The sequence below is a fragment of the Bos indicus genome, chromosome 27 (assembly GCF_029378745.1).
Source record: "Bos indicus isolate NIAB-ARS_2022 breed Sahiwal x Tharparkar chromosome 27, NIAB-ARS_B.indTharparkar_mat_pri_1.0, whole genome shotgun sequence".
Classification (NCBI taxonomy): domain Eukaryota; kingdom Metazoa; phylum Chordata; class Mammalia; order Artiodactyla; family Bovidae; genus Bos; species Bos indicus.
This window is the reverse complement of record NC_091786.1, coordinates 4,130,711-4,419,068: the sequence shown is the minus strand read 5'-3', so window position 1 is coordinate 4,419,068 and position 288,358 is coordinate 4,130,711. Positions and strand designations below refer to the sequence as shown.

The 288,358-nt window shown below is 39.2% G+C and overlaps 1 protein-coding gene and 2 long non-coding RNA genes across 3 annotated transcripts; 2 read left to right on the top strand and 1 right to left on the bottom strand.

The window, feature by feature from the left end:
- Positions 1–51,630: 51,630 nt before the first annotated feature.
- Positions 51,631–249,500, top strand: LOC139180156 (uncharacterized). Its single transcript, XR_011564467.1, has 3 exons — positions 51,631–54,442; positions 167,401–167,538; positions 246,008–249,500. It is a non-coding gene; the product is annotated as an uncharacterized lncRNA (long non-coding RNA).
- On the bottom strand, positions 237,029–240,084 carry LOC109553578 (histone H3-like centromeric protein A). Its single transcript, XM_019953631.2, has 3 exons — positions 239,822–240,084; positions 239,075–239,309; positions 237,029–238,251 (listed from the first exon to the last, which is right to left on the bottom strand). The coding sequence occupies exons 1-2, from the start codon at positions 240,023–240,025 to the stop codon at positions 239,100–239,102; spliced, it is 414 nt and encodes a 137-aa protein (XP_019809190.2). The 5' UTR covers positions 240,026–240,084; the 3' UTR covers positions 237,029–238,251; positions 239,075–239,099.
- Positions 249,501–249,511: 11 nt separating the features above from the next.
- Positions 249,512–256,912, top strand: LOC139180155 (uncharacterized). Its single transcript, XR_011564466.1, has 3 exons — positions 249,512–253,065; positions 253,954–254,109; positions 254,689–256,912. It is a non-coding gene; the product is annotated as an uncharacterized lncRNA (long non-coding RNA).
- Positions 256,913–288,358: the final 31,446 nt, after the last annotated feature.

Sequence of the window (288,358 nt, the reverse complement as noted above, 5' to 3'; positions counted from 1 at the left end):
GCTTCGCTTGTGGTTCAGCTTGTAAAGAATCTGCCTGCAGTGCAGGAAACCTGGGTTCGATCCCTGGGTTGGGAAGATCCCCTGGAGAAGGGAAAGGCTACCCACTCCAGTATTCTGGCCTGGAGAATTCCAAGAGGGTCACAAAGAGATGGACACGACTAAGTGACTTTCACTTCACTAAGTGTTACTATCTAAAATCTTAACTTCTGAATCTCTACTTTGGAATTATGTTGATAATACTAATCCAATCTGCCTCGTAGCCACAATTAATGTGATGTTATATTAAATGATAGTTTTCTGTGTGCTACTTCTGTGATTCAAAATAGGCTCTAATGTTCTCATCACATGAAAATAAGTGAATTAGAAAGAGCTCTTTATTAAAAAAGAAATAGGTTATGTAAGTGATGTATTTTCCTTTCCTTGACTGTTTGTGAGTAACACTGAAACACCCATCACTCAGCCCCTATCAGCAGACTGTGTGATCCTTGAGGCACAGGTCTTACAGCATCTGTCCTTCTGCCACTAGTGTGTAAGGGATTCAAGGATTTGCGGGCCAATCAGGGAAGACAGTGAGCCCACCAGGGGGCATTAGCACACGGGAGCTTTTTGGAATGCTGCTTTGGTTCACGGGAGAGGGGTATCCCTCACTGCATGAGACTGTCCAGAGGGCACTATCCAGAGGGGAGGGGGCTTGGGAACTCCTGGAGAAGAGGGGCTGAGCAGGGCCCTAGGTGCCCAGGTGATGTCACTCAGCATCATGGCAAACCCTCTCATCAGAGCTCTGAATGACAGCAGTGTTTTTCTTATCTATGTCTAGCAGATGCTGGCACAGTTTTTCAAAGTATGCAAAAAATTTAAGCTTGGTGCAAGCAGGTTTTTGAGCTAAGGTGTCTTATCCTGGTGTGAAGAAATATGTAACCTAGGGGCCAATACACAGATACCATCTCCATCTCATTTATTCAACATAGTGCCTGGCACAACACATGAAAAATGGAAGGACCAGATAGATATCTGATGAAAATATGCAGTCACATCCTTTTGTATAATTGTGTGAGCCTCTAATCACAATCCAGTTTTATTTAATTTATGGAAGATAAACTCTAAAATGTATAGCCTCTGTTCTCAATGAATTTATAGTCAAGTTAGAGGAAAATGGCAATATACTTGTACTTTATGTAAAGCGTGTGTGCATGCATGGTAAGTTACTTCAGTCATGTCGAACTCTTTGAGACCCTATGGACTGTAGCCCACCAGGCTCCTCTGTCTGTGGGGATTCTCCAGGCAAGAATACTGCAGTGGGTTGCCATGCCCCCCTCCAGGGGATCTTCCTGACCCAGGGATTGAACCTGTGTCTCTTGTGTCTCCTGGATTGGCAGGCGGGTTCTTTGCCCTAGTGCCTCCTGGGAAGCCTGCACTATCTTGGTACCATCTCTGAATATTGATTAGATTTTCCTCTTCCTATGTTGTTTACTTTTGTTTATGTTCTTCACATTGTGAATGATACAATAAGAGATTTTTGATGATGCCATGTGTTTCTTAAGAGTACTGGTATTTTATTTTCACGTTCAGTTAACTTGAATCTACAGCTGGGGTCACACAGAGTCGGACACGACTGGAGTGACTTAGCAGCAGAGCTACACAATTGTATTGCCAAGTATTGTTTCTTCTGAGCAAAGCAGGTTGCATTATTTCACCCAATTAAGAAGACTCTAGAAATTATTAGAGGAGCAAAATAATTCGCCTAAGTCACACACTTAGCACAAACAGAGTTGGGATATGAACCCAAATATAATCTTCAATTATTCTTTATAGCTGAGTCCCACAGGAAGGGGCAATTAATCACTGGGAACAAAAAAGTACAAAAGTCAGCTAATAAAAATGGAGCTATGCTCTGTGTAGAGTCTCCTCCTAATAATCGAAAATGATGGCTGTGTTTATTTATGTGCAATGTGTGCACCATTGTGTACTCTGTTAACCTGCGGGAGGATTTGAGGCCCATGTCTTTCATGGAAAATATTTTGGATGAATTTTGGTGTTGTGCTTGCCATGAATTTCCATTGTCACTGAGATTTATGTGATGATAAAAAGGAGGTAATTGGATGAGATAAGAACTTTTCCCAGACTCTTGGTTTCAAGACTCCAAGAAACCAAGCACAGCTTTGATAATTGAAAAAAGGAGCCTCCATAGAGTGGAGTACAGATCCTTTTGCATCATATCCACCACACACAAAAAAACTCTATTAACACATTCAATTCCCATTTACAGAGTTGGAGTGTTAAGAAGTCATGCCTCTTACTACACAGTTAAATTCAGACACCTATACACTAAGCTAAGGACAGAAGTGTTTGCCTGTTACATGGAAGGGGAAACGGGATGCAACATTTTTCAGTAGTTATTTTGTGTCAAGCACAGTGATAGGCAGTTCACATATTATGGTTTTATTTCATAATCTAAATCTGTTGCGGTGTCAATTAATGTTATTTTCACTTTGCAGATCAGAAACCTGAAAATCAGAAAACTGTCTAATATCAGACTGCTAGACATGAATATTATGACATTTCATAAACATTTCTGTGATAAATTGGTCATTATTTATGAAAACTAGGAAAATATTTTAGTCACATCTCTGAAATGTATAATTCTCAATGTTATATACCTGGGTGAGAAAACGATCTGTCTCAGACTTATGAACAGAGGAGTAGATCATCGAATCTGTATTTAAATTTGATTCAGATGGAAAACAGCCCGGAATATCTGTGCCTGTTCATCCTTTGGGTTCGGTTGAGTTCAGCAAACATATTGAGTACCTAGCATGTACAAATCATTCATTTGTTATTCTGTTAGCAAAACTGAGTGTGTGCCTACAGTATTCCATAGTGGAGATGTATTCATGAATAATACTTTTAATATCTAAAACTGACAAGTGACTAATATATGTAAAAAGTAATACACATTAAAATGATCTGCAAATGAGCATGAAGAAGAAAATAGCACAACAGGAAAAAAAAGGTGAGAAAAGGATGTCAACAAGTAATTTACCCAAATAGAGAAAAGCATAGTAATGAAACTCAAAATTATTTGTTATGAGTTAGAGCAAAATTCCCTGGTGGTTCAGACAGTAAAAGCATCTGCCTACCATGCGGGAGACCCGGGTTTTGATCCCTGGGTCAGGAAGATCTCCTGGAGAAGGAAATAGCAGCCCCCTCCAGTACTCTTGCCTGGAAAAATCCCATGGATCAAGGAGCCCAGTAGGCTACAATCCATGGGGTTGCAGAGTTGGACACGACTGAGTAACTTCACTTTCACTTTCTAGAGCAAAATTAAACACCAGAAATACTCTTGCTCTCTGTCCACTGACCTGGCAGAAACCACAAAGCTGGATCATGTCGAGTGTAGGAGAGGACTTGGTAATGCTGACCTGTCTGCCTGACTGCCACTGGATAGCTTCCCATCTGCACATAGACTATATCCAGATGTCCCAACTTCCAAACAATGGATGATGTACATAAAACACGTTCAGAAGAGTTGCTTTATAATTTATGTGCATCATCCTTTGATTGGAATTTGACGCATGTGGATGTAACTCTGTCCATGGAATTCTCCAGGCAAGAACACTGAAGTGGGTAGCCATTCCTTTCTTCAGGGGATCTTCCCAACCCAGGGATGAAACCTGGGTCTCTTGTATTGCAAGCAGATTCTTTACCATCTGAGGGCAGCCCAGGTAAGACTGACTCGATTTCTAATCCTGATAACTTGTTTGTGTGTGTGTGTATTTTCACTGGGAGGTGACCTTTGTAAGAACTTTATTTGTTGGCAGTTCTCTGAAGCAAGGACTGTAGGTGTATTCAACTGGAACTATTTACATTTAAAGTCATGACTGTGTTTACTTGTCTGTCTCTCCAATTTTGGGAGCAGTGCTTTGTCCTGTGCCTTCCTCCTTTTCGTAGATATAAGTAAAGCTGTCGATTTTTCAGTCTGTTCAGCTTTTTACTTATTAGGTTGGAATGGTGACTTCTAAGCTCCTTAAATGCAGAAGTGGAAACTCTGTCAATTCTTGTCTAGATTATGTTTTGTAATCCGTTAGTAGATTTTAAATTCTTGCTCAGTTTAATGTATTGTATTATAACTGTATCTGTGCTTTAAAAAATTACCCTGCTTATGTTGTATTATCCTTTTAAATTTATGTTTCCATCACTACTAAGATTTTCTCAGCACATTGTACTGCCACTCTAATAAATTGTATCTTAGATCCTTTTATTCTTTAATCCACCTCCTGCAATAACTTTATTTTTTTTTAATTTCATCTCTACTTTGTGTGCTGCATCCTGAATACATTCTTCAAAATTATCTTTGGTAAATTACGTTTTCTATTTACCATTTATCTAAACTTTTCTTCACACATTCCTTAGGTTTTTAATTTTAATGACTAAATGATAGATATGAAAAAATTTGAGAAATAATATTTGAGAAAGGAACAAGGTCCTTTCAAAACCTGACTAAAGATGTGTTGAGGACAGAGGCTCATTAGAACTTTTAGAATTAAGAAAACTGAGGCATCGTTCTCTTCTTAGATTCTGATTCCCCCTAATGCTAATATTTGGATTTTTATTAATATCTCATTTTACTTTTTTGTAAACAGTTTCTGTTAATTCTCACATATGGTAATTTGTTTCCTGTTGTGCTTTATCAGCTTTCATTGTTAACTAATATTTGGTATCATTTATCTGTGAAAATCCTGAGGAGTTTTTCCTATGGATGAAATTCCCTATGAAAAACTTCCAGGGGACTTCCCAAGTGGCACAGTGGTAAAGAATCTGCCTGCCAGTGCAGGAGATGCAGGAGACTTGAGTTAGATCCCAAGTCAGGAAGATCCCCTGGAGGAGGAAATGGCCACCCACTCCACTATTCTTTCCTGGGAAATCCCATGAACAGAGAAGCCTGGTGGGCTACAGTCCATGGGGTCACAAAGAGTGATTGAGTACACACGTATGGAAAGCTACCCAGCATGAGCAGTTATGTTCTGTGTTATTTTCTCAGAAAAAGATTTTTCCAGACCACATTCCAGTACACACTGGACCCAAAGACCCATGTGAGAGCAAGATTTTTTAAATATTTAAAAAATTTTTTTCTAATGTTTCTGGACCAAGATAACATATCTCTCATACCCTTTGGTTATTGGGTATCCTTCTCTGTCTTCCAAGTCTTCTCCTGGTGTAGAGTTCCTTCAGGTCCGAATTTCTGTGGAATTCAAGACCTGGAACATGGGTGGGCCCACGTCTTGCCCCTGATCCATTGCCTGAGCATTCTGTCCTGAGTCTTGGCCAGTAGCTTCAGCAAAGCCCTTCCTCATGGCCCTTCTAACAGCAGCTTGGTCCAGCACACTGATATGCCATCTCTGTTTTCATTTTTAGACCATAAGGGTTTTTTAAAATTTCTTTTGAGTTTAATTATTTATTTAAAAGCACTTTTGTTGACTTAACTCATGTTTCAAGAGTTAAACCTTTTGACCATTATATACTTTTATACTGCTAAAAACAGATGTCCCTATAATTTCTTTAAAGTAGAAAATTAATAGTGTTGGAAAATATTATGATTATAATTGGAAATATTATAACCACTTTCTAGTTATTGTGCTTTCTGACTTTGTTAGTTACATGTATATGGTAAATATCTGAATATATCACAAATATAGTAAGACCAGTCTTGCTTTCACCCTTAACTTTAAAGAATATAGTATGCTAAGTAGCTTCAGTCCTGTCTGACTCTTTGTGACCCCATGGACTGTAGCCCCCCAGGCTCCTCTGTCCATGGGATGCTCCTGGCAAGAATATTGGAGTGGGTTGCCATGCCCTCCTCCAGGGGATCTTCCCAACCCAGGGACTGAAACTGCATCTCTTACGTCTGCTGCATTGGCAGGCAGGTTCTTTACCACTAGTGCCAGCTGGGAAGCCCCCCAAAATGTAGTATGCACCCTACCATTTTCCCTGTCAGAATTGCCTTTTGAACTCTGGACTGTCTCCAGGAAAGGACAGGAAGGTTAGGCACAGAGTGCCTTTCTCTTGACTCCAATACCAGGAAGTTCTTCAGTTTGACCACAAACATGAGAAAAGTAGGATTTTTAAAAAAGTTAATTTCAAGACAATTTCAGAACTAACCTTGAATATCAGGAGATGGTGCCACAAGTCCAACATAGAACTTTTAGACATAAACACAGTTATTTTATTGTCTCTTTGTTTAAAAAATATGTTCACAGTCTGGTTTCATTAGTGTTTTTATTGTTTAATGGTAACCAGAAAATGTGAGGGCTTTTTTTTTTTTCCCTGATATTTTATTTTATATTGCACAACTTAGGATGACTTGATCAAATTCTAATTTTCAAAAGATCTGGTTATATAATAGAAACAGTGATGGGAAATTGTGCTAAAGAGGAAGCATTCTGTTTGCATTACTTAACTTGGTATAGATTCAGCAAGCACAGAGTTGTTTTTGAAGAAGAATCTACTCAAGAAATTGTAATTTTATTTTCATGAACAATTCAGCTAGATAAAAACTGACATTTTAAAATAAATAAGTTTATTACTATTTTTAGTGTTGGTGTAATTTTATGTTTTCTTTCTCTTGCCAGTCATGAGTCTCCATTTCTAAGTTTTTTTTTTTCCTCTATGACCATCTCTGCTTGATAAAAACTGACATCTCTGAAATGAGTCACAATATATTTGCTATATTTAGACTTTATATTTTCATTTCTAACAAGCCTGCCTGTATATAAATTCATTCATGTTATAGCATTTTCTAGAAGTGGAGAGTTCTTAAATTGTTTATTAGTTTAATAAATGCTAATTCAACTTGTTCTCCAAATTCTGAAATAGTTATGAAAAATAAATCTAAAATAATATGTAAGAAATCAACCCTGGTTGATACCAATCAATCTCTGGTAAGGTAATAGTTCTGATTAAATCCCATAGGATTATTTTAAAATATTTCAACATATAAATACACATGAAAAATGATTTAAAGGAAATTATGTAAGAGTTCAATTTATAGAAGTAAACACAATTTTCTCCAGTCTCCTTAAATTGTATATGTAAATATTGAAGTCTATAGTCATCATAGTTGGCATAGAGTCATTTTGTAAGCCTTTACATAAATATCATCCAGCTCTTTTCTATTTTTAATACACATTTTGCCTTTCTAAATCCCTTCCTTGTGTCTTGTTGGTATTGATTGAAAGAGGCATACTCACAGGTCTTTGTCCTTGACTTTCCCTCACCATTGCCCGTATTCTGTCACAGTGAAAGCCAAGAGGCAAAAATGAGTAAATTTGAAATTACTATGTTCATGTTTATAGATGTCAGATTGGATGACCCCGAAGGAAGCAGAAGTCAATGTGTGACAGTCAAGATAGAAAACATTTGCCCCAGTCTGCCTGTCTCCACATCAGAAGAGGGAGAAACACCACCCAAGAAACTTGTCAACAGTGATGGCTATCTCAGCTCTTAAGGATTTCTCAGGGCTGCCCGGGTCACAGCATCACTGCTTTCTTTGGAATTTAGATAGCTGTGATTTCTCTAAAACTCACCATAATGTCCTTTACTTTTTCATGTTGTATTTATTATTATTATTATCAATTTTTTTTATCTCTTGTCAAAAGTAAGTAGGTGGATTTTTAAAATTAATTAATTTATTTTAATTGGAGGCTAATTACTTTACAATATTCTAGTGGTTTAAGATGAGCTCATGTAGCCTTTATTTTGCTATGGAAAAAATAATAACCCCAAGGACTTCCCTGGTGGTCCAGTGGCTAATACTCTGCACTCCCAATGCAGGGGGTGCAAATTCCATCCCTGGTCAGGGAACTAGATCCCACATGCCACAACTACGATGGAAGATTCTGCTTGCCACAACTAAAGACCCAGGATGCTGCAACTAAGACCTAGTGCAATAAGATAAATAAACAAATAAATAAAAGAATAACCCTGAAATCTGAGGGGCTTAGAAAACAAAGGTTTATTTCTCACTTTTTCTTCCTTTCTAATTCATGTCAGAGGTGCACAAATTGAGATAAGATTTTCTTGTTGGATGTAGAATTTTAGGGTCTCTCCTGTTTCAAGACTAGGATGCAAGGTCTTTCACTCAAGGAGACAGGAGAGATTGTAGTACAAATGTATCAATTCTATCCCAAACCCATCATACAGACCTGGTCTCCTGGCACTGCTCATTTGGAACAAGAAGGGAGACTATCAACCCTCACGTGTGCTCAGCGGAGAAGAAAGTAAGACCTGGGCAAGCTTTAGAACATCTAATAAGTAGGAATGATTGACTATTTGCTTTGACTTGTGCTGTATTTTCTGTTGATGGGTGGGGCTGTGTTCCCTCCGTGTTGTTTGGCCTGAGGTTAAGCTGTTGACCCATGCCTCCACCTGAGACTCCTGGATACTCATAGTCAAGTTTGACCCAGTCTCTTGTGGGGACACTGCTCCTTTCTCATGACTCCTGGTATGTACAAGGTTTTGTTTGTGCCCTCCAAGAGTCTGTTTCCCTAGTCATGTGGAAGTTCTCTAACCAAGTCCCACTGGCCTCCAAAGTCAAATTCCCTAGGGGTTCTCGTCTGCTTGGCAGCTCTATGTTGGGGCTAATGGCGACCTCTTCCAAGAGGGCTTATGCCACACGTTGAGAAACTCAGGTATACTGCAGTCAGAGCCCCTGTCCCTGTGGAAGGCCACTGCTGACCCATTTCTCCACAGGAGACACTTAAACACTCAAGGCTAGTCTGGATCAGTCTCTGTGGGGCTTCTGGGTCCTGGTATATATGGGCAAAATAAAGGACAGAAATGATATGGACCTAAGACAAGCAGAAGATATTAAGAAAAAGTGGCAAAAATACACAGAAGAACTATACAAAAATGATCCTCATGACCCAGATAACCATAATGGGGTGAACACTCACCTAGGGCCAGATATCCTGGAGTCCAAAGTCAAGTGGGCCTTAGGAAGCATCACTACAAACAAAGCTAGTGAAGGTGATGGAATTACAGTTGAGCTATTTCAAATACTAAAAGATGATGCTGTGAAAGTGCTGCACTCAATATGCCAGCAAATTTGGAAAACTCATCAGTGGCCACAGGACTTGAAAAGGTCAGTTTTCATTCTAATCCCAAAGAAAGGCAATGCCAAAGAATCTCAAACTACCACACACTAGCACTCATCTCACACGCTTGCAAAGTCATGCTCAAAATTCTCCAAGCCAGGCTTTAACAGTATGTGAACCATGAACTTCCAGATGTCCAAGTTGGATTTAGAAAAGGCAGAGGAACCAGAAATCAAACTACCAACATCTTCTGGATCACTGAAAAAGCAAGAGAGTTCCAGAAAAACATCTACTTCTGCTTAGTTCACCATGCCAAAGCCTTTTACAGTGCAGATCGCAACAAACTGTGGAAAATTCTTCAAGAGACAGGAATACCAGACCACCTGACCTGTCTCCTGAGAAATCTGTATGCAGGTCAAGAAGCAACAGTTAGAAGTGGACATGAAACAACACAGGGTTTCCAAATTGGGAAAGGAGTATGTCAAGGCTGCATATTGTCACCCTGTTTATATAACTTACATTTAACTTATATACTTTGCAGAGTACATCATGTGAAATACCAGTCTGGATGAAGCATAAGCTGGAATCAAGATTGCTGGGAAAAGTATCAATAAATTCAGATATGCAGATGACACCACCCTTATGGCAGAAAGTGAAGAGAAACTGAGTAGCCTCTTGATGAAAGTGAAAGATGAGAGTGAAAAGGCTGGCTTAAAGCTCAACATTCAGAGAACTAAGATCATGCATCTGGTCCCATCAGTTAGTGGCAAATAAATGGGGAAACATTGGAAACAGTGGCAGACTTTATTTTCTTGGGCTCCAAAATCACCACAGATGGAGAATGAGGCCATGAAATTAAAAGACACTTGTTCCTTGGAAGAAAGTCTATGACCTAGACAGCATATTAAAAAGCAGAGACATTACTTTGGTGACAAAGATCCATCTAGTCAAAGCTATGGTTTTTCTAGTAGTCATGGATGTGAATGGCCATAAAGAAAGCTGAGCACTGAAGAATTGATGCTTTTGAACTGTGGTGTTGGAGAAGACTCTTGAGAGTCCCTTGGGCTGCAAGGAGATCTAACCAGTCCATCCTAAAGGAGATCAGTCCTGGGTGTTCATTGAAAGGACTGATGCTGAAGCTGAAACTCCAGTCCTTTGGCCACCTGATATGAAGAGGCAAAGGGGATGACATAGGGTGAGGAGGCAAAGGGGATGACATAGGATGAGATGGCTGGATGGTGTCACTGACTCGATGGACATGAGTTTGAGCAGGCTTCATGAGTTGGTGATGGACAGGGAAGCCTGGTGTACTGCAGTCCATGATGTCACAAACATTTGGACATGACTGAGCTACTGAACTGAACTCAACTCTGCTACATTTGGACTAACAGGACTACAATGACTTCCTTATCTCCATCTGTTCCATTTACCTTGCTTTCTTTTGTTATTTGAAGATGGCCCAAACTATGTTATTGTTGTTCAGTTGCTCAGTTATGTGTGACACTTTGCAACCCCATGGACTACAGCATGCGAGGCTTGCCCTGTCCTTCACCATCTCCTGGACTCTGCTCAAACTCATGTCCATTTACTTGGTGATGCCATCCAACCATCTCATTCTCTGTCATCCCCTTCTCCTCCTGCCTCCAATCTTTCTCAGCTTAAAGGTCTTAATGAGTCAGCTCTTTGCATCAGGTGGCCAAAGTTTTGGAGCTTCAGCTCAAGCATCAGTCTTTACAATGAACATTCAGGATTAATTTCCTTTAGGATGGACTAGTTTTATCTTCTTGCAGTCCAAGGGACTCTAAAGCATCTTCTCCAACACCACAGTTCAAAGATCCAAAGTATACTAACCAGAAAACTAAGCAAACACCACTCTCACTGCATGAAAAATGACCAGAACATCTTCCTACTATGAGGACTCTCTTCCTCTCTTGAGAGGATGTGACTTTGGACAACAGGGTGGACCTCGTAGAATATGTCCCAGGGTGTAAGTCCAGATGCAGAGTTTGAGATATTGATATGGACTTTTGAAAAGCTTTACACTGGATACTTATGGAGGATGTGACTTTCCTACGTATCATATCTCTTGATACAAAAATTGCAGAGATTTCTGGATTGGAATAATATTCCATAGGTTCTACTAAATATCATAATGAAAATTATTTTTGAGGGAGAAAGAGTTGTGATTTCCACAGTAGTAGAAAATGAACATAATGTTGTGATTCTTTCTATCCATCCATCTATCTGTCAGTCTATCTATCCACCTAATTTATCTATCTATCCATCCACCCATCTATCCATCTGTCCATCCATCTGCCTGTCTGTCCATCTATCCAACTGCTTTATCGATTTAAAATACCCAAGTTTGATAAGCACTAATTCTCTTATGTTGCCATTCTTATGTTTTGAATACCTTCTGTATACCAAGCTAGTGTTGGGTGCTGAGGATAAGAAAAGAAAGAGAGTGAAGTGGCTCAGTCTTGTCTGACTCTTTGCAACCCTATGGACTATAGCCTACCAGTCTTCTCCATCTGTGGGATTTTTCCAGGCAAGAATACTGGAGTGGGTCGACATTTCCTTCTCCAGGGGATCTTCCCCACCCAGGGATCGAACCTGGGTCTCCCGCACTGCAGGCAGACTCTTTACTGCTTGAGTCACCAGGGAAACCCCCTGGTTAGCACCTGCTGTATTGTATTGAGCACCTACTGTATACCAAGCTAGTGTTGGGTGCTTAGGATAAAGGGGTATTTAAAAGAGATGGCCTCAAAGATTTTACAATGACTGCTTCATGCAAGAAAAATAAATGTCAGCAGATGAACATCATCACTACAACTTTTAACTTTACAGATACAGAACTTTTCCATTAAGGCAGGAATAGATACCGCTGATCTATTGGAAAAGCTGGTCTGGAAAAAGTGGTATTCTCCACATCATATTTTGGGAACATAAAAATACTAATAGTAATAGTAAAGTCAACAAACCATTGTTGTTAAGAATATTTAGTTTTCTTGTTTAAAGTGAAATCTCTATGTGCTGCTGATAAGACTAAAGAGATATCATTTTCATACAAGAAATTGAAAGACAGCAGTACAGGTGACATAATGTTAACAAGGTAACAACAAAGACATCAACTTATTGTTGTTCCAGAGGCAGACTCATTTTTCTGTATGTGATTTATTAAGATTTCCCTGGAAATCCCAGTGAAGAAAATACATAATAAAGAAAAGGGAAGGAGACAAAGATGAAAATTAACAGTACTTAAAATTTCTATGTTTATGCTGACATTGCCACTTCAAGTGTTTTCTTTCATCTACTATGAGAGCATATTTGTTGAACTGTTTCATTTTTAGACCACAGTTGACCCTTGAGCAACATGGGGGTTAGGGAGGCTGACCCTCTGTGCAGTTGAAACTCCCTATATAATTTTACTTGGCTCTTCCTACCCATGGTTCCTTAGTATTTACAATTCTTCTGCATCAGTGAATTCAACCAAGTATGGATTGTATAGCATTGTTGTATTTGCTACTGAAAAAATTGTGTGTAAGTGAACCAGCCTGCTCAAGCCTGTGTTATTCAAGGGTGAAATGTATTTTAAGGCACTATTTTCTGTAGTGTCCTTTGATACTGTTCAGTTACTCTGTTGTTTAAATTTTGTCATCTATTTCCTCCCCCCATCCCCAATCCTGCTTTTTTCTTCTCTTTTTAACCCTTGACATCCTGGGTTTACCTTCAAGCATGTACTTCCAGGTGGTTTATCTCTTTTTTTATCACCACCCAACACCAGCTGCAAGTACGGGAAAAAAAGAAAAAGCCAGTTTTCTTCCTAGGAACTATACAGGACCATAATACCTCTAATATTTCACTGAAGTTGCATATAATTATGAGAGACTTGCAAAGAAAATAAAGTCATTGAATAAATACAACACTGTGAGGTTTCTGTCTAAATTTTCTCATTAGCTTCTCATTTTCACATGCACCGTAATTCTCATCATTTTTATTTTTAAAATTTCTGGTCTTGATGGTAGTAGTTTTGCCTTTAACACATTTCTTTAATACTGGAAAGTGTTACTAAAGATTTTAATTTTTAGGTCATTTCTTTTTTAATATATGAATACACTAAGCCAGGCAACCCAAGAAATAGAATAGTAAATTGTAGTTAGCATTTAAAAATACGGAATATATTTTAAGGCCTTGGGTATTCTAAATTAAATCAGTAGCAGCCAATTTGGAAAAAAAAAATATAGCAAAACTCCAAATCTGCAGTATGCAAGAATCTGCAACACAAAACAAACTAAAGAGCTAATAGATTCTGCCAAGTTTCAGGGTACAGCAATGTGCAGTACTCAGTTGTGTTTCTGAACCCCACCAATGAGCAATCCAAAGAAGAAATAAAGAAAGCAATTCTATTTAAAAAATATAATCATTAGAATGAGAAGTTTGAGGCCAGATTACTTACGTTCAAGACCCAAGGCCACTACCCATTGGGGATTGGTCTTTAACTTTCACAAGAGGCAGCTTCACTGCTATAGTTTAGTGTGTGGGTGTGTACGTATCTCTGTGTTTAAAAGGATAAATAAGGATGTTAATCATCATGTTCTACTTCAGATTTTCAGAAGACAATTCTCTGTCAGTAAGAAGGATCCAAAAACTTTGCAACTTTTCTCAAAAGTTTTAAGTGAAAAAATTCTATAGTTTTATATATATAAAAATCAGAAGCATTTTTTCATTTAAAACGTTACACTTGCTGTTCTTTATCCTTATTTCCTTTACATATTCTTTACCAAATCTGCAAGTAAATTCCAGGTGTGGTTAGCTCAACCTGCACAAGATATTTATTCCCATTGCAACTCTGTGGACTGTAGCATGACAGGCTCCTTTGTACATGGGAATGCTCCAAGCAAGAATTCTAGACTGGGTTGCCATGCTGTCCTCCAGGGGATTTTCCCACCCAGGAATTGAACCCAGGTCTCCCACATTTCATGCAGATTCTTCTCCAGCTGAGCCACTGGGGAAGCCCAAGAATACTGGATTGGGTAGCCTATCCCTTTTCCAGGGGATTTTTCCTGACCCAGGAATCGAACCGGGGTCTCCTGCATTGCAGGTGGATTCTTTCCCAGCTGAGCTACCAGGGAAGCCCCAAAATAAGAAGGAGAAATCACCAAGGTTTAGCCATAAAAATTTCACTGCAACGATACATAATATTATGGATCAAAACATGCTACTTGTGTCTTCACGTCAGTATTTAGTGGTAATGACACAGTCACCACAGAGAGATTAAGCAAAGTCACATTGAAGTCTGATAAATAAGACCCAATATGGTCTTTTATGTGTGATATGGTTTTGCCATAATCCAAATTTGCCAAAAGGTATTGTCTTTGTGCTTGACTTCGGGGGCTATACCCAAGTCATGCATGATTTCTGAGAATCTCTTCTCTTTGTGTCTGATGGATTTATCTTTTTACTTTAAGAAAACCAAAATTACCATCTTATCTTCAGTACCTACCATGTCACTTCTTGAGATACATACTTCCCAATATTTTTCAAGAAATCCACAGAATCTTTTAATTTTCTTGTAGAAACAAATTTGTTTATCAGGTGAGAAATCATTTGGCATAATTTTTTAAAATCATCATTTGTGTTAATCTCAGATAATTTATGTCCATTTATTAGCAAGGTTCCCCTTATGGAAATTAGTTCACAGTAACCACTACTGGATTTTATTTTCATCTAGGTTGAGGATTCCTAACATAAAACATTATGTTGGAAATATTAATCTGTTAATCCCTTCAAAATAGAGTTGACAAAAACAGTCAAAAATCTTGGGCTAGTCTTAAGTATTTAGTGATGATCTACAAATAGATAAAATAATGATTTTCTTCTCATTTACTTTAATCTTAAAAACAGCTTGGATTACCAGATTTATTATTTAATAGTGACACTAATTGAGGGTAAAATAATGAAATTCTCAGTCTCATTAATAACTGTCTGTTGAATTTCTTTTTTAATTTTAGTAAACATGTTGAAGAGTTTCACAAAGAATTAGGGACCCAATTTGTTATATATATATATATATATATATATATATATATATATATAATATATCTTATTTCAAAATCCCTTGAGGACTGATTAATTAATTAGGAAAATCAGATCTAGAGATCAAAACAACTCATACATCTCCTGGGAGTTTAAGTAGTTTACTCTTCTAGAAGTAGCAAATTATTCTTCATACGAGAGCACTGCTCTGTGTGTGTGGATGTTAAGTCACTTCAGTTATGTCCAATTCTTTGTGACCCTATGGACCATAGTCCTCCAGGCTCCTCTGTCCATGGGATTCTCTGGGCAAGAACTGGAATGAGTTGCCATGCCCACCTCCAGGGGATCTTCCCAACCCAGGGAGGGAACCCATGTCTCATGTCTTCTGCATTGCTGGGCGAATTCCAGTGCCACCTGGGAAGCTAACTTTATCTGCCTTTATTCTGTTGAGGAGACTTATTTCTTCTGATTTTAAGGCTTTCAGGTTATGTGCATACAGTTTCATAGCTATTAATAGATAATTTATTTGCAAATAAGGAGATCAATTTTAATTCCTGTAATCAGTATGAGGAAGTTGACCTTTGATTACTTTACAGTGGCTTGTTCTCAAAACAAGGTGATACCACGTTTCAGATGGCTGATGGCTTGTGTTCCCCAAAGTATATTTGGGGAAACACAAATTTTCACACTTTTGATGAGTTCTCAGTCTCTCCCTTTTCAGCTCTTTCTACTGATTTTTTTTCATTAAAATTATTTTACAAGACGGAAGTAAAGCTATAGGATCTGATATTAAATGGCAGTGTTTCTGATATCTCATAGTTTCTCCAATTTCTAACACAGTGAAATTTTCTAGTGATCCTGAGAATGAAGGGCTCTGGGCGCAGTACTTTGGAGAGTTTCTCTCCCTTAAAATGCAGCTGACATGCTTTTTGTATTATTTTCTATTGTCTCGAAACTAGTCATTTTTCCATCTCAACTATTTGTCAATGGGGAGACTTTGATTTTCCAATTTGGAGAAATTTTGAAACATTTTAGAGAGAATTGTGAAAGGTTTCACACATCAAAATAGTAAAAGCAAATGCTTGGGAGGATTAAGTGTGACCCCCTCCCCCGCACCCCAGGAAGGTCAGAAATAACACTGGAGAGAGTAAGATTAAAAAAGAAACATGTGAAGTTAGTCTAACATCATGTTAAATATTGAGCTTTCTTGAATTCATGGAGAGAGTTAATTACTATTACGCATACTGAACTCTAATTTCATTCTTCTAGTATTTTGACTGAAATTTTGAATAATGTTGGAGGGTCATGTGAGTCCTCTTTCAGCTGTCTCTTGATGGTTGCTATGGTATCAGAAGTTCACGAAACAAAAACTGTAATTGTTAGTGTTAAAAGCACTTGGAGTCCTTTTTTAATTTTTTTTAACCTGGACTAAATATTCGGTTCTAGAATATCCTTTTAGAAAGATGGCAACAATAACCCTGTGTACGAGACAGCAAAAGAGACACTGATGTATAGATCAATCTTATGGACTCTGTGGGAGAGGGAGAGGGTGGGGAGATTTGGGAGAATGGCATTGAAACATGTATAATATCATGTATGAAACGAGTCACCAGTCCAGGTTAGATGCACGATACTGGATGCTTGGGGCTGGTGCACTGGGATGACCCAGAGGGAGGGTATGGGGAGGGAGGAGGGAGGAGGGTTCAGGATGGAGAACACAGGTATACCTGTGGTGGATTCATTTCGATATTTGGCAAAACTAATACAACATTTTAAAGTTTAAAAATAAAATAAAATTTAAAAAAATATCGAAGCCTTCTGGTGAAGTTTTCTAATCTTTTCACCTATTTACTGAATGGATTAATCCCATTTATTTTAGTTATTTGTCTATTATTTCCAACACCTGGATAGTACGTGTGTCTGTTTCCACCGTCTGTTCATGGTTTTTCAGGTATGGTGTCCTTTATCTTTTCATATCCAGTAATTTTTAATTGAATATTGGATACTGCATATGAAAAAATTAGATATTTGGATACTGGTTATCTTTCTCCAGAGAATACTGTTTTAGAAAAGCAGTTGGTGTACATGTTAGGTTCCTTGATCCAGGTGAGTCTTACGCATCTCCAGTATGACCAAGTCCCTTGATATAGCCCTGTCAAACTGACATTTTAGAATATTTACTAGATCCACACTTTCTTTCCCCAGTCCACGAAGGTTGATAAAACTTGCTTTTGGTGTGTGAGCCTTAACCTATTTCTTGGTTATTCATAGACTGTCCTCCTCTTCTGTAAATCATGAGTTGGCAAGTGATGGGAGGGAAAATTGAACACAGAATATAGGAGTTTATCTTTTTTCCCCCCAGAGTATTTGTTCTCCAGGCCTTGTGTTGGTATCCATGAAATCCAGTGCATTTTCTCTTCAGCCCAGTGAGGCTGCCACAAGCAAGTTCTAGGCCTCCCTCTCTTTCCTTCCTGTGTCCATGTCCCAAGAAAATCAGCACATTTCTGAGGGGAGCAACAGCTTCAAAACTGAAGAATACATTTAGCTATATGTTTCTTTTCTTTGGGAACTTGGCTCCTCAAGTCTTGAGTCCTGATATTGTTAAACTGTTGTTATTGCAAAGTATTCAGTATACTTGAAAATTGTTATCTTTGGTAGCACTATTATAATACCAGTTATGATTTCTAATATTCTATATTATTTTTAGTACAACTTGGGAAAATTCTCTTCTACTAGTTCTAGAATAATAGTATTAATAATTGAAATTATTCTTTCCATTCTTTTTCTTTCCAGAACTCATATTCTTATACATTAGCCTTCTTAACCTACTATGCTAATCTCTTCTGTTTTGCGTGTTATTTTTATTCACCTGCTCAGTTCTGAGTCTTTAATTTACACTGCTCTCATAGAGAGTGTGGAGAAGGAAATGGCAACCCACTCCAGTATTCTTGCCTGGGAAATCCCAGGGACAGAGGAGCCTGGTGGGCTACAGTCCATGGGGTCTCAAAAGAGTCGGACATGACTTAGCAACTAAACAACAACACAGAGTGTGGGAACAATAGTTTTCACAATCATCTCTGTGCTCTGCACTTTGGAGATCTAACAGCCAGAAATTTTGTAAATTTTTCAAGGTACTTGAGAGGAAGATGAACTTTATGTATAAGAAAAATTTTGAGAGTGGGTATATGGGTATGTACTGTATACTTTAGCAATTATATTATTCAAAACCTCTATATTTTTGGCTTGTCATATTCATGCATGAGCATAAGCTGAAGTGTCCCAGTAATCATATCTATCAACAAAAATGTATCATTCATTTCTTATCATGAACAATTTCTGTTTTAGTACTCTTTTGTTGTTTAGTCACTAAGTTGTGTCGAATTCTTTTGCAACTCCATGGACTGTAGTCCACCAGACTCCTTTATCCATAGAATTCTCCAGGCAAGAATACTGGAGTGGGTTGCCATTTGCTTCTCCGGGGAATCTTCCTGACCCAAGGTTCGGATCCATACCTCCCACACTGGAAGGTGGATTCTTTATGACAGAGCCACCAACGAAGCCCATTATTCTATTTGGCATATATTAAATCATGACATCTTTTCATTTGTTGAAGAGTGAATGTGTTTAATCACTCTTTAAAATGTGACCTTTTTGCACAAATACTTTTTAAATTCAAGTCTGTTTTTCTCATGTTAATATTGCAGTGCTTGCTTCAGTTTTGTTAGTATTTGGTTGGCAATTCTTTGTCTAATTATTTTCTTTCAGAATTTTCAAGTGAGAAGTAAATGCTTTCTCCCTGTGATCAGGGACACGTGAGGATTTGAGTAGTGGTTCAATCCTCCTTCCCTAACTTAAAAGAAAAAAAAAATTCCATTCAGGTTTTAAAATATGAGAATCCAATGAAACTTCCATTGTGCAGAATCAAATACCTGTAGCTCATTGTCAGGATTGATTATTGAGTAATAACCAATTGCAATTGATGAATCAATAATATTGGTGACACACATCTGAACTGAGAGCCGGACACTCTTTGTTTAGGGGACTGCTCTGTGGCTAGAAAATGTGCAACCTGAGGGATCCCAGGTTCATTAAATAACAGTGGTCTACATCTCCTAGTCATGGCTGTGATGGGCAACTCACCCCACCCTGTGGCTGGACTGGGGGTCACAGAGACCTCCCAGGGGGCTGTGGAGTGTCTGCTGTGCTACTGATGCTCCTGCTGGGTCACTTGATCTAAATCCTTTCTTACAAACAAAACCCAGTAAGCTTGCTAATTTTTAAAGCTCATTTGGTGTTGAGTGTGATTAGTGAAATTAGAGCAAAGGCTTTCCTGGTGGTGAGTAGAGTGAGAGTGGGTTTTCTTTTCCCTTTATAGATAAATTGTTTCTTTCTCTTGCTTGTTCAAATAAAATGTTTATTTTCATCCAAATTAATTGATGTTTCCTATTGCTGGGATTCATGGGGTTGCAAAGAGTCGGACACGACTGAGCAACTGAACTGAACTGAACTGAACTGAATTGCATTATTGTATGGGACCTGAACCAAAGCAAGTATAAGAGATTCTTCAGATTTAGGTCTTGTTTATAGTTTCAAAAAATTTACTTTTTTCATATATTTTACCATTAAAAAATTGAGTTCTCTAATTTACTATAAGAAAAAAATTATATACATTCTCTAGTGTCTTTCTACTACATTGATGGTCTCATAATTTTCACTTTTTTGTCCTCTTTCTCTGAATTCTGAGCAATTTTAAGCATTTCTCACTTAAGAGGCAGTATCCTTGTTTGGCTTTCTTGGTATCCTTGTTTGGTTTTCTTTCTTATCCCAGTTTCCTGTGTGTGTTGGCCCTCCTCCCTAAAGCTTTATAAACTTATAAAATTTATAAGTGAGGATGGAAGTCTCATTCCCTATAGGGGGAGGATCCTCTGACTGTAAAATCTTCTCCCATTTCAGAGTGCATCAGATAAGAATAATTTCCTCAGCAGGGTTGACTTCACTGATCTTACTCTGAGGAGCTAAAAGTTGACTTACATAATGTGGTTTGAGTTTTAATCATTATCTCCCCTCCCACAAATGTCTGTTATCCAGATAAGAAGGTCCCTGCCATGTTATAGTAGATCTAATCATGAAAAACATGTAGGGTCAGGGTAAATAGATGAGAGTGGTTCTATGAACTTTTTCTTCCAGTCCCACCATTAAATTCTCAGATGTAGACAGATTTCAAATGCAGTGACTACCATTTTTCTCAGTGTCTACACTTGCTTTTGGGATTCCCAGGTTGCTCAGTTGCAATGCAGGAGATGAAGGAGACACGTTTCTTTCAGGACAAATATAGCAACTCTCTTTGGTTTTGTTTGTTTGACAGTCTGTTTCTCCTTCACTTTTGAAGGTGATTTCTTGGACATAGAATGCATTCTTTCTTCCCTACCTTCCAGCACCTAGAGTCTTTCACTTCACTGAATTTGTGATGCACGGGTTCTGATGACAAGGATACTTATATTTTATCCTTGTCCCTCTATTGGTAATTTGTCTCTTTGCTACATTGGCTTCTTTCAGGACTTTTCTCTTGATCTTTGGTTTTCTACACTTTGAACATAACATGTCTAAATGTTGATATTTTTATTAATATATGTATACTTTTGATAATACCTGTGCTTCCTTTGCCAGGTATTTGACATTAATATAGTGGTTTGACTAGATATACTCATCAAACTATATCAGTGTATTGGTTGTATCTGACATTAATTTAGGAAGATTCTTAGCCATTATTACCTAGAATGTCTCTTCTCCATATTGTCTTTCCTCTGCCTCTGTTATTCCAATTCTGTGTATACAAATCTTTTTGGAATTGTCTCAGACTTCTCAGAAGTTCTGCTCTGTTATTTTTTATCCATTTTTTTCTGTTTCGGTCTGTAAATTTTCTATTGACCAGTCATCAAGCTTGTTCTTCCTTGTCCATGTGCAGTCTGCAGTTGACCCCAGTGGAGGCACCATTCGTCTCTGTTGTAGTGCTTTTCATTTCTAGCATTTTATTTTGATCCTTTCTTAGAGTATCCATCTCTTAGTTTGCATTGTCTCTTTGTTCTAGCATGCTCTCGACTTTCCATGAAAGCCCTTAACACATTCATCATACTTATTTTAATTTCCCCTTCTGATCATTGTTACATCTCTGTTATGTCTGAATCTGGTTCTGACATCCGCCTTTCCTCTTCAGACGTGCTTTCTCACCTTTTGTTAGGCCTCGTAATTTTCTGTCGAAAGCTGAACAAGGTGTATTACATGACAGAAGTTGAATCGGCTTCTGTGTGAGGTTTATGTTAATCTCCTTATGAGTTGGGCTGTGTGTACTGTTTGCTGGAGTTCTCGGTGCCAGATTTCAGATCTTCTTGTGTCTGATTTCTGTTCTTCTGCTTGACTTTGGATTTCCTAAATTCACCTTCTTAGAGTCTGTGCCTCATGGTCCTCTTGGCTGCAACCCATGGGAGCCCTGTGGATACGACCATAGCTGTGAGGGAAGGAAAGAGTTCTGCAATCCTGTAATTAAATTTCGGTATGTTACTGTGCCTCTGTTCTTGGGCCATGACCTTCACAAACGTTCCTTACCTTCCCTCTTCCTTCAGGTCATTCAGGAAAGTAGAGAGGTCTGGAGTGGGAGAAATACTGCTCTCCAGGTGGGGGAGGTGTGTGTGAAATCCTTTCTACTTGCAGGGGGAGGGTGGGTGTAGGATTTGTCATGGAAGTGCTCTGAGTGTATTTGAAAGTGGTTGATTTTCTTGGGATCCCTGCCAAGGCCAGCAGGGATCATTCTAGGCTGGGATTCCTGGTGGGGAACCTGGTGGGGTTCCTGCAGTTAAAAGCCATGAAGGGAAAAGTGAAAGTGAAGTTGTTCAGTCCTGTCCAACTCTGTGACCCCACGGATTGGAGCCTACCAGGCTCCTCTGTCCATGATATCTTCCAGGCAAGAGTACTGGAGTGGGTTGCCATTTACTTCTCCAAGGGATCTTCCTGACCCAGGGATTGAACCCAGGTCTCCCGCATTGCAGGCACTTTACATCTGAGCCATCTGGGAAGCCCAAAGTGAATGTGAAAGTCGCTCAGTTGTGTCTGACTCTTTTGCAACCCCAGGGACTATACAGTCCATGGAATTCTCCAGGCCAGAATACCGGAGTGGGTAGCCTTTCCCTTCTCCAGGGGATCTTCCCAACCTAGGGATCAAACCCAGGCCTCCCGCATTGCAGATGGATTCTTTACCAGCTGAGCTGCCAGGGAAGCCCAAGAATACTGGAGAGGGTAGCCTATCCCTACTCCAGGGTATCTTCCCAACCCAGGAATTGAACCGGGGTCTCCTTCATTGCAGACAAATTCTTCACCCAGTGTGAGGTCACCCTAAAACTAAGCACCGCCCCCCCGAATAAGTCTTCACCATAGAGTCCAGATAAATGACCAGCAGTTCATCAAATGACCCCTTCAGGGTCCCCGGCCCCCACAAGGGTCTAGGAGCTTCTGTTCTAGGAAAGCAGATCCTAACTGTGACTCTGGATTTATCTGTCTCTAGTGGTGACGAACCCGTGGCAATGCAGGAGATTCAGGAGACGCTGGTTCCATCCCTTGGTCGAGAAGGTCCCCTGAAGGAGAGCATGGCAACCCACTCCAGTATTCTTGTCCATTCTCCAATTCCATGGACAGAGGAACCTGGAGGGCTACAGTCCATAGGATCACACAGAGTCGGACACAACTGAAGTGACTTAGCACACACACACGTAGATATTGATAGATTTTGGTGAATATTTTCACTGTGACCTCACTTCACTGATGGATCCAAGGAATGGTATTGTTTTTTTAAGTCCCTCTCCTTTTTTTTTTTCTTTTTTTGAGGAACAGAGATAGGAGGATGTTGTCCAAGCTTGTTATGTGTTGGAGCTGATAGCAGAGGTGTGGGAAGGAGAAGCAGTCCTCTGTCCATCTGGACATGATACCAGGTCCTGCCTGAGGAGTATTGCTCCTGCTCTGGAGTCTTGCACATGTTTCCTGCGTGTTTCCCCATTCTGTGTGCTTCAGGAGCCCCATCTTACCCTTTATGTGTAAGAGTGAGTGAATCCCTGGGTCTCCTTATAGGTTTCACCACTTCTGTCTTCCCTCTGATGAGCATAAATTCAGTTCAGTTCAGTTGTTCACTCATGTCCAAATCTTTTCAGCCCCATGGACTGCAGCACACCAGGCTTCCCTGTCCATCGCCAACACCTATAACTTGCTCAAACTCACGTCCATCAAGTCGATGATGCCATCCAACCATCTCAAACTCTGTTGTCCCCTTCTCCTATTGCCTTCAATCTTTCCCACAATTGGGGTCGTTTGCAATGAGTCACTTCTCATCAGGTGGCCAAAGTACTGGAGTTTCAGCTTTAGCATCAGTCCTTCCAATGAATATTCAGGATTAATTTCCTTTAGGATGGACTGATTTGATCTCCTTGCAGTCCAAGAGTATTCTCAAGAGTATTCTCCAACACTACAGTTCGAAAGCATGAATTCTTTGGCACTCAGCTTTCTTTATAGTCCAACTCTCACATCCATATATGACTACTGGAAAAAAACATAGCTTTGACCACATGGACTTTTGTCAGCAAAGTAATGTCTCTGCTTTTAATATACTGTCTAGGTTGGTCATAGCTTTTTTCCAAGAAATAAGTGTCTTTTAATTTCATGGCTGCAGTCACCATCTGCAGTGATTTTGGAGCCCAAGAAAATAAAATCTGTTTATTTTTATCAAGTCACTGTTTCCACTGTTTTGCCATCTATTTGCCATGAAGTGATGGGACTTGATGCCATGATCTTAGCCATTTGAATGTTGAGTTTTAAGTCAGCTTTTTCCCCTCTCCTATTTCACTTGCACCAAGAGGCTCTTTAGTTCCTCTTCACTTTCTGCCATAAGGGTGGTGTCATCTGCATATCTGAGGTTATTGATATTTGTGGGGAGCGAACTCCGCCCCTGGCAAAGGTCATGAGGAAGGAGGCTTGGCAGACGCAAAGGCGGAATCAAGCCTCAGGAGTCTCCCTGGAAATTCTCGAGCAATCTACCCCCAAAACCAGAGTCTGCCTACTTTCTGCTTTGTGTTTTCACCTACACCTTTGACTTTACGGGGGGCTGTCCCCCACTACCTCTCTGAAAAAAGAGTTAGCTTACAGCTCCAGTTAATAATTCCTGGGTGTGACAGTGTTTCAACCTACAAACTCCTTTGGAAATCCTCTAGCCTGCCTGAATAGGTTTTTCCGGCCACATGTGATTGTTCAGAGCCTCCCAACTGTGAGAGGCAGGAGATGTTCTAAACTGTCTAAACACAGATTCTTTTGAGTAGTTAAAAGATTGATTAGAAATTGTATTGGTGAAGGGATTTTCACTTGTTGGGCCAATGTTTGCTGCTAAGTCTCCATATCCCTTACCTGCTGTGTCCCTGGCAGTGTATTGATTAATATAATTGGTGTAAATAGTAGCTTTAATGTTTGTAACCTGGGACTCTTGAGTTAATTCTTTTTCTTGTTATAGCCCACCACACCTTTGCTCTGTAGGAATGCAACTTTATCTAATGCTTTTGGAGGGTGGCTCCTGACCAATCACCTTTAGAGAAAAATAAGTTTTCTGAAGAAAAGGTCTTAAAATGTTAACAGGTCTCTGGGCCAGAAGATGATGCAAATCACCTAAGCTTTTGCATATGATAAGTTTGCAGGAAGAAAGCCTGGCTTGCTGCAAGACTCTACCCCTTCCCCCATTATCCTCTATGCATAACTTAAGGTATAAAAACTACTTTGGAAAATAAAGTGCGGGCCTTGTTCACCAAAACTTGGTCTCACCATGTCGTTCTTTCTCTTACCTTCTGGCTGAATTATTCAGCCTCTTTTCTCCACTGAATTTCTTCACTGAGCTATCCTCATTCTATTACTCTTTATATCCTTAATTAACATTTAATTAAGCAATTGTTTCCTGATCTTCGCCTATGCCGTCTCTCCTTCGAATACCCTGGATCAGCCGGGGCTGGTCCCCGGCAGATATTGATATTGATATTTCTTCTGGCAATCCTGATTCCAGCTTGTGCTTCATCCAGCCTGGCATTTTGCTTGATGTACTGTGCATAGAAGTTAAATAAGCTGGGTGACAATATACAGCCTTTCCCAATTTGGAACGGGTATGTCGGTCCATGTTGGTTCTAACTGTTGCTTCTTGACCTGCATATGAGTTTCTCAGGAGGCAGGTCAGGTGGTATGGAATTTTCATCTCTTGAAGAAATTTCCACAATTTGTTGTGATCTATACAGTCAAAGGCTTTGGTATAATCAATAAAGCAGAAGTAGATGTTTTTCTGGAATTCTATTGCTTTTTCTATGATCCAACACATAAATTAGGTACATAATAGAATTCTTTGAAGCATCACTTCACATTTAGAAATATGGATACTTTTAAAAAGTTTATTTCTCCTCCTTCATATAGTTCTCAGTGATCATTTTACTCTTGCTTTGTCTTGTTTAGCTTAATCGGAGCTTACTGAAGTAAATCAGGAAAGTCTCTTCCAGAATATATGATTTATGTTCAAGTCCAAATATACTATAGACTATGTAATATCCTTTGGAACTTAGTTCAGTTCACTTCAGTCTCTCAGTCATGTCCGACTCTTTGCGACCCCATAAATCACAGCGCACCAGGCCTCCCTGTCCATCACCATCTCCTGGAGTTCACTCAAACTCACATCCTTTGAGTTGGTGATGCCATCCAGCCATCTCATCCTCTGTCGTCCCCTTCTCCTCCTGCCCCTAATCCCTCCCAGCATCAGAGTCTTTTCCAATGAGTCAACTTTTTGCATGAGGTGGCCAAAGTACCGGAGTTTCAGCTTTAGCATCATTCCTTCCAAAGAAATCCCAGGGCTGATCTCCTTCAGAATGGACTGGCTGGACCTCCTTGCAGTCCAAGGGACTCTCAAGAGTCTTCTCCAACACCACAGATCAAAAGCATCAATTCTTTGGTGCTCAGCTTTCTTCACAGTCCAACTCTCACATTCATACATGACCACTGGAAAAACCATAGCCTTGACTAGATTGACCTTTGTTGGCAAAGTAATGTCTCTGCTTTTGAATGCTATCTAGGTTGGTCATAACTTTTCTTCCAAGGAGTAAGCGTCTTTTAATTTCATGGCTGCAGCCAGCATCTGCAGTGATTTTGGAGCCCAAAAAAATAAAGTCTGGCACTGTTTCCATTGTTTCCCCATCTATTTCCCATGAAGTGATGGGACAAGATGCCATGATCTTCGTTTTCTGAATGTTGAGCTTTAAGCCAACTTTTTCACTCTCCTCTTTCACTTTCATCAAGAGGCTTTTTAGTTCCTCTTCACTTTCTGCCATAAGGGTGGTGTCATCTGCATATCTGAGGTTATTGATATTTCTCCCAGCAATCTTGATACCAGCTTGTGCTTCTTCCAGCCCAGCGTTTTTCATGATGTACTCTGCATATAAGTTAAATAAGCAGGGTGACAATATACAGCCTTGACGTACTCCTTTTCCTATTTGAAACTTAATGCACACATAATAATTCATTGTGTTAGAAATGATACATAGCACCTGTAAGAAAGATCCTTTTTTCCCCTAATTATTACTTTCAGCATTGTGCAGAATTTTTTTAAGGTAAATATTATAAAAATAATATCAAATGCACACTGAATATGGAAATATAACATTCCAATTCACCAATATTAAAAATCTATATATATGTATTTTATGACAAGTCTGTATCCTCATAAAAAATTTTAAAAACATGTATTAGTTACCAATGAATTTATGTTTCTAATTTCAGCTGAAACGTTATATTTCAGAAACATTTTTCATAAATGTTAGATCTTAATAGCAGTCAAATTATATTTAAATAATATCCGTTGCCTATTTAGATGAAGCATTTTAAAATTATGATGTGCTTATATTTGCCTTTAAATATTTCTTTTTTTTTTTTGAAAAACACGTTTTATTAAGCAGTTTTACACAATCAGCTGTTCACAGTCTGCAGTTGAAACACATATATATTCACTGCTATTAAATCTTCAGGCAGCAGTGAAAAACATACTCAAATAAGAAAAAAAAAGTACCGTGGCTCCTTGAAGAACAAAATGTTAGGTGATGTCACTTGAGACAGGAAATGAGGGTTTACCGTACTTTATTTAGGTAGGTCCCCCCTCTTGTTTGCTTATAGCACTATACAAGTTTAAGTGCCCAGAAACCAAAGTAATGATGGACTGTGAACCATTTCAACTTAAAGTGTTTTGCATTTATCATTTGACACGTGCTATTTAAACATTTTAATACAGGAAACACTTGAAGCAGAATACTTCCCAATCAGTACCAATGACTTTCATTAGATAACCCTAAATATCAACCTTTTCCTGTTAACTTTGAAACCAATTTACTGCTTTTTTCTTTCTTTCAGTTGTATCATACTTCTGGGGAGGGAGGTGGGTCTAAGCTCTTGCTAAAGTTCACCATATAATCTTTGCATAAAATACAATTTCTACTTACAACCTGACTTTAAATTTTAAAAATACCTAATATTTTGAAAAGTGGTTTCAAAGTCATTTTGAGTCCTTTTTTAAGCTGACCAACATACTGAAAGAATTCTTCAAAGACTTTTTAAAACAAAAGCACTTAAGTTACCCATATTTCTAACCTGTAAACTGAAGTTTCTTGGCAAGATGGGCATCCTGAAGACCCTGAAATCAGTGTGTATTTATTTGTCATGAGTGAAAGAAGGAAAAAGTAAATATTTACTATGTTCTCAGGCTTTTAAGATATGGCTTATAAAATGTGTAATATTTATCCCAGGATATTTCACATTTTTCTGCAGTTTTCCAGTGGACCTGCCTATGGAATACTGCAAACATAATTCTATAAAAAATATTCCTAGAGACTTAATCAGTTATTTTAAAAAGAGGCAGTAGGGAGTAAATATTTCTTAATTCACACTTCGGATGTCATCAAACCAAACATTACTTTAGCAGCAGCAGCAGCAGCAGTATATATGTGTTGCAATAGAAATAAATATTTTATTAATATAAAACACATCATCTTATATCTCAAAATAAAATCATGATTTTCTTCTTTAGTTTCAGGGAGCGAAATTCTTAGCTAAAATTTTATATAATGCTTACTCTTAAGTATAAAGTAACAAGAAGTATTTAAAGACAAATACTGTGGAATGTGTTCAAGTTAACAAAGCTACTTAGATATTGAGCAATTAAAAGCAAGCAAGCAATTGAACCAAAAAAAAAAAAAAAAAAAAAACCAACCCACTTTTAATGTATACTTTGTAGTTCAGCTGGTAAAGAATCCACCTGCAATGCAGGAGACTCCGGTTCAATTCCTAGGTAAGGAAGATCCCCTGGAGAAGGGAATGACTACCCACTCCAGTATTCTGGCCTGGAGAATTCCATGGACCATACAGTCTATGGGGTTGCAGAGAGTCAGACATGACTCTTTCACTTTCACTTTTCTAAGGGACACAGTTGCAAAATAACCAAAGCAAGACTAATGGAGATAATTAGATAAATGTTATTTTAAGAATAGTTTCAGATGCAATTTGTATTTATGATGGAATTTTTGAAAGAATAGATCAATAAACATGCATTTTTCAGCAATGAAGCCACTCTAAAACTATTAAAATATGCAAGAAAAAGAAAATGCTTTCCAATTAAATTGTGCAAAAGATATTAAGAAAGTTCTTTTGTTCCAGTGTTAAATTCTTTAGAAGTTATTGATTCAATACAATTTTGTAAAGTTTAAAAATAAAATTGTAGTTGGAAAAAAAAATAAACAAAATAAACCTCTCAGCAGTTAAAATATTTTAAATAGACTAAGTAGGAAATATCTATATAGTCACATCCTTTCTGATTGCTTGTATTTTTTATGCAATAATATTCCAATGTAGTCATCATGTTTCAATTCGATACTAATATTATCCCATCTTATCATGTGTTAATACACCTTTTCTCTTTATTAATATACACAAGTTTTAACACCTGAAAACTTCAGAATTTCCTATTTGAATTCAAACACTTGTTTTACTTTACAAAAGGAGAAGTATTTTCATAATTTTATAACTTTTAGACTCACTTGCAAAAGTTATTATTTTTATTCGTGTGATTGAAATACAATAATGAATATGAGGTTTTAGTCTGTTTTTCTCATGGAGCTTTGGTCTAACAGGGAGGGAAAATGGTAAAAAAGTGTGATGTGTGCTATAACAGGGAAAAATACAGAGTATCATCAAAGCCTGAATGAAAGGGATTCATAAAGTCTGAAGTGTCAACAAAGGCATTCAAAAGGACAAGCTGCTGCTGCTACTGCTGCTAAGTTGCTTGAGTTGTGTCCGACTCTGTGCAATCCCATAGACTGCAGCCCACCAGGCTCCCCCATCCCTGGGATTCTCCAGGCAAGAATATTGGAGTGGGTTGCCATTTCCTTCTCCAGTGCATGAAAGTGAAAAGTGAAAGTGAAGTCGCTCACTCGTGCCCGACTCTTAGTGACCCCATGGACTGCAGCCCACCAGGCTCCTCCATCCATGGGATTTTCCAGACAAGAGTACTGGAGTGGGTTGTCATGCTATTACACTTCAAAGTCAAAGAATCAGTTAGGCTTTCTATCTATCCAGGGGTTTTGGTAAAGAATAGCCTACAGAAAGGGAACATCAAGTTTTCAGCTCCAGAGATGATGGGACCTCTCAGACTTGAAAGAAGACTATTTATATCCATGAACAAAGAGAGCAGGTTCACAAGCGGCCAGAAATGAGGCTGGAGAAGTAACTAGGGGGTGTGGAATACAGGTATTTGTAAGCTATGCTGATGTTTGTAGTAGTATGACATAATGATATGACAGTTGATGTTAGTTGCAGTATGACATAATGAGATCTGCACACATAAAATCAAAAATAATCACTTTGTTGAAATGAAAATGAATCTGTGAAATACCTATGTGGAGATGCTTTACCTAACAGAAACAAAGAATTTTTGTGAATTCAGGTGCATGAAAGATGGTCATTATTTTCCCAATGATCCTTATAATTCTGAAATCTACATTTTAAATTTAAATTTAATTCTTGTCTTTAGATACCTCTCACATAATGCAAAACCTTAGGATGCTTTAACATACACCATCATTTTCTTGACATAGATGCAATGTTAATCTTGTGTTTTAACTATATTTCAGTATTTAAAATATTGTTATTAAAATATAATATACATCAAAAGGTATGCATAGTGCAAATCAATGCCCATAATGGATTTTCATTAATTGTAAGCTTATCCTTGTAATTAAGAATTAGATCTAATGCATAGATTTACCAGAATCCACAAAAACCCTTTCTTCTTCCTCATTCCAGATCCAGAGAGTAGCCCTTCAAAGATTGTTGCTTTTTGAATTCTGTCTGCACGAGGTAATTTTATGTATAGATCACTATGAAAATATACCAAAATTTATCCAGACCTCTGGTAATGGACATTGGTTGTTAATTTGGATCTATTCAAATAGTGTTGCCAAGAACGTGCTGGTACATGTCTTTGGTACACATCTGTACTCATGATTGTTAGACACATATCTGGTTGTTTACAATAAGTTATGAAAAGGCAGAATGACTCAAAAAGCAAAGCTGAGACCCCAGAGATCAAGAGATCAGAGCCAAGGAGGAGTATTTCCAGGTCTTGAAATCTAAAGGAGTTCACTCAACTGGATTTCAAAACTGCTTTGGACCAGAAACTATTTTGTACCTTCAATTCCCATGCCTTGGGAGCCACATTTTCTATAATTATAACTCCATGCCTGTCTCATCATTGTATGTTAGGAGTATTAGAGGGAAATACCTTATTGCTTAGTACTAAAGGTTCACAGATGGAAGAGGATTAGATCTCAGGAAATTTAATACCCAAAAGTTTCATTTACGCTTGATATTAGTGGTGGGATTTTGGGCATAGAACTGATGCTATGATTAGCTGAAATTTTTAGAACCTTGAAAGGAGCCAGATGTACTTTTTACTTAAGATTGAAATGACTCTTTGGGGGTATAGAATATACTGTGGCAGGCAGGTTTCTGAAATACGCCCCCTCCAATATTCTTGTCTTTAAGCTATCCAATAAAATTTTAATATAGGTACAGCTGTAAAGGAAAATTTTCAGAAGTAATTATAGTCTGAAGTCTGTTGACAGTAAGATATGGAAATTATTGGCATGTCTAGATTTAGTAGCTACCCGATCCTCTAAAGAGATAATTTTCTCCAGCTGGTGTCAGAAGAACTCAGAGAGATGGGATCTCGCTGGCCTTGGGGAAGGAAGTAAACAGCTATGTTCTGAAGTGTTGATGGAGAAAGGGGAAAGTGCATCATGTATAACAACCAGAAAAAAAAAAACAAAAAACAGCACAGACATCAGGGCTCCAATCACAAGGAAGCAAACTTGACCATCAATGTGTTTTAGAAAGACCTTGAGCCTTAAATGAACATTGTAACACTAGGTAATGCTTTGATTTCAGCCTGTGAGACCTGAGCAGAGCATCTTGCTGACCTGCAACTGGACTCATGACCTGTCAATACTGATATAATAATGAGTGTTATTTTAAGCTTCTAAGTTTGCCATACTAGTTACAGTAGCTGGAAACCAAAACACCAGGATAGTATAGGATAAGAAAATAACAGATCAATGTCTGTCATGAAGCCATCTTTAGAAAACTTAAAAAAAAAAAGGCAAATTGAATATAATAATACAATACAATAATAACTTCCGCTTGTGATGCAGATTCGTTAACAAAATACTAGGGATAGAAAAGAATATGCTTATTTGTTAAAGGACCCCATAAAATACAAAAAATGAACAAGAAAAATAAAAATATAAAGAAAAATATTGTATTAGTGGGGAATTAGCATAAATTTATCCCTAGTAATAATATATGAGGCAAGGATTCCTAATGTTCAATCAGAAGTATTATTTAATAATGCCCATTAGACTCATCAGTTTTGCTTTTGTTTTAATTTGAATCCTTAGGTTTTTTTCTACATATGCATGTAAGATCATATTATATACAAAAAGAGATAATGTTACTTCTTCCTTTCCAGTTTGGATTTCTTTTATTTTTCTTGCCTCATTGCTTGGGTTAGGACTTCAAGTATGTTGAATAGAAGTGGAAAGAGTGACACATTCTTACCTTATTCCTGATCCTATATGAAAAATTTCCACTTTTCACTACTGAGTATTCTGGTACCTGTGGGCTTTTCTATGTGACCTTTAGTATGTTGAGATAATGTCTATCTTTTCCTAGTTTGTGGAGTGGTTTTACTATGAAAAGATGTTGGATTTTGTCTGTTGTCTCTTCTGTATCAATTGATATGATCATGTGAGTTTTGTCCTTCATTCTGTTACTGTGGTATTTACATGGACTTATTTGCATACATTTAAGCAGCTGTGCCTTTAGGAGCTTCCCCAGTTGCTCAGTGGTAAAGAATCTACCTGTAATACAAGAGATGCAGAAGACACAGGTTCAATCTCAGGGTCAGGAAGATCCCCTGGAGGAGAAAATCACAACCCACTCCAGTATTCTTGTTAGCACAGTCCCATGGACAGAGGAGCCTGGCAGGCTAAAATCCCTGGGTCTCAAAGAATCGGACACTTCTGAGCGAATGAGCATAACTTTATGCATAAATCTCACTTGGCCATGGTGAAAAGTCCTGTATTATGCTGTAGAATTCAGATATCTAGTATTTTGTTGAGTTTTATATCAGAATTCATCAGCAATAGTGCTCTGTAATGGTTTTGTTGTTTTGTTTAATTTTGTTTCGTATTAGTATCTTTGGCTTTGGTATCAGGATAATGCTAGCATCATAAAACAAATTTGAAAGTGTTTTTCCACTTTATTTTTTGGGGCAGAATTGAAAAAGAATTAGTGTTAATTATTATTTGAATATTTCATAGATTTCTCTAGAGAAGTCATCAAGTCTTGGGCCTTTGTTTGATGGGAGGATTTTGATTACTGATTCGATGTCTTTACTAGTTAAGCCTGAGAAAATTGAAATTTATCTCATTTTTATAGATAAGAATACTTCTTATATTTAAAATATATATACTACTTAAATCCATTTACAAATTCAAGTTAATCCTTATCAAAATCTCAATGGTATTTTTTGAGAAATTGAAAAAGTTTTTAAAATTCATATGCCCCTAGGGGCATCACATTGTCACAACAATCTGGAAAAAAGAACAAAATTGAAGGTCTCACAGTTCTTATTTCAAGACATACTGCACAGCTGCAGTAATTAAAACACTGCGATGTGAGTAGCATAATGACAGATTCATAGACCAGTGGAACAGAATAGACAGCCCAGAAATAAGCCCATGTATACATATGGTCAAATGATTTTTGACAGGGTTGCTAGGATCACAAGGAGACTGATTCTCTAGATAAACAGGTTGCCATTAATTTATGTCTGTGTCCAAATCCATGTCTAAATCTACATCAGTAACTATGCTTCTGTCTTTATCTATCTACCTGTCTATTTTTTCTACCTGACCATTAGTTTATATTAGATATTTTAAAGACCTTGAGATTACATGAATACCATAAACGACATTGATGCTTCTCATCTTCTAAGATTTGTCTTTGCCATTCAATCAATCGTGTTAAATTGAGAAAGCCTTTTCTTTTCTCTCAGTCTTCATCTGTTGTCTCATCAATAATACTGGGATAACAATCTCCCGTGCCCAAATCACAGGACTTTATTGAACTTTCAAAGCACTTTCATGGATGTTTCAGATGAGATAACATATTTGAGTGAGCTTTAAAAGTCTGATATGCAAAGGTAGCATTATTATTGATTTAGAAGAAATAAATGAATATCTTATAACCTCTAATGTTACTTTTTAATCCATGAGCTATTTTGCTTCAGTCATTTTTAACTTTCTGTAATAGATATGCATTTGCCAAGGAGTAAGAGTTTGAAACTAAGAATTGACAATTATTATTTGATGAAATCTAAATTAAATGCATGTGTGAGGACATTAGGTTAATGCACTGTCAAGTGGTAGATACACATATTTTCATCCTTTAATCATCTTTTCTTCATGAATTAACTAGAGAATCATCATGCTGTACACAATTTACATGTTAATATCAAATAAAGACCTATGATTTTATTAAAAATTCCCCTGCACATGCCATTGGCCCTAATTTTCATCCTCAGTACATCATATTTCACTCAATCATACCCAAATTATTGTGGAGGCTGCAGTTCCCTCTCACTACCATTTAGAGTGATTTAAATTTTAAAGAGGATTTTAAATACATGCAATAAAGGATATTTTATAAAAGTGTCAAAATATGCATATAAAATCTTGAAAGATGCAACTCATAATATTTCTCTCTGTTCCATATATAATCCTAATTAAATTGCCTTTTCTGGTCATACTTGTGAACTGTGCAGAGCAGGAAACTTTCATTCATAAAATGGTAACTTCTGGTATATTTTCATAAAAATGTAGAGAGTTACACAGCACAATCTTTAGATCTGGAAATACCTTTGTATACCTATAAGCAAATTTCTTCTGTATTATATGTGGTGATAGTGTTTTTTGTTAAATGCTTTCAGATGCAAGGGTTTATGTTGTTCAGTCACTAAGTCATATCCAACTCCCTGTGAGCCCATGGACTGCAGCATATTAGGATTTCCCTGTCCTTCACCATATCCTGGAGTTTGTTCAAACTCATATGCATTGAGTCGGTGATGCCATCCAACCATCTCATTCTCTGTCATCCCTTTATCCTCCTGCCTTCCAACTTTCCCACCTGGACAGCATATTAAAGGGTTCATGACAACCAGATAAATCTCTTTAAATTCTTAAAGAAATGAGAATATCAGAGTACCTTGCCTGCTTCTGAGAAACCAGTATGCAGGTCAAGAAGCAACAGTTAGAACCGACCATGGAAGGGACTGGTTCCAAATTGGGAAAGGAGTCCATCAAGGCTGTATATTGTCACCCTGCTTACTTAACTTATATGCAGAGAACATCGTGCGAAATGCCAAACTGGATGAAACACAAGCTGGAATCAGGATTGTCGGGAGAAGTATCAGTAACCTCAGATATACATATGACACCACCCTAATGGCAGAAAGTGAACAAAAACTAAATAGCCTCTTGATGAAGGTGAAAAACGAGAGTGAAAAACCTGGCTTAAAACTCAACATTAAAAAACTAAGATCATGGCATCTGGCCTCACCACTTCATGGTGAATAGATGGGGAAAAAGTGGAAACGCTGATGGGCTTTATTTTCATAGGCTCCAAAATCACTGCAGGTGGTGACTGCAGCCGTGAAATTGTGACGCTTGCTCCTTGGAAGAAAAACTAGGACAGACATAGGTAGCTGTATTAAAAAGTAGAGACATCGTTTTGCTGACAAAGTTCCATGTAATCAAAGCTATGGTTTTCCATTAGTCACGTATGAATGTGAGAGTTGGACCATAAAGAAGGCTGAGTGCCAAAGACTTGACGCTTTTGAACTGTGGTGGTGGACTCTTGAGAGTCCCTTGGACTGCAAGGAGATCAAACCAGTTAATCCTAAAGGAAATCAGTTCTGAATATTCATTAGAAGGACTGGTGCTGAAATTCTAATATTTTGGCCACCTAATGGGAAGAACTGACACATTTGAAAAGACTCTGATGCTGGGAAAGATTGAAGGAGGGAGGAGAAGGGGATGACAGAGGACGAGATGGTTGGATGGCATCACTGATTCAATGGACTGAGTTTGAGCAAACTCCAGGAGATTGTGAAGGACAGGGAAGCCTGGCATGCTGCAGTCCTTAGGGTCGCAAAGAGTCAGACACAACTGAGTGACTGAACAACAACAGGTAAGTCCAAAAATGTCATGAAATCAACCAGTTGTCAGATGCTTTGACTGCTTTTTCATTTGCTTATTTTTTTTTTAAATTTTGAAATAGATTCAATTACTGAAAACATTGTAAAAATAGTACAAACATTTTTGTATGACCTCAAACACCAGATTCTCCCAATATTAGCATGTTCTTTACATATATTGACTGAAGACTGTTCAGGGGCTCCTAGTGTTTTAGAATCATGTTGTGTGCTGGTTTCACAGCCATGTTCAGATTGTAAAATATATCAAGTTTTTCATTTATGATAGTTACACTTTCCTTTTCTCTATCACTTTCTCTAGATGTATGTATACAAGCATGTGTAATATTTTGATTAAAATTATGTTAATATAATGTGCATTTAAAAACAAAAGTGTGTAATCTGATTACTTACAAGTACAACCTTCTAGTTTATAGTGCAGACATACCTTACCTCTTTGTTGTAAAATAATTTTCGTTTGAATGAATAATTTAAATAATAAAATGAATTAATGTATTTATATTACTTATGTTAGCTTGTGTATTTCAGGAGTTCCTCTGGTGATAGTAATTGTTGGCTCTAATTGAATGTGGATTTTATTCTTTTTAACTTAATTTAATATTTTTGGCCATGAAGTGTGTATAATTTTAGTTCCCTGACCAGGGATTGCTCCCTCTGCATTGGGAGCATCTGGTCTTAACCACTGGACCATCAGGGAAGTCCTTGAGTTTTGATTTTAGTATTTGACCATCCAGAATTCTGCCACAATGTGTATCTAGCTCATGTCTACAAACACACCCACACTCCTTATTACTTCAACTTCACAAACCTCATAATAAGGTTGTCTACACACTTTCCAGGGCTTCCCTGGTGGCTGAGTGGTAAAGAATATGCCTGCCAATGCAGGAGATGCAGATTCAATCCCTAGGTCAGGACGATCCCCTGGTGAAGGAAATGGCAACCCACCCCAGTACTATTGCCTGGAAAATCCCAAGGATAGAGGAGCCTGGTGGGCTACAGTCCATGGGATTGCAAAGAGTCAGACACAACTTAGTGACTAACAAGTAACAACAACACTTCCCATCTGCTTCTTCTACCCATTCGAATTGTGGATCCTGTCTGTGCTATTTCAACCAAACACCCTTGGCTAAGGTCATTTGCAGCTGTCACTCTGCAAAATATAATGGATGTATGAACATTACTGCTGTACTTGAACTCTTCCCACATTTTTCAACATTGCTATTATTTTTTTTCTTGGTTTCTATCATATAACATGGCCCTTGTCTTCTTTCCATTTTGGGATTATTCCTTCATTACAGTGTGAGCTTTTGAATACTGTGTTTTATCAGAGGTTGACCTAAGGTCTTTTCTGTTCTCATGCTGTACACTCATGCTAGAAAACACCAGCCAGATCCTTTGCTTCATGGTATAAATGACCCCAGAATGTATATTCAAGCCCTCAATTTTTCTCAGTGCTCTACAGTATTATATCCAACTGCTCAATTGATGTCTTCTCTTTGGTACATCTAGGGTTCAACAAAATACAAATGAACTCACCTTCCTCCTTGGCCTCTTCATCTTTTGTTGATGTCATTGAAAGACAGCATGATAATGTTATTCTTATCATCTTCTTTCCCTTCACCTAGAACAGCCCCTTGCCCTGCGCCTCACTCACTGTGAAGTCCAGTGACCTGGCCCTCCCGCCCCCAGCAGCTCCCCCAAGCTACATTTCCTTGCATTCCCTCTGCCCCTGAGCTCTGAGACAGTAGCATCTCTGGGGTGATCCCCAGAAATACTCTCCAAGCAGGCTTCCAGCCTCTGCCGTCCTTTCTGCCAAGTCATCCCCACAATGTGGCTCAGGTTATATTCTTAAAACACAAGCTGAAGTATTTTAACCCCTATTTAAAATGTGTGGGCATCTTCAGAGCACTCCTGCAATGAATCAGACTCTATAACGCGACCCATAACGTCCTACACACCATGGACCCATCCATCACTCAGGCCTTCTCACCTACCTCACAGCCCTGCTCAAGCCCCCAACACATGAGCTTATTTCTGTGGAAAGTCTCTGATTGGTGCCCTGTTCTGCTACAGGCATGTGTGCACTGCAGTCCTCTTCTGGAGCAACATTTCCTTCTGTGTACTTAGACACGAGTCTAAGTGCAGTTAGTCTAAATTCAGTCCACCAACAAGTCTACGTTTAGCCATCTGCAGTTCTCAGTTGATTTTTCATCATAACTTAAAAGGAGTCTTCCCAGGTGGCACAGTGGTAAAGAATCTGCCTGCCAATGCAGGAGATGCAAGAGATGCAGGTTCGACCCCTGGGTCAGGAAGATCCCCTGGAGAAGGAAATAGCAACCCACTCTAATATTCTTGCCTGGGAATTCCTATGGACAGAGGAGCCTTTGGGGCTACAGTCCATGAGGTCGCAAAGAGTTGAACATGACTGAACACACACACACACACACAGAACTTAAAAGGAACATTAATAACCTGCCTGTTTGGGTCAGACCCCTTCCTCACACACTACACAGCACTGAACTTCCTCCCTCCCAGCACTCGGCATAGTTGCAAATTAACACACCTGGTTTACGTGGGGAAAAACAAACGTGTCCAGTGCTGCTTCTGCTCATGGTTTCCATCCCCGCCAGCAGCTCCAGAGTGAGCATACAGTGAGTGCTCAGTGAGTGTCTATTTACCGGATGGGCCACCAGGTGGCAGTATAAAGAAGACACTCGGGGGATCTGAGTATGGTAAATCCCTGGGTGAGCATTTGTCTTTCTCTGCTTTTTTAAATTTATCTTTATTTTTGTTCCCTGTACTCTTATTTCCTGTTTTTCAGTAGTCTAACTGAAGTGGGGTATGTCCTCAATCTTTGGTCTTTGTCCCAAAGTTGATGCCCACTGAATCTAGTAGAATTCAGATAACTTTGGAACTTGGATTCTTTTCCAATTGGATGTACACATAGCCTGAGAGAGACTCACTTAAGAAGGTTTGGGGTCTCTAGTGGCAAATGTATTTCAAGAATAAATGATTTCCTTCTACTGTAGTTGATTAGTCTTCCTACAAAGTAGGGAATGCTAGTAAGAATCTGCCAGTAAACACACTATTGGTTTGTCATTGCCTGGGATGAGTTCTTAGAAAGAAAACATTTAGTATGGTATAGGTTAGGTATATGTATTTATTCAAAGTGATCAATTTGCATTATATTTAAAAGATTTTTTTCCCCAATTTGAGACATATATTGAACATTTTGAAGTTTGGAAGTGGGTACACTTTATTGTCTATTTTCTTGTTGCATCTTTTGTTTTGCTTTGGAATTAAAGTTCCCTGGTGGCTCAGATGGTAAAGAATATGCTTTCAGATTTGATCCATGAGTTGGGAAGATCTCCTGGAGAAGAGAATGGCAACCAACTCCAGTATTCTTTCCTGAAGAATCCCATAGACAGAGGAGCCTAGCAGGCTACAGTCCATGAGTTGGCAAAGAGTCAGATGTGACTGAGAAACTAACACTTTCACTTTAAAGTTGAGAAGTTATCATCTCAAGTCATTATTTTGGAATCAAATGATAAATTGTTTACTCACTGAAATACCTGAGAGGTTTGTATGAATTTAAGTAGCTTGACTATTAAGAGGTGAAGACATGTCCATTAATCTAAGAATGTGATTTTTATGTCAAGGTTTATATCTCACTTGTCTTACGGATCTGTAGACAAACAGTACCAATGAGCAAGAGAAAGATACTAATTTCAAGAAAGTGGCTCTTGTTGTTGTGGGGACTGGCAAGTCTGAAATCTGTGTGGTGGGCTGGCAAGCTGGGAATTCCAGCAAGAGTTGATGTTTTAGTCTTGAGACCAAAGGCAGACCAAAGACAGAATCCCTTCTTCCTTTGGAGGAGTTTAGTCTTTTCTCTTAAGGCCACCAACTGATTCGACAAGACCCATCCACACTATGAAGGGTTATTTGCCTTACTCAAAGTCTACTGATTTAAATGTTAATCATATTTTAAAAACATCTAGAGCAACATCTCAAGTAGTGTTTGAGCCCAAAACAGCCAATAGCTAAGTTGACATAAAAGTAACTGTCAACACCAAATTATGGAACAATCTCATAAATATTTACATTTTTGTCTGTAAATTAAAAAAAAAATTTTTTTTATATTCCTGAGGTGTTCTGTACTTTTCCAGATTTAGATATTCTCTGATACTTACCAACCTTGATAGCATATTAAAAAGCAGAGACATTACTTTGCCAACAAAATTCCGTCTAGTCAAGGCTATGGTTTTTCCAGTGGTCATGTATGGATGTGAGAGCTGGACTGTGAAGAAAGCTGAGTGCCAGAGAATTGATGCTTTTGAACTGTTGTGTTGGAGAAGACTCTTGAGAGTCCCTTGGACTGCAAGGAGATACAACCAGTCCATTCTAAAGGAGATCAGTCCTGGGTGTTCTTTGGAAGGAATGATGCTAAAGCTGAAACTCCAGTACTTTGGTCACCACATGCATAGAGTTGACTCATTGGAAAAGACTTTGATGCTGGGAGGGTTTGGGAGCAGGAGGAAGAGGGGACGACAGAGGATGAGATGGCTGAATGGCATCACTGACTTGATGGACTTGAGTTTGAGTGAACTCTGGGAGTTGGTGATGGACAGGGAGGCCTGATGTGCTGCGATTCATGGGGTTGCAAAGAGTCGGACACGGCTGAGCAACTGAACTGAACTGATACTTTTAAAAAGTATTTTACTTGTTCAACTGCTAGTTGAAATAAGAATAGTGAGGAACACACCTGTGTTTATAGGTAGAGTAGAAATAGTTTTTGTTTCAAACTGTTTGCCCTAAGTGTTGCCCAGAGAAAACTCATGAAAGAATGAGACATTAAAAACAAAACAAAACAAAAAAACTCAAATGGCTCTAAATAAAATTTTGAAAATGAATAAAAGCTTCTTAGGAATCTCTAGTCTTCGGGAATGAAAAAAGTCTAGAAAATTTCCTGTAAAATTACACAAGGTTGAAATTATTACACTCAGAACTAAATGTCGGTCATACCTATGAAGCTGCGCTCCTTTGAATGATTTTTATTTTTCCAATGATAGTTTTTCTAAGTTCAAACTATTCAACTTCAAAGGAGAAAGTTTAATAAAGTGCTCCATCCATGTAAGTGCGCCATCCATGTAAGTGCGCAAGTCATCAGAGTCCCTGCCCCCAGCCCCAGTGCTCATTCTGTATCTCGTTAGGTGTACCGAAAGAAAACAGAATCCACTGAATCACAGATTGGCGTCTGGGCCTCAGAGAGGGTGCACATGTCCCACAGGGGTGGATGGATGGGTAGATAGTCTACTGTCAAGGGAGCCTTTGGATCAGCTGTATGCTGCTGAGAGGGTTAATTTTTCATTTCAGTAAACACTGTCTAACAGCATTCTATTTTATGGGCAGAGGCATTAATGGATTAAAAACACAAGTTCTCCAGACCACTATTTCTTAATATGCTTTGGCCCAATATGATATAAATAATAAAGTGATCAAGAAGGATTTTGAAAGTGCAAAGTGCTAAAAGGGATAAAGTGCTTTTACAATTAGTGTTTGGTGCTCGTCAGGACTGTATGTATATATATGCTTACATCTACTTACGGTGAATCCTGAGTTCTAAAAAGATGGTGATATGTTGCATATGTTACAGGATCCATTAGCACTTTTCCAGTGTTAAAAGCTCCAGCTCTATAATTCATCCACCTCTTTCTTTAAAATTATAGTTTTGCAGTCATTTCAATCAACAATATCTTTATCTCTGAGAAGCTATGCAGTGAGACTGGTGGTTTCTATGTGGATATATGTACTCATGGTGTGCCTGTGTGCTCATATGTGCAAATCTAGTCCAAAAGTAAGGGTTGAGTATATACGTACCATGAGCTGGGTGCTGCTGTAGGTCCAGATATGATCCATGTGTATATATAAGAAAGACTGAGAAAGAATACAAAGAGGAAATGTTGTGTCATATATAGTTTCTGAGAAGATATTAAAAATAGGGCAGTGTGATTGGTCCTAGAGATGTAAGGTAAAGTAAGGGCCATGATTTCCAGCTCTGAGAACTTGGGTGAGGATCAGTCTTCTCAAATTTGGGAGATAATGTCTTCCTCATAAGGGTATTGGGAACATTAATCACAGCAAAGTTTTCCAAATTGGTGACATGTTATAAATCCTTAATAAATATTACCCTCCTCCTCCTTTAACATTAAGCAGTGATCCCAGATTCTCAACAACCACTTAAGAAATTGAAGGTATCTGACACACAATCCAGAAAAATACACAACGTGTAACTTCAGATGTCTAAAATCCAAGATGTTGCTTTACAATATCTGTCTCGATGTTCTCTATGTCTTGTTGTGGATGAGATTAGAAAATAGTCCCTAATAAGATAAGCAAAATATTGTTGCTTTTTTGAGTTCTTTTCAATTCTTATATACGTTTTTGTGATTCATTTGATTTTTGCTATTTTCAAGAAATAGAATACTGGATACCTCTCCACTAAATCCTACACTCTCAATAGTTTTGGGTTCTTATTTAAGCTCCTATGAAGCAACTGAGGTCTGGTGAAATTCAGTGGTAGTAGTTATGACTGCAGGGCATAGAAATTGATTTTTCTCATCTTTCATCTTGTCGTCTAAAGATCATTAGAATGCCCTTTGGACCACAACCTGAGGCCATGCCATAATATTGGCAGAAATAGAATAAAAATGTAGGTTCTATGCCAAGAATCATGTGAAAAAAGAGCCAGTGCTCTTTGGGATTTTATAAGTGGTGGGCTTAAATGTCCCACATGCTATAGACAACCATGTAGCATTGGTTTTGCAAGTCAAATTTTCTCCTATAATCTGTGTTTATGTAGTGTGTCAATCTCCTAACCCTCTATTGTAATGTGTTTATTTTTCTAAAAATAGCAGTACATTTAGTAAGGAATCAAAGGATTCCTTCCCTGTCACTGTCGTTAGCTGGACTGTCATCTGGTAAACAGCACGTGGTGTTCACGCTGTAGATACACTGATGTCAGATGATGGTTGTGTGTGTTACCTGACTCTAAACGTGTTTCCATTAACTCACAGGTTAGCAGAGCTTCCTGTGGGTCACATTTTTGTCTAATCAAATTCAGGCTGAATTACCTCCCCGAAGGAAAGAGAGTAATAGGAAAATCTGATTTAAGAGACACACAGTGATTTTGTTAAATGAATAATGAACATAGCACTGTGCTCCTGTGCAGGACTTCCTCTCGAATTGCAAACAGCACAGTGGGGAGTCCTCAGCCCCAGTGCTTAATAAGGAAAAGCCTGAACCCTTACATTTTCAAGACCAAATTTGCACACTTCCACTGTGTGTTTATAAAAATCTTTAGCCCCAGGACACTTTGTCTTCCATAAATATGATTTCTGGAGTCGGAATACTCAATAAATCCTCTCTCTCAGTCATCTCCAAGCAGATGAAATAAATTTTGCTTCAGACTTTCTCATATCCCAGCTCATACAATGGAAAGGCCTCCAAATTTCTTTTTTAAAGGTCTGGAACTTTATTATTATTATTTTTTTTAAGTATAGTTGATTTACAATGCTGTGTTAATTACTGCTGTACAGCAAAGTGATTCAGTTATATATATATATATATGCACACACTCTGCATTCTATATGTTAAAGCTTTCATCTGCTAATCCCAAACTCCCAATTCATCCATCCCCTAATCCCCTTCCCATAGGGAACCACCAGTCTGTTCTCTATGTTTATAATTCTGGTTCTGTCTCATAGATAGGTTCATGTCTACCATATTTGAGATTTCACATATGAGTGATATCATGTAGTACTTGGTTTTCTCTTTTAGACTTATTTCACTTAGTATGATAATCACTAGTTGCATCAGATTTCTTTAATTCATTCAACTATTCCTAAAATTAGCTATATTTATTGAGTAGCTAAAATGAGACCAAATCACTAATGATTGTAAACTTCAAAAACGCAGAGTTTAGGCTTTATTGCTTTGATTGAATATTCATTTACTTTCATTCCATGTTATAAAATAATCTCATCTATATGTATAAATTTGTAAAATACCTGATGTTTTAAAATATTCCATCTGAGTTTTATGAAATCAAAGAGAAGAATTTCATGCTCTTACAAATATATGCAGGATTTTCATACATAAAATGATAAAATCTTCTGAAGATTAAGCACATTTTCTAATCAAGAAATTTTGAAATGCTGATTTTTGAAAGGCAATGCAATTCAAGCAAGGATTATTCAATTTTTGCTTGTTTGTTTCAAAAAATAATCAGCAAATATTTTTCTATACATCAGTAGTCTCTTATTCACCTACTTGAAGGATATGAAATTACGGTCCAACAGATTTTATCTGCCTAAAAATATAAGCATTTAGTAAAGCAAACAGAAATGATTGAGTTAGATGTTGATTTGTGGTGTAGTCCCTAAAGCCCAGTCCCCTTTCCATTGGCAGCCCCTAGTCTGTTCTCTGTGTTCATAATTCTGTTTCATAGATGGGTTCTTATGTCCGACTAAGTGTCTGACTCTTGCGACCCTATGGACCGTAGCCTGCCAGGCTCCTCTATCCGTGAAATTCTCCAGGCAAGAATACTGGAGTGGGTTGCCATTTCCTTCTCCAAGGGATCTTACCGGCTCAGGAATGGAACCCAGGTCTCTTGCCTTTCAGGCAGATTCTTGACCCACCAGGAGGGAAGCTAGGAGGGAAGATCCCTACCCATGCTAATTTAAATGAGTTTAAAGGGACCTCTCATTAACAATCAGGATATTCTGTTATAATATTGCCCTTTAATGACACAAGAAGAACTGAAATATCCCTGGAAAGCATATATTTTTTGGCTCATTTATTGTGGAAAAAAATAAAAGCAACTATATGAAATCCAACGTCCTTGGTACATTATTTTACAAAACTTCATTCCTAAATTCTTGGGTTCTTAGGATAGCTAAAACAACATGACTCTCTAAAAAAGTCTCTATCTATTGAAGAAACTGGTCCGTCTGAATCACATTCTCGTACTTAATATATCAATATCCTAACACTGACAGACATCTATTTTGTAAATAGGGACCTCATTTTATAAAGGCAAGTAATAGTTTAGACAACAGTGAATGTGTAAGAGATTGAAAACACGTTGCAAAGCTAATTATTTCCAGGTGAAAGAATAATCTACTCCATACTGATGTAATTCACTTGAGGAAATCCAGTATAATGTCTGGAATATAATAAGTACTTGAAAAAATCATATATCTTTAAAATAACAATTTTATTTTAGTTCCAAGGGAGGGAAAGAACATTCTTTGTCTTATACTTCTATTTCCAGCTGTAAACAACAAGAAAACCTTCATGCATAGTATTTGTATAAGTATTGAAAAATAGCATTTTAAAAATTCAAACTAATGATGATAATTATCTAATTTAATTAATAAAAAATAGCAAACAAAAATAGAAAGCAAGGATTTTTTTTCCTACTCCCTTATGTATGAACAAACAAGGAAGTCAAATTTCTCTTCTGAAATCATAGTTCAATCAGTTTGTTGAATCCCAGACTCCACCTCTGGTGTTAGAATCCGTTCCTCCTCAGTGACCTGCTACTTACCCTTGGCGACAACACGCACAGACCTAGAGGGTGTTACACTAAGTGGAAGGTCAGCCATATATTGTATGACTTCACTTATATGTGGAATCAAAACACAAATGAACAAACAACAAAACAGAAACAGAGTTATAATTTCAGAGAACAATAGAAGGTTGCCAGAAGGGAGGGGGGTGATGGGAAGGAAGAAGTAGGTGAGGGAGAGAAAGAGGTACAAACTTTCAGCTGCAGAGTAAATGAGTCTTGAGTGTGATATATACAGTGTGGGAAACACAGTCAATGGCCATGCAATATCTCTGTAGGCTGTAATATTGAAACTAGATATTTTGTTCTAGTATAGAAAAATCTAGTATAGTATGTAATATAGTGTAAAATGGGTAGGCATATGGAATCACTGTAGATTCAGTTCAGTAAAAGGAACTAACATAGTGTTGTTGGTCAACTATATTAAAAAGAAAAGAAACAAGCTCATAGAAAAAGAAATTAGATTTTCCATCTGTCAGAGACAGCAGGGAGAGGGAAGAGGTACAAAGTCCAGTAATAAATAAGTTCTAGAGATGTAATTTATAACATGAAAGATATAATTAATGCTGACATGTGTAGAGTCTTCTTTTGATTTGTTGGAAGAAGGTGTTTGCTATGACCAGTGCATTCTCTTGGCAAAACTCTATTAACTTTTGCCATGATTCATTCTGTACTCCAAGGCCAAATTTACCTTTTATTCCAGCTGTTTCTTGACTTCCTACTTTTGCATTCCAGTCCCCTATAATGAAAAGGACATCTTTTTTGGGTGTTAACTCTAGAAGATCTTGTAGGTCTTCATAGAACCGTTCAACTTCAGCTTCTTAAGCATTACTGCTTAAGGTATAGACTTGGATTACTGTGATATTGAATGAAGACTCTATACATGGACATCAACAGATGGTCAATACCAAAATCAGAATGATTATATTCTTTGCAGCCAAAGATGGAGAAACTCTATACAGTCAGCAAAAACAAGACTGGAAGCTGACTGTGGCTCACATCATGAGCTCCTTATTGCCAAATTCAGACATAAATTGAACAAAGTCGGGAAAACCACTAGACCATTCAGGTATGACCTAAATCAAATCCCTAACAATAATACAATGGAAATGACAAATAGATTCAAGGGATTAGATCTGGTAGACAGAGTACCTTAAGAACTATGGACAGAGGTTCATGACATTGTACAGGAAGCAGGGATAAAGAATATCCCTAAGAAAAAGAAATGCAAAAAGGCAAAATGTTGTCTGAAGAGACCTTACAAATAGCTGGAAAAGAAGAGAAGTGAAAGGCAAAGGAGAAAAGAAAAGATATACCCATTTGAATGCAGGTTACAAAGAATAGCAAGGAGAGATAAGAAAGCCTTCCTTAGTGATCAATGCAAAGAAACAGATGAAAACAATAGAATGGGAAACACTAGAGACCACTTCAAGAAAATTAGAGATACCAAGGGAACATTTCATGCAAAGATGGGCACAATAAAGGACAGAAATGGTACAGACTTAACAGAAGCAGAAGATATTAAGAAGAGGTGGCAAGAATACACAGAAGAACTGTACAAAAAAGAGCTTCATGACCCAGATAACCACGATGGTGTGATCGCTCACCTAGAGCCAGACATCCTGGAGTGCAAAATCAAGTAGGCCTTAGGAAGCATCACTAAGGATAAAGCTAGTGGAGGTGATAGAATTCCAGTTGAGCTATTTAAAATCCTAAAAGATGATGCTGTGAAAGTGCTCCACTCAATATGCCAGCAAATTTGGAAAACTCAGCAGTGGCCACAGGACTGGAAAAAGTCAGTTTTAATTCCAATCCCAAGGAAAGGCAATGCCAAAGAATGTTCAAACTACTGCACAATTGCACTCATCTCACACGCTAGCAAAGTGATGCTCAAAATTCTCCAAGCTAGGCTTCAACAGTACATGAACCTTGAACTTCCAGATGTTCAAGCTGGATTTAGAAAAGTCAGAAGAACCAGAGATCCATTTTCCAACATCCATTGGATCATCGATAAAACAAGAGAGTTCCAGAAAAAACATCTATTTCTGCTTTATTGAGTATGCCAAAGCCTTTGACTGTGTGGATCACAACAAATTGTGGAAAATTCTTAAAGAGATGGGAATACCAGAGCACCTAACCTGCCTCTTGAGAAATCTGTATGCAGGTCAAGAAGCAACAGTTAGAAATGGACATGGAACAACAGAATTGTTCCCAATTGGGAAAGGAGTATGTCAAGGCTGTATATTGTCACACTGTTTATTTAAGCTTCTATACAGAGTACATCATGAGAAATGCTGGATTGGATGAAGCACAACCTGAAATCAAGATTGCCGGGAGAAATATCAATAACCTCAGATATGCAGATGACACCACCCTTATGGCAGAAAGCAAAGAAGACCTAAAAGGCCTCTTGATGAAAGTGAAAGAGGAAAATGAAAAAGTTGGCTTAAAACTCAACATTCAGAAAACTAATATCATGGCATCTGGTCCCATCACTTCATGTTGAATAGATGGGGAAACAGTGGAAACTGTGGCTGACTTTATTTTTCTGGGCTCCAAAATCACTGCAGATGGTGACTGCACCCATGAAATTAAAAGATGCTTGCTCCTTGGAAGGAAAGTTATGACCAACCTAGACAGCATATTGAAAAGCAGAGACATTAGTTTGTCAACAAAGTTCCATCTGGTCAAGGCTATGGTTTTTCCAGTAGTCATGTATGGATGTGAGAGTTGGACTATAAAGAAAGCTGAGTGTCAAAGAATTGATGGTTTTGAACTGTGGTGTTGGAGAAGACTCTTGAGAGTCCCTTGGACTGCAAGGAGATCCAACCAGTCCATCCTAAAGGAGATCAGTCCTGAATATTCATTGGAAGGACAGAAGTTTAAGCTGAAACTCCAACACTTTGGCCACCTGATGCAAAGAGCTGACTCATTTGAAAAGACCCTGATGCTGGGAAAGATTGAGGGTAGGAGGAGAAGGGGATGACAGAGGATGAGATGGCTGGATGGCATCACTGGTTCAATGGACATGAGTTTGTGTATACTCTGGGAGTTGATGATAGACAGGGAGGCCTGGTGTGCTGTGGTTTATGGGATCGCAGAGTCAGACATGACTGAGCAAATGAACTGAATTGAACTGAACAGGTAACATAATATAAGTAGTAAATAGACAGGAACAGCGAGCACAAATGGCAAAGATTCCTAAATCATCTCAAGGTCCAAGTAAACAATTGCTTCTAAACATTTAAAATAGAGCCTGATGAGTGAAAAAATAAAAGCATCAACAGATAATGACAGTGGAACCATAACGAGCAATATCAGCCCCATCCCCAACCCTAAAAACTTCATCTCTTCCCTTGTATATTAAAAACACAGTCATCTATCTGCAAAAAAGAATTCTGAATGGGTGCTTCAATACTTAATATTAATCTATTGACATTTAAGGAGAGAATTAGTGGAAGAACCCTTTCATGGGCTCTCTTGTCTGCAAGGTAATTATGATTCTGAAATATTGATAAGTGCTCCTTCCAAGAGTAGCTATTTGGCCCTTGAAAGGCTGCATTACAACTTGTGATAAATTATCAAAATAAAGGAATAGAGCCTGGTAAGACGAAACAACATTGCTGAGGAGATCAATACAAAACCACTTGGCCTGTACCACCTTGTACTGAAAAATTTATAAATGCAAAGGCAAGACTTGGCAAAGATAGAGTAAAAGTAGACTAGCTGGTCATTCTTCATGTGTTTAGGGAAGCCCACTCATGGAGTCAGCAGGGTTACAGTATGGTTTTGTTCTGACCACATGATCATGAGTTTATTTTGCTCAGGCAAAAGCATGATTCATAAAATCTCACCCCATCCATCTCAGAGGTTTTTGAGAACATAGTGAGAAAGCCTGGTGAAAACACATTGAAAAAAATTTTTATTTTTTTTAAATTTTATTTTATATTTTTATTTTTTTTTTTAGTTTTTCTTTTTTTAATTTAATTTTATTTTTAAACTTTACATAATTGTATTAGTTTTGCCAAATATCAAAATGAATCCGCCACAGGTATACATGTGTTCCCCATCCTGAACCCTCCTCCCTCCTCCCTCCCCATACCATCCCTCTGGGTCGTCCCAGTGCACTAGCCCCAAGCATCCAGTATTGTGCATCGAACTTGGACTGGCAACTCGTTTCTCACCTGATATTTACATGTTTCAATGTCATTCTCCCAAATCTTCCCACCCTCTCCCTCTCCCACAGAGTCCGTAAGACTGTTCTATACATCAGTGTCTCTTTTGCTGTCTCATACACAGGGTTATTGTTACCATCTTTCTAAATTCCATATATATGCGTTAGTATACTGTATTTATGTTTTTCCTTCTGGCTTACTTCACTCTGTATAATAGGCTCCAGTTTCATCCACCTCATTAGAACTGATTCAAATGAATTCTTTTTAATGGCTGAGTAATACTCCATTGTGTATATGTACCACTGCTTTCTTATCCATTCATCTGCTGATGGACATCTAGGTTGCTTCCATGTCCTGGCTATTACAAACAGTGCTGCGATGAACATTGGGGTACACGTGTCTCTTTCCCTTCTGGTTTCCTCAGTGTGTATGCCCAGCAGTGGGATTGCTGGATCATAAGGCAGTTCTATTTCCAGTTTTTTAAGGAATCTCCACACTGTTCTCCATAGTGGCTGTACTAGTTTGCATTCCCACCAACAGTGTAAAAGGGTTCCCTTTTCTCCACACCCTCTCCAGCATTTATTATTTGTAGACTTTTGGATCACAGCCATTCTGACTGGTGTGAAATGGTACCTCATAGTGGTCTTGATTTGCATTTCTCTGATAATGAGTGATGTTGAGCATCTTTTCATGTGTTTGTTAGCCATCTGTATGTCTTCTTTGGAGAAATGTCTATTTAGTTCTTTGGCCCATTTTTTGATTGGGTCGTTTATTTTTCTGGAGTTGAGCTGTAGGAGTTGCTTGTATATTTTTGAGATTAGTTGTTTGTCAGTTGCTTCATTTGCTATTATTTTCTCCCATTCTGAAGGCTGTCTTTTCACCTTGCTAATAGTTTCCTTTGATGTGCAGAAGCTTTTAAGGTTAATTAGGTCCCATTTGTTTATTTTTGATTTTATTTCCAATATTCTGGGAGGTGGGTCATAGAGGATCCTGCTGTGATGTATGTCAGAGAGTGTTTTGCCTATGTTCTCCTCTAGGAGTTTTATAGTTTCTGGTCTTATGTTTAGATCTTTAATCCATTTTGAGTTTATTTTTGTGTATGGTGTTAGAAAGTGTTCTAGTTTCATTCTTTTACAAGTGGTTGACCAGATTTCCCAGCACCACTTGTTAAAGAGATTGTCTTTAATCCATTGTATATTCTTGCCTCCTTTGTCAAAGATAAGGTGTCCATATGTGCGTGGATTTATCTCTGGGCTTTCTATTTTATTCCATTGATCTATATTTCTGTCTTTGTGCCAGTACCATACTGTCTTGATAACTGTGGCTTTGTAGTAGAGCCTGAAGTCAGGTAGGTTGATTCCTCCAGTTCCATTCTTCTTTCTCAAGATCGCTTTGGCTATTCAAGGTTTTTTGTATTTCCATACAAATTGTGATAAATTTTATTTTATTTTTAAACTTAACAATATTGTATTAGTTTTGCCAAATATCAAAATGAATCCGCCACAGGTATACATGTGTTCCCCATCCTGAACCCTCCTCCCTCCTCCCTCCCCATACCATCCCTCTGGGTCGTCCCAGTGCACCAGCCCCAAGCATCCAGCATCGTGCATCGAACCTGGACTGGCGACTCGTTTCATACACGATGTTATACAGGTTTCAATGCCATTCTCCCAAATCTTCCCACCCTCTCCCTCTCCCACAGAGTCCATAAGACTGATCTATACATCAGCGTCTCTTTTGCTGTCTCGTACACAGGGTTATTGTTACCATCTTTATAAATTCCATATATATGCGTTAGTATACTGTATTGGTGTTTTTCTTTCTGGCTTACTTCACTCTGTATAATAGGCTCCAGTTTCATCCACCTCATTAGAACTGATTCAAATGAATTCTTTTTAATGGCTGAGTAATACTCCATTGTGTATATGTACCACTGCTTTCTTATCCATTCATCTGCTGATGGCCATCTAGGTTGCTTCCATGTCCTGGCTATTATAAACAGTGCTGTGATGAACATTGGGGTACACATGTCTCTTTCCCTTCTGGTTTCCTCAGTGTGTATGCCCAGCAGTGGGATAGAGAAGAGCTAACACGTATCCTACTCAAACTCTTCCAGAAAATTGCAGAGGAAGGTAAACTTCCAAACTCATTCTATGAGGCCATCTCACCCTAATACCAAAACTGACAAAGATCCCATAAAAAAAGAAAACTACAGGCCAATATCACTGATGAACATAGATGCAAAAATCCTTAACAAAATTTTAGCAATCAGAATCCAGCAACACATTAAAAAGATCATACACCATGACCAAGTGGGCTTTATCCCAGGGATGCAAGGATTCTTCAATATCTGCAAATCAATCAATGTAATACACCACATTAACAAATTGAAAAATAAAAACCATATGATTATCTCAATAGATGCAGAGAAAGCCTTTGACAAAATTCAACATCCATTTATGAAAAATTTTTAAATTACTATTATAAACAGACTTCCTAATTGTATGTTTTTTCTTATGACTCTGAGCAAGTTTATGTGTTTATATGTGGACACTTTTTAAATGATTTAAATAATCACATGTCATTTGGATACAGGAAAAAGGAGAAGAGAAAAAATCTTTTTTAAAAGTGTTATATTGGTTTTCATGAGTTTGACATATTCCTTAGGTGTTGGTGGTATGATCATAATGTTTATGATTATGATTAAGCCAAAAATGGCTATTTTGCTTGTCCATGTCTTCATACATAGTTGAAGTGGACCCTAAGTATAAGAGGCTAGGTTTTTCCTGTGGTCATGTATGGATGTGAAAGTTGGACAGTGAAGAAAGCTGAGCACCGAAGAATTGATGCTTTTGAACTGCAGTGTTGGAGAAGACTCTTGAGAGTCCCTTGGACTGCAAGGAGATCCAACCAGTCCATCCTAAAGGAGATCAACCCTGGGTGTTCTTTGGAAGGACTGATGCTAAAGCTGAAACTCCAATACTTTGGCCACCTCATGTGAAGAGTTGACTCATTGGAAAAGACTCTGATGCTGGGAGGGATTGGGACAGGAGGAGAAGGGGATGAGAGAGGATGAGATAGCTGGATGGCATCACTGACTCAATGGACGTGAGTCTGAGTGAACTCTGGGAGTTGGTGATGGACAGGGAGGCCTGACGTGCTGCAATTCATGGGGTCGCAAAGAGTCGGACACAACTGAGTGACTGAACTGAACTGAACTAATGAATGAAATAATGTAACTAATGGGTCCTCAAAGATACTGAGAATCCTTATTGAATGGTTTCTGGCCCATCTCTAATTTCTGATCTTGCAAGTTGCTACCTAGACAGTGGACTTCCCAGGTAGTTACAGGCAGTAAAGAATCTACCTGCAATGCAGGAGACCCAGGTTCAACTCCTCGGTCAGAAAGATCCCCTGGTGGAGGAAATGGCAACTCAGTCCAGTATTCTTGCCTGGGATATCCCATGGACAGAGGAGACAGTTGGGATACAGTCCATGGGGTCTCAAGAGTCAACCACGACTAAATGTACACAATCTAGACAGTATGGAATCTTACACAGAGTGGCTTAATAATGGTGATACACTGGAGGCCTCCATTATGACTGTATTTGGGTGAAATATTACCTCTTGATATTATCGTAAATTGTTTATGGATGAAGCTTTTGATCTTTCTGACATTACTGTAATATTACTCATGGCTGGTTCTTCCACATAAGTCAGCTAATTTAATTTTAAGATAATAAAAAGCCCTTTATTTAAAGATGAAGAAACTGTGATTTTATAAGGTTAATTGAATAACAGAAAACTCAAATAAATGATTTTTTAAAGGCTGAAACTTTTGAAATTTGGCATTTAAATTAGTGTTTTTCTTCCTTTCTTTTACATCCTTGACATCTTTAAATGAACTTTGAGTCATTTTGCCTTACTCTACCATTGAAAATTAATCAGGAGCAGAATTTGCCTTGAAAGAATTCCAAATTTGGTAGGCATATTAACCTACCAATCACGGTATGTGACAAAGTCATAATGATTGAGGATCATTTTTCAGATTACGACCACAGAGCCTCTTCTAAGTGCAACCACAGGCATTTTTGAAGGAGGCAGATGACTGTTAATAGATTGTTTCTGTTCTATGATATAAAAATGAGCATTCACTTATTCTTTTAGTAATGGACACATAACTTTAGGCAATAAATATTTCTCACAATGTTTTCTATTCTGAACCAAGTTGAATTCTGATGTACTTGTCATCTAATTTTTGTTGACTTTGTATTTATCAATGGAAAGATCCATTTCTCTCAATTAAAAAAAATCAGGATATTAAAAAGATATAAGATGTGAACTATTTTAAAATTTTAAGATGGAATAATAGTAGAAACACTTTTGAAGATAAATCCTACTTGCTCCTTGAGATGAAGCATATAGATTAGACATGATCCCTCTAATTTACACTAAACAGACATTTTCTGTGCTTGACAGCTACACATCCTCATCAGGATAAATCCTTATCCCTGTGAACTCTATCTTCTCAGTAAGCTGGGAGGTATTGGAAAGCAGAGAAAGTCATGTACAGATGCAAGTGGTGGTGAGTAAACAAAGCAATAAGCAGCTATTTCCTAGGTATCTCATTAAAAACAGGTTGTCTAAGGGAAATAAGGAGGTATGTCTCCCAGTAGCTGTGTTTAGCATGTTTAATATGCAAACATATGAAGCAAGGTTTTGTGAATAAATTATCAGCTTACTATCAGTCACATTCTGCTTGCTTAAAATGTTTTCTTCTTTCCATTTGCTTAATTTTTCCCCATTATATTGTTCATTTAAATTTGAAATCTGTCATTTGCTGTGGTCAAAATGAGTGGATGCAAACTTGCAGTTTCATAGATGCCTTTGGTGAGCAGTCAGAGCCACTTAGACTAAACAGAACAGTGTAGCTCCTGTCCCAAGAGGAAAATCATTGCCATTTATTTCAACCTTTTAGACTCAAGGTGAATGTTTACATATTCCAAGAATATAATGGAATGGACTCTATTGGAATGCATATTTTAACAGTCTTCTTTTAAATTGTATTGATGCAAGCTTAAATAATTTCTGAATGTAGGCAGAACAGTAATCTCAAATTATTAAAAGCAACTATATATATATTTATTACATATATACACACATGAACACATATATCTTTGCTATGAGATAGTTTTGTTGTTTAGGAGTATCATTTAAAAATTGCAAAATATTTAATGTCTGGTAATTTAAAAGGACAAGGGAGATTATATCTTATCGCCTCATCTTTTTGTAGGTTAAGATTCTCAGGTTAAATGAATTGTCCAAGTTTTACCATCTTTAACAGATGCCTAATTTCACTGCCTAAATTCCAATGTTACAAATGCTTTATTTCCTGGTGAAAAATCTAATGATATTCCAGGGCTTATTTCAAAGCTGCTGCTGCTGCTGCTGCTAAGTCGCTTCAGTCGTGTCCGACTCTGTGTGACCCCACAGACGGCAGCCCACCAGGCTCCTCTGTCCATGGGATTCTCCAGGCAAGAACACTGGAGTGGGTTGCCATTTCCCCCTCCAGTGCATGAAAGTGAAAAGTCAAAGTGAAGTCGCTCAGTCATGTCCAACTCTTAGTGGTCCCATGTGCTACAGCCTACCAGGCTCCTCCATCCATGGGATTTTCCAGGCAAGAGTACTGGAGTGGGGTGCCATATTTCAAAGCTACGACAGTCCTAAAACTAAAATTTTACTAAATTACCTTTTTTTTCATTGATTTATTTTAATTGGAAGCTAATTAATTTACAATATTGTGGTGGTTTTTGCCATACATTGACATGAATCAGCCATGGGTGTACATGTATCCCCCTGTCCTGAGACCCCTCCCACTTTCTTCCCCATCCTATCCCTCTGGGTTGTCCCAGTGCATTGGCTTTGAGTGCCCTTTTTCATGCATCAAGCTTGGACTGGTCATCTGTTTCACGTGTGGTAATATACATGTTTCAGTGCTATTCTCTCACATCATCCCACCCTCGCCTTCTCTGACAGAGTCCAAAAGTCTGTTCTTTACATGTGTCTTTTTTGCTGTCTTGCACATACGGTTGTCATTACCATCTTTTTAAATTCCATATATATGCATTAATATGCTGTATTGGTGTTTTTCTTTCTGACTTGCTTCATTGTGTATAATAGGCTCCAGTTTCACCCACCTCATTAAAACTGACTCAAATGTGTTCTTTTTATAACTGAGTAATATTCCATTGTGTATATGTACCACAGCTTTCTTATCCATTCGTTTGCTGATGGACATCTAGGTTGCTTCCATGTCCTAGCTATTGTTAACAGTTCTGCAATGAACATTGGGATACATGTGTCTCTTCCAATTTTGGTTTCTTCAGTGTTTATGCCCAGCAGTGGGATTGCTGGGCCATATGGCAGTTCTATTTCCAGTATTTTAAGGAATCTCCACACTGTTCTCCATAGTGGCTGACTAGTTTGCATTCCCACCAACAGTGTAAGAGGGTTCCCTTTTCTGCACACCCTCTCCAGCATTTATTGTTTGTAGATTTTTTGATGGCAGCCATTCTGACTGGCATGAAATGGTACCTCATTGTGGTTTGATTTGCATTTATCTGATAATAAGTGATGTTGAGCATCTTTCCATGTGTTTGTAAGCCATCTGTATGTCTTCTTTGGAGAAATGTCTGTTTAGTTCTTTGGCCCATTTTTTGATTGGGTCATTTATTTTTCTGGTATTGAACTGCAAGAGCTGCTTGTATATTTTGGAGATTAAGTCTTTGTCAGTTTTCCATTTGCTATTATTTTCTCCCATCCTGAAGGCTGTCTTTTTACTTTGCTTATAGTTTCCTTCATTGTGCAAAAGCTTTTAAGTTTAATTAGGTCCCATTTGTTTATTTTTGCTTTTATTTCCATTACTTTGAGAGGTGGTTCATAGAGGATCTTGCTGTAATTTATGTCAGAGAAAGTTCTGCCTATGTTTTCCTCTAGGAGTTTTATAGTTTCCAGTCTTACATTTAGATCTTTAATCCATTTTTACTTTATTTTTGTGTACGGTGTTAGAAAGTGTTCTAGTTTCATTCTTTCACAGGAGGTTGACCAGTTTTCCCAGCACCACGTTTTAAAGATGTTTTCTTTTCTCCATTGTATATTCTTGCCTCATTTGTCAAAAGATGAGGTGTTCACAGGTGCGTGGATTCATCTCTGGGCTTACTATTTTGTTCCATTGATAAATATTTCTGTTTTTGTGCCAGTATCATACTGTCTTGACTGTAGCTTTGTAGTATAGTCTGAAATCAGGCAGGTTGATTCCTCCAGTTCCCTTCTTCTTTCTCAAGATTGCTTTGGCTACTTGAGGTTTTTTTTGTGTGTTTCTACACAAATTGTGAAATTATTTGTTCTAGTTCTGTGAAAAAAATAACCATTGGTAGCTTGATAGGGATTACATTGAATTTATAGATTGCTTTGGGTAGTATACTCATTTTCACTGTATTGATTCTTCTGATCCATGAACATGGTATATTTCTCCATCTATTTGTGTCATCTTTGGTTTCTTTCATCAGTGTTTTATAGTTTTATATATATAGGTCTTTTGTTTCTTTAGGTAAGTTTATTCCTAAATATTTTATTCTTTTGTTGCAGTGGGATTGTTTTCTTAATTTCTCTTTCTGTTTTCTCATTGTTAATGTATAGAATTCAAGGGATTTCTGTGTATTAACTTTATATCCTGCAACTTTACTATATTCATTGATTAGCTCTCTAGTAATTTTCTGGTGGTGTCTTTAGAGTTTTCTATGTAGAGGATCATGTCGTCTGCAAACAGTGAGAGTTTTACTTCTTTCCAATATGGATTCCTTTTATTTCTTTTTATTCTATGATTGCTGTGGCTAAGACTTCCAAAACTATGTTGAATAGTAGTGGTGAGAGTGGGAACCCTTGTTTCTGACTTTAGAGAAAATGCTTTCAATTTTTTGCCATTCAGGATAATGTTTGTTGTGGATTTATCATAGATGACTTTTATTATGCTGAGGTATGTTCCTTCTGTGCCTGCTTTCTGAAGACTTTTTATTATAAATGGGTGTTAAATTTTGTCAAAGGTTTCTTCTGCATCTATTGAGATAATCATATAGTCTTCATTTTTGAATTTGTTAATATTATGTATCACATTGACTGATTTGTTAATGTTGAAGAATCCTTGCATCCCTGAGATAAATCCCACTTGGTCATGATGTATCATCCTTTTAATAACATATTAAAATGTTGTTGGATTCTGTTTGCTAGAATATCACTGAGGAGTTTTGCATCTATGTTCATCAGTGATATTGGCCTGTAGTTTTCTTTTTTTGTGGCGTCTTTGGTTTTGGTATTAGTGTGATGGTGGCCTCATAGAATGAGTTTGGGAATTTACCTTCCTCTGCAATTTTCTGGAAGAGTTTGAGAAGGATAGCTGTTAGCTCTTCTGTAAATTTTTAGTAGAATTCAACTGTGAATCCATCTTGTCCTGGGATTTTGTTTGTTGGAAGGTTTTTTTTATTACAGTTTCAATTTCTGTGCTTGTGATGGGTCTGTTAAGAGTTTCTATTTCTTCCTGGTTCAGTTTTGGAAGTTTATACTTTTCTTAAAATTCGTCCATTTCTTCCAAGTTGTACATTTTATTGGCATATAATTGCTGATAGTAGTCTCTTATGATCCTTTGTATTTCTGTGTTGTCTGTTGAGATTTCTCCATTTCATTTCTAATTTTACTGATTTGATTCTTCTCCCTTTTTTCTTGATGAGATGGGCTAATGGTTTGTCTATTTCATTTATCTTCTCAAAGAACCAGCTTTTAGTTTTGCTGATTTTCACTATTATCTCCTTTGTTTCTTTTTCATTTATTTCTGCTTTTATTTTTATGATTTATTTCCTTCTACTGACTTCTTTTTCTAGTTGCTTTAGGTATAAGGTAGGTTATTTATTTTATGTTTCTCTTGTTTCCTGAGGTAAGCTTGTATTGCTATGAACCTTCCTCTTATTAAATAAAAAGTTATTTTTGAAGATTTTGGTTTATAAAGTCAGAGGTTGATACGGTTAGTTTTGTAGTGTGTAATATTGTATTTCATTAATTTTACCTTCACTTTTTACATGATGAGATTTTTTTATTAAGGAAATCTTTATCAATTAGCAAGATTTAGATGTTTTGATTTCACTCACTAACAGAACAAATGAAAGAGGAAAAAACAAAAGGAAACAAAAAAAGGAACTGGCAAAATGTCAAAAGAGGAGGGAAGAGAAAGATCTTCAGGAGAATGGATGCATACCTCTGGAAGGCAGTGGCGCACTGAGCAGGACTGATGGAGTTGTGGGGTCTGTAAGAAGCAGTGCTTCTCTGAACGAAAGTAGGTGGGGAGGAGCAAATGAGGGTGCCCCCATCAATCAGATCTCATCCCAAGACAATTTGGATGCTGTGAGGAATGAGGGTGATGAATCACAGCCTAAGACACTCTGGGAGGCTGTGTCCTGGTTGCCATTTAACATGTATAAAATATTAACACATTTGTACTTGGCATGAAGTGAGACCTTGCAAGGGTTTTCCTAGTAAATATTGCTGAACAGAGCTAACATCCATTTTTTTTAAGTAGGGAGGAAATGGAAAATAGAGCCACTAGTTCAATGATGCTCTAGAGAGGAAAGACTGTAATTTTGCCTTTGTCAATTTAAAGGAGTTTTGGCTCACAAAAATGTTATTAAAAGGTTATGCATGGAGATGGTGACCCTGTTTAGCACTTCTGAATTCTTCTAGGAAAGTGTTAAATACGTGTAAGATGGAACCGTAATGAGGATCACTGATCACAAGTGAGAGTACATTATGTTTCTCAGTCAAATCAGACTATTTCAGAATACATTGAAGAAAGGTAACACTTAAATAATTTTAACTGCAGATGGATATTAAAGGGTGTTTTGTGATTTTCCTACTTTGGATGCCCATCCTGTAAATGCATATCCCCTATTGTAAGCAAATTGAAATTAAACATTAATTAGCTTAGAAGTTTGATTATTTATACATATGCTGCATGATTTCAAAAACACCGATCAATGAGAGAAAGAGAGATACCATTTCTCTTAAGAGGACACATTGTTAGGCTGACTGTTTTTTTTTTTTTTTTTGCATTAAACAAAATGCAGTAGTATTATATTTTGTGTTACATGTAGCCTGAAGAATTCCAGTCTAATGGCTTCTTTTTTATATTGCAGAGAATTGTGGCCCAAGGAAGTGAGGTCACAAAGCAGCCCTGCTGGTTTAGCTGGTTTTCTGATGACACATTTTTTTAGACAGTGGAGATGTTCATTCTTCTTTACTCTGGTTCTCTCTCTCTCTGATATGAGAGGATCCAAATATCTGCTCATTTCCTCATGGGTCTGTGAATGAGGCACAGTCTTTATGAGATGGATGCAAATGTCTGACACAGTCCTGAATGGGATAATGGCAGGAAGGAGCAGCTCTGGGCCTCTCTAGAGTTCTCGATCATGGTTTTTTTTTTTTTTATTTTTTTTATTTTTAAACTTTACAATATTGTATTGGTTTTGCCAAATATCGAAATGAATCCACCACAGGTATACGTGTGCTCCCCATCCCGAACCCCCCTCCATCCTCCCTCCCCATACCATCCCTCCGGGTCATCCCAGTGCACCAGCCCCAAGCATCCTGTATCCTGCATCGAACCTGGACTGGTGACTCGTTTCATACATGATATTCTACATGTTTCAATGCCATTCTCCCAAATCTTCCCACCCTCTCCCTCTCCCCCAGAGTCCATAAGACTGTTCTATACCTCAGCATCTCTTTTGCTGTCTTGTATACAGGGTTATTGTTACCATCTTTCTAAATTCCATATATATGCGTTAGTATACTGTATTGGTGTTTTTCTTTCTGGCTTACTTCACTCTGTATAATAGGCTCCAGTTTCATCCACCTCATTAGAACCAATTCAAATGTATTCTTTTTAATGGCTGAGTAATACTCCATTGTGTATATGTACCACTGCTTTCTTATCCATTCATCTGCTGATGGACATCTAGGTTGCTTCCATGTCCTGGCTATTATAAACAGTGCTGCGATGAACATTGGGGTACACGTGTCTCTTTCCCTTCTGGTTTCCTCAGTGTGTATGCCCAGCAGTGGGATTGCTGGATCATAAGGCAGTTCTATTTCCAATTTTTTAAGAAATCTCCACACTGATCTCCATAGTGACTGTACTAGTTTGCATTACCACCAACAGTGTAATAGGGTTCCCTTTTCTCCACACCCTCTCCAGAATTTATTGCTTGTAGACTTTTGGATTGCAGCCATTCTGACTGGCGTGAAATGGTACCTCATATGGTTTTGATTTGCATTTCTCTGATAATGAGTGATGTTGAGCATCTTTTCATGTGTTTGTTAGCCATCTGTATGTCTTCTTTGGAGAAATATCTATTTAGTTATTTGGCCCATTTTTTGATTGGGTCATTTTAAAATGAAAATCAGTTGACTGACTATATCATCCAAATTTGAAACTAAAAACCATACAGTTTATTAAGAGAACAGTTGGGATAGAAGATAAAATTGGACTGAGGTTGCAAACATTCTAAAAATAAAGTCTTCTTTATCTCTAGAAAAAAATTCACCCAATAATACTCTTCAAATTACCCTTGCACTTATTAACTATATGGACTAGGGAGAAAAAAAAAGTAAGGAACATTTTGAATTGACTGGAAAGCATGATAAAATTACTTTAGAATAAATAAGATATGATTGTGATGATGGTAAATGAAATAGTAAACAGGAGGACAGAGTGTAATCAAACAAAAACAAATGTTCTATATTCATTCTGTCCTTTGATTTTCATCCAAATCCATGCCTGACTTTTACTCTACTTTCACTTATTCATTACTTATATCAAGATTTCCTATACTGCAGGTGCTGTGCTGGGCTCTGGAGGCATAATGATGGTCTAGACTAAAAATGCCTTTGAAAACCCATATATCTGTGTTCAGCAAAGACTTCTCCATTACTGTGTCTTTATCCTTGGAGAAGTTATTGAACTTCATCCAGCCTCAGTTATAAAAATGAAAATAGTAATTCATACCTCTTAAGACTAAGTAAAATAATATATTTAATCTTTTAGGTTTAACATTATCTGGCTTATAATCATTCCATAAATGATAGAAATTTATTGTTCAGATACTTGTTATAAATTTATTCAAAAACCACATGTCAAGTATTTAATATAAATCATGAAGAAAGTTGGTTGTACAAGATAAATTACTAAGTAAAATAAAGGTCACATCATTAGGACTGTGACTGACTCTTCCCTGGCTTTCCAAAAGCCATTCTTAAACCTGTCTCCTTTGTCACCTCCCACAATAAGGCTAGGAAAAAAAAAAAACTTGTTTGACAACCTCCCTGGAAGCTAGAAGAATTATTCGTCAATACCTGATGAAAGGCTGTTTTAGAAAACAAATTTCCCCCCTGATAAAACAGAATTCCTTTTTTCCTGACCATTCCTTTCTATAAGTTTGAAATGATAATCTACAGATATAAAAACCACAACTACCGCATCCTTTTTGTAGCTAGGGCAACAGCCAAGATCATTGCCAAAATGCTGACCAGGAACTCTGGCATAACTGAGATGTGCATCAACACTGAATCTGCTAAACTCTGTATATTTATTCATGAGAAAAAGGTCATTATTACTTCAGGAAATGTCAGTCAGATATTCTAGGTTTTATGACTTCAATCATTCTAATTGATGAAAGAGTTATGTTATTGAATGGTCAGGGTTAGAAGGCAGCCTACAGGAACCATGTCTAATATTTTAGTCTCTATGGGAACAGTGCCTTGGGGTTATTCCTAGAGAAGATGACATGAAAATTATAATTTTAAAAGTAAATAACAGGCTGGATAGCCTGGGAGTTTGGGATTGACATGTATACACTGCTATATTTAAAATAGATAACTAATAAGCAAATGAATTACTTTTGAAAAAAAAAAGTAAATAGCAGTTCTCTTTGGTTTCTAAAAGCTTGTCCATGGTTTGTTCTAATGTGGATGTCTTTGGGCTCATCTTGCTTAGAGTTTGCTCAGCTTCTTTAATCTGTAGGTTTCTGTCATTTTCCAAATTTGTAAGTGGTCTGCTGCTACTGCTGCTGCTGCTGCTAAGTTGCTTCAGTTGTGTCCGACTCTGTGCGACCCCATAGATGGTAGCCCACCAGGCTCTCTTGTCCCTGGGATTCTCCAGGCAAGAACACTGGAGTGGGTTGCCGTTTCCTTCTCCAATGCATGAAAGTGAAAAGTGAGAGTGAAGTCGCTCAGTCTTGTCTGACTCTTAGCGACCCCATGGACTAAATACGTCAATTAAAAGATAAAGATGGTAATGTGGATCAAAAATCATGACCACATTATCCAGAAGAAACTCACTTGCCATGCTGGCAGTTTGAAAGTAAAAAAGATATGCTGTAAAAATATTAATGAAAAGAAAGCAAAATGGCTATATTAAGACCAAATAAAGCTGACATCAGAGCAAAGAAAATTACCAAATACACAAAGAAACATTATATAATGATGAAAGAGTAAGTCCACCAAGAAGACATGGCAATCCTAAATGAGCATTCATTAAACAATAAAGCTTCAAAATATGTAAAGGAAAAATTGATGAAAATGAAAGGATAAATACATAAATTTACTATTGATGATAATTAAACATTCTCTATAAACCGTGGATGAAACTAGACAGAAAATCAGCAAGGATGTAAAAGAATCCAACATCATCGAACAAAGGATTGAATGCACATTAATAGAATATGGCACGTCTGCATGAATAGCATGTTCCTTTAAAATTCCCATTGAATAAATACCGATATATAATATTGATTGATATAAATCAGTTTAGTTGCTCAGTCATGTCTGACACTGTGACACCATGGACTACAGCAATCCAGGATTCCCTGTCCATCACCAACTCCTGGAGCTTGCTCAAACTCATGTCCATCGATTGGTGATACTGTCCAACCATCTCATCCTCTGTTGTCCCCTTATCCTCCTGCCTTCAGTCTTTCCCAGGATCAGGGTCTTTAACAATGAATTGGTTCTTCCCATCAGGTGACCAAAGTATTGGAGTTTCAGCTTCAGCATTAGTCTTTCCAACGAATATTCAGGACTCATTTCCTTTAGGATTGACTGGTTTGATCTCCTTGCAGTCCAAGAGAATCTCAAGAGTCTTCTCCAACACCACAGTTCAAAAGCATCAATTCTTCTGCTCTCAGCTTTCTTTACAGTCCAACTCTCACATCCATACATGACTACTGGAAAAACCATAGCTTTGACTAGACTGGCCTTTGTTGGAAAAATAATGTCTCTGCTTTTTAATATGCTTTCTAGGTTGATCATAGCTTTTCTTTCAAGAAGCAAGCATCTTCTAATTTCATGGCTGTAGTCATCATCTGCAGTGATTTTGGAGCCCTCAGAAATAAAGTCTCTCACTGTTTCCCCATCTATTTGCCATGAAGTGATGGGACTGGATGCCATGATCTTTGTTTTTTGAGTGTTGAGTTTTAAGCCAATTTTTTCACTCTCCTTTTCACTTTCATCAAGAGGCTATTTCTTTTCTTTTTTTTCCTTTTGCTTTCTGCCATAAGGGTGGTGTCATCTGTATATCTGAGACTATTGATATTTCTCCTGGCAATCTTGATTTCAGCTTGTGCTTCAGCCAGCCTGGCATTTCCCATGATGTACTCTGCATATAAGTTAAATAAACAGAGTGACGATATGCAGCCTTGACATACTCCTTTCCCAAATTGTAACCAGTCTGTTGTTCCATTTCGGTTCTAACTGTTGTTTCTTGGCCAACATACAGATTTCTCAGGAGGCAAGTAAGGTGGTTTGGTGACATTATAGGAATCAGTGAACTAAAATGGACTGGAATGGGCAAATTTAACTCAGACGGCCATTATATCTACTCCTGTAGGCAAGAATCCCTTAGAAGAAATGGAGTAGCCCTCCTAGTCAACAAAAGACTCTGAATGCAGTACTTGGGTGCAGTCTCAAAAAGGACAGAATGATCTCTGTTCATTTCCAAGGCAAACCATTCAGTATCACAGTAATCCAAGTCTATGTCCCAACCAGTAATGTTGAACAAGCAGAATTTGAATGGTTCTGTGAAGACCTACAAGACCTTCTAGAACTAACACCAAAAAAAGATGTCTTCATCATAGGAGACAGGAATGCAAAAGTAGGAAGTCAAGAGAACCTGGAGTAACAGGCAAGTTTGACCTCGGAGTACAGAATGAATCAGAAAAAAAGGCTAACAGAGTTTTGCCAAGAGAATGCACTGGTCATAGCAAACACCCTCTTCCAACAACACAAGAGATGACTCTACACATAGACATCACCAGATGGTCAACACTGAAATCAGATTGATTATATTCTTTGCAGCCAAAGATGGAGAAGGTCTATACAGTCAGCAAAAAAAAAAAAGACTGGAAGATGACTGTGGCTCAGATCCTGAACTCCATATTGCAAAATTCAGACTTAAATTGAAGAAAGTAGGGAAACCACTAGGCCATTCAGGTATGACCTAAGTCAAATCTCTTATGATTATACAGTGAGTGTTACAAATAGATTCAAGGAATTAGACCTGTTAGACAGAGTACCTGAAGAATTATGAACAGAGAAGAACTATGTACATGACATTGTACAGGAAGCATTGATCAAGTACATCCCCCAAAAGAAATTTAAAAAGACAAAATGGTTGTCTGAGGAGGCCTTACAAATAGCTGAGGAAAAAAGAGAAGCTAAAGGCAAAGGAGAAAAGGAAAGATATCCATTTGAATGCAGAGTTCCAAAGAATAGCAAGGAGAGTTAAGAAAGCCTTCATTAGAGATCAATGCAAAAAATAGATGAAAACAATAGAATGGGTAAGACTAAAGATTGCTTCAAGAAAATTAGAGATACCAAGGGAACATTTCATGCAAAGATGGGCACAATAATGGGCAGAAATGGTACATGCCTCACAGAAGCAGAAGATATTAAGAAGAGGTGGCAAGAATACACAGAAGAACTGTACAAAAAAGATCTTCATGACCCAGATAATCACGATGGTGTGATCACTCACCTAGTGCCTGACGTCTTGGAATGTGAAGTCAAGTGGGCCTTAGGAAGCACCACTACGAACAAAGCTAGTGGAGGTGATGGAACTCCAGTTGAGCTTTTTCAAATCCTAAAAGATGATGCTGTGAAAGTGCTGCACTCAACATTCCAGCAAATTTGGAAAACTCAGCAGTGGCCACAGGACTGGAAAAGCTCAGTTTTCATTCCAATCCCCAAAAAAGGCAATGCCAAAGAATGCTCGAACTACCGCACAATACCTCTCATCTCACACAAGAGTAAAGCAGTGCTCAAAATTCTGCAAGCCAGGCTTTAACAGTACGTGAACCATGAGCTTCCAGATGTTCATGCTGGATTTAGAAAAGGCAGAGGAACCAGAGATCAAATTGCCAACATCCATTGCATCATAGAAAAAGAAGAGATTTCCAGAAAAAAACATCTCCTTCTGCTTTATTGACTACACCAAAGCCTTTAACTGTGTGAATCACAACAAACTGGAAAATTCTTGAACAGATGAGAGTACCAGACCCCCTTACTTGCCTTCTGAGAAATCCTAGGCTGTATAACATGGCTAAATGAATTTTAAAGAGTTAAAATTTTATAGCATATGTTCTCTGACCACAATGAAATAAAACTAGGAATCAATAACAGAGAGATGACAGAAAATTTTCCAAGCACTTATAAACAGTCTGCTTCAAAATAATCCAAGGATGGAAAAATTGCAGGAAAATAGAATAGGTAGATATAAATGAAACTAAAATGTATCAAAAAATCATCATGCTAAGGCAGTATAAAGGGAAATTTTATAGCACTAAATGTATACATTAGAAAAAAAAGAGCAAGTTTCAAATCAGTAATCTAAGCTCTCACTGCATTTCCATAAATAAGAACAAAAGAAAACAAACAGTGGACTTTCCTGGTGGCTCATTGGTAAAGAATCTGCCTGCCAATGCAAGAGACCTGGATTCAGTCCCTGGTCCTGCAAGATCCCACCTGTGTCAGAGTAACTAATGTCCGTGTGCCACAACTACTGGGCCCGTCCTCCACAACAAGAGAAGCCACGGAGTGAGAACCACTTGCATATGAGCAGAGAGTGGCCATTACTTGCCCCAACCAGAGAGAGCCTGCACACAGCACTGAAGACCCAGCACGGACAAAAATAAATAAATAAAGTTATATTAACAAAAGAAACATGAGGGAAGGAAAAAAATAAAGACAATCAGAAATGAAGGAAAAAAATAAAGACAATCAGAAATGAATGAAATTAAAAATAAAACCTTTAGAAAAAGAATGAACGAAGAAATGTTTTTCTGGAAAAAATCAATAAAATTAGCAAACATTTAGCAAACTGTTTAGCAAAAATGTTTTAACAGAAAAATAGAAGATTGCCAGTATCAGGAGTGAAAGAAACTTGTATACACTAGTAGGAAAGTGAAAGATACTACAGTTCTGAACATACAGATCTGAAAACATGGGTAAATTGAGCCAATTCCTAAAAGAACAACAACAACAAAAAAAACACAAACAAACACAGATGACCACAACCTACTCAACATAAAGTAAATCATTTGAATGATCCTTTCTGGGCTTCAAAATCACTGCAGATGGTGACTGCAGCCATGAAATTAAAAGACTCTTACTCCTTGGAAGGAAAGTTATGACCAACCTAGATAGCATATTCAAAAGCAGAGACATTACTTTGCCAACAAAGTAATAGTCTAGTCAAGGCTATGGTTTTTCCTGTGGTCATGTATGGATGTGAGAGTTGGACTGTGAAGAAGGCTGAGTGCCGAAGAATTGATGCTTTTGAACTGTGGTGTTGGAGAAGACTCTTGAGAGTCCCTTGGACTGCAAGGAGATCCAACCAGTCCATTCTGAAGGAGATCAGCCCTGGGATTTCTTTGGAAGGCATGAGGCTAAAGCTGAAACTCCAGTACTTTGGCCACCTCATGGGAAGAGTTAACTCATTGGAAAAGACTCTGATGCTGGGAGGGGTTGGGGACAAGAGGAGAAGGGGACAACAGAGGATGAGATGGCTGGATGGCATCACTGACTCGATGGACGTGAGTCTGAGTGAACTCCGGGAGTTGGTGATGGACAGGGAGGTCTGGCATGCTGCAATTCATGGAGTCACAAAGAGTTGGACACGACTGAGCGACTGATCTGATCTAATCTGATAACATCTATTAAGGAATTTGAATTCCAAACTTAAAACCAAACAACAAACAAATAAAAACCTCAAGAAAAAAATACTTCATTGAGATTGTTTTCACTAGAGACTTCTACCAGAACTTTAAAGAGTAATTGAGTCCAATTCAGTATAATCTCTTCCAGAAATTAGACGAGTGAATCATTCACAGCTTGTTTTATGAAGCTAATTTCATTCAAATACTCAAACCAGACAAAAAGTACAAAGGCAAACATACACAGAAACAACTGTAGACCAAAACCTATATGAATGTATTTGTACAAATCATTAACATAATATTACCAATTAGAAATCACCATTACGTAAAATGATTTATGCACCATGATAAAGGAGCCTTCATTTTAGGGATTCAAGACTGGTTCAGTATTCAGAAATCAATACATATAATAAACTCTATTTATAGACTTAGGAAGAAAAAAATTCAAACTTTTATATATTCAGTGTGAAAATTGTATTTAATAAAATTCAACATTCATTCACGATAAAAATTCTAAGAAAAGTGGGACTAGAAGGGAACTTTCTCAACTTGATAAGGAACAACAACAGAAAATACAAGCATTATATTTCATTTTGAATTTAAATAAGTAAAACAAGTTTTGAAAAACTGAATCTCTTCCCGCTCTGATGGAATAAGGCAAGGGTGCCTGCTCTCACCACTCTTTTGGATTTGTGTTGGAAGTTTTAGCCAGTGCAATAAGGCAAGAAAGGGAAATTAAAGACATACAGATTGGAAAGGAAGACAAAAAAATAACTACTTATTTTGCTTATTTGCATATGGCATGTTTGTGTATTATTTTAATTTATGTTGCTGTCACAAAAATGCCAGAGAATGGGTGACTCACACAGGAAACACTTATTTCCTCATGGTTCCCAGACCCCTTTGCAGACAGCATATATTACTTGGGCTCTGAATTCAGAGCTGGATTATGCAATGGATGAATTGGAAAGGCAATAGTGTGTTCCGGGGCTGGATGCTGCAGGTGGCTTCCTAGTGGAGATGGGTGGCCCTGGACTGTTGAAGAGCAGATTCTCACGTAGTTGTTCCTGGAAACTCAGCCCAGTATTCACCCCTTGAGCATTTCCAGGACTTCTGGATGCCATTGAATATTTTGTAATGAATCTCTTTCTGTTTAAACCTGAAGTGTGATCTGCTCTCTGCTGCTGAATTCTGACCAATACAAGGCAGATGGACTCTGTTCATGAGAAAATGTCACATGTTATTTCCTTTTAGCATAGAGCCAACTTGAAATAGGTGACAACTAGCCTGCATTTTTTCTCATGGGAAAATTTCTTATTGCCTGTGTAAGTGTAGGATTTGGTTATCGAGATACCTGTATATCATTTTCTAAATTTTAAGTCTTCCTGGAGACTTGGAAATGTCTAGTAAATATTATAATAAATGTCATTTTAGGAGACTTGTAGATCTAAATGTGATGGAGTTGATTAAATAAGTAGCATTATCGTTGATGTTTTATATCAAAGAATTTATCATATAGTAGAATTAAGCCTATAATCACTTAATTATTTCCTGTATACTTTGATGAGTGGGACTTCAAAGACATGGTAGAATCAAGACAGAACATATTCTCACTTTAAACCGTATTCCAAAGTCTTAATGATGATGTTGAATTTCAGGAACCAGATCTTATGTCTGGGCCAATAGCCAGTAATGGGTACATTAAGACAATGGAGAACATTCTCTGTGCATTTGAGAAGAATGTGTGTTTTGCTATGGTTGGGTGGGAAATAAAGCAGGGATAAAGTACAGGGTTTAGTTGAGAAGGAAGAACAGAACAGCCTAATTTGAATGACCATTTTCAGTGCTGGCATTGGAGAGACGACACAGCCTCCCTCACATACCCTGCCATAAGATTGTGAATTGGTATCACATTTTAGTAAAATGGGGTAACATGCAGAAAATCTTAGTGAAATACTTTACAGAAATCTGGCTTCTGTCATAAAAAAGAATTTTATTGAGGTATAGTTGGTTTACAATGTTGTGTTAATTTCTGCTGTATAGAAAAGTGATTCAGTTATACATATACAGACATTCTTTTTTAATATTCTCTTCTATTATAGTTTATCACAGAATACTAATTATAGTTCTCTGTGCTATACAGTAAGACCTTGCTGTTTTAAACTCACTTCTAAGTATTGATTTTCAGGAAATAATGTAAGACGAAGAGAAATCTAAAATATAGCATATGTAATCCATAAGTGATCAATCTGGATTTGTGAATGTGTATGTGCATGTATGTGTGTGTTACAAGTTGTAAACCACTTAATGGACATGTGCACAAAGCTATATTTAAAATGGATAACCATCAAGGACCTTACTATATAGCACAGTATCTCTGCTCAATATCACGTGGCAGCCTGGTTGGGAGGGGAGTTTTGGGGAGAATGGATACATGTGTCTATATGCTTGAATCCCTTTGCAACAGTGAAACTATCACATCATTGTTAATTGGCTGTACCTCAATACAAAATAAAAATTTGAAAGGATAGATGATTATTAAATAAACTGTAGTTCACTTAACAACCAAATACCATTCCACAATTAATGATATGGTTTTATATTTCACATAAAAAGATACTGATATCAAATTAAGTGAAAAAAGCAGCCTTGACAGAAACAAATCATATGATGACTTGTTTATAAATATGATACATAGCAGTCATGCTGAGGCACTAGATTAAAAGCAAACAGTGGTTCTCACTAAGAAGATTTTTCTTCCTTTCTGCTCTTACATTTTGCCTACAGTTTATTTGTTTTTTTTAATCATAATGAGTTTGATATTGAAAAATATTCTTTGACAAATACAAAGTTTGGATTTTTAGAGTTGGTACTATAGAGATGAAAAAAGCTTAAATTTGGAGATGGAGGGCTGAGAAGAGAATAAAATGAAACCTACTTCCAAGAATTAACTAAGAAAACCACAATATAAAGTTGATAACAGAAGACAATGAAGAGTCAATTCAGTGTTCAAAAGAGCACAAGTATAGATTGAAATGAGACTGGTCTTCTTGAATTTAAGAATTCTAAAGTCCTATCTGAGAAATAGAGGGTATAATGCTTGGCCAGTTTAGCGCTGAGCCATGGTGGAATTCAGATAAAAGTGAAGTGGCTGTGAACGTAAGCTCAAAATAACTGCTAACACTTATGTGATGCTTGTAATGTGTTAGTTGGGTGCTGTCCCGAATACTTTACAGGTCTCACCAATACTCATTTATCTTTCACAATCACCCAAAAGAGTTTCCGTTACTTTTATGCATGAAGTGCAGAGATTTGTAGGTGTCAGAACTGGGCTTCTAATTCAAGCATCTGTCCACAGTATCCTGTGCTCTTGACAGTGAGGCCATAGAGCTGATGTAACTTTAGTCTGAACCATCTTCAGCACTGAAGTCGGAAGAATGATGGCAGGGCAACTTGTAAAGGGGGGGAAAAAAGCTGAGAGCCAAATGCTGAAGGTGAGACCATCCCTTGAGGTTAGTAAAATATAATAATGATGGAGAATCATCATATAAACTCTTAATGTATGCATACTCTTGCAAGAAAAAGAAATCAAAATCATTTATGGACTTTATAACCCTGAGGATTAATATCTTTCATGTTGGCAAATGGGCTTACACAGAAACCTTGAAACAGCCGCTCCCCTTTTTGTTCTCTCTGATTTCAAATAAAAACGCAGCCTAGTTTGCCTCAAGGTCATTGGTCTCTAATTTAGAAAGCAATACATCCAAGCCTGCTGACAAAGCCTATTGTTAGACTCTAAATAAAAACAACAACCAAAGCATGGAAGAAGTAGAATATTTAATTATGTTTTACTTGTAAAATTATAAAGTGAAGAAAATTTGGTGATGTAACATTCAAGGTTGTGACCTTCAGTGGGGAACAGCTCTAAAAGATAGAATTTGAACTTCTGGAATTGCACAATTCTAGAACAGTTCTCTGATGGCCACCATGATTCCTGATCCAGAGCATGTGAGCCTTTTCATTCCCTCTTCTTGAGGGTGGACATAACCTCTGAATATGCACTATCTGGAAGCTAGGTCCCTTGACTCAGTTACTTCTTACCATGAATGGTGGTAGATGGTCACTCTCATGATTAAGTTATGTTGCATAGAGAGCCTACTGGAAGGGAAATGGAAGGTCACCTTGATGGACACACACCTGCCTGGGATAAGGAACTCCTCGTGCAATGGGGGTAGGGGTCCCAGCAAGGATCTTTGTGTGGCCTAGAAGAGCTGAGAGAGACCTCCAGCTAGTGAGTAGACAGGGACCTCTATCCCCCTACCTCAGCGGATTTCACTGTTCCACCATCTTATTAATAAATGAACTTGGAGGAGCTCCTGACCTCCAGATTAAATGCACAGCCTGGCAACTTGACTTCTACCTCTGAGACCAGGTCATACCCAAATCCCCATTCCCAGGAAACTCTGACATCATAAAGCTGTGCTGTTTTAAGCTGATAAATTTGTGTTAATTTGTTATGGAACAGCAATAAACCAACATATAACACTGAGAAAATGGACCATGTCAGAAAGTGAAATGAAATAACACAACTGATTTTATTTTTGTAAATACCATGACACATTCTGACAGATAATTAAAGTTACCTAGGTGGAAGTTGGCCAGAGCTGTAGTTAACATTTCAAAACTTTCAGCAATTACTCATTTTAGCTCCTGTCCAGTACACTAAATTATCCTCAGCAAATCATTAAATACTCATTAAGCGCCCATATGCACCTGCTGCTTCACAGGGCACAGGTACTGAAAGTCAACACAAAACTAGATAATAGCAAACGGTGAAAAAGGAAACACTTAGTTCTGATATGAGCAGGTCTGGCTTTCCCTGACCCTTGCTTTCAGGGTTAAAGCAAACACAGGGATAGAGAAAGTAACTGAGACCAATGGAGGGAGTTCAGGCAGTCAAAGAACCTGATTTCACACTGAGGTTTTTTTAATTGCATATTTCAGGGCCCAACCCATGTGATCAGAATGCCCATAAATGGGGTCTGAGAATTTGTGTTTTACAAATTTCTCTAGATATTTCTAAAGCATGGCTACCAGCTGAGAAGATAAATGAGACCAAGAGTGAGAACTAAAGTTTCATTTTCAAGCAATTTAATGACTAAGTAACTTAAAATTTCCAATTATTTCAGCAATTATTTATTCTCTGGTGACTCAGAGAAGAAAAGCATTGCCCCAGTCCTCAAGAGTCTCACAGCCTAGGACAGAGACTGTCAGGGCGTGTGCTAGGTGCCGTACCATCCTGTAAACAAGGTCGGAAGTGCAGTTAGGATCCGCTGGGGGAAAAATGCTGGTGGAAAGGAGACTTGATGGAGGAAAGGGTATTGGAGTGGGACCTCAACATTTGAGCCAGACGTCAGTGTAACAAGTTCTTTCTGTTGGCATATATTTGATACATATTCTAAAAAACTGTGAAACAAAACGGCGCTATGATTGAGAGTTTGAGCTCAGGCAGGTGGGATTGATTCCCAGCTCTAATGTTTGGCTTTCTCCTTTTTGCACTGGGGTGACCTCACAGAGGATTGTATTTCTGAGAATTATATGTGGGTATACTCTTAGCATACTCTCTGCCACATGTTATTATTTTTCTTTCTGCTGTGCCCTGTACAACCATAGCTACTGGGATGTTCAGTAAGATCATATTTGAAGAAAGCTAGAAGCAGGTCTTACTCCTCAAAGATTCTCATCTGGTCTAAGAAGAAGATTGAGACACACGAGCAGATAGTTTCAGCTCTTCCCCGTGACTGCCCCAGAGGCATAGCAGTGGCTGCGAAGAGAAGAGTGGGTTTAATTTTGCCTGGAGGAGTGAAGCAGAGAGGTGAAACTTTTCAAGGAGTTATTTTCAGTAAGCTTTAAGGATCTCTTGGGAGTTTATCAGACACAGAAGGAAAGGTATGGAAACAGGTTTTTCAGGTGACGGTAAGGGGAAGCTGAGAATATTTGTGCCAGAAAAAGCTTTCATTTCTCATGATCTGCTCATCAGATGTTTTTATGGCGTTGTTTTAGCCAAGTCCAAGATGTCATTTCCATAAAGAATTTTTAGACATGTGAATGGACATGTATATACCATTTCTTTGTTATTTATACAAGCTATATTCCTTGGATGGAACACGCCAATATTTTTTACTGTGAGCAGTACTTGAAAACATGTGACACCTTTGAGTGCTGATCATGTATTATAGTAGAAGCTTAGTCACTAAAGTGTCCGACTCTTGCAACCCCAAGGATTGTAGCCTGCCAGGCTCCTCTGTCCATGGAACTCTCCAGGCAAGCATACTGGAGTGGGTTGCCATTTCCTTCTCCAGGGGATCTTCCCAACCCAGGAATCAAACCCAGGTCTCCTGCATTGCAGGCAGATCATGTGTTAGAGTAGGCAGATTATTAAGCAAAGGATGTATTATCACACACACAAAAAAGAATAAAGTCTTGAGTCCTTCTAGAAACATCTAAGAAACCTTGTGTATTGTGAAAAGTATACATTGGTTATTTGAAAAGGAATGCTTTGTCCTCTGTAGAACTAGTTCTCAAATTCAAAGGTTTGATTTTTATTCATTGTACTGTGAAATCAAGGTGCTATGGAAACTACTTGCGGTAATGAATGAGTTTTGCTGTTTTACTCCATGGGCTAGCAGGGTTCTTTGTGTTGTCTCTTTCTGTGATATCTGGATCCAATAACAATTATGTAAAGAAATGTTTTACTTTCTTAGAATTGTATTATAGAAGCACTGGCGAACTCTGGATCATATATCATAATATTTTCTCTTTAAGGATATTGTGGATCAGAAAGAGGGAAGGGGAACTAGACGGGAATGATTTTTCCTGAGCTTGTGAAGCCAGTAGGAGAAAAGTAAAGCCAGTGAAGTATTCTGCTATCTAGAGAAAGACTTTTAAATAAACCACCTTCTTTGTTGTTGTTTTTGTTCAATCACTAAGTTGTGTCTGACTTTTTGTGACCCCATGAACAGCAGCACGCCAGGCTTCCCAGTCCTTCACTATCTCCCAGAGTTTGCTCAAGCTCATCTCCATTGAGTCAGTGATGCCATCCAACCATCTCATCCTCTGTCATCCCCTTCTTCTCCTGTTTTCAATCTTTCCCAGTCTCAGGGTCTTTTCCAATGAATCGGCTCTTCTCTGTTTGTTTATATGATGAAGATCAGGGGTTTGTACTAATAGAAATGACAGGCTTTTTTAGCAGTTACTACATACAGATTAAACAAATCAAAGAGTCCAAGAAACCCAACCATGCCCACTCACCTAGCCTCTCCATGTGTTTGGCAGCTCTGGACATTTTGTGGGAGCAGGGACTTGGTTGAACTATTTCAAGAATCAGGAAAAGAGGGGAAAATACATAAACTGTAGAACCCCTCCCCCAAAAACTGTCATCTTGGACTAGTTGGTATTTCTTGATTGAACTGGAGACCTCAAATTGCAGTAAGATAGTGCACTGAAAATGAATTATTTGCATGTGTTCTTACACTCAGTGAATGGCTCAGAGAACAGCACTGTGTTTTGAACAGCACATCCTTTCTCACAGACCTGATTTTCCTGGTGTTCAAGTTATTCCTGACTAGTTCACAAACTAGATCATTCAGGGCAATCCACTGAGACTATACTCTGTTGTTACCAGAGCTTCTCATGAAATGGTGATAAAATATCCACATTTTTTATACTCTTCCTCTAAAATTACTTCTAGACCAAGCCTAGACTCCTTCCAGTAGTACACAATATGGCAGGCTACAGATTTTATGTGAGAGTGGTGTTTCCATCAGTTAAACAAACTTCTTTCTTTCTTCTGGATCTTTTGAGGACTTCATTTTCTAGGACTGTTGAGGAATCTTTTAGGACCCCTTTGAGAAAAATGTGTGGAACATAAAGTTTTAGTATGCCTCTCCCTAACCAAAACATGAGTGCATTTAAGTAAACTTAGAAGGCTAGCACTACCTTTAAAATAAATTTAAAAAATGTTAGCTATAATGCTGTACAGTTCAGATTTTTCATACTTACAGAATTATATTTTTGCTGTTGTCATATTAGAATAATTCTGAATATCATTTAAAATAGAATCATGTAATACAAAGTGCAGATACAAAAAGGAAGTTCACTTTTTAAATGTGTGCAGTATGTTTATTTCCTCTGAAAGATTTACAAATGCTAAACTAAACCCATTCCTCCCTCTTAGCAGTGACTGATGATTTATGAGTAAGTTGGCTTGATGAGACATTTGACATAGACTTGATCTCACTTGTGAAAATCTGTCAAAAACAAACTTTATTCTATGGTGATGACATGGTAGATATATTGTTATTAAGGTATGTGAATGCATTTAAAAATAGTTACATTATTTTGATGGGCTGCAAATCATGTTTGATTAATCCTTGAGATAAAACTAATTATGGACTCAATATATATTAGTTTATATTAGTTCAGTTCAGTCACTCATTTGTGTCCGACTCTTTGGAACACCATGGACTGCAGCACGCCAGGCCTCCCTGTCCATCACCAACTCCCGAAGCTTTCTCAAACTCATGTCCATTGAGTCCGTGATGCCATCCAACCATCTTCATCCTCTGTCATCCCCTTCTCCTCCCGCCTTCAATCTTTCTCAGCATCAAGGTCTTCTCCAACAAACCAGTTCTTCACATAAGGTGGCCAAAGTATTGGAGTTTCAGCTTTAGCATCAGTTCTTCCAATGAATATTCAGGACTGATTTCCTTTAATGGACTGGTTTGACCTCCTTGAAGTCCAAGGGACTCTCAAGAGTCTTCTCCAATGCCACAGTTCAAAAGCATCAATTTTTTGGTGCTTGCTTTCTTTATAGTCCAACTCACATCCATACATGACTACTGGAAAAACGATACATTTGATGAGACGGACTTTTGTTGGCAAAGTAATGTCTCTGCTTTTTAATATGCTGTCTGGGTTGGTCATAGCTTTTCTTCCAAGGAGCAAGTGCCTTTTAATTTCATGGCTGCAGTCATCATCTGCAGTGATTTTAGAGCCCAAGAAAATAAAATCTCTCACTGTTTCCCCATCTATTTGCCATGAAGTGATGGGACCAGATGCCATGATCTTAGTTTTCTTAATGTTGAGTTTTAAGCCAACTTTTTCATTCTCCTCTTTCACTTTAATCAAGGAGCTGTTTAGTTCTTCACTTTCTGCCATAAGGGTAGTGTCATCTGAGTATCTGAGATTATTGTTATTTCTCCTGGCAATCTTGATTCTAGCCTGTGTTTCATCCAACCCAGCATTTCACATTATATACTCTGCATAGAAGCTAAATAAGCAGGGTGACAATATACAGCCTTGGCGTACCCCTTTCCCTATTTGGAATCACTGTGTTGTTCCATGTCTGTTTCTAACTGTTGCTTCTTGACCTGCATACACATTTCTCAGGAGGAAGGTCAGGTGGTCTGGTATTCCTACCTCTTTCAGAATTTTCCAGTTTGTTGTGATCCACACAGTCAAAGGCTTTGTCGTAGTCAGTAAAGCAGGAGTAGATGTCCTTCTGGAACTCTCTTGCTTTTTCGATGATCCAACAGATGTTGGCAATTTAATCTCTGGTTGCTCTGCCTTTTGTAAGGGCATCTTGAACATCTTCAAGTTCATAGTTCACGTACTGTTGAAGCCTGGCTTGGAGAATTTTGAGCACTACTTTACTAGTGTGTGAGATGAGTGCTATTGTGCGGTAGTTTGAGCATTCATTGATATTGCCCTTCTTTGGGATTGGAATGAAAACTGACCCTTTCCAGTCCTGTGGCCAATGCTGAGTTTTCCAAATTTGCTGGCATATTGAGTGCAGCACTTTCACAGCATCATCTTTTCAGATTTGAAATAGCTCAACTGAATTTCCATCACCTCCACTAGCTTTGTTTGTAGTGATGCTTCCTAAGGCCCACTTGACTTCACATTCCAGGATGTCTGGCTCTAGGTGACTGATCACATTGTGGTTATCTGGGTCATGAACATCTTTTTTTGTGTAGTTCTTCTATGTATTCTTGATTTATACACCTCTTCTAAATGTCTTCTGCCTCTGTTAGGTTCATACTATTCCTGTCCTTTATTGTGCCTATCTTTGTATGAAATATCTCCTTGGTATCTCTAATTTTTTTGAAGAGATCTCTAGTCTTTCCCATTCTATTGTTTTACCCTATTTCTTTGCATTGATCACTGAGAAAGGCATTCTTATCTCTTCTTAGTATTCTTTGGAACTCTGCATTCAAATGGGTATATCTTTCCTTTTGTCCTTTGCTTTTAGCTTCCCTATATATATTTAACTATGAATTTTTTAGAGCTAAATTTTTAATTTTAGCTAAGAAAATTCTCAATATTCAAAGGCCTGAATTAGCTATTTCAGAGTGACTGCTATTCCCCTTTCCTGGTTTATGAATGAACTCCATTTAGCATTTCTCATTAGAAAAGTGGATGTTTGAAATCACCATAAGGAAAATTCCTCACTTTTTTCTTTTTACTTTTAGTGTGTTGTGCCATTAGGTCTGGGGTACACATTTCTGATCCAGAGCCTTTGTAATTCAATACTACAATTGTTATTTCAGGCAATTATGTCATTGAAATCAGAAAGGAATTTTGAGTGATAAAATACAGAATGTACTTTTATTTTCCCTTATGGCAGAAAGTGAACAGGAAATAAAGAGCCTCTTGATGAAAGTGAAAGAGGAGAGTGAAAAAACTACTTAAAACTCAACATTCAAAAAACAAAGATCATGGCATCTGGTCCCATCACTTCATGGCAAATAGATGGGGAAACAATGGAAACAATGAGAGACTTTATTTTCTTGGGCTTTAAAATTACTATGGATGGTGACTGCACCCATGAAATTCAAATACACTTGCTCCTTTGAAGAAAAGCTATGACAAACATAGATTGCATATTAAAAAGCAGAGACATTACTTTGCCAACAAAAGTCCATCTAGTCAAGGCTATGTTTTTTCCAGTAGTCATGTATGGATGTGAGAGTTGGACTATAAAGAGAGTGCCAAAAAATTGATGCTCTTGAACTGTATTGTTGGAGAAGACTTTCGAGAGTCCCCTGGACTGCAAGGAGATCAAACCATTCAATCCTAAAGGAAATCAATCCTGAGTATTCATTGGAAGGACTGATGCTGAAGCTGAAACTCCAATATTTTGCCACCTCATGTGAAGAACTGACTCACTGGAGAAGACCCTGATGCTGGGAAACATTAAAGACAGGATGAGGAGGGGATGACAGAGGATGAGATGGTAGGATGGCATCACCGACTTGACAGACATGAGTTTGAGTAAACTCTGGTAGATGGTGAAGGACTAGGAAGCCTTGCATGCTGCAATCTATGGGGTTGCAAAGAGTTGGACATGACTGAGTAACTGAACAACAACAGCAAATGCTTTTCTATTGAGGTAGAGGTGGAGGCAGAGATGGGAAGATGATTATCTGCTCATCGGGGCAATGTGATAGAAATATTTGTCCATACAGTAGAGTAGGAAGCTTTTAGGTTTCTGCTCAACTAATCCCTCTTCTCTGAGAACTGGAATTGCAACTTCAAGGTCTTGCACAGCACCCATGTCTCTGTTACATGACACTCACCACACAGATGACTTCATCCTCAGGTTTTCCTGGCAGCCAACAGGCAACGGGAAAGTGTAAGATGAGAAAACACAGCAGTGTTTCAAATCAATATTATTTCTTAGCATCTCCAAGGATCACATCATCTTATGTTACACTTTTCAAAATTGTAGCAATATGATTATGTTTATTAATAATAGACACCAAGTAGTGGTTTTAAAAAGCTACAAGCAATTTTAGAGCAAAATTACAAATTTCTTATTGCCAATTTCTCATCATGATTTTTAACTACTTCTTTGAAATGGATGAAACCAGTCAAATAAACAACCAGGATTTCATACATGTAATATTTCTAGACTACATTTTGCAATAAAGTTTTTTTTTTGCTATTAATTTTGCACGGTTAAAATTGAAACTGTGTGTTTGAAAAATGGCTGCCTACAGCCATATCATTATCGTATTTTAGTGCCTTCTTGTTTCTTACACTTTTTTGCATTCTCTCATTCTCTCTTTTGTATTTATTTTTCTCTGACATTTTCTATTAGACTTACTCTTTTTTTTACAGGCCTGAGGGATTTGTTTATCCTAGCATGATCAATGTACTTATACATATATATAAGTATATATAGATAATTGTGAAAGTATATATATATAATTGTATATATATTATATAAGTATACTTATATATAGGTATATATATATAATTGTTACAATGTCAATTCAGAATGGTTCTAGATTAGAAAAACAAAATTATATTACCTTTTAAAGTTATATAAGAAAAAGTTAGTCTATAAATGCTATATTATCTTTCTCATTTTTTTCTCAAAGGTATGTTTATAATTTTTATTAATGCAGAGCAGTATTGTTCTTTTTCATTTGTTTTTTTTTTTTGAAAGATAGAGTAACACATTTAATTCATTTTGTGACATTTTTTCATTATTAATGAATCTGTTTTCTCAGTTTCTTCATCATAGCATAAGACTTGCCAAAGATAAAGACAGATTTAATTACATCTTTTTGTGACCCCTTGTGGACATGTATGCACATACAGGATAGGTTATCGTTTACATGCTCATTCAGTCATCATTCAAAAAAGAAAACCTGTTTTAATGTTACATCTCTAAAATGTTACAACTAATTTTTCCAAGAAAAATATAGTCTAAACTTCTGTGATTTTAAGATTAAGGATTCTTGCTTCTAGAATAGCCTAAACTTTGATAAGTAAAAAGATGCATAAACAAAGAAGAAGATAATAGAATGTCTGTGTGCACATTTGTGTGTTTTTGAGTTTGAAAAGATTGAAAGATTGTAGAAAACAATGTCTAAAGTATTATTTTAATAAAAGAATAATCATTGCCTTCTAAATTTAGTGTAAAAATTTCAAAGTAGTGACATAGTAATGGAGAAAGCAATAGTCTTGGGGTTATGCTCCATTTCAGAGAATTGCTAGCCGGGAGTCTAGCAATGCACTCAGTGTATCTGAGGCTTTACGTCTCCGCTGAAAATAAGAGAAACGGACAAGATATTTACTTCTCTTTGCGTTTCTTCTAGTATCTGGCATAAAATTAATAAAGAAGACTCTGGACAAAACAAAAGGGCATAAAAATGAACAGCAGCAAAAGTATTTAGTTAAGTATCAGTCAGCTGTCATGAACTGTGGAAACACTGTTATTATTGATTGGAATTCAAAAGTACACCTAAAATATTTGTGCAGTCACTGGATATGGTGGGAAAAGCACTTCTTGACTATATTGTTTCAGTAAGCAAATGTCTTTATTTAACCAAATATTTATATTTTCTTAATATCCACCCTTTCTACATTGAGGCCATAATTATAGACAGAGCCTGATAGGAATGAAACTCTGAAAATTTTAAGAATGAGACTGGAATTCAAAGACTTATAAATGCTAACTCCTGCCTCCAGTGAGAAAACAGCCCAAACTTGGGGCCCAAGGAAACATTGTTAACCCTGGATTATTTATTTGTAATAGAATTATTTTTGTTGTTTAGTTGCTCAGTTGTGTCTGATTCTTTGCAATCCCATGGACTGTAGCCTGCCAGGCTCCTTGTCTGTGGGATTCTCCAGGCAAGAGTATTGGAGTGGGTTGTCGTTTCCTCCTCCACAGTATCTTCCAGACCCGGGGATTGAACCCGCTTCTCCTGAATTGACAAGAGAATTCTCTACACTTAACTACCTGGGAATCCCTTGTAATAGCATAGTCATTTTAAAATCTCTGTTTAGAGTGCATAATGTGATGATTTCATGTACAGACACATTCTGAAATGAAGTATATTAACATACCCATCACCTCACATTGATTGTAAACCTTTTATTTGTGGTGAGAGTATTTAATATCATGTCGCATATTATATACTTGAAATAACAAGTTTCCAGTATATAATACAGTATGATTAACTGTAGTCACCATGCCTTACAGCTTATTCATATTACAACTGAAAGCTTGTACCTTTTGACCAGTATCTCCATATTCCCTGCTCCCACCATTCTGCTTTCTGTTCTATGAGTTTGATTTTTTAAATTCCACTTATAAATGCAATCATGTAGTGCTTGTCTTTCTGTGTCTGACTTATTTCACTTAGCACAATGTCCTCCAGGCTCATCTATGCTGTTGTAAATGAAAGGATTTCTTTCTTTTTTATGACTGAATAATTGTATGTACCTAGAACATTTTAAAAATATATTCATCTGTTATCAGATACTGTGTTGTTTCCATGTCTCAGCTACTATAAGTAATGCTTCCAAGTGAACTTGGAAGTGCAGATATCTTTTCAAGATCGTGATTTTGTTTCCTTTGGATATATAATCAGAAGTGAGATTGCTGGATCATGTGGTAGTTCTGTTTTTAAGAAATCTCATTACTGTTTCCATAGTGGCTGTACACCAGCAGTGTGCAAGGGTTCCCTTTGCTCCATATCCTCACCAGCATGTGTTCTTTCTTTTTTTTTTTTGTATATAATCCTGTGTTATTTCTTGAGAGGAGAGTTTGAATGGCAAGAGACGACTCTAAACATAATGGAGAAATTAATTGCTTTGTGTGTGGGAAAATAAGCAAGCCTATACTATATGTTAAATCCCAGAAAAGATGAGTACAAGGTCATCGATAGCTTCCCTGAGGCACAGCAGATCCTATTATACACTGAATTATTTAGCTTTTTTTAATTTTTTTGATGTTTGGCAAAACTAATACAATTATGTAAAGTTTAAAAATAAAGTAAAATTAAAAAAAAAAGAAAAATTAAAAATTTATTCTACCTTTAAGGAGCAAGTGTCTGCCTCTTCTAAGAGAAATTTGGACTTTAAGGCACATGGCAGATACTTCTTGTGGGATGAAGGGTGAAATGTTGCCATCTGCATGCAAGGATGGCAGCATCATGGGTATAAACAAAAGGACAGTCATTAAACAGCTTGAGAAAAACTAGTACCCTACAAGGTACAAGAGAATGATGTGTTTTTATATTTAATCATTTTTTAAGGATTAGGATAACTATGTAAGAGGGAAATAATGAAGCCCCAGTCTACAGGAAATGTTCACTTTTAAAACTGGTTTAAAGCATTAGAATGAGTCGGTGAATAGAAATGTATTGATTGATTCACTCATAATTAAACAGTCTGTAAAGCAGATTGTAATTGCCACGATGCTCTTGAGCATGTTTATGTTCTGTGGGTAACTAAAAAAAGAGACATAAACATGGTAATTAAAGGGTTATTTTTTTGTCCTTCATATTCAAGGATGTTATTACTCCAAGATCAACCTGATTTGTATGTGATCTCAGTAAACTATTGAAATTTTGATTTTCTATTGCAATAACAGGGATCGTCGGTGTGGGTAATTGACCATTGCATGTAATTAACACAATAGGGGCTGGTATTCAGCACAGCCAGTGGCTCAGCCATGCTCGCATTCACCTTCCATTCTCTTAGGTTTTCTCTCTGAAGCTTTAAACCTATTCAAAGTCACACACTGAGAGTTCTGTGTCACAAAGTATGTTCAGAATAAAAGTGTATAGTTGGATGCTGGGCTTCCATGGTGGTTCAGACAGTAAAGAATATGCCTGCCAATGTGGGAAACCCAGATTAGATCCCTGGGTTGGGAAGAGCCCCTGGAGAAGGTAATGTCTATCCACTCCAGCATTATTTTGCCTGGAGAATTCCATGGACAGAGGAGCCTGGCAGGCCACAGTCCATGGAGTAGCGAAGAGTTGAGCACAACTGAGCAACTAACACTTTCACTTTTTCACCTGGATGCTAGACTAGTAGCTACAAGAGTAGTTGTATGTACTAAGATCAATTTATCTCTTTAGTAATATTTTTTGGTAGATCTTTATTGTTAGACTTTAGGAGAGCAGCAAATACCTACTTTCTAAGGTTCAAGAGAATGGAAAGGTTCCGAAAGCATTCAACTTAGTGTTTAAACTATATTATGCACCTGACGTGCCTCTTGAGAAACCTATATGCAGGTCAGGAAGCAACAGTTAGAACTGGACATGGAACAACAGACTGGTTCCAAATAGGAAAAGGAGTACGTCAAGGCTGTATATTGTCACCCTGCTTATTTAACTTATATGCAGAGTACATCATGAGAAACGGTGGGCTGGAGGAAGCACAAGCTGGAATCAAGATTGCCGGGAGAAATATCAATAACCTCAGATATGCAGATGACACCACCCTTATAGCAGAAAGTGAAGAAGAACTAAAGAGTCTCTTGATGAAAGTGAAAGAGGAGAGTGAATAAGTTGGCTTAAAGTTCAACATTCAAAAAACTAAGATCATGGCATCTGGTCCCATCACTTCATGGGAAATAGATGGGGAAGCAGTGGAAACAGTGGCTAACTTTATTTTCTGGGCTCCAAAATCACTGCAGATGATGACTACAGCCATGAAATTAAAAGATACTTACTCCTAGGAAGGAAAGTTATGACCAACCTAGATAGCATATTCAAAAGCAGAGACATCCCTTTGCCAACAAACGTCCGTCTAGTTAAGGCTATGGTTTTTCCAGTGGTCATGTATGGATGGGAGAGTTGGACTGTGAAGAAAGCTGAGCACCAAAGAATTGATGCTTTTGAACTGTGGTGTTGGAGAAGACTCTTGAGAGTCCCTTGGACTGCAAGGAGATCCAACCAGTCCATCCTAAAGGAGATCAGTCCTGGGTGTACACTGGAAGCACTGATGTTGAAGCTGAAACTCCAGTACTTTGGCCATGTGATGCAAAGAGCTGACTCATTGGAAAAGACCCTGATGCTGGGAAAGATTGAGGGCAGGAGGAGAAGGGGACGACAGAGGATGAGATGGTTGGATGGCATCATTGACTCGATAGATATGGGTTTGGGTGGACTCCGGGAGTTGGTGATGGACAGGGCGGTCTCGTGTGCTGCAGTTCATGGGGTTGCAAAGAGCCAGACATGACTGAGCAACTGAACTGAACTGATGCACTCAACAAATATGTTATAGGTATATAGTCCAAGGAGTTGAATAGTTTGAGTTGAGTTAAATATTTGCAAGATTTCCAAACACATTTTAGTAAATTACGTTCCAAAACTCAGTGCAAGAGAGCTTTTACCAAAACTATCATTAAAAATGTGCTGTTTTTAAGGTCACATTTCCTTTCCTTTTCTTTGGTCACTAATGAGGTTGAATGTATTTTCTTAGCATACTTTTCCAGTGGCACAAAGATCTTCCTCTTCTGTGATATGCCTCCCTGTGCTTTCCCTTCCTTACCTGTGGTCCTATGTCACTAATTTTGGTTTTAAATTTGAAACTACCTCTGATGACTCTCCTATCTTCCTTGCACTCTCTTAAATGCCTGATTTTGATCTTTCCTGCTCATGATCTCTGTTGAGTCCTTTAAACTTCCATTTCCCTCTTCATCCTCATGTGACTGAGTAAAAACCATCCAAGCAAGTTCGTGTAGAGCCCTTTTTATTAACAGCACTAAGAATCCTGCCCCCTTCCACATTGTCTGCCTATACCACCTCCTGTTCTGTGGATGCCCTTGTATTACTGCTACTGCTGCTAAGTCGCTTCAGTCATGTCTGACTCTGTGTGACCCCATAGACGGCAGCCCACCAGCTCCCCCGTCCCTGCGATTCTCCAGGCAAGAACACTGGAGTGGGTTGCCATTTCCTTCTCCAATGCATGAAAGTGAAAAGTGAAAGTGAAGTCGCTCGGTCGTGTCCAACTCTTCACTACCCGTGGACTGAAGCCCACCAGGCTCCTCGCCCATAGGATTCTCCAGGAAAGAGTACTGGAGTGAGCCATTGCCTTCTCTGCTTGTGTTACTAGGACTGGTCAAAGTAAACAGAACCTCTGCAGAAGACAAATGAATAAGCCAGTGAACCTTCTGAAAACTATATCAGAAACATATCTAGAATCTTATTTATTTGAAAATTCCAGGGCTGAGCCTAAAATGAGTGAAAACGTGTTGGGCTTTGAAGGGACATATTCTTCTCACTGGCACTAATCCTTGCCTGGTAATCTGTCTTCATTTTAAATTACTTCATTTGCTTGAATTTTGACTTGATGTTCTTAACACCCTGCTTACAAGGACCTCTGACATGTAGGTTCTGTCATGGGACCACCAGTCCATTCAGTCTGAATTGTTAGACTCTTGGGGCAAAATCCCCCAAGTGATGTTTACACAGCAAACCCTGCCATCAGATTCACTTGCCATTCCTCATGTTCATTTTCCCCATTGTAGTTATTTTTACTCTTGGTTTCAGCTAGATGACCATTTCTTTCTGGCTTAACTGCCTCTCTACACACCTCAGCGTTTTCTTGCATTCAACTTAATGTCTACCTCTTTCATGACCCACGTCTCTTTGTCCAATATCTCTGCAAAGTATAACCCCAACTGTGTGCGTTTTCACCTTCCGTGCTGTAACTCTGATGGTGTGTAACCTCAGGGAAGCCAGAGTGAGGGAAGGGAACAGTGAGACTGAGAACAGCAGGGGTCAGAATGCAGGCTCCTTTCTCTGATGTCGACCGCCTGTTAGCTCTCAAGGGACGCCATTGTTCAACCTGATGGAGCCGTTCTCCAGCGTGGCATAGAGTGTCTCAGGATGTTCCATGGGTTGGGTTGGGTTGGGTTGATGAGAAAGGGAAACAAACATACCTTTGCTTCCTGGTTCTGCCTGTCAGAGCTTTGCCCCACCCAGCGCATGATCTCATCTATACCCCTAGTTGTCCATGCGTGACTCTCAGGTGCCTTCCAGGGTCTTGTGTGCCCCTGTGTCGAGTGGAAGGCTCCAAGGCAGGGGGTGAGAGGCATGTGGAAGGTGCTGTCATATTTCATTTGAGTAAAAGCAGGTGGGTGTCCTACAGAGTAGTGGCTGGAATAAAACAGAGGCAACCGAGGCCAATAGGACCTAAAGTGGGCTTATGAGACAGTTGGTATCTCCTCAGCCTCAAACCTCTTGGCTGCCCAACCAGGCAGAAGTAAGCCCTCTTCTGTCTATTATAAACATGAAAAGCACTGCATGTTTATTTTTTCTCAATTTAGCTCTGATGTAATGACGTAAGTGATAATAACAGTGCGTGTCTAAGTCCATTGGGATCTGTTATATGCATTCCTATAACTTTTAGAGCCTTGTTGACTACAGTATTTGTTTAATAAATAGATTCATAAATGTTCATAAAATCTAGTTAGCTAATAAATAGAATTTTTAAAAATAATATATATCTCTCTGCAAGCCCCAGTGCATTACTCTTTTATGCTAATTGAGCTAATACATACAAATTATAGAAATGAGTTGATAGAAAAAAAAATCCCAGGAAACAAATTAAACATAAGAATTGTGAATTGTTAAGAATTGTGAAGGGTCTGCTAATTTACCCTACCTGCAATTAAAATTCTGGGTGCCTAGTTTCATGAATCCTTGCTGGGACATGAGATTCCTGAGTCAGAAACAGAGGAAAGTTACTCCCCAAAGTAGTAATGTCAGAATATCTGCATTTTCTTACAACTGCTTCCACCAGTCTTAATTCCCTCAGAGAACAGGACTTGCCTGGTGACACCGGCACGTGCCATGGGCTGTGTTACCGGAAGGAGTCTGAGCTTTGGGAATAGAGCTCTTCTATGATGGCTAGTAAATAAACTCGCCCTTTGCTCTCAACAGAGATGCTATCTCTGTCTTCCAAGACTGATCACTCTGAAGACACCCTTGACATTTTGGAACAAAGATGTTGTGGGATAAAGCCAGTTGACACCTCTGCTTTATTGCAAGATAAGCAGAAATGTGAGAAGCCCATAAGGGATTGTTGTCTTCTGATAATAAACATCCCTCATTTCTATGCTGTCTCGATTTTTGGCAAAATTTCCTAAGAGTAAGGCACTTTGTTCTCCTCCCTGATTCATATGACCTAGAGGCTGGGTTGAAATCCATTCAGTTGGTCTGGCACAGCATCTCATTAGGGCTACTACCATCATTGCAGGAAAGGAAGCCTGAGATTTGGGAATCCAGAGCAACTTGATGTTTGCATTTCAGAGAGATGTTTTTAGGTCCTTGAGAAGACAGCTGTGGGTCTCAGATTTATACCCCAAAGGGTTAGAGAAAGGATTTCTTATTGCAAGTTTTCTAAAGTAACTGCTCCAAGAGGAGTTAAGGTGTCTATCTGCCTATCATTGAGTTTTGGCTGAAATAGTCAGTTCTCCTGGTAGCTCTGAGTTTTGCAGGCATGCATTTCAAGGGAGTTTCAGCTTCAGCAATACTTTGGCCACCTGATGCGAAGAACTCACTCATTTCAAAAGACCCTGATGCTGGGAAAGATTGAAGGCAGGAGGAGGAGAGGACAGACGATGAGATGGTTGTATGGTATCACAGACTCAATGGATATGAGTTTGAACAAGCTCCAGGAGTTGGTGATGGACAAGGAAGACCGGTGTGCTTCAGTCCATGGGGTTGCAAAGAATTGGACACAACTGAGTGACTGAACTGAACTCCAAGGGAGGGGGGTCATTCTAGAATGAGACCTTGAGCTGTTAGAAACTACACTAAGCCTTTGCTATGGGTTGAATGTTTGTCCTTCTAAAATTCTCACATTGAAACCCTAATCCCCAGTGTGCTGATAGTAGGAGCTGGGGCCTTACAGCAGCAATCAGGTTCAGATGGGGTTAAAAGTGTGGAGCCCTGTATTGGTGTTTTTCTTTCTGGCTTACTTCACTCTGTATAATAGGTTCCAGTTTTATCCATCTCATTAGAACTGATTCAAATGTATTCTTTTTAATGGCTGAGTAATACTCCATTGTGTATATGTACCACAGCTTTCTTATCCATTCATCTGCTGATGGGCATCTAGGTTGCTTCCATGTCCTGGCTATTATAAACAGTGCTTCAATGAACATTATATATGGAATTTAGAAAGATGGTAACAATAACCCTGTGTACGAGACAGCAAAAGAGACACTGATGTATAGATCAGTCTTATGGACTCTGTGGGAGAGGGAGAGGGTGGGGAGATTTGGGAGAATGGCATTGAAACATGTATAATATCATGTATGAAACGCATCACCAGTCCAGGTTCAATGCACGATACTGGATGCTTGGGGCTGGTGCACTGGGACGACCCAGAGGGAGGGTATGGGGAGGGAGGAGGGAGGAGGGTTCAGGATGGGGAACACAGGTATACCTGTGGCAGATTCATTTTTATATTTGGCAAAACTAATACAATATTGTAAAGTTTAAAAATAAAATAAAATGTAAAAAAATAAAATAAAATAAAAATGGTAAAAAAAAAAAAAAGTGTGGAGCCCTTCTTATAACCACCCTGTTGGTGTGGTTATAAGAAGAAGAAGAGACCCATTGTCTCTGAGCCAAGAAGAAAGCTTTCATCAGGAGCCCAACTAGCTGGCACCTTGGTCTTGAACTTCCAGCCTCCAGAGCTGAGAGAAATAACTGTGGTTCAAACCACCCAATCTGAGGTGTTTTGTTATAGGAGCTTGAATTGACTAAGACATGTTTGTGAAAATCTCTTAGTGTGGAGGGAAGACAAAGAAATCTGTGATGTGATACTGGTTCTTGGAGGTCAAGCCTAAGGCCAGGTCAAGGAGAGGGCTCAGAGGTATTTGTTAGCCTTGTAATTTCTTGACTATACCATTTTCATCTAAAGAGTGATTGCCCTGGGATCTTCTTCACATTGTGAGTCCTGGAGCCTGAGTTGACACACCCATCATGAGCTCTTCAGTCACATGGGCCCTGGGTCAGGTGTTTGGTTTGAACAAGCACCCATTACCCTATTAGGAGGCTACTGGTTGTTCTTGAAGCAGGGTATGTCCTGTAGCTGTGCCAAAGGGGCGATGAGTCTGAAACCCTGGAGTGCTGTGTGTGTACAAGAGTGCCCCCTGCCCTGTGCCAGAGGCTCCATTTGGCAGCAGCGTCAGGCAGAGAAACTTACAACTCAAAGTGCTCATCAGGGTTCCAGGGTCCCAAGGGTACTAACACTCCTCTTCATGAAGAACCCCCAATTGAAAGAATCCTTCTAGAGTTTATGTGACAGAGATTTACAGATTCACAGCACCTCAATGCCTCCTATATACACTACAGTATTCTTGCCTAGAGAATCCCATGAATGGAGGAGTCTGGCAGACTACAGTCCATGGGGTTGCAAAGAGTCAGACAAGACCGAGTGACTTCACTTACTTAGAAACAACAAAAGCACACTGATTTTGTCCATCTCGCCTACCCCCAAGGGAAAGGTCAATTTCATGTCCTGTCCCCATGGGAACACCACTAAAACCCATTTATGGGAGTGGAGATGCCCCTTTCCCCACAGTATCAGGCAGGTTGTTCACACAGTGACTGACCTAAAAAAATCAGAAGGGTTGGAGCTCTTCCTGTCCCAGAAGTTTGAGATCCTGACCTCACCCCTAATCATCCTTCCTTTCACCATCTGAGGTGTGAGCACTTGGAAGGGAGGCATTGCGGTCAGGAATGGAGAGGTTGACTGAACACCACTACACAAGGCATGCTGACTTTTGTCTCAGATTGGCATGGCTCATGCTTGCAACTCAGTTCAGTTCAGTTCATATCTGCCACTCTGGGGTATCTGACTCTTTGAAACCCCATAAGCTGCAGCCTTACAGGCTTCCCTGTCCATCACCAACACCCAGAGCTTGCTCAAACTCATGTCCATTGAGATGTTGATGCCATCCAACCATCTCGTTCTCTGTCTTCCCCTTCTCCTCCTGCCTTCAATCTTTCCCAGCATCAGGGTCTTTTCTAATAAGTCAAGTGTTCATATCAGGTGGCCAAAGTATTGGAGTTTCAGCTTCAGTATCAGTACTTCCAATGAATATTCAGGACTGATTTACTTTAGGATTGACTGGTTTGACCTCCTTGCAGTTCAAGGGACTCTCAAGAGTCTTCTCCAACACCACAGTTTAAAAGCATCAATTCTATGGCGCTCAGCTTTATAGTCCAGCTCTCACATCCATACATGACTACTGGAAAAAACATAGCTTTGACTAGATGGACCTTTGTCAGCAAAGTTATTTCTCTGATTTTTAATATACTGTCTAGGTTGGTCATAGTTTTTCTTCCAAAGAGCATGTGTCTTTTAATTTCATGGCTGCAGTCAACATCTGCAGTGATTTTGGAGCCCAAGAAAATAAAGTCTCTCACTGTTTTCATTGTTTCCCCATCTATTTGCTATGATGTGATGGGACAGGATGCCATGATCTTAGTTTTCTGAATGCCGAGTTTTAAGCCAACTTTTTCATTCTCCTCTTTCACTTTAATCAAGAGGCTCTTTAGTTCTTCACTTTCTGCCATAAGGATGGTGTCATCTGGGTATCTGAGATTATTGTTATTTCTCCTGGCAATCTTGATTCTAGCCTGTGCTTCATCCAGCCCAGCATTTTACATGATGTACTCTGCATAAAAGTTAAATTAGCAGGATGACAATATACAGCCTTGACATACTCCTTTCCCAATTTGGAATCAGTGTGTTGTTCCATGTCTGCTTCTAACTGTTGCTTCTTGACCTGCATACAGATTTCTCAGGAGGCAGGTAAGGTGCTCTGGTATTCCTGTCTCTTGAAGAATTTTCCACAGTTTGTTGTGATCCACACAGTCAAAGGCTTTGGCGTAGTCAATAAAGCACAAGTAGGTGTTTTTCTAGAACTTCCTTGATTTTTCAATGATGCAATGGATGTTAGCAATTTGATTTCTGGTTCCTCTGCCTTTTCTAAATCCAGCATGAACATCTGGAAGTTCACGGTTCACATACTGTTGAAGCCTGGCTTGGAGAGTATTGAGCATTAATTTGCTAGTGTGTGAGATGATTGCAATTATGCAGTAGTTTGAGCATTCTTTGGCATTGCCTTTCTTTGATACTGGAATGAAAAATGACCTTTTACAGTCCTATGGTCACTGCTAACTTTTCCAAATTTGCTGGCATATTGAGTGAAGCATTTTAACAGCATCATCTTCTAGAATTTGAAATAGCTCAACTGGAATTCCATCACCTCCACTAGCTTTGTTTGTAGTGATGCTTTCTAATGCCCACTTGACTTCATATTCCAGGATGTCTGGCTCTATGTGAGTGATCATACCACTGTGGTTATCTCAGTCATAAAGACCTTTTCTGTATAGTTCTTCTGTGTATTCCTGCCACCTCTTTTTGATATCTTCTGCTTCTGTTAGGTCCATACAATTTCTCTCCTTTATTTTGTCCATCTTTGCATGAAATGTTCCCTTGGTAACTCTAATTTTCTTGAAGAGTTCTCTAGTCTTTCCCATTCTGTTGTTTTCTTCTTTCTTTTCACTAATGGCTGACGAAGGCTTTCTTATCTCTCCTTGCTATTCTTTGGAACTCTGCATTCCAGTGGGTATATCTTTCCTTTTCTCCTTTGCCTTTAGCTTCTCTTCTTTTCCAGCTATTTGTAAGGCCTACTCAGACAACAATTTTGCCTTTTTGAATTTCTTTTTCTTGTGAATGGTCTTGATCACTGCCTCCTATACAATGTCATGAACCTCTGTCCATAGTTCTTCCGGCACTCTGTCTATAAGATCTAATTCCTTGAATCTATTTGTCACTTCCACTGTCTAATCATAAGCGATTTGATTTAGGTCATACCTGAATATTCTAGTGGTTTTCCCTACTTCCTTCAATTTAAATCTGTATTTGATGATATGGAGTTCATGATCTGTGCCATAGTCAGCTCCCAGTCTTGTTTTTGCTGACTCTATAGAGCCACTCCATATTAGGCTGCAAAGAATATAATCAATCCAATTTTGGTGTCGACCATCTGTGATGTCCATATGTAGAGTCTTCTCTTGTGTTGTTGGAAGTGGGTGTTTGCTATGACCAGTGCATTCTCTTTGCAAAACTCTATTAGCTTTTTCCTGCCTCATTTTGTACTCCAATGCCAAACTTGCCTGTTACTCCAGTTTCTCTTGACTTCCTACTTTTGCCTTCCAGTCCCCTATGATGAAAAGGACATCTTTTTGGGTGTTAGTTCTAGAAGGTCTTATAAGTCTTCACAGAACTGTTCAACATCAGCTTCTTCAGCATTACTGGTCAGGGCATAGACTTAGATTATTGTGATATTGAATGGTTTGCCTTGGAAATGAACAGAGGTCATTCTGTCATTTTTGAGATTGCATCCAAGTACTGAATTTCAGTGTCTTTTGTTGACTATAAGGGTTACTTCATTTCTTCTAAGGGATTCTTGCCTACAGTAGTAGACACAATGGTCATCTGAATTAAATTCACCCATTCCAGTCCATTTTAGTTAACTGATTCCTAAAATGTTAACATTCACTCTTGCTATCTCCTGTTTGACCACTTCTAATTTGCCTTGATTCATGGACCTAACATTCCAAATTCCTATGCAGTATTGTTCTTACAGCATCAGACTTTACTTCTGTCACCAGTCACATCCACAACTGGACGTTGTTTTCACTTTGACTCTGTCTCTTCATTCTTTCTGGAGCTATTTCTCCAGTCTTTTCCAGTAGCATATTGGGCACCTACCAACCTGGGGAGTTCATCTTTCAGTGTCATATCTTTTTGCTTTTTCATAGTGTTCATGCAGTTCTCAAGGCAAGAATACTGAAGTGGTTCACCATTCCCTTCTCCAGTGGACCACATTTTGTCAGAACTCTCCACCATGACCCCTTCCATCTTGAGTGACCCTACATCACATGGGTCATAGTTTCATTGAGTTAGACAAGGCTATGGTCCATGTGATCAGTTTGATTAGTTTTCTGTGACTGTGGTTTTCATTCTGTCTGTCCTCTGATGGATAAGTATAAGAGCCTTATGGAAGCTTCCTGATGGGAGGGACTGACTGTGGCATAAATTGGATCTTGTTCTGATGGGTGGGGCCATGCTCAGTAAATCTTTAACCCAGTTTTCTCTCATGGGCAGGGCTGTGTTTCCTCCCTGTGGTTTGACCTGAGACCAAATTATGGTGGAAGTAAGGAAGATAATGATAACCTCCTTCAAAAGGTTCCATGCATGCACCACTACACTCAGTGCCCCTGACCCTGTGGACTCAGCGGTGGCGAGTAGTTGGTTGTTGTTAGTCGGTGTCAGTTGCTTGGTGCTGGTGCTGGTGTTGATGGTTGCAGGGAAGGGTATGGGACAGTCAGTGAAGGTGGTCACCGCGGTGGCATGTGAGCCCCTCAGGTGTCTGCCTAAGGTGGAACTTATGCTATAGATATTTTTCTGTGGATTTTTCTGAAAACCCAAGGTGTTTCCTATTTTGTACACTGATGCAGGAAAGAGCCACAATGGCGGAGTAGAAGGACGTGCACTCATCTTCTCCTGTGAGAACTCCAAAATTACAACTCACTGCTGAAAAACCATCAACAAGAGAATGCTGAATCCCACCAAAAAAAGATACCCCATATCCAAGGGCAAAGGAAAAGCCCCCATAAAGATGGTGCCCCTGCTGCTGCTAAGTCACTTCAGTCATGTCCAACTCTGTGCAACCCCATAGACGGCAGCCCACCAGGCTCCCCTGTCCCTGGGATTCTCCAGGCAAGGACACTGGAGTGGGTTGCCATTTCCTTCTCCAATGCATGAAAGTGAAAAGTGAAAAAGAAGTCACTCAGTCGTGTCTGACTCTTCGCAATCCCATAGACTGCAGCCTCCCAGGCTCCTCTATTTATGGGATCAAGATGGTAGGAGGGGTGAAATCACATTTAGAATCAAACCCCATACTCACCAGTGATGCTTGGATGGCATAAACAAAATCTTGTGCTCACAAGGATCCAGAAAGGAGAAGTGACTCCACAGGAAACTGACCCAAACTTGCCTGTGAGTGTCCAGGAGTCTCTAGCAGAGACATGGGTTGGTGGTGGCCTGCTGCAGGGTCGGGGGCACTGAATGCTTGCAACTCAACCAAACAAATTGATGGTTTTGCTCTTCCACTTCCCAGGTGGTAAAGAATCCACCTGCCAATACAGGAGACACAAGAGAAGCAAGTTTGATCCCTGGGTTGGGAAGATCCCCTGGAGGAGGAAATGGAAACCCATTCTGGTATTCTTGCTTGGAAAATTCCATGGGCAAGGGAGCCTGGCAACAGTCCATGCGATCACAAAAGAATCAGACACAACTGATCATGCACACTCACACAAAGGCACACATACATACACGGTCATCATTACTGACATCGTCTCTTGACTCAGCAGTTCTCCCTGTATTGCTGCCCTGTTGTGGCGTTTGCACCGTTTGGCTGACCTGGGAGGGATTCACACAGCAGCATCTTTTTAAAGGAGTCCACCAACTCAGTGTTCCATTATCATGACATCTCTTTAATGTCTTTCCCATTGTCAACAAATGGCTAGGAAGGTCTTCCAGGGCTGCATACATGACTAAGATAATTTATCTTTAATAAAATTCCTCTGTTCAGTCAAACCATCTACTGGATCATGTTCTGCACTGTAAACCCAGCCCAAGACAGTGAAACCCACATACAAGTGTCAGTCTCTTCTGTGGGTTCTCTTAGGAGTTTGTTTCAGGGAAATCTTCCCTAGAAAGTTAAACCTCCCTGGTGGCCTAGAGGACCCATTGCAGAAGTCTCTAGCAACTTTTACTCTTGCTTGTGAATGATCTAAGGTTGGCAGCAGAGAGTTCAGAAGGGGTTGAGGCATAAGGGATGGTTGCTGTCGTTCTTCTTTGACAAAGTGTCCTTCACCCCCAGGCTCTCCTCTCCCAAACTTTTCCTTGCACTACACCTGGCACCTGTCCACAGTGGTTGCTATGTCTCTCCTCTCATGTTCAGTATGAGTATGCATCTCTGCAACTCTTGTCTGAAAAGGTGTGGAAAATTCTACACTCTAGGAGGAATCTTAGTACTAACTTTTATAATGGGGCAAACCTAAGGCTGGCATCAGACAGGCCAGGAAGTGCCCTTCCTTAGGAGGCACAACCATGACTACAGCACTGTGCAGACACAAGTCCTTGAACTTACCTGATGATACTCAGGCTGCAACCATCTCCCCAGTTCCTACTAATCAATAGCCATGGCATAAAGAACCATTTATTACCCAGTTGACTGTGTATTTTGATCAATATGGTTGCTATTGATGATTGTGGACTTCCCTCAAATCCTGTTAATCTTCTTGCCTCAGTGAAACCTGGCTTCTGTTCACTGATGCTGAATAGAAATTGTGGAGAAAGTTTTGGGTGAAGTAGAAAAGAATGGCTTTGCCAGGAAACAGGGTCACAAGAGGCTCATGCCCTCAAGACCTTGTATCCCCTCTGCAGGGGGTAGTGAGGAGTTTTGTAGGAACAGGGTGTGGTCAGCTAGTGGACATTCTTGTGATTGGTTGGTGCTGAGGTGATCAGGAGTTGGTATCATCGACCTTCTGGTTTCGATTGGGGTCTCCATGCTTGTTTCATTATCTGCAAAACAGTTCAAATGACATGGCTCAGAATCTTACATATAGTCCTTGAAGAAGAACAAAAGGTCCTTGACTCTGTTTAATGGCTAAAGTATTATTATTTTGTCTTGCTTGACTGTTTTGCTTTCTTTCTGTATTTTCTCACTTCTCTGATTATTCTTTGACTAAAATTTTAAAGACAAAAGGCGGGCAGAGGACATGGGTAGGGGTCCATTCTAGGAAGGCTTTGTAGGTTCTCGATCAGTTACAAACTGTCCAAGAGGGCTTTCATTTCTTTCTCTTCCAGAAAGGCATGTCTTTGTCAACATGTCCATGCATATGGCCAAAACTGTGAATGTATGATATTGTATGGTTAGCCTGTGGTCAGTTCATGATGCTGGCTGGGCTGAAGACATCATATTTCCTGAGTCAAGACAAAGGATTTGATTGCAGAAAGCAACACAGAAGACAGAGGGTCAGCATTTCCTTGTCCTGGTTCTCTGTGTTCTAATCCCCACAGGATGACAGAGATTCAATGACACTTGCAATATGCCATGACCTCCATTACAAGAAAGGGGCCCTAAGGTTAGGGAGCCCAAGGCATTACTGTAGGCATAACTGCAGCAGGCAGACTGGCTCGAGAGAGAGACACTCCACTCTATATCCTCTAAGTCTATATGCAAACCTTCCCTGTGTGCCAGAGGGAGAGCTTTTTCTTCTGAGAGGATTTGCTGTAGGATCATCCTTGTAAAGATAGTCCAGAACAAACAGTCGGCACCTCTGCTTATACTACCATGCGTAAAACAGACAGCTAGCAGGAAGCTGCTGCCTAGCACAGGGATCGCAGTTCTGTCTCCATGATGACCTTGAGGGGTGGGATGTTAGGGGGGTGGGAGAGAAGGGGTATATTTACTTATTGTTGATTTGCTTCACTGTACAGCAGAAACTAACATAAACATTGCACACGTCAATTAAAAAAAATAATATAAAAACACAAGATCTATGGGAGATTGTCTTTCCAAAACATAATCACTCTCCCCAAAGTAACTTTCTTTGAATCTGGTTTCTACAGCAGGACTTCTTAAATTTTGTTTTATGACCCATGTAAAAAATCATCTGTGATCCCATGAATACCCTTTCCAGAAACAAATTGCAGATGTCAATACACACAAAATAAAAATAAAAATAAACAACAGCGTTCAAAGGCAGATCTGGGACTCCTTAGTTAATAATCTTGATTGTTAAGGACTTTCTTGCCTTTAATAAAAATTATGTAACTGTGTGATACTGTAAGATTGTAGAGTGAAGGGTTTTGGTATTGGAAAGAAAGAATCATAAAAACAGGCAGTAGAAATCAGTACTAGAAAGAGCCATTCATAACATCGTCTCTCCCCTGTCCCCTTTCTCCATGCCACAGCTGCAGTCCTGTGTGCCGTGGTCAAGTCCTTCCTGTAAATTAAGTAGTAGAGTAGATGCCCCTGCCCCAGACATATTGATGCATTTAGCTCTGAAGGAAAAGAAAAGTAATGCATTGCTCTAAGGTTCATAGAGCTAGACTCTGCTGCTGACTCAGATTTCTATTTTTAAATTGCTCTTTATTTTTTTTCTTGTTTTTGCTATCTGACTATACCTGTTGCTAAAGGAGTCTGGACTCACAGAGTACCTCATGCTTGCATGTTTCCAAGAGGTTTCTTTGGAGCTTTGCTTTACCAGTAATTATTATTCCTGAAAACTCCTGCCTTAAAGTTTATGTAGACACCAAGATATTTTTGCCCAATGAAAAATGTATATCTTGCTGTCAATACATTAGCTCTATCACTGTGAATATCATCATGGCTTTTATATCAATCTGTTTCAGTAAGACTTGACAGATATCAAGGAGGCCTATTCTGTGACATCAATATTTAACATTCATCAGATGCACTTAAGAGTTTATACTGTTAGCATTCATGCATAATTCACCACTGTTTTTTTTTTAATGATGAAAAGATAATTTGGGGATTGCTAGTTTTCTTCAGTATTAAGTTTTTATAAATGATTGATTATAATAGATTCTATGCCTTAAATTACAGTATGGAACATTGGAGCACTGGTCCATTTTTAGAAGATTATAACAACCCTAAAAGGTCACAGCAACTTACATGCAACATTCGTAGAAATATATAGAAGGATAAATGAAAATAAATGAGATTTGAATCAAAGTTAAGTTGTATGTAATAGGTAATCACCATGAATGGACTCATTCAAATATAAAAAATAAAATGGAGCCATTCAGTTCAAAGTGAATAAGATATAACAACAGCAAAACTTTCCTCACATCAATAATTTAATTTAATATTCTATTGAAGATCGATTGAATTAGTTTGAAAAGCTTCAAATTAATATAATTATATAGAACTCCAAAAAATTGGTGGATAATATCATGACTGCAGGCAATATAGCAGACTGTGTTGCTTTAATCACATTATTCAATCAATCAAGAGAAGAGGAAAATGAATTAGGAAGAGCTGAATAGTATTTTCTCAGCTGAAAATTCTACAATAGCTATGAGCTTAATGATATATGAGAGAAAATCAGAAAGAAAATTGTTTCTGGAAACCAGAAGTGTCAGTGTTCCTCTCAAAAACACTGAGATTCTCAAGTCTTGCCTAATTTTGCCAGTCTCTGATGTTTTCTGCAGCACATAACAGGAGAAACCTTTCCCCCATTGTCTTGAACTATTTCAAATTAGGAAGGGGAATTTAACCAAGTCCATGAGGTTGCTAAGAGTCAGACATGACTGAGCAACTTCACTTTCACTTCTCATTTTCATGCATTGGAGAAGGAAATGGCAACCCACTCCAGTTTTCTTGCCTGGAGAATCCCAGGGACAGAGGAGCCTGGTAGGAGGTCATCTATGGGGTCTCACAGAGTCAGACATGACTGAAGCTAAGTTAGCAGCAGCAGCAGCAGTATAAAAGTATAAAACTCATCTTTTCTGCTAAAGACCTTAGTCTGATCATTGGTCTCTATTGTGTGTCTGAGACCAGATGCCCAGTCTCTAGCTGTACTTAAGTTATTCCTGACCTTATTTGCATATATTTCTGCAAACTGGATCATATCTATTGTCTAAAGCCATATATATCCATTCTCTTATCTTTGCACTTTCAGTAAGGAATTTACTTCCTAATGGGTAATCTTTCTGAATTGCCTTGTCCCATTTAATGAGCTCATGGCTAGCCACATGCTGATAAATGCAGAGAACATGATGAAAATAATATTGTACCAACTGCAATGGACACCTCTCTTGATTCTAGTTTGTGTATATGTTTGCTTACCCATCTCATACATGAGGTGTCCCCCTTCTCTGTCATGGTAAGCACATAACCCAAACTAGGCAGAGGGCTGCCATCCACTTGAACCCAGTGATTTGTCCTGGGATGCTCATATGATCAAGGGTCAGGACCGTCCCTGGGAATGCTAGGGGGCTGCAGCCTCTGCTCCTGAGGTCTTACGCTATAAGACCAAGCAAACATAAAGATGGAGGCCATTCTTCCCAAAACACAGGAAGCCCTGCTGTAACACCTAGGTGGCACAGAGCAGGGAGAGCTCGAAACTGAGAGAGAGGCTGCAAGACAGCTCCCAGCATTCCTGACTCCCAACGCAATTCAGTTAAGATAGCCAAAACATGGTAATTTTTTCTAAAATGAATTTGAATCTACACACCTCCACCCCCTTACTCTGTGTCTCCCTCTGTCCCCCTCTCTGTCTCTCTCTGTCATACTATCTCTGGAGGTGACGATTCTCCTCACTGGTTTCTTTTCCCGTCAGACAGCTCCTCATTCCGGAATCCTAGCTCCCTCCTGGCAGTCTCTTCATCTAAACTGCAATGCTGGCCCGGCCACTCAGTTCCGGAACTTCTCTCTGAGACCTTGTATCCCCAGGGTGTGTGTGTGTGTCTGTGCGCTAAGTAGCTTCACTCATGTCGGACTCTTCGGGACACTATGGGCTGTGGTCCACCAGGCTCCTCTGTCCATGGGATTCTCCAGGCAAGAATACTGGAGTGGGGTGCCATGCCCTCCTCCAGGGGATCTTCCCAACCCAGGGATCGAACGCGTGTCTCTCACATGTCCTGAATTGGCAAGCAGGTTCTTTACCACTAGTGCCATCTGAGAAGCCTTCATACCCTGGGCACCCCTTCCACTTTAAGTTTCTGCTTTGCTTCACTTTTCCCTATTTTTAACTCTTTTACTAAATATACCAGCTGTATTGATTTTTCTCCTAGGAATCAGCTGCTCTGGGTTCCATTGTTCCATATGAAGCCTAGCTATTGAAAGGGCAAGCCATCTAATCCAAAGGTGTTTCCTAGAAAGTAGTGAAGTAGGTGAAAGAGGAGAGTGAAAAAGCTGGTGTGAGACTCAACATTAAAAAAAGAACAAAGGTCTTGACATCTGGTCCCATCACTTCATGGTAAATAGAAGGGGGGAAAGTGGAAGCAGTGACAAACTTTATTTTCTTGGGCTCCAAAATTACTGCAGACAGTGACTACAGATATGAAGTTAAAAGATGATTGCTCCTTGGAAGGAAAGCTGTGACAAACTTGGACAGCATATTAAAAAGCAGAGACATTACTTTGCCAAAAAAGGTCCATCTAGTCAAAGCTATGGTTTTTCCAATAGTCCTGTATGGATATGAGAGTTGGACCATAAAGAAGACTGAGTGCCACAAAATTGATGCTTTTGAATCATGAATTTTTGAATTATGCTGGAGTAGACTTTTGAGAGTCACTTGGATGGCAAGGAGATCAAACCTATCAATCCTAAAGGAAATCAACCTTGAATATTCATTGAAAAGACTGATGCTGAAGGTGAAGCTCCAATAGTTTGGCCACCTGATGCAAAGTCAACTTACTGGAAATGCCCTGATGCTGGGGAGGATTGAGGGCAAAAGGAAAAAGAGGGGGCACAGAGGATGAGATGGTTAGTACTAACGCAGTGGATGTGAATCTGAGTAAACTCTGGAAGATAGTGGAGGACAGAGGAGCCTGGCATGCTGCAGTCCACAGGGTCACAAAGAGTTGGACACAATTTAGTGACTTAACCACAAGAACAACAACAGGGAAAGTAGATTTATGGACTTTTTTGCATCAGATATATAAGTCTCCTACATTATCTTCAGGGTCATTTAATACCAAATCTATTGGCCACCTCATGTGAAGAGTTGACTCATTGGAAAAGACTCTGATGCTGGGAGGGATTGGGGGCAGGAGGAGAAGGGGACGATAGGGGATGAGATGGCTGGATGGCATCACTGACTCAATGGACGTGAGTCTGAGTGAACTCCAGGAGTTGGTGATGGACAGGGAGGCCTGGCGTGCTGCGATTCATGGGGTTGCAAAGAATCGGACACGACTGAGCGACTGAACTGAACTAACTGAACTTGCATCAGATGTACAAGTCTCCTACATTATCTTCAGGGTCATTTAATACCAAATCTAATACCTAAAGAAGGACCACTTTTAAAAGTTGACAGTGTAGGTGTGGGTTACATTCTTGATGTTTGGGCAAAGTCTTAGATTCATATACTGTCTTTAGTAAGAACAAACCAAAAACCTCATGCTAAGATTTACTGTCTTATGCAGTAAAAATGTAGGAAATTTGATTCACTCATGAGCATGCACTAGAGAAGAAATGAAAGAAGGATATTGTAAACAAATCAATGCCTTTGACAAGAGAGATGCTGCAAGATTATAATTTGCTGTGTAGAAAATATTTCTTTCTTTTATTCAAGTTAGATCTCACCCCGTTATTTTCCATGGCATGTGTTAGAAAAAAACAAACACACAAACTGTAATTCAGGGAAGTTGGTAGTTGACATTCTAACATTGTCACCTACTCCTTGTGCAATGCATATAAACGAGAATTAATACATTGAATCTAACATTTTCTTACATTACAGGGCCTTGTATGTGCTTTGTTCCTCTTTTAAATGCTATTTCTAGCATATAAATTCATGTGCACTTTAATAAGCCTAACTGCATTCTCACTTTTAATTCTTTATTTTTGTCTTTCATTTTAACATGTACTCTCACTTAGGAAATAAAATAAAAAAACTAGAGAATCTGAACCATTATGCCTAAATACTGAAGTGCCTAAAACTTAGCTCATATTTCTAAGTATTCCTTAATTTTTTTGACTCTTCTGTATCTCTCTCAGGTCTTGGCATTAGTTCTTTCCCCACAGCAATCACTCAGAGGGTATGCCTTTGGTCTCCCCCTACATTAATGCTACCTGAAAACCTCAGTGGCTAATTGAATAGAAATCTCATAATAATATTTATCTCAAAGATAAATTTATAGTCTCATTCTGAGATAGAAAAATGACCCTTAAGAAGGCAAAGTGACTTACTAATTCATGCAGAAAATTAAGAGGAGAACAGATATTAGAATTCTACTGTTCTGTATCTTTCTACCATTCAGAAAAAAGAAAAAAAAAAACTTGAAATCCTGACATACTCCTCTCTGCTCACCTACCAGTGCCAACTTTAAGATATATCTAAATTTGAGTACTTATAACTAATGTTTAGTTTAGAAGGCATTTGAATAGATTTTGTCTTTGGAATAAAGAGCAAATATTGGTTGAGCCTTCCCGTAGTTAAAAGGCTATATGTATACCTATGGCTTGGAGAAGGAAATGGCAACCCACTCCCGTGTTCTTGCCTGGAGAATCCCAGGGATGGGGGAGCCTGGTTGGCTGCCGTCAATGGGGTCGCACAGAGTCGGACACGACTGAAGTGACTTAGCAGCATACCTATGGCTGATTCATGTTGAGGTTTGACAGAAAATAGAAAAATTCTATAAATCAATTATCCTTCAATAAAAACATAAATTAAAAAAAATGTTAAAATGCTAAATTTGAAAAATAAAGTGTAGTTGGGCTACTCCAAAAAAAAAAAAAAAGTAGAAACCATTAACATACTTTCCTCACATGGAAAATTGTTTAGTATCTTTTGCCATTATATTTCCAGGATCTGACACACTGCATTGTGCAGTAGATACTTATTAAATATTTGTTGAATAAATTAAATAATTATTTATACCAGCTTGAGTTCCCTGGAAATAGACTCTGAGTTAGAAGGACTGATGCTGAAGCTCCAATACTTTGGACATCTGATGTGAAGAGCTGACTCACTGGAAAAGACCCTGATGCTGGGAAAGACTGAAGGCAAAAGGAGAAGGAGGTGATAGAGGATGAGATGATTAGATAGCACCTTTGACTTAGTGGACATGAGTGAGTAAACTCCGGGAGATAGTGAAGGGCAGGGGAGTCTGGCGTGCCGCAGTCCATGGGGTCACAAAGAGTCAGACATGACTTAGCAACTGAACAACAGCAACAAACTGTGAATGAAAGGTCTGTTGGGGAATATTCCTTGAGGAAACATCTAGAAGGTTGAGAGGAAGGCAGGAGTGTGGGGAGAGCACTGGTTGGCCATGGGGGAAGTTACTGAAGGCAGTTTCTGTGGAGAGGGAGTTGTGAGCCATCAGCAACTGGTGCTCTCAGTGTCTGTGAGTGTGAGTCAGCCAGCCCTGGACAGAGAATCTGGGAGCAGTACCACAGCACGAGTTCTTTCTTGTTATCACTAAACTCTACTTTTTAATTGAATTACAGTTAATTTGCAACATTGTATGAGCTTCAGGTATACAGCAAAGTGATTCAATTATGCATAAACATATATATATATTCCTTTTCAGATTCCTTTCCATTAAAAGTTATTACAAGATATTGAATAGAGCTCCCTGTACTATGCAATGTACTATTCAATGGTTTATCTATTTTATATATAGTGTGTGTATCTGTTAATCCCAAACTCCTAATTTACCTCCCTGCTCAAGACCCACTATCCACTTTGGTAACCATAAGTTTATTTTATATTTCTGTGAATTTATTTTGCACAGTATGCACTCTTATTTAACTTTGTTTCTTCCGTACTTGGGAGCTTTTTACTAGAGTGAACACAAAACAAACTGCACCCATGATATCTGTTCTCCTGTTGTTGTTCAGTCACTCAGGCGTGTCCAAGTATTTTCCATCCCATGGACTGCAGGATGCCAGGCTTCACTGTTCTTCACCACTCACAGAATCGGCTCAGACTCATGTCCATTGAGTCAATGATGCCATCCAACCATCTCATCCTCTGTCGTCCCCTTCTCCTCCTGCCCTCAACCTTTCCCAGCATCAGGGTCTTTTCCCATGAGTTGGCTCTTCAAATCAGGTGACCAAAGTATTGGAGCTGCAGCTTCAGCATCAGTCCTCTCAATGAATATTCAGGGTTGATTTCCTTTAGGATTGATTCCTTTCATCTCCATGCCATCCAAGCAACTCTCAAGAGTCTTCTCCAACACCACAATTAGAAAGCATCAGTTCTTCAGCACTCAGCCTTCTTTACGGTTGAACTCTCACATCCATACATGACTACTGGAAAAACCATAGCTTTGACTATATGGACCTTTGTCTGCAAAGTCTCTGCTTTTTAATATGCTGTCTAGGCTGGTCATAGCTTTCTTTGCAAGGGGCAAGCATCTTTTAATTTAATGGCTGTAGTCACAATCTGCAGTGATTTTGGAGAACAAGAAAATAAAGTCTGTCACTGTTTCCACTGTTGCCCCATCTATTTGGCATGAAGTGATGGGACCAGTGATGGAATTCCAGTTGACGTATTTCAAATCCTAAAGGATGATGCTTGGAAAGTGCTGCACTCAATATGCCAGCAAATTTGGAAAACTCAGCAGTGGCCACAGGACTGGAAAAGGTCAGTTTTCATTCCAATCCCAAAGAAAGGCAATGCCAAAGAATGCTCAAACTACCACACAATTGCACTCATCTCACATGCTAGCAAAGTAATGCTCAAAATTCTCCAAGCCAGGCTTCAACAATACACGAAACGTGAACTTCCAGATGTTCAAGGTGGTTTTAGATAAGACAGAAGAACCAGAGATCAAATTTCCAACATATGCTGGATCATCGAAAAAGAAAGAGAGTTCCAGAAAAACATCTATTTCTGCTTTATTGACTATGCCAAAGTCTTTGACTGTGTGGATCACAATAAACTGTGGAAAATTCTGAAAGAGATGGGAATACCTGACCACTTGACCTGCCTCTTGAGAAATCTGTATGCAGGTCAGGAAGCAACATTTACAACTGGTCAGGGAACAACCGACTGGTTCCAAATAAGAAAAGAAGTACGTCAAGGCTGTATATTGTCACCCTGCTTATTTAACTTATATGCAGAGTACATCATGAGAAATGCTGAGTTGGAGGAAGCACAAGCTGGAATCAGGATTGCCAGGAGAAATATCAATAAATATCAATATCAGATATGCAGATGACACTACCCTTATGGCAGAAAGTGAAGAAGAACTAAAGAGCCTCTTGATGAAAGTGAAAGAGGAGAGTGAAAAAGTTGGCTTAAAGCTCAACATTCAGAAAACCAAGATCATGGCATCCAGTTCCATCACTTTATGGCAGGTAGATGGGAAAACAGTGGAAACAGTGGCTGACTTTATTTTGGGGGGCTCCAAAATCACTGCAGATGGTGACTGCAGCCATGAAATTAAAAGACGCTTACTCCTTGGAAGGAAAGTTATGATCAACCTAGACAGCATATTAAAAAGCAGAGATTACTTTGCCAACAACGGTTCGTCTAGTCAAGGCTATGTTTTTTCCATTGGTCATGTATGGATATGAGAGTTGGACTATAAAGAACACTGAATGCTGCACAACTGATGCTTTTGAACTGTGATGTTGGAGAAGACTCTTGAGAGTCCCTTGGACTGCAAGGAGATCCAACCAGTCCATCATAAAGGAGATCAGTCCTGGGTGTTCATTTGAAGGACTGATGTTGAAGCTGAAACTCCAATATGTTGGCCACCTGACATGAAGAGCTGACTCATTACAAAAGACCCCGATGCTGGGAAAGATTGAGGGCAGGAGGAGAAGGGGACGACAGAGGATGAGATGGTTGGATGACATCACCAACTCAATAGACATGAGTTTGAGTAAACTTCAGGAGTTGGTGATGGACAGGGAAGCCTTTCATGATGAAGTTTATGCATTTACAAGGAGTCAGACATGACTGAGTGAATGAACTGAACTGAACTGGTAGGACCAGATAATATGATTTTTAATATTGAATTTTAAGCCACCCTTTTCACTCCTTTTTCATCTTCAAGAGGTTATTTAGTTCTTCACTATCTGTCATTAGGGTGGTATCATCTGCATGTCTGAGTTTGTTGATATTTGTCCCAGAAATCTTGATTCCAGCTTGTGATTCACCCAGCCTGGCATTTCATGTGATGAATTCTAAATAGAATTTAAGTAAGCAGGGTGACAATAAACATCCTTGATTGGTTTGATCTCCTGCAGTCCAAGGGATTCTCAAGAGTCTTCTCCAACACCACAGTTCAAAAGCATCAATTCTTGGGCACTCAGCCTTATTCATGGTCTAATCGCATATCCATACATGACTACTGGAAAAACCATACCTTTGACTATACTGTTCTTTTAATCCTAAATAACCATCCTTATTCACTTAAGAGTGCTAATGTTTCTTTCTTTTTTTTTTTTTAACAGCTAGAGTGTAATTAATCATAGGTTTTATTTTTTTTTAATTTTTTTTTTAAACTTTACATAATTTTATTAGTTTTGCCAAATATCAAAATGAATCCGCAGAAATGATTCTTCATTGCTAGAACACATGGGGATTGGAGCAAAGGAGTACAGAATAGTGAGGTATTCCAGACATATCTTCTAGAATGCACAGCTACAAGGGTGAGAGTACAGGATTCTTATCCAGGCTGACTCACTGACTTGTCAACAACTTTATTTGCAGTGCCCCATTTATTTATATGTGAAGATATGTATTAGTTGCTACACAAAAGCATTGACGGTGATCAGTGTTGGGTACAGTGTGTACTGTGGACATACTGCACGCATTATTGCCTCATGCACAGTCAGCTTCTGTTGTTTAAAGGCACCTCTGCAGATCCTGGCTTCAGATTTGAGCTTCTGCTGCTATTCCTTTAGCAGATGACTTTGACCTTTTAGTGTTAGTTGCTCAGTTGTGTTCAACTCCTTAAGACCCCATGGATCCTTTACTGGACTGTCGCCTGGCAGGCGACAAGGATCCGACAAGAAAGGATCCGCCAGCAATGCAGGAGACCTGGGTTCAATCCCTGGGTCAGGAAGATCCCCTGGAGAATGGAATGGCAACCCACTACAATATTCTTGCTTGGAGAATTCCATAGACAGAGGAGCCTGGCAGGCTATGCTCCATGGGGTCACAAAGAGTCAGACATGACTGAGCAACTAACACTTTCAGTGTATACATCATATAAAACTCTAATAACTCCCCCAAAATGTCTGGATGACTCAGAGGTAAAAACCTGGGCAGGAGACACAGGTTCACTCCCTGAGTCAAGAATATCCTCCTGGAGAAGGTAATGGCAGCTCACTCAAGTATTCTTGTTTGGGAAATCTCATGGACAGAGGAGCCTGGTTGGCCTCAGTCCATGGGGTTGCAAAGGTCAGACTTGACTGAGCATGCTCAAACACTCAATGTCTGAGGCAGTACTCTTGTATCATATGTATTGTTATTTCCAGAATGAAATGCAACCATGCTCACATCACACTGGATAAACAAAAGCAATTAATATCCTCAGAGTAAGCCAGGCCCAGTCAGTTGATAATGAAATGATTTCTGTTTTCAGAATGTTTTGGATTTTATAATTTTTGAACAGGAAATTTTGGCTGAACTTATGTAGATTTTCACTCTCTGGGAGAAAGATGACTTTTACTTCTACCAGACCATTGTCCTAAGCCAAGGTTCAGTATGTTCTCAACCTAGGAACTGTGGACCTTTAGGCCTGAAGTGCCTTTGTTGTTGGGGTCTTTCCTTTGCATCATGAGATACTGAGCAACATCTCTTGTCTCCACCCACTAGCTGTCAGTTGCAAACCTGCCTTGTGACTAGTGAGGATACTTCCAGACACTGTCAGTCTCCCTGCAGCAGAAGGGGAGGAAAAACTGCCCCTGGTGGCAAACAAGACCATGTTTAATTTTAAAATTCCGGCTGTTCCTTTTTTTGAAAATGATTTTCTATTACTTGGAATTTTTGTGTTCCTTTTCTGATATGAAAGCAGTCATACCCTCAAATTGAAATGTTTCATTTTATTTTATTTTTGAATGAAGAAATACATGCTCTGTGTTACATATGATGTTTTGAAATTTGTGTTCCATGAGCATTTCAATAGAGTTAAAATGTCAGTGTGACAGACAACAAATGAATTAAATGGAGTGGAAAAAACTTGAAGGCTAGCTTCCTGTGGGAATGCAAACTATGTTCCCTATATACTGGATTGCGTATTATTATTATTATTATGCATTAACTCATTTAATCCTGAATATGTGTGATAACCTCGTATTTTAGTTGCTATTACTTATCTCACTTTGCACATGGAGTCATGTCTGAGGAAATTTAAACACGTTTTTCAGTGTTATGCACAGAGTTTTTTTTTTTATTTCTATGTTTTAAATCAGAGTATCATTGATGGCAAATGCCCTTATATTAACTAATTAAGTGTACAGCTTATTTTTACACACAGGTATAGACTTTTATGGACTTCTCTGGTGACTCAGACAGTAAAGAATCAGCGTGCAATGCAGGAGATCTGGGTTTGATCCGTGGGTCAGGAAGATACCCTGGAGAAGGATATGGCAACCCACTCCAGTATTCATGGACCCACTCTTGTCCGTGGAGAATCCCCATGGATAGAGGAGACTGTGGGCTACAGTCCATGGGGTTGCAAAGAGTTGGACACGACTGAGCGACTAAGCACAGAACACAGACTTTCCTAGGGCTTCCTAGGCGGTGCGTGTGTGTTAAGTTGCTTCAGTCCTGTCTGACTATTTGCAGCCCTATAGACTGCAGCCCCCTCCCAGGCTCCTCTGTCCATGCGGTGCTAGTGTAAAGAACCCACCTGCCAGTGCAGACATGGGTGCAGTCCCTGGGTTCGGAAGATCTCTTGGAGGAGGGCATGGCAACCTACTTGCTGGAGAATTGCATGGAGAGAGGAGCCTGGTGGACTACAGTCCATGGGGTAGTGAAGAGTCAGACATGACTGAAGCTGCTTAGCAGGCAAGTATGCATAGACTTTTATCACCACCAGTCAGGTCGCATATGGGGCAATTCCATCCCCAGGAAAGCTCCTTCATATATCCATCTTCTCCGTAAAAACTCCCTGTGGGTGCTGTGGGGCATCACACTTACTTCTCTTACCATTTGTCAGTTCTTCCTGTTCTTGGGCTATATATAAATAAAAACACGTGGTATCCCCTCTACATCTTACTTATTTACCTCATTAGTACACCTACCTGGTATATCCATGTTGTTCTGTGCTTTAGTATTATATATTACTCTGCTACCATTGTATCATATCTCTTTTTTTTTTTTTCGTTTTCTTTTTTTTTAATTTTATTTTATTTTTAAACTTTACATAATTGTATTAGTTTTGCCAAATATCAAAATGAATCCATCACAGGTATACATGTGCTCCCCATCCTGAACCCTCCTCCCTCCTCCCTCCCCATACCCTCCCTCTGGGTCATCCCAGTGCACTAGCCCCAAGCATCCAGTATCGTGCATTGAACCTGGACTGGCATCTCATTTCATACATGATATTTTACATGTTTCAATGCCATTCTCCCAAATCTTCCCACCCTCTCCCTCTCCCACAGAGTCCATAAGACTGTTCCATACATCAGTGTCTCTTTTGCTGTCTCGTACACAGGGTTATTTGTTATCATCTTTCTAAATTCCATATATATGCATTAGTATACTGTATTGGTGTTTTTCCTTCTGGCTTACTTCACTCTGTATAATAGGCTCCAGTTTCATCCACCTCATTAGAACTGATTCAAATGTATTCTTTTTAATGGCTGAGTAATACTCCATTGTGTATATGTACCACCGCTTTCTTATCCATTCATCTGCTGATGGACATCTAGGTTGCTTCCATGTCCTGGCTATTATAAACAGTGCTGCGATGAACATTGGGGTACACGTGTCTCTTTTCCTTCTGGTTTCCTCAGTGTGTATGCCCAGCAGTGGGATTGCTGGATCATAAGGCAGTTCTATTTCCAGGTTTTAAGGAATCTCCACACTGTTCTCCATAGTGGCTGTACTAGTTTGCATTCCCACCAACAGTGTAAGAGGGTTCCCTTTCCTCCACACCCTCTCCAACATTTATTATTTGTAGACTTTTGGATCGCAGACATTCTGACTGGTGTGAAATGGTACCTCATAGTGGTTTTGATTTGCATTTCTCTGATAATGAGTGATGTTGAGCATCTTTTCATGTGTTTGTTGGCCATCTGTATGTCTTCTTTGGAGAAATGTCTATTTAGTTCTTTGGCCCATTTTTTGATTGGGTCATTTATTTTTCTGGAGTTGAGCTGGAGGAGTTGCTTGTATATTTTTGAGATTAGTTGTTTGTCAGTTGCTTCATTTGCTATTATTTTCTCCCATTCTGAAGGCTGTCTTTTCACCTTGCTGATAGTTTCCTTTGATGTGCAGAAGCTTTTAAGGTTAATTAGGTCCCATTTGTTTATTTTTGCTTTTATTTCAGATATTCTGGGAGGTGGGTCATAGAGGATCCTGCTGTGATGTATGTCACAGAGTGTTTTGCCTATGTTCTCCTCTAGGAGTTTTATAGTTTCTGGTCTTATGTTTAGATCTTTAATCCATTTTGAGTTTATTTTTGTGTGTGGTGTTAGAAAGTGTTCTAGTTTCATTCTTTTACAAGTGGTTGACCAGTTTTCCCAGCACCACTTGTTAAAGAGATTGTCTTTAATCCATTGTATATTCTTGCCTCCTTTGTCAAAGATAAGGTGTCCATATGTATGTGGATTTATCTCTGGGCTTTCTATTTTGTTCCATTGATCTATATTTCTGTCTTTGTGTATCATATCTCTTGATTTGCCATTCTACCACTGATGGTTGTTTGGGTTATTTCCAGTTTAGGGCTATTACAAACAAAGTTAATTAAGCATTCTTACACTTTGCTCTTCTTGTATTTTCATGGATGTAATCATTTTGCTGTGTATCACATACCCAGGAGTGAAACGGCTAGTCTGTAGGTTATGCTAAGGTTTAGGTTTTTTTAGTAGCCATTACCCACATTTTCCCAAGTGCTTCTAACTGCTCATCTCACATCAGAAATGTCTGAGAGTTACCATTGCTCTGCATTCTTGATTCTTCCAGTCTTATAAACTTCAGTGCTTATGGTAGGATTCACAGGTATCTCACTGTTATTTTTAATTTCCATTTGCCTGATGAATAATGATGTTTAACAGTGAATGGATATTTTGATATTGTCCTTTGTAAAGCATTTTGTCCAATTTTAATTAGTTTCTCTTTTTATAATCGATTTGAAATCGTTCTGTATTTTGATAGATGTGAATCTATTAAATAAATATATTACAGATAAATTATCCCATCTGAGGTCTGACTTTTCCTTACTATATGACATTTTTATGAGTGAAAGTTTTTATTGTTAAAGTCAAATTACCCAATTTTTATTTTATGCAAAGTGCTTTCTGAATTCCATTTAATAAATCTATCTTAATCATAAAGTGATTCTCTTAGGTTTTCTTCTATAAGCTTTAAAACTCTAGCTCTCACTTTTACATACATGATTCCATTTCAAGGTAAATTTTGTTAATTTGCTAAATGATTATGCAAGTGATTCAACGCCATTAATTGAGAAGACTGTGCTTTCTTAACTAAAGTGAGGTTACACCTTTTTGAAATCATGTTAACTTACATGAGTGAATCTCTTTCCAGACTCTCTTCTTTTCCCTGGTCTATTTGTCAATAGCAAATGCTCTCTCACTCTGGGTCTTTACAGAAAGCCTCACTATCTTATCATATTTGGCAGTATGTTTGGTAGAGTAAGACCTCTAGCTTTCAACTTAAGGATGTCCATGGCTACCCTATATGAAGTTTACAATAAGAAAGTTAATTTACTCAAACACTTGTGATTTGAGTGACATTGCACTGAGTCTGTCGGAGTGTTTGGAAGAATTGATGTATATCAGGTCTTCTGATCTATAAAGAATACATGACTCTATCCACTGGTTTAGGTGTTCCTTAGTCTCTCTCAAGTACACTTTGCAAATTATAGAGTAGGAGTTTTACACATGCTGATTTATTTCTACATGTTTGATTTTTTCTCTTCCAGTTTTCTTAAGGCACCATTGGATATACAGCACTGCATACATTTAAGGTGTACAACATACAGTAACATACCTATACTCTTTTCTGATTACTTATGCTAGTGGTTTATTAAATTCATTAATATTTTCATTTAGAAGAATAAGCTTCTATCTGTATTGAGTTTTGCTTCTATTCTATGTTTGTTTTCTATTTTCTTTTTTCTTCCATTATTTGAATTATTTTTATCTATCTAGTTTCTGTGTATTCAATTTGCTGTTATTTTTCTCGCTCCTTAGCTAGAAGACAAGATTCCATATTTTAAGCATTTACAAGTTTTCTTTACTAGCACATGCATTTTAAGCTATGCATTTTCTTCTAAGCTACTGCTTGGCTCTGTGTCATCTACTCATTATCATATGGTTGAATCATAATCAACTCTGATTTTCTACTTAACTTCTTATTCTTGATTTGAATTCTATGGAGTTTCAAAAAACTATTGATCAATTTAAATCATTTAAATATATGGTCCTTAATTCTGTTGTCAGATACCTACTCTGGTACATATTTTACTTAAAATATTAAAAGAATTTGTATGCTGCAGTTGTTGGCTATGGACTTTCATACATGACAATTCAAGTTAGTTAAAATCAAGTTAGTTTAAATCTTCTGTATTATAAATGATTTTTTTTTGTCTACTCATCTATCAGTGACTGAAAAATATATGTTAAAAATTCCAAATATGATCCTGGGATTGTATATTTCCTCTTTTTTTTTTAAATTTTTTAAAATTAATTTTATTTTATTTTTAAACTTTACATAATTGCATTAGTTTTGCCAAATATCAAAATGAATCCACCACAGGTATACATGTGTTCCCCATCCTGAACCCTCCTCCCTCCTCCCTCCCCATAGCATCCCTCTGGGTCGTCCCAGTGCACCAGCCCCAAGCATCCAGTATCGTGCATTGAACCTGGACTGGCATCTCGTTTCATACATGATATTTCATCGCAGCACTGTTTATAATAGCCAGGACATGGAAGCAACCTAGATGTCCATCAGCAGATGAATGGATAAGAAAGCTATGGTACATATACACAATGGAGTATTACTCAGCCATTAAAAAGAATACATTTGAATCAGTTCTAATGAGGTGGATGAAACTGGAGCCTGTTATACAGAGTGAAGTAAGCCAGAAGGAAAAACACCAATACAGTATACTAACGCATATATATGGAATTTAGAAAGATGGTAATGATAACCCTGTATACGAGACAGCAAAAGAGACACTGATGTATAGAACAGTCTTATGTATATTTCCTCTTTAATTTCTTCCAGTTTTCTATATATTGAAGTTATGTTATCAAGAGTTTATATTTATAATTGAGATATATACATACATATATATGTGTGTATATATATGTATATATATACATGTATATGTTTATTTGAGCCATTTATCATTATAAAAAGTTTTTATTGTCTATGTTAATGCTTTTTGCATTATATATTTTTTCTTTCTGATACTAGTGGGACTGGGCTTCTCTGGTAGCTCAGCTGCTAAAGAATCCACCTGCAACACAGGAGACCCTGGTTCAATTCCTGGATTGGGAAGATCCCCTGGAGAAGGGGTAAACTACTCACTCCAGTATTCTTGGACTTTCCCAGTGGCTCAGATGGTTAAGAATCCACCTGCAATGCAGGAGACCTGGGTCTTATCCCTGGGTAGGGAAGATTCCCTGGAGGAAGGCATGGCAACCCAGTCCAGTATTCTTTCCTGGAGGATCCCCCTGGACAGAGGAGCCTGGCGGGCTATGGGGTCACAAGAAGTCAGACATGACTAACAGACTAAGCCCAACACAGCACTAATAGGTCCACACCACGTATCTTGGTCTGGTTAGACATCACAAGAACACACTCTTTCCTATTTAAAATTTTTTTATCTTTATATTTAAATTATACCTAATAAATATTATACAATTGGATTTTGTTGATTATATAGTCTGATAATCTTTTTAATAGTTTTGCTGATGTATAATACACATATATTAAACTATATAAACTATATTAAGCTATGCAGTTGATAAATTTTACCATCATTTATAGTAGTGGATATGCAGATATACCACCTCAGATATGCAGATGGCACCACTCGTATGGCAGAAAGTGAAGAGAAACTCAAGAACCTCTTGATGAAGGTGAAAGAGGAGAGTGAAAAGCCTGGCTTAAAATTCAACATTCAAAAAACTAAGATCATAGCATCTGGTCCCATCACTTCATGGCAAATAGATGGGGAATAAATGGAAACAATGACAGACTTTATTTTCTTGGGGTCCAAATTACTGCAGATGGTGACTGCAGCCATGAAATTAAAAGATGCTTGCTCTTTGGAAATAAAGCTATGACAAACCTAGACAGTGTACTAAAAAGCAGAGACATTACTTGACCAACAAGGTCTGTCTAGTGAAAGCTATGATTTTTCCAGTAGTCATGTAAGGACGTGAGAGTTGGACCATAAAGAAGGCTGAGTGCGAAAAATTGATGATTTTGAACTGTGGTGATGGGGAACACTCTTGAGAGTCCCTTGGACTGCAAGAAGGTGAAACGAGTCAATCCTAAAGGAAGTCAGTCCTGGATATTCATTGGAAGGACTGATGTTGAAGCTGAAACTCCAATACTTTGGTCACCTGATGTGAAGACTTGACTTATTAAAAAAGACCCTGATGCTGGGAAAGACTGAAGGCAGGAGGAGACGGGGATGACAGAGGATGAGATGGTTAGACAGCATCACTGTCTCAGTGGACATGAGTTTGAACAAGCTCCGGGGGATGGTGAAGGACAAGGAAGCCTGGCGTGCTGCAGTCCACAGGGTCTCAAAGAGTCAGACACGATTGAGCGACTGAACAAAATAGCAGTGGAAAACAGATTAATAACAATCTTTATTGGCTTATTTCTCCTTTCATCTCCTTATTTTTGATTAGTGAAATTGATTATTATTACTAATATTATTATTATAGAATCCTTTTTTCCAGTTGTGGTTGCTCCACTTAACTGAATAAACCCCACTCCCCAGATTTGACTTGGATATCAGGACCAATAATATCACTTGTATGCCAAGATATTTATTATTTGCACATTAAAGCTTTTCTCATTAGAACACAGTGAGCTCCTAACCTGGTCTGAAATGGCTTGAGAAAGCAGGAGCAAGGGACTGGCTGGGGCTTTGATGGTGGTCAGAAGGTGGGGCTGTGATGGGGGTTTCCATGTGGGGCCTGCGGCTTGCATCACTGAGTGTCCTGCCAGTCAGGGTTTTCCTATTAGCTCTCTGAGATCTGGGCTGGTGGCAAGAAGCAGAAATGTGAGTGGTGACACTTGAAAGTTATCATCAAACAGTAAAAACAGAGTTATACACTTTATTACACTAGTGTTATCTTTTCAGTCAAACATATGGTCACAACATTAGAATGTTTTTTTGATGTGCTGCACTGTCATCTAACTTTTCTCTTTTCTGTGATAACACAAGAATCTCTCAAAAATGATTCTGATGTTCAGAGCAAGACACTTATGCCCAAGATAGGATCTTTCTGGGGTCTTAAGTGAAAACCTGTGGTCTCCACAATGGGAATCCATTCTGCTCACAACTGAACGTCAGCATCTCCCATTCACTGTGCAGCTGCTGAAGTCTCTACTCAACTGTCTGTTCGTGTCTAGTTTAAGGGTCAGCCAGAAACCTGAGCACACTTTTCACCTATTTTAGGGGCTCCTTCTTTGAGACTCTCTTCCTTCCCTTGGGAATCACCCTAATGTGAACTGCAATGGATATGATACTCATTTTTGTGCCCAGGGATGTATCCTGTCCAGTTGGTTTTCTAAAGCCAGCTGTTTTATATAAGTTGTCGAGGTTTTGTAGTTGTTTACTGTTAGAAGTTAGCTGTGGCTAGATTATGAAGTCAGGATTTTAAATTAAAATGTGGCTGAGTCCTGATCCAATATGACACCACAAAAAAATTCAAAGTTAATTGTCCACATTGGATACAATACATCCGAAGTCTAACTCACTTTCTAAAACTGAGGAGAGTGAAATGGTGCAAGTAAATCAAATGCCTCTTTTTTCTCGTGAAAAGCTACAGAAGGGGTGGTTTTTTTAGTGAAGCCCCATTTCATACCTCTCTGAGGATACTCCTGGATTTCTCTTGACAAGCATTTCCTCTGCATCTTTTGCTGGTCAGATGTAGTCACTGACTCAAATGGACTAAATCCTGACAAAGACTACATCCTTACAAGGACTGTGAGAAGAATACACTTTTAGTATTTCCATTTGGCAGATGAAGAATCTAAGCCTCAGTTTATCTAAGGTCTCAAATAAGCAGTAAATAGAGCTAAATGTGCGATCAGGGTGTCTGGTTCTAAAACTCTTACCTTCCTCCTGAATAAGTACCATTTTAAGATTCTTATATTGTTGACCAAAAAAAAAAAAAAAATCCTTGAAAATTTAGGGGCATATTCCAAATCCGCTGATATTTTAAAGATAGTCTGTAAGTAAATGAAGTAAATGAGGGTGCTGTTTTAATGTCAGGATCCCTGTTTTCATGACTTACGAACAGTTAAGTTTTTAGTCATTATCACTGTGTTGTTCAAGTTTGAATTAGTTTTTAAATTCAGGCTGTATAGTTTTCCAAAAAAAAAAAAAACATCATTTGTTTAAATCAAGATAATTTTAACACTTGATTTGAACCAGATCTAGTCCACAGTTCTCCCTAATGTTTCCTTTCTTTTTTAATCTTTTCTAGTTAAAGTAGATAATACTATAATGAAAATTATTTTGAGGAAGAAATAGAGGATTAGGTTAGAGTGGATATAATTTTTTATTTTTTAACATGATAGATTACTGTCAAGACGCTTCAATAAGACTAAATACATATCATAACTCTGTCTTTCTCATTTTTCGTTGCTCTATTTTAAGAGTTGAAGTCAATGAGAAGAATAGGATGACTGAGAGCTAAAGAAATTCATACCCTAGAAATCCAGTAAGGTCTTCCTTCCACAGGCTTCTCAGGGTGAATTTTAATGAATTTTTTGTCACTAACATAAGGAGAATGGTAGTATCACTGAGACACACATTTCTCAAAGATATTTTATGTTGCATTTGTCCGTGAATTAAAACCAGCATTCGATTAATTTATCAGCCCTTGATTAGACACCTGGAGAATGAATCTTTGGTTCTCTAAAAGATAACTGAAACATGCGTAAAGTTAGAGAGTTTTTTATTCATTTAACTGTGGTACAGCACCGTGTTGAATAGAATATAAATAAATAGGAAGTTCTGGGCTCATTTCCAACTGAATCTTTGGCAACAGTGGCCGGTCACCATGAGCACCCATCTCCTCTGTTCCCAGGAAACCTACTTCCACCAAAGGCTGATACATCTATATTGCTATTTTTGAAATTGTAGTTCCTCACAAATTTCCAAAGAGGAGGGGAGATTAGACCAACACACACTGACAGACACAATCATGGTATTGTGGTTGTGGATGTGATATATCTGGGGTTATTTTTCCCACAGTTTCACATGGGCAGTGATACCGACATACCGTGCACGCTCTATTGAACCCACTTTTGAATCATACTGCATGGAATCAAGGGGTAAATGAGCCTTGGCTGTGGCAGGAAGTAGTAAATAATCCAGTCCCTCAAATGTTTCACAAGGAGCTACACTGGGATTTGCCTTACAAATCAGTGCATGAGCAAGTCATGTCAGAAGCCCAGACAGACGTGAGTGACAGAGAAAACCCTTGCTTGGGAATGCCTTTCAGAAACTCTCACACTGGCCTTCTACAGAGCTGTATATATCAGTCCGCAGGGGAGAGAATTTACATGGGAAGCGAGACAGATGACAGTGGCCAGAACAATGGCCAGCCGTTGTGCAGTCTAGTCTTCAGGCAGGCTTTCTAAATCTTGGCTGTGGACATAGTTGGCAACAAGTGCTACTCGGTCTGCTGTTACCAGAGTCTGATACTCCTAAGCTAATGGCTGTTTCTTCAAATCGTGGGTAAATTAATGCTAATCAGGCACTGAAATTTGGCTGAAATTATTCTTCTAATCCAGTATCGGAAGCCACTGCTAGATTGAAATGCTCGCTTTCTGTGTATCTTTTTAAGGTATGTGCCACCCACAGGATTTCTTTATTCATCTGGTTTCAGCTCCACATGTAAAAAGCTTGGACACTGTCAGTCACGTCCTTAGAACAGGAATACCAAGCAAACTGAAAGTAGATGACCTTCCTGAACATATCAGAGAACCGTAGGTGCAGGTAAACTGCCATTCTGGAGCCAAAGGGGAAATCCACAGAGTTAGAGCTGACATCTGCTCACCTGGAGCAAGAGTTTTGGGATCCCAGAACTGTGTGAACACAGAAAGAGGCTGAGTGTGGGAGAAATTCCTGGGGCCATGTTCTCAGGAGGTTGTTCATACTGTTCGAGATTTTACCTTTGGGTACTATACTGGGTTTACAGGACTAATAGCCATGAGAAATCTCCAACTGGCTCTGGAAGGAGGAGAGAAAAGGTTATAATTGTGAAATACACCAAATGTGTTCTCCATAAAAGACTCTGTCTCTAAGGAAAGAGACTTAACGGAGCATTATCCCAGCTGGAGGGAGGGCATTGATTCAGATCCACTCACCTCAGGCTTTCTTCATTCTCTGTAGAAAGCTGAGGGAAAAGGTAGGACACTTGTGAAGTGGAGAAACACTCAGAAAGTCCACAGCTCACAGGCACCTACCCATTAAAAGACTTAAGTTTAATCCTAGGATTATAGAACCCTTCTCCTCCACCCATTTCACCAACCTCCAATAGAGACCCAGTCTAAGATGGTGGGTTAGAGATGAAAGAGATGTAAAACAGAGATGCTCTAAGAAAGAGGAGACCCCAAGGTCAACAGTGTGGATGAAAGGAAGTTGGAGGAAGTTGGTTGATGTCTCTGGTATCCACAGCCATAGCAAATGTTGAACAAATAGCATAAAGGCATAAAACCACATGCTGTAGGCCTGTTCACTTTAGTTCCTATCACCTGATACATCATGTCCAGGTTTCCATAGTGAATCACGAGGCATAATAAAGTAACAGAAAAAACAAACAAACAAACAAAGAGGCAAAGCATCATCAGAAGCAGACTCACCTACACACATGTTGGGACCATAAGACCAGATATTTCAATCATTGTGATTCATATGTTATGGGATTTAATAGGGAAACAGGTAGACTACATGAAAGAACAGATGCATTTAAGTAAGTGGAGAAATGAACACTTTATGAAAGAATCACTACTAATGCCAAAGAAGCTGAAATTGAATGGTTCTATGATGACATTACAAGACATTCTAAGTGAAGGTGAAGTCGTTCAGTCGTGTCCAACTCTTTGCAACTCCGTGGACTGTAGCCTACCAGGCTTCTCCGTTCATGGGATTCTCCAGGTAAGAGTACTGGAGTGGGTTACCATTTCCTTCTCCAGGAGATCTTCCCGACCCAGGGATCAAACTCAGGTCTCCTGCATTAGAGGCAGATGCTTTAACCTCTAAGCCACCACTAATGCAAAAAAAAAAAAAAAAAAAAAGTCCTTTTCATCATAGAAGATTGTAATGCAAAAGTAGGAAGTCGAGAGATAGCGGAAGTAACAGGCAAGTTTAGCCTTGCAGTACAGAATGAAACAGAGCAAAAGTTGACAGAGTTTTGCTAAGAGTCACACTGGTCATAGCAAACATCCTCTTCCAACAACACATGAAATGACTTTACACATGGACATCACCAGATGGTCAATACCAAAATCAGATTGATTATATGATTTGAAGGTGAAGATGGATAAGCTGAATACGGTTAACAAAAACAAGACCTGTAAGCTGACTCTGGCTCAGATCATGAACTCCTTATTGCAACATTCAAGTTTAAATTGAAGAAAGTAGTGAGAACCACAAACCATTCAGGTATGACCTAAAACAAATCCCTTATGATTATATAGTGGAGGCAACAAATAGACTCAAGGGATTAGATCTGACAAAGTGCCTGAAGAACTATGAATGAAGGTTCATAACATTGTACAGGAGGTGGTGACCAAAATCATCTGAAGGAAAAATAAATGCAAGAAAGCAAATTGTTGTCTAAGGAGGCCTTCCAAATAGCTGAGAAAAGAAGAAAAGTGAAAGGCAAAGGAGACAGGGAAAGATACACCCAACTAAATACAGAGTTCCAGAGAATACCTAGGAGAGATAAGAAAGGCTTCCTAAGCGAACAAAAGGCAAAGGAATAGAGGAAAACAAGAGAATGGGAAAGACTAGAGATCTCTTCAAGAAAATCTCTCTTTGATATCCAGAAGGACACTTGGAGATACCAAGAGAACATTTCATACAAAGATGGGTACAATAAAGGATAGAAACAGTATGGACCTAACAGAAGCAGAAGAGATTAAGAACAGGTGACAAGAATACAGAGAGGAACTATACAAAAAGGTCTTAATGACCTGGATAACCACGATGGTGTGGTCACTCACCTAGAGCCAGACATCCTGGAGTGTATAGTCAAGTGGGCCTTAGGAAGCATTACTACAAACAAAGCTAGTGCAGGTGATGGAATTCCAGTTGAGTTATTTAAAATCCTCAAATATGATGCTGTGAAAGTGTTGCAGTCAATCTGCCAGCAAATTTGGAAAACTCAGCAGTGGCCACAGGACTGGAAATAGTCAGTTTTCATTCCAAAGCAAAAGAAGGGAAATTTCAAAGAATGTTCAAACTACAGTTGAGTACAGTTGTGCTCATCTCAGGTGCTAGCAAGATAATGGTCAAAATCCTTCAAACTGGGCTTCAACAGTATGTGAGCCAAGAAGCTCCAGGTATACAAGCTGGATTTAGCAAAGGCAGAGGAATTGCCGATATCCACAGGATCATAGAAAAAGCAATGGCATTCCAGAGAAACATCTACTTCTGCTTCATGGACTACGCTAAAGCCTTTGACTGTGTGGATCACAATAATCTGTTGAAAATTCCTTAAGAAATGGGAATACCAGACCACCTTTCCTGTCTCCTGAGAAACTTGTATGCAGGTCAAGAAGCAACAGAACAGGACGTGGAAAAACAGACTGGTTCAAAATTGGGGAAGGAGTGTTCTTGCCTGGGAAATCCCATGGACAGAGGAGCCTGGTGGGCTACAGTCTGTGAGGCCACAAAGAGTTAGACACAACTGGGCATGCACACACAGCTTTAAGAATGGAATTTAAATCCAAGTGACAGAATTTTAAACTAAGCTCTCCATTTGCCTAATTAACTCTGTGAATTTGGACAAGCAACTTAAATTCTTTCTGTCTTGGTTTCTTAATCTACAAAATAGAGATAATAACAACTTAATAACAATTATTAAGTTGTCTTAATGATTACATAAGTCAACATATATGATGCTCAGGACCATACTTTACACACACTCAAGGATTAATTTTCATTATTAATGCTTTAATAGATTTTAGGGACACAGCTGTATATTTCAGAAAATGTTCCCCCAGAAGTAATTGTGGGATATCAAACTAATTCACATATTTTTTAAACTACCAAAATAGTATGGCTATCTTGGTTCAATCCTTCACTTTGAAATTCTGTATTATAATCAGAAAAACTTAATTTGGTACAGCAAGTACCAAAGATGTTGCATTTGAAGACTGTGTGAAATAGTGGATGTGAGTTCTAGTGAATTCAGAACAGATTCAGGACTTTTTAGAGTTAAAGGAAACTTTAAAATGGATAGACTGGCTGGGTTTTTTTTTCCCCCTTTCTCATTAAATGTTGAAAAGTTGACCTCAGGCTATTGGAAGGATATTCTTTGCTGACCTGGAACTCTCCTGGCAGCCAAGAATAAAAGAACATTTGCCTTCTCCTCTAATCTCTATATTATGATACTTTAAAATCATGTGGAGTGCTTCAGAATTCCAAAATGGGTCTAAAATTGAATTTTGTCCATTTACATAAGCTTTTATTTAGAGAATGTAATTTTTCACACAATCAAACCAAATTAATTATTTTCTTTGTGACATAGCAATTTTTACGGGAGAAAATCATGAGCTTGCATGAGTTAGTAGGTTTTGCCATAGTCGTAAAGAAAGAGATTACTTATTCAAATATGAGTAATTTGTAAGTAGGCAGGATATCACCACCTTGGCTAAGGTCTAACCATGCAGTTTCATAACAACACATCAGTCTATAACTACTGGAGGAAAGAGATGACGTTTGTATCTCTCACATTACCTAGCAGTGTCCTTTAAGTAGGTGGGAAATAAATTCTTATTTGGTGAATGAATCGGTGCCTAATCAAACAGTAGTTTTTGATGAAACTGTGGTGTTTTCTTTCAGTAACCTTGGAGAAACTTTTCTAAATTAACTTCTGCCCTTCACCCTTAGACACCAGCCCCGGGGACTCAACTGTATTTTCCATCAGTATTTTCCTTCTATTTAAATTTTATTTACCATATTAATTTAAAATTAATTATAATATTAACTTTAAAATATTTAGGTCAAATTTAGAAAACATTCATTTCATCAATGTAGTGATTATTTTTGCCCCCAAATTCTGGTAATGTACTGCATTTGGGGGTTTTAGCCTTATATTCACTAAATAGATTAAAAACATTTTTACAAAAACTGTTTATTGAAACGCTGCTTTCTCTGGAGAATACGGAATTCTTTTCTGAAGGCAGGTGATACAACACAGTTTGTTGTGAACTTTAGGGATTTAGGGCTGTTAAAAGAGTTCAAATGAATTAACTTTATTCAAGTATGTTTTGAGTTACCATTAAATAAGACAATGTAGTTTGAAATGTATAGTTCAGAAGATAATTCATTTAACTTAATTTTTCATGATTCAATAAAAGTATTTGTTTGTTCTGTGGTGACCTAAATGGGAAGGAAATCCGAAAAAGAGGGGATATAAGTAGACATTTACAAAGATTCACTTTGCTGTACAGCAGAAGCTAATACAACATTATAAAGTGATTATACTCCAATAAACTTAATAAAATAAATAAATAAATGCATTCTTCTGAAAACTCAGTCCCCAACCTGCTCCCAACTTAGGGCAGGATTTTGGGTTTCTCATTTTTGCAACATGTAAACAACATATGATTTTGTTTAATTCACTTTATAATTGTAATATAAGCTATATACTCCGTATAGACTTTGCAATATTTTCATTCAACATTCTGTATCTGATATTAAGTATTTCTCAGGCAATAATACCATTCATTTGTGAATGATGCAATTTATTTTTTCAATTTTTATTTTATACTTGAGTATAGTCCAGTACTCTTGCCTGGAAAATCCTATGGACGGAGGAGCCTGGTAGGTTGCAGTCCGTGGGGTCGCTAAGAGTCAGACATGACTGAGTGACTTCACTTTCACTTTTCACTTTCATGCATTGGAGAAGGAAATGGCAACCCACTCCAGTGTTCTTGCCCACAGAATCCCAGGGACGGGGGAGCCTGGTGGGCTGCCGTCTATGGGGTCGCACAGACTTGGACACGACTGAAGTGACTTAGCAGCAGCAGCAGCAGCATAGTTGATTAACAATAGTATGTTATTTTCAGGCATACAGCAAAGTGATTGAGTTATACATGTACATGCATCTATTCTTTTTCAAATTCTTTTCCCATTTATGTTATGATATAATATTTGGTAGAGTTCCCTGTGCTATACAGTAGGTCCTTGTTGGTTACCCATTTTAAATATAGTAGTATGTATACTCTTCTGTTGAACATGGACTAATATAATTGTGGCACATTTACAAGTGAATAGGATATTTTAGTAAAATTTTTTTGCAAGCATCTACTTAGAGAATTGGCTGTTCATTACCTAATGGTGCCTTTTGAAGAGCAGAGGTTTTCATTGTAATGTAATTGAATTTTGTTTAAGATGGGGTGATTCGAAATTTTTCACTTCCCTAAGTTCAGGGAAAAAAAAATCCTGTATTTTCTTTAAAAACCTTTACATTTTTGCTTTTTATATTTAAGTCTTTAATATAGTAAGTCAATATTAAGCCATGGCCTAATGTAAAAATCTAGTTTAATTTGTTTTCCAAGATATTGTTATTCCAAAACCAGTTATTCCAGGATCATTGTTAAGTAGTCAGTTGATTTGCCCCTGATCCATTATGCTGTGACTTTTATTTTTTTCGTATATCTGTGGATCTGCTTCCACAGTGCCTCCTCTCTTCCATCTTCTTTGTTGTTTTACAAATTCATTTAATTATGCCTATAGGTGAATTTGCTTTTGTTTTTCCTGATATATTCATTACCATTCCTGTATCTTTGGATTCATGCCTCAAGTTGTAAACATTGTTCTGTAACATCTTAAATATTCTTCCTTCATTTACTCAGCTCTCTATGGACCTTAATCAGCCATTCAGTAATCCTAATTTTGTCACACATGTTTCTCAGATTTCATGTTTCTCTCTTCATTTTTCTTTATGTCAATTTCTGGGTAATTTTTTCCAGATACACCTTTGAGTTTGCTATTTCCATTCAGCTGTGTCTAATTTATTTAATTCATCCATTGAGTTTTAAATTAAAAATAGTACACTATTACCATATAAATATGTGTTTCTTTTCATATTTTATGGTCACTTGAGAAACCCCTGTTGCTTGCTCATTATTTTTAGTTCTTTTTTAATTTCTTTAAGCATTGTCTTCATTTTTATTTTATTACTGTAACTAGTATACTTTAGATAATATCTTTGGAGTTTGTTGTCTCTGACTCTCATTCATGCAGACTTTTTCACTGTGTGTTAGTAATTTTGGACTGTGAAATCCTAATTGCTTAATTTTTATCTGCAGGAATCCCAGTGACCTAGTTCCTTTCAAAAGTCAGATTGTAACTCAGTAATTTCAAGTCCAGTTCTGCAGACCTGTGATGGGCTCTGAATACCATCTCTGGTGAGTCAAACCACTGGATTTGGTCCTCACCCTCAGACATCCGCCAGTTTGCTCCTGGCTCCCCACTCTTTTTACTGAGCGCTATTGGGGAAGGGAATGGCAGTCCACTCTAGTATTCTTGCCTGGAGCATCCCATGGGTGGAGGAGCCTGGCGCTAGTCCATGGGGTCACAAAGAGTCGGACACAACTGAGCAACTCACGCACACACACATACATTGGCTCTCTAATTCTTTACTTCATGATTATAGCTTCCTATTATTTTCAGTTGTGTTGGGTTTTCAGTCTTGGAGGTTGTGTTAGTTTCCTGTGGCTGCCATGATAAGTTACCATAAACAGCTGTGGACAACAGGCACATATTCTTTACAAAAGTCCACAATCATAGAGTCAGCAGGACTGCACCTCTCAGAAGACTATTGGGGGAAATTCTTCCGTGCCTCTTCCACATTCTGCGGCTTTCTTTCTTCTCTGTGACGGCATCTACCCAAACGTCCTTCTGTCTCTACATGGCCTTCTCTTCTGTCTCTTATGAGGACACTTATCATTGGACTTCAGGCCCACCTGGGTGATCCAGAATGATCTCAAGATCCCTAACTCAATCACATCTGCAAAGGACTTTCTACTAAGGTCACGTTCACCATTTTCAAAATGTACATATCTTTTGCAAGGGATACCATTCAACCTGTTATGGAAATTTCCCTTGTTTTCTGTGAAATATATTCTCTTCTGGATATGATTTTGTAGGTTTAAGATTTTCCTTCAGAGTAGATTGATCACATAGATCCCCTCTCCTGAATTACTTTCAAGAATATAGATTTTAAAGTCTACATCATTTCATATTTCTAACTTTATGATTTTTGGATAAGACTAGAAAATAGATATAGACATATATAGATATGTATGCTTATATATGGCACCTTATTCAGTCAGCAACATTTACCATTTATTGAATGCTTATCCTGAAGATACTATGGTACCAAACTGAGGATGTGATAGTGAATATTGTATATATAAAAATCTTATTGCCCAGTCATGTCTGACTCTGCAATCCCATGGACTGCAACATGCAGTCCTTTCCTGTCCTTCACTGTCTCCTGGAGCTTGCTCAAACTCATGTCCATTGGGTTGGTGATGCCCTCTGGCCCTCTCATCCTATGTCACCCATTTCTCCTCCTGCCTTTAATCTTTCCAAGCATCAGAGTCTTTTTCCAATGAATTGACCCTTTTCATTAGGTGGCCAGAGTATTGAAGCTTCAGCTTTAGCATCAGTCCTTCCAGTGCGTATTCAGAGTTGTTCCTTTAGGATTGACTGGTTTGAGCTTGATGTCCAAAGGACTCTCAAGTGTGCCTTAAATGCTATTATTGTTATTTCTATCACCATCATCATTATCATTACATTGAGTACTGAGATAATACTGAGTACTGAGCTCAACAGAACTTAGTCCTCTCAGCAAGCATGTCAGATTGATATTGCTGATATAACTGTTATTGAGCAATATAAAATAGTTATTTAAGACTCTTAAACATAATACTTCATAATGGCTTTGTTTTTTAACATCTTTAGATTGATGGCCAAGAGATTTAAATTCTGATCTTGACTCTGTCATAAGCAATCCTAGGTCGTTTTAAGCACTTCAACTTTACTCAGCCTAACATTTTACTTGCATAAAGTGGGAGATACCCGCTCGGCGATGAAGCAGGGCCTTTCCAGGTTTGAAATTTCAGTACAGTTTACAAAGCAAACACTCAAGAGGATATGACATTTGCCGATTAGATTAAATCCAGATAGTATATAGTATGGAAATCATGCTCTCTGTTCCACTTGGGTGCATATGTGTGTTTATATTTAAACCTCTCAGTTATCTAATCTGTTTATTCTTAGTTCATAGCTGCTGAATGCTAAAATTTCAAGCCTGAGAAAAGAATGGCTCAAATATCACAGAGCGTACAGATTACACGGATAGGATTTTATTACAATAAACTTATCGGGACCCCAGAATATCTTCAGTGATCTTTAATGAAGTTTAAAGAGATCCACTTTCCAATGAACTTCAGGTTTACTCCATTCAGGAAACAAACAAACAAACGGAAGGACAGTAGGCAGAAGACAAGGTTGTGCAGTGGTACTTGTCACCCATGCGCCTTCAGAGACCTCAGCTGCCCTGCCAGGCGTGTGCCATCCAGGAGTGTGATCTCCCCATACTGGGGACTCCTAATCTAATTAATTAAATTTAATTTAGCGATGGACAGGGAGGCCTGGCGTGCTGTGATTCATGGGGTCGCAAAGAGTTGGACACGACTGAGCGACTGATCTGATCTGATCTGAATGCTCTTCCATTCCTTAGAATATTTTATAAATATGCCACAGGGCTGTCATCTTGACATCACAAGGTGACAACTTACTGGCAGTTCTTGCACTGCCCAATACTTGACAAGTTGAACCTTCTCTAAGTAATCTTTCGTCCCATAAAACCATCACATGTGAGCAAACCTGGGGCAGAAGTCACGTGACAGGGCTTAGTTACACTGTAATTGTCTTTGTCAGCTTGGGCTGCCAGAGCAAATGCCACAGACTGCAGGGCTTAAACAAGAAACATTTATGTTTCACAGTTCTGAAGTCTGGAAGTCAGAGATCAGGGTACTAGCGTGGTCAGGTTCTGGTAAGAGCTCTATTCCTGGTTTCTTTGAATGGAAGAGAAAGAGAGAGAAAAACAAGTTCTCTCCTGTCTCTCATTATAAGGGCACTAATCCCCCTTTGTGGGGCTTCTCAGGTGGCTCAGTAGTAAAGAACCTGCCTGCCAATGCAGGAGACCTGGGTTCAATCCTGGGATGGGAGGATCCCCTGGAGAGGGAAATGGCAACCCACTCTAGTACTCTTGCCTGGGAAATTGCATGGACAGAGGAGCCTGGGTGAACTACACACCCCTGGGGTGGCCAAGAGTCAGACATGACTGAGTGACTGATCAAGCATATCCTGTTATGAGGCTCCACCCTTCTGACCTAAGACCTCTCAAAAGCCCTGTCTCCACACATCCTCACACTGGGGATTAGGGATTTGATATAGGAATTTGCCAAGGGGATACAACATTCACTCCATAAGGATAATCCTCTGGGTAAACTGTAACTATGGTTGAAGGGTTTTATTTTTTTAAAAATACAAATATTCAAATTATTATATAGGACCCTAGTTTGGCAAACACTGTCTGATACAAAGACATGTAAATATAATTCCTACCTTAGGTCACCAAGTGTAATTAGCTCACATAAAAAGTTTAATAAAAGTTTACCTTGTTTTACCAGAGAATATTATTTTTCTTTTTATTGAAGTATAGTTGGTTTACAAAGTTGTGTTAATTTCTCCTCTACAGCAAAGTGATTCAGTTACACACACACACACGCATGCACATTTCCACACATTATATTTTATATATTCTTTTCCATTATGGTTTATCACAGGTTATTGAATATAGCTCTGTGGTATAGAGTAGGACCCTGTTATTTATCCATCCTATATACAATAGCTTGCATTTGCTAACCCCAAACTCCCACTTCATTCAACCCCCAAGCTCCCCTCCCTGGCAAGCACCAGTCTGTTCCTCTAGAGCAACTTCTCACATATAATAATATGAAGGCTCTTTTAATGTGCTTGTGTTTTAGCATCACTCATGTTTAGAGTCAATATTTGATTAAGATTAATTGCCAACCATTTAGATTTTTCCACTGTGTTTTTTTTAATTTAAATTTTATTTTATTTTTAAACTTTACAATATTGTATTAGTTTTGCCAAATATAAAAATGAATCCGCCACAGGTATACCTGTGTTCCCCATCCTGAACCCTCCTCCCTCCTCCCTCCCCATATCCTCCCTCTGGGTCATCCCAGTGCACTAGCCCCAAGCATCCAGTATCATGCATCGAACCTGGACTGGCGATTCGTCTCATACATGATATTATACATGTTTCAATGCTATTCTCCCAAATCTCCCCACCCTCTCCCTCTCCCACAGAGTCCATAAGACTGATCTATACATCAGTGTCTCTTTTGCTGTCTCGTACACAGGGTTATTGTTACCATCTTTCTAAATTCCATATATATGCGTTAGTATACTGTATTGGTGTTTTTCTTTCTTTTTAGCTTTGAATTAGACAGGGGCTAGGTTTCCATCTTTAAAATTATGTTTCTGAAACACTGCCGTATGTGCTTTTCACCTGATGGCTATAAACAATTTTAAATTTGTACTAAAATTTCATGTTTCTTAAATAAAGTTTAATAAATGTCTTTAATTTCACACTTAATAGTTGAATAATACTGAAAAGAAATGGACAAATATGTATTTATTATTTAAATTTCAATGGAAAATGTATTTTTGAAATGTATTCAAAAATAATAAAAATGGGGGGCAATTATGCCACATTGGCCTCCCTTTTCCAAGAAAGTAACTTCTTTACTAATAGAAAAACATTGGTGTGAAAAATATTAGTTTCTCATTCTCCTAATATTATAATGTAATATTTGCTTCATTAATTATATAATTTCAGAAAATAGAACTCTGAAAGCTCAGCCCTATTGAAGTGATGTTGCATAATCTATATTCACAGGGCAACAAATTTATAATTTTATACCCATTTTCACACAAAAGTGTTATATTCCCTCCTGAGCAGCTCTGCAAATAAACACATTTTTGTCACTTCAATATGGCCACATTTGTTTGTCATCGGTTAAAATTCAAATAATGTGAGAGGAAATTACTTTTCAAATCATAAAAGTTTATGTCCTTGAACATTTTTAGCTGTACTTTCTCTGAAATCAGCTACTTTTGAATCTTGTGATTGAAGTTGGGTTATTTGGTTTTATTGTTCAAGGAGTTAATTGGCCTGCATTTAGCTTCTTTATTTTCTTTTACTAAAATTGCTTCTGGTTTATCTCTGTTATTTATATCAGTTTTTCTCTGAAACAGAGTCAGGGAAATAAATTTCTGCCCATTTAAGGGTAGCTGCCCATATACAATGGTATTTACATCCTGAGGCATCTCCATGAACAGACAAACACAATGGAAGCAGAGAGTCTTCAGTTTAAGAAGAAAGAAAAAAATCTTTAGTAAAGACTGATGGTCATCAAATAAGACAACTTAAGAGAGTTTTCTTATTAAAGAAACCAAAATGTTAGTCTTCAGACATGTTTGTGACTCTTCAGTGTATAAATTAAAGCTGAGATTTGCCCTCTTCCATTGGCAAGAGGCAGCCTGGATCACCTGCTCAGAGCCGAGGACAGCATTTTATCTTCATCTTCTGCAGGTGTGGCCAAGAAGGAAGCTGGAAGAGTGAGGACTCTCCCAGGGGTAGAGCCTGAGCCCCTGAAAGTAAGCACCTGGGGTAACTGGGGACCATTCCCCACCTATGTGATATCTCCTCCATGGTGTTTAGAACTGCCCTGGACTCTTAGTAATTGTGTGCCTCACAGCTCTCCTCTTTCTGAAAGCAAACATTTATTGGGGTGACCATGTTATTTTCTGTTACTGTGGCTTGTGTGAGTGCGTGGGAGGTATCTTTTCATTTTGACTTGGTGTCTCTCTACCCGTGGAATATCATATGAGAACAGAGCATGTGGTTCAGGTCCCAGACGATGACCTTGACGCGCCAGCCTGAAGGGAGTGATGATGGCCCTTGGGACAAGGATGAGGGTGTCTTACGTAAAGAAAGTGTTCTGAACTATCGTTGGGTTCAGAAGCCACACACTGCTTCTTATTACTATTGCTCACACAAAGCCCATCTCTCTTTCCTCTGAGTAGATGATAGAATTGTACCTCTCAAACTTTTGTGAAATTAAGCAAGGTAATATCATATGTCTGCCAATGAAATATGAACAAAAGTAACTGGGTCTTTTCTGGGCAGAAACTTTAATAGGCAGTGCACAATTCACCTTAATAAGTGAATGCATTGAATGAGATGGATCCCCTGTCAACATGAGCCCTGAGAACCGGGAGGAAGACAATTTGCCATCACCCTACATTAACTGTGCAGATTGAGTGAAGGTCAGCAAGACCTCGCCTGTCATGATCAGTAAACTCGGGTTACATATAAATCACATGCAAAGAAGACCTAATGCAATCATGATGATCATAGATGGAAACACAGTTACAGCAAATGCTTAAGACAGAGATTTTTATTTTAATTAATTGTTTCCTGTGGTTGCTGTGGGGGTCGGGTTCACATCCAAATTCTGCAGGGCAGGCCAGCAGGCTAGAGACAGAGAGAGGGGTGGATGTTGAACCCGAGTCTGGAGGCAGAATTTCCTTTTCCTCTGGAGGAGTTCAGTCTTTTGCTCTTAAGGCTCATCCACATTTTAAAGGATGATGTGTATTCTCAGTGTGTCTGGACTAAAATGTTAATCACATCTAACGAAATGCCTTCACCACAACATCTTGACTGGCGTCTGACCAAATCCCTGGACATTCTAGTCTACCTAAGTTGACACATGCATGAATCATCACTCGCTATTTTCTTCCCTTTCCTGTGTTTTAACAAATACGTAACGTGGAGCAGTGGTCAGCTCTGGGAGGTAAAAGTTTCTAGGTAGAGGCAGAACCTTTTACAGATGTAATTTCTAGCAGCCACAATGTGGGCGGTCACAGGAGAGAAGTCAGTAGGCTTCCTTCTCTGTCTGCAGGTGCAGACCCTGCCCAGGGTGAGCGTGACTTCGTATCTAGTGTCACAGTACACTTTCACGTCCCCCTGTGTTAACACTGAATGCCACAAGTCTGACCACCCACCCGTCTTCTCATGAGTGTGGGTCTTTTAGAAGATAGTGTGACTTCACGGCTCTTATTAGTTAGGCTAAAGAACTTCCCAAGTAGCTCTTCCTGAGGTCCAAATGGTAATCCTGAGGGAAGAAATACAAACAAACAAACAAAAAAACAAAAAGAGGAAAAAAACAAGCACCCTGTAGTATGTAATTGTATTTTCTCTTCTGGTCTAAAAAGATGCAAAGATGTGATTTTTTCCATGCTGTCCATTTTGTTTAGTGAAGGCTCATTTTCACTGGAATCTACTGTAAGTGTTAGATTGACTTTCTATATTATTCTGTGAAATATGCCTTTGGTTTATAATTTTCTTAGTTTGAATTCAGGAAGGATTTGCGTTATCATTTTCCTAGTTCAAAATCCTGAATTTTTTTTATATTAAAAATAATTTCCAGGAAAGCTCATCCTATTGGTGAAAATAAATGAATATGCTTATAGCTATAATCAGGTTGATTATCACTAAATGGATATAACATTTTAAATCCAAGTGACAAATGCATGTAACAATGTGTATACGCACACATATAGAATTCTACTCTGGTTATGGCTATTTCTTAGCCTGGTATCAATTTTGAGATAGTGACTCAAGCTGTACACTTGTAATTTTTATTCTGTACCTCAGCACTAAAAAATCTAATCCATAGGACTGATTATCATGATAACAAGAGTCTCTATACCACTTTTCACTCAATTCCATCTTTATTTATTCAGTCACATTTCCTGTTTCTATGTGGACAATACCATCTTGAATGTTTGTGAGCGTCTTTGCTCAGTGTCTTTTCTCTTGTCTCCTTAGCTCTCTCAGTCTGGAAGGGTTGGGTCCTTCCACTCTGCTCGTCCATGTTGGCCTGTGTTCTGTGCAACATTGCATTCTCTCATGTGACTGCATATGTCTGGTCGTTCTGCTGAACATCACTGAGACATAGGCTCATGTCATCTCTGTGGTTCCTGCACTCATGCATGTAACTGAAATATTGATGTTGGGATGTCTGCTCCAAGAATACAGTTCTGAGCGATAGGCTTCAGCAAGAGTGAAGATGGAGTAAGAGAGTAACAGAGTGAGTGTCCTTCTCACAGTGTTGGGGTGATGGAGCCAGATTTGAATTTACTTGGGCTGGACTGAGGGCTGGGCTGTTCTGAGCTCTCATCACCTCTAACAGAGGCTAAGATAACACAGGCCAGCTCTGTCAGTCCACCTGGGCTGCTGTCACTGAGTTCCAGAGACTTTCTGGCTTATAAACACCAGAGATCACTGCTTACAGCTCTGGGGACTGAGGTGTCCAGGATCCATGTGCCATCACTTCTGTGTCTCATGAGAACCCGCTTCCCCTTCATGAACATCATCTACTCACTCTCTCTGCAGATGGCAGAATGGACACTGAAGTTCTCTGGGATCCCTTTAATCAGGGCAATAGCCCCATTCACAGTTTTCCTGCCCTAAAGCCCCATTCACCTCTCAAAGGCCTTGCCTCCTCAGAACATCACATTAAGGATTAAATTTCAAGGTATAAATTTAGGGAGGACACAGATATTCAGTCTTTGGCACTAACATTTTTGTCCTTGAATTTTTCATTATTCCTTATGTATTTATTGTTGTAAGCATATTTGTTGTTGTTGTTGTTCAGTCACTAAGTCATGTTCCAACTCTTTGAGACCCCATGAACAGCAGCACGCCAGCCTTGCCTGTCCTTCACTATCTCCCGGAGTTTGCTAAAATGCATGTCCACTGAGTCAGTGATCCATCCAACCATCTCATCTTCTGTTACCCTCTTTTCCTCTTGTCCTCAATCTTTCCTAGCATCAGAGTCTTTTCCAATGACTCAGCTCTTTACATCAGGTGGCCAAAGTATTGGAGTTTCAGCTTCAGCATCAATCCTTCCAATGAATATTCAGGCTTGATTTCCTTTTGGACTAACCGTTTTTTCCTTCTTGCTGTCCTAGATATTCTCAAGGGTCTTTTCGAGCATAATCATTAAAATGTATCAGTTCTTCACTGCTCAGTCTTCTTTATGGTCCAATTTTCACATCCATAAGCATATTCAGTTTCAGTTCAGTTGCTCAGTCATGCACGACTTTTTGTGACCCCATGGACTGCAGAACGCCGGGCCTCCCTGTCCATCACCAACTCCTGGAGTTACTCAAACTCATGTCCATTGAATTGGTGATGCCATCCAAACATCTCATCCTCTGTCATCCCCTTCTCCTCCTGCCTTCAATCTTTCCGAGCATCAGGGTCTTTGCAAATGAGTCAATTCTTCGTAGCAGGTGGCCAGTTCAGTTTAGTTCAGTTGCTCAGTCGTGTCCGACTCTTTGTGACCCCATGAACCACAGCACGCCAGGCCTCCCTGTCCATCACCAACTCCTGGAGTCCACCCAAACCCATGTCCATTGAGTCAGTGATGCCATCCAACCATCTTATCCTCTGCTGTCCCCTTCTCCTCCTGCCCTCAATCTTTCCCAACATCAGGGTCTTTTCAAATTAGTCAGTTCTTCACATCAGGTGGCCAAACTATTGGAGCTTTAGCTTCAGCATCAGTCCTAGCAATGAACACCCAGGAATGATCTCCTTTAGGAGGGACTGGTTGGATCTCCTTGTTGTCCAATGGACTCTCAAGAGTCTTATCCAACACCACAGTTCAAAGGCATCAATTCTTCAGCACTCAGCTTTCTTTATAGTCCAACTCTAAATCCATACATGACCACTGGAAAAACCATAGCCTTGACCAGACAAACCTTTGTTGACCAAGTAATGTCTCTGCTTTTTAATATGCTATCTAGGTTGGTCATAACCTTCCTTCCAAGGAGTAAGCATCTTTTAATTTCATGGCTGCAGTACCATCCACAGTGATTTTGGGGCCCAGAAAAATAAAGTCAGCCACTGTTTCCACTGTTTCCCTATCTATTTGCCATGAAGTGATGGAACTGGATGCCATGATCTTAGTTTTCTGAATGTTGAGCTTTGAGCCAAATTTTTTCCCTCTCCTCTTTCACTTTCATCAAGAGGCTCTTTAGTTCTTCTTCACTTTTTGCCATAAGGGTGGTGTCCTCTGCATATCTGAGGTTATTGATATTTCTCCTGGCAATCTTGATTCCAGCTTGTGCTTCATCCAGCCCAGTGTTTCTCATGATGTACTCTGCATGTAAGTTAAATAAGCAGAGTGACAATAAACAGCCTTGATGTACTCCTTTTCCTATTTGGAACGAGTCTGTTGTTCCATGTCCAGTTCTAACTGTTACTTCCTGACCTGCATACAGGTTTCTCAAGAGGCAGGTCAGGTGGTCTGGTATTCTGAACTCTTTCAGAATTTTCCACAGTTTATTGTAATCCACACAGTCAAAGGCTTTGGCATAGTCAATAAAGCAGAATAGATGTTTTTTTGGAACTCTTTTGCTTTTTCAATGATCCAGCATATGTTGGCAATTTGATCTCTGGTTCCTCTGCCTTTTCTAAAACCAGCTTGATCATCTGGAATTTCACGGTTCATGTATTGCTGAAGCCTGGCTTGGAGAATTTTAAGCATCACTTTACTGGTGTGTGAGATGAGTGCAACTGTGTGGTAGTTTGAGCATTCTTTGGTATTGCCTTTCTTTGGGATTAGAATGAAAACTGACCTTTTCCAGTCCTGTGGCCACTGCTGAGTTTTCCAAATTAGCTGGCATATTGAGTGCAGCACTTTCACAGAATCATCTTTCAGGATTTGAGATACCTCAACTGAAATTCCATCACCTCCACTAGCTTTGTTCATACTGATGCTGTCTGGCTCTAGGTGAGTCATCACACCATCATGATTATCTGGGTCATGAAGGTCTTTTTTGTACAGTTGTTCTGTGTATTCTTGCCACCTCTTCTTAATATCTTCTACTTCTGTTAGGTCCCTACCATTTCTGTCCTTTATTGAGCCCATCTTTGCATGAAATGTTCCTTTGGTATCTCCTTTTCTTGAAGAGATCTCTAGTCTTTCCCATTCTATTGTTTTCCTGTATTTCTTTGCATTGATCACTGACGAAGGCTTTCTTATCTCTCCTTGCTATTCTTTGGAACTCTGTGTTCAAATGGGTATATCTTTCCTTTTCTCCTTTGCTTTTCACTTCCCTTGTTTTCACAGCTATTTGTAAGGCCTCCTCAGACAGCGATTTTGCTTTTTTGCATTTCTTTTTCTTGGAGATGGCCTTGATTCCTGTCTCCTGTACAATTCCATGAACCTCCATCCATAGTTCATCAGGTACTCTAACAGGTCTAGTCCCTTAAATCTATTTTTCACTTCCACTGTATAGTCATAAGGGATTTGATTTAGGTCATACCTGAATGATCTAGTGGTTTTCTCTACTTTCTTCAATTTTAGTATGAATTTGGCGATAAGAAGTTCATGATCTGAGCCACAGTCAGCTCCCGGTCCTGTTTTTGCTGACTGTATAGAGCTTCTCCATCTTTGGCTGCAAAGAATACAATCAAACTGATTTCAGTGTTGACCATCTGGTGATGTCCACGTGTAGAGCCTTCTCTTGTGTTGTTGGAAGACGGTGTTTGTTATGACCAGTGCTTTCTCTTGGCAGAACTCTATTAGCCTCTGCCCTGCTTCATTCTGTACTCCAAGGCCAAGTTTGCCTGTTACTCCAGGTGTTTCTTGACTTCCTACTTTTTCATTCCAGTCCCCTATGACGAAAAGGACATGTTTTTTGGGTGTTAGTTCTAGAAGGACTTGTAGGTCTTCATAGAACTGTTCAACTTCAGCTTCTTCAGCATTAGGGTCAGGGCATAGACTTGGATTACCGTGATATTGAATGGTTTGCATTAGAAATGAACAGAGATCATTCTGTCGTTTTTGAGATTGCATCCAAGTACTGCATTTCAGACCGTTTTGTTGACCATGATGGCTACTCCATTTCTTCTAAGGGATTCCTTCCCACAGTAGTAGATATAATGGTCATTTGAGTTAAATTCACCCATTCCAGTCCATCTTAATTCGCTGATTCCTAGAATGTTGATGTTCACCCTTGCCATCTCCTGTTGGACCACTTCCAATTTGCCTTGATTCATGGTCCTAACATTCCAGGTTCCTATGCAATATTGCTCTTTACAGCATCGGACCTTGCTTCTCTCATGAGTCACATTCACAGCTTGGTATTGTTTTTGCCTTGGCTCCATCCCTTCATTCTTTTTGGAGTTATTACCCCACTGATCTCCAGTAGCATATTGGGGACCCACCGACCTGGGGAGTTCATCTTTTCATACTGTTCATAAGGTTCTCAAGGCAAGTGGTTTGCCGTTCCCTTCTCCAGTAGACCACATTCTGTCAGACCTCTCCACCATGACCCGTCTATCTTGGGGGGCCCCACATGGCGTGGCTTAGTTTCATTGAGGTAGACAAGGCTGTAGTCAGTGTGATCAGATTGGCATGTTGTCTGTGATTGTGGTTTTGGTCTGTCTGATCTCTGATGCCTTCTTGCAGCACCTACCGTCTTCCTTGGCTTTCTCTTAGCTTGGACATGGAGTATGTCTTCATGGCTGCTTCAGCAAAGCCCAGCTGCTGCTCCTTACCTCACATGTGACCAAAGTATTGGAGTTTCAGCTTCAGCATCAGTCCTTCCAGTGAATATTCAGGAGTCATTTGCTTCAGGATTGACTGGTTGGATTGCCTTGCATTCCAGGAACTCTTAAGAGTCTTCTCCAACACTACAGTTCAAAAGCATCAATTCTTCAGTGCTCAGTTTTCTTTATATTCCAACTCTAACATCCATACATGACCAATGGAAAAACCATACCTTTGACTATATGGACCTTTTTTGGCAAAGTAATGTCTCTGGTTTTTAATATGCTGTCTAGGTTGATCATAACTTTTCTTCCAAGGAGCAAGTTTCTTTTAATTCATGGCTGCAATCACCATCTACAGTGATTTGGAGCCCACAAAAATAAAGTCTCTAGCTGTTTCCATTGTTTCACCATCTATTTGCCATGAAGTGATGGGACGAGATGCCATGATCTTAGTTTTCCGAATGTTTGGTTTTAAGCCCACTTTTTCACTCTCCTCTTTTACTTTCATCCAGAGGCTCTTTAGGTTTTCTTTGCTTTCTGCCATAATGGTGGTGTCATCTGCATATCTTAGATTATTGATATTTCTCCTGGCAATCTTCATTGCAGTTTTTGCCTTATCCAGTCCAGCCTTTCTCATGATTTAATAAGCATATTAGGTAAGTTCTATTATTATGTAGATTGAGGGACTTTTATTTAGAGAGATTAAAAAATTTCTCCCAAGGACATGGAGAAAAGTAGTCAGCATTTTGGTTTGGATCTGTTTGGTACAAGAATCTTCAGTTGACCACCGAGCTACACTGCATATGCCCCTGAGGTTCTGTTATGATGGCATTCGTTCTTACATCTCCAGTACTCAGTAATCCATTTCTGCTGAGGAACTAAAGCTTGCTCTGAACTCAGTCCTTGAGCCTTTCTCCCAAACTTTCTCATTACGCACCCCTATGCTCATAAAGTGACAGACTTTATTTTCTTGGGCTCCAAAATCATTGAAGCTGGTGACTGTAGCCATGAAATTAAATGACACTTGCTCCTTGGAAGAAAAGCTATGACAAACCTAGACGGCCTATTAAAAAGCAGAGACATTACTTTATCAGCAAAGGTCCGTCTAGTCAAAGCTATGGTTTTTCCAGTAGTCATGTATGGACGTGAGAGTTGGACCATAAAGAAAGCTAAGTGCTGAAGAATTGATTCTTTTGAACTGTGGTGTTGGAGAATAACCTTGAAAATCCACTGGACTGCAAGGAGATCCAACCAGTCCATCCTAAAGGAAATCAGTCCTGAATATTCACTGGAAGGACTGATGCTGAAGCTGAAACTCCAATACTTTGGCCACCTGATGAGAAGAACTGACTCATTTGAAAAGTCCCTGATGCTGGGAAAGATTGAAGGCAGGAGGAGAAGGGGATGACAGAGGATGGCATAACCGACTCAATGGACATGAGTTTGGGTAAGCTCCGGGAGTCAGTGATGGTCAGGCAGGCCTGGCATGCTTCAGTCCATGAGGTCACAAAAACTTGAACACAACTAAGCAACTGATCTGAATGCTCATTCATAATTTTGGTATTTTTATATTAAACACAAGGTTCTACTTTTTCCTGCCTTTTTATCTTCCCTTTCCTCCTGGCTATGCTGTCATTTTATTTTCCTTGATATTATGAACACATGCCATTTGGGAGCTGGCCCCATCCTCAATATATTGATTCCTTAATTTATTCTATGAAAATTCCTCACCTGATCTGTTAGGGTCTCCTTGGTGTGATGTGGATATAAGGAATTTTGTAGGACGCTGAAATTGGTGTGACATATTGAATCCTGTACCTTTCATAGTCATCAGTTTTTGGACAAGTACAATAAAACTTGACACATACAAAATTTGAAAAGGAATGTTATAGATAACACATTTTATTAATGTCTCTGAAAATTTTGCAATGAAAAAATTCTGGAAGACTGTTTGGTATTAATTTCTATAGACAGAGCATCTTTTGAATATGGAGTAATAAATGGTAATGTACCAAATTTGCCTAGATGACATGCATGGTTAAATGTTTAATTGGGTGAAAATGTGCCCAAAATGCATTTGGGGTTGTATTAAATAGTTATGGACAATTTTGAATGATCTTTCAATGAGAATCAGTGATGAAAGTGATCCCCTCTGTAGTGTATGGGTGAGCAGGTAGAAAGATTTTTCAAACAGCATGGCATGGATAGATAATCCATGGAGTTGGGAAAACACTACAGTTCCTTTTAAATAAAAGTAATAATGTTCAGAAATATAGTTTGAAAGAAATAGAAAGGGGCCAAAGCTCAAATATGCTTCCCTGGTGGCTCAGATGGCAAAGAATCCACCTGCAATGTGGGAGACCAGGGTTAGATCCTTGGGTTGGGAAGATCCCCTGGAGGAGAGTACGGCAACTCACTCCAGGCAAGTATTCTTGATCGAAGAATTCCTGTGGACAGATGAGGCTGGTGAGCTATAGTCCACGGGATGGCAAAGAGTCGGACTTGACTGAGTGACTAAGCACAAAAGCTCAAATATTTGCACAGCAGAAAATCAGGAGGAAAGACCTATGAGTTTCACTGGGTGATCACTGGTTCTTTACATTTTATTTATTACATTTTCATGATATTTGTTTTATTCTAACTTGTTGTAAAAAGTATCAGGGACAGGTAGACAGTAGCTGGTCAGCCGAGAGGCTCTACCTTTTTTATTATTCTCCTAGAACTTGGATCTAGCCAGGGTATATTTGGTCATAGCAATTGCAGAAAAAAGGCAGGCCAGCAGAACTATGTCTGGTCCATGAAGGCCCAGGATTGGCACATTGCTATTTCTACCTCATTTCTTTGGCCCTAGTGAGTTGCATTGGAGAAGGCAATGGCAACCCACTCCAGTACTCTTGCCTGGCAAATCCCATGGACGGAGGAGCCTGGTAGGCTGCAGTCCATGGGGTCACTAGGAGTCAGACAGGACTGAGCGACTTCACTTTCACTTTTCACTTTCATGCATTCGGAAAGGAAATGGCAACCAACTCCAGTGTTCTTGCCTGGGGAATCCCAGGGACGGGGGAGCCTGGTGGGCTGCCATCTCTGGGGTCGCACAGAGTCGGACACAACTGAAGCAATTTAGCAGCAGCAGCAGCAGCAGCAGTGAGTTACATGGGAGAGCAAGGAGTTGATAATCAAGCAAGGGTGATTTTCCCTTAAAGAAAACTTAGCAAAATGCAGTTGGATAGAGACATGAAGAAATAGGGCTAGTGGTTCAACCCACCATCTGTGTTAATAATTTATATTTTGTTGTCATTCAGTTGCTCAGTCGTGACCCCATGGACTGCTGCACTCCAGGCTTCCCTGTCCTTCACTCACTGTCTCCCAGAGTTTGCTCAAACTCATGTCCATCTAGTTGGTGATACCATCTCATTCTCTGTCACCGCCTTCTCCTCCTGCCCTCAATCTTTCCCATGATCAGGGTCTTTTCCAGTGAGTTAGCTCTTTGCACAGGTGGCCGAAGTATTGGAGCTTCAGCTTTAACATCAGTCCTTCCAATGAGTATTCAGGGTTGATTTCCTTTAGGATGGGCTGGTTGGATCTCCTTGCAGTCCAAGGGACCTTCAAGAATCTTCCACAGCACCGAAGTTTGAAAGCATCTATTCTTCAGCACTCAGCCTTCTTTATGGTGCAACACTCACATCTGTACAAGACTATGGGAGAAACTATGTACTGGATTACTAAGTGTACTCCTTCTAGGAGGCATCTTCTCTTTTGACTAGAACTGAATCTTCTGTGTCTTTTACACATCTGATGATGTGCAAGTCTAACTGTTGGAAGCATGTGTTCAAACTTCTTTTTTTTTTTTTTTTCTCTACTACTCGCATATTTACAGTGCCAGGTTAAGAACATACTGTGACTCAGCTCCTGGTCCTGAAAATTTGTCAGAATTCTGCACAGGTTGTCACCATGGGCTAAAGTAGTGTTACTGAAGACCATTTATGTATGTACTGAAATAGTTGTTCATGGAAGTGGCTGCAAACCACATAATTGGGTTAAATGTGATCATGGGTCAATTTCCCTTTTACTGGGTATTGAAAGTATCTGTAGCCACTGCAGTGCCATCCAATACAAGGCCAAATTGGAGAGGACGTAGATCGTCTTTTTCATCAACTGTGATTTTGCAGATTTTAGAAAAATGTATACTTGTGTGAGAAATGTAATGCATTCATCCCAGGTCTTTAGAAATGGCTGAGCAAGCCAGGGCCTCTTAAACTCATGTCTGGTTAGATTAGCAACAGATCAGTCTTTTTGTTAATTCCTATCTTGCCTGTTTAAGCTACATGTGTGTTGAGCTCATTCAGCAGTTCAGAAAAGTCTATGTAAACTATTCCACAATCGTTAGAAACTTTACAACAATAAGAGTCAGTTACAAGTAGAAAGGTATCAGTTACACGATCCCTTATTGAACGAAATGTCAGGTATTCCTTGTCATTAGTCTGAGGGTGGGTTTTGTCAACCATGTGATAATCTGCTCTAGAGATGGTTTGGTGTGACCCCTGGGCTCAGAGAAAAACAGAAGAGGTCACTTCCTACTCACTTCATTTTTCTGTTTCAAGGTTGCAATCCTGTTTTAACTTAGTACACTGGAAGACATACTTTTATGTAATTTTTACAAAATAATAAAGCAAAAGTTACAGCTGAAAAAATTGAGTGGAAGATTTGGAAATGTTGCCTGTCTTTCTTCCTTATCATGGCTGTAACAAGGGAGACAGGGCACAGGGTTCTCAGTGTGAGTCACTTAGAGACACTGCAGAGTCATAATACATTGGCCTCACCTGCTCACAGTGAAAAGCAAGTCATAGCAAGATGAGGCCAGAGGTCTTCAGGTGTCTTGTCCAAGCGACTCCCTGATTTTTACCTAAAGACTCAAGTATTCTGGAGACCAGGTCAACTGGCCCAGGCCAAACTATCCCAAACCATTAAACAAAATAAAATGCTTCTACCTGGGAAATTTGGGAGGTGATTTTGAGAAGATGCCTTTAAGTGGAACCTTAAAGAATAAAAAGATGATTTTAAGAGGGAAAGGTGAAAAGAGAGAATTCTTTATGAACAGAGGTAGGGAATCATAGAATCTCTTTCCAGAAAGAAAAGGAGTCCAGGCTTCAAGAACCAGACAGTTTTGGAAGGGTGAGATTATGGAGTAGAATAAGTAACATTGATTCAAGGCATGACTATAGGGGGTCTCATGAACCAGCATAACAGTATGGATTTGATACTCTGCACTGAGAAGACAGTGCAGAATTTTGCCAGGATTTCAACTTGAATTTACCTGGTAGAAGTGAGACTTCTGACAAGATATGACAAGATAACCTCCAGATTCTAAAATGTCAGAGATACAACAGTTAGCCAACCTTCACAAAAATTAAGCAAGAAGCAGGGAATTAGGACAAACTGATACAGCTGAGACAGATATGAAGGGTTTAAAAAAAAAAAAAAAAAGTCATAACAGAGAAGAAAATTACAAACTGATCTCACCAGAGACAGAAAATGAGTGTGGGGTAAGCCACTCCTGGAAACTGAAAGGGCAGAGAGTGTAGATATGAAAAACGCAGTCATCGGAACTTCCCTGGCCATTTAGTGGTTAGGACTCTGTGCTTTCACTGCCGAGGACCCAGGTTCGATCCCTGGTCAGGGAACTAAGATCCCACATGCCACACAAATGAATCGTGTTCTTCTGCCCTGTAGCTTGGGAATCTGATATATTTTCCACTTCGCCTCTATGCCATTTTTCCTGTGAAAGGGCACAATAAATGTTGTATACCTCGTGGGGTTGTTATAACAATTCAAGTAAAATATTTAACATTCTGAGGACAGTACCTGGCTCAAAGGATTTTTAAAGGTTTGTTGGAAAAAGCAGCCTGCTCCTAGTATGTACTCAAAAGTTTTTTGAAAGAATGAACCCCCGTGCTGTCCTTCAGCCTAAACCATTTACTTTCCAGAATGTATTGGTCCAGTGACCCTAATATTTTGTGCAGCATCAGCTGGAATCTTGTGTGAGAGCTGATATCCAAGCAGTCCCAGTTCCCTTCGCTTTCCATCCAAGTTATCACAGTATTTTTACATAATATGGAAATGATAAGGGCTTAGTGACAGGATAGAAGTTATTTATTGAGCATTTACATCCAGAAAATTTGAATATTCATCTAATTTTCACATTGGAGTATAATGAGAGAACAGAGGTGTGGAAACGTTCAGTTACATATCTATAGTCATCTATTTAGTAAATGTTGGAATTTTGGAAGGAGTTTGAACCCAGATCTGTCCGACTGTAATGCCCCTGTTCCTTTCGGCTGATCCATACTGCCCGCAGGGCCAGCTGGGCCTGGGGCTAGCATTCACGGTTTTTCAGTAGCCATTCAGTTTGTTTTCCATTAAGCTGCTTACCCTAGAAGGAACTTACCATGTTGATTTTCTTATATTTTTATATCCATGGAGGGTTGTTTGCCAAATTAAGCAGTCTGATTTGATAGTGGAAGCAGGAACAGGCTGTTCAAACTTGGAAAAAAAGGCAAAAAAACTTAAAAAAAAAATCTCTTCATAGAAAGACATATAGTTTGAAGATAAACAAATGATGGATAACCTTTGTAGAATGTAACAACGCATTATGTTCAACCATACTTTGTAAATTAATGGACAAGCACTGTCCTCATTCTCCTAGTTTAACCACTGAAGGGTTTGGCTTGCGGATCTGTCACACGGAAAGAGAAGTATTCACCAACTCTTTGGTGAAAGTATTGGTCAAAGTATTCACCAACACAACAGCCTCGAGGAACTCAGGAATTTTGTCAAAGGGCAGAGTTGCCTCTGAGCCCATTTCAGAGACAAAAGAGAAAGCTGGCCTGAGTCCTCCGTGTCAGCACACAAGCTGGCTCGCCCCCTGCCTGCCCTGGAATCCAAACTTTACAGCCTGAAACTTCATGGAATTTTGTCTAAAATGAGATGAATAGGGCTTCCTAGACAGTCCGATCTTCACCTTGGCATTTTAGCTGGATGTTAGGCGCTGCTCTTGTACAAACTGAAAAGTCCTATCAGTCACTCCTGGAAAAAAAACGTTCCTGAGAGTAATTAAGTTTATGAGCAGAAACCGTGAATGGAGAACTAAATCGTACTTTCTGAACCGTGAACTTCAAACACTGGCATGACGTCTCACCATTTACAGAAACCGTGGGAAAATATTTACAGACCTGAAGGTTAGTCTGCTTCTAAGTTGACACTAATTATAGGAGATGCTTCCCTCGATAAGCCATGAAAGTGAGGAAGAAGAGGAAAATGCAAACACCGCCACTCGCTGAGTGAACAACCTGCGTTCCTTTAAGCACAAGAGCTGTTTTGAAACTTAAGGGCTTGCCTTTACATTTTCCCAGTGTGTCTTCATTTTTAAATAAACATTTTCAGTCAATTGTAAGGATACTTTATTGGTCTTAATTCAGAGCTCTTTTTCAAATGCCCGTGTTTGCCCTTAGTACTAGGACACTGACAAAAAGTGGTAAATACTTGCAGTTTTCCTGGAGATAAGTAGGTGTAACACCTAAGTGTGAATTCCTTTAGTTCTCCTACTGATGTTCCTGGGATTCTGTTAAATGTCTTAGGACGTGGATAAAAGGCAGATGAGCCTCGGAGAGAAGATGGAACACGTCTTGTTGTTTAGTTGCTCAGTCGTGTCCAACTCTTTGCCACCCCATATACTGTGGCCACCAGGCTCCTCTGTCCATGGGATTTCCCAAGCTAGAATACTAGAGTGAGTTGCCATTTCCTCCTCCAGGGGATCTTCCTGACTTAGGGATCGAACCTCATCTCCTGCACTGCAGGCAGTTTCTTTACCACAGCCACCAGGAAGGCCCACCTGGTTGTCTAGTGACCAGTAAAGGCTACAAGAACTGGTGGGCTGGGGGAAGGAGTCCCTGTTCAGGGGGGTGCCTCCCAGGGAGGGTGGACACACAGCGGGCCAGCTGCTGATTCCAGCAGTGGGCCACCTTTGGCTTCACCATGGAGACACACATATTGCAAAGTCATTTCCAGAAGAAGCCTTGTAAGTTCTTTCCCAGGAATGCCTGCCAAGGGAAAGACTCGCACTGGTCTCCTTTCCCAGAGTCTGTGATTAGGCTTTAGGCCAAGTGTGACAAGTGTGTGAAACTCTCAAAGTGCCATGGCCCTTCACTCCCCTAGCAGACCTGCACACAAGAAAGGTGTGAAAACTGCTCCAACTGCCATCATTCTGAAAATTGAGACCACGGATAATTTGATTTACTCTCCCCCTTTTAGACTTCTAGACTCTTTTTAAAACTGCAGATGGCTACTGCAAGGCAAAGTGGTGTCACCTGAAATGCTGGGGCCATTGTCTGCACTCCACTGTTCTTGCGCCTAAAGACAGGCCAGCAGGGTTTTGTTGAGGCTGACACAGTGACCCAGACTCAGAGCTCTGGTTTCCTCACCTGCCCTCCTCCAAACTGCAAGGAGACACATTTGCCTCCCATTCTGCAGGAGCAAAATTAAAGCTATGGTAGGCTCCCCTTAAAAAATAAAATAAAATCCTGAAATCTGGGGCTGCGGGGAAATGAAATTTGCATTTACTCATGGGTCATGATCAAATAAAAATGTTATTTCACAAAGCACGCATTTGAAATCCACATATGAAATATTTAAAAGATAATTTTTCAGACTTTATGATTGAACATTCTGCACTGTCTTGAGGCTGTGGCTATCATATCCAAGCTTCCTTTGTAATCATGACTGAGAGCTCTTTACTTGGTGTTTCATCAGTTAAGGTTTCCTTTTGCTTGTGCTAATTTGTTACTGTTTTTTACACTATTCCTATGAATGATATCTTCTTTTCAGTTTCTTTTTAAATTATTCTTTGGGATCATCTAGTACGAATTTGCCTGAATCTACCTTGTTTTTCCTGTTAATCTGATGCTTCTATTGTGTTTTCTTTAACAATGAGCATATCGTGCACACATAATGCCAGTTGTTGACTGCTGTGCTGGCCTGGGATCCCCTGAAAGCAGCAGCCATGCAGCGGCTTAGGTGCTAATCACATGTTAGGGCAATTCCAGGAGCAGCAGGGAGAGAGGGAAGCCGAGAACAGTCAAGTAGCTGCTTCCCAAGTGCACCCAGGTCTGGCCTTCATCTCGTCTACCCAGAAGGCATTTGATTGCACTTTAGGGCAATGCATCCAAAGGAAGAAGGGGGAAGCTGAGTCCATTGGCCCGCAACGTTGCATGGCCAAAGATTTACTACAGTGTACTTTAACTCCCTTGGACTTATAAATTTCACCTGCTTGGGCACCAACCCAGCCTCATGCACCATCATAACCTGTAAAGGGAGGGAGAGGACTGCAGGGGCATTCAGGAGGGCCCGCCCCAGTTTGTTTGAGTGGAAATCGGTTAGATCACAGGCAAGTCTGTCTCTGGCAGTGGCCGGAGCATAAGGAAGGCCAAGAACATTCCATGTGGCTCATGGGATGTGCATGAGAGAGCCCCGCCAGGGCTCCGCTCAGATCCACATGCTCTCCGTCAGAGCTGGCCTCATGTTCCAGCATGGAATCTCCACAGGGGTGAGAACGGGTGCTGTCCCATGTTCTCTGAGAAGACAGTGAGAAGTCCAGCGTGTCATGGAGTCTCCTCTACGATGGCAGTTGGACATGGACTCTCCAGATATTTCAGGCCAAGTGCAGAGAGGAACAAGCTACAGGTTGTGCCTGATGTTCGCTCTCTCTAACTCTTCCACAATCATTTCAGCTTTCTCTCACCACTGGCCAGTACTTTGGCAGATCTGAGTTACTTAAACAATGGAGTAGTTCAGCCTTCACCCCCAAGAAAATTGGGTCTTTGTTTTCTGTTTTGTTTTTTTTTTTTGGCAAGGTGATAGTTGTGCACATATATCCCATGGCCAGAGGAGCCTGCTACTGCTGCTAAGTCACTTCAGTCGTGTCCGACTCTGTGCAACCCCATAGACGGCAGCCCACCAAGCTCCCCCGTCCCTGGGATTCTCCAGGCAAGAACACTGGAGTGGGTTGCCATTTCCTTCTCCAATGCATGAAAGTGAAAAGTGAAAGGGAAGTCGCTTAGTCGTATCCCACTCTTAGCGACCCCATGGACTGCAGCCTACCAGGCTCCTCCATCCATGGGATTTTCCAGGCAAGAGTACTGGAATGGGGTGCCATTGTCTTCTCCAAGAGGAGCCTGGCAGGCTTTAATCCATAGGGTGCCAAAGAGTTGGCCATAAGTGAAGCAACTTAGCACACATTCCTATTATACACTGGAAAAAAAAGCACAAGAATAACCTCATGGTAGGTCTTCAGATCCCTTAGTCCTACTATGAGACAGCCCTTAGCTAAAACTCCATTTATCACATAACCTCCCGATGCCCCCACTCTATCCAGAGGATGATGATGGTTGCTCATTTCCTGGTTCCAGTGGCAGCTCAGATTGCATTCTGTTAATCCTGAGATTATCTGTGGACCTTCATCTCTATCTCCAGAACACAATTACCATGGAAAATAGTCATAGATCTCTTTGAGAAAAGCTAAAGAAGTATATGAGCATACACTCGTGACATTACAGAGAGGGTTTAATCTGTGGACTGATTTTGATCTGAAACTTGGTGAAAAATTATGAATTTCTACTTGTTACCTGATAATAGCCTTCATTCCACCAGCCTGTGTAGGACATATCAGCGTAGAAAAGTTGTAGATCTATTGATCTATTTCATCTCTCTCTCTCTTTCTGTCTCCCTACCTATCTATGTATTTTCTATCTTACCCTGACTGGTTATCCATCTCTTTTAACCATGTAAACACTAGGATCAAATATCAATTGCCGCCCCCTCTAGCCTCACTCTCTATTACAGTGACTACATCCACCTTGTCTCAGAGTCTGTTGTACACTGCCATGCCGTTCTGGAATCCTGACTCCTTCGTTGCTATTAGGGAACTTGGTCTATGGCAGCACATCTTAAGATAGTCACCTTGGCCTCCAGAAAATAGCCTCCATTTCCTCAAATATTTTATTACTTCTCTCAAAAGTATTTTCCCTATTTCCTTAGTAAAGGGAATGTCCTTGGATCATCTCAAGAAATGTGGTTGGTTGTAGTTTCTCAGTTCCTACATAGTTAGAACTGGTTTAACATTCTCACCTGTCTGAGATAGCTGACAGTTCCATCAAAATGCCAAGAAGTTCCCTGCATCTTCACCTTACTGACTGGTCAAGTCTTTGAATCAGGAGGTGGTTCAAGGAGCCAGCTCAATAAACTATTGGGATCACATTTTGGTGTATTTGCCAGAATGCCAGACTCTTGAACATGTGTCCCGTATCTAGAAATGCCCTCATTTATATGCCCCTTACCTTTTGTTCAATACCTATGACACCTGGCCTTAGGATCCATATGCATTCTTCTGTTGTCACTGGTATCAGTTAGCCAGTTGCTTCCATTTCTTTGACCGTGTACCTGTTTCCTCCCCGAGCAGAAACTATAATTCCTGCCTCTCTCTCTCTGCTGTGTGTCCTGCCCCACAGGTTCCTGTTGATGCCAAAGCTTGGACGTGATGAGACCCTACTTGGCACCATGGTTGTAAAACTCAGAACTGTGGGTTATTTCATGTCCCATGGGCTAACCCTTGACTAATGAGTTGTAGGAGCCGGAAGATAAATTCTCCCCTTTTCTCCTCCAGACAGTCTCTCCAGAGATGCAGTTTATTCCACTTCTTGGAGAATGTTGCACTAAATCAAGCAAACAGTTGCAATTAGCATGAGCTAATTCATTGCTTCTCTGTATTTTTCCTCGACATTATCCTTGTCGATTACTCCTTCTCCTTGAGATTATATTCCCTAGTGAAGGACCAGTATGGAAACCTTTCCTGAGAGTCTTTCTGAGAAACTAAAGCTAAGACAGGAGTTAATGTCTGATCCTAGAACACAGTCTATCACATCACGGTTTTGTAACTGTGTTGTGTAGTAGTCTCAGTGTTACACACAAACCAAACCTTGTTGCAAATGTGGCAGTGATGACTACTGGATGCAGTGGTGTTGCAATTACGAAGGCTTTTATCTGTGGTTAGCATGATGAGAAACATTAGTGTATGATCGTAGCCATGGCATCTACACAACATGGAGAGAGGTTAAGAGTGGGCTTGTAGAGCAAGTTGGTTTATTTATATTAACTCCATTTGGAATCTTAGACAAAAGAAAATCCTAAGTTTAGGGCAGTCAACTTCTAACTGAAGGTACACCTTGAAATCCACCCAAGGAACTTTACATAACTGATTCAAAGAGACATTGATCTCACTAGAGCAGAGCAGGCCATGCTGAGCTTCATGCCCAGAATGTCACTGCAAACATGATGCTAAGGCTTCACGGGGGACTCAGGCATCATGCCCACACTCCCCAAATGAGAAATGGAGCCCTGAGTTGTGCCCCAAAGATGCAGCCTTTCCTCAGGACTTGCTCCCTGACTTCTCACTGCGTCCTGGCCTCTGTGCCCAGAGGCAGGTCACAACTCGTTCAGAGAATGGACTTGTATTTTCTGATTTGGGAGGAAATGGCTCCACAGCCAAAGAAATTGAGGAAACTGGCTGCTGCTGCTAATGCTGCTAAGTCGCTTCAGTTGTGTCCGACTCTGTGTGACACCAGAGATGGCAGCCCACCAGGTTCCCCCGTCCCTGAGATTCTCCAGGCAAGAACACTGGAGTAGGTTGCCATTTCCTTCTCCAATGCATGAAAGTGAAAAGTGAAAGTGAAGTCGCTCACTCGTGTCCAACTCTTAGCGACCCCATGGACTGCAGCCCAGCAGGCTCCTCCGCCCATGGGATTTTCCAGGCAAGAGTACTGGAGTGGGGTGCCATTGCCTTCTCCAGGAAACTGGCTAATGGACACCAGTGGGCTAGGGTGAGGTTGCCTCCGAGAGAAATGGGTTGGAGTTCACACAAAATTGGTCACTGACAGTAGTGAAACTTGACGCAGAAGAGGCTGGGGAGATATGAAGAGTGTGTACTGGTGTTGGCTGCATCTACCTGTTTTATACTCATTTGTTTTCTTGCACTGCTTTTCTAGTCTAGCCTTTAGTGTTCTGTTGGATGGTCATAGTAAGAGTATGTGCTTTGTTCTGAGTATTAAAGGAAGTGAAACCAAATTGTTTCTATTATATGTGAGGTTTTCTGTAAGATTTCATTTCTATGATTTTTTAATTGAAGTATACTTGAATTACAGTATTGTGTTAATTTCACATGTAGAGAAAAGTGATTCTATCATGCATGCATATATATATATAGCTGTTTTTTTTCAGATTCTTTTCCGTTATACAACATACTGAGTACAGTTCCCTGTGCTCCACAATAGGACCTTCTTGTTTATTTCAGTGTGTATCTGTAATCTCATACTCCTAGTTTATCTCTCCCCCCACCCCTAAGTATAAGGTTATTTTCTCTGTCTGTGAGTCTGCTTCTGTTTTCTCCTTCTTTTTTTGTATCATTCTTTTCAGTTTAGTTCAGTTGCTCAGTCACGTCTGACTCTTTGTCACCCCGTGGACTGCAGCATGCCAGGCTTCCCTGTCCATCACCAACTCCTGGAGCTTGCTCAAACTCATGTCCATTGAGTCAGTGCTGCCATCCAACCATCTCATCCTCTGTCGTCCCCTTCTCCTGCTCTCTTCAATCTTTCACAGCATCAGGGTCTTTTCCAATGAATCAGCACTTTGCATCAGGTGGCCAAAGTATTGGAGTTTCAGCTTCAATATTAGTCCTTCTAGTGGATATTCAGGACTGACTGGTTGAATCTCCTTGCAGTCCACGAGACTCTCAAGAGTCTTCTCCAACACCACAGCTCAAAAGCATCAATTCTTTGGTGCTCAGCCTTCTTTATAGTCCAACTCTCACATCCATACATGACCAATGGAAAAACCATAGTCTTGACTAGACGGATCTTTGTTGGCAAAGGAATGTCTCTGCTTTTCAATATGCTATCTAGGTTGGTCATAACTTTTCTTCCAAAGAGTAAGCATCTTTTAATTTCATGGCTGCAGTCACCATCTGCAGTGATTTTGTAGCCCCCCAAAATGAAGTCTGTCACTTTTTCCATTGTTTCCCCATCTATTTGCCGTAAAGTGATGGAACCAGATGCCATGATCTTAGTTCTTTGAATGTTGAGTTTTAAGCCAACTTTTTCACTCTCCTCTTTCACTTTAATCAAGAGGCTTTTAAGGCCCTCTTCACTTTCTACCATAAAGGTGATGTCATCTGCATATCTGGGGTTATTGATATTTCTCCCTGCAATCTTGATTCTAGCTTTGTTTTTTGTGATACAGTCAAAAGCTTTGGCACAGCCAATAAGACAGAAGTAGATTTTTTCTGGAACTCTCTTGCTTTTTCTATGATCCAACAAATATTGGCAACTTTTTAAAATTATTTTTATTGATAGATAATTGCTTTACAGAATCTTGCTGTTTTCTGACCTCAACATGAATCAGCCATAAGTATACATATATCCTCTTGAACTTCCCTCCTATCTCCCTCCCCATCCCACCCATCTAGGCTGATACAGCACCCTGTTTGAGTTTCCTGAGCCATACAGGGAACATTCTTGTGCTGTTGGTGGGAATGTAGATTGATACAGCCACTGTGGAAGACGTTATGGAGATTCCTTAAAAAACTAGGAATAAAACCACCATATGACCCAGCAATCCCACTCCTAGGCATATACCCTGAGGAAACCAAAATTGAAAGGGACACATGTATCCCAGTGTTCATTGCAGCACTATTTACAATAGCTAGAACATGGAAGCAACCTAGATGTCCATCGACAGATGAATGGATAAAGAAGTTGTGATATATATCTATACACACACACACACACACATATATGTGTATATATATATATATATATATATATATATATGTAATGGAATATTACTTGGCCATAAAAAGGAACACCTTTGAGTCAGTTCTAATGAGGTGGATGAACCTAGAACCTATTACACAGAGTGAAGTGAGTCAGAAGGAGATAAATACTGTATTCTAACACATATATATTGCAATCTAGAAAAATGCTACAGAAGAATTTCTTTATATTCTTGCAACAATGGAGAAACAGACATAGAGAATAGACCTATGGACATGGGGAGAGGGGAGGAGAGGGTGAGACGTATGGAAAGAGTAACATGAAAACTTACATTACCATATACAGAATGTTGACAATTTGATCTCTGTTTCCCCTGCCTTTTCTAAATCCAGCTTGAACATCTGGAAGTTCACAGTTTGCATACTGTTGAAGCCTGGAGTGGAGAATTTTGAGCATGGCTTTGCTAGTGTGTGAGATGAGTGCAGTTGTGCAGTAGTTTGAGCATTCTTTGGCATTGCCTTATTTTGGGATTGGAATGAAAACTGACCTTTTCTAACCATTCTTTTAGATTCCACATATAAATAGTATCACATGGTATTTATCTCTCTCTCTCTGAGTTACTTCACTTAGTATGATGATCTCTGGGTCCACCCATGTGCTGCAAATGGCATTATTTTATTATTTTTATGACTGAGTAGTATTTCATTTTATATATATTGCATCTTTACCTGTTCCTCTGTCGATGGATATTTAGGGTGCTTCCAAGTTGTGGCTATTGTTAATAGTGCTACAGTGAATATTGGGGTGCATGGGTCTTCTTAAATTATTATTGTCTCTGGATATATGCCAAGGAGTGGGAGCGCAGTCAGATTTTTGTACATGCTTTTTTTCCCCCAAGGAAGGCAGTTCCTGTTGTTTTTTTTTTCTCCAGTTTGCATATATTTTGTATATTAATTTCAATTTTAAAATTTACCAACAATTGTATGCATCTATTCAGATAATTATGTGATTTTATATAGCTGATTGAAGTGATGAATTCAATTGTTGGATTTTTTTCAGAAGTTATAAAAGTCTTGCATTTCTGGAACAGATTCATTCTGATTGTGATGGTTTATTACTTTTTAATGCACTGCTGGATGTGGTTAGATAATATTATGCTTTTAATTTTTAGAACTATGCTCTGAATTTTCATTCTTTATCTGGATTTATAATCAAGGTTGTATAAAATCTAGAAACTCAGTTGGGTGAATGATTTCATTTATGAGGAAGTGAACCTTTTACAATCAAAAGGTTCTGCCTGCCTGAGGTGTTTTTTGAGCACTCTCATGGAAAGCCTTGCAGGAGTGGGACTTCTGGTGGAATGGGGCTGTGCTTCAATTCTGGTTTAACATTTTCATCTGCAACTGATCCTTTGAAGGTTTTTACTTTCATTCACTAATTTTTAACATTTTTTTTTCCTTTTTTCAGAACCTATTTGACTTAGTTGGGACTGCCTGGCCCTTATCATGTCTGGGGGTGCTCAGCAGACATCCTCACCTGTTACCACATACTCACCACCCATTCTGCAATGACCCTTTGAGCTTTATGGGCTGCCTCTCTTTCCAGTGAACCCTTTTTTAAAAAATATATAAATCTATTTATTTTAATTGGAGATTAATTACTTTACAATATTGTATTGGTTTTGCCCTATATCAACATGAATCCGCCACAGGTATACACGTGTTCCCCATCCTGAATCCCTCTCCCTCCTCCCTCCCCGTACCATCTCTCTGGGTCATCTCAGTGCACCAGCCCCAGGCATCCAGTATCGTGCATCGAACCTGGACTGGAGACTCGTTTCATATATGATACTATACATGTTTCAATGCCATTCTCCCAAATCACCCCACCCTCATCCTCTCCCACAGAGTCCAAAAGACTGTTCTATACATCTGTGTCTCTTTTGCTGTGAACACTTTTAGCATCGATAAGAAAATAGCAAACTGAGCGAGGGTTAAACTGAAAAAATAAGGTAATGATTTTGTTATTGAAGAAGATTCCTGACAAGCATGAAGCTTGCAGAAAAGATTGGTTGACACTTATCGTGTGCTGTGGGGCTTCTGATGCTGGGAAAGATTGAAGGCGGAAGGAGAAGGGGCTGACAGAGGATGAGATGGTTGAATGGCATCACCGATTCAATGGACTTGAGTCTGAGTAAACTCCGCGATTTGGCGATGGACAGGGAGGCCTGGCGTGCTGCAGTCCATAGGGTCCCAAAGAGTCAGACACGACTGAGTGACTGAACTGAGCTGAGCTGTGGGGCTTCTGATTGCTACTGATGGTTCACCTAAAATCCAGAAGACACAAGTCAGAAGCCACAGGATGTCCTTCAAAAGTGTGTGGTTAACAGTTGTGCCCAAAGTGATGGTTTATCCTGTTGAACAGAAGAGATGGGAAAGGACCTCTCTGTGCATCATCAGTTTTCATTTAGATCAAATTACTCTTCTTGTCAATTGATCCATCTCATTTCCAATTTAAAGTGTTTGGGGCAGTGCATACATGAAAGGTCAAGAAATAGATGTTAATGTATTTGCTTCATTAGCAGAACTTCACAGATGTTTAAAATGGTGGCACTTTAACAGCAGTGTTCATCAAATAAAAAACTCAGGCTAATTCAAATAGTTTATTTTTTAATACAAATTTATGGAAGTGAAGCAAAGCTTTTGAAAATTCATTTGGTTAAAAGTGAAAGAGCAAAGATTGTTGTGAAGGCTACCATGAATTCTGCAGTTTCACCTTGAAAAAGAACATTGGTTGATTTTGAATCACACCAAATGTACAAAGGCTTTCTTAGGAGGTAGACATCACAGTAAAACAGTTGTCTTATTAAATTAGGAAAGTTATGTGCCCTGAATATCTTTGAGATAAATCATGGTTAAAATAGTTCATAATGTCATCTAAAAAGCATCTAGAAGCGACTAAAGGAAACCATAGTTTTCAAACATCATAAATAGGGCTTATATATTTTTTCTGAGTAGCTAAAGAAAAAATATATGCTTGATTCTGTTTTGGATACAAAATCAGCTTATTTATGTGTATTTTCTTCTTTGCGATTCATGATCAACTATATTTTAGAAATAATTGAGCTTTTAAAACATATCTTATAAATCAAGTCTGTATTTAGAAAAATATTAAACATTTCTATAATAAGTTCTTCTGAATTTTGGTTGCAGTTCATTAAAAATAAGTTGAAAGTATATAAACAAGGGAAGCATTCAAACTTCAGCTTTATACTTTCAAAAAATTGCATGTATTCAAAACAAAGCTAGCAAACAGCATGAAGGCCCAAACTACCTCGAATATTTGATTTTCAGGTCCTATAATTACTCTATGGGATATCTTGATTTGTTGAAAATGATTCTAATTTTAGTTGTATACATTTATATCCTGTACTGCAATAGAATGAAGATGCAGAAGTCTATGATGATGAAGTATCTAAATTTGGTCCAACATTTGAAAGAATTATAAACAGAGAAAACCTATCAAACATGTTTTATCTCATAAAAAATTATCTGTCAGTGGGAGGTGTCATGAATACATGTAAAAGAGGAAACACTGGTAAACTAATTGTTTCTTAAATATTTACAAATTTCTCTATTTACCACAGTAGAGCTAGAATACTCCATTTAGAATAATTTGCTTAAGCTGAATGTGTACCTACCACATTATAAAGACAGTATTTTCTCATTTAAAATACAAAAAGATCAATTGAAGATGTCAAAAGTTTCAAATTTGTTAACCATAAAATACAACTTTAAAGAAGAGTGAAGACAATTTTATTTAAGAAAAACACATATTTTAAAAAATCCTCAGAAAAATTCCAGTGTCAGATAGCACGGAGGAACTAATGGAATACTTAAACAGGTATCACAATAAATTATTAGAATCAAAGGATATGTGCACACATATATGTACACACATATCCTCCAGATCATATAAAATGCTGAGAGTAGAATGGTCACGCTTCCTGTTACTAATTAATACTATCTTTATTTTACTAAGGAATTTTCTTTTCTTCATTATTTTATTTCTAGTGCTCTTCACTCCTTCTAGAAGATTCCACTTGCCATCCGTTTTCATTTCTTTTGGCTTAAAGACTTCTTTTACATTCAAAAATGCAGTGGAGTGGCCAACACTATCGCAATGGATTCTGTCTGTCTTCCATTGCTTGGCAATGTATTCATTCTTTAAGATGTTTTTGCTGCATAAATAAATCTGAGTTGACATTCTCTTTCTTTGAACAGTTTAAATAGGCTGTCTCCATTGTTTTCGATGGGAGTCAGCAACCATTCATACAGTATTTTCCTATATGAGTTTAATCAGTTTTGTTCTGGGAAAAAAATATATGCAGTGAAATGCACAGCTTTTAAACATGGATGAGGTTTTACTAACTTATACAGTCATGTAATCACCACCTTATCGAGACCTAGAATATTCTAACTCAGTTAAGAAAGCTTATTTATGCTCTTCTTAAGAATATACTCACTGCCATAAGCCAGTATTCTGATCTCTGTCACTTTTTGTTTCAATTGTTACTCCACTGATGTTATGCTTTATATTTCATCAATTATTTCTCTTTATATTTCCATCATCCTGCCCAGCCTTTGTTTAATTTTCTCTTTTTGTTTTTGCTGTTATGTTACATTGAAGGTTAACTTATTGATTAAAAATCATACCCATTAGAGTGACTATCATTAAAAAATATATAAAATACTGACAAAGATGTGGAAAAAAGCAAATTTATCTTGATTTACTGTTGGTGGGAATGTAAATTGGTTCATCCACTATGGAAAACTGGGCAGGCTCATCGAAAATTAAAACTTGAACCATCAGCTGATCTATAAATTCCATTTCTGGTTAAAAATCCAAAGAAGATAAAATCAGTATTTTGAAATGATATCTGCATGTCCATGTTCATTGCAGCATTGTTTATTATTATTATTACCTAGTGAAGAGAAGTGTTAGTGACTCAGCCACGTCCAACTCTTTGCAATCCCATGGACTAAGCCCATCAGATTCTTCTGTCCATGGAATTCTCCAGGCAAGAATATTGGAGTGGGTCGCTGTGCCCTTCTCCAGGAGGTCTTCCTGACCTAGGGATCGAACTCAGGTTTCCTGCATTGCAGGCTAATTCTTTACTGTCTGAGTCACCAGGAAAGCAAGTAATTGCAGTTTCGGACTACGAATTTTAAATCATCATAACTAGGCTCAAACACATCTTTATTAATCAAAATAGGAACCATTGCAATCAACATATTTTTGTCAATGAGAAATAATTTGTTTATTCCTGTAGCATAAAAATCCATGCTTTGGGATTCAGCAAACTCTTGGAAAGCATGTTCTGCATCCTGCTGGTTGTAGAATTGTTTTCCCTGCATAAAGCTGAGATGCTTGAAGAAATAGTAGTCAGTTGGAAAGAGGTCAGGTGAATATAGCAGATAAGGCAAAACTTTGTAGCCCAATTCATTCCACTTTTGATGCATTGGTTGTTCAATTGGCGTGCCATTGGGCATTGTCATGAAGAAGAACTGGACCCTTTCTGTTGACCTATGCCGGCTGCAGGCATTGCAATTTTCAGTGCATCTCATCAGTGTGCTGAGCATATGTCTCAGATTTGTGTCAACTCATGAGGCACCTACTTATTGAACTTTTTCACCCTTCCAGTTTGCTTCAAATGCTGCATAACCATAGAATGGTCGATGTTGAGTTCATTGGCAACTTCTCATGTAGCTGTAAGTGGGCCAGCTTTGATGGTGGCTCTCAGTTGGTCATTGTCAACTTCTGATGGCCTGCCACTTTGCTCATCATCTTCAAGGCTCTCTTCCCCTTTGCAAAACTTCTCGAACCACCACTGCACTGTACAATCATTAGCAATGGGCCACATGCATTGTTGATGTTGTGAGCTGTCTTTGCTATTTTGTGACCCATTTTGAACTCAAATAAGAAAATCACTCCAATTGTTTCTTTACCTAACGTTATTTCCCTAATTTAAATAAATATAAAATATACAGCAAGTAAGAAGTGAAGTGAAGTTGCTCAGTCGTGTCCGACTCTTTGTGACCCTGTGGACTGTGGCTCACTAGGCTCCTCTGTCCATGGGATTCTCCAGGCAAGAATACTGGAGTGGGTTGCCATTTCCTTCTCCAGGGACAGCAGGTAAGAAGTCATTAGCAAAAAAAAAAAAAAAAAAAAAGGTAAGAAATGTCCTTTAAAGTGATGTATAACCTAACCTCATTCATTTAAAAATGTATTCCCTGGTGGTTCAGACAGTAAAGCATCTGTCTACAATGCAGGAGACCCGGGTTCGATCCCTGGGTTGGGAAGATTCCCTGGAGAAGGAAATGGCAATCCACTCCAGGACTATTGCCTGGAAAATCCCATGGACAGAGGAGCCTGGTAGGCTGCAGTCCATGGGGTCGCAAAGAGTCAGACACGACTGAGCGGCTTCACTTCATCCTTCACTTCATCCTATATCAAACAGTGAATTGCAACAATGCAAATCCACAGTTACTTTTGTACCAATCTAAATACAGCAGTCGAAATATGGAAACAGCCTAAGTGTCCACTGATGAATGACTAGAAAAGAAAATGCATCAATATATATTTTTCCCATGTGTTAATTTTAATTAACTCTTTAATTTTAATTAGCTGTGTTCATTTTAATCCACTCTTTTCTTTCTCTGTGTGCGTTTTATTTTTGAGATTTCCTACTGCTATTTCCTCAAGTTCACTAATGTTTTATTTTTGGGTTTCTAATCCTTTGTTCATCATACCCAGTGCAGTTTTTATTTTCAATGGTAAAGTTTCATCTCAAGAAGTTTTACTTAGAGTTTTAAAGTTTATTTTCCAATATTTCTCCTCAACATGCTTATGTTATTTTCTGCATGCTTGATCATATGGAGTATATTTACAGCAGCTATATTTAGTGCCTTGTCTCTCATTATATCATCTCTGTCATATCTGTGTCTGTTTTTATTGATGATTTATCTCCTGGTGATGGAGCATATATTTCTGTCTCTTCATATGCTGGTAATGTTTTGTTGGACAGACATTATGATTTTGCATTGTTGGATGCTGAGTTTTCTTCTGTTCGTTCAATGGTGTTGAGCTTTGTTCAGGAATCCCAATAACTTACTCAGAGTTAGCTTGACCCACGCAATGTGTATTTCAAGCTTCTTGAGGGCCAAGCCAGCGTGCTCTTCAGCCTGGAGCTAGTGTTGCCCACAACTATCTTTAGAAGGATTCTACCAGATGCTGTGTGCATTTTGGGGTCTCTACCTTCTGCTGGTTGGATAGAGGCTTTTTCCAGCTTTTTATGAGCCCTGGGAGTTTTTCAGCCTTCTTCTTTCTGTGTTTTTTCTCTAGTATCTTTGATATTCACGTAGTACGTATTGAGTTAAGAAGTGAGACAAAAGTTAAAAAATTCTTTTTGCATATCTCTGAAGTTCTTGTTCAGCCCACCTCACTCCCTTCTGATGTTCTCAACCCTAAAATCTGATAATCTTAGCCTCAGTGAATTCTGATCTCTGTCTCTTAAACTCTGGGCTCAAATAGTTTAGGTTTCTTTTTGACCACATCTTGCAGTATGCAGGATCTTAGTTCCCTGACCAGGAATCGAACCCATGTCCCCTGCAGTGGAAGTGTGGGGTCTTAACCACTGGACCTGCAGGGAACTCCCTGTTTTATTGTTTGTTTGTTTCCCTCACATATTCAGGCTTGGAAGTTTCCTCAGAACCTTAAGGGGTTGCCCAAACTATGAAAAAAAAAAATCAATTTAATGTATCCAATGTAGCTTACTAGTTGTTACTCGAAGGTAGCTCTTTCTACCATGATGATTTTTCATGAAAGGAGAGCCTGTGAATATATACTTTGACTTGACATATATTGTAAGCCCCAATGAGATGTTATGGTTATATAACTGAACATGCAGTTACTTAGAGTTTAGATGGCATTTTTAGAGACTCTATTTTTTAAAGTAATTGACAAAATTGAGAAATGTATGTACTTCAATAGACTGTATTTTTTAGAGTAGTTTTAGGATCACAGCAAAACTGAGTAGAAGGTACAGAGGTTCCCCATCCACCCTTTGACTCCACTCATGCGTAGTCTCACCATTGTCAGCAACTCCCGACCAGATGATACGTTTCACTTTTACAATCGATGAACCTGTTTTGACACAATATCACCCAAAGTCCATAGTTTACATTAGTTTACAATATCTTGGTGGTGTATATTCTATGAGTTTGAACAAATGTATAATGACATATGGGACTTCCCAAAGAGCTCCAGTGGTAAAGAACCCACCTGCCAGTACAGAAGACATAAGAGATGTTGGTTCCATCCTTGGGTTGTGAAGATCCCCTGAAGATGGACATGGCAACCCACTCCAGTATTCTTGCCTGGAGACTCCCATGGATCTAGGAGCCTGGCGGGCCACAGTCCATAGGGTCGCAGAGTGGACAGGGCTGAAGTGACTTAGCACACATGCATAGTGACATGTGTCCACCATTATAGTGTCTTACATAATAGTTTTACTGCCCGGAAAATCCTCTGAGCTCATTCATCCTCCTGGTCCCATGTTCTGGTAACTTCTTTTTTTTTTTATTGTGTCCATAATTTTGCCTATTGCAGAATGTCATACAGTTGGAATCATACAGTACACCACCTTTCAGATTAGTGACATGCATTTAAGCTTTCTCCATATTTTTTCCTGGTTTGATAGTTCATTTATTTTTAGTGCTGAGTATGTTCCATTGTCCAGATGTTTCAGTTTATTTATCCATTCACTTACTGAAGCACGTGTCAATTGCCTCCAGGTTTTGGCAAGTATGAATAAAGCTGCTGTAAACAGCTAAGTGCAGGTTTTTTGTGTGCTCATAAGTTTTCAACACCTTTGAGTGAATACTACGGAGCATAATGTATCATATGATATATTATATGATACGATATGATGAGAGTATGTTTACTTTTCAAAGAAGCTACCGAACTGTCACCCAAGGTGACGGTAGATTTTGCATTCCACCTCCCACCCCAGCAGTGAGCAAGGGTCCCTGTTGCCCCGTATCTTCTCTGGCATTTTGTGTGGCCAGTGCTCTGGATTTTGACAGCTGTAATAGGTGTGTAGTGGTGTCTCGCTGTTGTTTCAATGTTTAATTTCCTAATGATGTGTGATGTGGAACATCTTCTCCTGTGCTTATTTGCCATCTGTATATTGTCTTTGGTGAGGTGTCTGTAAGGCTACTAGCCCATTTTTAACCAACGTATGTCATTATGGCTGAGTTTTAAGAGTACTTTGCATATTTTGGATAATATCAGATATGTCTTCGGCAAGTACTTTTTCCCATGCTGGCTTGACTTCTCAAGAGAAATGTTTGTGTTTTTTTTTATGAAGATAAAGATATTCCTGGACAGTTCATGTGTTATTTATGTATGAATGTTGTTCTAAAATGTCACTCATGGGCAATAATTTATCAGCATTTTTATGTGTTTTTGCAGTTTGGTGCCCATTGAATTAAAAAGAAACATGATAATGTCACATCTTCATTCCAAATTCTTGGTTCTACAAGCTTAAGATTATTTAGATTTGAGCATCCTATTACAAATAGCATATTTACACAGAGAACATAATTAAGAGAAGTTAATCGACAAAGGTTTTCTCAGAAAGCAATGGCATAATTATTACTTGTAAGGCTGAAAAAACACCAAGATAAAAATGTAGCAGAGACATTTGCAAACAACGTTTGGAATATCCTCTTCCTGCTGTAGGAAATGCACGTTAAACTCTGTGCATTAGACATGAAGCCCAGGCAGCTTTCCTGTACATATTTTCCATCCTACCCACCAAAAGCCCCTCACCACATGGAGACAGTCTCACAAATGCAATGCTTACCTTTCCTAGCAGCAAAGTGCTTAGAACAAGCTGAGCACATAATGCTCAGGCAGTGTTCAGGATATTTTTTGTTGTTGTTCTTGTTCAGTCACTAAGTTTTGTCTGACTCTTTGCAACTACGTCGAGTGCAGCACACCAGGCTTCCCTTCACCAACTCCTGGAGCTTGCTCAAATTCATCATATCGATTGAGTCAATGATGCCATCCAACCATCTCATCCTCCATCACCCCCTTCTCCTCCTGCCTTCAATTTTTCCAGCATCAGAGTCTTTTCCAAAGAGTCAGCCCTTTGTATCAGGTGGCCAAAGTATTGGAATTTTAACTTCAACAACAGTCCTTCTAATAAATACCCAGGACTGATTTCCTCTAGGATGGACTGGTTGGATCTCTTTGCTGTCCAAGGGACTCTCAAGGGTCTTCTCCAACACCAAACTTCAAAAGCATCAATTCCTCAGTGCTCAGCTTTCTTTATAGTCCAACTCTCACATCCATACATGACTACCAGAAAAACCATAGCTTTGACTAGATGGACCTTTGTTGGCAGTAATATCTACTCTTTTTAATATGCTATCTAGGTTGGTCATAACTTTTCTTCCAAGGAGGAAACATCTTTTAATTTTATGGCTGCAGTCACCATCTGCAGTGATCTTTGGAGCCCCCCAAAATAAAGCCTGTCACTGTTTCCACTGTTTCCCCATCATTTGCCATGAAGTGATAGGACCAGATGCCATGATCTTCGTTTTCTGAATGTTGAGTTATAAGCCAACTTTCTCACTCCCCTCTTTCACTTTCATCAAGAGGCTCTTTCTTTGCTTTCTGCCATAAGGGTGGTGTCATCTGCATATCTTTGGTTATAGATATTTCTCTCAGCAATCTTGATTCCAGCTTGTGCTTCTTCCAACCCAGCATTTCTCATGATGTACTCTGCATATAAGTTAAATAAGCAGGGTGACAATATACAGCCTTGACATACTCCTTTTCCTATTTGGAACCAGTCTGTTGTTCCATGTCCAGTTCTAACTGTTGCTTCCTGACCTGCATACAGGTTTCTCATGAGGCAGGTCAGGTGGTGGTCTGGCATTCCCATCTCTTGAAGAATTTTCCACAGTTTTTTGTGATCCACACAGTCAAAGGCTTTGGCCTAGTCAATAAAGCAGAAGTAAATATTTTTCTGGAACTCTCTTACTTCTTCTGTGATCCAGTAGATATTGGCAATTTGCTCTCTAGTTCCTCTGCTTTTTCTAAACCCAGCTTGAACATCTGGAATTTCATGGTTCACATACTATTGAAGCCTGGCTTGGAGAATTTTGAGCATTACTTTGCTAGCATGTGAGATGAGTGCAATTGTGTGGTAGACTGAACATTATTTGGCATTGCCTTTATTTGGGGTTGGAATGAAAGCTGATCTTTTCCAGTCCTCTTGACACTACTGAGTTTTCCAAATTTGCTGGCTTATTGAGTGCAGCACTTTCACAGAATCATCTTTTAGGACTTGAAATAGCTCAACTAGAATTCCATCACCTCTACTAGCTTTGTTTGTAATGATTCTTCCTAAGGCCCACTTGACTTCACATTCCAGGATGTCTGGCTCTAATTGAGTGATCACACCATCGTGATTATCTGGGTCATGAAAATCTTTTTTGTATAATTCTTTTGCATATTCTTGCCACTTTTTCTTCTGTTAGGTCCCTACCATTTCTGTACTTTATTGAGCCCATCTTTGCATGAAATGTTCCCTTTGTATCTCTAATTCTCTTGAGGAGATCTCTAGTCTTTCCCATCTATTGTTTTCCTCTGTTTCTTTGCATTGATCTGAACCACATGTTGTTGCTAAAAACTGAAATAATAAAAATGTAGTGATTTTAAAAGAGTGAAGATATAAGGGGTGGTCATCAAGTCATGTGACAAGGAGTGTGGGGTCACCAGTTTGCATGGAGGATAGAGGAATAGTGGCGGGGTGTCCTGTGCTCAGTGTGGAAGTTGTCTGTAGAATAAATTGATATTATGCATGGAAGTCTTGATACCAGGAATGTGTAAGTGTCTTAGGTGCTATGGGTTTCTTTTCATCCTTCACCATATAGCTTTAGTGTCCTGGGCACCTCCCCACTTCTAGAATTCACTCATGCACTTAGATCTCCCCTCAGTTTGACCTGGGAGACTATTTCAGAATATTCTCTAGACATAAAGAGTGGATCATGTTCTATTTATTTAGATGCCATCTAGTCTATTGATAGCAGTTGTAACTTTAAACCTACTCTTCAAGAAGTTTCCCCTACAAAGGACATGATTCATTTGAGAAATAAATAGAACAGGGATCCTGCTACACTAATTACGTGAGTTCTCACTCTAATTGCCACCAAATTATAAGCTACAGTAATGTTCCATGCTCCACCTGGGAAAGTGAAGTTACTTTGAATTATAATGGCAAATTAGGTGGTATCTTATAAAAACAGGAGCTAGCATAAGTAATGCAGGTCACCGTCATGTGTGTTATGCCCAAATACATCGTTTTCATTTCCTGATTAAATAAACACCATATATCCTTGCTTGTGTTTAGCCTTTCTCCCACCCAAAGTATAGTGGACAAGGAGACTCAAGGAATCACAGGAATTATAACTCAAGAAGATTCTACCCACCCCTTGGAAAGGGATAAATCCCGTCAATGGGAAAGACTGAGCAAGAGTTGAGTTTTTCTGCCTGACGCGAAAGCTTCAGAAGCAGGTGGAGTGGGTGACAAATGGCCCGATCTCCACCCATGGCAGCTGACGTAATTCTTAAAGTCTGGTCCAGCAATACATCACCATCTACCCACTAGAGCCTGTGGAGCAGAGATCTGTGGCCTAGAGAGACAATAAGGCTTTTATTGAGAGAAGCCTAAATTAGAATCTTGATTATACCTGATTCTCTGGAGTTTTAAATTCTTTATTGGTAACATGGGTCTAGCATTCCCATTCCACCAAACTACTGGGATAATTAAGTTATAACACGCCAAGTGCCAAGCAGCAAGCCTATTGTTGCACAGTGTTTTTAATAAGAATCATCACTTTTCACAATCCCCCAAATTTCAATCCAAAGGGAGCTATATTACATACTATTTTTCTAAGCAGCAAAATCTCAGGCAGGATTGGGCTGATCACTGGTATTTTTATAAAACACTTTCTCATTAACCACTCCTGCTGATGTTGAGTGGAGCATGTAAGATGGTTATGGAAACTGTTGTGTGCTCTACACCATGAGTGATTACCAAACACGATGTCCATCCCCTGCCCCCTGTTAACTTCCATGCTAAACAATTCTTTCAGTTCAGTTCAGTTGCTCAGTCATGTCCGACTCTTTGTGACCCCATGAATCACAGCACACCAGGCCACACTGTCCATCACCAACTCCCAGAGTTCACACAGACTCACCTCCATCGAGTCAGTGATGCCATCCAGCCATCTCATCCTCTGTTGTCCCCTTCTCCTCTTGTCCCCAATCCCTCCCAGCATCAGAGTCTTTTCCTATGAGTCAACTCTTCACATGAGGTGGCCAAAGTACTGGAGTTTCAGCTTTAGCATCATTCCTTCCAAAGAAATCCCAGGGCTGATCTCCTTCAGAATGGACTGGTTGGATCTCCTTGCAGTCCAAGGGACTCTCAAGAGTCTTCTCCAACACCACAGTTCAAAAGCATCAATTCTTTGGTGCTCAGCCTTCTTCACAGTCCAACTCTCACATCCATACATGACCACAGGAAAAACCGTAGCCTTGACTAGATGGACCTTTGTTGGCAAAGTAATGTCTCTGCTTTTTAATATGCTATCTAGGTTGGTTATAACTTTCCTTCCAAGGAGCAAGTATCTCTTAATTTCATGGCTACAGTCACCATCTGCAGTGATTTTGATCCAAACAGAAGTTCAAATATTAATGATGTGTCCATGGTGACACAACTTTTAGACTACATTTTGAACCCTGATCCTCTGAAACTTTTGTTGTGTTCTACCCTTCTCACCTGTGGCGGATTCATTTTGATATTTGGCAAAACGAATACAATTATGTAAAATTTTAAAATAAAATAAAATTAGAAAAAAAAAATTTTTAGTGGAGCAAAGAATAGTCTTACCTGTGCAAAGAAGGACATGGTTTTTATTTCTCCCCATGAAGTAGGGTTTTGGGAATTTGGGGATGTTTGGTTTATCTGATCAAATGTGATGAAACATTAACACAGCAGATGAGCTAAGATGTTCCAAGAAATATATGCCCCCCTTTCAGAGAATAGCATTATTGCCAGAAAATATATGGGACTTTATTTCTGAGGCCCCTTGTGTCTAGCTGTAGTTCTGTGACTAATTCTCACTACAAGAGGGTGAGAGAGGCCACAATTTGTTTCTCTTCTGGGTCAGGGCTTGTAAGAAAGCCTTTTTCTTCTCTTCTGCTCTTTCCCATCTTCTTCCAGAGTCAGCAAACAGATGACAGCAAGGACCATGGACATGGGGATGGGAGTCAATACGGAAAGACCCGAAACACTAAGATGAAAGCCACTTCTACACGGAGCCTTTAGGATATTGACGTTGCACCATTACTTGACTAAAAAGTAAGTTTCAAACCAACTGCCAAGTTATGAAACAAACTTCCAGTTATTAGACAAATAAATCCTGGGGATGTAATATACAACATAATAACTGTAATTAACACTGCTGTGTGGTGAATTTGAAAGTTGCTAAGAGATTAGATCCTAAGAGTTTCATCACTAGAAACAAAATCTTTTTTCTTTTTTTTTCTTTTTCTGTATCTATATGAGATGCTGCTGCTAAGTCACTCAGTCATGTCTGACTCTTTGTGACTCCATGGACTGTAGCCTGCCAGGCTCCTCTGTGCATGGCATTTTCCAGGCAAGAATACTAGAGTGGGTTGTCATTTCCTACTCCTGGTATGCAGTGATAGATGTTAACTAATCTTATTGAAATAATCACTTTGCAGTATGTGAAAGTCAAGTCAGTATGCTGTACACCTTAAACCAACACAATGCTTGATTTCAATTATATCTCAATAAAACTGGATAAAATAATAGGAAAAATTTTGTTTTTAGGTTTTTAATTTATTTTTAAAAATATTTTTATGTGGATGTTTTTAAGTCATTGTAGAATTTGTTACAATATTATTTCTGTTTTATGTTTTGATTTTCTGGCCCAGAGAGATGGGATCTCAGCTGCCTCACCAGGGATCAAACTGATTCCCCTGCATTGGAAGGCAAAATCTTAATCACTGGACAACCAGGGAAGTCCTGTGTTTTTGTTTCTAAATTTGCTAGTGTTTCTTCTATAGCTAAGTTCCATTTCCACCAAGAATCCTAAGTTGATCAATATAGTGATATGGGATGATGCTTCATTGTTTGTGAATTTCTAGTTCTTGATGGCAATGGCACCCCACTCCAGTACTGTTGCCTAGAAAATCCCATGGATGGAGGAGCCTGGTAGGCTGCAGTCCATGGGGTCGCTAAGAGTCGGACATGACTGAGCAACTTCACTTGCAGTTTTCACTTTCATGCACTGGAGAAGGAAATGGCAACCCACTCTAGTGTTCTTGCCTGGAGAGTCCCAGGGATGGTGGAGCCTGGTGGGCTGCCGTCTGTGGGGTCACACAGAGTTGGACGTGACTGAAGTGACTTAGCAGTAGCAGAAATGAATATATGTCTTCATCATGTACCAGTAATGAAGATATGTAGAGATTACTGCCTGTGCTCTACCTCACATAGTTTTAAACTATATATATATATGTGTGTGTGTGTGTGTGCACGCTCATATATATAGTGCCAAAACATTATTATTTAGTGGTCTCTTTTATAGTCATGTGATCATTACCTCATTAAGCTTTTAAAACATACACAAATTGTGATGTTATAAAAACTACAGAACTTGTGAACTTAAATTATAATGACTTTGTGAAGCATGTCCTGTCATTATATTGTACTAATATTTTGGTTCCACGATAGTTGTTTGGTATTAGTAAGCCTCATAAAGAATCTTCTACCTCCTCATTCTTCATTAGTCTCCATGAATTTCTTTATAAACATGGGGAATTTTTCATATATTTATTTTGTTTTTTCTTTGGAGTCATCATTAAGTTATACTTATGCAAGTGATTATAAAATAGTGTAAAAAATTTTTTAAAGCTAGTTTGTTTATAAATCAGATAAATAGGAACATTGAGTTTTAAGCCAGCTTTTTCACTCTCCATGCTGGACAGCTATTCTCCAGAGTCTATAATCATGGATCAGTCCTCAATAAGACTAAGACCCTGTCTGTGATGGCCTCCAAATGGTTTTGTGAGGTGTTTAGCCCACAGAATGGCCGTGTGCTATCAATTAGAGTACGCAAAGATATTTCACAAGCTGTATGTGTGTTTGTCATTTATGCAGTCATGTCTGACTCTTTGCAATCCCGTGAACTATAGCCTGCCAGGCTCCTCTACCCATGGAATTCTGCAGGCAAGAATACTGGAGTGGATTGCCATTTCATTCTCCAGGGGATCTTCCCAACCTGGGAATCAAACTTGGATCTCCTGCATTGCAGACGGATTCTTTACCACTGAGCCACTGGGGAAGCCCAATTCACAAGCTACACTTGGTCATTTCTGCTGATTGATGCTTGTAAGGTCTGGGGATCAAAATAACGCCTTCAGAAAGTCTGTCCTTAGAATCTATGACTCTATTAGCAATAAAGACCCCCAAAACATCACTTCATCTCCTACTATCTTTCACCACAGCTGTAGTGAATTAGCAATATATTTTGAAAGCTATATGTATTTATATAAGTTGGCAAATAAATTCATTTGTTTTTTTTTAATAATATGTAATGGAAAAAAAAAAAAACTTGATGGCACCTTTTGGCCAACCCAATATATACACATATATACATCATATACATAACCATAGGACCTTAAATTGACTAACACCCTGATGTACTATGCATTTTCTTTCACCCATAATGTATATCAAGTGACCATGAGACCTAGTGCCTTATAGGTTTTGCTTCTTGGCATATATGCCATCCTAAAGATAATGTGTGTATACTGGATTACTCTAGAATATTTTAGGGGGAAGGCAAATCTCTGTTGAGCTTGTAAAGGCAATCTTGGAATTTTAAATTCAGTTTCTATTTTGTTTTATTTTTAACCTACTAAAGGCAATTATTTACAATCAGCCTGAAGGCAAGAGAGTAAAGTAGAATATAGGATTAGAAAGCATTTCCCCTGTAAAATGTCTGCCAGTTCTAATAGTTTATGTTAATAAAAGGACTCATCAAATTTACTCAGGTACATAATTATTTAAAATTACATGGATGCAGCCATGTATCTACTCCTGCAGTGCTGAAGATTTTGACATTTATTCTTTTAAACTCAAACTTTCTCCTGTACATTGAACAAATCAAAGATAAATCATGCACTGAGTTTTCTAAGACAAACAGAATCTGACTGCCCTCAGTTCTCTCATTTGTAAAAATACACCTATGACAATTACTTTAAAGAATGTAGATTAAGTTAGACTGTAAGAGTGAAAACATCTTTAAGAAAAACAAGGGAAGAAACTTATATATCCATATGCATGCAAATCTAATTGTAGATAACATATAATAAAATTATATGTATATATATTTGAAAATATCTGTGATTTTAATATCTAAGCTATATATTTTCATTTATAATAACAGGAAGAAAAAATGTTTCTTCCCCAAAGGTAACAGGGATTCTGCAGGTAGCATCACAGACTTCCAGTACACATTCAGAAGTTTTTAAACTGCAGGTTCTATCTTGCATTTTGAAATGACAGCTCTTCCCGTGTGGCAAAGCCCTCTCTGTGGAAATGACTTTCTTGAAGACTCATCTCAGCAAATGCTGTAATTTTCTCCCAGTTTGCCATTTCCCATCCCCTTTGTGTGCACTTTTCTTTGATGGAAAAGTCCCCCTCTGAGGCACAGCCTCAGAGTTTGAGCAGTTCAGCTCCTGAACAATTGTTTCTCCAAAAATATTCAAAATGCATTTTAAGATGATGGAATGTCTGTCTCTTCCTTCCATCTCCAGATAGTAGACAGTGAGACAGCCAAGGGGTTACCAAGGGCTCAGCTGCTTTCATAATCAGAGTCGCTGCTGTTGGCAGTGAACTTGGGACTGGCCCAGTGCAGAAGGCTGCTCTGCCGGCGTGGTCACCAGATGATGTGGTTAATGAGCACAGGCCTCCTTTAAAGTGCCTGCCTTGGGATAGCTCAAACCTGTTTGCATTTTAATTGCTCTCCTTGGTGGCTGAGACTTCCTCCTGTTGCCTTTCTTCTACCAAGATTGCAAACTTCCCAGGCATGTGAGATCCCGGTACAAAATCTGTATTGAGATGCAGTTATTTCTTGGAGGCAGCTTGATGGATAGGAAGGAGACCGCAAGGGAAGAAGATCTGTGCTCTCCCTCTGATTCAGCCGCTTGGATGAGGCTTAGCATAGTACAAATTACTTTGCATCTGATCCTCTATTTCCCATCAGCAAAATAAAGATTTTTAATTGGATGGTTCTGAGATCCTGTTTAGCTCTAAAATCAGAGTCGCTTATATATATTTTTTGTAGCAAAGTCATTAGAGAATTAGGATCTATGCATTCTCAACCCCAACTATAAAGCTTTCCCTCCTGTGAAGAATTTTAAATTATAGTCTATGACACTTCTGCAGAACTGGATAGCTCTAAGACCAAATCTATAACATTCTGCATTTCAGTAAGGTTAAAATCTCCCTAGAATCAAACTACTATAGTTTAGTCATCTTTTCTATATCAGCAGTTTTAACAAGACAAGCATCTTTTAGGTGGCTGTGACAAGAAAACGCAGGTACTTAAGAAAATGTATGAAGGAAAAGACTGATTGATTCATCTAAAAGTATAAAAAGTAGTATTGCATTTAAGGAAGTATGATTTCATTTTGAAGCTAAGTGAACTATAAACTCATCATAACTAAAACCTGTTATTGTCACACAAAAATGCTGATGGCTAGAACAGAAAAGACAGGCCAACAAAAGACTTAGTATTGATGAGAATTTTGTAAATGCTAAAAACATTAAGACAAATAAGTAGAGAGAGACTCTAACGATGCTGAGAGTCATAATTAATTATTTACCAAAACAGGAAATTGGAACTGTTTTTGGAACAGACTGTCCACCACACTTAATTGCAAACATATTTGGAAATATACAAAATGAAGCCATAAGAACTAGAAGCAATTAAGGGAATATTTATCGACCAGAGGGATGCAGAAGGACTTCTAAGGATAAGATCGATAGATCTGTAAATTTGAAATCCAGTCTGTTACAACATTACCATGAAAAAAAGTGAAAGGATCCACAATCCATCGCTCTCCACTCATGTTATGATGTCGTGGGTGTCAGCAGTTTATTGGTTTCTTTTTGCTGATTTTTGTTATGCAGGGTGAACAGAATCGGGGTGCTTATTCCTTCATTGAGGAAGACCTGGTTTGTTTCCAGTGTTTGTCCTTCCAGATAAAGTCGCCGTAAATACTGAGGAACGTGTTGTGTGTGTGTGTCTGTGTGTGCCCGTGTTGCTATATTTCCTTTCTTTTGTGTAAATACCAGGAACCTGATTCTGTGGGCCGTAGGTCAGGTGTAAGTTTGACTTATAAGAGGCTGTCAGGCCTTTCTTCTAAATGGCATATGTATCATTGTAAACTCACACCAACAATGTTCCATTTGCCCTGTATTCTTGCTAAAATTTTGTGTTATATTCTTTTTTTCTTTTTGGATATTCTAATGATGTACATTCCACAGCAGTTTTAAAGTGGACTTCTCTGATTTCTAAAGCTGGGGAGTAACATGTGAAAAGTTACTCCTTATAAAGACGTCAGTCTTCTTCCCTGGAGAATTCCATGAACAGAGGAGCCTTGTGGGCTACAGTCCATGGGGTCTCAACGACTCAGACAGGACTGAAGGGACAGAGCACAGATACCAAGTCTAATTTAACATTTTAATTGTTATTAATTGCTGTGATTTGCCTAAGAAAATAGATGACACTCAAGTCATGAAGATTTTATTCTATCTTTATCTCTAAAGTTTTATGATTTTATATTTATGTTAGATCTTTTATCTACCTTAATCTGTGTGTAAGGTGTGACTTGGGAGTTAGGTTTCTTTTTTATTTATTTATTATTTTAATGGATCTTCAGGTATCACAAATAGAAAAGAAGGAGACTTTTCATTCTCTACTGGATTATCTTAGTACCTTTGTCAAAAATCCCACATGTGGGTCTGTCTCTGAACCCTCTGTCCTGCTCAGTTGATCTGGTTGTCATTTTTCATGTCAGCTCCAGTCTGTCTGGGCTTCCCTGAGAGCTCAGTTGGTAAAGAATCCGCCTGCAATTCAGGAGACCCCGATTCGATTCCTGGGTCAGGAAGATCCCCCGGAGAAGGGCTTGCCTACCCACTCCAGTGTTCTTAGGCTTCCCTTGTGGCTCAGCTGGTAAAGAATGTGCCCACAATGTGGGAGACCTGGGTTCAGTCCCTGGGTTGAGAAGATCCCCTGGAGAAGGGAAAGGCTACCCACTTTAGTGTTCTGGCCTGGAGAATTCCATGGACTGTATGGTCCATGGGGTTGCAAACACTCAGATACGACTGACTTGGCCAGTCTGGAACCTCTGTGGCTCCAGAGTAAATCTTGAAATCAGACAGTGTAAGATTCCCCATTCATTTGCCAAGCCTGCTTTAGTTTTTCTAAGTCTCTCTCTGTGTGTAACAGTTTAATTTCAACAACAATATCCTACTGGATTATTAACACGTTACCTTTTTGTACATCTCCTGCCCCCACTCTCTTATTTCCCATCTTGCAATCACATCAAAAAGTAATTAAATGCATCCAGCTCCCTGTCTCAGGTACTGACTTAGGAGAGTGGGCAAATGAGGATGTTCTGTGTCTGTTTACCCTCACTGATTTTATGTCATTCTTAATATGTGCTTCTCTTAGTATTTTTATATATTATAAACATACTTCTAAAAATGTATTTAAATCTCTACCAAGATTACAATTTAAATTAGGAGTCATAAAGTCTTGGATGTAGAGCATTTCTACTTAGTACCTGAATTTCCATGAAAAACTTATTTAATTATGATATATTTCTATATTTTAAAAATTAACATAATTGCATATGTTCTGCCCAGTCACAAATGTTATATACAAATTGTGTTTTAAAATAAGACCATATATATAAGATGACTTAAAATTGCATTTTGTGACACAAATATAGAGGAAGTTGACTTAATTAGCCTTTGGGAATAACTCATTTTCTACATATTTCCTAAAAATAACAAGTGAAAATTTTAGTAAGCAACTAGGTTTACAAGTACATGTTTGCTTTTCACATGAAAAAATGGGTATCCTGGAATATTAACAAGGTCTCTTTCCATTTCAGAAATATTTCCCATCTCCTTCTCCTACCAAATATCTTCATGTGCCATGTAGATCGTTCCAAGACATGTCCACGAAAGTGAGAAATTTATTTTTTTCCTTAATTACAACTTAAAACACCTCTGTGAAGATTCTGCAGAAGTGTAAAGTGCTACGTGATTTGTAATAACTCATTCTGAATCCAGGGTCTGAGACTTCCTTTCCTATACAGAACACATATTGCTGTCTGTAAATATGTATGTGATGTAAGTCTGGTGAGTTCTTTTGTTGTCTCTCTTAAATTTATGCCTCAGATCCCTTCCCGTAGCTCTACTCTGCTGCATACCTGGACAGCAAGCATCTCTTCCTTCTCCTCCTTCAAAGTCTATAGATGATCAAAGATGATTGTTATTTCACCTTTTCTTTGCTTCCACAATCCCTACCATTTTTATTTGCTTGCCTAAGTGGTGAGAGACTTCCCAAGCTGAAGGGAATCCAAGTCTTTCTATCCTGGTCTGAGAGGACAGAACACAGCAATATCACAACTCTAACTCATTTTTCATACATTTGAGTTCCTACAAGCTGGTGGGTTGACGCTATGCTCTGGTGGCTCTATCTCTGATATGATCCTGGCTTCCCGTCCAGGCAATTCTTTGAAGAAGTCAAACATATGCAGTTAATGACTATCATATTTTTATAAATGTTTTGGTGACTTTGGGCAAGCTAGATAAAGATGTTAACCCATTATTAAATAAGTGGAGATGGGGGTGTATGACAGGCAGCATTTACACAAAAAGCAAGGTTAATCATTACTCATATTGGGGGAGAAGTAGGAAAGAGGATCTTTATATAAAACATGCATCATCCTTTGCTGCCAAAAAACAGCCACCCAATTATCCACAGGAGTGACTCTCCTAGTGTCTGCTCCCCACTCTGCCACCAGCCAGCGGGACATGGATCTGAATGGCACTGAGATTTGAGAGAAGATGAGGGCTCAGGAATCATGCAGTGTGAGAGATTAAAGAAGCATCTTGACTGAAGCACAGTTGAAGTATTTTTCTAATGAAATTCTGCTGCTCCTGATAAGATTATCAGCTTATGTTTAGCTTATTTTTGACATTATTAATAGATAGGGATATTTTCCTGTTAATCTAGCAATTAAAACAAATACCAAAAAATAGCTTTTTGTTGTATGCCATCTTATAAAAACTGGCTGTGTGTTCAGTCACTCAGTCAAGTCTGACTCTTTTGCAACCCCATGGACTATAGCCTACTAGGCTCCTCTTTCTGTGGGATTTTTCTGGCAAGAATACTGGAGTGGATTGCCATTTACTCCTCTGGGGATCTTCCCAACCCAGGGATCAAACCTGCATCTCTGGCATTGCAGAGAGATTCTTTACCGGCTGAGTCATCGAGGAAGGTGAAGTGTTAGTTGCTCAGTGGTGTCCAACTCTTTGTGACTGCATGGACTGTAGCCCTCCAGGCTCCTCTGTCCTTGGGATTTGTCAAGCAAGAACACTGGAGTGGGTAGACATTCCTTTCTCCAGAGGATCCTCCTGACCCAGGAATCAAACCCGGGTCTCTTGCAGGCGGATTCTTTACTGTCTGAGCCACTAAGGAAGTCCTATAGAAACTGAAGGTGAAGTCATGAGGACTCTCCACTTCCCTGTATAGCTTTATCATCAAAAGTAGTTAAGGACACAAAGACAGAGGCTAATGTTCAAGTTCCTTCTACTTTCCAAGCTTTAAGAAAACCTTCTATTTAAATTACGTTATTGAATCTCATCATAATTTGAAGTGTCGTTCATGGTCAGGTCTCAAGGAAATGAGCTCCGAATCTTAGTACTTGACCAATTCCTTCTCCTCCAGAGATTGCATTCACTTACTTTTTGTGTGGGTTAAAAGTGAATATCAATTATCTGTAAGATTAAAAAGAACATATTCTAAAGGTTAACCAAAGTGGCATGAATATTACTTAAGCTGGTTTTGACATCTCACCTTTTTCTTGCTTTGTTATGCACCATCACTGATGGCTGCAGTGGACACTCTTCAGATCACAGCCACACAAAACAAGACTTCAGAGGCTGCCGTCTTCCTTGAGTAGGTAAAGTGACAGAAGATGGATTCTTCTATCATCTCACCAAAGAATTGCTTATTCTATTCAGATTTATAGTGTCTGCAGAACAAGAATGCTGTCGCTCATAATGGCGCTGGCCATTATTTATTTATCAGTCCAGGCAGGAGTTGTAATTCACAGCACCCTGGACAACTGCCATTTCTCTCTCCCCATCAGTCATTCCCTCCTCTTCTGTTAGTACGCAGGCTTTCCTTTGAACCTCACCTTCTCCCATTCTCAGTATACAGAGTTGGCTTGTATTTGACCTTTTTTCTTCAATTCCAGAAGGAGACATCTGAGCCAGACTTTAGACCCAAATATTGACCATAGAATGTCATTCTTTTAAAGGCTGTGCCCTGCCCCCTTCCCTCCTGTCACACCTGTATTTGGTGCAAGACCACTTCATAGGTTCAAAAGGCAGAGTAATAGCAGTAAGACACTTCAGAAGAGCTTGTAGATCAGGATTTGTGGTGGTGACCATGTCTGGAATATACAGGCTGCCAGAATGTGGCTTGAAAGGAAACAGAGGAAGCATTTCTGCAAATAACTAAAAACATAAGCATCCATCTTACACACACACACACATCCTGGCATTCAATCAAACATATTCCATTGTTTGCATCAAATACTAGGCTAATAATCTTTCAGTTCAGTTCAGTCGCTCAGTCGTGTCTGACTCTTTGCAATCCCATGAATCACAGCATGCCAGGCCTCCCTATCCATCACCAACTCCCGGAGTTCACTCAAACTCACGTCCATTGAGTCAGTGATGCCATCCATCCATCTCATCCTCTGCCTCATCCGCCTTCTCCTCCTGCCCTGAATCCCTCCCAGCATCAGAGTCTTTTCCAATGAGTCAACTCTTCACATGAGGTGGCCAAAGTAATGGAGTTTCAGCTTTAGCATCATTCCTTCCTAAAACACCCAGGACTGATCTCCTTTAGAATGGACTGGTTGGATCTCCTTGCAGTCCAAGGGACTCTCAAGAGTCTTCTCCAACACCACAGTTCAAAAGCATCAATTCTTCGGCGCTCAGCTTTCTTCACAGTCCAACTCTCACATCCATACATGACTACTGGAAAAACCATAGCCTTGACTAGACGGACCTTTGTTGGCAAAGTAATGTCTCTGCTTTTCAATATGCTATCTAGGATTGTCATAACTTTCCTTCCAAGGAGTATGCGTCTTTTAATTTCATGGCTGCAGTCACCATCTGCAGTGATTTTGGAGCCCAGAAAAATAAAGTCTGACACTGTTTCCACTGCTTCCCCATCTATTTCCCATGAAGTGATGGGACCAGATGCCATGATCTTCGTTTTCTGAATGTTGAGCTTTAAGGCAACTTTTTCACTCTCCTCTTTCACTTTCATCAAGAGGCTTTTTAGTTCCTCTTCACTTTCTGCCGTAAGGGTGGTGTCATCTGCATATCTGAGGTTATTGATATTTCTCCTGGCAATCTTGATTCCAACTCGTGCTTCTTCCAGCCCAGCGTTTCTCATGATGTACTCTGCATATAAGTTAAATAAGGAGGATAACAATATACAGCCTTGACATACTCTTCTTCCTATTTGGAACCAATCTGTTGTTCCATGTCCAGTTCTAACTGTTGCTTCCTGACCTGCATCTAGGTTTTTCAAGAGGCAGGTCAGATGGTCTGGTATTCCCATCTCTTGAAGAATTTTCCACAGTTTATTGTGATCCACACAGTCAACGGCTTTAGCATAGTCAATAAAGCAGAAATAGATGTTTTTCTGGAACTCTCTTGCCTTTTCAATGATCCAGCAGATGTTGGCAATTAGATCTCTGGTTCCTCTGCCTTGTCTAAAACCAGCTTGATCATCTGGAAGTTCACGGTTCACATATTACTGAAGCCTGGCTTGGAGAATTTTAACTATCACTTTACTAGCGTGTGAGATGACTGCAATTGTGTGGTAGTTTGAGCATTCTTTGGCATTGCCTTTCTCTGGGATTGGAATGAAAACTGACCTTTTCCAGTCCTGTGGCCACTGCTGAGTTTTCCAAATTAGCTGGCATATTGAGTGCAGCACTTTCACAGCATCATCTTTCGGGATTTGAAAGAGCTCAACTTGAATTCCATCACCTACACTAGCTTTGTTTGTAGTGACGCTTTCTAAGGCCTACTTGATTTCACATTCCAGGATGTCTGGCTCTAGGTGAGTGATCACACCATCGTGATTATCTTGGTCATGAAGATCTTTTTTGTACAGTTCTTCTGTGTATTCTTGCCACCTCTTCTTAATATCTTCTGCTTCTGAAATGTTCCCTTGGTATCTCTCATTTTCTTGAAGAGATCTCTTGTCTTTCCCATTCTGTTGTTTTCCTCTATTTCTTTGCATTGATCACTGAGGAAGGCTTTCTTATTTCTTCTTGTTATTCTTTGGAACTCTGCATTCAGATTCTTATATCTTTCCTTTTCTCCTTTGCTTTTCGCTTCTCTTCTTTTCATAGCTATTTGTAAGGCCTCCCCAGACATACCACCTACTTATTATCTACACATATCTAGCCAGATTTGAGGTCACTCATTGTGATAGAAATAAGAAAGAGGGGCTTCTCTGGTGGCTTAGTGGTGAGAAGTCTGCCTGCCAATTCAGGGGACACAGGTTCAATCCCTGATCCTAGGAGAATCCCACATTCCATGGGGGTGTCTAGCCTCATGTAGGGACACCTACTGAGCCTGTGCTGTAGAGACTGGAAGCTGCAAGCACTGAGTCCATGCGTCCTATGGCCTGTGCTCCGCCAGGTTCCCCTGTCCATGGGATTCTCCAGGCAATAATACCGGAGTGAGTTGCCATGCCCTCTTCCAGGGGATCTTCGTGACCCAGGAATTGAACCTGAATCCCATGTCCCCTGCATTGGCAGGCGAAAAAGAAATAGGAAGGAAACTGAAGTGGAAGAGTAGATGTGGGACTTTCCTCTTATAAGTGAAAAATAAGATTTATCAATATAGATTTCCATTGTGTTGCTGTCTATTGCTGCATAATATTTATTCCTTTCTCTTTTGTCTTAAGGTAATTTTCTGGGAAAAAAAAAAAAAAAAGAAGTTAGACGGAAAAGGTAGGATTGGACTGGATCATTTGGCTAATGCTCTACTGTTTTGAACTCAAAAATTCCAAACCAAATATCTTCATGAATTAGAAGGTTGCCATCATTAACAAGTTGTGCAGTAGAATTTATCATTAAAAGCTAAAGGATCCATTCATTCTGTGCCTTTCTTAAATGTTAGGCCATTTTTTCCCCAGAAGGACAATTGTGTACAAGCTCTCCACCACAGTTTCCTCTTGACCATCAATTACATAAAAAATAATAATAAAATAATGATCCTCATTATTCCATCTGCATCTGAAAATACAGGGGATATGGGATGTCATTGGCTGTCCCTGTTGAGAAGCTTTATCAGCACGGCTTGGTTGTGGAATTGCTGTGAGGATAAAAGAATTCTAGACAACACTGAAGGTTTCTTCATGCTTGATTACACGAGGTATTCTGTGGACGCCTACCAAGGTCACTTACAAGCACTCACGGAGATTACTAAGAGATTCAAAACCCAAGGGCTTCTTTGGATCTTTGGGAACTAATTCCAGTTTCCTACATCTGCAAAAAAGTTATTTTATCTGAGTTCTTGTAAGTCATTTAATGCAATCATGAATATGAATATATTTGGTATATTTAGTTGTACAAAATGATAACTGTCTTGTATCTTGAATTAAATAAGAATATAAATGTCCATATCTCCACTTTGCTGTCTGCCCTACTCACAATTTGCCATCACTTCATTGACAGTAAAAGCCTTCCCTAATTTTAAACTAACAATTTGAAAATATGAGGCTTACTTTGTAGAATTCAATTAAAAGAAGAAGTTTGGGAGTCTCAACATTGCATACATAAACATTCACTTAATTTTCACTACTTTCAGAATGAATGTACTATCCTCAATTAGATCTGAAATATTAAATCCAGGGATCATATAATCTACCTTGTCCAGAAAATAATTTTCTGTTCTTTGGCTGTTTTATATTGTTCTTTTCCATGTTTTATGAGTATACTGGTTAACTTTAAAATATGGAAGTCCTGTTATAAGTTAAGAAATAGTTCACAATAATAGATTTTGGGAAAGCACTTAATGATCAAATATGAATATTCTTCATGAATGAGTAGTTGTTCTTTTTCACAGCTGGTAAAGAGATTACACACAAAATGAATTTTCTAAATATATCTATTCCCTAAATAAAATTTCCTGAATTATATTAGCAATATACACAAAACATGTGAAGAGAATGATCCTCTTTGGTCCTCCCATGAAGCTTTTACACGGATTCAGTGTAACTAGGAAATACTATAGATATAAAAGGAAATCCCACTGGTATATATTTTGGTGGTGGAAATGAAGCAAGTGTTGGTTAACATGGATTATGCACAAACCTTCTATAAAAGCCTGAGGAATACGAATGGCTGGAGAAGGCAAAATAATTTGGCAATAATTAGCCTAATATGCACATATGAAATATCTTCTTGATTCTATCAATATGACACTGTGAAATCATGGGATTTAATAGTCTAGAGTTCTAATTATTGGTGACCACAAGGCAAATATTTGTTTTAACAGGTGGACCCTTACATGTTTAAAGTCTTTAGGACTTTTTGATTTTACATAGGTTTTTATTGCTTGGTTAATTTTCTTAATGTTTTATATTTTGTATATTTTGTTCATCATATCCTGGGATCTAGAAATGCCTAACACAGAATCATTACTCAGTAATTATTTGCTGACTAATGAATCAATGCTGTTATTTTGAGAATCAATTGAGACTGTAAGGAGATCAAACCTGTCCATCCTAAAGGAAATCAGTCCTGATTATACATTTGAAGGACTGATGCTGAAGCTGAAACTCCAATACTTTGGTCACCTGATGTGAAAAACTGACTCATTGGAAAAGACTCTGATGCTGGGAAAGACTGAAGGCAGGAGGAGAAGGGGATGACAGAGGATGAGATGGTTGGATGGCATCACCAACTCAATGGACATGAGTTTGAGTAAACTCCGGGAGTTGGTGATGGACAGGGAGGCCTGGCGTACTGCAGTCCATGAGGTTGCAAAGAGTTGGACATGACTGAGTGACTGAACTGAATTGAACTGATTGAGAGAAGCAGATGAGAATTTGGGAAACAAAAGATTTTCTGGAAAATGTACGATATATGGACAAAATTCACAAAGTATTACTATTCTCCGTTGGTTTGAGGGAAAGACAGAACTCTTTCCCAAGAGCAGAGAAGTCACTTTGTAGCTTTAACTTTTAAAATGGAATTGTAAAAGCTTGTAAGACAAACCATCACCATATGAAATGTCACAGGAATGAACTCTCAAATCCAGAATCTAAATAACAAGAGAGAAATTTGGAGAACTGATCTTAGGTTTTACTACAATCCAGAGCATTGGTAAAATGGAAACTGTGGGGAAATGACCAGTTTTCTCACACTTACCAAGAGGTTTGTGTAAAACCCTCTCTTGAGCTTAGGCTGGGATGAGGAGATATGAAACCATCTGGGAAACAGGAGGTTAGGGGTCCAGAGGGTCCCACAGTCACTCTTGGTGAAAGGCCCCAGTGGGTTTCAGGAGGACTATGAACCCCAGATAAGTGTTACGGGTTGAAAGTCAGGGGAATATTGCTCTCCACTTTCTGCTTGGAATTCTGGGAGGAGACCCTCACACAATAGGATAGAAATCACAAAGTGAACAGGCATCATTTGCTAATTCTGGAGCAAGATATTCTTTATTTAAAGAGAGATTACTAGGAAGTGAGCATGAGAAAGTTCTTGTTATCAAGGTCTGTATGGAAACTTCTGGTGTTTTAGACTACAGGTTCCATTATATTCTATAGGCACAAGAAATGTTAGATCATTTTCTTTCCCTTTCAGAGAGGTTTATCATGTCTAAACAAGATAGGTGCCTAGTAAGTGACTGTAGGTAAATCAGGGTCAACTCTTAGAAAATTCTATAATTGAGCTTGAACACTAGCCTCACAATTATGCTTTATCCATAATAAAATCAGAACCCTTTATATCATCTTGAACATACAACCAACTCTTAAGAAAGAAAATGCTAGCCAACTTTATCAGTTCAGTTCAGTCGCTCAGTCATGTCTGATTCTTTGTGACCCCATGAATTGCAGCACACCAGGCCTCCCTGTCCATCACCAACTCCCAGAGTTCACTCAAACTCATGACAATCAAGTTGGTGATGCCATCCAGCCATCTCATCCTCTGTCGTCCCCTTCTCCTTCTGCCCCCAGTTCCTCCCAGCATCAGAGTCTTTTCCAATGAGTCAACTCTTTGCATGAGGTGGCCAAAGTATTGCAGTTTCAGCTTTAGCATCAGTCCTTCCAGTGAACACCCAGGACTGATCTCCTTTAGGATGGACTGGTTGGATCTCTTTGCAGTCCAAGGGACTCTCAAGAGTCTTCTCCAACTCCACAGTTCAAAAGCATCAATTCTTTGGCACTCAGCTTTCTTCACAGTCCAACTCTCACATCCATACATGACCACTGGAAAAACCATAGCCTTGACTAGACGGACCTTTGTGGGCAAAGTAATCTCTGCTATCTAGGTTGATCATAACTTTTCTTCCAAGGAGTAAGTGTCTTTTAATTTCATGGCTGCAATCACCATCTGCAGTGATTTTGGAGCCCAAAAAATAAAGTCTGACACTGTTTCCCCTGTTTCCCCATCTATTTCCCATGAAGTGATGGGACCAGATGCTATGATCTTAGTTTTCTGAATGTTGAGCTTTAAGCCACCTTTTTCACTTGCCAACTTTATATGTAAGATAATTGGTAGAGGGATTGGACTGACCTTTTTCAAATGGAGATGAAATTTACCTTTAAATATACCTATGAAAAAAAAAGGTACTAAATTAATATTAATAATGTTTTCTCCTTGGAAGAAAAGCCATGACAAACCTAGACAGCATATTAAAATGCAGAGACATCACTTTGTTGACAAGTGTCCATATAGTCAAAGCTATGGTTTTTCCAATAGTCGTGTATGGATGTGAGAGTTGGACCTTAAAGAAGGCTGAGTGTTGAAGAATTGATACTTTGGTGCTGGAGAAGACACTTTAGAATCCCCTGGACTGCAAAGAGATGAAACCAATAAATCCTAAAGGAAATCAATCTTCAATATTCATTGGAAGGACTAATGCTGAAGCTGAAGCTCCAATACTTTGGCCACCTGATGCAAAGAACTGACTCACTGGAAAAGACTCTGAGGCTGGGAGGCCAAAGGAGAAGAGGACAGCAGAGGACAACGAGGTGGTTAGATAGCATCACCGACACAATGGACTTGAGTTTGAGCAAAGTTCGGAAGACAGTGAAGGACAGGGAAGCCTGGAGTGCTGCAGTCCATGGGCTCACAAAGAGTTGAACATGATTTAGCAACTGAACAACAACAGCATCACGTAAGTCAGTATGTTATAAATCACCTAGTTGAAAACTTTGCCAATCCTACGTATGTTGCTTAACTGAATATGACGACATGAATTGGGAAAATAGCACAGTGTTATACAAGGTTTATTCACATGTACACTCTGAGTCTCTTCTCATCTTTCCTCTCTGTTTAGGTGACTTAACACTACACTTATGAAAGACATATTGACACGTTTTGAAATTTTATTGGAATTTCCTTGTAAATGATAATCTAAAATCGCTGAAGAACTAAATATCTTTAGAATACATTTTTGGACTGTGTATAATACACTTCATTATGATTAGGTACAAGCTATGTGGAACTTTTGAGCCACATTTTTATTTCTATTTACTGCCCTATAAAACATGTCCTAAAAATACCAACGGATACTTATTTTATCTTAAATTATCATTGTGGAGTCTAATTATAAAGATGTTCAGCAGGATATAGTGAATACACCTTAGAATAAATCAGGGTAGGAACACTGTTTCATTTTGCCTTAGCTTTTGAATATTTCCAATTTCTTAGGACTCTGCTGTCAGAGGGCTTTGTAAAAAAGAATGCGTATTATTTTTGGGGTTTTTTTTTTTGGCTCTTTTCCCCACAAGAGTATAAACTCTTGTGAACTGTGGCTTTCACTCTCATATCAGTGAAATTTGCAGAGTGAGCCAGCCAGCCTTTTTCTGGCGAGGAATGGAAAGATTTAGAATTCTCAGGAAGTGGGGAGAGCAGGTACATTTGTCAGAAAGCAGGACAAAGACAACGATCAGTCTTTGCAAAACTAAGGGGAAACACCACTGGAAGTCAAATCTTTTGGGACCCAGATTTAGCTTTTGGGGGCGTGTTGATCTGTGTTATGTTTAAGACTGCCTAAGACTGCCACTTAGGCATCTTACAGCCAAAGACAGGGGAGAGCCAAGAACCACATTTTAACACTTCCCCAAGGACCCTCCAAGAGGCAACAGCATGAGACAATCCTGGCTCTCTGGTGGAGACAGTTATCTCCTCAAGTTTCCAGAAACTGGAGGAAGAGAACATGTCTCCACAGAAGGAACTGACAGAATTGAAAAGCTCAAGTATTTATGCTTCATAAGTCCCTGGGAATGATGACTTCTCATGGGGCATTTAATAACCAGATGCCACTTTGTCAATTAGAACACATTTGAAAGAAGAAAGACACAGAACAGTCTCACGTCAGCCTCTTCCCGCCACTTGGAGGGCAGGCCTCACCCTGCCAGCTCAGCTAGCACATTCTTCGTAAAGGGCCTCTGAGGTTCATGACAGGACTGAGACACGGGGAAGCCTGTGGCTGTGATACAACTCGGAGTGGAGAGGGGACCATGCCATCCATGATGGAATGAGGAGAATCATGAGAAACATGTTCTCCAAGTGCTTCATAAAGAGAAAAGAACATGTAAAGATTAGATTCTGAGAGCAAGCCAAGATCCTACGGAGGAGAAAAACTTTAAAATGTGATGGCTCAGTCATATCTGACTCTTGTGACCCCATGGATGGTAACCTGTCAGGCTCTTCTGTCCATGGGATTTCCCAGGCAAGGATGCTGGAGTGGGTTGCCATTTCCTTCTTCAAGGGATCTTTCTGATCCAGGGATTGAACTCAGGTCTCCTGCGTTGCAGGCATATCCTTTACTGCCTGTGCCACCAGGGTTATATTTGCAACATAACTATGATTCAGAAAGATAAATGCACCTCTGTGTTCACAGCAGCACTAGTCACAATAGCCAGGACATGGGAGCCACCTAAGTGCCCATGGAAAGATAAATGGATAAAGGATATGTAGTGTATATACACGATGCAATATTACTCAGCCATAAGAAAGAATGAAAGTATGCCATTTGCAGCAACATGGATGGATCTAGAGATTATCATATTAAGTGCAGTAAGTCAGGCAGAGAAAGAGAAATGGAATATCATATCACTTATATATGAAATCAAAAATTTGACACAAACTTATTTGTGAAACAGAAACTGACTCATAAAGAGAACAGACCTGTGTGGTTGTCAAGATGAAGGCGTGGGAGAGAGATGAATGGGGTGTTTGGGATTAACAGATGCAAATTAGCATGTATAGAATGGATAAAAACAGGACCCTACTGTATAGCACAAGGAACTATATTCAATATCCTATAATAAATCATAATAGGAAAGATTATGAAAAACAATATATATGGTATAACTGAATCTCTGCTGTACAGCATAAACTAGCACAAAATTATAAATCAACTATGCTTCAATAGTTTTGTTTTTAAAGTTTGGTTTGCAATCCTATGGTCAAGTTCAAAGCACTCATGCCAGAGAAAAATTCCATGATTGATGGTAATCATTTTAAGGATTACTTTAATGTTTATGTCTTTATGAACAAATTTATATAGAGTCATTGGGGATTCTGCAAAGAGAAGAAACCTTATAAATATTGTACTGGGAAAAACTTTTCCTAAGAGAGCAACTTTTTAGTCTCCATGTATTAAAAACAGGAGAAACTTCATATGTGTAATAGATGAATATATCTTTTGTTTTATTCTAGTTAACCATAATATAGGTCCTTAATTAAAAAAAAACTATCTATTAATGGGAAAACCTAGATGTGAAGAAAGAAAAGCTACATGCTTAAGATAAATATTCTTAACATTCTGACATAAAATTCCAAAAATATCAAACATGGGGTTACATGTTTATTTTGATTGCATTATATTGTGTGAATGACTCAAAAATGTCCATTCCTTCCAAAGTAAGTAGCTTTAGTAGATTTCCTGTAGTATGTTAAGTGAGTTTATTACAGTATGTTCAGCATTTTTTATAACTTTATTTCTGTATAAAATCAGGGGGAAAAAGGGATCTTTGATGAGCATGTCTGTGAGCAACAATTTGCTCCCTATGTAACTTATATCTGATTGACCAGCGGTTTACATATTCATTCTCATGAAAGGTACTTCGATATATAGTGAGGAAGCACGGAAGTTAATGGATAGTCCCATAATCAGATTTCGGGTAGTAACTAGTAACAAACATGTGTTTCCTGTATTTCTTTATCTATTAACTTTTAAGTTCCCTTTGGTACATGTAGGATCCGGTAGGAGTGGGTGAAAAGCAGTAAAGTCTCAACATTGGAGACTCAGTCTACATGTCTTATCTCTACATTCTCCACAGAACAGTTAGGACTCTCTCATTCACATATTTATGTACACATAATTAAAAATCACAGTTTTTAAAAAGACATACATACAAACTACAAGAGATGCCTATTAGATCCGATTTTAGCTAATATAGAATTATTTAATACACTAGAAAGAGATTGAAATTCATGTTGATACAATTCACTTAGCAAATAGAAATAACTGCTGTTCAATAAACCACATTCCACCCGGTATTTTACCCCAGTTTACTCATTAAATTATTAAAATGACGCTAGGCAATGCCCACATATTCATGCGGAGAAAGCTGCACCTCCTAGACCTTAAACAAGGTACCCTGGGTATCAGAGCCACTAATTGGCAAAATCGGTCTTGAAATAATGCTCTGCTTTACCTCAAAGCCGACAGATTAGTCTGCTGAATCTGCCTGGTTTGTAAACTTGCTGACAAGGACCTTTTAAATTTTTAAGATTGCTAAAGGAAATCATTTCAGTTAATTTCCTCAAGTTGTCTCTTAAAAGGAGAAAGAAGATTGTAAATTTTTCCTTGTGCTTTCCTAAAGTCAGTTATTTTTAAAACAGAAAATACTCTTCCTCAATGGTTTACACAGTAATACTCTGTTGCCACTGGTAAATAAAATTGTCATAAATATTAGTGAATTACATGTGTGCATTCTAATAAAGGCTAGACTTCATGTTCATCCATTGCCTACACCAACATGAGATGATTACAGCAACTGTATTTTCTTTCTCGTCTTCCTCCCTAACCAGTGTCCATGAAATCCAAGACCAAAGAGTTTCCTTTAATATTCCCAGGCATTAAAACTTTATTTAACTATTTAAGCTGTTTTCTTCAGTGTCCTAATACTTCTAATATAGCAATTGAGTCACTTTACTCTGGCACTGAGATATATCATTTATCACACTCAATTTTGTCACCACCAAAGGAGCTTACGCTGTTCTTCTGACTCTAAAAGTGGTACCCCAGCGCCTCAAACACTGTAAATCCTTGCATTTTGCAGGGTTGTTTAGAGGGGCGCTGTCTTCACCTCTTCAGTACCTCTTCCATCTCACGGTCACCAGCAATCTCTGGTCTTCCCTTTCCGCTTCTTTCCCAGAGCCCACTTTGATGCTTAGTGCAACCTCAGGTCCCTGGTAGCTCAGATGGTGCAGTGCAGTTCAGTACCTGGGCCAGGAAGATCCCTTGGAAAAGGGAATGGCTACCCACTCCAGTATTCTTGCCTGGAGAACCCATGGACAGAGGAGCCTGGTGGGCTGTAGTCCAAGGGGTCACAAAAAGTGGGACAAGATTGAGCAACTGACACTTTTCTTTTTTTCAGGGAGCAATATTCCAAGCCTTCTTTTTCCCAGCAACCCATCCAGTCAACGGTGACTTTTGTTTATCTGTCTGGTTTTCCAATGTGAGCACTTTATCATCCATGAAGGAATGGTGTACCAGTATAAAAATCAACCCAAATATTTCATTCAGTCAAATTGCTCCCTTTCTCTCAATGCAGGAACAGTCTTCCCGTGAGAGCACAGAGGACTTAGTGTTCTGTGTGGTGTTCTCAACGTCATCACTATTAATAGTGATTAAAATTGTAAAATGATTTTTAAGTGTTGGAACACAGAAAAAAAAAGCCATCCTTGCAATGTTACAAGTGTCTTCATTATAATTCTCCACCTACCCACTCACTCACCAGGGTCACTTGGCTTTTACATTGTTATATTTTAGGTTATATTCAATCTTGTATCTTGACTTTCTTTTAGCTTTGCTTTAAAAAAATTCAGCTTTATTGAAATAATTTATGTGCATTAAGTTGCATCATTTAAAAGGATGACTTTGAGATGCATGCATACTCAGGGTATTATTATCATAGACCAGGTATAAAGTGTTTCCCTCAAAAGAACTTAGGTGGTCCAGCCTGCTCTCCACCTAGCCCCAGGTCACCAGCAACCTGCTTGATGTCACCATCAATTAGTTTAAATTTTCTAATTTGCATAAGCAGAATCATATGGTATGGGTTTCCCAGGTGGCTCAGTGGTGAAGAACCTGCCTGTCAATGCAGGAAAACAGGAGAAGCAAATTCAGTCCCACGGATAGGAAGATCCCCTGGAGGAGGTAATGGCAACCCAGTCCAGTGTTCTTGCCTGGAAAATCCCACGGACAGCGGAGCCTAGTGGGCTACAGTCCATGAGGTCACAAAGAGTCAGACATGATTTCGTGACTGAGCACAGCACAGCACAAATCATATGGTGAACACTGTTTCAACTGGCTTCTCTTAATAAGCAGACTGGTTATATGTATCATTGGTCCATTCTTTTTATTACCAGGTAGTGTTCTATTCGGAGAAGGCAATGGCACCCCACTCCAGTACTCTTGCCTGGAAAATCCCATGGACGGAGGAGCCTGGTGGGCTGCAGTCCATGGGGTTGCTAAGAGTCGGACATGACTGAACGACTTCACTTTCACTTTTCACTTTCATGCATTGGAGAAGGAAATGGCAACCCAATCCTGTGTTCTTGCCCGGAGAATCACAGGGACGGGGGAGCCTAGTGGGCTGCCGTCTATGGGGTCGCACAGAGTCGGACACGACTGAAGCGACTTAGCAGCAGCAGCAATGGATGTAGAGTGGCATCTATTTGAGGTTTCAACTTGTATTTTCCTGATAACAAACACAGTAAATACACTTGATATGCTTATTAGCCATTCTTGTATCTTCTTTTGAAGAGCATCTGTTCAAATGTTTGCCATTTATTTTACTGTCTTCATATTGTTGAGTTGTAAGAGGTCCATGTAAAAATCCTTTATCACATATGCGTATTTTGAAAAGGGATCCCACACTGTGGTTTGACTTTTTCTTTATAGTGCTTTCATAGAACACATTTCTTAATATAGTTCAGCTTATCAGGTTTATCGATACTTAATGCATTTTTTACCCATCTTCCAAAATCCTTGCTAAAGAGAGTTCCGAAGTTTTTCCTTGCGTTTCCTTCTAGAAAATTTGTAGTTTTCGATTTTTTTATTTCAGTCCAGGATCCATTTTGCATGAATTTGTTCTCCCACATTTTCCTGTTGAAAATGCTTTTCTTCCCCCAGTGACTTTTCTTGGCACCTCCCCAATCAATTGTCCGAGTCTGTGGATTTATTTCTCCTCTAAGTGATCTGCTTGATTAGTCTGCGTGTCTCTGCTTTAGTCTGTGTACTACTTTCCGGTTTATCGAATCTTCACAAGTCTTAAAATGAGCCCATTTAAATACCTCATATTTGTTCTTTTTAAAAATTGCTTTCACTATTCTAGGTCATTTGGATACATATAAACATTAGAATAAGTTTGACAGTTTCCACAAAAGTCTGTTTGAATTTTTATGGTGACTGCCTTGAACCTGTATATCAATCAATTTATAGACCAATGACAAATAACAAATACTGAGGCTTCCCAACTGTGCTTACATCTCTATAAATACTCTGCATTGATGTCAGTGCAGAGGTCTTGTATTTCATTTGTTAAGTTTATTCAAAAATGTATGATATTTTTTGATTCCAGTTTAAAGAGAATTACTCATTATTTTTCAATTGTTTGCTGCTAGAACACACATTTTTGTATTAACCTTATAACCTCACTAAATTCACTTGCTAGTTCTAGTAGATATCTGTAGATTGCTTATGATATCCTGAATAAACAATCTTGACATCTGCAAATAAAGACATTTATTTGAGATAAATCTACCCTTAATACAAAAAAAGGTACATTATTTTTGAGCACATAGTACATTTAGCATTCATCCAAGATTACAAGCCAGAGGCTCATAAACACCAGGGCATACTTTTTCAAATTAAGAATGGTCTCTGGTCTTGCTACCCAATAAGAGGCCAGGTGGTGTACTCAGTCACTCAGTCATGTGCAACCCTTTGGGACGCTATGGACTGTAGCCACCAGGCTCCTTTGTCCATGGAATTTTCCAGGGAAGAATACTGGAGTAGGTGGCCATGCCCTTCTCCAGGCGATCTAATCGACCCAAGGGTCGAACCTGTGTCTCTTACATTGGCAGGTGGGTTCTTTCACCACTGCCCTACCAACGCCCTCCTTTAAAAGTGAGCGCCAGCCTCACTGGCACCAAATGTCCTCTGATCTGTGCACTCCCACATTGTTTCTCCTCATTTTTATCCTTTACTTCGGGGTGAAGGCATTTTACTTTCCTTGTTGTCAGCTAGAATGTTACCCGCCAGGCTCCCCTGCCCATGAGATTCTCCAGACAAGAATACTGGAGTGGATTGCCATGCCTTCCTCCAGGGGATCTTCTCAACCCAGGGATCAAACCTGCGTACCATGCCTCTCCTTCACTGGGAGACAGATAAAGACAGTGCCACCAGGGAAGCCCTGTTCTCAAATTAACAGTCATAAAATATGCACTGTTTTTCAACAGTGAAATCAAAACTGTGTTTCTAAGAAGAAACATGAGAAAGTTTGCAATCATTGGTTTTCAAACATATCATAATTATTTTATAAAACTGAGAGATGCAGGGCTTTGAGACTTTTCTTTGAACTGAACTTTTATAAAGAGAAAATGTCTACTTCTCAGTAATGTGAGTTGGAAGCATAGTATCTGCCTTTTATTATGCAGTTAGGATCATCTTTTTAGTTTTCACAATCTTATGTGCTGGAACTTTGTATTATCTCTGCCAAAGGTTTTCAAGCAGTAAGTAAATTATATTACAGTATTTGGAGCTGTGTTTGCATACACAGTTATTGACAGAGGGTTTCTTTTTGAAATATTAAACTGAAATATACAAACTAGTAAAATGTTATGCATCAATTATACCTCAAAATAATACCTCAAAATAAAATAAAGAGACAACAAAATTAAAAAAAAAAAAAAACAAACTATGTGTGTTAATTGCTTAGTCATGTCTGACTCTTTGCAAATCCATGGACTGCAGCCCACCAGGTTCCTCTATCCATGGGGATTCTCCAGGCAAGAATACTGGAGTGGGTTGCCATTTCCTTCTCCAGGGGATCTTCCCAACCCAGGATGGAATCCAGGTCTCCAGAATTGCTGGCGGATTCTTTACCATCTGAGCCTCTAGGGATTAGGATACAATGTAATTGGGAATTAATGCTGTCTTTAAACAAAATTACACATGTGTTATAAGCAACATTTATGTGATTGTCTAAGTTTAAATATAGTAATGCAAAATTTTACTAAAATTTATTCCCTGAGTTTCTAACTAGCATATATACTACTTAGTTAAGGATATTAAATAATTTCATGGATTTCCAAAATTCAATACATTGCAAAACTTAATTACAAAAGATAGAATTCCTATGATATTCTATCCTAGTATAAAAATATTCTAATATTTCTCAGTTTTAGAATTACAGTAATGATTTATTCATTCAGGTACTAGAGTAAGAGATGAAATGCTTTTTTTTTGAAGTCACAAATATACACATAGGCTGTTCATTGAGGTGTTGTAGTTCTCTCGTATATAGATTAATGGTTTCTTTTCTTTTTTAATTTGTTTCATTTGATTATAAAGGCTTTGAGCTCTGATTTGTTGGATCTCTATTTGTTTGGGTAACATTTTTAAGGAGACACGTTGACTGCCAGGTCTGATTTTTTTCCACACGGCCCCATCTCACTGTGACTGTGTAGAGACATTTAGTGAGGGGATAAATCTGGCTTCTGGACAGGGTATTTAAAAAAAGCCTCAGAGGTTTTAACTAACTGTGTTCATGAGTCAACTGCTTGAACTAAATGCCACCCCATCTTAGATGGTATTAATTGTCACTGGGTCTAAATGTTAAAATCAATGCATACAGAACCATAAAGAAGCTGAAGATTGCACACACCGAGGTGATGATGAATGTCCAGATGGGAAAATGAACCATAAATGTTGATTTTTGGAAATAGATGTCTTACAAGGGACCTAGCAGCTGCCTTTAAATCATGAGTGTTAAGTGTGGAATTAGTCCAAAGGGCAGGGCTGAGATTGGTCTACGAAACTTCTGTAAGTCATGGACTCACCACAGGGAACACACTCTTTCCTTGGCTTGTGTAGATCTGGAGCCTGGGTATCCTGGGAGACAGTGTCTAGTGGGGTCTCAGTTAATTCTCAGCTGGGGTAGGTAACCATATTTACCACTTCTGCCTAGATGCCCATCATCTCTATAAAAGAGGAAGAACATGGAACCAATCTGCCAACCTGGAGCTCACTAAGATGAAAACCATGTTACAATATCCAAGAGTCATGTAATTTCGGACAACACTATCATAAATGGGGACCTAAAGTCATAGCTTTCCACCAAAACTGAGTTTGTGCTAATGAGGTGACTTTCCGAATGGGAACCAACCTTGAATAGAGAGTTGGAACTTCCAGCCCAACCCCTGATTCCCAGGGAGGGGAGAGTGTCTAGAGGTTCATTCAATTGCCAACTGTGATGAGTTAACCAGTCATGTCTGTGTGACGAAGTCTCCATAAAAAGCAATAAAAGGAGGGGCTTCAGAGAACTTTCAGGTTGGGGAACAAGATCCCCATGCCAATTTCTCCTGCCTGCAGTTCCCTCCGCACTCAGCTGTCGGTTCTGTGGTGCTTCTGCTGACATCTCACCTGCCAGCATCTCTAACTTCTCCACTCACCGTCCTCGCCTCCCAGGAACATTGCAGTTGAATTTAACTTTCTACTTCTTCTCCATCTAACCCTTAAAAGTCATCAACCTCCACCAAGCACTGAATAGTTACTGTGCTTTCTTAGCCAACTGTCCCTTCATTCTCTACGGTGGCCATTGAAAACACTCTGCTTCCTGAAAACTCTGAACCCTGTACCTTCCCACCAATCTCAAGAGATGCTATAAGTCAGAGAATAATAAAAATGTGCATATTTAAAATTCTTTCAACTTCCTATCAGAAACATTCTGTATTCCACATTTGATTTTTACTTTTTCATTCTGAGAATAATACTTTTCTGTTTGAAACCATAGCCCAGAGTTTAGAGCACACACCATTAATTCTGGTTGGATTCATTCTTGTGTGCACTGGGTTAATTAGTCAACAACTTTGAAGCAGATTGCAAGACATGATCCATAACTGGAAGCTGTCCCTTCTTCTTCGTGGAGGTTCAGTGAGGTGTCTGACACCTGAAAGGATGTTCCTCTAGAGGTGACATGAGAATTTAGTTGACCATTTTTCACATCATTGATATTCTCACTAGATCATGTGTCTTTGCATTGAAGGAAAAAAAAAAAAAAAAAAAAACCTGAGAGACATTTTAGACTCAGTACCAGTGAATGCAAAAGATGTTGGGTTACTAAAATAAGCGAAAGATTCTGGTTTCATCCAAGGCTTGTCATGTAGATAATATCAGATAATTAGTTTCTTGAAAATGAATGACTTCATACTGTCAAATCTATGCGTATAAATATAGACATGATGCCATAGCATTCCTCTTATATTTTCCTTTTAATCTTTATCAGTCTCTCTCAAGTCTGAAAACTAGATCCCTATGCCTAGAATTAACTTTATTGATTATTTTGAGAGTAGTGATGCATGAGCTACCAAGAGAGATATGGAGGGGTTAGATGGATCTCTCGACTTCTCATTCACCTGCTTTATTAAACCTTTTGTTTTCTTTCTATATTGGATTTCTATGTATGGGCTATATGGATATTTTTTAAGTGCTTTATCTAAGCAACTGCACTTTGTGCTTTGTAGAGTTGAAGTATAAAAAGGCAACTTAACCTAGGTCATGCAATTGATTTATTATGTCTCTGTTCAAAAAGGAGGATTCAAGGCTGGTCACAGAAATACTTGTGGCACATAATGGAGTGTAAGATAGAAAAAGTGATGGGGTAAGAAAACCAACGTGTGTTTAATAGACATTTTAGAAGCTAGGAATTCTCTGTTCACAGGCTCTCTTTTCCAGAGTATGACCCCACAGCTCCCATCATGTAAATGTGATCCAGACCACAGAGGAATGAACCAGAGGTAGTGCATGTTTTCCCTCCTGAGAACTGAGACTTATTCCACTTAGTTTCAGGAGTGGGGTTATAAGATTATGGGACTATGGATATAACTTATGGGGGGATTTTATGTTACCTTTTATTTCTTTTGTATATTGGATTTTAGGTAAGCTTTTTTTTTTTTTAAAGAGCTACATGATTGTTAAAGAAAAAACTATCAAAATATAATTATTTAGGGCATTATAAAACTGATGTCAAAGAAGTACCTGTGTGCATTCTCATTCATGCCTGACTCTTTGCAAAACCATAGACTGTCGCCCACCAGGCTCCTCTGTCCATGGGATTCTCCAGGCAAGAATACTGGAGTGGGTTGCCATTCCCTTCTCCAGGGGATCTTCCTGACCCAGAGATCGAACCCAGGTCGCTTGCATTGGCAGGTGTCTTCTTTACCAATGAGCCACCTGGGAAGCCATTAAAGACGTGACCTAAATTAATTCACATATTTGATTTACTAACTTCTATCTTACTTAAAAACAAAGCAAGCAAGAGAATCTAGAAAGTATAATAAAATGCATACACAGAAATGAAAAACCTTTTGGTCTCAGTGATAATTGACAAGAATGATTGACTTGGTTCCGAATGGCTCCCAAAGACCAATTGTAACCAGACATTTCTGCCCTTAATTTTCTTCAAGTACTTAGATTCCCTATAATAAATTCTTCTGAAGCTGGATTGAAGACTCTGATTGGTTGTCTGGCAAACATTAGTAACTAAAGCCGTATGCAGTCTTTGTATTATGAAGCTTACATCGTTGTTAGAGGTTGGATACCAGGGGATCTTATGGAATCAAAGTGAAAAAGGAAATAGAATAAATTACGTTGCTCTTATGAAAAAAAAAAAGAATGTTCAAAATAAGCATAACTATTCTCTATAATCATAATAGACAAATATATCCCCTGGGTCTTCACAGAATAAATCATGTATAATATTGCAAATATTATCTTCAGGAACATGCTTATAATAATAAATGCAACAATGGGTTTCACAGGGTTATATTTATTAAATGTCTTACTATAAACCAACCACATAATATCAAAGGGAAAGTTAATAAAGGTGGTTCAGCATGGGTGGTCCTGGCATACATCCTTGATACAACTAGTAATGATTCTGTGAGAAACCAGGTCAACTGATTCTTAGTTTATTGCTCTGTTTTTCTCCCTACATCTTAAACAAGGGAAAGCCATATACGTATCGGAGAGAAACAGGGACAGCAAGAGACAAACTGACATCCATGTGATATTTACATGTCAGTGATATGTTCTAGATTGGTGCATAAACACACTCACAGATGCATACATTGACAGTACCTGGTATGGGAAGAAGAATCAGTCTTTTGGCAAGATCTAAAATATATTGACGATCATAAGGTTGTTCTATTTTTAGTTTTTCGAAGCACCTCCATACTCTTTTCCATAATGGCTGTACCAGTTTACATTCCCTCTAAGTGTACACGTGTTCTGAGTTCTCCACATCTCCTCATCACTTCTTATTGTGTGTGTGTGTGTGTGTGTGTGTGTGTGTGTTTTAACAATAGCCATCCTGACAGGTATGAGATGATATCTTATTGTGATACTGATTTACATGCCCCTTATGATTAGTGACACTGAGTATATTTTTTTTTCATATATCTGTTGGCCATTTGTGTGTCTTTGGAGAAATGTCTATTCAGAACGTTGCCCAAATTATAATCAGGTTTTTGATTTTTCACTCTGGTAAAGAAAAGGAGTTCCTTCTGTATTTTGGAAATTAATGCTTTATCAGATATATGTTTTTTACTTACTTTTTCCTGCTCTTCAGGATGTCTTTTCACTCTTGATTGTTTCCCTTGCTGGGCAGCTGCTGTTCAGTTTGATGCAGTGCACATGTCTATTTGTGCCTTGTGGCTTGTGCTTACGGAATCATATCCAATAGATAATAGCCTAGATCAATGCCATGAAGCTTTCCCCTTATATTTTTTTTCTAGGAGTTTTAGTTTTAGGTCTTACATTTAAGCCCTTTGAGTTGAGGTTTGTTAATGATGTAAGACAAGGGTCCGCTTTTATGATTCTGAATATGAATATACAATTCCCCAGTAAGCCTGACCCTGGGTATGTATCTAAAATAATTTAAATTAGGATTTGGAAGAGAATACCTGGGTTCCCATGTTCATTGCAACATTATTTGCAATACCCAACATATGAAAACAATCTAGATGTCCACCAACTTAAAAATGGGTAAGAAAAATGTCTTTTTTTTTTTTTACTTTACAATATTGTATTGGTTTTGCCATACAGGTCTCAATTACAGGAGAAAAACTATTTAAAATTCCAACATATGGAGGCTGAACAACATGCTGCTGAATAACAAATCACAGAAAAAATCAAAATATGCATAGCAATGAATGAAAATGAAAACACAACAACCCAAAACCTGTGGGACACTGTAAAAGCAGTGCTAAGGGGAAGGTTCATAGCAATACAGGCTTACCTCAAGAAACAAGAAAAAAATGTCTTATAAATATGATTATTATTCATCTTTTAAAAAGCAGGAAATCCTGTCATATGCAAACATAAAGGAACATAGGGGACATTATGCTAAGTGAAATAAGCCAGACACAGGACAAATACTGCATGATTCCACTTAAATGAACAATATTCAAACTCCTAGATGCAGAGACTATACTGGTGGTTGGCAGGGGTTGGGAAGAGGAAGGAGGGAGAGTTACAATTCAGTGTTCATGAAGTTTCAGTTCTGAGAAAGAACTCAGTTGTAGAGATCTGCTGTACAACTCTGTGCCTACAGTTAGTCCACAGCCCTATACTGTGCACTCGAAAGTTCACTGAGGGTAGATGTCCTTGTGTTATTCCTACATTAAATAAGCACATTGGCGAGTGGATATAACTGTATTAACTAGGAATATGGAAAATTTCAGAAGAACTCTGAAACCCTTTATGGTATGTGTTTTCCTGTGTCCTTGATTACTTCCTACTTTACAACTACTGATCAACAGTGAGACATCTAAGTTACAGGTTCCAATCTGAGGAAATGTCATGAAATGAAAAATCAGACTTTGGCTTATTAATTTCACTTAAAGACTGAAGGGGTGCTACCACAGTGCGTATTTCCTACATGAAAGCAGATCATAAATGAACCATTTTCCTGATAACGCTACAGTATCTGGGATTACAGGAAGCATTTATCTCTTCTCACCAGCTTTCTCTTCTCTCCACTAACTCATCCTCCCATAATTCTCTCTATGACTAGTACAGCTCTGGTGGCATAGGATTAAATGACATCTGTAGTGTTGACTACATAAGTGTTGTCTTTCATAAGCTGTTATTAATAAATCATAAAGAGACAGATCATCTCAATTTATTCCTTAATTTTAAAGGTAAGGAAATATGGACTCAGCAAGGTAAAAATCACTGACCTCAAACCATATAACAAACAGGTGACAGAGGAAGAATGGAACCCAAAGGTCCTCATCTTTAGACACTTTCTGGAATGTTCCTATGTGTTAATGGCATCAATCTGCAGGTATTCACTTCCTTCCTCACAATGTTCTCTGATACTTAAGTGGAAATCTGACACTCTCAAAAGCTACACTGAGCTCAGTCATCACCACGTTCAGTTCTTTGTTTCTATGCCTATTTGCAAATTTCCTCAGGCTGCAGAATCTGTAGTGTCTTCTAAACCATGATTAGGTAGCGTTAGCTAGTTTCTGATGACTTGCCTTAATTCAGCCTCCTTGTTTCCAGTTTCCCATGAGCCAGTCTCTTCTTTATCAAATCCTGTGATGAAGATGCATTGTCTTCCACCTGCAGATAAACTCAGTTACAAGGTTCTCCTTTGTAGTGAATGTAAAGCGTTCTTTGTGATGTCTGCTTGGTTGTCCGAGTCCAGAGCCTCTCTGCACTGTGAAGCTGGGGTGAAGACCTACATCTGCGGTGCTTTCACTTCTTTGCTGCCAGAATTCAGTTTTCTTTTGAAGTGTCTATTTATGGTTGTAGTGTCTACCTATATTCCTGATAAATTCCGACGTCACAGTTGTACTGGGCGCTTACTCTGTCCCGCGATATGTAGGTAAAATAAACAAACGCAATGGTGAAGACATGATGTCTTTCCTTCACTAATCTTCTACTAAAAAGGGCAAATATTAAGCAGATAACTATGCAAATAGTCATTGAATTTGTTACAAATTATAAAGAGATACAGAGAATTGTGAGAAAGTAAACCAGGGAGATCTAGTGTAGAGAACGTTCGAGAATTTTTTCTTCTTCATCGAGCCCTTATTCCAGTTTCTTTCAATTAAGAGATTAAGAGAGACTTCTTGACTCATTCCCCTCTAAATAATACCCTTATCTAATCACTGATGTGATTTTTCTATATCTGTGTTATCATGATGCTCCTAGAACATGACACAAGATTTCACAAGTGTGATATTCTGAACAGCAGGGAGTAGAGTGTGGCTGTCAGGGTAACCATTCATGTACTGCACCCCCCTTATATCTGACATTTTAGAGTTTGTGTGTGTGTTTAATGTTGGATGTAGCATTGCAAAACTATCGTGCTATTATAAAATAAATCATACTAATTACATTTAAACTACTGTGTCATGAAGAGGCAGAGAGGAAGTTCCAATGGCGCGGGCTGCACTGAACAGGAAGGAGTGCAGGAGTTCAAGGGGGAGCTGCCCGGTGCATCACGGAGGCAGCTTCACATGTACTGGGCGAACACCGTGGGCAACTCGCATCTTCTTCCTTAGCAGGTCATGGTTTCACAAATCATTATTGAACCTGGTGCATGAAAGCACTCTGTGAAGGCATGTTGTGTGTGGATATGGAACGGATACAGGGCAGAGATGTGTATTGATCAGAAAGGACCAGGTGATAACTTTGGAATCCCAAGAGCTTAAAAAGACAGAAGGTTATTTATCAGCCACTCTTCATGCCTTATATGCTCTGTCCCTCTCTGTGGCCCAGGCTCCAGAGTGACCTTCTGATATAAGTGGCTTCTGGATCTCTGGGGGAAGATAACAAATAAGTCTCGGGGCATCATGCCAGTTTCCTTACTCTTCAGGAAACAAAGTCCTTTCGGAACTATGGACATGTCACATGGCTAGTCACGTGACTGCCTATAAGGACACGGGGAAAATTGGGGCAGCAAAGATAATAATTGAAGAACACAGGTGTCTCTGGCCCAGAGTAATAGGTTTTTTTTTTTTTTTTCATTTGCTTTGGTTCTATAATTTCTTTGTAAAGATCCTTTGTCAGAAAATATCTGTGTCAGAATTTGTAGCTCTTTATGGGTGATTTTGAGGGTTGGGGAACTTCCAGAAAGTGTAAAAATTTTATTGGCTCATCGACTGCCAGTTTCTAAAGCTATAAAGTGGAGAAGAAAATGCTTATTGTAAAGTATTTATAGCAACATCTTGGGTGCTGAAAACTTCATTTCCAGAAGGTTTTTTGCCCCATCCCCCATGTCTTCTGTGACAGCAAGCTTAACTGTCACCACTTCTTAGCTAATTCCCAGAATTTCGCATTTTATAACTGAACATATGTATAAGTCCTGCTGAAGGGCCAACATGTTGTACCAACTAAGAGGGTGATAAATTATTTAAGTTGCTTCTAATATCAGGATGCCAGTATTTGGGCAATCCCTTGACATGCATATGTAATAGTTTGTTGGGTGATTAACTCCAAAAACATGTAAAACTGTTTTCCTAAAATGGAATAATGCCATTAGAGGATCTATAACTTCAAAATAAAGTGGCACAGTAACTGTGGTTTGATACACAAGGTTTCAGTTCAGTTCAGTCGCTCAGTCGTGTCCGATTCTTTGCAACCCCATGAATCGCAGCACGCCAGGCCTCCCTGTCCATCACCATCTCCCGGAGTTCACTCAGACTCACGTCCATCTAGTCAGTGATGCCATCCAGCCATCTCATCCTCTGTCATCCCTTTCTCCTCCTGCCCCCCATGATCTCATGTTATGTCTCTGTAGACAGGAAAATAAGATTAGAGTAGGAATGACCAATGCTCTTTTTACCCCAAACAGTTTAATTCTAAGTAACATCTTATCCTTTGGAATGCAACCTCTAATTTTTTGTCATTAAACAGTATGTATTGTCCATTTATGTAGAAATTAGGATTCAAACTAAGTTTTCTTTCAGTTGTCAAGCCTAGTGTTTATTTAACATAGGTTACAAAACCAAAACAACAAAACTAACTCACCAAAGTGTATGTTTTTACATTTTAAAAAGATGATATTTTCATAATTTTTTAAAATAAATGTTTCAGCACGTGCTGTATAATCAAACAGCACATAAGAATTAACTATAAAATGTCTTTTTAGAGTCTTTATGAAACCAAAGTTTGTGAACCATTTTTCTTATTCTAATATAGTATCTCAGGAAGAATAATAATAAATAATTAAGGTAACTGTGCCCATCCTTATTTTACTCATGACTTTCATTGGTTGTGCTTCTAATGTCTACCTAGTAAACATATTAACTGCAGTGTGGAACACATGCACACACACGCACACACACACACGTGCATTCATGTCATAACAACAGCCAAGTATTCATTTGAAGGTGTTTTATCAAATGATGGATTTTATCAAATCCATTTTAGCTCCTGCTAAAATGTTTATCCTTTAATATTTTATGAAATATTTTAATGGATTTCAAGTATTTTTATATTGATTTTACTCTACTGTAAGCATTCATATCTCATTTGAAATGTTTGCATTATTATTCATGGTGATATCAGTCTAAGAATTTGGTATATGTGTGGTCTGTCTGATTTTGTGTCAGAGTAATGGCACTGCATACAAAAAATTTACTGCTTTCCTTTTTAATCTGTGCTCTAAGAGAGATTATCTCTTGTTTAAAAGTCTGCCAAATCATCTATGAAACTGTCTAGAATTTATTTATTTAGTGTGAGAGGGAATGTAGATTTTTTTAAAAACTATCTCAACTTTTTTCTACGGTAATATTACTTAAGGCTTCAGCATCTTTGAGCAAGCCCCAGGAATTGGTGACGGACAGGCAGGCCTGGTATGCTGCAGACCATGAGGTCACACAGAGTCGGACACAACTGAGAGACTGAACTGAACTTAACTGAACACAACAATATAAAATATTAATTTACATATCTTGAAAAATAATCAATTTCATCTTGGTTTTTAAATTTATAAGCATGGATTTTAAAAAATCATAAGCTTTTCTTTTCTTTCTTTTTTTTTTATTTGGGCATGTTAGCCTGCATGCATGCATGCTCAGTCACTAAGTCATGTCCAGCTCTTCTGCAACCCTATGGACTGTAGCCCACCAGGCTCCTATGTTTTTGAGATTTCCCAGGCAAGAATACTGGAGTGGGTTGCCATTGCCTCCTCCAGGGGATCTTCCCGACCCAGGGATCAAACCTGCCTCTCCCACATTGGCAGGTGAATTCTTTACCAATGAGCCACCTGAAAAGCCCTCTGTTAGTCTTTATTACTTCTAATTTTATTAACTGTACATTCTCCACCTGCCATTTTTTAAGTTACCTAATGATTCTGATTCTTTTTACCTAACAATTCCTTCTTCACGTCGCTCTCTTCACATTTTACTTCAAACCATCAGGAAGAATGAAGTTGTTCCTTCAGCAGTTTACTTAGAAATCTCCTCAGCTAAATATCCAATTTCATTACTATTTCTAACTTAACAAAACCCTAGATCATGCATGCACAGTTCATCAAGTTATTTGCCACATTGTAATATTAATCATGTCTTCTCCATTGTCTGATGACTTGCTCCTCATGTTCACGTAAGACCATCAGAATGGCCTCAACCATCCACATCTCCACCAACATTCCGTTCATGATCACTTAGGTATCCCCTGAGAAGACGAAGATGGAGGGGTTCTCCCCAGCCCTCCTCTGTCATTCTGATCCCTCACTAGAATCACCACTGAGAGTCCATTCATGGCAATATGTTCTTCTTCTACCATGTACCTCACGAATCTGCCACCTTCTCCCCATTGTCTAGTCCCAAAGCCACTCCCACATATTAACTGTTTGTTATATTTGTTACAGCAGCACCACAATTTTTGTTACCAGAATCTTTATTAGGTTGGTATATCCAGAAAAACAAAACTAACAACACACACACACACACACAAACACACAAGGAATTTTATCCCATGAAGGTAGAGGCTGAGAATTCCAAGGTCTATAGTTAACGAACTGGAGACTCAGGGAAGCCAATGATATAGGTCCACTAGAGTTCAAAGTGTCCTGATGTCTCAGGTCAAAGTTAGTCAGATAGAGAGAAAGAATTCTTTCTTAGTCAGATTCTTATTCTGTTCAGGACTTCAACTGATTGGATGAGGCCCACTCACCCTGGAAAAAGTCATCGGCTTTACTCAGTCTCCTGACTCGAGTTAATCCCATACAGAGAGTCCTCACTAGGGAATCTAATAGGCTGGCACCTTGATCTGAAACTTTCAACCTTCAGAACATTGAGAAATAAATTCCTATCCTGATATATACTATTTTGACATGGAGCCCAAGATGACTAATGCACAACTGTTGTTGTTCAGTCACTCAGTTGTATCTGACTCTTTGTGACCCCATGACCTACAGGACAGCAGGCTTCCCAGTCCTTCACCATCTCCCCAAGTTTGCTCAAACTCATGTCCATTGAGTCAGTGATGCCATTCAATCATCTCATCCTCTGTCACCCTCTTCTCCTCTTGCCTTCAATCTTTCCCAGCATCAAGGTCTTTTCCAATGAATCGGCTCTTCACATCAAATGGCCACAGTATTGGAACTTTGGCTTTAGCCTCAGTCCTTACAATGAGCATTCAGGGTTTAGGATTTCCTTTAGGATTGACTGGTTTGATCTCCTTGCTGTCCATCTTCTCCAGCACCACAATTCAAAAGTATCAATTCTTTGGCGCTCAGCCTTCTTTATGGTTCAGCTCTCACATCCATACAAGACTACTAGAAAAACCATAGCTTTGACTATACGGACCTTTGTTGGCAAAATGATATCTCTGCTTTTTAATATGCTGCCTAGGTTTGTCATAGCTTTTCTTTCAAGGAGAAAGTGTCTTTTAATTTTGTGGCTGCAGTCACAGTCTGCAGTGAATTGTGTCTTAAGTAGAGGTAATATGGTGAATTTTATGATACGGATATTTTATCACAATAAAAAAATAAATAAATAACCAATAGAAGTGGGAGGAAAATAGGTGACACCACCATTACAGCTGGACACTCCCAACACCCCTTAATCAGTTAATGGACACTACTTACTGATATGCATTGTATTATTCTAACCATAAAAACTGTGGGGAAAGAAGAACTATAGAAATAGTAAAAAGACGGAAGGTTGTCAGGGGCTTGGGGGAGGTAGAGATGTATAAGAGGAACACAGAAGAATCTGAAGAATCTTAGAACAGTGAAATATTTGCAATGGTGAATACATTTCATTATACATTTGTCAGAACCCATAAAATGTACAACAAAGTGAATTGTAATATAAACTATAGAATTTGGTGAATGATAACCTATCAACAGTGGCTTATTAATTATAACAAATGTACGACACTAAGGCAATCTGTTACTAATAGAGCAGATGAGGTGATGAACTCAGTAAATGTTTGGGAACTCTTAGTACTTTCTGCTTTTACTGCAAACCTAAAACTGTCCTAAAAAATAAAGTCTATTAATAAAACAAAACAAAACTCAAGAGGGAAAGGCAAAATTCATAGCACATACAACTAGAAAACTGGCATCCATCCTCATAAATTTTAACCTACTTTTTGTGAAATCCTAATGTTTCATAAAAGTGTCTAAGAGACAAAGACCATAGAGTGTGGAGATTTTGAGCATGAGGGTGCAATTGAGAGGAATATAAAGATATTAGAAAGTTGACCACATATCCCTTCACTTCTTATTGTTTTGATTCTTGAATCTCATCTTCAATTTCATTTAATATTAGTTCCACTGCTGACATTTCTGCAAAAAAAGGTTATTTCTCAAGATAAGCTGGCCTCCTCTTCGGTAACAATTCAACTTGTAATGATCTATGACAGTGAGAGTTTATATCCATCTCACAAGTCAGTCTGAGGAAGAGGGTATGGGTCACCTCTAAGCCATAACTTAGGTCTTTTGGTGGTTTCTGTTTTGTTGTTTCAGCATTTCCAGGGAAGAGGAGCCAGTTATTGGTTCCTGGAAATGCTGCAGTTGCCTCTGCCTACTTTCCATTAGCCTTCCCCAAAACTTTGTCCCAATTTAACTGCAAAAGAGTCTGAGAAATATGTTCCTCTCAGGGACCCAGGGAAATGGGAAATGTTTGGTGACCCTCTGTCTAATCTTTGTCACTCAACTGAGAGTCTGTACTTTAAAATTCTTACAAACTGTTGGGAATTTGTATCAGTGCGTGATACATCACTTCAGTTGTGACCAAACCTTTTGCAACCCTATGGACTGTAACCCACAAGGCTCCTCGGTCCATGGGGATTCCCCAGGCAAGATTACTGGAATAGGTTGCCATTTCCATCTCCAGGGCATCTTCCCGACCCAGGGATCAAACCCAGCTCTCCTGCATTGCAGGCAGATTACCATTCTTTACCCACTGAATCATCAGGGAAGCCTGTAATTTGTATCAGAAACAACATCAAAATATCAAAATTATCCTGGTGGACAAAATCCAGTTTAGTATCTTCATTCTGGGTGTGAAGTTCTCACATTTGTATTAAGAGCAAAAATTTTCAGCTTATGTACCCAGGGAATCGGAAATCAAGCTGTGTAGAAATCTGTAAAAATCTGTAGAAATCTGTCTTTTGATTTGCCTGTGTTCTGTTTTTGTTGTAGTTGCTGTTGTTTTTTCAGACTCCCTGATACAGTTCTATGAATAAACTATAAAATGAGATTCCAGCAACTTCTGTTGGGGTATTCTAAATATATCAGTTTGGCATAATATGAAGTGGTGAGAGACGGAACCATTGTTTAACTAAAACATCACTCTAATCATGGTTTGTACACAGTGCAGGTAAAGTTTATAAGAAAACAACTCTGGAGGAAAAATATGACCCATTTGAGTCAATTAACAACTTCCTTTTAAGAACCTGATCAGAAGTGACAATCTTCCAAACCATAAATAACACCAGGTTTTGTCTAATTAACACCACCTCTACACTATGCAGCACTTGAAAGCTTCTTCCTAGAGTTCATAAAAGTTTGACTTAAATGGCAAAATAGATCATACTCACAAACCTCAGTATTTCAAGGGGAGTGAGTCGCACAAGGAAGATGACAGTGAGTGTGGTGAAATCCATGCCTCTTGATGGACTGAAAAATTTGTCATAACCCAGTGTGCAAACCTCAGTCTCCAGGCTCAGGAAAGGAAACTTTTTGTTTCGGGCTACCAAGAGTGGGTCTACTTGTTGGTGAGTATTTAAATTATTTGTCATATTATTCAGGTATAATTGCTATACAATAAACTGCACATATTTAACATGTCCAGTTTCATAGGTTTTGAGATATGTATGTACTCCTGATACCATTACCTCAATGAAGACAAGGAGCCCATCTGTCTTTCCAAAAGCTTTCCTCAAAATCCTTTATAATCTCTACCTCCAATCCTTCTCCCATCTCCTCCCCAGCCACTGACCTGTTCTCTGTCATTTAAAATCAGTTTACATTCTCTAGAATTTAAAGACAAATTTTTGCTTGGTAGGCTGCAGTCCATGGGGTCGTGAAGAGTCGGACACGACTGAGCGACTTCACTTTCACTTTTCACTTTCATGCATTGGAGAAGGAATGGCAACCCACTCCAGTGTTCTTGCCTGGAGAAACCCAGGGAGGGCAGAGCCTGGTGGGCTGCCGTCTACGGGGTCGCACAGAGTGCGACTTAGCAGCAGCAGCAGTTGATCTACAGTGTTGTGTGGGTTTCAGGTTTACTACAAGTTTTAAAAATGAAACCACCCAGGATGTACTCTTTATCTGTGATCCTTCTCTCACTAAACAACTCCTTGGAGATGTATTGATGTCTGTAGTCATTATTCATTTGTTTTATTCTTTGAATTTGACTTCATTCCATGCATATACCAGCCTGTGCAGCCATGCTCTTCTTGTAAGCCTGCTGCTACTGCTGCTGCTGCTAAGTCGCTTCAGTTGTGTCTGACTCTGTGGGACCCCATAGATGGCAGCCCACCAGGCTCCCCCGTCCCTGGGATTCTCCAGGCAAGAACACTGGAGTGGGTTGAAAGCCTGAGTTCCTTCTAATTTTTGGCAACTACAAAAGAAGCTGATATAACTGTAAATGTAGAAGTTATTTCATGGACACATAATTTAAATTCCCCTGGATAATTACTGAAGCATATAATAGCTGGATGATACAGTTTTAATATAGTGTAAAGCTATTTTCAGTGTTATTGTTGTTCAGTCACTAAGTCTTGTCCAACTCTTTGTGACTCCCACGAACTGCAGCATGCCAGGCCTTCCTGTTCTACACTGTTGGCAGGAGTTTTCTCAAACTCACATCCATTGAGTTGATGATGCCATTCAATAATCTCACCCTCTGTCACTCACTTCTCTTCCTGCCCTCATCTTTCCCAGCATCAGGGTCTTTTCCAATGAATTGGCTCTTCACAACAGGTGACCAAAGTATTGGAGCTTCAACTTTAGCATCAGTCCTTTCCATGAATACTCAGAACTCATTTCCTTCAGGATTGACTGGTTGGATCTCCTTGAAGTCCAAGGGACTCTCAAGAGCCTTCTCCTACATCACAGTTCAAAAGGATCAGTTCTTTGACACTCAGCTTTCTTTATAGTCTAACTGTCACATCCATACATGACTACTGGAAAAACTATAGCTTTGACTAGATGGACTTTTGTTGGCAAAGTAATGTCTCTGTTTTTTAGGTTTGTCGTAGTTTTTCTTTCAAGGAGCAAGGGTCTTTCAATTTCATGGCTGCAGCCACCATCTGCAGTGATTTTGGAGCCCAAGAAAATAAAGTCTCTCACTGTTTCCATTGTTTTCCCATCTATTTGCCAGGAAGTGAAGGAACCAGATGCCATGATCTTTGTTTTTTGAATATTGAGTTTTAAGCCAGCTTTTTCACTCTTGCCTTTCACTTTCCTCAAGAGGCTTTTTAGTTCCTCTTCACTTTCTGCCATAAGGGTGGTGTCATCTGCATATCTGAGGTTATTGATGTTTCTCCTGGCAATCTTGATTCCAGTGAGTGCTTCATCCAGCCCGGCATTTCACATGATGTACTCTGCATGTAAGTTAAATAAACAGGGTGACAATAGACAGCCTTGACGTACTCCTTTCCCGAGTTTGAACCAGTCCTTTTTCCATGTCTGGTTCTCACTGTTGCTTCTTAACCCACATACATGTTTCTCAGAAGGCAGGTAAGTGGTCCCATCTCTTGAAGACTTTTCCACAGTTTGTTGTGATCCACACAGTCAATGAAGGAGAAGTAGATTTTTTTCCTGGAATTCTCTTGCTTTTTCTGTAATCCAATGGATGCTGGCAATTTAATCTCTGGTTCCTCTGCCTTTTCTAGATCCAGCTTATACTTCTGGAAGTTCTTGGTTCACATACTGTTGAAGCCTAGCTTGGAGGATTTTGAGCATGACCTTGCTTGCATGTGAAATGAGTGCAATGTGCAGTAGTTTGAACATTCTTTGGGATTGGAATGAAAACTGACCTTTTCCAGTCCTGTGGCCACTACTGAGTTTTACAAATTACTGGCATGTTGACTGCAGTACTTTTACAGCATCATCTTTTAGGATTTGAAATAGCTCAGCTGGAATTCCATCACCTCCACTAGCTTTGTTCATAATGATGCTTCCTAAGGCCCACCAGGACTTCCCTGGTGGCTCAGATGGTAAAGCATCTGTCTACAGTGCGGGAGGCCTGGGTTAGATCCCTGGGTCAGGAAGATCCTCTGGAGAAGGAAATGGCAACTCAATTCAGTACTCTTGCCTGGAAAATCCCATGGACAGAGGAGCATAGTAGGCTACAGTCCATGGGGTCACAAAGAGTCGGACACGACTGAGCAACTTCATTTCACTTCAAGGCCCAGTTGACTTCACACTCTAAGATGTCTGGCTCTAGGTGAGTGATCATATCATGGTGGTTACTTGTGTCATTAAAATCTTATTTTGTATAGCTCTTCTGTGTATTCTTGCCATCTCTTTTAATATCTTCTGAAAAATAATGAACAGTAGTTTTCAAAGTAGTCATACCATTTTATATTTTCACTAGCATTGTATTTGAGTTTCAGTTCATGCTCAAGGGCAAACATTTTTGTGATCAGCTTTTTAATTTTTCTCTTTTTTTATTTCAGTCATTCTAAGTTGGTTAATGATTCTGAATTTTTTCTTACTATGTATTTGCCATCTATATATCTTTGATGAAATATTTAAACATTTAAACAATTTAAAATTGTTTGGCCATCTTTTATTAGGTGGTTTGATTTTAGTTTATTATTTTGCAAGAGCACTTTGTATGTATTGGGTACAAGTCCCTTACTTTTGAAGTGTAGAATTATGCACTTTTAATGAAATATATTTTATGTATGTGTTATCATATGAATAGTGCTATTATGTGTATTATATCATTAACAACTCCATGGACACGAGTTTAAGCAAATCCTGGAAGATAGTGGAGGACAGGGAAGCCTGGCATGCTGCAGCACATGGGGTCTCAAAGAGTTGGACATGACTTAGCAAGTAAAAAAAACAAAAACATAAGACACCTTTCTTTAACTCAAGGTCATAAAACATGTGGCTATTTTTTTTCTGTAGAGTTTTTACAGTCTTATGGTCTATATTTAGGTTTGTGATGTGTTAAGAGTTAATTTTTGTAACTGAGGCATGGTATGGATCAAATAATACTTTTCATGGTATGGATCAAACAATAAATCCATACTTTTCATGGTATGGATCAAATATATATATATTCAATTGTGCCAGCAATGTTTATGGCAGAAACTATCCTTTATCTACTCAATTGCTTTTAAACTTTGTCAGAAACTAGTTGTCCGTATATCTGTCGGTCAGTCTCTGGATTCAATGTTATATTTTGCTTACCTACTGTCATTAAACTGATACCTCACTGTTAGGATTACTGAGACTTTAAAATAAATATTGAAATCAGATAGAATTATGACTCTAAATTTCTTTTTTCAAGATAGTTTGTGTTTGGAGTCCTTTGAATTTTCATAATAATTTTGTTAAGTTTTACAAAATTTTAGATTTTCCTACTTATACAAAAACTTAGATTAGGATTGAATTAATGTATAGATCAATTAAGGGAGAATTGACACATTAACTCAACTGACTTAAGAGCCTCCCCCAAACCATCACCTTTGAAGATTAGGATTTCAGTATATGAATTTTGGGTGACACAAATATTGAGACCATTCCATGCTATTACTAAGGGTTGGTTTCTCTTCTTGATGATGTGACCTATTTATTATGTGTGTCAAAATGTTTTGCTTTGAAAAATATTTTTGTTTGTAACTATATTTTAACATAGTTACTCCAGCTTTGAATAAACTCATATTTTCAAAGTATATTTTTAAGTTCTTTTACTTTTAACATACTTGTTCTTTGACAAAGTTAAAAGGAAATATATAGCTGGGTCTTGTAATTTTTATCCAACTGACTTTCAAATCTAGTATTCAGACCACTTAAATTTAATGAGATTGGTGATATGGTTTAATTTAAAATTGTCATTTTATTTGTTCTATATTTATTCCTTTTTCTCTTGTTCCACTTTTCTTCCTTGTCTACCTTCTTTGAGATCATTCATGTGGTTTTTTAATCTTTTTATATTTTACCACCTTTGTTAGCTTATTAGGCTTAAACTCTCATTTTATATTGTTGTGGGTTTTGGGGGTTTAGAGAATACATCTCTTGAATAACACAGGTTAATTTCAACTTATAGTATGCCATGCTAATTAGAATAAGGACTTCATGACAATATAATTCCATTTCTCTACTTCTGATATATTTGTTCTTATTGCCATATAATTCATGTTTGCAGTTATTATAAACCCTACCCTTCATTGCCATTTTTTCCTTAAAACAGTTCATCATTTTTTTAAAGATGTTTAAATAGCACCACAAAATATTACATACTTAATCAGAGAATCATCTTTTCAGGCTGTTTATTTCTGTGTATAGATCCATATTTCCATTTGGTATCAATTCTCTGCTGTTTGTATAGTATTCTTCAATGTGTCCATTAGCAGAGTTCTACTCCAGGTGAACTCTTTCACCTTTTCTAAATATAAAAGAAAAAATGAAAGTGTTAGTCAGTCTATCCTGTCTGACTTCTTGTAATCCCATGGACTGTAGCCAACTAGGCTCCTTTGTCCCTGGGATTCTATACGCAAGAATATTGGAAAGGGTTGCCATACCCTTCTCCAGGGAATCTTCCTGACCCAGGGATCCAACCCAGTTCTCTTGCATTGCAGGCAAATTCTTTACCATAGTGCCACCAAGAAAGCCCTTCTTTATCTAATAAGTCTTTATTTTACCTTCATTTGAAAGTACTGTTTGTTTTTTTTTTTTTCTGGAATAGAGTTTGAGACTGATGGATGATGTGAATTTTAAATTATGTGTTGTCAAATGCCTTTGTTTTCCTATAAATATTCTTGTGCTTTGCTGTGGTGTGATGCTATGTTGCTGGGAAACAGTTTAATCTTTCTGAGGCTTGCTTTTGAGATTTATTGGGTAGTGATTAGTCTAGAAATAATTATATTTTATTGTTGAGGCCAAACCCTCGGGGTACTCTTCTCAGTGTAGAACCTTGAGGCTTTCCAGGTTGACTGGTGGGAAGAATCCCTGTTCCTGGCACCATCTCCGTGTCAGGTAGTGCTCCCTGTAGTCCTCTTGGGGGGCTCTTTCCCACGCCCCCAGCATGTTTCTCAGGAGCCAGACGAACACTCAGCCGACTCGTACTCAAGGGGACCCCTGGCCTGTGTCTGAAGTTCTCTTTCCATATATCTCCTTCTTCACTGGCCCTGTGTCCTGAGACTCAGGCTGCTTCTATTTCAGCTTGGAGTCAGTCTGGCACCACTGGGATATCTTTTCTCTGCTCTGTGGACTGCAGACTCTGAAGGCAGCAAACCAGAGCAAGCCTGGGGCTCAAACAGCTTATTTCTTGTCCTCTCACAGATTATGGTTCTTTGTTGCCTTCATAACAGTGTTATAAAAACTGTCATTTCATATACTTTGTCTGAATTTTTCATTCTTATAGGTGGGAGGTTATAAAAATGTCTCAGGGCAGAATAAAATTAACTAAACTGATAACTATTAATAGGATGATAATGTTAATTCACGTTAAAAGTTTCTTTTGACAGTAGAAAGATGCCCTCAAATCTCTCCTTATATTTAAGCAATATTGCAAAATTCAAAATTCAAAATCTGTTGATCACAGATTCAGAAGAAACACCAGCTTGAAAACTGGACTGAAGCACCTACTTCCCATGGAGAGTATCCCCCACCCATCAACAGGCGTAAGGGTCAAGACCAGCACCTGCGCTTGCCTCTGGGCAGTGTTGGGATGGAGACTGATCACATTCCTTTATGAGACTCTCCTTTATGCCTCTTTGGCTAATACTGACCCCTGATAAACACTTGTTATAAAGTTGTTTCCTGTTTTGCTGTTTGTGTAAACTATAATGACAAAGGTCCATATAAGTCACAGCTATGGCTCAGACAGTAAAAAAATCTGCCTACAATGCCAGAGACCCAGGTTCGATCCCTGAGTCAGAAACATCCTCTGGAAAAGGGAACGGCAACCCACTCCAGTATTCTTGCCTGGAGGATTCCATGGACAGAGGAGCCTGGTGGGCTACAGTCCATGGGGTTGCAAAAGTCAGACACGACTGAGTGACTAACACTTTCACTTTCCAGTGGTCATGTATGGATGTGAGAGTTGGACCATAAAGAGGGCTGAGCACCAAAGAATTGATGCTTTTGAACTGTGGCATTGGAGAAGACTCTTGAGAGTCCCTTGGACTGCAAGGAGATCCAACCAGTCCATCCTAAAGGAAATCAGTCCTGGGTGTTCATTGGAAGGACTGATGCTGAAGCTGAAGCTCCAACACTTTGGCCACCTGATTCAAAGGGCGGACTCACTGGAAAAGATCCTGATGCTGGGAAAGATCAAAGGTAAAAGGATAAGGGGACAGCAGAGGATGAGATGGTTAGATAGCACCATCGATTTAATGGACCTGAATTTGAGCAAACTCCAGGAGACAGTGGAGGACAGAGGAGCCTGGCATGCTGCAGTCCATGGGGTCACAAACAGTCCAACAGGACTTAATGACTGAACAACAACAATGTTTTTTTTCCAGTTGCCTTCAGGTCCTATTAGCCTTGCTCTCCTTAAATAATTTGCATATCCTTTAATCTTCTATGTCAATCTCATTTTAACATATAGGAACAACTTCATTTACCTAACTTTCATATTGTTGTTAGACTTCTCAGTGAAGACCGAAGTGCTTTGGCAACAGTTTTTAGGTTTGCTCATATGTCTGTGATTTCCATACAGAATTATTTTACTGTTTAGCAGTTTAAATCACACATATTCTATTTCTCCCTGCTCTTTCCTTTGTATATATGCTCACTGCTGTATACACAGCAACGCAATAGTACCTGAAAACTGTGAGATAAAGATATAAATGCCTTCCCCTCTTTCACATACTAATCTGAAGGCATGCATTTCGAAATCTCACATATCTCCGAAATCATGATCCTTTATTCTTTTAAGCTGACAGCATCCTTTATAATTTTAGAATGTCATTTTCTTTCAGGTTCGTTACTAATTGTCTTCAGAATAGTTCACACCAACGGTGTATAAGTATGTTATCTGTTTAATGCATTTTCTCTCTTCCACACAATTTATACTGAAATGCTCTTTCTTTTCCTGAAACTCCAAAATGGCTTTAACTGGTAGTTTGTATAAAACATTTTCTATGATATTTACTTGATCCTCATTATTTCCTGCTGCCTCTAAAAATAATTTAAATCTTCTTATCAGTTCCGTTTCACTCTGTGTTTATAAGCCTCCCTTGAATAATGTGTGATTTGGTTTCTTTATTTAGGATCTTGTTTTTTGTGTGCTACCTTCTGTCTATTTTGAATGTATTATCTCCTCAGAAGTTTACCTTTTCTTTTTACCAAACTCAGGAAAAAACATTGGAAGTTCCCTGATCCATTGCTTCTGTTCCCTGTTTTCTAATATAAAACACAGGGGGACAATGAAAAGGACTCTGTTGACCGTGTGTGTGTGTGTGTGTGTGTGTGTGTGTGTGCGCATGCACGCTCAGTCGCTCAGCCATGTCTGACTCTTTGTGACCCCACGGACTGAAGCCTACCTCCCCCTGCCCAGCTCCTCTGTTCAGGGGATTTCCTGGCAACAATACTGGAGCAGGTTGCCATTTCCTCCAAGGGGTCTTCCCGACCCAGAGATAGAACCTGTGTCTCCTGCGTATCCTGTTCTACAAGCACATGTTTCACCACTGAGCCACCTGGGAAGCCCTTGTCGACCGTATCTGACATCTATCACTGGATGGCCTTCAGATTTCCTGGCTTGCTCATTGAGCTGTGATGAAATAGCCCGTGACACTGAGAACTCTCGAGAGTCTGAGGGACCTGTCAGCAGCATGTACATGTCCAGCCCCGTGATACCCAAAACATTCCAAGCCCAAAGCATTTGACTGATTTTTCTGTTACTGTCCCAAATTTTGGTGTTCTCCTCCCCTGCTGCCCTGTTATTCCATTTTCAGTAGCCCAGTTAAACCCTGTTCCAGGCCCTCTGGGACCACCTCAGCCCTTCATCCATTCTTCCAGCACCCTGGCCTCATTCCTATTCATCATGGGTCCCATTACAGACCTCATTTCTAAGCTCCCGTGTTAGGAGGGGTGACCAGTGAGGTGTAATTGAAGTAATGAACAGAGAGGCCAGGAAAATTCCTCGAGACAGCAAATCGAGATGGATCTAGCCTGTGTTCCATCCTTCCTCCAGTTTGCTATCTAGAAACGTGACGGCTGCTTAAGGATGAAAATTAGACAGTAAAAATGGCAGGACAAAAGTGAGAATCTGCACCTCCGTGGACTTCAAAGAACAGTATGTCAGTCCTGAACTGTCCATTCTGTACCAAAAGACAAGCAAATATGTGTTCAGGCCACTGTGACCGGTATCTGATAATGATAGTCGACAGGATCCTTAATCAAAAATGTTCCCGTGTGTATGGCTTTCTCTGATGCTTGCTGATATTTCTCCTTCTTATGTAAAAATGTGTATTGAGTAATCTACATTTTTGTTGCAACTCCTTTGAATAGTTCTGACAAACTACTCCCTGCTCAGTAGGGTCTTGAAATGGTAGAATCGTAGTTGAAACTTAGGTCTGACCCAGATGCCTAAACTTAAAGTTCAAATATTTCAAGTATGTGCCTCATTTTATCATATTCTATTGCAATTTTTTTCATGTGATTTCAACATTTGGCTTGGAATAACATAGCCATCTCATCCACACTTTCGCCACCCCCCGCCCCTTAAATGCAATGTGCTATCTTTATGAGTGAGTTCAGAGATGCTCAGATAAATGAGAGGTCCTCTCTTTTGTGCCGGTCTTATCCCCCAGTCCCCACGCTGGAGAACTCTCAGAGTCCAGTTTCCTTCAATTACTTGGTCTCAGTCCTGTGTCATAACCTGAAGAATGTATCGATGTATTATACACACCAGTCATCTGGAATGACTTTTAAAATAATAACCATGATGTACCTGATGAACTTATTTTTTTTCTTATTCTAAAAATATGTCATTCTAATCCCTTCAGTTTGTTCTGAAACTTCTTAGACTCTCATTTTCTAGCACCATCTGGTGTAACATTACATGTTGCAAATAAAACCCTCTCTTTTACTGGGTATCTAGTAATATGACACAGCCATTCATACAATTATACATATTTTACCAGACTTTATTTGATAGCAGATTCCTAGCCACATCAGCTAAAACAGCACCTTCATCACTCATTTTTATTCTTTTGTCTTAACAGCACTTACTACAACTTCTGTAGTAAACATTTGTCTGTCTGTCCCTCCTGAGGTTTTAAGTTCTGGGAAAGCACAGAATTTGTCATGTTCAGAGCATATGGGATAGATAGCAATGGCCACATAGCAAGTGATTATTACAGGTATGCTCATGAACATACATGAGCACAACATCTAGAAGATGAGAGTTCACGAGCATCTTTTAGTGTAGACACAGTAATCTCCATTTGACCAATAATGAAACTAAGGTGGATTAAAGGGAAGCCCCTTGCTCTGTCTCAAGCAGGAGATAAGCTAAAGTTTAGAAGCAGAGCCAAATTCTGCCTGGAAAACCTATGCTCTTTGAATTGTGTTGGGAGCCGACCCTCCCCAAAGCCTCACTGTTATGTTCAAAGAGTTCTTTCCTTTCTCAGCTGTTTATCATGCTATTCACACTCCTTTAGTTGTGACATCCGGCATTAAACAAGTCTTCTTTATCTTTTGCTTGGTCTTTCATCATTAACGCCTCTTTTCACTGTCTTTCTCTCTGGATCCTGAAAGTTATCAAAGGCACCTCCTTGCGGGGCCTGGTGCCCTCACGTGCCCTGCTCTGTGTCCCACCTTTCTTCCCCCTCCAATGAATTTAAGGAGGTCTTAAACCTTACTTTTCCTTGGCATTCTCTTTTTCCTTGCATGATCATAATGAAATTTTCTGAATTTTTGGTTTTACACTCCTTTTGTTGCTGTTCAGTTGCTCAGTCATGTCCAACTCTTTGCGACCCCATGGACTGCAGCATGCCAGCCTCTGTGTCCCTCACCGTCTCCCAGAGTTTGCCCAAGTTCATGTCCATTGCATTGGTGATGCCATCCAGCCATCTCATCCTCTGATGCCCTCTTCTCCTTCTGCCTTCAATCTTTCTTTTTTTTTTTTTTTTATATCCACCCGCCGCCGCCACAGCTGCTACACGCCCCGGCCCCTCAGTCACCGCCACCGCCGTCGGGCTCGCCTGCCTTCAATCTTTCTCAGCACTTTTTTCAGCATTGGAAAATGACTTTTCCAATGAGTCAGTTGTTTGCATCAGATGACCAAAATACTGGAGTTTCAGCTTCATCATTAGTCTTTCCAATGAGTATTAGGGGTTGTTTTCCCTTTAGATTGACTGGTTTGATTTCCTTACTGTCCAAGGGACCCTCAGGAGTCTTCTCCAGCACCACAGTTCAAATGCATCAATTCTTCAGCTCTCCATCTTCTTTATGGTCAAGCTCTCACAACCGTATGTGACAGAAGACCATTGCCTTGACTCTATGGACTGTTGTCAGCAGAGTAATGTCTCTGCTTTTTAACACACTGTTTAGGTTTGTCATAGCTTTCTGCCAAGAAGCAAACATCATCTGATTTCATGGCTGCAGTCACCATCTGCAGTGATTTTAGAGATAAGAAGAGGAAATCTTATTGCACTCCTTATTCTCTTGTATCTATTCTATGATCTTTATCATCTGATCTGATTCTCTTGTATCTATTGTATGGTCTTTATCATCTGTTACTAGTTGGTAACAGGTAGATTGCTTTCTGGAATTAGTGGATTTATTCTACATCTTCAGAATGTGACCCATGGTCATTTTATTAAACCAAGGTATTTCACCCAATCAAAGTATTTATAATGAAATGAAAGTCTGTATTTTCCATTCCAAAGCCATTCCACCCACAGTTAGCAGTTTTGGGCTTTTTGGCAGTTGCTTTGAAATTTTATTGTATGTGCTTCTTTTGACATCTTGTGGATAGAGCTGTCTTTCCTCCAGTCATCTCTCTTGTATTTTTAATTTTCCTTAAACTCTGATGGCTTCACTACATTTTCTAATAAATTATATTTTCCATGTTTCCCATATTAACAGTGCTCTTAGCTGAAGGTCAAGAAGCAACAGTTAGAACTGGATATGGAACAACAGACTGGTTCCAAATCAGGAAAGGAGTATGTCAAGGCTGTATATTGTCACCCTGCTTATTTAAATTACATGTAGAGTACACCATCCTAAATATTGGGCTGGATGAAGCACAGGCTGGAATCAAGATTGCCGAGTGACATATCAATAACCTCAGATATGCAGATGACACTACCCTTATGGCAGAAAGCGAAGAACTAAAGAGCCTGTAGATGAAAGTGAAAGAGGAAAGTGAAAAAGTTGGCTTAAAGCTCAACATTCAGAAAACTAAGATCATGGCATCCAGTCCCATCAGTTCAAGGCAAATAGAATGGGAGACAATGGAAACAGTGACAGACTTTATTTTGGGGGGCTCCAGAATCACTGCAGATGGTGATTGCAGCCATGAAATTAAGATGCTTGCTCTTTGGAAGAAAATTTATGACCAACCCAGATAACATATTAAAAAGCAGAGACATTATTTTGTCAACAAAGGTCCAGCTAGTCAAAGATATGGTTTTTCCAGTAGTCATGTATGGATGTGAGATGGTCTAAAAAGAAAGGTGAGCACTGAAGAATTGATACTTTTGAACTGTGGTGCTGGAGAAGACTCTTGAGAGTTCCTTGGACTGCAAGGAGATCCAACCAGTCCATCCTAAAGGAAATCAGTCCTGAATATTCATTGGAAGAACTGATGCTGAAGCTGAAGCTCCAATACTTTGGCCACCTAATTCGAAGAATGGACTCATTGGAAAAGACCCTGATTCTGGGAAAGATTGAAGGCTGAAGGAGAAGGGGAGGACAGAGGATGAGATAGTTGGATGGCATCACCGACTCAATGGACTTGAGTTTGAGTAAGCTCCGCAAGTTGGTGATGGACAGAGAAGCCTGGCGCGTTGCAGTCCATGGGGCCTCAAATAGTCGGACACGACTGAATGACTGAACTGAACCAGCTGAGAACCACTTTTCCAGTCACATAGTGGCATGGTTTGTCCTTCTGTGTTTCATAAGTCTGTCTTGCTCCGTCTGTTTTTAAATGAAATAACATCCCCTAAAACTATGACTTTTGAGTCATTACTAAGAACAGGTTTTATCGTTGTCATCTCACTAACTTAAATAAAAAATTTTTCCTCTCTGAAGGAAAAGAAAATTGTCAACACTTACACTCTCAGAAAGGCACCATCAATAAGGATTTAGGTGTTTTCTTTCTTCGTGATGCCTATTTTTCACATAAGTCAAATCTTTGACCTGAAACTGTTTTATAAATATATCTCAATTTTCTCTTCAAAAACATGCTTATATCTAAAATCTGAATGGAATTATATTGCCTGAAACTCACCCAATAGCATAAGCTCTCTGTGTCCTCACTTGTCTGTTCTCTCAGGTGACCTCATGGTTTCCCCTCCTCTGTTCTTCATGGACGGTCTCCCTGCCCTGGAGCCTCATCCGAGCCCCCTGTTGCCCCCAACACTTGGCACCTGCTCTCGCCCTCTGTTCATTCCCCACCACTGTTCACTCCCTCCATCTCACCTGCTGTACAGCTCCTCCACCTCTGGGCCGTCAGGTGCTTCCAGACCCACTGCTTCCACATGGTCCTCTTGTTGTCCATCCCCCAGTCTGAGATCTGTGTGCTTTCCTTTTTCTGTGAAGCCTCACTCTCTAGCTTGATTGAAGAGTGAGACTAATCATCAGTATCTTCTCTTTGATTTTAATTTTTAAATGTATTTTCTTTAATTTTAATTTAATTTTTAATTTAAGTTTTGTCTTAACTCCAAACCTCTTTTTCTGTCTTTATGTCTCTTCAGTTTGCCCTATTTCTTTGTTTTACCAGACTCCTATTTTCCAGCAACAACCAAAGCTTGGAGAAAAATTTCTTGACTTGATACAATCAAGCCCCTCCAGGGGTTTCCCTGCTGTCATCGCCTTTTTTGTCCAATTTGCTTTTCAATATTTGATTTAAAAAGTCCCCACTCTTCTGACCATCGCCCCTCATAATTCTCTTCCTCAGATGTTCTGCTCAGATTCACAGGTCGTAACACTCATCCTTTAGCCTGGATCAGGCTGGATGATATTGTTGTTGTTGTTCAGTTACTAAGTGGTGTCCTATTCCTTGTGACCCCATGGACTGCAGCACATCAAGCCCCTCTGTCCTCCGCTACCTCTCAGGATTTACTCAAACTCACGTCCATCGAGTCTGTGATGCCATCCAGCTATCTCAGCCTCTGTCACCCCCTTCTCCTCCTGCCCTCAATCTTTCCCAGGATCAAGGTCTTTTCCAATGAGTTGGCTCTTCACATCAGGTGACCAAAATATTGGAGCTTCAGATGCAGCATCATTCCTTCCAATGAATATTCAGGGTTTATTTCCTTTAGTATTGACAGGTTTGATCTCCTTATACCATTTTAAAGAAGCAGAAACCAGGCAACACTGCATTTCATTTTGTTATTTGATCAATTTAAAAACTAAGCAAACATTCTGACTGGTGAACATAAGAAACTATTTTGTTTGCAATTCTTTTGAATACAAATCTCAGGATGTTACAGATTTTTTCCTTCTTTAAATTAGTATAATGGAATTGGTAAATGAGCAGACTGGGTAGTAAATTCTGTAGCCCTTGACAAATTTCTGTTTAATCCCTACAGCTATGGCATCAATCAGGTCAAGCAGTAATATTTCCAAGTTAGCATTTCATTTAAAAGAGGAAACACATGCTAGGGTTTTTTCTCACATCTGCTTCCACAGTCTGATCGATTCAGCAGACTGGGGTTATGATGAGGGACGATCACACGAGAAGAGTTGAGGGAAACTGTTTGCATTTCTGAGCTGTAACATCTAGAAATTAGTTTTAGGTGCAAGATACAAATGATAAAAATAAAAAATAAAAAGAGTTCTGTTGTAAATAGCATGTCATCTTTTTTTCAATAGCCGTGCTATTTTCAATTCTTTGTAAATACTCAGAGATTGAAGGTAAAATAAGCATCTGTCCAATTAGGCAACATCTCTAAAATCCCCTTATAGTTAGTTTATTCCTACTCCTTAATATTGTGTCTTCAGCCCCTTTGATGTATTTATTTTTTAGACCCCTTTTTCTTGTCACTATTGGATGACTGCTCTGTTGTATCAGCTGTTTCATGAAAAAAGGTAATTCAGTAATTCAGAACTCTGTAAGAAAGTGCTTCTTAGGAAGCAATTCTCCATCATGTCTTTTAGGATGTATGCACAATTTTAAAGGTTGAAAGGTCAATTTATGATTATTAGCATTCCAAACTAAACTTTGTGAGCAACAGTTGACAGGTTCTGCTAAAGCTGTGTTCGTTCTATCATTAGTCATGGGGTTTCTGAATAGAATCACTCCCTCATCTACCTTTACTGTAGTGAGTACATATCAGCTTCTGCATTTTATAAGAATCACATTGTAACTACAGGACAGATGGACAAATCTCAATGTATTTAAAAAATTAGCAGCCACTTTTGCCCCTGCACTTAAGACTTGTCAGGGATCTTTTGGGGGAAAAAAAAAAAAAAAAGTGGTGATTCATTTCTGTGCTGCGTATGGGATCTAATTTCAGTCCAAAGAAATGAGTGATTATTGACATCATCATCTACTATGTTGTGTTCCCTAATTATCCTGAATGTGTCAATTGATTTTCACCTGCAAAATTCAGCTCTTACAAGTAAATATGCTTTAGGTGTTGCATGTTTAAAAATTTGGAAAGCCCCCTTCCTTCTTGAAATTGAGCCTTTTCTCTGCTTCACATCCACAGACACTGTAAATTCTCTTCAGCTCTCTTTCAGCTGTGTCTACTGACTCTGAGGGGAGCTCTTCTCCCCAACAGGGGGCTTTGGACCATAGTCATTAGAAGGACACGAGCATCCATCTAACTCTGCCAGCTTTGAGCTTAGTTTTAATCACTGTTAATGAAGGTAATGATTTAGTGGGTGGAAAGAAATGAGTATCACAAAGAATGATTAGACCTTACATGAGATTCATAACCAATCTCCTTAGAAGCTTTTTCTATGTCTCTGCTGATCCATTTAATTCCATGTTTGGAAATTATCCCTGACAATAAAGAGAGATTGAAAAACCCTCAAACCCAAGGTTTATTTAGGCAATTTTTTAAGAGCTATAAAATTTTAATTTTATTTTTTCCAAATTCAAAAATAAAATGTCTGTCATTAAGATTAAAAACGTTTAATGCTAGAAGCAGGGGTTTCTGGATAATGATAAACTATGTTTATTCTAGTGACACCTTCAGAATTTTAGAAAAGCAAAGCTTACTGGTAGAAAGTCCTCACTGCAGATCTGGGAAGAATTTATCATGGCACAAACAATTGGTTCTATTACAAGGTAGTGGGATTCTTCCTCCTTGCCCTGTAAAGCCTTCCAAGAACCTCACCCTGCCTTGCAGATTTCTCAACTAGTCAGAGATGTCTGAAAATACCTTTATCATCAGAGTCGAAGAGTGATAACCAACACTCAGAAGGCTGATTTCAATGCTAAATAACTCAGCAGACAAAACAACCTTGGAATAGCTGCAAAGGCCAATCCTTGCCTCAGGGTCTCCTGTTCTTAGTATTGTTGTCCCTGTTCTTTAGTCAATGATGTGTACTATCCAACTCTTTGTGACCCCATGGAATATAGCTCACCAGGCTCCTCTGTCTGTGGGATTTCTCAGGCAAGACTACTGGAGTGGGTTGCCATTTCCTTCTCCAGGGGATCTTCCCCATTCTAGGACTGTGTCTAGGACCTGTGTCTTTTGCATTTCAGGCAGGTTCTTTACCACTGAAGGCACCTGGGAAGTCCCTGTTCTTAGTATTATCTCCAGGATTACTTTTTCACAAGAAAAGAAGAGGCAACCCTTTGAGCTTATGAGGTTGGGAAAGCCTCTGAACTCAAAATAATTGGGAAACAAGGGACTTCCCTGGAAGGACAGCAGTTAAGATTTTACCTTCCAATGCAGGGGGTGCGGGTTTGATTCCTGGTTAGGGAGATCAGATCCCACATGCCTTGTGGCCAAAAACCCAAAACATAAAATGGAAGCAATATTATAACAAATTTAATAAAATCTTTAAAAATGGTATACGGGGGGGGGGGGGGGGAAGGACAATAGGGAAACTGGAGTTGCTATGAGCTAATATTTCTGTTATATTAAGCAGGAACTGCTGCCCCGGAGTTTTCTAGAAAGCTGACTGTGTCCCCCCTGGAATGAATACAATTGGAACAAAGAAAGAACAGAATCTCATAAGCTTTTAAATTGGCCATATTTAATAGGGAACTCTTCATTAAAGAATATATGGCTCATTTAGGGAAGAAAAAAAAAGTTTTGCCTATCTGTAGTAACTTTAATATGTGCATGTTTGAACACATGACTGAAAAAAATACTTGCTTGAATGTGAGAAACAATTATTATTTCAAATATCAGAGAATAATTCATAAAGTTTTAATTGATGCTGGATAATTCATTATTGTGTATGAAATGTGTGTTAGAATAATTAAGTCAACTGTACATTCTTTGAAATTACTTTTATAGTGTTTGAGGCAAGTGGGACATGAGAATGTGGTTTAGAACAGTGTGTGATTGAATATAGAAAAGCCAACTTTGGGACATCATTAAGAAAACTTATTTGAAATGCCGTTTAGGTCTAGCTCTGTGTTTTGTGTGAAGGTAGGACCGTGCTTCTCACTGTCTAGTTTCAGAAAGAAGACTAGATTAACTTTGTGTGAGGGAGATAAAGATGGAGACAGCAGTCCAGCACTTTTGGGGAGGAAAGATGTTAAAATATGTAGCAAGTCATCATTTTCAAGAAGTGTCCTAAAGATTGGTTGTTCTCTGAGTTATTTCTGGAGGCCAAAGTAAGGGTGAAAGTGTTAACATTGTTTTTGTCAGGATTTATTTCCTTCTATAGATTGGATCTTTACTGTGAAAAATCATTAACCAAAGATGTGCTTTTCTAGATGTGGTCAAAAAAGGACTTGTAGTTTTCAAAAAGTAGTAAAGAGACATAATTTTGGGTTAGGGCTGCTAAGGTCAGGCTAATAAGCCTTACTGATTTATTTTGTTCAACCAAAAGTTGAATTTCTGAGTTGGCTTTTTCATGTGTCGACCTTATATAAAAGTGCAATAGCCCAGGTAGGTTTAATTGGTCATATATAGTGAAATCCAGTGACGAAATCACTGATGATTCCATTTCTACATACAGGAATTTATCATCTTATGGGCCAAGTTGAAATTGAGAACACATATTAATATATTTTGTTTTTCTCTCTTGAGTTTCTAAGTTGTAAAAAGGGTCACTCTTATTTTATCCTTTTGGTGGTTATACAGTTGCCCAAAATACAAAATTGAGAATCCATACATGGCTATTTTGGCTTCCCTGGTGGCTCAGCAGTATAGAATCCTCCTGCAATGCAGAAAATACAGGAGATGTGGGTTCAGTCCCTGGGTGGGGAAGATCCCCAGGAGGAAGAAATGGCAACCCATTCCAGTATTCTTACAGGGAGAATCTCATGCACAGAGGAGCTTGTCTGGCTGTAGTCGAAGGGGTCAGAAAGAATCGGACATGACTGACGCAACTGGGCACACACATGGCTATGCAAAATAAAGTTGTGTGTATTACAAGTGCATGAATACATATGTGTGTGTGTGTGTGTGCTTGTTTTTATATAAAAACCTCTGAAGCAATAATATGATTGGAAAATTATTTCAAATAGTATTTTGACAGAAAAAAGGAGACACAGATGTGACCAGGAAATGTTAATGAAGTTGATGAAATGTTAATGAAATGTTAATAACACATACCAACCTAGAGACTATGTCTTCATTTTTTTGTTACTTTATTCCTGAGATTTTGAGTTTTACTGTAAGTTTTTCATGATGTGATATAATTTATCCAGTTTCCAGTTACTGTGTGGAATAATTATGTGATATATTTGCTTCCTAATAATATTTTTTTGTGGTGTTTAAGTAGGTTTAGTTCAGTTCAGTTCAGTCGCTCAGTCGTGTCCGACTCTTTGTGGCCCCATGAATCGCAGCACGCCAGGCCTCCCTGTCCATCACCAACTCCCGGAGTTCACTCAGACTCACGTCCATTGAGTCGGTGATGCCATCCAGCCATCTCATCCTCTGTCATCCCCTTCTCCTCCTGCCCCCAATGCCTCCCAGCATCAGAGTCTTTTCCAATGAGTCAACTCTTCGCATGAGGTGGCCAAAGTTCAGTTTAAGTAGGTAATAAGTAGCAATACTTTGGCCACCTCATGCAGAGTTGACTCATTGGAAAAGACTCTAATACTGGGAGGGATTGAGGGCAGGAGGAGAAGGGGACGACAGAGGATGAGATGGCTGGATGGCATCACCAACTCAATGGACGTGAGTCTGAGTGAACTCCGGGAGTTGGTGATGGACAGGGAGGTTTGGCCTGCTGCGATTCCTGGGGCCGCAAAGAGTCGGACACAACTGAGCGACTGAACTGAACTGAACTGAACTGAAGTAGCAATATAAACTCAAATATCTCTGAGAAATTAGTCAAAATTCAGAGTTTTGTAAAGGGATAGGTAGTTTCTAAAATGGCTCCTGAGACTAGATTGTTGGTTGTATATAAAAACAAGTGGTTGGAGTAAAGGGTTGCTGTGAAACGCCTGTAAACTCTGTATGTGTACATCTCAAAACCTAAGGAGTGTGTGTGTGTGAAACTTTATACTGACAATCAGTGATGGCTCAGAGTCCTCAAGAAATGGAAGACTTGATGCTTGTGCCCCAGTGAAAGGATATGGCTTGTAGGCGTGACCTACCACTTGGCTGAAGGGTATTAACAGGCACAGGGTGGCTGTTTCTAAGAAAGAGGAAAAACTGAAGACTTGAGGGAACAGGATGAACGGAGAAAGTCACGTCACCATACAGACACTGCTGCTGCTGCTGCTATGTCATTTCAGTCGTGTCCGACTCTGTGCGACCCCATAGACAGCAGCCCACCAGGCTCCTCCGTCCATGGGATTTTCCAGGCAAGAGTACTGGAGTGGGTTGCCATTTCCTTCTCCAATGCATGAAAGTGAACAGTGAAAGTGAAGTTGCTCAGTCGTGTCCGACTCTTAGCGACCCCATGGACTGCAGCCTACCAGGCTCCTCTGTCCATGGGATTTTCCAGGCAAGAGTACTGGAGTGGGGTGCCATTGCCGTCTCCTCATACAGACACTGCTGCTGCTGCTGCTGCTAAGTCGCCTCAGTCGTGTCTGATCTGTGCGACCCCCACCAGGCTCCTCTGTCCCTGGGGTTCTCCAGGCAAGACCACTGGAGTGGGTTGCCATTTCCTTCTCCACATACAGACACTATCATGTGTAAAATAGAAAACCAGTAAGAAGTTGGTCTGTCACACAGGGAGCCCAGTCTGGAGCTCTTTGGTGGCATAGAGGGGTGGGGCGGGGGAGGCGAGGGAGGCTGAAGAGGGAGGGGAGAGATGTATAATTATGCCTGGTTGTTGTAAGGCAGGAACCAGCAAAACATTAAAAAAAAAAGTTTCAAAATTCGAAGAGAAATTGCTGTGGTAAAAGTGTAATAGTGGCCTCCCCAACTGGAGCTGGATGTGCCCTGATGCAGGTCACTGCTCTCAGCTAAGGCAGGGCCCATCCGCCACCCACCCAGTGTGAGAGCTCCAGGGACACTAGCTCCCGGACCAAGCCCTCCCTCCAGGAGCTGACCAGAGGTGAGCGGCAGGCTGAGCCCACGGTGCCCACCCCGGCAGACGGCCATCCCAGAGTCACAGCAACAACCTCTGCGTGGCCACCGGCAGTCGCCGCCGCCTGCGTGCCCCTCCTGATTCACTAAGGGCTGGAGGACAGCCTTCCTGGAGCGGCTGGGTACTTACTTCTTCAGACCCCGCTGCTTTTGGGCCCGCGTAAGTTGGGGGCGCCAGCCTGGCCTGAGCTATAGCGCCACTCAGCCATTGGTCGGTGCCACAGTGGCCCCGCCCCTTCCGCTCCTGTATATAAAGTGTGAGTTGCTCAGTCGTGTCCAACTCTTTGCGACCCCATGGACCGGGTCTTGCCAGGCTACTAGACTCCTTCTATCTGTGGGGTTCTCCAGGTGAGAATACTGGAGTAGGTTGCCATGCCCTCCTCCAGGGGATTTTCCCAACCCAGGGATGAAACCCAGGTCTCCAGCGTTACAGGCAGACTCTTTACCCTCCGACCACCAGGGAAGCTTGTATATAAGACCAGTTTTTGAGAGACTCGAGTGCCACCCTCTGGGTCTGATAGTTTTCCAGTCACAGTTGTTATTCCTTGTTCTAACAAGTCAGCTCCCGGTTTATTGACCTGTCACATGGTGAGCAGAAGGAGCAGTAACAAAAGGTGCAGGGGCGTTACCAAATTCACTTACGTCGGAGAGGAATTAGGCTCAGGCGGGAGAGCATGTGGGAAGAGTGCAGGTTGTGAGGCTGAGCCCTTTCCACAGACAGCCCTGGGGGCTGAAGGTCCTTTCCTGGTGCATCTTTTTCATCACTCTTGACTGGCCCTCTTGCGTCTTTCACCTTCCAAGAGAAGCTCTACTTTTCAGGCTCAAGTCTAACCTGATCCACTCCTCAGCCTCCTTCCCCAACAACGGGCCAGTTAACTCTCAGTTCCATTCTGTCCCTTTTCTGTTTATCCACTCTGGCTGACACAGTCCAGTTTCTTGGCTTTAAATGCCTGCATGTCTGTTCCTCCCTCAGTGGATGTGAGTTTGAGCAAACTCCAGGAGATGGTGAAGGACCAGGATGCCTGGTGTGTTGCAGTCCATGGGATCGCAAAGAGTCTGACGCGACTGAGCGACTGAAAAACAGCAGCAGGTGCTCCCCTCCAACTGTCTCTTATTAGCCCCAGAAGCCTGTGTCCAGACTGCTTGCTTGACACGTCTGCTTGGATGTGTACTTAGCGTCCGGATTCAACATGCATTAAGCGAGCCACTCCTGTAGCTCTGCCTCAGACGCGTGCCTCACTCAGTGATCCTCACCATCCAGCCTCAGGTAGTAGCCTGTGGCCTGCACTCAGCTCAGGCCAGGAAGCTGAAATCACCCCAGGCTTCCCTCCTTCACTAGAATCCCACATCACACCCAGGAGGTAATACCTTTGTTTTCATGTTTACCCTTGTGAAACAAGGGTGGCAGGTCCTAGCACTCATCTAAGTACATTTTAACATACATTTTAAGAATAATGTACATTAAAAAATCTATTACCAGTGGGAATTTGACAGGTCATATTGTATACAACTCAATTATCCCAAACTGCTGAATGTGTGTAAATTGAGTAGGCCAGCCTGTTACTGGTCAGTACATGCCTAATGCTTATGAACTCAGTCATGTCCCAGTTTTTGCAATCCTATAGACTGTAACCTGCCAGGTTCCTCTGTCCATGGAATTCTCCAGGCAGGACTATTGGACTGGGTAGCCATTCCCTCCTGCAGGGGATCGTCCTGACCCAGAGATGGAACCCATGACTCGTGTCTCCTCCATTGGCAGGCATATTCTTTACCACTATTTATCAGAGATATTATTTTAAATACTTAAATATTTCTAAATGTCAGGTCTATGTTAAGATAGATTTTGAACCTTCTTGATGAAAAAGGACTACTTCCTTAAAGCGTTACATATTTTGACATATGTAATCTAAAAATGACCCAACCTCAGAAACTTGGGGCACAGTAGATTTTACTATATGGATAAAAGAACACAGGAAACATAAAGTATGATGTGTATGTGGTGCATGTCTATGAAAAGATGCTATAATCTCTAATACATGGTTTTCTGATCATTTAGTTTGATTTAGTTTAAAAATTCTAGAGGAATATGCATTCCTTAGACAACTGTTTTGAAAATCCAGTCATTGTATCACCTGACAGATGTGCAGTAATTAATTGTGGAGGTTAAAGTCTCACTTTGACAGCAGACAGCTTAGAGTAAACTCATCACAGAGCTCCCAAAGTTACTCTCACTGGACATTTACATTTCAGGCCTGCCCAGAACTGGACTTTTGCCTGTGTTTAGAATAACCTACATCCCCAGTATTCATCTCCATTACCTGTAATGCAGTGTTCCCAGAGCCCAGGTGGCAGCTGGTACTTGGAAAAGTGCTCTGAGTATCTTTAGTAAGAAATTTTCTCATTTGCTGGGAACTTATATTCATAATTGGATGAGAGGAAGGTATGTACTTTCTTCTTACTGAGGGAAATAATATGTTCATTCTATCTCAGGCCAAAAATATACATATATATTGTCCTTTGGTCTTCAGTTCAGTTCAGTCGCTCAGTCGTGTCTGACTCTTTGCAACCCCATATGTCCTCTGGTCTTAGCTTCATCAAATTCTTACATCCTTTATGAACATAAACATAGAAAAGACTTGTAAACAGAAACTAACTAAAAAATAATGCATTTTCTTCAAGCTTGAGAGCTTTGTCTAAAGGTCCTTGGTTATAAAGGCATTTATTTATTTTTTAACTTTTAATTGAAGTATAGTCTATTCATACTGTTGTGTTAGTTTCAAATGTACAGCAAAATGATTCAGGTATATATATATATATATACACACACACACACACATATATAATACACGCACACATATATATTATATTCCAGATTATTTTCCATTATAGATTATTGCAAGGTACTGAATATAACCCGTGCTATGCAGTGGGCCATGGTTGTTTATTTCATAGTCTGTATTTCTTTTTCTTGTTGTTAATTTTTAATTGCAGGATAATTGCTTTACAGAATTTTTGTGGTTTGTCTGTCATACATCAACAGTAATCACCCATATCTCCTCCCTCCCAGACCTCCCTCCCATCTCCCTCCCCATTCCACCCTTCAGCCTGTCCCAGAGTCCTTGTTTGAGCTCCTTGAGTCATACAGCAAATTCCCACTGGCTGTCTATTTTACATATGGTAACAGAACTGGACATGGAACAACAGACTGGTTCCAATTAGGAAAAGGAGTATGTCAAGGCTGTATATTGTCACCCTGATTATTTAACTTATATGCAGAGTACATCATAAGAAATGCTGGGCTGGAAGAAGAACAAGCTAGAATCACGATTGCCAGGAGAGATCAATAACCTCAGATATGCAGATGACACCACCCTTTTGGCAGAAAGTGAAGAAAGTGAAGAAGAGCCTCTTGATGAAAGTGAAACAGGAGAGTGAAAAGTTGGCTTAAAGCTCAATATTCAGAAAACTAAGATCATGGCATCTGGCCCCATCACTTCATGGCAAATAGATGGGGAATCAGTGGAAACAGTGGCTGACTTTATTTTAGGGGGCTCCAAAATCACTGTAGATGGTGATTGCAGCCATGAAATTAAAAGATGCTTACTTCTTGGAAGAAAAGTTATGACCAACCTAGACAACATATTAAAAAGCAGAGACATTACTTTGTCAGCATAGGTCCTTCTAGTTAAGGCTATGTTTTTCCAGTAGTCATGTATGGATGTGAGAGTTGGACTATAAAGAAAACTGAGCACTGAAGAATTGATACTTTTGAACTGTGGTGTTGGAGAAGACTCTTGAGAGTCCTTTAGACTGCAAGGAGATCCAACCAGTCCATCCTAAAGAGATCAGTCCTGGATATTCATTGGAAGGACTGATGTTGAAGCTGAAACTCCAATACTTTGGCCACCTGATGTGAAGAACTGACTCATTTGAAAAGACCCTGATGCTGGAGAAGATTGAGGAAAGGAGGAGAAGGGAATGACAGAGGATGAAATGATTGGATGGCATCACTGACTCCATGGACATGAGTTTGGGTAAACTCCAGGAGTTGGTGATGGACAGGGAGGCCTGGCGTGCTGTGATTCATGGGGTCGCAGTCGGACTCAACTGAGTGACTGAACTGAATTGTAAATTTCTATGTTACTCTTTCCATACATGTCCCCTTCTCCCTCCTCTCCTCCCACTGTGTCCATAGGTCTGTTTTCTATGTCTGTCTCTCCATTGCTGCCCTGAAAATAAATTCATCAGTGCCGTCTCTTAAGATTCCATATATATGTTTCAGTATATGATATTTATATTTTTCTTTCTGACTTATTTCACTCTGTATAGTAGGCTCTAATTTTGTCCATTTCATTAGAACAGATTTAAATATGTTCCTTTTTATGGCTGAGTAATATTCCATTGTGTGTGTGTGTGTGTATATATATATATATATATATATATATATATACCACAACTTCTTTATCCATTCATCTGTTGATGGACATCTAGGTTGCTTCCATGTTCTGGCTATTGTAAACAGTGCAGCAGTGAACATTGGGGTACATGCATCTTTTTCAGTTTTGATTTCCTCATGGTATATGCCTAGGAGTGGGATTGCTGGGTCATATGGTGGTTTTATTCATTGCTTTTTAAGGCTTCTCCATGCCATCTCCCATAGTGGCTGTATCAGTTTACATTCCTACCAACAGTGCAAGAGGGTTCCCTTTTCTCCACACCCTCTAGCATTTATTATTTGTAGACTTTTTATGATGGCCATCCTGACTGGTATGAGGTGGTATCTCATTGTACTTTTGACTTGCATTTCTCTAGTGATGAGTGATGTTGATCATCTTTTCATGTGCTTATCAGCTATCTGTATGTCTTCTTTGGAAAAATGTCTCTTCAGGTCCCTTTCCCACCTTTTGATTGGGTTGTTTGCTTTTCTGATACTGATTTGTATGAGGTGCTTGTATATTTTGGAAATTAATTCTTTATCAGTTGTTTCCTTTGCTATTATTTTCTCCCATTCTGAGGGTTGTCTTTTCACCTTGCTTGTAGTTTCCTTTGCTGTGCAAAAGCTTTTAAGTTTAATTAGTTCCCACTTGTTTATTTTTGTTTTTATTTCCATTACTCTAGGAGGTGGGTCATAGAAGATCTTGCTTTGATTTATGTCATTGAGTGTTCTGCCTATGCTCTCCTCTAAGAGTTTGATGATCTTATATTTAGGTTTTTAATCCACTTTGAGTTTATCTTTGTTTATGACATTAGGTAGTGATCTAATTTCATTCTTTTACACATATGTGTCCAGTTTTCCCAGCGCCACTTGTTGAAGAGGCTTTCTTTGCCCCATTGTATATTCTTGCCTCCTTTGTCAAAAATAAGGTACCCATAAGTGCATGGGTTTGTCTCTGGGTTCTCTATCTCATTCCAACAGTCTGTATTTCTTAATCCCAATCTTCTAACTTATCTTTCAACCCCAAAGGGAAGACTTGTGGTAACCAAAAGTTTGTTTTCTGTTTAGTAAGTAAATTTGTTTGTATCATTTTGTATCATCCATATTAAGTGATGCAAAAGTGAAAAGTAAAATGTTAGTAGCTCAGTCACATCTGACTCTTTGCAAGCCCATGAATTGTAGCCGGCCAGACTCCTTTGTCTGTGTAATTCTCCAGGCAAGAATACTGGAGTGGGTTGCCATTCCCTTCTCCAGGGGACCTTTCTGGCCCAGGGCTTGAACCTAGGTCTCCTGAACTACAGGCAGATTCTTTACTGTGTGAGCCACCAAGGAGTGAGTCAGTCACTACCTGACTTACTTCATTTAAGGTGCTAATCTCTAGGTCCATTCATGTTGCTGCAAATGGTAGTACTTCATTATTTTCTATGGTTGAGTAATATAAAGGCATTTTAGATATATATTAAGAATTTTATTTTAATCTGCATGAACCTTGGAAATGATTTAAGCAATGATACATATGACTTTTGTTGGAATCCACCTTTCTTCCACATATACATTATGCTCTTAGATATATAATATAACATATAATACATATATATATAGTGGTTTATGTATTATATACTATATATCTCTGGCAGATATCAACTATGGTGTATGATATATAGACAGTATTTTACATAGTATGCTAGATATATTCAAAAGTTTCTTGTATCAATGCTTCCAAAATTCCTTTTTCCCTTTCTCTAACTAAAACGTTTTAAGCACTTTTAAAAATAGACAACTTACCAATACTTGAAAAGAGATTTAAACACATCAGTGACAAATATTATGATATTGCCTAATATCATTCATGGTGCTTGATTTATAAAGAAGAAAGGTATTGAAGTGGCATCCACCCAGCGGCTTTTCAGGAAAGCTGAACAGATGCCCACCACCCTACTCCTGTAAAAAGGGAGGAAAATTAGGTCAATTGGCAGCTTTTGATAAATTGCTTACAGTCAGTCATGGTTTGGGATAAAGCTTTCTTCTTCTTCTTCTTCTTTTTTTTTTGCAAGAGTAGCCATTTTAATCAATAAACATCCATTCAAAGCATTTAAATATTAATGCAAGTGAATTTAAAGATAGGAAGAAAGGAAAAGAAAAGGCAAAAATGCACAGGAACCAAGGGGATTTTTAAGTTCAAAAATAAAATTCAGGTTGGTAAAATGACCAAAACAAATTGTGGCCACAGTCTGTTGGTAGGAAAAGCAGGTTTTAAGTGAAAATTAAAATGGAGTTAAGGAATATTTTCACCAACAGTGAGGTGACTCTTGCTGAGAAATGAACGAGCACAGCTGAGGACTTCAGCACAGAGGGGCAAAGTGAAATGCACAGAAGATGCAGTAGGTTTGCTAGAAATTAAAAAAAGAGAGAGACAGAGCTTTTAAAAATGTTTACAGAATGTATATTCAGTAATTCAAGTTGTGCTGATTTTGTTTTGTTCCTTAATATAGGAGAAAGCTTTGTGTGGTCGCTAATATGGAGGGCAACATGTTGTGATGACATAGACGTTACCCTTTTAAATGTGGTAAACCTTCTGTCTTCAAAGAGTATACAGTCAAGGCCGTGGCAGGTCACAACCACCAATGTAAAGACATACTAAGTTATTCATTGTTTCCTGCAAATTTTGAGGAAAACAGGTCTCAGAAGAGAGTCATCTGACTAAACATACTTTGGTCACTTTTAAATAAGCCATTCTTTACCTGGCTTGAAATATAGAATTGATTCCCAGTCTAGACATCACTGAAATTCCCTTTTTAGTGAACATGTCTCATTTTATTAAAAGATACATACTCTCAACTTCCCTAGATTGGTCTTTGCTAGCAAGACTCAAGAGTGGCTCAGAGTTTAGTGGAGCCGTTACTGCATATTGGAGGGCCTACATAAGATTAGTCGGTTACAAAGTGGATGTGTTCTGTCCTTCCTGTCCTTCGGTCTCGCTTTGTGTTTCAATTCTGTTCATTCAGAGTGTCAGACAGGCAACCGATAAACAGTGTTTACTATGTTCCAGGCATTGTTCTGAGTGCTTTAGACCCATCCTGAGTGAATTAGATAACATCCTGCCTTGTGAAGCTAACATTCCTCAGGAAAAGGGCCCTCTAACATAAGAAAATGAATTCAAGAAACCTGAAAAAATATGAGTCAAAGCCATTTTATACTTAAAGATTAGAAGAATTCTTACAGCATTTGTTTGATTTCTATCTTAGTTGTTAAATAATAATAAAACATGTTTTTCAGAAACACCGCCCCCCTAAAGAAGGTAACAAAACAAATTGTTTATAGTGTTTAATGACTCCCTTGAATATAAAGAATCTCTTAAAATTTATGATAATTACATCACACCGGTACTTGGATCAAGCCATGAAGAATTGAAAGGTGTATGTTTTTGAAATTTACATACATATGATAGAGAATTGATACTGAAGATAGAAAATAAGAAACCCTTTCCTAGAATTCTTAGCTTAAGTCCAAAATACAACCTAAAATGATATTAGCATAATTTTCAACACTTTCAGCATAATGGAACACTTACTAAAACCAAATTAACAGTACTGATTAGTTAAAATGTTGAAAATATTAGATTACTTTGCTCACAAAGCAAATGCAGGGCCTGAAGGAAGACTAAAGCCATTGGAAGATAACAACTGGATGGAGTATTTTTATTGAAAAAAATTTTTTTGAAGGAAAATGGAAGACAAAGGACATATTATTTGGTTTGTTTTTAAGTCACAAAAGAAATGTAGGCACCTTTCAGTTAGAGAAGTGCTCCATAATTACTATTTAAGATTAACTCCTCCTAGTAATAAGACTATAAACACTGATGGGATTTTACAAAAATTTAAAATCTAAGTGCATGGATTAAAAACTTGAGGACCAATTTCCTTTCTAGCTTATAATTCTTTAGTTCACATTAACATCTATCTTCACTCTTGTTAATAAGAAAAGTTCTATTTCCTTTGATTTTTTTTTTTTTTTATGGCAAGCCAGAAATGTGGTATATAAAGCTCTCAGTTCACTTCAGTTCAGTTGCTCAGTTCTGTCCGACTCTTTGTGACCCCATGGACTGCAGCACACCAGGCCACCCTGTCCATCACAACTCCCAGAGTATACCCAAACTCTTCACCATTGAGTCAGTGATGCCATCCAACCATCTCATCCTCTGTCATCCCCTTCTCTTCCTACCCTCAATCTTTTCCAGCATCAGGGCCTTTTCAAATGAGTCAGTTCTTTGCATCAGATGGCCAAAGTATTGGAGTTTCACCTTCAACATCAGTCCTTCCAATGAACACCCAGGACTGATCTCCTTTAGGATGGACTGGTTGGATCTCCTTGCAGTCCAAGATTCTCAAGAGTCTTCTCCAACACCGCATTTCAAATGCATCAATTCTTCATCCCTCAGCTTTCTTTATAGTCCAACATCCGCTGGATCATCAAAAAAGAGAGTTCCAGGAAAACATCTATTTCTGCTTTACTGACTATGCCAAAGCCTTTGAATGTGTGGATCACAATAAACTGTGGAAAATTCTGAAAGAGATGGGAATACCAGACTACCTGACCTGCCTCTTGAGAAACCTATATGCAGGTCAGGAAGCAACAGTTAGAACTGGACATGGAACAACAGACTGGTTCCAAATAGGGAAAGGAATATGTCAAGGCTGTTTATTGTCACCCTGGTTATTTAACTTACAAAGAAATGCTGGGCTGGAATAAGCACAAGCTGGAATCAAGATTTCCAGGAGAAATACCAATAACCTCAGATATGCAAATGACACCACCCTTATGGCAGAAAGTGAAGAGGAACTAAAGAGCCTTTTGATGAAAGTGAAAGAGGAGAGTGAAAAAGTTGGCTTAAAGCTCAACATTCAGAAAACGAAGATCATGGCATCTGGTCCCATCACTTCATGGGAAATAGATGGGGAAACAGTGGAAACAGTGTCAGACTTTATTTTTTGGGGCTCCAAAATCACTGCAGATGGTGACTGCAGCCATGAAATTAAAAGACGCTTACTCCTTGGAAGGAAAGTTATGACCAACCTAGACAGCATATTCAAAAGCAAAGACATTACTTTGTCAACAAAGGTCCGTCTAGTCAAGGCTATGGTTTTTCCAGTGGTCATGTATGGATGTGAGAGTTGGACTGTGAAGAAAGCTGATCACCAAATAATTGATGCTTTTGAACTTTGGTGTTGGAGAAGACTGAGAGTCCCTTGGACTGCAAGGAGATTCAACCAGTCCATTCTAAGTGAGATCAGTCCTGGGTGTTCTTTAGAAGGAATGATGCTAAAGCTGAAACTCCAGTATTTTGGCCATCTCATGCGAAGAGTTGACTCATTGGAAAACACTCTGATGCTGGGAAGGAATGGGGTCAGGAGGAGAAGGGGACAACAGAGGATGAGATGGCAGGATGGCATCACTGACTCAATGGACGTGAGTTTGAGTGAACTCCGGGAGTCGGTAATGGACAGGGAGGCCTGGCGTGCTGCAATTCATGGGGTCGGAAAGAGTTGGATGTGACTGAGCGACTGAACTGAACTGAACTGGAAAAACCATAGCCTTGACTAGATGGACCTTTGTTGGCAAAGTAATGTCTCTGCTTTTTAATATGCTGTCTAGGTTGGTCATAACTTTCGTTCCAAGGAGTAAGCGTCTTTTAATTTCATGGTTTCAGTCAGCATCTGCAGTGATTTTGGAGCCCAGAAAAATAAAGTCATCCACTATTTCCATGGTTTTTTTTTTTTTTTAAATGTATTCATAGATAAGCTTTATTTCAATGTTTACATAAAAATGAGTTGATGTCGAACAGGAAAAGGTTTTTACAAAGGGTTAAAATTTATCAAACAACAGAACTTGGTCCTTCCCTTTAGTTTGAATTCAGTTGGCTGACGCATCGTTATTAGTATCCACCCTCACTAATCATTTTCATCACACACAGTATCTAAACGTCTTCAGGTGGCACTTCCTATTTCCCTGGAAGTCTCTTAAACTGCTTTCAGTTACAAGAGAAGGGCAAGGATTTTATCGGCTCATACTCTACTCCACTGGAGGCAAAGATACATCCCTTAATTCTCTTGTTTAAATTGTGGTTGTTGGCAAAGTGTCCAAATGAAGAATTTAATGCTAACACACAAAGAACATAGTATAATCTATGTATAACAGTAACTTTGCTTCAAATTTTTTTCATTAAGAATAATTTTTATTCTCTTTCCACAAGGAAGTTATAAAAATACCTGTAAAAACATTGAAAAGGCTCTTTAAAATCCTGGAATGAAAAATTCTGAAGTATAAATTATGATACATTGTCTATGATTTGCAAATAAAGAATAAAATAAATTCTACAAGTTGGAATTTCTGAATGATTTTGGCAGGAATTTACCAGAAGGAGCCAGAACATCAAACCTTAACAATTTTCTATTTTCATCCCAATTGAGTTTTTGAAAAGCTGTATAATCTGTTGACAGGTACAGTCCACATACAAACTTGCTTCTGCCGTTAATGATGAAGTCAATCTGAAGACAGAGATTTGTACGCTGGATGCACCAGGCTCTTCCATGCAACTGACTGGTTTTCTCTTATTTTTTTCCATCATGTTTTAAATAAAAGTAAATATATATATATGGTAAAAAAAATTTAAATGGTACAAGAAGATTTAAAATAATCAGTAAATATCCTTTTTGCCTATAACCTAAAAAGTCTGATGTCTTCCAAATCATCAGTCACATGAATAATTTGCAAAGTGAAGTCAACCTTAGAGTCTCTTCATCTGAAAATTATTCTCGGGATTTCTGGAATGTGTTGATTCTCTCATATATTGCCTCTGTTACAGAGGAAAGCCATGCAGTCTTCTTCTAAAAAACAACTAACTACAAAAACAACTCGCACGCTCTGCTTTGAGAGAGCAAGTCCAGGCAACACCTTGTACTCCATGGATCTGGTCCTGGCTACAGGCAGAAGCTCTGGTATCAACCCTGAAATTCAGGAATCATATTAACTAACAAGGCATTTTCAAAAATAAGAACTTTCTTTCAATCAAAACAAGGTCATCATATATACACTATCATGTGTGAATGATAACTAGCTAGGGAGAAGCTGCTATATAACATTCGGAGTCCAGCCTGGCGCTCTGTGATGACCTAGAGGAGAGGGAGGCTCAAGAGGGAGGGGATACTATATAATTATGGCTGATTCGTGTTGTTATACCAGAGAAACCAACACAACATTGTAAAACCATTACTTTCCAATTAAAAAATCAAACCCAAAAGAATCCCACAAGGTCATCTAGTCCTTGAAAAACAGAGAGGATGAACTCTGTCAGATTCAGTTTATCTGGTCATTATTTAATTGAAAAATAAGCGTGTGTTAGTTGCTCAGTCGTGTCTGACTCTTTGTGACTCCATGAACTGTAGACCTCCAGGCTTCTCTGTCTATGGAGTTCTCCAAGCAAGAATACTGGAGTGGATTGCCATTCCTTTCTCCAGAGGATCTTCCTGACCCAGGGATTGAACCCAGAACTCCTATATGGCTGGCAGAGTCTTTGCCATTTGAGCTACAGGGAAGTCAAAATTAAAACTGAAAAATAAATTTGTACAAAAGGACACGAGCCGCAGAATCCCAAACATTCAAGTTAAAACTAGGTCAAAGCTTTCCTAGAGAACAAAGGGGAGGCAAGGCAGCAAAGGAGTCAGGATGGAGAAAGAAGCTTCTTTCAGAGAAATTCCCGCCCCGGCGGTGGGCAGTTGAGTGCTCTCCCCACAAGGTCTGCTCACTCTCTGGTGAGCAGGAAACGCTTACAGAGACTTGGGCGGGTGGCCAGAGCTCAGCCAAGCCCTTCCTGAATGCCTCGGATCCTCCGGGCCAGCTGCACATCCGGGAAGAGCGTGACGCGGCCGGCGTGTAAGGAGAGGAGATAGGCATCCTCAAAGAGATGAACTAGAAATGCTTCTGCCGCCTCTTGTAGGGCCAACAGGGCCTGGGCTTGCCAATTGAAGTCCACACCACGAGTGAATTGAACACATATTTCTCTTGCCTGTGAAAGAGCGGGGATGGGGAGCAAAGGGAAGAGTAGAGAGGAGAAGGAGACTCAAAGAAGACAGACTCTCTCCATGAGCCTCCATGAATCTTCACTTCTGTTCTTCCTTCCTGGTGCTTAATCTTGGGACCTAACTAGTAGCTAACACCTAACTAGGTGTCAACTCCAGGGAGGTTAGAGATGGGCACATCTATCCTGGTCATGGTGTGGGGGGAGGAGGAGACAATCTGTTAGGGCAGGAGAAGGGATGAGAGGGTGGTTGGATGAGAGAGTTCCTTTTACAAAATCAAAGAGCACAGTTTCAAAGGTGGTGGGGGTTAGAAACGAACTCTATAAAGAATGAGAAGTTGCCCTCGGCAGGCTCCAGTTTTCAGGAGCTGAAGTGTCCCTGATCAGATTATAGAAGAGGTCCCTTGCCGTTTGGGCAAGAGATGACAGGGCCCCAACACCCGGGAAATTTAAACAAAGGAGGCTGCACAGGGGTTGGCGGGAGGCTCCCTGGAGCTCACCAGGCGGCAGAAGGGGCTCTTTCTTAACAGCAGGTGTGTGGTCTTCTGAAGAGTTCGGATCTCCTTCAGGACTGTATGTCTCCGGCGAGCAAGTGGACTGGAGGACGTGCCTAAGGACGGGGCCGGCGGGGGGGCGGCGGGAGCCGGGCTCGCAGGGCGCCTCCTTGGTGTTTCGGGCTTGCGTTTCTGACGGCGGGGGCCCATGGCGGGCGCGCAGGGCTGGAGCCCTGCGGCTCCTTCTAGATCTTCTGGGTCCGGGCCACTATTTCCATTGTTTCCCCATCTATTTGCCATGAAGTGATGGGACCAGATGCCATGATCTTAGTTTTCTGAATGTTGAGCTTTAAGCCAACTGTTTCACTCTCCTCTTTCACTTTCTTCAAGAGGCTCTTTAGTTCATCTTCACTTTCTGCCAAAAGGGTGGTGTCATCTGAGGTTTATGCCATAAGGGTGATGTCATCTGAGGTTATTGATATTTCTCCTGGCAATCTTGATTCCAGCTTGTACTTCTTCCAGCCCAGTGTTTCTCATGATGTACTCTGCATATAAGTTAAATAATCAGGGTGACAATATACAGCCTTGACATACTCCTTTTCCTATTTGCAACCAGTCTGTTGTTCCATGTCCAGTTCTAACTGTTGCTTCCTGATCTGCATATAGGTTTCTCAAGAGGCAGGTCAGGTGGTTTGGTATTCCCATCTCTTTCAAAATTTTCCACAGTTTATTGTGTTCCACACATTCAAAGGCTTTGGCATAGTCAATAAACCAGAAATAGATTTTTTTCTGGAACTCACTTGCTTTTTCGATGATCCAGTGGACGTTTGCAATTTAATCTCTGGTTCCTCTGCCTTTTCTAAATCCAGCTTGAACATCTGGAAGTTCACGGTTCACATATTGCTGAAGCCTGGTTTGGAGAAGTTTGTGCATTACTTTGCTAGCATGTGAGATGAGTGCAATTGTGTGGTAGTTTGAGCATTCTTTGGCGTTGCCTTTCTTTGGGATTGGAATGAAAACTGACCTTTTCCAGTCCCATGGCCACTGCTGAGTATTCCAAATTTGCTGGCATATTGAGTGCAGCACTTTCACAGGATCATCTTTTAGGATTTGAAATAGCTCAACTGGAATTCCATCACCTCCACTAGCTTTGTTCGTAGGGATGCTTCCTAAGGCCCACTTGACTTCACGTTCCAGGATGTCTGGCTCTAGGTGAGTGATCACAGCATCATGATTATCTGGGTCTTGAAGATCTTTTTTGTATAGTTCTTCTGTGTGTTCTTGCCGCCTCTTCTTAATATCTTCTGCTTCTGTTAGGTCCATACCATTTCTGTCCTTTATTGTGCCCAGCTTTGCATGAAATAGTCCGTGGTATCTCTAATTTTCTTGAAGAGATCTCTAGTCTTTCCCATTCTATTATTTTTCTCTATTTCTTTGCACTGATTGCTGAGGAAGGCTTTCTTATCTCCTCTTGCTATTCTTTGGAACTCTGTATTCAAATTGGTATACCTTTCTTTTCTCCTTTGCTTTTCACTTCTCTTCTTTTCACAGCTTTTTGTAAGGCCTCTTCAGATAGCCATTTTGCTTTTTTGCATTTCTTTTTTGGGGGATGGTTTTGCTCCCTGTTTCCTGCACAATGTCACGAACCTCTATCCATAGTTCATTAGGTACTCTGTCTATCAAATCTATTCCTTTAAATCTATTTCTCACTTCCACTGTATAATAATAAAGGATTTGATTTAGGTCATACCTCAATGGTCTAGTGGTTTTCCCCACTTTCTTCAATTTAAGTCTGAATCTGGCAATAGGGAGTTCATGATCTGAGCCACAGTCAGCTCCCGGTCTTGTTTTGGCTGACTCTATAGAGCTTCTCCATCTTTGGCTGCAAAGAAGATAAGCAATCTGATTTTGGAGTTGGCCATTTGGTGATCTCCATGTGTAGAGTGTTCTCTTGTGTTGTTAGAAGAGGGTGTTTGCCATGATCAGTGTGTTCTCTTAGCAAAAATCTATTAGCCTTTGGCCTGCTTCATTCTGTACTCCAAGGCCAAATTTGCCTGTTACCTCAGGTGTTTCTTGACTTCCCACTTTTTCATTCCAGTTCCCTGTAATTAAAATGACATCTTTCTTGGGCGTTAGTTCTAAAAGGTCTTGTAGGTTTTCTTAGAATCATTCAACTTCAGCTTCTTCAGCATTCCTGGTTGGGGCATAGACTTGGATTACCGTGATATTGAATGGTTTGCCTTGGAAACGAACAGAGATCATTCTGTCATTCTTGAGCCTGCATCCAAGTACTGCATTTTGGACTCTTTTGTTAACTGTGATGGCTACTCCATTTCTTCTGAGGGATTCCTGCCTGCAATAGTAGATATAATGGTCATCTGAGTTAAATTCACCCATTCCAGTCTATCTTAGTTCGCTGATTCCTGGATGTCAATGTTCATTCTTGCCATCTCCTGTTTGACCACTTTCAATTTGCCTTGATTCATGGACCTAACATTCCAGGTTCCTATGCAATATTGCTCTTTACAGCATCAGACCTTGCTTCTATCACTAGTCACATCCATAACTGGGTGTTGTTTTTGCTTTGGCTCCATCCCTTCATTCTTTCTGGAGTTATTTCTCCACTGATCTCCAGTAGCATATTGGGCACCTACTGACCTGAGGAGTTCCTCTTTCAGTGTCCTATCTTTTTGCCTTTTCATACTGTTCATGGGGTTCTCAAGGCAAGAATACTGAAGTGGTTTGCCATTCCCTTCTCTAGTGGACCACAGTCTGTCAGAACTCTACCATGCCCCATCCGTCTTGGGTGGCCCCACATATCTCTATACTTAAATTCTACAGCACTTGATGGATTTTGAGACAGTATGCTGAATATCAGTTTTTAGTCACAATGACTAAATAGTTTTTTCTATTTTTCAGGAGAGCCAAGCATGGAAAGATCTAAACAATATCTGAGTAATTCTTTTCAGCATTGTGAAATGTTTGTGTTATGTAATTTCTAATTATAAATAATTATATATATTGGGGCTTTCCAGGTGTCTCTAGTGGTAAAGAATCTGCCTGCTAATGCAGAAGACATAAGAGACCCAGGTTCCATCCCTGGGTTAAGAAGATCTCTTGGAGGAGGGCATGGCAATCCACTGCAGTATTCTTGCCTGGAGAATCCCATGGACAGAGGAGCCTGGTGGGCTATAGTCCATTGGGTTGCAAACAGTGGGACATGACTGAAGTGACTTAGCACAGAGAAACAAAATGACTGTATATATTTAATTGTACATAATTATATAGATATCTACATAGATAATAACTTTTATTTGGAGATGACAAGACCCTAGTATCTCCTGTAAACCTGTAAAAGTAGTAAGTTTCAGTCTTCTCCCTTCTTTCTCCACAACATGACAAGCTACAGTTTCACCTAATTACACATTTGTAACCAGTCGCTTTGAGATGCCTTGTCGATGTCCTTGACTTAGAGCTATGAAGAAAATCCCCTGGAGAAGATGTGTCTGTATTTGCTATCCTTTATCACAGCCTCTCTTGTGTTCCCTGTTGGGGTCCCTCCAACCTGACCATTGCTGGCACTGTGTCTGTGTCTTTTCAGAACAGTGCTTCTTGATCAGGGTGTTGTTGGAGTTAGTGGAGTTAGGGAACATAAAAAAAAAAAAGGTTCCTACTCTTGTTTGATTTTATAATGTGGATTTGGAAGGTAAGAAATTAAATTGTTTACATACAAAAATACCAGTATTAAAATCTTCTTGGCTAGTAGGTATCCTTGTGCAAGTTGATGGCATTCAACTAGGAGGGGAGAGTGTTCAACTTTATGTTCATAAAAACTGGTCTGGGTTATAGATGGTGGAGAAACAGTGGTTAGGCTGGTCTGTGCTCTGAAGCCAAGATAATGACACTTAAATATTATGTTCAGTGTGAAAAGATCATTCACTCTCAACACTTTTTCTTCATTGCTACTAGTGGTATTGTGTGTGTGTGTGTGTCTCTGTGTGTATTTTTCTTCCTTAACAAATTCTCCTGAATATGTTTTGGTCCATTTTGAAAATGTGAATGCTGTCCTTTCATTTGCTTTTTATCCCTTGGGTGAGGGGAATGCTAATTAATGAATTATTCCCTAAGTTACCAACTGTAGTAAACATTTTAAATTGAATATCTGTTGTTTATTCTGGTACTCCATTATAGTCTGACATAAAGTTCAGAGCACAGTTCCGTGTAGGCTCTGCCCAGTGGAACTTGGATAATTCCGTAGGGGTGAGGGATAGACAGCCACAGTAATGGACCTGCGGTTTCAAGCTGAGACAAATACAATGGGAGAAGTAGTTGTTTTTCTCTGAAAGCAAAGGACAAACTTGACCTGGAAGTGCTTGTTGGTGTGGTCTTGGCTTCAGCATCCCATCCAAGAAGTATTTCCTGGTTTGCAAACTTTAACCTGAGAGCAAAGTAGCTGAACTTTGCCTGTGTGTAAAATATGTAACTACAGTTTGTATTTTTGTTCTTTAATTTTCAAAGCAGAAATCATGACCCAACTTACCCATAAACACTCAGGTTATGAAATCTCAATTTAAATAAATAGCCTGAGAATAATACCATAATTTCAGAGCAATGTTGAATGTAAACATTCAGAATTATCTATGCAATGATATGAAAATCATTGTGATGTTTATGGGTAATACACAAATTTACTGTTAATACTTATTGTGGTTTGCTATCTACATAATTAAAAGAGATGCTAAATTGTAGTTAAGGATTAGTGAAAATAAATATATGATTATATCCCCGCTTTGAGTTCACTGACATAGTGAATGCTATTTATGAAGAACTGAGTTAAGTAATATTGATGGAGAGAATGTAATGGTCCTTTCTTAGCTTAGCTTACCCAAATAAAGAACATCCACAATCTGATTCAGTCTCTAGATGGTTATCACATACATAGCGCTGGGATATTCTTAGTACTTTTATTCATGTTTATCTTTATACTCAGATGAACAGTATCAAATGTAGAGTTCCAACACCCCATGCCATTGAAAATCCTACATAGGACAACTTTTTATTTTCCAAGACAATTTCTAGAAACTTAGTTTCCAAGTTTATCAAATTCTAGGAGAGACGTCCAGATCATATTTTATTTCAAAGAAGGTGCAACCAATTGAAAAAAAGTACCTTAAATTTAAAAAACAGTATAAAACATAAACTCCTCTTTAAGCCAAATCATGTCTTAATCTCAAAGACAGGTGTTCTTTTAACTGTGGGACATGCAAATTTAAAAACTTTAAGATATTTGAATAGTATTTATTGGGATCTTATGGAGTGCTGTGTAATATGCTAGCCATTTTAAACCTCACAGAATTCTGCAGGGTCAAATGAAGGAGCCTGATTTTTCAGATGTGGAATGAGTGATAGTCCCTCAGTCATGTCCAACTCTTTGCGACCCCATGGACTATAGCCCACCAAGCTCCTCATTATGTGAATTCTCTAGGCCAGAATACTGAAGTGGGTTGCCATTTATTTCCCCATATAGATGTAGAGACTAAGATTTTGTGACTCCAGTGGGGTGATTCTGACTCTTAATGTGAAAGCATTTAATAGAGGCCATATCTCAGGGCTTGGGGTTAATGCTATTATAGAAAAGAACTAAGTAGGCAATAGCATATGGCCGGACACAGAAAACTCCTTCTTCTGTTGGAGTTCTTTTGTAACAAAGACCTCTTGGGGGAGACCCATATCAGGTCCCTACAATTAATATCAAGTATGAGCTCAGCTGGTAAAGAATCCACCTGCAATGCAGGAGACCCTGGTTTGATTCCTGGGTTGGGAAGATCTGCTGGAGAAGGAATAAGCTACCCACTCCAGTATCTTGGGCTTCCCTGGTGGCTCAGCTGGTAAAGACTCTGCCTGCAATGTGGAAGACCTGGTTTCAGTCCCTGGATTGGGAAGATTCCCTGGAGAAGGGAACGGTTACCCACTCCAGTATTCTGGCCTGGAGAATTCCATGGACTGCATAGTCCATGGGGTCACAAAGAGTCGGACATGACTGAGCGAATTTCACTTCACTTTTCACATGAAACATCAAGAGTTCTCTACAGCTGTTCTTCTTTGTTGATGATGCATTTACATTTATTTTTACTTGGCTGAGGGTCTTTGTGGCAACTCCCTCTTCTGACGTGTTAATGTTTTGTCTACTAGATGCTGAGCTATATGTGGTGAACAGTCAAGGTGCCCCTGAATGTTGAAGGTAGGTCTGGCATTTCTCCTGGCAGCTCCTCCAGTTTCCTTTTCTTTGTTCAAATCCATCAGGCTCCCAGTAGTGAGAGGTGCCCCTTTTGTCCCTTTATCGACCCTCACTCTTAGGAGATTCCATCAGTCCTTTTGGACTCAGCTTTCTACTTCTAGGCATCACCTTTTCAAATTTGTAATGTCAATCAGAACCTTGTCTTTGGCTCCAGATGTACATATGTTACTTCCTAATTACCTTTTGCTTGCTATGCTATTAATACTTTTTTCCTTTAACCAAGCATATTAACTTCTACCCCAAACTATACTCCCTTTCAGCAGATGTGACTATCAACCTGGTCAGAAAAGTCATGTGTTAGGAATCTTCTTTAATTCCTTTTCACTCGGCTTTCTCCTCCAAATATCCACCAACAATCCTGGCAATTCCACACCAAAAGTATCTCGACAGACTTGAATTCTCTCCATCTCAATTACTGGCCACCTATTCATGGATGACCAAATTCATTCTTTTCAAGAAATATCTACAACAGCTATTAATACTCAGTAGATACCAGATACCGTTCTATCCAGGAAGGGCACTGAACAAAAGCAAACCCAGGCTCTCACAGAGCTTACAATAAACATTTATTGTTACTGTTGTTTAGTTGCTGAGTTGTGTCTGACTCCTTTCTATTCCATGGACTGTAACCCACCAGGTTCCTCTGTCCATGAGGTCTCCCAGGCAAGAATACTGGAATGGGTGGCCATTTCCTTCTCCAGGGGATCCAACCAGGGATTGAACCTGAGTCTCTTATATTTCCTGCATTGACAGGAGGATTCTTTACCACTGAGCCACCAGGGAAGACTCAAACATTGGCTTCCCTGGTGGCTCAGAGTTAAAGCATCTGCCTGGAATGCGGGAGACCTGGGTTTGATCCCTGGGTGGGGAAGACCCCCTGGAGAAAGAAATGGCAACCCACTCCAGTACTCTTGCCTGGAGAATCCCATGGACGGAGGAGCCTGGTAGGCTACAGTCCATGGGTTCGCAAAGAGTCAGACACGACTGAGTGACTTCACTTTCACTTTTACTTTCTGTTTGCATACTGCATAGCAATAACTCTCTTGGGAGAAAGAGTATATTACAGTGTACTTTGTTCTCTGTGTAAATTCAACTACTGATTATTCTCATGTCTTTGAACATAACAAGGTAGAATCCAAGTCCTGTCCAGTCATTGAATGTCTACGTTTCACATAGGTTGTAATGAATTATTACCAGGTGAATCATTACCCCAAACACAGATGTTCACAGCATTTAAACTGTTCTTTAAAGATTTATAGAACTTTCCATGAATAATAATAGCACTTGATCCACCGTGGTTATTTAAATTATAAGCCATTTATGAGAACTGTCTTGTTATAATACTCTTTCCTCTATTCTTTACAACATGATTGTTTCAAAACTATTTGCATTGTTGCTTATTCTCAAAATGTCTTGTTAACAAAAAGACTTAGGATTTTGAATGTCAGTCAACCTAGAAAACATGTTGAGTTTCACTGTTTGAGATCAGAAGAACAATAAAAAAATTAGATCAACTTTTGTACAAAAGAAACTTAGACAAGTATCTTAGCAGAAGTGTTTCTTTTTTATTTGGCACCAATGGGATTTAACAACCATTAGAATAAGCATAGAAGCTAGTAATTTGATAAGGCAAAAAACAATATTTGCATTTAAAATTATATTCTCTAAATTTTTTTCTACTACTTTAAATTACTTTGGTTAGTTCTGGAAATGACAGATCAAGCAATAAATTAATCCTTAATAGATGATCAAAGCAGATTTTAAAATCTGAGAATAAATGTTCATTTTGAAATAAAGAAACTATCAGAAATTTAATGTTTTACTATATATCTCTATAGGAGCATAATTTTAATTAATAAACAACATTATGCTTGCAGGATCCTAATAAAGATTATATTTCCCAAATTACACAGGACAGTCACATGAGTACGATCATTAAAACTCTTTAGATAATACTTATTTTTCATTTTATTTGAATATTTATTTTAAAAAGTTCTTCATATGTTAATGCTTGCATAGACCAAATTGTTAAACTTTATAAGGTATTGTTTCAGGGTGACTTACTGTTTTTACAAAATGTATATGTTCTAACCATATTAATTTCCATGAAAATAAAACTTCCCCAATTTTATGAAGAGAAAATGTAGCAGAAGTTCAGCAACCCATGGCCTAGCATAATGGTGGTGGTGGTGATTTAGTTCCCAAATCCTGTCTGACTCTTTTGATCCCATGGACTATAATGCCTGCCAGACTCCTCTGTCCATGGAATTCCCAGGCAAGAATACTGGGTAGGTTCCATTTCCATATCCATGACACAGGCATTGAGCCCTCATTCCTTGCATTTCAGGTAATCTCCTGCATTGCAAGTGGATTCTTTATCATTTAGCCATGAGGAAAGCCCCAAAGCCTAGCATATAAATATCAAAAAGTAAACCAGCATTCCTCCCCTTATTTATCCGTTAGTTTCCTTAGAATGCCTCACCTGGTGTTTCACAGGTATTCAGAGCTTCATAATTGAATAAAGGAAATATTTGAAATTGAATAAAGGAAAACATCTCGCATTAAATTAATTGTTTCCATGAATTATTTACACTTTCACATGACTTTCTTTTGTTTTGTTAAATTCATAGAACACCATTGTGAATGGCAAGAGGGCCATGCATGTGACTTTATAATTTTAAACACAGTTGCTAAATCACAACATGGTCGTGGTCGTTTGGACTTTCTGTCTTCAATTTTGTTCTGTCTTCACTTCCACAGTCTTTGCATAATGCCTAATGAATTTACTAAGCCCAAATATGAACAATTTTTTTGATGGTCTATATTTATTTCTGCTTATTTTCTGTTTTCATTCTTTGATTTTTTTTTTTCCAAGTTTTAACCAACAGGAACTATGGCATTAAAAGTCCTGAAAAGCCTTATCTCCAATGGATATTTTATCTCCCTCCCAAATTTAGTGAATGCCACATGGACAGAGGAGCCTGGCAGAGGGCCACAAAGAGTTGGACAGGACTGAGCACAATAGAAGAAGGTGAAGGTGATGTCGCTCACTTGTGTCTGACTCTTTGCGACCCCGTGGACTGTAGCCTACCAGGCTTCTCCATCCATGGTATTCTCCAGGCAAGAATACTGGAGTGGGTTACCATTTCCTTCTCCAGGGGATCTTCCCAACCCAAGGTTCAAACCCCGGTCTCCCGCATTGGAGGCAGACGCTTTAACCTCTGAGCCACCAGGGAAGCATGATAGAACCCAAATAGAAATGGTGAGTAAACCTCCTGGGTGCTTACTCCCCCTCCCAGCTGAGTTTCCTATTATAGTCTGAGGAGTTTCTACTATAAATACACATAATTTACAGAACGTTTCCAGTCCATATGTGTATCCTCAACTTTCTACTGGTAGCTTGTTCATCTTGAAGTTCATGTTTCATTAAAAAAAAAATGCTCTATTATTATGGTGTATTTGTTTCCATACAAATTCAAATAAACCCATGTTAAAATAGCTTAATATTATAAATCTCAACAAAATGTGATTATGGAATGGACAACAAAGAATTATTTTTAACTTTATTATTTAAATGATTACATTATGTTTTTTCAAGAAAATGCGTAGTCTTTAGAGATGCAAGTTGTCATGGATAGGGGTAGAAGAACGTGATATCTCCGATTTGCTTTAAAATTACATTATGGACAAATCAGTACAAGAAAAAATTAGATACTTGAATCAAATGTAACCAAATTTTGAAACAAATTGATTCACAGGGATAAGCATATGGGATTCATTATACTGTTCACTCTAATTTGGGGCTTGACTTCTTTTTCAAACTGAAGTTTAAAACATGTATTTAAGTGTAATCATTAGAAAACTTTGACAGCTATCCCCAAGTAGATATAAAATTCATGCACATTTGGGACTAGAGAAAAGAATTTACTAGTAGCAAAGGTGGGAATGCAAAAAAATAAAAACAACAGAAATCGTGTGTGAGATGTAAGGGTAATTTTAACCATTCAGATAGATATTAAATACCCAGGGAACCAAGCATTTCCTTAATATCAGTTCACAGCTACCTTGTAAAGCCCAATCAAAGTGAAACAACCCTTGCTTGTGAGAGAAGAACTGGATATCTGAGAAAAGGGAGCCACATGGTACCTGGGAGCATGTGAAGCCCAGGGTAAGTGGTGCTACGGAAGCCCAGTGTTTTCAGCCACCTCCTGTTCCTCTCATGGGCTCTGAATATGTAATTTGTTTTCCTGTTAGACATGATGGAATTTAAACAGACACATTGTTTCATAGCACTCATTTAAATAACTCACAGCAACCAAAATCCTCTTAGAGTAATTTTCAAGAGGATTTTGAGACCAGAATCCAGATTAGAAGTAGTACTTGCTTTACAAGATGTTCAGGCTCCTGATGACAACAGCCTTGGTTATGAGAGGCTTATTCTGCACCATGAATTATACTGAGGACTGTTTTCCACTGTGCCACTTGGTACTCATGAAAGACCCACCACAGAGGTTCTCTTTTAAGAGCTGTTTTATGGAGGATGATTGATGAAAACTTGTTCATATTTAGTCCATATAACATGATGAGTTTGGAGATAAGTTTACACCGATGAAACCAAGTGATAATAAATATCAGTTCCCATTTTCCAGATGAGAAAAACAAGAAAATGTAGAGAAGTTAAACGACTGTCCCAAATTCTCATCACTAATAAACAGAGAAAGTGAAGTCAAGCCACACCTGCCCAGGGTCAGTGTCCAGATTTAACTCTTCTGAACCAGGAGAACATCCATGGACCAATGATAACTGACTTGCCCATCTCACTAGCCATCACTAATTACAGTTCTTGTTTCTTTTCTTTTCTTTTCTTTTTTTTTTTAAAAGGCAAATCTCCCCCAATTAACCACATTGCTGAATTACATTTTCTGTGGTAACTACTAGTTATCTCTTTGGTTGCAACTGTGCATAATTTGAAGAAGGCAATGGCACCCCACTCCAGTACTTTTGCTTGGAAGATCCCGTGGACGGAGAAGCCTGATGGGCTGCAGTCCATGGGGTTGCTAGAGTCGGACACAACTAAGTGACTTCACTTTCACTTTTCACTTTCATGCATTGGAGAAGGAAATGGCAACCCACTCCAGTGTTCTTGCCTGGAGAATCCCGGGGACGGGGAAGCCTGGTGGGCTGCCGTCTGTGGGGTCGCACAGAGTCGGGCACGACTGAGGCGACTTGGCAGCAGCAGTGCATAATTACTCTCCATCTTATTTTGATCTACCTTCTTTTTCTGTCTCTTGGCATCACCCTCAACTATTCTGTACTGAATAGAATCAACCTCACAAAAGACCTTTCTCAATCTACAGTCAAATAAAAACAGCTTCTCCACTTCAGTAAAAAGTAAGTACATTGATGTGGAAACTACTTTTCAGGAAAAAAATTAAAAAGCTCTACTTTTTAAAGTGTCCTGTGCCTGTGAAAGCCTTGGATGTCTACAACCCAGAAAGCTTAATTAGGGTTATATTTGGAAGAACTGGAGGATATATTTTAATTAGATAGCTTTAAAAATGTTTCTTATTACAATGTTGTATTCACACATAAGTCCTCAGGTACAGTGTTTATAACTTGCAGCAAACTCAGAAAAGGAGGAGGACATTTCTAGAACAGTAAAATGATGGATCATATGAAACGCTGAATTCTGCTTCCTGTGTTACCATTAACAGAGGCTGAGTGAAGAGAACTCAGACCTCAGTGTAATATTTTTGAAGCTTCCTCTGAGTTTATAATGATTTAAAAAAATTTTTTTAAAGCCTTGAAATCAGTTTCTATTTTAAAATATCATAAATGTAAAGATAAAGAGATTCAGATCAGGTTGAGTCAGTGAATATTTCAATTTTACTTAACTGTAAAATAGCTGAAAAAATAAAACAGTGAATAACAAAAATAAAACAAATGACTAAAATAAAAAGCCTAAGTAACTGAAAAAATGTAGTATGCCTAAACCAGCTTCCATTAGAAGTCAACAGTATTCATGATGAAAGCAACTGACATTACTTCCAGGTAACTGAAAGTTAGCAAATAAAGTTCTGTGCATGTGTGGCGTATGTGTGTACAAGTGCTTTGTGTCTGGGTCAGAGAAACGAGTGATAGAATAAATAGTTCTGACTAGCCGACCACATATTCAATTAAAAGATTCATGTTGATGTATGGCAAAACCAATACAATATTGTAAAGTAATTAGCCTCCAAGTAAAATAAATAAATTTAAATTAAAAAAAACATGTTTCTATACATCGGTGTCTCTTTTGCTATCTCGTACACCAGGTTATTGTTACCATTCATTTTGATATTTGGCAAAACTAATACAATTATGTAAAGTTTAAAAATAAAATAAAATTTAAAAGAAAAAAAAACATGTTTAACATATAATTTGATATTTTAATTGTGAAGTGATACATATTCACCAAGTCTGAGTTTAATAAATAGGTGTATTTTTAAACTTGAAAAAAAAAAAGATTCTGAATGCAAGGCAATTTCTCAGAAAGGAGGTAAAATCAGAAGTCGTTGGTGACAACAGTTTTATTTCTAAGGTACAGACTAGGTTAATCCTGGCCCCTGTTTTAAAAGTATTTGAAAAAAAGAAAAAAAAAAAAAAACTAACAAAACAAACAAAAAGAAAACACTTTGTTTATTCCAATAGGTACTTCTTTTGTTTTTCCTTAAGAAAAAAAAGTAAAATGAGTTCACCTAAATCAAGTGTGTCTGGTGTTGAGAGAACAATTAAGTCTTCAGAAACTTACCTTTTGATGTTTCCCAATTAAACACTTATACCTACTTAATCTTTTAATATTAGGAAGATCAAGATTTGTCTGATCAACACAGGAAGGCGACTTTGAGGAAGGAGAAGCTGGTAGTGTTAAATCACAAACTCACAATCCTTTGAGCATGGAGATATCACATAGGTAAGTAATTGGAATGATTTTATGATAACTAAAACACTAAAGAAGCAGCTGATGAATTTATTTAATGGTCTCTTTTTGTCAGTGGATCAGCTAAGAAGGACAGCTTTTCAGTTATAAGAGTGTTAGGAGAAAATGCATAGAAAAATCAAAATCAAAAAGCTGGTTAGAAGTTGGCTTGGGAGTGGATTTCCTGGTTAAGAGAATTTTTACACCTCAGCAGCTGTCTTGGACAAATGATTTCTCTTCTTCATGCCTCCCTGTTCTCCACTATAAAAAGAGGGCAGTGGTGGTGCCTAGACTTCTGGGTTTTGTGAGCATTCAACAAATTACTGTTTGGAACATACTTAGCAAATGGTCTTTTTTAATGATGCATTTCCAACAACTGATACTCAGTTATCTGCTGATAGGGTTTGCAAATGTTGAGAGTTTAGACCTTCTCTGTCCTAAATACATTTTTTCAGTTGATTATTGCCCTAGCTATTCATTTACAGAAAGTCTGTATTTTTTTTTTTTTTTCTTTTCAGCGTAAGGCTTATGTGGAAAATCAGGAGATTCTCAGCTCTGTCCCACATGCTAGTAAAAACCTGTTGAACCTTTTCTTGTCTCCCCCCCACCATATTAGTCATTTAATATTCAATAAATTTTATTTGAAGCTAAGGTACTTAACATCATAAATGTTTGTTCATTTTGCTTATGCATGACCAGGACCACAGCAGACATACAACAAACCTTTGTTAAATGGATGGTGTTGTATGAAAGAATGATTCTTTGGGCTGGTTAGGTTTTGAACAATTTGTGTTATGAATCTAAAGAGAGTGTTACTTTTAAGCATCATCTGAGAGCATCTTACCCATTTTCTCCTACCTTCCTTTTTTTTCTTATATTCAGGCAACGATACACCAAACTCCCCACCCAAGTACCTTCTTTGTCACCTAACCAGGGATTATCACAAAGGCCAGTCCTGAAATACACAGGTGTTTTGAAAGCAATGAAATTACTCAGTCCAAATGAATAGCTACACCATGCTGACATTGCTCCTCTGGGGTAAGGAGTTGGCTCTTGTTCCATTTGTTCCCCATAAACAGAGCAAATGTATTTCTAGGTTTATTTTACTTGAGGATGGGTTCATGGGGAGAAAAGAAAAAAGGCAAAACTATTCTTTGTGACCAACCCCCAGAAGCCTCAGTGAGCACATATGTTGAATTTGATAAGGAAGATAACATTTTAATCAACCTCAAGATAAATGTATTACATCTAAAAGTGACTCATTAAGCTAAAGATTTGCAAGTGTTAAGTTTTGAGAAATTGTTAGCATTTTACAAATTCTTTAAGAAATATAAAAATTATTTTGGCTGTGAACCTATATTCAGAAAACTTGAAAAAATGTGTTTAGAAAATCCATTCAGAAGTAAGGATTTTTCATGTGGAGCAAATGCACACCCATCCCCTCATTGAGAATAAAGAAACAGATCCATCTACACAGAGGTTTGAATTCTGCTAAGGAGAGAAAGAATTTTATTTTCTAAATTATCAGTTAACCATATGTGTAGATTAAAATTTTAAAGTAATAAGATTTAAAACCCTAGAAACCTTGAGCTCATGTATCCATTCCTCTGCCTTTAGGTAGGAGCATGAATTGTATGGGCAAACCAAAGATCTCCATGGAGCTATCAGAGATAGCTACAACAGAAGCAGTTTACCTCCCAAGGTAAATCAACCTGGGCTTCCCAGGTGACTCGCCATTAAAGAATCTGCCTGCCAATGCAGTAGACTCCGATTCGATCCCTGGGTCAGGAAGGTCCTCTGGATGAGGGACTGGCAACCACCTCCGGTAATCTTTCCTGGGAAATTCCACGGACAGAAGAGCCTGGTGGGCTACAGCCCTTGGGGTTGCAAAGAGTCAAGACTAAGCACGCGGGCAAAGCTGAATCTAAGTCACAACACATCTCATGGATGAAGACAGGATCCTTCAGTTGGGAGTATGACCTGCTTGTCCCATTACTACTGTGATCTATTTCTATTTCTTGGAGAAGGAAATGGGAACCCAGTCCAGTATTCTTGCCTGGAGAATCCCATGGACGGAGGAGCCTGGGGGGCTGCAGTCCATGGGGTCGCAAAGAGTCAGACACGACTGAGCGACTTCACTCACTCACTCACTCTATTTCCATACAACACTTTACCCTTATCTGCTTTGTTTGTTTGTTTTACAGCCCACTCCTGATATAAAATGTATGGGATTTTCCTCACACCGACTAACAGTTCTCCAACCCTACAGACATCAACTGGATGTCCTACAGTTTAAATCAGCTCGGACACTAATTACTGGAGTTCACATCAAATCCTACAAGTTAAGGAGTCAGTCCCATGGTGTTTTGGTCATACATTCCCAGAAAATCCAAACACACTTATTGCAACATTTTTTTATAAAGGAAAGGAAGAAAAGAAACACAACTGAAATGCCCATCAACCCAGCAATTAATAAAATTTGGTATGTTAATATAGATATGTGAATCTTACAATAAACATTTATCATTACTGTTTAGTCACTAAGTTGTGTCCTACTCTTCGTGACCTTTTAGACTGTAGCACACCAGACTCCTCTGTCCATGGGATTTTCCAGGCTAGAATACTGGAGTGGGTTGCCATTTCCTCCTCCAGGGGATCTTCCTGACGCAGGAATCAAACCCATGTCTTCTGAGTCTGCTGCATTGGCAGGTGGTTTCTTGACCACTGAGCCATCTGGGAAGCCCATTACCAAGTCTGTGCACATTGTAAAACATAAAATACAAGACTATATTTTAGATATGGATATCTAAATATAGCCATTTTATCTGGCTTCATTCATTTAGCATGTTTTTAGCATTCATCCACATAGTAACTGGTAATAGCACTTCATTCCTTTTCTCATGTCTGAATACTATACTGTTGTATGGATATGCTACATACGTTTATCCATTCATCACTTGGACATTTGAATTGTTTCCTCTTATTGACAACCATGAATAATTTTAAGATGATAATTCTTGTTTTCAGTCACCAAATTATGTCTGACTCTTTGTAACCCCATGGACTGCAGCATGCCAGGCTTCCCTGTCTTTCACTATCTTCCAGAGTTTGCTCAAACTTATGTCCATTGAGTCAGTGATGACATCTAACCATCTCATCCTCTGTCATCCCCTTCTCCTCCTGCCTTCAATCTTTCCCAGCATCAGGGTCTTTTCCAGTGAGTCAATTCTTCACATCACGTGGCCAAAGTATTGGAGTTTCAGCTTCAACATCAGTCCTTCCAATGAATATTCAGGACTGATTTCTTTTAGGATTGACTGGTTGGATCTCCTTGCAGTCCAAGGGACTCTCAAGAGTCTTCTCCAACACCACAGTTCAAAAGCATCAATTCTTCGGTGCTCAGCTTTCTTTATGATCCAACTCTCACATCAATACATTACTACTGGAAATTTTTTTTTCATTGCTTTTATGTATATACCTGGGTGTGGAATTGGGGTTGGTGACTGTATTTGTAATTTTCTGAATTGCTAAAATGTGTTATATGGTGGCTGATGCATTTTAGCTTCCCACTTGTAATGTCAGTGTATTTCAACAACTTTTATTTGTTTTTATTATTATAGTCATCCCAGTGAATGATAAATGATATCATTGGCCTTCTATTTGATTTTGGCCAACAACTTAAAATTTTGAGCATCTTTGCGTGTGATTTCTGGCTATATATATACATATATATATATATGTCTTCTTTAGGGAAATAGACACCTAGTTTGCTAATTTTTCAATTGGGTTTTTTGTCTATTCACTGTTGAGCTGTGAGCTAAGCTGATACATTCTGGAGAAAAATGCCTTATCAAATATAGGCCATACAAATATATGCTCCAGATCTGTGGTTGTCTTTTAAAACAGAAAAAAATTATAATAATAACAATAAACTATTTTGTTTGTTGCCATCCCTATGTTTTCATAAATCGGAAATGATTGCCTAACTCAAATTTAAGAAAATTATGTCCTATATTCCCTTTTCTGAGTTTATTTAAAATTTTTCCTCTCTTGCACTTAGGCGTTTAATCTATTTTGAGGTAATTTTTATATGAAGAGTGAGGTAGAGGTCCAACTTCACTTTTTGCATTTGTGTATACAGTTGTCCTAATATCATTTACTGAAAAAAAAAAAAAAAACACCTGTTATTTTCTATAGAAATGTCCTGGTATTCCTGTCAAAAGTAAATGACCATAAATATTTCACTTGTGAACTCTCAATTATATTCCATTGACATAGCTTTTATGCTAGTACCACACCATTTTTACTAATATATAGTCTTGTAGTAATTTTCATAATAAGGAATTCGTTTTCCTCCAACTTTGTTATTTATTTATGGGCTGTTTGGCTCTTCTGGGTCCTTGTGTTTCCACATGAACTTTAGGATCAGCTAGTCATGTTCTGCCAAAAAACAGATACTGGGGTTTTTATGGAGACTGCATTAAACTTTCAGTTAAATGTGAAGTGTCTTGCCATTTAACAATGTTAAGTTCTCCATACCATGAACACGGGATATCTTTCCATTTATTTAAGTCTTCTTTATTTTATGTCAACCACATTTTGTAGATTTTATTTTATTTTATTTATTTATTTTTTTTTTATATGGACCAACATCTCAGCAGTGGGGTCAAAATCATGATCCTCAGAAGACAAAGACCCAACTGGGCTCGAACTTCCAAAAGAAGCCTCCGCCATATTGGTACCTTTAGGGCGAACGAGCAGCGCCGAGCATGTAGATTTTAATATACAAGTCTCTCCCTTTCTTGTTAAATGTATTGCTAAGCATTTTTAGTCTTATTTTATGACATTTTGAATTCAATTTTTCTTAATTTCATTTTCAGATTAACCATTGCTAAGGAATATAAATGTAACTTTTTAAATTTATCTTCTATCCAGACACCTTCCTGAACTTGTTTAGTATTTCTAATAGAATTTTTTAAACCTTCGGATTTTCGGTACCCAAGATCATGTCTTTCCATGAGAGACAGTATTGCTCCTTCCTTCCCAAGCTGGATGTTTTATTTCTTTTTTATGCCTAATTGTCCTGACTAGAAACCTTATAAAATGTGTAACAGAAGAGGCAAGAATGGAATTCTTTGCATTTTTTTTTTTTTTTTTTCTGATCTTAGGGGCAAACATTGAATCTTCTCTACTTAAAGTCAAGTTATCTGTACCTATTTTATAAACACTCTTTATCACATTGTGGCGATTACCTTCTAATCCTACTCTGTCAAGTTATTTTATCATGGGAGAAATGCTTTATTTTTTTTTAATTTAGTTTATTTATTTATATTTACTTTTTGGCCTCTCAGGGCAGCACGCAGGATCTTCGTTCCCTGCCCAGGGGATCCAAACTGTGTCCTTTGCAGTGGAAGCATGGAGTTTTAACCACTGGACTGCTGGGGAAATCCCTCCAATGCTTTTTTCCTGAGTCTCAGTTCAGTTCAGTTCAGTTGCTCAGTCTTGTCCAACTCTTTGTGACCTCACAAATCGCAGCATGCCAGGCCTCCCTGTTCATCAAATCGGTGATGCCATCCAACTATCTCATCCTCTATCGTCCCCTTTTCCCCTTTCTGAATCTAGTGAAAGTGAAAGTCGTTCAGTTGTGTCGGACTCTTTGAGACCCCATGGACTATACAGTCCATGGACTTCTCCAGGCCAGAATACTGGAGTGGGTAGCCTTTTCCTTCTCCAGGGTATCTTCCCTACCCAGGTGTCCTGCATTGCAGGAGGATTCTTTACCAGCTGAGACACAAGGGAAGCCCAATAATACTGGAGTGGGTAGCCTATCCCTTCGCCAGTGGATCTTCCTGACCCAGGGTTTGAACCGGGGTCTCCTGAATTGCAGGTAGTATCTTTACCAACTGAGCTATCAGGGAAGCCCATGGTCACAAAGAGTGGGACATGACTGAGGGACTGAACTGAAATGAGTGAGATGATAATTCAGTCTGGGTCTATTGTTCTCTTAATATGGTGCATTACACTGATTGATTCCCTTGTTAACCAACATTGTATTCTTGCAAAAATCTCCCTGGTTGTGGTGTATATTCCCTTATATATGCTGTTAGATTCAGTTTTCTGGTATTTTGTTTAATCCTTTTGAACCTATATCCATAAGAGATATTGGTCTGTAGTTTTCTTGTGATACCTCTATCTGTTTCGGATTTAAAATCAATAGCTAAATATTCTGCCTCAAGAAGTTAGTAGAAGAATGAAAATTAAAGCAAACAAAAGGGAGAAGAATCTAAAATAAACAACTAAACACTCAACCTCAAGAAGTCAGACAAATAAAGAAAATTAAAACAAAGAAAGAAGAATAAAGGAAATAATAAATACTGGAGTAAAAATAATGAAATAGGGAATATAAAAAGAATAGGAAAAATTAAAAAATCCAAAAGATAAAATTTTGAAATGATTAACAAAACCAATACATATTTACATATATTAAGAAACTAAACAGTAGTAGTATGCTCATAGAGTAAGTTGGTAATTTTCCGTCTTCTATTTTATGAAAATATTTTTGGAGAACTTGTGAGAATCCTTCTTGAACTTGAATCAATTTGTGGAATTTACTAGCAAAGTTATCCAGTCCTGAGCTTTTCTTTTTAGGAAATTTTTTGATGAATAGTGAACTCTTATTCCATATTGAAGGTCCATTCATATTTTCTACTTTACCTTTTTATTAAGTCAGTTTCAGAAGCTTAGTGTGCTCAGACTGCTATAAAAAATTACCATAGACTGTGTGATTTAAATCAGAGAAGGCAACCCACTTCAGTACTCTTGCCTGGAAAATCCCATGAACAGAGGAGCCTGGCAGGCTGCAGTCCATGGAGTCACACAGAGTCGGACATGACTGAAGCTGCTTAGCAGCAGCAGCAGCAGTGTGACTTAAACAAGAAACACTTATTCCTCATACTTCCGGAATATGAGATGTCCAAAATCAAGTCACTGGCAGATCTACTGTCTGCTGTAGGCCTGTTTCCTGGCTTGTGGGTGTATATTCACACACAGAGCAGAGAGGAAGAAGCCTTTGTGTTCTCTTTATAAGGATACTAATCTCATTCATGAGGACTGCACCCTGATGACCTAATTACTTCCCAAAGCACCCTGCTTTTAATGACCTCACACAGGAGGTTAGGGTTTTAACCTGTGAATGTCAGGAGGACACAAACATTCAGTCTGTAAAAAGTAGTTTGTGTCTTTCTAGGAATCTGTACATTTGATCAGGAATATCATATTATACATCATAATATCATATTATACATATAATATCATATGATATACAGTTGTTTATTTTCTTTTTCTTTCTGAAAGACTGGTAATATCACACCTTGATTTGTGATTTTTGTAATATAAATCTTTTTTGTTTAGTTTCTTAATATGTGTAAACATGTATTGGTTTTGTTAATCATTTCAAAATTTTATCTTTTGGATTTTTTAATTTTTCCTATTCTTTTTATATTCCCTATTTCATTATTTTTACTCCAGTATTTATTATTTCCTTTATTCTTCTTTCTTTGTTTTAATTTTCTTTATTTGTCTGACATCTTGAGGTCGAGTGTTTAGTTATTTATTTTAGATTCTTCTCCTTTTTGTTTGCTTTAATTTTCATTCTTCTGCCAACTTCTTGAGGTAGAATATTTAGTTATTGATTTTAAATCCTTCTCCCTTTATAATACAGGTACTTATAGCTATATATTTCCCTCTAAGCATAGTTTCAACTACATTTCATAAGTTTTAGTATTTTTTAATTGACCTTAATTTTTTTCCATTTTCTTATATGATTTCTACTTTAACCTATATTTGACTAGTACATAAGCAGTAAGTTTTGTAATTTTTAAATTGATGTACATTTCAAAAAAGTTTTGTAATTAGTTTCTGCACTTATTCCATTTTTGGTCAGGAAAAAGGAAAAAATGTGGCTATTTGAATTCTTAATATTTCTGGGAATTAAATGATATCATCCAAGTTTGAATATCAGAATGTAAGATACATACAGCATTTTGAATAACTGAAAATAATTATAATTTTAAAACAAATCAGATATGGAGGGAAAGAAGTCTTGAAAAGATATATTAGTGACAAGCACTCTTCTCCTCCATGGAGTGAAAGCATGCATATTTTCTGAAGTCCTAAGATGCTGGGTAAAATATACAAATCTATAAAGCTCATTATTGTGAAAATTAGACTAGAAACTTTTCAAATTGCCAGTAGGAAACTTTGTGAGCCTGAAAATATGAATTAAAACAGCAGAAATTGTCTTTCTAGGAAACTTGACTAAATAAACATTCAAATTATAAAAGTAGCAAAATTAAAAGTAAGTAAGAAAGAATGTATCAAAGTCTAGTAAACATAATGAAAAAATACATTTAAAAATCAGAATAATACTTTAAAGTGTTTATTGTAAGTAGGAAGTGGTCCCCATTGTCACCCCAGTGGCTCAGTGGTAAAGAACCCTCCTGCCAATGCAGGAGACATGGGAGATGCAGGTTTAATTCCTGGGTTATAAAGATGCCCTGTTAGAGAAATGGCAACCTGCTCCAGTATACTTGCCTAGAAAATGCCATGGACAGAGGAGCAGGTCAGGCTACAGTCCATGGGGTCACAAAGAGTCAGACATGACTTAGTGACTAAACAACAACAACAGATAAACATTGAGAAAAGTGGCAAAACGGCACATATATTTTTTTTTGTGTGTGTGTGTGTATGTGTATACATACATATATAATCAATAGCCTCAGATATGCAGATGACACCACCCTTATGGCAGAAAGTGAAGAAGAACTAAAAAGCCTCTTGATGAAAGTGAAAGAGGAGAGTAAAAAAGTTGGCTTAAAGCTCAACATTCAGAAAACAAGGATCATGGCATCTGGCCCCATCACTTCATGGCAAATAGATGGAGAAACAGTGGAAACAGTGGCAGACTTTATTTTTGAGGCTCCAAAATCACTGCAGATGGTGACTGCAGCCATGAAATTAAAAGACGTTTACGCCTTGGAAGGAAAGTTATGACCAAACTAGATAGCATATTCAAAAGCAAAGACATTACTTTGTCAACAAAGGTCCGTCTAGTCAAGGCTATGGTTTTTCCAGTGGTCATGTATGGATGTGAGAGTTGGACTGTGAAGAAAGCTGAGCACAGAAAAATTTATGCTTTTGAACTATGGTGTTGGAGAAGACTCTTGAGAGTCCCTTGGTTTGCAAGGAGATCCAACCAGTCCATCCTATAGGAAATTGGTCCTGAAGATTCATTGGAAGGATTGATGTTGAAGCTTAAACTCCAATACTTTGGCCACTTGATGCAAAGAGCTGACTCATTTGAAAAGACCCTGATGCTGGGAAAGATTGAAGGTGGGAGGAGAAAGGACAACAGAGGATGAGATGGTTGGATGGCATCACTGACTCAATGGACATGAGTTTGAGTAAAATCCAGGAGTTGGTGATGGACAGGGAGGCCTGGCGTGTTGCAGTCCATGGGGTCACAAAGAGTCAGACATGACTGAGTGACTGAACTGAACTGATATATGTTTGTGCATGCTAAGGCACTTCAGTTGTGTCTGACTCTGCCACCCTATAGACAAACCATAGTCCACCAAGCTCCTCTGTCCATGGGGTTCTCTAGGCAAGAATACTGCAGTGGGTTGCCATGCCCTCCTCCAGGGGATCTTCCCAACCCAGGGATCTAACCCATGTCTTTTCTGTCTCCTGCATTGGAGGAGAGTTCTTTACATGTTCTTTACAATATTCTACCACCTGGGAATATTGCTAGAGATAATATTATAAAGTTGGAAGTTTTCCCAATTTAGCCTTTAAATTGAATGTAATAAAATTTAATTTACCCAAAGAATATGATTTAAATTCCCTGAAGAGAATTTTGTTTAATCTTACAAATTAACATCATAGCCCATTTGAAAAAATTGAATAGGTTCAAAAAAAAAAAGAAAACAAAATGAATTTAAAATATAAAGTATAGGTTGTAGTGGAAATTAGTCCTTTCACAATTAAAAATGTGTTATGAGACTTCAAAGAATTAACATTATTATTTCATATACATCAATGGTATCATTATCATAAACAAACCCAAACATATATGAGGATTTAGATTACTCTAAGGTTTGCTTCAATGAGGGCATAAGAATTTGTCAAGAAATGCTATTGTGATTGTTTACTCACAATTAAAACCCAAACATTATGATCCTAATTGGTCAAAGCTAAATATAAAATGGAAAGCAAATAAAATATAGAAGAAAATATAAATATATATTATTGAGATAAACTTTTTTATCAATATTTATAATAGCAATATCTAAATTACATATCGGAGAAGGCAATGGCACCCCACTCCAGTACTCTTGCCTGGAACATCCCATGGACGCAGGAGCCTGGTAGGCTGCAGTCCATGGGGTCGCACAGAGTTGGACACGACTGAGCGACTTCACTTTCACTCTTCACTTTCATGCATTGGAGAAGGAAATGGCAACCCACTCCAGTGTTCTTGCCTGGAGAATCCCAGGGACGGGGGAGCCTGGTGGGCTGCGGTCTATGGGGTCGCACAGAGTCGGACACGACTGAAGTGACTTAGCAGCAGCAGCAGCAAATTACATCTAGTACATACCGTCACATTATTCTAAGTACTTAATCATTTAAAAATACCCCATTTTTTTTCCAGATTGATAATATTGTGAAGATATCTGCTGGGGGATAAAAAGCCTCATAAACAATTTGAATTGTGGGATATATATTATGGTTAATTTCTGTTAATGACAAAAAATTTCACAGAAATCCATTAAAAATTAATTAATTAAAAGAAACAACAAAAAATGGAACACCCAAACAGAAAAATGAGAAATTTATATGGACTGGAATTTCACAAAGAAGACCCAAACACCCAGTAATGACATAGAAAGGTGCTAACCTTTGGGAAAACATGTACCTCTAGACAATGAGTTGACAGTAATCTCTTATCCATTGACTGACAGCCCTTGTGAATTGTGGCAAAAACCACACACCCTTCAGGCAAGAAGGAAAATTGGCACAAATATTTCATAGGGCAGTTGTCAATAAGTACTACATTTAAAATACACATTAAATTTTGATGAGCAATTCCAGGCTTAGGCATTTAAATTATAAATATAGTTTTAAAGAATTGGAAGACATGTGAGCAAGGGTGTCAGAAGAGCATTATATTCTAAAAAAATTCTAAAAATTAAAAAACCCCTCATATTATGAATATAAAAATATGTTTTCATAAAAATTAGATTAACCTAGAAATGTGTATGTCCAGATATTCTGGAAAAGTCTGCCATTCATCCCCATGAGTGTGCACAACCTCAAGTCTGTGGCTGACTATGGCAGACTGGGGGTGTGCTTTCATTCTCAGCTCACACATAGCCAACCATGCAAGGTATTGGGTGTAACACTGTTCTCCCATGCATAATAGGGAAATTCTACTTGAATTCTTGTTCATGTATTTCCACCTCCATCTAACTTACCTTTCCAATTTGTGCCTGAGACATCAGTCATCATTCAAATTAATAAGCAATACAAAAGGCCACATTAGCCAAAATTTTCAGGTGTTTTCAAAGAAGATCGAGGTGACAAAGTGATTTGATTCTCTCCATCCTGACCTGCTCCATAGTGGAACTGCTGGAAACAACTGGTCATGGGAAAGATGGGAGCAAAGGACAGAAGGATGGAAAGAAGTCCTCACAAACTGGGAAATCAGCCAGTCCTGCCAACACATTCAGCTGTAGATACATCAGGGACTGTTTGCAAACATCTGGAGAAAACCTGTCATATGTTTGAAAATCAGTGTCAAAAATGTGCCAAGCCCCTGAAGGCTTTACCAGTTAACATGGTTACAGAGAAAAAGGCATAAAACAGATGTGGCTACATTGAGAAATCACTCACACCTCAGAAACGGACACCTCTCATGTTTTACTACATTAATTCAGATTATAGGCTGTGCTCAGTGTTCCATCGTGTCAAATTCTTGGCGACCCCATGGACTGCAGCCCATCAGACTACTCTGTCCATGAAATTGTCTGGGTAAGAGTACTGGAGTGGGTTGTCATTTCCTCCTCCAGGGGATTTTCTGGATCCAGGGATCAAACCTGTATCTCCTGCATTGGCTGCCAGATTCTTTACCACTGAGTCACCAGTGCATACATTGTTGGTCGCTCAGTCATGTCCTACTCTTTGTGACCCCATGGACTGCAGACCGCCAGGCTCTGCTGTCCATAGAGATTCTCCAAACAAGAATACTAGAGTGGGTTGCCACGCTCTCCTCCAGAGAATCTTCCATACCCAGGAATCGAACCCAAGTCTCCTGCATTGCAGGCAGATTCTTTACTGTCTGAGCCATCAGGGAAGCCCTTTAATTCAGATTACTTCATATACTAGTTCATCAACTTGTGAGATGAAAGCTCAGTGAGAGATTGATCTCAAAAGTGATGATAAATGATACTGAATTACAGCAAGACTTAGAAATCTAGGAGTCCTTGGCCATGCGGCTGATTTGCATGTGATGATCAACATTAGCATGTAAATTTGTTTTGATCTCGATTTTAATCCTAGAACATTTTCTTTAATTCTCACATAAAACACGTAAGACGAAAGAAAAGCAATTCACAGGTTTTTTTTTTTTAGTTCACTAGATTTTGACAGCTAAGAATCTATTATAATTATTAAAAGACCTTTAATAACTTTATTAAAGTATATTTAGCAGGACTCCAGAATACTGTGGTTATTTTATAAAACTTTAAGTAGGATTAACTTTCTGAGAGTTTAGGACATTAATTATATTTAGCACTTCTCAAATCACAGTCCAGTTTCATTTCTGTTCTATCTGAGATAATCCCACACAACCTCAGTTTTTGTCACATTATTGTCTTTATTTTAGGAAACCAGGCTTGGATAGCCTGGTCCCCTAGTCCCCTAAGGGCCTAGCCCAAGAGGAACCACAGAAATTCTGCTGGAAATCAAGGTCCCTCTTTTTAATCAAATACCCACTCTTTCCACAATACCCTCTTTCTGCCACCATGTATAGTCAACAAAGATCCTTGGGTATGATTTGAGGGTCAATTACAAAAAGCCCTGGTTTTAAAAATCTTGTGAGTGTGGCCTTGTATGGAGTTTTATTTTTTTTTCCAGCTGTATTTTATTTTTGTTGAAGTATAATTGATTTGCAATGTTGTGTTAATTTTTAATATACAGCAAAATGATTCAGTTATACATATAAATATACTATTTTTTCATATCTTTTCCATTATGTTTTATCACAGGATATTGATTATAATTCCCTGTGCTCTACAGTAGGACCTTTTTGTTATCCATTCTATATATAACAGTTTGCACCTGCTAATCCTAAACTCCCAGTCCCTCCCTCCTCTACCACTTCTCCCTTGGCAACCACGTCTGTTCTCTGTATCTGTGAGCCTGTTCCTGTTTTGTAAAATAAGTTCCTTTGGGTCATATTTCAGATTCCACATGTATGCGATATCGCATGGTGTTTGTCTTTCTCTTTCTGATGTGCTTCACTTAGTATGGTTATCGCATGGTGTTTGTCTTTCTCTTTCTGATGTGCTTCACTTAGTATGGTTATCGCATGGTGTTTGTCTTTCTCTTTCTGATGTACTTCACTTAGTATGGTAATCTCTCCATCCATCCATGTTGCTGCAAATGGCATTATTTTGCTCTTTTGATGGCTGAGTAGTAGTCTGTTGTATATGTGTAAGACATCTTCTTTAAATCTATCAATGGACACTTAGGTTGCTTCCGTGTCTTGGCTATTGTGAAGAGTGCTGCTTTGAACACAGGGATGCATGTATAGTTTTGAATTACAGTCTGGATATATGCCCAGGAGTGGGATTCCTGGATGATATGGTAGCTCTAGTTTTGGCTTTTTGAAGAGCTTTCATACTGTTTTCCATAGCAGCTGTACTGACTTACATTTCCACCAGGAAGTTTCCTTTTTCTTATGAAGTATTACTCACACAGTCCTGGAGGCCTACTGTAATTTGATTTCCCCTCTCTACTATAAGTAAAGCCAAACACAAGAACCCCAGCTGTGTGCAAAATATTAACATAATAATAATAAGAAAGGAAAAATAAAACTTACATTTCTGGAATACTGTCTAGTTTACCAAGTACATTCACATGCACCACTGCTTTTTACATTCACACCAATACCATGTAGAAAAGGAAAGCAGGGCTTATTATCCTCCATAGAGAATTTTACAGTCTAGTGGAGGACCTAACACCTTCGATCGGCCCAGATACAATCTGCTCTAAATTTTAGTTTGCCCTAAGTGGTAGTGCTGCTTTCTTTTCACCCATTTCTCTACTCTTGATTGATCAGACCCTAATTATTTAACGTTGAGTTAGAATCAACCTTGCGTCAAAACCATATCACAGTTTTGAGACTCACACAAGAGTGGGGACTGGGCATTTCAGACGTAGAATGCTTCCTGGAGCGTTTGCCTGACGCCTTCAGAGCCCACTGTAATCATACATAATTTCTGTTATTTCACAGAATCGCTGTACTTCACTTGTCCTGAATGCTCTGTCAAGGCGATGTGCTTAATTGAAAGAATCTATTGCCCAGTATCTGCTGTTCACTCAGCAGCATGCGTGACGCCAAAGGTGTTATTAAAAAGAGCTCTGTCGTTCAGAAAAACACTTCAATTTCAATGTCTTCCGTGTTTCCCTGTTGTTATACGTGAGGTTTTATGTGAATAAGATTTGTTTTATTGACAGGACCAAATTACGTGAATTATGGCTATTTTAGGAAAGATGAGGTGGCAGTAAAGTTGCTTCTGACTTTAGTTATGTTAAAAGTTAAGAGCCAGAAAAGGTACCCACAAATCTAAAGGTTATGCCAATAACAAAGAATAATTTTGGTTAGCTCTGATCTCACTCTTAACCAGGTTGTTAACTAATAGTCCACTGATAACATTTTGCATGAAGAGATATTCTTGTGAAAATAAATTGCACTTGATTACATTGCTGTTTCATTTTTGAGCATAAACTCACATTTCCTTAGCTTTTGTAGGCTTTAGAGGAGAGCATTACATCTCTCAAGGCATTTGCAAAGAAAAAGAGTTTGGATTAAATTTACAGTAACTTTGCCCTTTTCAGCATTGCATAAGTGCTCAAAATGCATTTGAAAGATAATACTTAAAACTTGGAGTTTGGAACCTTATTTTTGAATGTAAATATTTTAGCTCATTATAGTCCCAATTGTTCTGACTGAGCTTGGGTTTTTGCTCCCCTGTTTGGGTCCCCGAAGTGAGGTTTACAGTTACCTGATTCACTTGATTTCCAGACATTTGAACAGAAAAAGCTATCTGACTGAGCATGAAAAGTGTATTTTCCTCTCTACCCACATGTCTTAAAAAATGAAAACGATTTGCCTATACCTCTCTTCCCTTTCACTTCACATTTCCTTATTCGTCCGCTTCCCCTTACATATGAAAAAATAATTGGGGGATTAGAAAATGGGGATTTAAAAGTTGGAATTCAAAGCAAGGCCTTTCAGGAGGTATACACACTTGCATCACTTTGCCTTCATATTAGAACAAGTCTTTCTGTCTGCCCTTCCTGTTGGATTCCAGCCGGTGCAGTGCTCAGGCTCCTGCTTTCATGGATGGTGTAGAGGAAATGAATGTATCTATCAGGTCACTCGCTTTTCAATTCAGATCTGTACACCAATACTTTCTAAGCTGTCCCCAGGTAGCAGCTACCTAGGCTTTCTGTGTCTGGTCTTGCCTACTCAGGACCCAGAATTAATCCCATCTCTTTAAATCCCAAGAGTGAACCCCATCCCTTTACATCCCACCCACTTCTCAGCCTCCCTTTCCCCCCTCCCTGCCCCCTTATCTTCTCTTCTGCCCTTTGCCCTGCCTCTGTCACCACAGTCCTGGTCCATGGCTCCATCATCTCTGGAACTAATACTCCGGCCCTGTTTCAAGTGTTTCCTCACCCCAGCCCCAGCTTGCTGCCTCCATCCTTACACAGGGACGCTCATATCGACATCTACCATTCCACTACCCCCATCTTCCATGGTTCACCAGAGTCTGTGGGACGCAATCTCAGCTTCCGTGATGAGACAAGTACTATAGTTGAGGCCCCTCCTGGGAGTCCAAGTCCATTATCTGTCATACCCCAGTGCCTCTCTTTCTTTGCTCTAAAATTCATTTCCCAGGAGGACACCGCTGAGCCTTCATCCTCTCTGGGGGGCATCTATTTTATCCTTTCCAGCACCTTCCCTTGTGCCCCGGATCTTGGAAATATTATAGGTTTCCTCCTTAAACTTCACTCCCACTTCCAGAAGACTGGCCCCCACTCCTCCCTGTAAACAGATTTTCCCTTTGAAGTACAAGTGGAATGTACTATGGGTACCCATGTTTCCCAGAGTCACTTACCACCCACTTTCCCTCCCCCTTGTTTGTGGAATGAATTAAAATCTGGCTCAGAGTCCTCTATCACTTCAACTCTTAGCATTCTTGGCGACGTCAGTGGTGGTGCAGACAGCCTGTCTCACCCCAGGCCTTTTAGTTCCCTGATATTCTCACTCCTATTGATTTCGTTTCCCATCACACTCGTGGGCGCCCCTTCCCACAGGTACTCCTCAGCGACTGTATCACAGCTCTGCAACCTTCCAGAGCCCAACAGAAAGGATGACCTTCTCTGACCATCACCTCGTAGCTCTCGCATCCTTTCTTCCAATACCCTGACTTGTCACTTCATACCACTGAGACGTCCATCCTCTGAAGCATCGTGCTTTCTTTATTTGCCATTTGGCTTCATGTCTAGCCGGGATACCATGATCTATCGCTGGTATGAACCTTTCCCTTTTCGCAGCATTTCAACTTCTCTAATCTTTATTCCATAATCCCTCAATTAAATCTAATTTTTCTTTTCACATTCAGGCAGCATCCAGATACCTGAAAACTGGTGGGAAAGAATACTCGACTAGGCTGACTGCTGTCACTTTATATTCATGATGACCGAGCTCCACAGACCCCTTCTGTGCATCAGTCTTACTGTGTTTCTGTTTTTTTCTTTTCTGTGTTTTTCTAGTCAAATTCTCTTTGAAATAATCATTCACACATTGCCTCCTAACTAACAACATCCCTCTTTTCTTTCCCATCTAATGACCTTCTTTTTATTTAACTGAGAAATAGAAAAAAACATCATGGGGGCGCACTCTTCTCCTTCCTTCCCCCTACTCATAATCACCTTTTCCAAAATCACTGGCCGATTACATGTTGTCAAGTCCAATGATTGATGTTGTTGGCATTTTATTCTGCCTTTCACCTTTTGACCCAGGGAATCATTTGTTGTGTTACTATTTTTTGTTTTCTTGAAACATTTTTAATTGGTTCCTGGGGCAATATCTGTTCTTGTTTTTTTCTATCTTACTGCCCACTCCTTTCTGAAATCCTCTATTAGATCCTTCATTTTGCCAGTTCCCAAATATTGAGGTGCCCTGGCTCTTTTCTTGGTTCCTTGTTCTCGTCTACTCCCTCATCCCTTTAAGCATATGGCAATTCGTAGGTTTTCAATATTGTCTTTAACCTGTTGACTCTCAAGGTTGACATTTCACATCCAGACCTCTCTCCTAAATTCCATACCAGGAATTCCAGTATTTCCACTTGGGTGTCTAATAGGGATCTTAATGGCAACTTGTGGGAAGCCAAGGACATGGGATGTGTATGTGCTCAGGCATGTCTGACTTCTTGCGACTCCATGGAAAGTAGCCTCCGAGCGCCTCTGTCCATGGGATTCTCCAGGCAAGAATAGTGGAGCAGGTTGCCATTTCCTTTTCCAGGGGATCTTCCCACCCCAGGCATCGAACCCATGTCTCCTGTCTTGGCAGGTGGATTCTTTACCACCGCACCACCTGGAAAGCCCAGGGCATGGGATAGGTACACAGAACCATCAGTGGTATTGATGGGACTTAGGATCAGCCAAGGTCTACTTGGGGGCCCAGGAAGTAACCAAATGCTGGGCTTTGGCAACTCTTCATCATTCCAGAAGACCACTGTGCTCTGCCTAGTCTCCCAGTCTCCACCCTCCCTCTTTTGTGAAGTTTCCTTAATTATTGCTGTACGTTACCATCCCAACAACCCTCCAGCCTGTTGTTGTTCCCAAGCAAGGTGGTTTCTATTCTGCTGCTAGGATAACTGAAACTACAGTGCTCCCCGTGCTTGTCTGCACTGAGCAGCCCGTTAGTGAGAGGGCGGGAGGAGGATATGGCCTTAGGTCTGATGCCCCCAGGCCCAGGTTCCCCCTCTCCACTGCCCAGGCACTTCTCTGGAAAGACCAAGCATCACACTCCAGAGACTGTATGATCCTAGATCAGAAGGTCAGCTCACCAGGACCCCTGAGCTTGTCACACAGCAGCCAGAGCTTCTAATTCTCATCCTTTGTATTTGGGACTCACTGCCCGGGCAGATGAAACCCTTAGATGGAGCATGAACCCTGGAGAGTGGCACAGTGACCTTAGGAAAGACACTGTCCTCTTTGGGCTTCAGTTTACCCAATGGTAGGAGGGAGTGGGATGGACAGATGAGGGTTCTCTCTGCTCTTCTGAGCCCTCTTGTCAACTCCGGGTCTCAGTGTTGTTGAACCCCTTGTACTCCTGCTAACGGATGTGTACCCTGTCCTTGCTGAGACCCCCAGGTCCTACATGACCCTGCCCCAACAGTCCCTCTGACCATGTCCAGGTCACTCTAACCCCAGCCCATCCTTCCAGCCATGAGGGCTTCCTTTCTGTCCCTTGTAGGTATCAGTTCTTCTCCCAAAGGCCTGTTCGACTATGCCTGCCTTCTGCCCAGAATGCTCCTCCCTAGATAGTAATATCACTCAATTCTTCAGTACTTTGTTCTTTCTGTTCAAATAGCAGCTTCCTAGATAAATCTTTGAGAATCCTACCTAGAAAAACACTTTTGTCATTTTTTAAAAATTTCTTCATTGCATTTTTTGCTATTGTAACATATATATTTGTTTACTTTTTATTGTCTGTCTCTATTTTTATATTGTCCCATAAAGTCTTTTCTTTTTATCCTCAACTATCTTCTGAAGTAATTTCAATAGCTTCTCAATGAATATTTGTTGAATGGATAAATAAATGTTATAGCCCCTGACCTTTATACTATGCTATGTTCATAAAAATTAAACAGGCAGTGTGTACAGTACAGAAGGGAGTAGATAATATAAACAAATGGTCCAGTTAGGGAAATACTTCAGTAATTTACCAGTAGATTGATTTTAACCAAAATAATGTAATTTGTTAAAAAAGAATACAATAATGTCAAAGAAGGGACTGGATTAAAAAGAACAATGGTTAAAAATATTTTTATTAGTTTTGTTTTAGTTTTTGTTCTTCATTCTCTTTTTTCCAAGCTGAGAAAAACAATATTGAAAAAAGGAAAGAAATAAAACATCTATCTTTAGTGAAAATGGGAGTAAATCACAACTTCCAAACACTATAATGTATTTCAATAAAACTCACTATGAAAAGGTTGTCTGAGGAAGCCTTACAATTAGCTGAGAAAAGAAGAGACGCTAAAGGCAAAGGAGAAAAGGAAAGATATACCCATATGAATACAGAGTTCCAAAGAATAGCAAGGAGAGATAAGAAAGCCTTCCACAATGATCACTGCAAAGAAATAGAGGAAAACAATAGAATGGGAAAAATTAAAGATCACTTCAAGAAAATTAGAGATACCAAGGGAATGTTTCATGCAAAGATGGGCACAATAAAGGACAGAAATGGTATGGACCTAACAGAGCAGAAGATATTAAGAAGAGGTGGCGAGAATACACAGAAGAACTGTACGAAAAAGATCTTCATGACTCAGATAATAACGATAGTGTGATCCCTCACTTAGAGCCAGACATCCTGGAATGCAAAGTCAAGTGGACCTTAGTAAGTATCACTACAAACAAAGCTAGTGGAGGTGATGGAATTCCAGTTGAGCTATTTCAAATCCTGAAAGATGATGCTGTGAAAGTTCTGCACTCAATATGCCAGCACATTTGGAAAACTCAGCAGTGGCTACAGGACTTGAGAGGGTCAGTTTTCATTCCAATCCCAAAGAAAGGCAATGTCAAAGAATGCTCAAACTACTGTACAATTGCTCTGATCTCACATGCTAGCAAAGTATGCTCAAAATTCTCCAAGCCAGGCTTCAGCAATATGTGAACCGTGAACTTCCAGATGTTCAAGCTGGTTTTAGAAAAGTCAGAGGAACCAGAGATCAAATTGCCAACATCCACTGGATCATCCAAAAAGCAAGAGAGTTCCAGAAAAATCTATTTCTGCTTTATTGACTATGCCAAAGCCTTTGACTGTGTGGATCACAATAAACTGTGGAAAATTCTGAAAAAGATGGGAATACCAGACCACCTGATCTGCCTCTTGAGAAACCTATATGCAGGTCAGGAAGCAACAGTTAGAACTGGACATGGAACAACAGACTGGTTCCAAATAGGAAAAGGAGTACTTCAAGGATGTCACCTGCTTATTTAACTTATATGCAGAGTACATCATGAGAAATGCTGGGCTGGAGGAAGCACAAGCTGGAATCAAGATTGCTGGGAGAAATACCTATAACAAAGATATGCAGATGACACCACCCTTATGGCAGAAAATGAAGAAGAACTAAAAAGCCTTTTGATAAAAGTGAAAGAGGAGAGTGCAAAAGTTGGCTTAAAGCTCAACATTCAGAAAACTAAGATCATGGCATCTGGTCCCATCAATTAATGGCAAATAGATGGGGAAACAGTGGAAACAGCGTCAGACTTTATTTTTGGGGGCTCCAAAATCACTGCAGATGGTGATTGCAGCCATCTGAAATTAAAAGACGCTTAGTCCTTGAAAGGGAAGTTATGGCCAACCTAGACAGCATATTAAAAAGCAGAGACATTACTTTGTCAACAAAGGTCTGTCTAGTCAAGGCTACAGTTTTTCCAGTGGTCATGTATGGATGTGAGAGTTGGACTATAAAGAAAGCAGAGTGCCAAAGAATTGATGCTTTTGAACGGTGGTGTTGGAGAAGACTCTTGAGAGTCCCTTGGACTGCAAGGACATCCAACCAGTCCATCCTAAAGGAGATCAGTCCTGCGTGTTCATTGGAAGGACTGAAACTCTAACACTTTGGCCACCTGATGCTAAGAGCTGCCTCATTTGAAAAGACCCTCATGCTGGGAAAGATTGGAGGCAGGAGGAGAAGGGGATGACAGAGGATGGGATGGTTAGATGGCATCACAGACTCAAAGGACATGAGTTTGGGGAAGCTCCGGGAGTTGACAATAGACAGGGAGGCCTGGCGTGCTGCAGTTCATGGGGTCGCAAAGAGTTGGACATGACTGAGCAACTGAACTGAACTGAATACTTGATTTACAATGTTGTGCTAATTTCTGCTGTTCAGCAAACTGATTTGGTTATACACACACAAACACATGTATTCTTTTCATTGTGGTTTATTTATCACAGGATATTGAATATATTACCAGTTCCCTGTGCTATCCAGTCGGACCTTGTTGTTTATCCATCCTATATGTAGTAACTTGCCTCTGCTAGTTCCAAACTCCAGTCCATCCCACCCAATCTCCCCTCCGCTTTGGCAGCTGTTAAGCCTTTCCCTATGTCTGTGAGTCTGTGTCTGTTTCCTGCATAAGTTCATTTCTGTCATATTTTAGATTCCAGATGTGAGTGACGTCATAGACTTGTCATTCTCTTTCTGACCTACCCCGTTTAGTGTGATAAGTGCAGCATGTGCAGCATGCTGCTGCAAATTGCACTTTCACTATATTTTTATGAATGAATATTTTTTCAATATTCCACTGCATATATATACCCAATCTTCTCTATCCATTCATCTGTCGATGGATACAGGTTGTTTCCATGTCTTGGTTATTGTAAATAGTATTACTATGAACAAAGGGGTACATGTATCTTGTCAAATTATAATTTTGTAAGACCAACATTTTAAAGGTGATCTTTGGTTAAAAGTCGTCTTTATGACATGGATGGGCCACGCAAGAAGCTTGTGTCACTCCTCTGGAGTTGCAATGTGATATTACAGAAGGGCTTTGGGCAGCAGAGAAAGGAGAGGAGGTACTCTTAAATACCTCTTCTTAGTGTTTGCACCGCAGCCTTCAAGCCTAAGAAATGACTTGTAGGCCCAGCAGTGTGATGGGGGAAGATTTGCAGAAACTTGAAGATCTCACTGCCTTATTCAAGGGGTTTTGCTCTATGCTTCGCCAATTTCTTCAATAGCAAATACTGAGGGAGTTACTTCTCCATGACAATGACAATTAGGTGTTCCACAAGGAATTCTTTGTAAAAAGCCCTAATCAACACTATGACTCATGCACTGATTGCCTTTCCTGCACCTTGTGCAGAGTGGACACCGACACTTAGTTCAGGTCATGCAAAAATAAGAAACGGGCACCAAGGGAACACATGAGACCTAGCGGTGCATACCACAAAACAACAGAGAACATGAATAAGTCAGGATGCAGAGAAATCGGACTAAATATGGAACCACAGAATGTTTCCCTTCTCTCCACACATTATCCCATCAGTAAAGCTCCCGAATAAAATGGGTTTGTAGCTGAAATGAATAGCAAGGCTCAGACTGTGCTTAAAAAGGTGCATCTAAGTAAAACCAAGGACCACAAGGGAGATTTATAAAAAGGACACTAGTAGAAACCCTGCTGCTGCTAAGTCATGTCAGTTGTGTCTGACTCTGTGCGACCCCACAGACGGCCGCCCACCAGACTCCTCCATCCCTGGGATTCTCCAGGCAAGAACAATGGAGTGGGTTGCCATTTCCTTCTCCAATGCATGAAAGTGAAAAATGAAAGTGAAGTTGCTCAGTCGTGTCCAACTCTTAGTGACCCCATGGACTGCAGCCCACCAGGCTCGTCCGTCCATGGGAGTTTCCAGGCAAGAGTACAAGAATGGGCTGCCAGTGCCTTCTCCGAGTAGAAACCCTAGCCTTTGACAACTGCAGCTCTAGCAAACAGTAAATGCTGCCCACGGGCACCCAGTCACAGGTAACACCTCGTGCTGAAGGCCTGTTCAATTCAGTTCCTTCCCTTTAATACATTATGTGTAAGTTTCATCCAAGAATTACAAAACACATTGAAAGACAAAAAAAAAAAAGGAGAGAGAAATATACAGTCTGATGAGACAAAGCAAGTAGTAATACCAGACCAAGAAAGAATAGAGATTTTGGAATCTTCAGAGGAGGAATTTAATCAACTCTGATTAGTATGCTGAGGGCTCTAGGTGGGGAAAGTTGACAAGGTAAGGGGAGCAGGTGGGAAGTGTCCGTTAAGAGCTGGAAACTCCAGCCTCCTACAGGTAGGACTTGCCTTTTATGGGGCCTGTGTCCCTGGACCGTGACCTCCTTAAGGGCATCCCAGCCTCATCCCCAGCTGGGGTCCCCTCAGCGACTGGAGAGGCCTGGATGGACAGCCCCGGCCCCCACGCTGCCCCGGCGCTGCCGGAACTCAGGTGCCCTCAGTGTTTCCCATGCACTGGGGCCTTGGTTGATAACACCTGGCTTTTGCACAGCTCCCCTCCACTGCTGGGTACATGGAGGCTTTTCTCGCATATTCACCTTGAGAACACGATGGGGTTCCTGGTGGCAGAACTCGTGCAAAAGTGGGCCCAGGGTCTCCACCCCTCCAAGGAGTCCAGTCCCCAGCAGTTGTCTGGCGCTGCTCTAATCATTCCAACAGGCTGCAGCTGTGACTTCCCTATGGTTGCCTGCACCCACGGGTCTGCATTTCCAGTTTGCCCGGCAGTTGTGTACTCTGTGACCCTTTTTCTTTGCTGTATCGTAAAAAGGTTGTTGATGTTCAGTTCCTCTGGCCATTTGTCTTATTGTGAGAATCAAGGTGATGCCTGGCAAGCTCCTTACATTTCAGACCAGAAGCTAGATGAGCAAGACACCGCTTTTCAAGATAAGTCTGACAGATATTTAATTTCCCATCTTCCTGCTGCTTCCAAACTGGAAAAGATGCGTGATATTCTGAAAATGGAGGTTGAAGGGCAGATTCTTAGCATAGGGGTGTTTAGGCGATTAGCGTCAGGGTTTGTGTCGAGACTTTCTCTGGGGCTTTTCTCTTTCCTCTTCCTGAGATTAGCAGCTGAGCCAAGTATCTGGGGCACAGAGGACCCCTGGGCTTCCTCCTGGAAAAGGGGGCTGACCTCTGAGTGGCCACCATCCCCATGAGGATCTGCCGTGGGCGTTCTCTGGAGAAATTCCTGGAGCTGTCACACGAATTCTGAGGCCCAAAGGACATACCACTGAATTAAATCAGCAGTTAACCCGATTCTCTGAGAGTGAGGCCAAGGTATCAGTGTATTTTAAAGCTCCCAGGTACAGTTGATACCTAGCCAAGCATGACAGCCGCCTTTCCTTCCCAGACATCCCAGGAACAAGCTGAAAACCTGGTGAGTGTCCACTGCATTTTAGACTTGATTTCTTACCTGGGAGCAGCAAGGACATTTACCCTATTCTCAGAAACGGATTTGTGCTCTGGAGTGCAAACCCAACACACAGGCCCTCCTCTTTGGCATTGACTCACTATTTGGGGGAGAAGGATTTGAGTTTTGTTCTTGGTGAGGTGCTTGGCAGGGTTCATCCCTCAGCCTAGGGCATAGCATCCGTCCTGCGGCCGGTCTGCTGAGGGTGACCCCAAGTGAGTAAGTCCATCAGCAGAATTCTCTCCTGAGATGATATACAGTGCCGTGGATCTGTCAGGAATAGGCAGTTCTTCCCAAGACCGTGATAAGTGTAACACAAGTACACAAAGACCCCCGCATTTGAAAGTAAACTAAGAGGCACGCGGTTCGATTAAAGGAAAGCCACATAATTCTCACACACCCAGTGAAAGATGAGCTGATGTGTGAATAGGAACGTGAGGGGGCATGGGATTATTTGGGGAAATTTCTGCAGATCCTGGACAGGCAGAAGGAAAAAGACACACACACACACACACACACACACACACACACACACACACACACCTGTGAGCAATTACTACTGTGATAATAAGATTGATTTCAACTGCTTGGAATTTACGGGAAACACGTGGTGGTTTGGGAACCGAGCCTGAGCAGGTTTTAGAAAGAGCCAGGAGATTGAATTGTCCTCCCTGTAAACCACAGTTGACCCCTCCATCAGGTGGTGCCTGGCAGTAGAAACGCTTAGCGTGGACTGTGCCCAGTAGGGAGGTGAATGCCCCTTCGGTGCTTGTGAGGGCAGAGACTGAATGGTCTCAGGAAACAAGAGTCGTGTTATCTAGAGATTGTGCCCCACTAGACCGCACGCCTCCTCTGTGAACAAAACCACAGCTGTGAACTCTGTTTACCTAAATATCCTTGCTGTTCTGTCTATATTATATGAAAGGGGAGGTAAGTGTTACTCAGTCGTGTCTGACTCTTTGTGACCCCTGGACTGTAGGTCGCCAGGCTCCTCTGTCAATGGAATTCTCCAGGCAAGAATACTGGAGTGGGTTGCTATTCCCTTCTCCAAGGGATCTTCTTGATTCAGGTATCAAACCCACATCTCCTGCATTGCAGACAGGGATTCTTTTACCATCTGAGCCATTAGGGAAGCCCATATTATACTAAAGGCGAGTGAAAAGGAAATAGTAGATTTTCAAAATGCTTTGATGGCTGTGTTTCACTTTTTATCCACTTTCCATTCAGGTTTGTCTTTGTCAAAACATCTGTACTTTGGCATTTTTATCTTATTCTCTGCTCAATACAATAAAAAGCATGCCTCCAATCTCTCTGTGATATTGGACAAAACATAGCAATAAGTATTAGTTCAGAAAAGGGATGTCTGGTTAGTGAATTTGTCCAAGGCTGGGTTAAACAAAGGTCTCTCTACTGACCAGCCTCCTGAAGCATCCAGGACACTAATATGCATTGTGCACCATGGAGAGGATTGCATGGTATTAGCTATCCCTCAGAGAAGGCAATGGCACCCCACTCCAGTACTCTTGCCTGGCAAATCCCATGAACGGAGGAGCCTGGTAGGCTGCAGTCCATGGGGTCGCTAAGAGTCAGACACGACTGAGAGACTTCCCTTTCACTTTTCACTTTCATGCATTGGAGAAGGAAATGGCAACCCACTCCAGTGTTCTTGCCCAGAGAATCCCAGGGATAGGGGAGCCTGGTGGGTTGCTGTCTATGGGGTCACACAGAGTCGGACACGACTGAAGCGACTTAGCAGCAGTAGCAGCAGCAGCTATCCCTCAGGGGCATTTAGCCCTGGGATCTGAGGACTGTTTTATAAAATTGACAAACACTTGAACGCGTTTTAAAAATCCATCCTTCACCTTATTTGGAACCGTGAACATTTCCTTTATGATATATTCAAAGATGAACCAGCGGTCCTGCATTTGCACCAGGAGGAAACCTAAATACACGGGATTCACCCTTTGTGTGTGTGTGTCTTTGAAGATTAGTGGCCATTTATTTGCCATAGCCTTTGGTTGTCCCCACTGGTTTTCCCAACCACTTGCTCTGCACGTCTCTCTAGCAGAGAATCTCAAGGTAGGGTTTTGTTTGTCTGTTGTCAACACTTTATTTTCAGTGAAAGCAACTGAAAATCATTGAGATTCAAAGCAGAGTTAGCAGGACCAGGGAGATTAGACTAAAAGAATATTAGGGGAGACTGGAGGATATTCAGAGTGTCATGATTAAGCAGAAACATTACTGGAGGAGGATACTTTTAGGAAGTGGCTAAACACAAACATTTCTCAGTTTCCTGCTCCGTATTCCCAGCCAGACTTATGAAGTTGATGGAAACACACAGCAGGTCAAATGAGAAGGTTGGACATTTAACTGCTCTCAATAAATACTGAAGTTGCACAGAGAAAGGAGAGCTGAGAGGGCAGTAACCCAGGGATCAATGATGCTAGGAGAGCAATTTCAGGAGCAGAATGTGTACCTTCAGAGATCCCCAAGACCACTGCACACACCCAGCACTTATCAGTTGACTCTCCCTTCCTACGAGTATAGTTTGCTTTTAGCAGTCAACTTACTCAGAAAAGTGATTAAATGGGTATAAAACTCTTCTACATCATATATGACTGAGTCATATTCAGAAAGGATTTAATATGTTCCAATATCAATCTGAAATCCTTTACTAATAACATCATTTTTGATCACTAATTATCTGTTCACAGTTTTATTACATTTTATTGCATAATTGGTACAGCTGAATATGTGTACGTGTATTGGACAAATTTCCTAGGGTTTATGGACTAAGCTCAAAGCAAATTCCTTAGTAGGTATTTGGGAAGTTCAGCCACATGCTTAAGGAGTCAGGGCAGGAATAAGTTCATTTAAAACCACAAAAAGCCGTAAGTACGTGTGTAAGCATGTGTAAGAAAATGCTGCGGTAATGCATCTTATTAATATATAAAAATTTAAATGGTAAACTGTGCATTTTATCATCAGTAGATTAAACCCAGGACATTATTTGATGTGATTAGACTCTATAATTTAGTGAGATGAAAGTAAGCTACAAGCAGGTGTACTTTCTGGAGCGTCTGGAGATTTTGCTGACTGAGTGGGGAAGGACCTTTTCCTTTTTGATTTTAGTCGAGTGGGCACATGAGAAATGGGGTGGAGAATGACGTCTGCACGTGGGGCTGGTCAGGACATTTCTTTTCCAGTTGTGTGTGTCGTCCGTTATTCCACAGGCCAGTGTGGGCTTTACTTCATTCTGCTTTCTGTCTCTATGAATTTGCCTAGTCTAGGTAACTCACCTATGTGGAATCATACAATATTTGTCTTTTTGTGCCCAGTTTATTTCACTTAGTGTAATGTTTCAAAGATTCATCCACGTGGTAGCATTTTTCAGACCTTCGTCTTTTTATGGCTGAATAACACCCCATTCTGTGTGACGAGCACACTTTGCTTGCCTATTCATCCGTCTATGGGCACTTGGCTCACTTCCACCTCTTGGCTGTTGTGAATGATGGTGCCATGAACGTGGCTGTACAAACATCTCTTCAGGTCCCTGCTTTCAATTCATTTTTCTTCTTTTTTTTTTTTTTTGCATGTGAGTAAAAAGAATGATAACCCTAAGAATTGGTTGATAATTAGGGAGTGATCATCTCAAATGAACCATGAGATAAGGGAAGCAACTTGTTGTCACCGATGCTTTGTTAGTTTTAAGGGCATATATCTTGTTTATTGTGCATTTTCTCTGGCAAGAACAGACTGGTGGGTGTTTATGACCCAGTAAACAGTTGGCAATGCTGTTACAAGAAAAATTAATCTCCATTCATCTAAAATCAGATTGATTTGTCAGTTATCTGCCATTACTAAGGAAATGTATCCCTTATATAATCTTGCCTACCTTTATATAATCAGGGTTTCTGGAATATAGTCTTTTCTGTGTTGGGTGTGTGTGTGTGTGTGTGTGTGTGTGTGTGTGTGTATGAATTCACTGTCTTCTAACAAAGATACCCATTTCAAATTAATTTTCTTCATCTGAAAAAAATCAGTCCTGCTTTCGATTCCTTTGAGAATATATCTAGTAGTGAAATCTCATTCATGTTCATTCATTCAACAATCTCATTCATTGTTCAGTCGTTCAGTCATGTCCAACTCTTTGCGACCCCAGGGACTGCAGCATGCCAGGCTCCTCTGTCCTTCACTCTCTCCGGGAGTTTGCTCAGACTCCTCCACTGAGTTGATGATGCCATCAACACATTTCATCCTCTATCGCCTGTTCTCCTCTTGTCTGCTTAAGTTTTTGAGGAACAACTGAACTGTCTCGACTGCTACAGCACATTTTGCATCCCCACCAGCAATGTACAAGATTCCAATTTCTCCAGAGCCTCATAAACAGCTAGTCACTTTTCAATGTTTTTGGCTATTGCAATCTTAATAAGTATCAAGAGGTATCTTATCCTCCCTTTGATTTACAAAGTTATTTCCCTGGAGAGGAATAATACTGACGGTCTTTCATGTGCTTATTGACTATTTACATGTCTGAGCATTGTTTACACTGAATCACAAGTTTGTGTTTTTGCTTTTTTCACCTCAATATATTTTCTAATTTTCCTTGTATTTTCTGATTTCACTTTTTTTTTTTTTTTTCTTGTTTGACCCATTGGTTGTTTGTGTGTGAATTTCCAAATATTTATGGATTTTCCAGTTTTCCTTCTACCTGCCTAATACAGGAGACATAAGAGATGCAGTTTCAACCCCTGGGTCAGAAAGATCCCCTGGAGGAGAAAATGGCAACCCCCCCCCACCCCCCAGTATTCTTGCCTGGGAAATCCCATGGACAGAGGAGCCTCGTGGTCTACAGTCCACGGGGTCGCAAAGAGTCAGACACAACAGCGACTTAGCATGTCCTGACTTCTAGTTTCACTCCAAAGTGATTGGAAAAGGTACTGTGTATGATATCAATCTTCTTCTTCTTTTTTAATTCAGGAAGACATGTTTTGTGACCTAACCCATTGCCTCTTCTGGCAAATGCTGAACTAAGAAGGATGTGCCTTCTCCTGTTGTTAGTTGAGTAGGTCTGATCATCTGTTAAGTCCAATTGGCGAGCAGTGGGCATGGTTCCAGCCCTGTTTCCCCACTGATCTTCTGTGTGGTGGTACCGTCTACACTCAGAGTGGAGCGCCCATGTATCTGACTATTATTGTAGAACTGTCTCTTTCTCTCTTCAGTTCTGTCAGACTTTTGCTTCATATATGTTGGGACTCTTGTTAGGCACACGATTTTATAATTGTTGCATCTTCATGATGTAACAAACTTTGATATAACGTACTTCTTTATCTCTTGAAACTCTGATTGTGTTTTTCGGCAACCTATTTTTTCTGATAATATGATCATTCTTTGGGTTATTATTTGAAATATCTTTTACTATCCTTTGTTAACCTTGTTATGTCCTTGTATCTAAAGGCAGTCTCTTGTAGACAGCATATAGATAAATGGTGTTTGTTTGTTTGTTTGTTTTCATTTTTCCAATCTCTCCCTTAGTTGGGGCTTGCCTGGTAGCTCAGTTGGTAAAGAATCCACCTGCAATGCAGGAGACCCTGGTTTGATTCCTAGGTCGGGAAGATTGCCAGAGAAGAGACAGGCTACCCACTCCAGTATTCTTGGGCTTCCTTTGTGGCTCAGCTGGTGAAGAATCTGCTTGCAATACAGGAGATCTGGGTTTGATTCCTGGGTTGGGAAGATCCCCTGGAGGAGGGAAAGGCTACCTACTCCAGTATTCTGGCCTGGGGAATCCCATGGGGTGGCAAAGAGTTGGACACGACTGAGCGACTTTCTCTCCCTTAGTTGGGGAGTCTATTTACATTTAAAGTAATAATTGATAGGGAAGGTTTATTTCTGTGATTTAACAATATTTTTTCTGTATATCTTATCTCTCTTATATATTCTGTTATTGTTATTCTTCAATCTTCCATTATTGCATTTCCTTATCCATAGTTGGTGTGTGTATTATACCATTTTGATTCTCTTTTTCTTTCCTTTTCTGTCTTTTGTTGTTGTTATTTTACTAGTTTGGGGGGATTGCAGTTGATGTCACATTTTGGCATTCTAGTGTGAATAATGCCAAATGTCAAAATTATGTAGACATTGTTCTATACGTCTCTGTCCCTCACCTTTTATATTGGTATTTTCACGATTGCATCCGTCTGCATTGTGGACCCATTAACACAGATATGAACAATATAAATGCTTTTTATGCATTTGCCTTTTAAATTATATGGAAAATAAGAAATATAAACCAAGAGTTCTATAATACTAACTTTTACATTTAACTTTGTAGTTACCTTTAATGGTGGTGTTTGCTCATACTGCTTGTGTTCACTGTCTGGAGTTCTTTCATTTCCACTTGGACCCCCATCAGCACCTCCTGGAGGGTTGCTCTAAACTCCCTCAAGCTTTTACTTGTTTGTGAATGTCATAGCTTCCTCTCTTTCTCTCTCTCTATGTATACATAGGCCGTGTGTGGCACACAGGGTCTCAGTTCCTTGAGCAGGGATTGAACCCCTGCTCCCCGCAGTGGAAGCACAGATTCCTCACCACTGGAAAACCAGGGGAGTTCTCTCTCTCATTTTGGAAAGGTAGATTTTTATTTGAAATTCTTGGTTGACAGGTTTGTTTGTTTTTTCTAGCACTTTAATCACATCATTCACTGCCTTCTTGCCTCATGGTTTATTATGAGAAATAATCTATTTGTATAATTGAAGATCATTGTCCTGCTGGGGCTCATACATGCTGGTCCGCCTGACAGCCACCTACAGAACCCCTTAGGCTCTGTTCACCTTTCTTCATTCTTTCTTCCTTCTGCTGCTCACACGTGATAATTTCAGTTGCCTTATCTTTACGGTCATTGATTCTCTTCTACCCAATCAAATCTGCTGTTGAACCTTTCTTATGAATTTTCCACTTACTTTGCAGTTCTAGAATTTCTACTTGGTTTTCTATTTTATAGCTTTTACCTCTTTATTGACATTCCGTTTTGCTCACCCATCTTTTTTTCTTGTTTCCTATACTTCTTTGCTTATGGTTTTATGTAGATTTTTGAAAGTATTTGAAAGAGTTGATTTGAAGTCTTCATCTAGCACAGGAAGTCCCCTCTATGTGAAACTTCAAGTTGCAGCCTTTCAAAGATGCAGACATGCATTCCATCAGTGTCAGGCCCTCCGTCTCCTATTGCTGACAACTCTTCACTCTATCATCTCCCACCACCCCTCCCTCTCCAGTCAGTAACTGTTATTGCCTGTTCACCGGGTGCCAGCCCTGCATACCAGCTGTCGTACTGTGTGCTCTACAGTACTTTTCAAGGTACTGTACTATAAGATGAGGAAACAATGGAAACAGTGACAGACTTTATTTTCTTGGGCTCCAAAATCACTGCAGATGTTGACTCAGTCATGAAATTAAAGACTCTTGCTCCTTGGAAGAAAAGCTATGATCAACCTAGACAGCATATTAAAAACCAGAGACATTACTTTGAAAACAATGGTCCATCTAGTCAAAGCTATGGTTTTTCCTGTAGTCATGTATGGATGTGAGGGTTGTATCATAAAGAAAGCTGAGCACCGAAGAATTGATGCTTTTGAACTGTGATGTTGGAGAAGACTCTTGAAAGTCCCTGGAACTGCAAGGAGATCCAACCAGTCCATCCTAAAGGAAATCAGTCCTGAATATACATTGGAAGGACTGATGTTGAGGCTGAAACTTCAACACTTTGAAATTTCAATACTTTGGTCACCTGATGTGAAGAACTGACTCATTGGAAAAGACCCTGATGCTGGGAAAGATTGAAGGCAGGAGGAGAAGGGACGACAGAGGATGAGATGGTTGGATGGCATCACCGACTCAATGGACATGCGTTTGAGTAAGCTCTGGTGATGGGCAGGGAGGCCTGGCGTGCTGCAGTCCATGGGGTTGCAAAGAGTCAGAAGTGACTGAGTGACTGAATTGAACTGTACTATAAGATTTAAAATGCTTTTTTTTTTTTTTTCTGTACTGCTTGTATGAAAAGCATTATAAACCTATTACAGAACAATACTATATAGCCCATTGGTTGGTTGGGTACCTCAGCTAACTCTGTTGGACTCAAACAAATTGGACTTACAAACAAGCTTTTGGAAAGGAACTCATTCATATGTAGGGGACTTACTGTATTCTAATGTCTAGGCTTCCTCAAGAGCTATTTCATTTCAGTCAATTTATTTTTTTTCCTTTGCACTTATCATATCTTCTTGTTTCATTTTATGCTTTGTGGTTTTGTGTTGTTGTTGAAAATTGGACATTAGAATATTATACTGTGGTATCTCTGTCAATCAAATTCTCTCCCTGCCTTAGGTTTTACTCTCCTTGATGGCTGAAAGCTGACCTTTTGTTCAACTGGTATTAAGTGTTAAGACAAAAAGTTCCTTCAATACCAAGAGCAGAAAACAAAGCAAAACAAAGCACATGAACAGAAATACTGTCCCACCCACTCTGTATGGATTGACTGTCCTGGGGTTTGGTGGCTCAGATGGTAAAGAGTCTGCCTGCAATGCAGGAGACACAAGAGACTTGGGTTCAGTCCCTGGGTAGGGAAGATCCCCTGGATCTTGGCAACACATTCAAGTATGCTTGCCTGGAGAATTTCATGGACAGAAGAGCCTGGTGGGCTACAGTCCATAGAGTTGCAAAGAATTGGACATGACTGAGCCACTAACACTTTGACACTTAGCCTGGCCATTTACAACCTTGTCTTTCCTCTTGTACTGAACCTGGAGAGCAGCTTGGGGTCTCCTCAGAACTTTTCTGAGCAGGCATCCTGTCCTGGGAGTTCTGTGGCTTTCTAAATTACCCCAGGATACTTAGATGCCTGTGACTGCCCTCATTTCTGAAGGGAACTCTCTCCTGACTTTCCTCCAGGCATCTGTGGTCTCTGGATGTCTCAGCTGTTACCTTTTATTCCTGATGGCTGTGAGTTCTCCTCTTCCATACAATAATTTTAAGTGATGCCATCAAGCCTCTGCTCCAGGTGGGCTCTGAATTAGGTGAAACAAGTGGAAGGCATGTGTCAGTCCTCAGGAAGCTGCCAGACAGATCAAGACAGACAAACACAGTCGTCTGTGGAGGCACTCTGCTCTGCTCCCTCCGAAACCAGAGCCCAGGGCCCCAGACCAGGAATGCAGGCCACGTGTGGAACCTTCTGTGAGCCAGGGAGGTGGTGGGCAGGGCCAGTAAAAATGGCACAAAACTTTCCTATTTCCAAGTTGCCTTCTTTTGATTCAGCATTCCTATGGTTGCTGCAAAACTTTGTTTGCTGGAATCATGACAGTTGATTCTTACAGTTTCTGCTTTTTTTTTTTTTTTTTTCCTGGAAATGGGGAGAGTTTGGAGCTGTCCACTCCACGGTTTTAATCAAGTCACTTCCTTTGCTTTTACTGCTGCTGCTAAGTCGCTTCAGTGGTGTCCAACTCTGTGCGACCCCATAGACGGCAGCCCACCAGGCCCCGCCGTTCCTGGGATTCTCCAGGCAAGAACACTGGAGTGGGTTGCCATTTCCTCCTCCAATGCGTGAAAGTGAAGTCGCTCAGTCGTGTCCGACTCTTAGCGACCCCATGGACTGCAGCCTACCAGGCTCCTGCGTCCATGGGATTTTCCAGGCAAGAGTACTGGAGTGGGGTGCCATCTATCAGACCCCAAATATCACCGGGTTTCTACTGAATGAAATGATTTTTGTCTCCTGTCCCACGTACATAATTATATATTGTCAGATTGATCTAATACTCTGACAAAAATGAACATGGTGGACATTGTTTCAAAAGGACAGAATAGTCATTGAATTGTTGTACCTAAGCATCATTCATCTTCAAATTTAGTGGACGACTTCAGGCATTATTGAAATATAGATCTGCTATTTAGCTGTAAATAAATATTTGGGTGTGTCTTTACAAATCTAACATGGTTTCTAATCTAATCTAATCTATTTTTTTTCATTCTTGTTTGCTTGCTTTTTTTATTGAGGTATAATTTCTTATGATATTAGTCACATGGACAACATAATGGTTTGATATTTGTCCGTGCTAATTCACTTCAGTGGTGTTCAACTCTGTGTTGCCTGGTGGACTGTAGCCTGCCAGACTCCTCTGTCCTTGGGGTTCTCCAGGCAAGAGTACTGGAGTGGGTGTGCCCTCCTCCAGGGGATCTTCGACCCTGGAGGATCAAACCCACCCACATCTCATGTCTACCTGCATTGGCAAGTGGGTTCTTTATCACAAGTGCCACCTGGGAAGCACCCAATATTTGTATATATTATGAAATAATTACCACAGCAAGTCTAGTCAACATTTATATTAACTCACTTCACTTTAGCATGGAAGGAAAATAAATGGTCTCGCTGTGTCTTCCTGCCCAAGCTTTTCACAAGAGAGTGTGTTACCATTATGTTCATAAATATATCTGCAGATACACAAGGAGGACACATGCTCCCATATACATATACCCAAATGTTTATTGAATTATTTTTGTAACCTATGGGAGTGACTTTTGTGTCACAAAGGATGTTTGTGTTTATAACTTTCCCTCATATGCAGCATTTTAATATTGATGTACAAGTATAGTACCATTTAAAGATAATAGGAAGAGTAAGAAAGAATATACTTTGACAAGTAACTAAGCTGCAACATAATAATCTGATATCTGAGCTTCCATCTGTCA

Bases quoted from the DNA above. Each gene is read 5' to 3' on its own strand.
- LOC109553578 (XM_019953631.2), bottom strand. From the start codon at position 240,025: ATGGGCCCCCGCCGTCAGAAACGCAAGCCCGAAACACCAAGGAGGCGC. The intron at 239,310-239,821 runs GTGAGCTCCAGG...GCTCTTTCACAG, and splicing joins AGAGCCCCTTCTGCCGCCTG to GCAAGAGAAATATGTGTTCA.